The 267,308-nt window shown below is 41.8% G+C and overlaps 8 protein-coding genes and 2 non-coding genes across 15 annotated transcripts; 4 read left to right on the top strand and 6 right to left on the bottom strand.

Moving 5' to 3' along the window:
* Positions 1-14,273: 14,273 nt before the first annotated feature.
* Positions 14,274-32,753, bottom strand: vimr2 (vimentin-related 2). 2 transcript variants are annotated; one of them, XR_487743.2, is made up of 11 exons: positions 32,595-32,753; positions 31,218-31,356; positions 30,393-30,530; positions 27,970-28,089; positions 25,108-25,203; positions 24,016-24,144; positions 19,020-19,112; positions 18,291-18,401; positions 17,389-17,513; positions 14,504-14,625; positions 14,274-14,410 (listed from the first exon to the last, which is right to left on the bottom strand). XR_487743.2 is itself a non-coding variant. In XM_007891772.2 (10 exons), the coding sequence occupies exons 1-10, from the start codon at positions 32,690-32,692 to the stop codon at positions 14,583-14,585; spliced, it is 1,092 nt and encodes a 363-aa protein (XP_007889963.1). In that variant the 5' UTR covers positions 32,693-32,753; the 3' UTR covers positions 14,274-14,582. The 2 variants fall into 2 exon arrangements, 1 of the variants encoding a protein (XP_007889963.1); XM_007891772.2 differs by having other exon boundaries at positions 14,274-14,625.
* A 2,671-nt stretch (positions 32,754-35,424) lies between these two features.
* On the top strand, positions 35,425-66,973 carry ocrl (OCRL inositol polyphosphate-5-phosphatase). 2 transcript variants are annotated; one of them, XM_042340627.1, is made up of 24 exons: positions 35,425-35,582; positions 39,450-39,529; positions 46,238-46,329; positions 47,213-47,251; positions 47,982-48,089; positions 49,239-49,361; positions 50,207-50,315; positions 50,585-50,746; positions 51,644-51,745; positions 51,925-52,039; positions 52,814-52,930; positions 54,826-55,016; positions 55,647-55,758; positions 56,368-56,477; positions 56,757-56,892; positions 57,832-57,942; positions 58,311-58,476; positions 59,155-59,390; positions 60,167-60,190; positions 62,055-62,174; positions 62,517-62,601; positions 62,886-63,013; positions 63,160-63,271; positions 63,915-66,973. In XM_042340627.1, exons 1-24 carry the CDS (start codon positions 35,532-35,534, stop codon positions 64,061-64,063), a joined length of 2,778 nt encoding a protein of 925 aa, XP_042196561.1. In that variant the 5' UTR covers positions 35,425-35,531; the 3' UTR covers positions 64,064-66,973. The 2 variants fall into 2 exon arrangements, with proteins under 2 accessions (XP_042196561.1, XP_042196562.1); XM_042340628.1 differs by lacking the exon at positions 60,167-60,190.
* Positions 66,974-68,686: 1,713 nt separating this feature from the next.
* On the bottom strand, positions 68,687-78,212 carry si:ch73-335m24.2 (protein eva-1 homolog C). 2 transcript variants are annotated; one of them, XM_007891800.2, is made up of 8 exons: positions 78,014-78,212; positions 75,911-76,110; positions 74,429-74,552; positions 73,971-74,123; positions 72,310-72,453; positions 72,148-72,219; positions 71,118-71,213; positions 68,687-70,261 (listed from the first exon to the last, which is right to left on the bottom strand). In XM_007891800.2, the coding sequence occupies exons 1-8, from the start codon at positions 78,114-78,116 to the stop codon at positions 69,888-69,890; spliced, it is 1,266 nt and encodes a 421-aa protein (XP_007889991.1). In that variant the 5' UTR covers positions 78,117-78,212; the 3' UTR covers positions 68,687-69,887. The 2 variants fall into 2 exon arrangements, with proteins under 2 accessions (XP_007889991.1, XP_007890000.1); XM_007891809.2 differs by lacking the exon at positions 71,118-71,213.
* Positions 78,213-79,408: 1,196 nt separating this feature from the next.
* Positions 79,409-87,846, top strand: clic2 (chloride intracellular channel 2). The gene is made up of 6 exons (XM_007891819.2): positions 79,409-79,725; positions 84,424-84,533; positions 85,232-85,357; positions 85,758-85,864; positions 86,622-86,803; positions 87,629-87,846. The coding sequence occupies exons 1-6, from the start codon at positions 79,672-79,674 to the stop codon at positions 87,788-87,790; spliced, it is 741 nt and encodes a 246-aa protein (XP_007890010.2). The 5' UTR covers positions 79,409-79,671; the 3' UTR covers positions 87,791-87,846.
* A 2,959-nt stretch (positions 87,847-90,805) lies between these two features.
* Positions 90,806-95,956, bottom strand: urp1 (urotensin-related peptide 1). Its single transcript, XM_042340817.1, has 5 exons — positions 95,857-95,956; positions 93,510-93,659; positions 92,562-92,596; positions 91,753-91,858; positions 90,806-90,988 (listed from the first exon to the last, which is right to left on the bottom strand). The coding sequence occupies exons 1-5, from the start codon at positions 95,954-95,956 to the stop codon at positions 90,957-90,959; spliced, it is 423 nt and encodes a 140-aa protein (XP_042196751.1). The 3' UTR covers positions 90,806-90,956.
* Positions 95,957-119,644: 23,688 nt separating this feature from the next.
* On the bottom strand, positions 119,645-136,474 carry LOC103177591 (interferon alpha/beta receptor 1b-like). 2 transcript variants are annotated; one of them, XM_007891838.2, is made up of 8 exons: positions 136,285-136,474; positions 132,560-132,698; positions 131,075-131,204; positions 127,155-127,327; positions 125,557-125,735; positions 123,156-123,315; positions 122,081-122,214; positions 119,645-121,237 (listed from the first exon to the last, which is right to left on the bottom strand). In XM_007891838.2, exons 2-8 carry the CDS (start codon positions 132,612-132,614, stop codon positions 120,509-120,511), a joined length of 1,560 nt encoding a protein of 519 aa, XP_007890029.2. In that variant the 5' UTR covers positions 132,615-132,698; positions 136,285-136,474; the 3' UTR covers positions 119,645-120,508. The 2 variants fall into 2 exon arrangements, with proteins under 2 accessions (XP_007890029.2, XP_007890021.2); XM_007891830.2 differs by having other exon boundaries at positions 127,155-127,330.
* Positions 136,475-137,953: 1,479 nt separating this feature from the next.
* faah2a (fatty acid amide hydrolase 2a) lies at positions 137,954-154,974 on the bottom strand. Its single transcript, XM_007891848.2, has 11 exons — positions 154,639-154,974; positions 152,451-152,533; positions 151,488-151,624; positions 150,294-150,503; positions 149,578-149,697; positions 148,099-148,234; positions 147,624-147,741; positions 146,719-146,838; positions 144,498-144,609; positions 142,859-143,053; positions 137,954-141,432 (listed from the first exon to the last, which is right to left on the bottom strand). Exons 1-11 carry the CDS (start codon positions 154,834-154,836, stop codon positions 141,257-141,259), a joined length of 1,605 nt encoding a protein of 534 aa, XP_007890039.2. The 5' UTR covers positions 154,837-154,974; the 3' UTR covers positions 137,954-141,256.
* Positions 154,975-160,887: 5,913 nt separating this feature from the next.
* aifm1 (apoptosis inducing factor mitochondrion associated 1) lies at positions 160,888-180,342 on the top strand. 2 transcript variants are annotated; one of them, XM_042340914.1, is made up of 18 exons: positions 160,888-161,042; positions 164,882-165,024; positions 167,821-167,917; positions 169,762-169,785; positions 170,169-170,261; positions 170,983-171,104; positions 171,525-171,655; positions 171,983-172,073; positions 172,355-172,439; positions 172,936-173,012; positions 176,158-176,266; positions 176,808-176,915; positions 177,798-177,886; positions 177,977-178,117; positions 178,412-178,554; positions 178,701-178,825; positions 179,218-179,414; positions 180,030-180,342. In XM_042340914.1, the coding sequence occupies exons 1-18, from the start codon at positions 160,955-160,957 to the stop codon at positions 180,099-180,101; spliced, it is 1,935 nt and encodes a 644-aa protein (XP_042196848.1). In that variant the 5' UTR covers positions 160,888-160,954; the 3' UTR covers positions 180,102-180,342. The 2 variants fall into 2 exon arrangements, with proteins under 2 accessions (XP_042196848.1, XP_042196849.1); XM_042340915.1 differs by lacking the exon at positions 164,882-165,024 and adding an exon at positions 166,313-166,449.
* A 4,737-nt stretch (positions 180,343-185,079) lies between these two features.
* Positions 185,080-185,151, bottom strand: trnae-uuc. The gene has a single exon. It is a non-coding gene; the product is annotated as a tRNA-Glu (tRNA).
* Positions 185,152-186,576: 1,425 nt separating this feature from the next.
* trnae-uuc lies at positions 186,577-186,648 on the top strand. The gene has a single exon. It is a non-coding gene; the product is annotated as a tRNA-Glu (tRNA).
* Positions 186,649-267,308: the final 80,660 nt, after the last annotated feature.

A 267,308-nucleotide genomic window follows, 5' to 3' on the forward strand; every position in this document is an offset into this window, starting at 1 on the left:
TCAGGAGAGAAACGAGAGAAAGTTGACAATAACCTGCCCCTTCCACACTGCAGAAGTATTCATCAGTCAAATCCTGAATACTGGTAAGTTACAGGACACCCAGTAGACTTTATTGCTGTAGAGTACAACTGTCACTGGGACCTTGAGAAGATGCTTATCCCAGTTACCGCACAGCCTTGTTGCAGCTTGGAGGAAGCCAATATTAGTGGATAGAGCTGTATGAAATGGACTGGGTGCTCACTGGTTTGAATATCAATGCATACCATTTGCTTGTATCAGTAATGGTTGCATCGGGAAGCTGAATTGTCCCGAGCCTTCGCATGGTCAGTTTGGAAAAAGCAGTAAAGGTTCTTGGTCCCTCTACTGGTAGTATGTATATGGGTGTCTGGCAGCCGGGTGAGCAGAGTCAGGCTCAACTGTGACACCCTCTCTAGGCACTTGCTCAGATGTGGACAATAGCCATTCGAGTTGGGTACAAAATCGCAACCAGCGCTCATGGAAACTCACCCCAGTAAGAGGGGAAGGGGGGGAGGTCAGGCAGGGAGCAACAACAACAACTTGCATTTCTACAGCGCCCTTCACGGGGGGGCAGCAGCTCAGAATGCTTAACAGTGGTGGAGCCTGTGCAAGAGAGATGTAACAGTGGGCCGAAAATCAGAAAAGAAGCAGCTGCACAATGATTTATTACAAGAGAAATAGTGGAGGAAAAAACTAATGAGAGAAAAGTGCAGATGAGCAGCGTGCTGCAGGTTCAAGGGGAAGTGAAATGGACCGAGAGAAAACGAACGTGAAGGAGATGGATGATTTGATGTTTTTTTTTCTCCTCTTCTCTTTATTCCGAGATGTTATTATTGTGGATTTCTTGGTTGGCAGATCTCAGCCCTCCCGAGGGGGGAAACAGTAAGAAAAAGTTGGCAGCGTTGCTGAAGTGAACTGGGCTGTGTAGCTGAAAATGAGCTCTTGGCGAAACTTTAATGATTGATGTTGCTATCGTGCGGGGTTTGAACAATAACCAGGATTTGCAGATGAAACACTGGGAAGGAACAAAAAAAAACTTTGGCATTTCTGAACTACAGGAAAAAAAAGTTATTGTGCGTACAGTTTTGGGCTTACATTGAGATTGGAGATGAGTTCCGAAATGTAACATGTACTATGCAACAAACTATGTAACTAAGCAATCCACTGTAAGATAGTCTTATAATGCCAAATACTCATTATGCGACATGCTATCTCACCATCTTTTCTTAGGCCAGCTCTTCAAGGAAGAACGGATGTAATGAGTTTATCACGTTTTGCTAACCGACATCGTATCATTATATCGTAAGGGATTATTACCCCCGGAAAATGAACAGCCAATCGACTAACAAATAGATTCCTACTTACCCTGGGTAAACAGAGGCGTGTGGAGGAAGGAAACTTGCCTAAGGTTTCGCCCTACCTGGGAATATCAAACAACTGAAACCAACATAGTACCTAATACCAGGACCTAATAGTGTATGTGTGACATTTATAAAACTCTTGGGATTAAAACAGTTTGAGTTTAAATGCGTTTTATTCTAATGGCTGACACTGAACGCTGGTAATAAGTATTTATTTCACTCTTAATTCAGTGGTCTTGGTCTCTGGGAGAGCATCTCCATCTGGCTTTCAGTTACCCTCACCTTCATTTAATTTATTGTCTCTCAGACAAAGAGAGTGATACACTGGTTTAGGGTGCCGGGAATGTTCATTGTCAGGCAATTGACAGGATTCGGCACAAATCCCTGTTAAAACTGAAATTAAAATACAAAATTGACATTTCTCCTCCGGCACTGATTAAAGAAGGAATTGGATAGCTGAAATCATATTAAAATCGGGATCTCGTTGGGACTGAGCTGCTATTCTCTCATGTCTAGTTTCTGAGCCAGACAGGTCCACAGTATTCCCAAAGCATTGCTGATGACAGACCAGCCAGCCTGGCTCGTTGGCAATACTTGGAGGGGCTAATGTGAAACTCTATCTGGTTTGGATACTCAACCATGATGATAAATTTCTGCATGTATTGAGCACCCAGCTGACCACAAACAATCTAGAGGCCTGTGGGCATGTGACAGTGTTTGTGTGAGAGAGAGAGAAGGGGAGGGAAGAAGTGAGCCAACAAATCACCAGAATATTCATCTAGTCTCCCAATAGCTTCACTTCCAACATTATTAACAGGGCTTCATTACCGATAGTCTGAACCGGGCATAACTCATTACCTACCACAGGCTTTTGGCATGATGACCTGTCCGAAAGGGGAATAAATTGTTTGACAATCTGAACAAGCTACAGCAGCATCATCACAGTGAAACTGTTTGCAAAAGAATGCTGCTGTATGTTTCAAATCATACAATTAAAACAAAACCCATGAAGTGTCCCGAAAGGAAGCAACGGTTTTCAAACAATTCATTGAAGAGTGCGGACTAGTGCGACCGGGGTAAATCCATTCTAAATTACCCACTTTCCAAATGTGTTGAGTTCGCCAGAGAGATGAAAGCAGCGTACTATAAATAATACAAATGGAATAGCAACCAGAAAATTGATCTCTTCCCTAACTATAACAATGCTGCAATGTTCACTCCCTTCCTTGCAATAAAGCAATTGCTTTGTTGTATTGGCCTCCTTTTCATGCAATCTGTACTGACATTAGTCAGAGATTATTTTACAACTTCTTCCAGTTATCAGTCCCTGTCCACTTCAGATTAATGAGAGCTTTGTAGACCAAAGAATAGCAAAATTTTTCTTTAATCCAACTTGTATTGAAAAAAAATTCCAGCGATATATCTTGAAAGATTTGGTTTTTGCTTGTTAAGAGGCACCTCCAAGTTTCCAAGCTGGAAGCACTATTTAACCCTTTCATAGTCTTCAAGGAAACCATAATCACTGAGTTGGTATTTGGGTAACTTTTTGTCTGTTAATTATTGAGCTCTTTTAGACTCTTACTGAAACTCCACTGGAAATCGATGAGGTTCTTGTGCATTCTATGCACACAAAGACCCTCAGAAGTATGGAGTTATTTGTGCAAAAGATGAACTGTGTTCACAGACAGGCTGGGCAAATGTTCCATCAGTTACTGGCGCAGTATACCTTTTGAACGCTATCTCATTACTCAAAATCCTATTAAATGTTGAAACATGAACTACAATGGGAGGAAACGAACTCTGGGTAGCGCATTGATCAACGCAATGTCCTTCCACTGCCAACAGTTCAGTCTGGACTGACGGGAAAGTGAATGTTTTGCTTTCATAGTTTTTAAACAAAATATTTATTGTTAATAAAATATTTATTTACACTTGCATCGACAATTCCTGTGACAGAAAAAAGGCGGTAGAACTAGAGGGCACAGGTTCAGGGTTACAAAAGGCAATTTCAGGGCAGACATCAGAAAGTTCATCTTTACACAGAAATTTGGAATTGTTTAGTAAGCAGGACTCATTTATGAAATGGTTTGATGCTTTGAATGGATGGATAGTAGAATGCCAATTCTGGAATGGTGAAATCAAATGAGCCAAATGGCTTTCTTCATCTGAACATCTCTAATGATCCTGATTTTCTCTGTTTCTTGGTTGTTAGAGTTCTGTTTTTATTGAGTTTAAGCAGTCTCAACCTAATTTCCAATGTTACAAAAGTGTCCCTTGCTTGACACTAAACTAACAGCATCGTTCAGAGAAATATCATATGAATGTAGAAGACCGCTACTCTTCTGAGATTGAGGCATAGGCATGTCATTTGCAGGGGAAAGGGGGAAGGTAGGCAGAGGGAACATTACTCAATATCTGACCTAGGATGTACCTGATCTAAACCTGGCTTGAAATGGGAGATTGCTTTATTTGCCAAGTCTTACATCCCTCACCTTTGGTGACCACAAAATTGGCCCCAAACTATATTGCCCCCAAACAATGTTTGTAATTGATTTAAAATCTTTGCTTTGATGTAATGCCTTATCACATCATTGAATTGTCTCAAAGTGCTTCTCAGGATTTATTATAAAGTGTTTCCTAGGATTTATTGTAAAGTGTATTTTGTAGACAAATCCCTCTTCCATCGCTACCCCACCTCCACCCATATAGTGCTTAACTCTGAAGAGTTGTGACAGATTCTCAGCTTCAAGACTTTGATTTGATGCCAGTGAAGCAGGTTCAAAGCATTAGTAACAGACTTGGGTTCGCCTGGGTCTGTTTGCTTTACTCTCTTGATCTCGTGTCTCTGTCACCAGCCTGGTTTCTGTGCCTAGGTCTGCTTTTCCCTTGACCTGATCCTATGACCACAGCTTTAGTCCACAGTTTTATGGTAACTTTGATGTGGGCAACATTTCCACCTTCCATAAAACTTCCATGAAAAACATGCATTCATTGTGGAGCTATTTTGAACATGCTTTTATACTGTACAAAAAGCTCTGAACGGTGCTGGGGAGCAACTCATAAATAATAATCCTTGCAATTGGTATGATGCCTTATCACTTCGTCCCAATGTTTCATAGTTATACATTACTATAAAACGTAGAGACTGTAGATTTGTGGGCAAACTGGGCATCCAATTTGCACACAGTAATGTCCCACAAACAGCGTTGAAGTGAATGACTAAACTTATCTGGAGGATTGTTGGCTTGGACACTGGGAGAAACTCCCTTCTCTTTTCGAATAGTGCCATCGGATCTGTAGCTTCCACCTGAATGGGCAGACAGTATCTTGGTTTAATATCTTATCCAAAGAACGGTATAATGCACAGCACTGGACTGAGTACAAAATCCTGACATTGGACTTGAACCCACAACCTTCTGACTCAGTGGTCAGCTGTGAGCTACCAACCAAGTCAGACTGACAGCTCAACACTCTCTTGCCAAATGGAAATCCAGAAAATTAATATTTTCCTTTTTTTACTCCTGTTCTTGTGTTTCTCGTTTCTTTTTCACTTTTCTCGCTCCCTCATTTTTTTGATAAATATCTAGAAGGTTATTATAAATATATAATAATAACAATAATCCTCGCATTTGATAAAGTGCCTTATCACGTCATTGAGGCATCTCCAAGTGCTTCACAGAATAGACTGTAAAGTGAATTGACTGTGCATTTTGTGGGCGAAATAGATGGTTGATAGATGACTAAATGAGCCTTTTGTCCTTGCACACTCTTTTTCTCTCTCTCTCTCTCTGACTCTTCTCATCGTCTGTTGTGTAGATAGTGCAATCATCCCAAAGTCTCTTCATTGCCAGGTGCTGTGGAGACAAGCAGACAAGCTTTTAGGATCAGAATGATACATCTTCCAGCCGCCCCATGCTGGCTGTCAGTTTGATTGATGAGTAGCTCTGTTTAAGGTGGATGATGTAATTGGGCCAAGTTCCTGAATCCACGCAAATCTGCAGTTTACAGCCGCAGCCCTAATTACTGTAACATAAATGCCACCTTTTCGACAGGAAGTGGTTTCAAATCCTTCCTCTGGATTTCAGCACGTCTTTGGCCCTAAAAATACCAAGGTTCCCTCAATCCACCAGGAAATGGTGATGGCATTGCTTCCCCACTATCACTGTATGGTGCCTTCCTCCTCCCTATCAGCCTTAGCATATTTGGGGCAGATCTTTAAGTTAACAGGATATACATCCTAACCGTCTGCTGTGAACTCACATCACTATGTACTTGGTCTGGGCAGATCCTACGCTAATCATGTAACTTTACGGCTTCCGTCGGTGGGCCAGCGAGTTCACCCACCCAAGCCGCAGGAAGGGTCCCAAGCCTGTGCTTGGTGGACTTCACTGGGGGAGCAGTTAGGGTCTTAACCAGCCCTGCAACTACCCCTCCTCCTACCGGCTCCCCCACCCTTTAATAGGGAGACGTAAAATCAGCCAAGGTACTGCTCCTGATTCAGAGATCTGGTACATGGAAGTTGGATGTTGACGATAATGATGATGGTAATAATCTTTACATTTGATATAGTGCCTTATCATGTCGTTGTGACGTCTCGAAGTGCTTCACAGAATATACTGTAAGGTGAATTGACTCTATTTTGTGGGCGATATAAAATAAAAGATTAAAATAAGATTTTATAAGAAACAAAAGGTGGGAGCAGGAGGGAAACATTCAAAACTGGTGCAGTTTTAAAAAAAGATTTAAGGTAATGTTGAAAAAGGAGCTAATGGCATGGAGAATAATAATGACTTTGACTTTCATCGCCCAAAGCTCTCCAGTTCCTTTAAGGGCCATTTTTTTAAACCTCACAGCAAAGATTGTAGCTGGTTGAATTCTGAAGTCGGTCATCAGAAGCTTAGAGTATACTACGAGGAAATTTTCTTACCTGAAACTAAATTAAAATTCCTTCGTTCTAAATTTCCTAAGTGCAAGCTGCATTAAATAGCTGGTATTTGATGGTGAGGAGACCTTAAAGAGATATTGTGTTAAGGCAATAAAAATGACTAAAATTGTACAACAAATCTCTCTCTAATCTCCAGCTGGGTCAGAAATTTGGTCAGTTGAGGAGTAAAGGTTCCTTGACTCTATCTTACCGGCGACATATGATTAGTTGCGTGAAGAAGTTTCTCCTAGTGTCCTGGTCAACAGTGCACCCGATCAAATTGTTCCTTTACTTCATGGCTGTTTGTGGGATAGTACTGTGTGCTAATTGGCTGCAGCATCCATTGATAAGATACACTCACTACACTTTACAGTAAATGGTGTGAAGCACTTTGAGTTGTTCACCAGATGTGAAAGGCAGGACATCAAATGCAATGATTATTATTTGCTTGAAATGGAAGTACTCTGAGATTGTATTTCAAGACTGTCAAATGCATTCTTAGGTTTTGCCTGACCGACTCGATAGAAAATAACTCAATAAAAAGGGATAGAAAATAGATGAAACTGAGGGACTTTTCCTCCCAAAAGGAAGAACTGTATTTACCTTTTCCTCAGTGTATCTTTTGGATGCTCTCTGTGTGCCCGTGCTGGGAGAGATTCATGTAATAGCTCTGTGTCTGGGGGAAACAGCCAAGAAAATTAGTTTCTCACAATATGGACTTCCTACAAATGTCACTGGAAACCATTTGAAGAGAGCACCCTTGCATTGCTGACAGGAATGCTGAAAGTGTCTGCAGTATAGGAGAGAAGGCTGCATCATATCCATTAACACAGGCTGCTTAGTTAATGCTGTATCTTCCTGCAATGCAACTCAATTTAACCAGAAACAGCCTGCATATATAATGAGTCCTGCTAGTATGCATGGGCATCTAATCACATAAATAGAACGTGTATTATAAAAGCCCTGTTAAATGGGGGGAAACGATAGAAATCCATGTCTTTAAATGCGCTGACAGTTGCAGCAAAGGTCAAGCATACCAACCTTGATCACAGGCACGTTTCACCAGTTAAGTGGCCAGCGACTGGAAGCATTTAGTACTGATAAGAAGTGCTGCTGAGATCAATGAACAGGGAGTTCTGTAGGTCGGCAGAACGGTGATTAAAGGTTGATTTAACATAATTGTTATGCTCTCTGCTAAACTTGAAGTTTTAGATAAAAAGCCAATTAAGGTTGGGCCGAGCTCCTTGTTTCGTGAACACGGATGGACAGTTTGGCTGGGACTGAATTTATGTGAAGGTTACCTGCGGTTAGAAGTTACCCTGGAACTTTTTCCACGGCACAGACCATTAAGCAGCTGCAGTTATTAATTTTACAATCAACAAAAATAATTGGATTTATATTGCCTTTCATAAATTGGGAGTATATCTCAAAGCACTTCACACAACTAACTGGGAGATGGAGCTGTGTGTGTGTGGGGGGGGGGAAATAAAATGGATTACTCGCTCTATAGCTGTTTGTGGGACATTGCTGTGCGCAATTGTCCTGCTGCTTTTGCCGACAGATACAGTCACTCCATTTCACAGTAAATTCTGCTTTGAGATGTCCTTCTGATGTGATAAGGTGCTATATCAAATATAGGGATTATTTATATTATAGTATTTCAGGGCATCCCGAATTTGGCAAATTTTTAGAGGCAGTCTTAATTTTGAAGCCATTTATTCAAAGTTTTTCTTTAAAACTTCCTTTCTCTTTTCGAACAGTACCAAGGGATGCATTCTAAATGGTAAAAACTATCAAACTTCCCGCAGGGGAAAGAGATAGAATTTTTCTACCCTGAACTCTCCGTGTTCATTGCTGTGGGCTTAGCATTATTCTGTTCCCTCTGGAAAATTTTGCAAATTCATCCCTGTTCACTCATAAATAACTAATGCAATTTGAATTTATAAACAGTGTTGCCTTTATGCAACCCTACAATTAGAATTGCATTACAATCATCTGTAAGCGCACAGGGGCAAACTTGTCAAATGGACCAGAATAACCATTAGCTCACAGCAACAGATGTACTACATGATGAATAACCCAGATTTGTTGTTAAACTCAGATTTGTACTGAGCCACATGAGTGGCAATGATCACCAACATTACTTTAATACGATCAGTTCAGACATGGTGTTCTCCAGGATCCTGCTACAATCATGCTGAATATTCATGGGATAGAGGGGAACAGAGCTTTCTCCCTTTGCCAGGTGAATGGTAGAAGATATTCGTTCAAAGAAAAACAGGGGAGAATCCAGGGGAGAGAGACGTCAGTAATCGAGGTGATGATCATCCTGAGATGTTGTAACTCTGTGCCATGGAGGTGCCTTTCCATTTCTTTATGGATTTCTCCCCCAACCCCCAAATCCATCACTCACACTGTCTGCTCTGAGCAAAACCCAGTTGATTGGTAGAATTATGGGGGAGGGGGAATTAAATTCAGATTTAAATTAGAAGCTGGTTAATTTTTAAGAACTATGGAAAAATGGCTTCACAATTTAGCCTGAATTGAATAATAATAATAATAATAATCATTGCTTTTGATATAGCAGGGCTTCTCAAAGCGCTTCACAGAATACTCTATGACGTGAATTGACTGTATATTTTGTAGGCGAAGTAATCAAATTAGCCACAATTCTGTGAGATCTTAAGTTTTAAGACAAATGATCTCATAGGCTAAGCACCAGATGGATGTTCGGGTTTCTCGTGCTTTCCTACAGAGAGAGCAAGATCCGATTTGCCCGCTTTGCTCTCTTGTGCCTTCCTGTGGTGAGTTAGAGAATAGTATTGATGGAGACCTGTAAGCAATACAATATAATCATCCTTGCGTTTGATCTAGTGACATCTCGTTTCGCCCACAAAATATACAATCAATACACTTTAGAATATATTCTGTGAAGCGCTTTAGATATCTTGATAAGGCGCTATATCAAATGCAAATATTATTATTATTATGGCACCTTATTGCGTTATATAGAGGCGTCTCAAAGCAGCTCACAGAATATACTGCAAAGTAATGTGACTGGGTCTATAATATGATGCATTTTACATTCTTATAGCACAATTAATCTCAAAGCATTTAACGCTGCTAGCTTGGCATCTGAGATTGGATGGTTGGAAGGAAGAGGCCTAGGTCACCATAGAAAATTACAACATGGAAGAAAGTCATTTAGCCCATCGTATCTTTGCTGGCTCTTTGAAAGAACAATCCATTCGGTCCTGTTTTTACCTTCCTTTTTCCCCCATCCCCTGCAATTTACTCCTTTTTCGATATTTATCTAGTTCCTTTTTGAAAGTTTATACAGACCCTGTCTCGATCACCACAACAGACACAGCATTCCATATCTGAACAGGGCTCTGTGTGTCTGTGTTTTTTAATCCTCCCAATCTTCCTCCTTTGCTCCCCTGTTAATTATCTTCAATAGATGCCTTAAACTGGTATGCAAAAGAGTTGAGGAAATAACTTATTTTTTCCAAAAAAATTGCTAACAAAGGAATCCGTCAAAGATGTTGACCTGAGCTATGGAGACGCTGGCTTCACTGTAAATGCTCCCCCACCCCCACCCTCCACCGGTTTGCCCACAACAGGAATTGTCTCTTTGTTTCTTTACCTGTCATAACCGGACCCGTGTTTCCATGAAATTATTTAATCAGGATGTGCTGTTGGGTAACAGGATGTTGTCCTGATTGCAGCTTGGCAGATGGTTTAATTACGATTCAATGATTGCTGTAAGCGTTGTTTGTTTGTTTGTATGGAAAAGGAATTTTGATGCTTTTTTGCTGTGCTTCAGACAATAGCAACCAACATTTTCCAGCAATGTTGCAGAAGGATGTGCGGCTTTGTTCAGCTGATTAAAAGAAAATGGTAACAGTCCTGTTCGGCTCACTGTAAGCATCCTGTTTTTTATTTTGGTCCCAACAGTAAATGGATGATCAAAGGAAGATTCTGGCATAATTGATAGTAATAATTAATAATAATACCAATCTATTACTCTCCGTTATTATGAAAATAAAACCTTCAAGAGAAATCTTGATCCAAAATGCCGATATGTCATCGAGTACCAGAATCTGTAGACCACATATTCTCATCGTGTCCAGTTTTAGCAGAATCAGGGTATCTGATTCAACGTAACAATGTGGCTAAATGTATTCACTGGACAATTTGTAAACACTTTGATATTGAGCTGAAAAACAACTGGTATGAACATCAAAATAGTGACATGGAAAAATAGCATCACAATAATTTGGGTCTCACAAGTATATCCAGATAGATCAGCAATCTGTAACAAAGCAGATATTATCATAAAGAACCAAATAGACTGTACCTGTAGTATTATTGATGTGGCTATCCAAATGATTACAATGTGAGAAATAAGGAACTAGAGAAGATCAGGAAATGCATCGATCTACAAATTGCATGTGGAAGTATGTGGCAGTACAAACAAACATAGTTCCTGAGATCATTGGTGCAACCGGGACTGTTAATAAGACTATTCAGAAATACCTGGTGAACAAAATATCAAACCCCTGCACAAAGTTCAGATATACTTAAAAAAAAGTCAATTTATGTGTAAAGTGGAGTGTTATTGGTCTGGCTGACCCATCACTGAAAACCATTTAGAAATTACCTCTACAGAGTGATTTAAAACTGTGATAACAATAAGAATAAATCCTTGCATTTGATACAGCGCCTTTCATGTCAGGAAGATGTCCTTAAGAGCTTTGCAAGTTTTACTATAGTTGAACGAGTGTGTTTCTTATAGACAAATGTGGCAGCCAATTTGCACACAGCAATGTCCCATAAACAGCCCTGCAGCGATTGACCAATTGTGGTGAATTTGCATGTGCAATGACAAATTTTCTTCACTGTATTTGTGACAGCCTGCTTCCAGACAATGCTCATTTCCATCTATCAATCAATGCGATAATGCTGAACAGATGCACCTTATCCTTTTTGAAGATGCTGACAATGCTTCATACAGGTGATCAACTATAGACTGAAAGGAAATAAAGTTGTGAGTAACTTCTCTTGTTGGCAAGAGCTGAAAGCTGGTTTGAATTGCAGAAGCACGTCGAGATGTTATCCTACTTGAAGGGCATGATATAAATGCAGGTTGTTCTTCTTGTTTGAAAAGAAATGCATCGCATAGCATAGCATAGCATGCACTGTCAATCTGTATAATTTGCTTTTTGCTTTCAATCAATACTGGGAAATTCCTCAGATGAATGGTGAGCACAAATAATTTGTCAAGTGATGAATGGGTTGTTATCCTTGTCTTAGATTGCCGATAATAACCCTTGCATTTGTTGTACAGCACCTTTCATGTCAGGAGGACATACCAAAACACTTCACAGGATTTACTCCTGAGCAATCCTTCCTAAAAGATTTTGATTTGATTTTTAAAAATTGTCATTTTTTAGATATTTTGAATTTAGTCATCTGGGACTGAATTTTCTCAAATCCATTTTAATATCTGAAGATTTTTCTTGCTAAGGACTAAGGCAAATGTATCATTCATATATTAGATGAGGTATGTCTCTTCAGTCTTGGGAGAAGATGTCTCAGGAGATATGTATAAAATTTTAAGTGGATTGAAAACGTGATCCCAGAACAATACTTTAGGATGCACCAAGATAGAAGAACCAGTGGACAAAGATTTAGAGTTGCACAGAACAATTTCAAGACAGAACCGATGAGGTTTTTCTTTACCCAGAGAGTAATTAACAAATGGAAACAGGATTGCCAGGAAGGGTGGCCAAGCCAAGGACACTGAACTCATGAAATCCCATGATGGGAAGGAAGTTCAGTGGGTATCGTGGAAGGATGAGATCAAATGGGCTGAATAACCTTCATTCAAACCAATCTTATGATCATAGTTCTCGTGTACATGTCTGATGAATCTTCTGGTGGTCGTTATGTCACCACTTGTTCTCTGGTTGAACCAGCATGTGTGTTTCAATCCCACCGCATTCCACTTCGAATCCCCGTGGTATATTTCAATAGGGTGAGGGTCTGCGCACAATTCCCTCGGGAAGGAAGCAATTTTATATTTCTGATCACAGCTGTTAAAACAGGTTTCTGACGACTTGCACACGTCACTGTAAACTTCCTCTGCTTTTTATTTGTACACAACTGGGTCTAAAATAGCCCTCCTGACCTCCATGGGGTGTAATCAACACATCACCAGCGTGCAAGTTTCCATCAAATTCTGTGATTGAATGAGTCTTAGCATATGAGAGAACAATGCATTCCTTTCTGCAGCTGCTAAAGAAGCCGTACAATTAGCGCTGATGCTATTTTAAACTTTCTCAGCGTTGCAAAGGAATTGAGTTGTTCTGCTGTGTGTGTGTGTGTCTCTCTCTCTCCCTGACTGATGAGGTTAAGAATTAGTGATCTTGAGACTGTCGCAATAACTTTCTTTCAAAGGTATCTCAGGTACCAGGACTATAAAATCGACATACTGTAAAAGATATATACAAACGGACTAAGAACAGATCAGTGGAAATATTAGCTCTCGGTCAGTGCCAATGTCAAAGCCAACAGACCTATAATGATGTAATTGTGCCAATTTCAAATGTATCTTTACCAGATCTATGTTGATACGAGTATTAGGAGACCTCTACCACATTGATATTGTAGCACACTTGGACTTCACGTGTAATTCATCACCACAGTGGATATTGAGGCTGGATCAACAGAATCATTCAAATGGGAACTGGATAGGCAGCTGGATTGGCACAGGAGATGGGGCAAAGGGAAACAGCTAGAAAATGGGATAAGTAGAATCAGAGTCCTTTGTGAGTTTCAAGAGGGAAGTAGACCAGCACATGAACTTTTAAAGGCTTTAAGCGGTATGGGGGGCTAAGACAGTAATATTGTTGACTGGACAGTTTGCTCTGAGAGGCGGTGCAGACTGGAAAGGCTGAACGGCTGCCTTCTGTGCTATAAGTTTCTATGATTCTATTCCACAATTAAAAAAAGTGTCTTAAAGAAAGCAAAGAAAGTATTGGCACAGACACATAGGTCCTTCTGTGATGAAAATATCTATGCTGATAATCCTTGCCATTTGATATTTCTACATTGCCAGCAGCAGGAAGGTGGGGATCCATGAAATTATTGTAATTCCCGTTGGCAGGGTGAGAGTAAAAGTTACCTTTTATTTAAGCTCAGTGTTTTATGACTGTTGAGTTAACCATATGGAAGTTTGATCGTCAGTGCCATTTGCAAGGTGTATGCAACCTCAGTTGAGTTTCTTAACCTGCTGGTAGGACTCAGAAGAAAGTCAATGTACCTGAAACTTGAAATTTAAAGGAGAATATATACCTTTAAACAACCTCAGTCTTTATTTTTTTTGAATTACAAGAGTTATCATTACTTTTTAAAGTCCATTCATGTATTTTAGTCTTTCTGTTCATTTCCTTGTGTTTCATTAGTGAGCACTAATGGTTAAAAATTGGCTTAGAGGAGCTATTGAGCTCGACAGTGGGGAGAGTACTGAATTGGTCTCAGCAGAGATTCTGTCAGAAACCAGGCACTGCTCCTGTTTTGACTGTATCATTAATTCAGCAGCAGCTCAAGAGGATAAATGAGCAGAGATTAACTGAATAACAGCTACTACTGAATACCGGTTATATATCTGGAATCCCTCGAAATTCATCTGCTCCCTCCATTCGTTCAAGGCACATCTCAAAACGTACCTCTTTGACAGAGTTTTCAGTCTTCTTTCCACCCACAGCTCAGATGCCCATCCGGTATTGTGAATCACTTTGAGACGTCCTCCCGATGAACAAAGCATTATTAGAATTGTCGTGTGTGTGTGAGTGAGGCTGTGTCAGATAAAAAAGTCTATAAGTTTCCATCGTGAGTGAAATGCCTATAAATACATAGTCACTACACTTTAGCATTAAAATGCTGTGGGCTGTTGCACTGTTTCAATGACATGATGGAGAGCTGTATTAAATGTAAAAAAAATCTTTATTTATTAATTGGAAAAGGGTGAGGTGGGCTTATCGAATAGCAGTGAGATGGTGAAAGCAGATTCAGCTGAGTTTGGAGGCAATAAGATCAGTTGCTGCAAAAAAGAACAAGAAGACTTCAAACAAATAAGAGGCAGAAAACCGAGGCTGCAGAAATCCGTATATTTGTGGATGTTTATATAGCTTACCACGTGAGATCGGTTAGAAATGACAAGTAATTTGGAAATAAAATCCAGATCTTGTCTGTCATTCTGTACTGTCTGCGTTTTAAAGCGCACAGAGTCTTTCATCTTCTTCTTCGATGAAGCCCCTAATAACAAAATAAAAAAGAACAGTTCTTCCATTGCAAAGTGCAGAGAGGCAATGTACAGATCCTGTGTCATCTTGGCAGAGCAGCTAAAATACACTTAGGAACACTGTGTAACTCGCATCTTAATGGGGAATGGAAGCCAAATATAAGCATATTTTGGCAGTTTAAATAGCGCAGTGATCGTGAGTACATCTCTAAATATCTAAGTTGTTACATTTGGTACAGCGCCTTTCATGTCGGGAGGACGTCCCACAGTGCTTCACAAGGTATACTGTAAAGTGTAGTGACTGTGTTTGTGAGTGAACCCGACAGTCAACTTGCACACAGCAATATCCAACGAATGGTCATGAAGTGAATGAGCAATTTTATTTGGGATATTGTTGACCAGGACATCAGAAGAGAGAAACTCCCTTCTCTTTTCACATCAACGTATTCAAGAGGAGACTTAATGGATATGTTGAATAGAACAGGAGAATGAAATAAAGGGATATGGAAGAGAGGACTAGGAGGGATGGAGACATGTGGGTCGTATAAACACTGGCATGTATTAAATAGGCAGAATGGGCATTTTCTGTGTTGTAACCTTCTTTGAAAGCATATGTTTAATATTTATGGAGCTCATTCTTGAGAAAGAATTTGCTGGCACATCATGAGAAGACTATCACCAATGTCACAATATCGCATCCCTATAAGCCAGGTTTGAACTTCCTTAACGAAAAACTGAATGAGTTTCTTGAGAAATATAATGGTGGATTCCATGCTTTCTTACGTTCATTCGTTCTTAGAATTGGCGGTCGTGATTCAGAAGAGGTCTATATTTATTTACTGCCGTTTCATTTTCATATTAACGAGTGTTCTGCCCTGCTTTCCAAGCAGCTCCCAGAACATTCATTACTTTTTCTGGAACGGTGCAGTAGTTAAGTGAAAGCAAAGTTCTACTGCCGGCAAATGTGAGCCACTCATAAAGGGATCTGGGAAATCCTGAAGTAAATCCACTGAAAGTAAATTACATTACTTGGCACCATGAAGATCTAGAGTTATGTACTGCTCTCCACAGGAAATCCTGGGATGAATTCATAGAAAACCAATGACACTGCAATATCCGTCGTGTTCAACTGCATTTATTATTTAACCTGTAGTCGGGAACACTGAGGTTCTAAGAAGACACCTTACTAGAGTTTATTGCCTGCCAAATGGACCATTCTGTTTGCACCAACTGCGATCAATTAAGGATTTGTGTTACTTAATGTTCAACAGGAAATCCTGTAGGTCAGCTTTGCATTGGCCAGAGAAATTCTTTGTATTTCATTACATTCATCAAACAACTCAACCTGAATACGCCCTAGGCTGAATCGCTTGCTTGCTGTTCCAGCTGAATAATTTTACTGGCTCACTTGGGCTGCAGTTGTATCCTTTTAACACTGTTGACTTGAGGGAGCTAATTCCACCCACATCTGAATCAATTTCAGTGTGTTCCTGGCAAGCTAAATGTGGTTTCAGTTGTTTAAGGTACTTTATTGAAATGACGGATTCAACTAACCAGCATTAGGATTAGGCATAGGGTCGGGAACCTAAAGACATAGGAGCCAGGCACTCCTTGATATGTTATTGCACCATTTAAGCATGTTTTCAACACACTGTCTATTCCCTTAAGTTAACCAGTGGGGAGAAGAAAATCAGATGTGAAGTTCACTAACAACCTCTTTCATGTTAAGCAAACATTCACCATTAATCAAGGTTGTACTCCTGATTAACATAAAGCCAATATCCACAATTCCCATCTGCAGATTCTGTTTGTAGCACCTGTAACACATTTCAGCATCTAAGCCCATTTGGAGGAAACAATCAGGATTTTTTGTGTTGATCTATAGTTTGGGATCTTTGTAAAGTGTGAAGTTAAATTCAAGGCTCGAGTTTGCATTGGACTGCCAAGAGTGTCTATTGTTACTCTGATGCTACTATTCCTCAAGGGATTGACCACAGATTTATCAGCTAATCCCCAGGGAGCAAACATACTCATACCATTCTGCTGCCTCTCCACGATATAATATGAACTGTCAGGAGACCATTAGTAGTCCAGCATCTCTAACAAGAAAGTGGGAGCACCTAGATTTGATTCTCGGGCAGGGCAACAGGTTTCCTTAGTCCACAAGCCTCTGTTTATCTAGCAGTAAGTAGGAACCCATTGTTAATCAATTGGCGGATAATAATCTGGGGGTAATAATTCCTACAAAATGTACTCCATTGGTCATTCAATTCCAAGACTGTTTGTGGGACACCGCTGTGTGCAATTGGCTACCATGTTTCACCCAAAACATACACTTTACAATATATTCTATGAAGTGCTTTGAGGTGTCTCAAGGACGTGATGAGGCGCTATATCCAATGCAAGGATTATTATTCAATTAGAACAGGGTTGCAGTAATCTCTTGGAGAATTCAAACACCTTGAGAGCATAGAATCCACCATACAATCACAGTCCAATTGGCTTCAACTTGAAGTGCTTCAAATTGGGACCATCTCGACCTTCCCTCGTAGATCTTTAAATATTGTGAATTCGATCCCTCCGCTGCCCATCTGAGAGTTCTTTGAAAATTATCTCCCAAAAGGTTTAGATGACTTTTATCCCCCCCAAAATCCTTAGTTTTATGGAAACGAACAGTAAAATCAGCAAAGGGCGATTTCATTTTCCCTGCTCAAGAAACATGCTTTGTTTAACACATTTTTCCGTGAATATTGGAGGTGTGAAGTGGGTTCTCTTACCTGTAAGATGCTATTTCAATGTCAAGGGCCATTTTAGCATTCAGCAGCTCCTCATACTCGGCTAGGTGTATCTTCATATCCTGTTTAAGCGTATGCAGTTTCTTTTCCAGTTCACTCATCTGTTCCTAAAATAGTGCAACAAGTGTAGGGAGAGATTCGGTTTTGGAGATTGTCCATGAATAATAAATGAAAAGCCCGGTTGCTACACATTTTTTATTATGTATCTCATTTGCCACATTATCCAACATCGGGGGCTGCTTGAATAAGCATTGCTGACTGACAGTCTGATAAAACAGAAATTTGCGTTCGGTTACAGGGAAATGATCAACTTGAAATTCTGCCACGTTTCTGCCTTGTGTTTTCAATGAATCATTCAAAATCCCTTTAATCCACAGAAGGTGCTACAGTATAGTCTCTGCCTGGCTGAGTTGAGAGATCAGAAAATTGTCTGCATACTTCAACCTTCAGTCTGACTGCAGCTGAACTTTGGATGAATGTTTGTTACAAATATGTCCTTCAGGAATTAAGCATCTGCGCAAAGCATTAAGGACCCGACATTCCTGTGGTTGCTAATTTTAGGGACAATGTAGTTGTGTTGTAAACAGGGGCGCCATGGGGGGAGATACTTGAAGTTCACTCAAATGAACAATCCTCCTATGTTCCGTGTTTCTCTCAGCATTCCTAATCCTCAGAAATTGGAGTTAAAAAATCTTTAGGAGAAAAGTCTAAATGGGCTTCTTAAAAGCTGTTGAGAAACACTCTCAGCAATGCACAGCAGAGAAGATTCATTGAAAGAGAGGTGCTTTTATACACTGCTTTGCAAAAAAAAACACAAACTGAGTTTGGGATTCTAAACTTTGTCTTTCTATGGAGTGTTTCCTTAATCTGAGAATCTTTCTTACCTCATTGTATGCAATTTCTTCTTCATATGACTCTTCTCTTTCTTCCACCTCGGTGCTGAGTTCAGCATTTCTCACCCTGAGATCCTCCAGTTGGTTTTCCAGTTCAGTGATCTACCCACACAGTCAACAAACCCATTACACAGTCTGCAGCCCTGGTTAGATCCAATTCATAAGGACATAAAAGGCTACAAGATTTAAACCGCTCTCTACATTTTTTTATCCCAAAATAAATCATGCCCGTTTAATGGTAGGGAGAGATCCAAGCAGTTACTTTTTAATGTCATTTATTCTGCTGTGTCTTGAAAACTATTTTTTAAAAATCTCTTTTATAATACATCGGAACTACAGCCCTTAAAAAGTTTTTTTTGTTTGGTGGGGAGCGGGTGGGGAAGAGGGTAAGAAATTAGCACATCACCAGTCTGAATTTTGACCCCATTGTTTCTTTCACAGAACTGTGCTCCTCAGTCTTCTTCACACACCATGATACCATTTCCCCATTTATCCCAATGTACACAGAACTGTTCCTAACCCTGCTTTACACAGTGTTATTTCTTAGACGTCTTGTCTCTTGTGTAAGGAAATGTTCCTCAACCACTTCTCATTCCATTGCCACCTCCCAATTCCATACTACAAGATATTGCTCAAAAGGGAGCAATGCAGCAACTGAGGCAAGAGACAAATACAAGCGGAATTTCTCCTGTTAGGATTTAACACTTGTCGTTACTGTACCTCTTTGCTGTAATCTTCAGTTTTACCAATCGTATCTACAGTTGTCGCCTGTCTGGGCACCGAGTCAAACTGGTCAGATGTCCGTCCGTCAAACTGCAATCAGGAGTTGATAACAATGTTGTATTTTTTTTTAAAAAGACAATTGTGACAAATTATTCCGCATGAATGTTAGACATGCAGTACAAGTATCCTCTATTCCAGGACATCTGCAGTGAAGCCTTGTTAGAGCATTGTTATCACGCTCCGAGATGCCGTAGGGCATGAAGCGCGCTCGATAAATGCAAGTTGTTGTTGTTAAAAGGCGGCTGTTGTGGTCCATAAATTCCTTTGTAATGAGGCCTCGGTAACCAGTTTCACTGAGCGTGCAATCACTTCCTGTATGATGAGTGAACCAGAAAGTGACTTTGGTAGCAACCTGATGACTTGGAATCTTGTGGCCATTTTAGAGTGAGAGTGGGTTGGCTGTACGTGTGTGGCTGTGAATGAAGTCCATGCTATAACCTCCCATCACTGTACCAGGCTTTTTTTTTAAAAAAATTGAGTCCAGTGGCCTGGCCTCTGGCCTCAACCATTCTTCCTGATGTCCTTTTCCAGTCATCAATTGCCCTTGGTAAAGAACTACTTCCTGGTGTCTGTCCTGAAATTACCTTTTGCAACTCTAAGCCTGCAACCTTTTGTTTGTCTGTCTCTGTGAATCCCAAAAGTATTAGCAGGTTGATAGGTGGGGGAACAAATCAACCTCGACACCTAATTGATCCAGGAAACCTATTAAGCTCTACTATCTACAAATGTCCTTTGTCTTTGAGACATGAATTTTGCAACGAAAAAGTGGTGTTATTGGAACGTGGGGTGGGTAACTCTGGGTGGTTGAGTAGGTAACAAGTGTGAGATCTGTTCACAGAACGCTTCAGATGTGCCAGCGTGTGATGAGAATAGATTGATAGTTATTATTCCACTTAAAAACTGATTTAAAATTAATCAGTGGTTATCTGTTACTGGCATGGGACTTTGCATCGAGTGTGAAGGCCCTTCAAACACCAAACAAAGAATAAACACTTGATGTACTCAGTTTGTTGTTTGAAGTATGATTCTCATAAAAAAAGACTATCTGCGACTCCAATCATCTCGAAATGAGTATCAACCTACTAAAATGCTGTTATAGTATGAATTGATCAATAATTCACTCTGCTCATTTACTCGGTTATCATTCAACTTGTGTGGTATCACAGTCTGCAAATTAAACCAGTTAATAATTGGCATTTATTATAATATAGCGTACGGTTAAAATAAATAATTCAGTTATAAAATATCTTCTGAACTGATGATGGTCCCCAAGAGTGAATGGTAAGTAGTTCTGTACATTCTGACTACATTGTACCATAGAAAGAATACAGTTAATATCTCTCTATCAATTGAGCACATTGCATAATAGGGAAAGTGAATATTTAGGTGTTGTGATTCTACTAAATAACAATAATAATCCTTGCATTTGATATAGCTCCTTTCACGTTGAGAAGATGTTTCATGGTACTTTACACAATTCATTGGAAATTGAAGTTATTGTGTATTTTTTGTAGGTGAATGCTGCAGCCAATGTGCACACAGCAATACCCACAACCAGACATGAAATGAATGATCATTTTTTTATCGAGGGGATGATTGGCCGGGACACCGAGGGAACCTCCCTTCTCTTCTTGAATATTCCCACCGGATCTTTAACGCCCACCTGAACAGGCAGGCAGAACCTTGGTTTGACGTCTCATGCAAAGAAAGACACTTTAAATAATGCAGTGCAACCCCCAGCACTGCATGGTAGTGTCAGTCTAAACTGAGTTCAAAGACGCTACCTGAAAGGCTTGAACAACAATCTTCTGACTCAGAAGTGAGTGCTCGCTACTGAAACAGGCTATAATACACTTAGAATAAAATCAGTTCTTCAAACTTTCTTTTACGTCCAAAGTCCATGTTATGTAAATGGATTCTGTAGGGTATATCAGTGTTGCAAATGGTGCTGTATGTCTAGATTTGGTTAATTAATTTACAGTTACATTAATGGCAGTGGCATTAATCTAACCAGGGAGTCACAGAGAGTGCAGGTCTCCAGGCGATTGGGCTGCAGGCGCAGTCCAACTCGATTTCAGTGAGTGAAGCTCGGTGTAAATAACATTAAATTAATCCGACAAACTCCTCCATTAAAACATTTCTAGTACCCTGCAGGATTGGCAGCTTAATATTCACTTAACACCCATCGGCAGCCAAGTCAACAGCAACCTCCCACTTGGAGCTCTGAGCTCTTTCCAATCCGTGAATACACAATCGCTGGAAATTTAACATAAAATCATATTGATGGGCTCCTTGTCATAATCGCTTACAAAATAGGCAGTATTTCTGGTGGATCATTATCCAGCGCACTGGACAATAATCCTCCCGGCTCGGAGTCAGGCTCCGCCACTGTTAAGCACTCTGAGACGCTACCCTGCATGAAGGGCGCTTTATAAGTTCAAGTTTTTGTTGTTGTTGTGGGAGAGACTCCCTTCTCTTCTCGAGTAGTCTCTTCTCCCCGGGATCTTTAACTCACGCCTGAACAGGCAGATGAGATCTCAGTTTAACATCTCATTCAAAGGACAGCACCTCTGCTAATGCAGCGCACCCCCAGCACTAGGGAACTTAGTTTATCTCCCGACGTGAAAGGTGCTATATTAAAAGCACGGATTATTATCATTGATGTCTCATTTTTCCCTTTACTAGTCTCGCAGTGCTGGCTCTGGGAGATGAGTGTCAACAATTAAGAAGGCTAACATATCAAAAGTCCGTTGTCTTTTCAATCTCAGTCTGCATCCAACAAAGACCTCATTAAGAAGCCATTCGTTGCTTCGCCTGATTATTGCCTTAAATTCAGATAGCAGAGAGGAGCCTTGTGTTCAAGGGAACAATCTAACATTGTTAACGGACAACGGGTAAATCACTTTCTTTGCACCTCATAAGACCTGTTCGGATGAAGGAGGCCTTTCGGCCCATCTGATCTTGTCTCTCGAGAGCAGCCACCCTACTATACTCCCATCCCAGTGTCTTGGCTTCAACCATCTTTTCTGGTAACAATCCTTTGTTCTATTCGTTAATTCCCCTCGAGGTAAAGAGAAACTTCCTGGTATCTGTCCTGAAATTGCCATGTGCACTAATTTACGTCGATCAATACAAATATCAATCATTTCTCTGCTACTTTTATCCCAAATCCCTGAAAATCTTTTGGGTAATTTCTGTCCAAAATATTCCTCCAGCTATGTTGGAAAATGATCTACTTATTAAAAATGATGTTGTAATTATTGATATACATATCTGTACAGACATATAGAAAAACGCTGCGTTTCACAGATCAACCAATCTGCACCGAGACTCTCCAGTTGACTGACAGCTCGTGGTCACACGCGCCCAAAGTGGTTCCATTCACTCGAATGTGAGTGGGCGCCTTTGCAACTGGAGCCATCTGTGCCCGGAAGCGCACTGTGCCAGCCGAGCGTGGCTAGACTCGCTGAGTGCAACGCGCCCTCTGTGACTGAAGGCTGGTGCCGCGCAGTGCAGCTGGCGACGTCCTTCCCTTCGTCCAACGCGTCACATTATCTTCGTTTTCGAAAACTTCAAATGATCCTTCTTTACTTTTCTCTCTCTCTCTCTCTTTCTCTCTCTCTCTCTCTCTCTCTCTCTCTCTCTCTCTCTCTCTCCCTCGCTCTCTCTGGTTTCTAAGCAGCGCAGTTCTGGTCTGCTGCTCTGCTTCCCTTGCGCAGGGTGGAGTGCTGCAATGTAGTGCCGCGGCGGTTGCCATGGCGACGTGTCCTCGAGGAGGCTGAGAGATAGCGTGAGAGGTGAGTTTTTTTTTTTTTACTGGTTGTCCCCAACGCGTAGCTCCACCGTGTTTCGCTTCTCGGGGCTAACGCCGCAGAAAGCTCAGCGGCAGGCATCCGAGTTTCCATGGTGACAGCTGGTGCCCACTGTGAACAAGCAATACCCTCCTAACCGGGAAAGGGCTCGTCTCCGGTGAACTGAACTCCATACCCCACATTCCTGCAACAACAGGTCACACAGCCTGACTCACACTCGCTAGCGCTCTCGCACGCCTCCCCAGATCTCTCCCTCCACCCCCCACGCCCCCGAGTCAGTATGTTCTAGGTTTAAGCCCCATGTTGGGATTTGGAACTCACACAATCTACGCTGACACTCCAGTCCAGAACTGGGGGTGTTGCTGAATTGAAGGAGATGTCACCTTTCAGATGTCTGAGACGTTAAACCGAGATCCCGTCTGCCTGTTTGGGTGGATGTTAAAGATCCCATGGCACTACTCGAAAGAGATGGGAGTTTTTCCCGGTGTCCTGGCCAACAATCTCTCAAATAAAAAATGGTCCATGCTCATTCCATGGCTGTTTGAGGGACATTGCTGTTCACAAGTTGGCTGCCTTATTCACAATAAATCATGTGAAGCACTTTGAGAGGACTCCTGCCATGAAAATCACTATACCAGATGTAAGGATTCTGATTTCTTTAACTAAAAGACTATAATTGCAGATAGATTCAAGAGATTGGCCATTACACAACTAACCATTGTTCCCAAGGGCAAGAAAATTAATGTTCCCTTCTTCCCCCCGACCTCCTCGCCTCCCTCCCTTCCTCTCTCCCCCATTTGTATCTACTGAAGGGGTAAAATCAGCCAAGGTTCCCTTATCTGATCATCAGGTCAAGAAAACAAGAGATTCAGTTGAAGGCCATTTGAGCCATATGATCTCATCCTTCCAGGACTTGTTGTCATCCACTCTTACCCCATTTTTGAATAGACTGCTGTAACTCGATGTTTAAGCTTGGGTATGAAGATTGGTAATGTATCTGTGAAACAGCGTCCCAACAAAATCTGTCAGCCTTAAGTGGGGCGAAAATTAGAGAGAAGGAGGGGGGCAAAGAAAGCATTCTCCCTGATCTTTTCTTGCAGAATGTTGGACTGAATTCTCACCTGTAAACCAGCCACCAGTTCACTGTAGTACGCCTTGAGGTCCTGAACAGTTGCACTCATGTCTGGGGATCGGAATTGCATAGCCAGAGTCAGACACCTGTCTTCTGGGTCAGAGAGTTTCTTGAGATCCTAAAGAGAGAATATTGGGTGTGGTATGAGTTATTGCTTCAAATGCTATTTGTACACTCAGCATAAGTGTTTAACAGGAGCCTGTGTAAACCAGCCAACACCCATCCTATGAAAGAATTATGAATTTTTTTAATGTTGCAGAAAAAATAATACTTATTGTGTCAAAGTTAATGTTGCCTATATTCCATGAAAGTGCCTTTGGAAACATTCTTTTAAAAGGTTTTCTGATTATACAGGGGTTGTTTTTAAAAAATAAAAGATTATTAGGCCTCATAAGAATAATATCATCATGTCAATGACGGGAACAGCAAATTTAGTGCGTTTGCAGCACATTCCATTTAGTGATGATGAAATATCAGTTCCCCTTTAATTGTACCTCTGGAATAACAAACTTCTTTGAATATGCCATCTTATGGGTCTGGTATCGGTTTTTTTAAAAAAAGTTCAGAATCCTGAATCTAATCCTTACATGACAATTTGCAGATTTGTGTCGGGAATGCAATTTTCATTGGACTGGTTCTGAGGAATTGCCAATGAGCTCAAATCATCCTGTGAGGATGGCTGAGATTAATTCTGTGGAATCATCAATGGAACAGACCTTTTCAAGGGGCTGAATTGATATGAATACAGCTATAACAATGAAGGTATTCGAAAATATCAAACTTTCTTTAACTTGGTGTGGAAATGAGTCACTACAAAAAAAACCTGCCTTAGTGTCCAGAATTATAGCTTGCCACTTGATCAGTGATATTGAAAAGGACCTATACTGTTAATACATCTTTGCTGGATCTTTCTGAGGCTGACCGTAAAGCAATGCATGGTAGCTCTAACCAATATCTTGCTCTTGCCCATATCTAACGTATGATGTGCTTGATCTTTTCACTGGGTACAAAGTACTCCATTGTCCATCAGAGTTCTCCTTCACCTCACCTTAATGAGCACAGAAACAAAACAAATACTTGCTTGCTCTTGGGATCGCTCCATGAAGACCAGCTGGTCCTCTAGAATTTTGATCTGATCCTTCATCGCCAGGCACTGAGCAGTGGTGGCATCAATTTCCTGGAAAGCAATGTGTGCATTTCAACCCTTCCATTTCTAACCAACCCAAACCATATTTCTTGTGCTATCAGCAGGCTGGCAGACAATACACAGTCACTGAACCTTACAGCAAATTCTGTGAAGTGCTTTGAGCCATTTCGACGAGGCGATGAGGTGCTATGACAAACACAAATGTTATTATTTTATTAGTATTACTACATATGGAATTTTCAAGGTGGTAAGGAAAACTGTTTTTTTAAACTGCGTTCTTCATGCTTTTATTAAGTTTGAGACGTCTTGAAGATGCGATAAAACGCTATATCAAATGCAAGTATTATTTTTATACATTATATATAAAAAAAACCTCACTGAGGACCATTAAGTGCTACTTAAGCTGCTTGACTCACAACATAAGGGTGGCCTGAATTGATCCAGTCAGGCTAATGATGACCATGTTGTTTTGTCCAGTGCTGGCCAGCCTTTCACATCTTGCACTCTTTACAGAGAGAGATGCTACATCTGCTGCCTCTGATCTCTGGAAATCTACCAAAGGAGAGGTTTCCCTTTGAGTCAGCTTTTTTTTTNCAATCATGCCATTTATAGGGGCAAATGGGAACCAAACCATCTATTCATTGACTCCCATTTTCAACTGTACATGAGGCATTAAGTGAAACGCATTCATAGTGAAACACCACAAACAGCAAAGACATCCCAATGTCCTAATTCACTTGCTTTGTAAATGAATGGAAGAACATTCTCTTGTTTTGAAATGAAATTACTGCTTGCTTTGAGAGAATATCTGAGAGCTACCCTTTCATTCTTTAGGCTATAAGGAGCAGTGGAATGTGGCCCCCCAGATCAATGAAATTCAATGCACCCAGTTCTAATCTGCTTAATCTCCGTCTGCACACAAAACAAAATCCCTTAATTACACTTGAAAATTATTCATTTGAAAAAAAACAGCCAGTCTCAAGGTGCCAATGTTCTTTACATTAACCAGATGTGAGTTAGTTAGCTATGACCAATATAACTTTGAAATCCTAAAATTGATCATCACTGTATTTTAATGAGGGACTTCCGCCTATTGGAATCGATTTGTTTGTTGCTTCAAAACGTTGCGCTATTGGATTCTATTGATTGTTCAGTGTTTAATCACAGACAACCCGCCCTACCATCTGCCCATTTACATCATCAAGCTGTTCCTTAAATAAGTCCAGCATCCTGACATCGATCACCCTTCCTGGTAACCTGTTGCAGTTATTAGTGTGATGAAATACTTCCTGGTCTCTGTCCTGCAATTGTCCTTCATACCATGAATCTCTTGTCCTGCTGCCTTGGAGTTTCTGAAAGTGTTGTTCTGGATTTACTTTCTCAATCCCATTTATCTCTTGTATATCTTTATATTTATACTCCCACTCCCACCCACCCATAGAAATTTCCAGGGCAGAAAGAGGTCATTCAGCCCATCGAGTCTGCACTAGCTCTCAGAGCAAGGTGTCCATCCATTCAATCCCATCGTCTTGCCCTGTCTACTTCCCTCTTGAAACCCACAGTGGGCTCTGCCTCTATCATCTTCTAGTCATTCCACATCCCAACAAGTCCTTTCATCTAATTTTCCCATCTTTGCTGTATATTCCTTAATACGTTTAATACAATGCCAATCCCAACAATTCCTTCTGATCACAATTTTTTTTAAAAAATCAGAGGATGACAACTGAACTTAATTGCAAAACAAGGTCACACGTCACAGTATATCAAATCTCTAATGAGCATCTTTTGAACTTTTAAACTCGTATTTCTTTTCACTGAGTTAAATTTCAATAAATTTAAGAAGACGCTTTTGTGATTTATGGTACATTGTCAGAGTTGTCCATCATCCAACGTACAGTATTTTCCTCCTAGTGTAATGGACTTTTGGGAATATTGCCTAGTCATCTGGGCATCATGTTTTAGCTTAAAAAGGTCTTTTCGTCGACAGTTAAACCTTCCTTCTTACAAATATTCTTGAGTTTGTCCGTCTCATTTGGCTTAAAATCATTCCAATATTTTCAGCCTTAATCCAATTATCTGGCTGGATTTGTTGCAGGGTGAAAACTTGTGCAGATGGCAGCCAGTGTTGATTTGCACCAGGGCAAGAAGACAATTTATTAGATTCTGTTTAATTTATTCCGGTTGTAGTTATGTTTCTGCTGTGTCAAGTTGCAATTTGTGCTCAGCAATGTTCCACAAAAAGTGATTTTTTTATGGGGGTGTTGGGGTATGTTGTTGATCAAGACATCTGGAGAAACCCCCGGTGTCTTGATCTTGATGGGTTTTGTTTTTTGCCAATATTTAGTTCCATTTGTGAGGTATAAATAAGCAACTATCATGTACTGCACCAGCTTCTAAACCATGTATTTGGCAGTGCAGAGGTCAATTTCCTGCCTTGAGAGTTAATAACAGCTTATTATAATAACAACATCATAATAATCCTTGTATTTGGTATAGTGGCTTACCACCTTGTCGAAACAACTTCACAGGATTTGACTTTAAAGCGTAGTGACTGTGTGTTTGGAGATGAACGAGGCAGCCAATTTGCACACGGCAATGTCTCTCAAACAGCCGTGAAGTCAATGACCAATCTTATCTGGGGGTTGTTAGTCAGGACACGGGGGAAAACCTCCCTTCTCTTTTCCAGTATTGCCATGGAATCTTTAATGTCTGTTTGCCCAGGTGGATGGGATCTCAGCTCAAAGTTGTTAAAGATCTTGTGAAAAAGCGACCATTTTTTAATGAGGGATTGCTTACCTGTGCCAACTCCTCAAGCTCCTCCTTTGCCTCCAGATGCTTCTCCACACTCTCTTCATATCTCCCAATCTGGGCATCCAGTTCTTTCCCGAGTTCAGTGGTCTGAGTTATTATCTCATCCTAATAGAGAACAAATGTACCGTTTAGAAAGTTCAGTGGTAAATAACATTATTTGGTTCAATTCCTATCCAGTCAATGTTCTGCAAAAATAACAATACAATATTTACAGTACATCTTTTACATTGTTACTAAATAGTAATGTTAGCATTTTAATGTGAAGTGTAGTGACTGTGCATTTGTAGGCAAACGTAGCAGCCAATTTGCACACTGCGATGTTCCACAAACAGCCAGGAAGTGAATATTTTTTTAGTCCAGGTGGGGGGGAGTTGTTGATCAAGAAACCAGGAGAAACTCTTCTCTTTTCAAGTCGTGCAATGGCATCATTAACGGCCACCTGAACAGACAGGACCTCAGTTGAACATTTCATCCAAAGTTTGGCTCCTCTAACAGCGCAGGACTGTATTGGAGCATCATCCTAGACTGTGATCTCCCTCTAGAGACGATAGTGGAAATCTGTTTTTTAACCTTCTAATCCCACCAGCCCTTCAAGTCGATAACTCCCAGAGAGGGTATAGGGCGAGGTATAGGGAAAGTGATGGCTCATGTGGAGAATATCTCATCCAAAGGACAGCACCTCCAACAGCAACACAGAAGTTGTTTCTGCACTGCTTTGGAAAGTCAGCCTGGCCCATGTGAGCTCAAAGTCTTGTCATGGGGCTTGAACCGTCTGTCTAAGAGGTGAGAGTGCTACCAACTGAGTCAGGCTGCCACGTTAATATGGTAAACAATATTTCCACTGCTCATACCTGCTCCAGTATCACTAAGACTTGCTTATTAGTTCCAACTAGTGCTAAATTATGAGCATTTTTATACTGTTGACTGATCCACTAGAACCAGGATAAAAACTGCCCCATCTCATTCTTATAAGGAGTTTGATCTCTTCGATCTGAGTTGACCCAAAGGAAAAGGAGACCGAGTCACCAAATAACCCTTATGATTCTGACTAGAGCAGACTTCCACAATATAATAGTACTACTAATAATACTGCTAATGATTAATAATAATGCTTGCATTTGATAAGGCACCTTATCACATTGTTGAGACGTCTCAAAGCGCTTTCCAGGCTATCCTGTTGTAACTGTATTTTGCGGGCGAAATGAAGTGAATGGGTTAAAACGTGTTTGACAGACTTAAAAGGTTTGAGTGGAGCGAACTGTAAAATGGAATCTGATTTTAAGCAATCTTATTAATCTGATCTGACCTATCGCGTGTAACATACTGTAAGAATATCTACTGAAGCACAAACTTGGTTGATGTATAAATGTTACCTGCAGGCTGTGATTGCCATCTGTTGGTTAAAGTCAGGAGTTCAATACCAGAAAGTCACATCAATTTACAGCACAGAAGGCAATTTGGCCCAACCAGTCTGCGCTTGCTCTCTCAAAGAGCAATCCTTTCAGTCCCATTTACTTGTCTTTTCCCCATACCCTAGGACTGTTTTCTTGCAAGCTGGAGCATCTGGCTCCTTGATGAGACTCATTAGATTACCAGCTCACTCGCTGGCACCATTTCACTAAAACAACTGTGATTAGACGGATTTATTTTAGCCAACAAAACCAATCACGCAAAACCAGAGATACACCGACTTAGCACCATAGGATTGGAGAGAGCGCAAAGGGGGTCCATTTGAAACATGGGGTGAAAAATTAAATGTTTTATTACAGATTTGATGTGATAATCACATTGAAGGTGTTCTGAATTATTGCACTATAATAATAATAATCTTTGCAATCAATATAGTGCTTTACCAGGCCATTGATATGTCTCAATGTCTTGAGAGGATTTACTGTAAAATGCAGTGATTGTGTATTTGACTAACGCAGCAGCTAATTTGCACACAGCAATGTCCAACAAATACCTTTTTGAACAGTGACATGGGATCTTTAATGTCCCCATGAACAGGCAGACAGGACCTCAGATAACATCTCATCCAAAGGACAGCACCTTATTTTAACCCAACTATAATGCAATGTCTGGCCATTTCCCATGTGTTGACAAAAAGGTTGATCTTCTGGGGCTCCTCTGGAGAGCCTGCTAATCACTGTGTCATAAGATCAGGGCCTGTGCAGTACACAGCGGAAGGAGGACGTATCTTGCAATGATTGCTCCTCTGCACTATTAATGAGAATTTTGTTCACAGACAAAATATGGGGCACAAGAGAGTTCCACGCAAGACCATGCAAATGTATCAACCTGTCAAACTAATTAAGTTCTCTTAACATGAAGACAAATTGGGACACCCGTGAATGAATAACTATCCTACTGCGAACACTCCGAGTTCATACTCAATCCTGTGACGTTACTTTTTCTTTCCTCAGTTCCTCCACAATTGCATTCAGGTCAAGGACTTCCAGTGTCTGAGTCCCTCCGACAGTTGGCTCTGCCTCTTTCCCTTCTATTTCTTGTTCGAGAATCGCATTCTCCTCCTCCAAGAAACGGCTCTGGGTTAGATAAATAAATGTTAAGTCAGTCAACCCGGAGCCATGGGATACACTTTAGCCGGACGCTGATTAACCCCAGACGCCAGGTAAATTAGACAAAATGCCCGCCCGAAGTGTCCGGCTTAAGCAGCTTCCACTGTACTTAATCCCTGCTTTAGATGGGGCTAAACTGCAATATTTGCACAGTGATAATCCCTGCATCTGATACAGTGGCTTTCAGGTCAGGAGGACACCTTGAAGCCCTTTGTAGGATTTACTGTGAAGTGATGTGTTTTGCAGGCAAAAACAACGGTCAGTTTGTACACAGGAAATGGCCATGAAGCAAATGAACAATTTTAATCGGGTGGGGGGGGGGGGGGGGGGGGGGCTGTCAGCCAGGAGACCAGGAGAACGAATGGATTGAAGGTCCTTCTTTGCCCAAACTCTTTGCCCTGGCTTAATATGCTGCACAGTAAGGATCAGTGCCTCTCAGTGTGGCAAATTGCAGGTGTGGATCTAAATCCCACCAGGTTGCCTCACAGTGAGTGCACTGTCACACTGTTCTGAATTGTACAAATTCTTTATTTCTCTCAACCCACTGGATCCCCAGATTTCATGCACACTGTTGAGATTTTACGGGTTTTAGCTTTCACATAACAGATGAACACAATAGCAGTTGTTGCACAAATACTTTTACATAAAACTTACATACTCGATGAGGCTCACGAGGCGGTCATTCAAGGCTGCTATCTGACTCCTATCCGCCCAGCACTCGTGAAGGTATTTCTGGTTAACTGCGCTAAAGCTTTGGAAGTCAATTTCGTCATCACCTCCCAAGTAACCTCCCCTGCGAACGAGGAAAACAATCACCAAGCCCGGTAAATTCTCATCAAAGACAGACTCAAACCTGTTCTTGAGAGCTGCACTAGGTTAGCCATGAGCTGAAACATCAGCTCTAAAATATATTGAACTGAACTAGAAGAAGAATCCTTGCATTTTGATACAGTGCCTTTATTCATGTCGGAAAGATGTCTCAAAGTCCTCCACAGGATTTACTGTAAAGTGTAGTTACTGTGTATTTGCAGGAAAACGGGACATGGTTTAAGCGCCCACAAAACAGATCAAACAGAATATATTTGTCTACTTTGAAAAATTTTGCGGTTGGTGAACTGTCTGTTGATATATTGACCACTAGATGGTAATGTTTCAACCTGTAGTGTGCTTGACACATGACAAACTATTTGTAAAACTGACTCACTAAAGCAAGTTTATAGTTCTTGAGGAACAGTGTAAAGTATGACATTTATGAAATGTTTATCAAACTGGCATTTAAACTAATATTTGAATGAGTAATTAGTGTTTGTATAGGTTACGATGGGGCTGTTCATCTGTTGTTAATATGTAAAATACAATACAATTTCCATTTATGTAGCGTCTTTCGCATCAGGAGAACATCTCAAAGCATGTGACACTGCAAATGCTTCAACAACTTGCACTTGTATACTGCCTTTCACACAGGGCTCCATTTCAGAGCGCTTAACAGTGGCAGAGCCTGACGCTGAGCCAGAATGCATTAAGAACACCAAACACTGAAAAGGAAAACGCTCAGTAACATAAGAACGGAGCTGATAGCACTTTCATTTCACTTTCAGAGCCAGACATTTATGGGTTCAAGCCCCACAGCGGCACTTTGAATTTACAGTCTAAATCGAGTGCTGTATTGCTGTAAGTGTTGTTGTTCAGATGAGAGGCGAGACCAAGGTCTTGTCTGCCTGTTTAGCTGTTAAAAACAATGGGTGAACCTGGTAAGTAGTCAGAGTTCCTTAAAATAACTGGCTGCCAAATTAAGATCGAATGTAAGAATTTTTTACAATTCCGCACGATCTTAAATTTTAAGACAAAGTGCTCTTCCAGGCTAAGACTGGGTAGAGTTTTGGGGCTCCTCAGGGACTTTCAAGTGGAACAAGTTCAGCACTGCGATCTGTCAAAAATGACAGAATTTTCTAACCGCCCCTTTTTCGATGTATTTTTTTCCAGCACTGAGTGGAGCTGTACAGTATGGTACAAAGTAGGGTAGTCACTGACCTTTCTCTGCGGTTCCACTGGTAACTGACTACAGGACCAGACCCACATGGACTCTCCTGGAAAATGCGTCGGTAGGACGAGATCCTTGAGAAGTTCATTGTCCGGCCGGCCTGGCTTAGAACAAATGCACAGGCTGTTTCGCCCTTTAGGCTGGAAATGCAATTTTAAAGGAGGGCGGTGATGTTATTATTTCGATTGCTATGTGACAAGAGGGTGAGGCATTTTCAGCTGATCATTCAAAAGTACAGAAATAGGCGAGTTCTTATAGCTACAACAATTAGCAAGTAGTGCTTGACATCGTCCATCGTCAAATGCCAGTGTCAGCCTTTCCTACGTGTGATCTGCTGTTTACGCTAAGTTTATCTGGGGGATTGGATTAAATAGCACCCTTCAAGCAGGGCAGCGTTTCAGAGCATTTAACAGTGGCGGAGCCTGACTCCGAGCAGGAATGCCATGAGAATACCAAACACTGAAAGGAAAATGCCCAGTTACATAATAATAAGAACAGAACTGGTAGCACTTTCACCTCTGAAATGTCCTCCCAATGTCCTCGCTTTATATCTGGTGGGAATATTGGGAAAAACTCCCTTCTCTTTTACTAATAATGCGATGGGATCTTTAACATCCATCTGAAACAGGCTGACAGGGCTTCAGTTTGATGTCTCATCTGAAGGACAACACTTTAAACATTATGTAGTGCACTCCTATCACTGATTGGAGTGTCACCCTAGACTATAACAACACCTTGCATTAATACAGAGCCCTGACACAGATAGTGTCTTGGAGTGCTGCACAATGGCATGGTTAGAAACTGAGCAAGGAAAGTAGGGGGAGGTGATCGCAAGGGCGGTCAGAGGGAGAGAGGGAGTGAGGTAGGGAGTTGCAGAGGTTAGGGGTGTAGTGGCTGAATTATGTGAGTTTAAACTCTCAAAATGGGTCTTAAACACACAACCTTAACTCAGAGGCACCTGACTTGGTGATCTCTCAATATGACACCTTAGCTAATTCGCATGAGTGTAAACTGATGCTACTGTCTGCAAGTAAACTAGTAACTTCTCAAATGTCATAACCAGAACCAAAGTCTACATTAATATGGCAGTACTACATTAATGTAATAATCCTTGCATTTCATATAGCATCTTACCACATTGTTGAGACGCCTCAAAGCACTTCACAGACTACTGTAAAGTGAATGGACTGTATATTTTGTGGGCAAAACAGGGCAGCCAATTACACACAGCAATGTCCCACAAACAGTTGTGGATTGAGTGACAAAATTATTATTATTATTATTTTGAAAGGGATTATTATACCCAGAAAACAATCTGTCAATCGATTAACAACAGTGTTCTTACTTATTGCTAAGTAAAGCGAGGCATGTGGAGTAAGGAAACTTGCCTAAGGTTTCGCCTGCCCGGGAATCGAAACCAGGTCCTCTCACTTGCCAGGCAAATGCTCTAAACACTAAGCTACAGGATTCCACAAAGATCATGATTCATTGGATTTGAAAATACGGAAATGATAAATTTCAGTGTAAACACTTTGGCAGCTGATTTGCAGAACTGAATGACAGATGGTGTCCGCTATTTTGAGAGTTTAGGTTAGTCGGGTTATTTTGAATACACATGTGAAATGGCAGTGCCACATAATGTGGCATGTCTCGTTGCTGAAAATACAGAACTAGAAGCCAATTTCTTTCACAGCAGTTACGGGTGACATTTCACAACTGCTGTCAACATTTCATTGCTCGTTGACAAATCTTTGTCAGCATTCAACCGTACCATTTTGCAGCTGGATATTTTGGTTAAAACAATTTTTTTCCACCAACAACAATAAGCAACATGTCCTAGTTTGAGGCTAACTACAGTTTATAATTTGTAGAGTCCTGTCGCTCAGCGGTTAGAGAACTTGCCTCGCAAGCAAGAGGACCTGGGTTTGATTCCCGGCAGGGCGAAACGTTAGGCAAGTTTCCTTACTCCACGCGCCTCTGTTTACCAAGCAGTAAGTAGGAACCCGGTTATTGGTCGATTAGCAGATCGCTTCTCTGGAGTAATAATCCCTAAAAACAATAATAAATTGGTCACTCAATCCACGACTGTCTGTGGGACACTGCTGCGTGTGACTGGCTGCTGTGTTTCTCCCAATAAAATACAGTCCATTCACTTTACAGTGATATTCTGTGAAGCGCTTTGAGACGTCTCAACGGCGAGATAAGGCGCCTTATCAGTGGAGTCCTGCAGCTCAGTGGTTAGAGCACTCGCTTTGCAAGCGAGAGACCTGAGTTCAATTCCAGGCAGAGGGCGAAACCTTGGGCAAGTTTCCTTACTCCACACAGAGCCTAATAATAATCCCTCCAAAACCAAAAACAATAATAAATTGGTCATTTTTAATCTACGACTGTTTGTGGGACATTGCTGTGCGCAATTGGCTGCCGCGTTCGCCCACAAATATACAGTCAATTCACTTTACAGTGTGTTCTGTGAAGCGCTTTGGGACGTCCTCCCGACGTGAAAAGCGCTATATCAAATGCAAGGATTATTATTATTATTATTATTATCAAATGCCAGTGCAGCGCCTTGGGACTTCCTCCTGACGTGAAAGGCGCTTTATAAATGGAATCTTGTTGTTGTTGTTGTTGTATTAATATTATTGGAAGCTGAGCTCTGGGCTGTGCAGTGCAAGGTGGCGCGGGTAGGGGGCGCTGCAGGTGACGGTAGTGTGTGTGGAGGGGGGGCGCTGCGGGTGGCGGGTGGCGCGGCTAGGGGGCGCTGCAGGCGGCTGGGAGGGGGAGACGCCGCCGCCGCCGCCGCTCTTGACGGGCTGTGTGGAGTGCGGCGCTCGTTGGCGAGCAGCCGATGGCGTCGAGGGGAAGCGGCCGGAGCTCGAGCTGATATCCCCGTCGCCCCCTCTCCAGCGCCGCCGCGGCTGAGGAGAACCATGACGGAGGCGGCGGCCAGAGGGCGAGGCGCCGCCGGGAAGCCGCTGGTGATATCCTTTTGCTCCGGCAGCGGGAACCGGCTGCAGGGAGCGGGGGGCCGCCCGACCCGAGCCCCCGGACTGTACCTGAGCCCCCGCGGCCCCCACCCCCTCCACCCCCCGGCGGGGGGGGGGTCCTCAGCACAGTCCGTCCTGTCTGACTGTCTGACTGTCTGTCGGTCTCCCCCCCCCTCCCTCCCCCCCCCCCCCACACCAGCCCCCAACAACAACAACAACATTACATGTGTAAAGCGCCTTTCACGTCGGGAGGACGTCCCGAGGCGCTGAACAGTCAGAGTTACAGAGCTGAGGGGAGGGTTGGGGTGGGGGGAGCGGGTGGGTGGGGGGGAGTGGGGGGTCGGGCTGCGCGGAGGTGGAAAGCACAGTCGAAGAGGAGGGTCTTGAGGTGGGGCTTGAAGGTGGGGAGGGAGGGCGGGGGCGTGACGGAGGGACCGCGGGACGGAGTTCCAGAGGGTGGGGGCAGCGCGGCGGGTGGTCCGCCCGCCGGTAGTGGGCCGAGGGAGGCGGGGGACGTGAAGCAGCCGGAGCCCGCTGAGCGGAGGGAGACGACGGGGTGGTAGGGGGTGTTAGGAGGTCGCAGAGGTCGGGGGGAGCAAGACCGCGGAGGGCTTTGAAGGTGAGGACCAGGATCTTGAGCTGTATTCAGTCTCTGTCTGTCTTCCCCCCCTCAACTGTCTCTTGTCTCCATCCCCCCAGTCTCTGGCTGTCTGTCTGTCTGTCTGACTGCCCGCCCGCCCCCACCCGCCCTCTTCGCTGTCTGCCCGCCCCCACCCACCCTCTTGTCTGTCTGTCTCCCTCCGTCTGTCTGTTTCCCTCCCCTCACCCACCCAATCTCCATCTGTCTGTCTTCCCCCCCAACCTAGTCTCTGTCTGTCTCCTGCCCCCCCCCACCACCGTCTCTGTCTGTCTGTCCCCCTCCCACACACACACAGTTGCCACCCCCCCTTGCTCCTCCCCACAGTCTCTGTCTGTCTCTCTCCCCTCCCCCCCCCACAGATAGTCTCTCTCTCCCTCCCACACAATCTCGCTCTCTCCCCTCCTCCCCACACACACAAAATCTTCTCACTCTCTCTTCCCTGAACTTGCTGCTTAATTATTTGAGTCTAAAGTCCTGATGTTATTTGTAATGAATTCAAACAAGAGCCATTTTCCAGCTGGTGTATCTGATGAGTCTGTGACATTCATAGCTGTTTGCTTATACTATTCAATCATAGGTTTATCTGCTGATGTCTTTCCAAACAGTGATACTGTCTCAATAATCTGATTTTCTTTAAGATATTGTTAGATTGAGATCGAATGAGTTTGAAATGTTTTTATTATCCAGCACTTTTGCATTCTGGGTATCATCACAAGCCTGGTATGCATTTTGCTTTTGAGTCAGATGGGTGTGGATTCAAGCTCCATGTTAGAACTTTGAACTCATATAGTCCAAGAGCTGACACTCACTTACAGTGCTGGAGGTGTGCTACATTGTTGGAGGTGACATCCTTCAGATGAGACTAAGATCTGGTCTGCCTGTTTCTTCTGGCTGCCATCAATCCCCCAGATAAGTTGAGTCATTCACTCCATGGCTGTTCGTGGGTCATTGCTGTGCACAAATTTACTGCAATGTTTATTTTGAAAATACATAGCCGCTGCACTTGACCGTAAATCCTGTGAAGGGCATTGAGACGATCTCCCAGTGTGAAGGGCGCTCTTGATATCAAATGCAAGGATTAATCTTTAGACATACCAAAAGGCAAATGCAGGATAGTTAGGTGTGATGTTTGATTAATCGTTTTGAATAAAGATTGGTTAATTGCATCAAATTACTACTGACATTGGGTAATTAAAAGGGAATAACTCGTATTAAGTGTTGTTAAATCTTGCAACTGAAACAAGTCAGAGTAGAGCTGCATTTGAAGACTAGTGGTCAGAGTGACAAATGACATTCTGTCCATCTGCGACCAGGGCTCCCTCTCCCTACTCGCCCAACTTGACCTCTCTGCTGCTTTCGACACCATCGCCCACTCTATCCTCATCCACCGCCTCTCCTCTCACCTCAACTCCACAGCGCCGTCTCGTGCGGCATTACTCAAGGCTCTGTCCTTGGTCCTCCTCTTCAATATCTATATGCTCCCTCTTGGTGACATAATCCACAGACATGGGGTTCAAATTCCACATGTGTGTGGATGACACCCAACTGCATCTTTCTGCCTCCAACCTTGATTATAATTATATAATGATAATTATAGTGAAAGGTGCTATACAAATGTAATTTTGATGTTGTTGTTGTATTGGGGCTAGAAATGAAACTGAACCTTAGAGGCAGCAGTAACTATTTTACTTTCTGCAGTTTGTGAGGAAAAAATGGAAAAAGATTTACTGTTCAGTTTCAGTTTCTGCAACAGAATCCAGATAATGGGAGATTGGCTAAATTGTGTCAACTTTCAGTTTCTCTTAATTGGCACCCGGATGGGATTTCTCAAGTCGCTAGCTGATAACTCTCGACATAAACATCACTGGAATGTTTGACTAGACTGGGGAGGCTGGATAGGATGTGATCTCGCTTAGGGTGGAAGAAGAAAAGTAGATTTAAAAGTAAATATATATTCAATCCACGACAGTTGGGACTTGTCATTTTTCAGAGGAGGGAGAAAGAGAGAGAGAGGAAGCTTTGGTTTAAGATATTTCCCCTTCCAATTATGTTTCCCTTTAACTTATTGTCCCTCACGAAATGTGCCCCACCATTGGTGTCCACCTTAAGGCATTGCCTTAAGACCTATCTCTTCATCCGTGTGACATGACTTGTGACTTCCTCCAGATGTGAAAGGTGCTATATAAATTGTTGGTTTGGTGATAAATGTTGCAAGTCTGTTACTGTAAATAGATTTTTTGTAATATTGTGAACTTAGTGATTCTGATAACTGGCATGCTTGATTTTTTTTGTTGTGATGATGAATTGTACTGAGGTTCCAACACCCCCCCCCGCCCTCTGCCCACATCACAATCTTGTAGTCTCTGAAGTAGCATACCATTTTAGTGAGAGTAAGTATTATATTACGGGCAGTTGTGCTTGCACATCTGCTCATAGGAACTGGTTTGAGACTAGCGGTACTTGTACTCTTTACCCCTTTAGTATAGACTACACTCAAAACCAGAAGGGATAGTACAGTATTCTAACCTATTGCATCACTGAATTCCTGCAAGAAGCTCTGCTTTAGATTGAGTAATGAATCACTTGGGCAGCTTGGTATCCGACTGAGAGAAACCATCAGTTGCACACACCAATTACAACATGGACTGGATTAGTTATTTCCTAATGCTTCACTGGAAAATCATTTTTGAAAGGTATAGCAAATATGGCACAATAGTAGTTATTATAATAAATGATAATCCTTGAATTTGATATAGGGCCTTGTGTCTTCGAGACATTTTAAAAACGCTTCACAGAATATACTGTAAAGTGAATTGACTATGTTTTGTGGGTGAAACGCAGTAGCCAATTGCGCACCACAGTGTCCCACAAATAGTCGTGGATTGAGTGACCAAATTATTACTATCATCGTTATTACTGTGGTGTGAATTTTTTCACATCAATGCTTTGGAGCATACCACCTGCTCTCATGATACAGACCAATTTTTTTTTCAAAGTACATTATGTGTGGGATAGTGATTACAAAAGCAAAAACATTAAGAGATTTCTATGATGCAGTAATCTTATAATTACCCTTAGATGTTTTCTCCCCCATTTTATAACTGCAGGATTGATTGGAGCACACTTCTCTGTCACTGAGCAATAAGTTAATACTGGTTTTGTTGTACATTTTTATTCTGGTCCATTGTTCTGATGTATGAAATTCCTTAATGATTTGATAAGCTGTGTACGGTTCTGAGCTGAAGGATGGACTGAAAGTGCCAAGTGCATTACTTCTCGTTGAAAACAAAGGTGAATATGAGTAAGTATTGTGGATATATTTGCTTGTTTTCCATACACTTGCTGAGATTATCCAAATTCATTTTCCTTTGGGCCCTTAATTGTTGATGCAAGTAAGATGACTTTCAGGCCATTTGTCTCACCAGAGTTAATTGCTTGGTTGAAGTGGCAAACAGTATGAAGTTAAAGTGGGCAGTTGCTGCCGTTGGACAAAAAAGATGTTTGAATGTGTGAATCTCAAATTGGCGGGACACCAAAATGCTTCAAGGACTATTTGTTCTGCTAGTAACATCTGTGCATCTCCTTTTCATATCAAAGCTGCAGTCTGATATCCCTGTAATTAGGACCCATATTCTTAAGCATCACTTGTTCGCTGAAAGGAACATTTGTTCATTGAGTGTTCAGGCATTTGGAAAATACAGACATTTGGGAAATTAACAATATAGCAATAGATTATTCGTGATGTATTGTGCTTCAACAGCAGAATTGACACTCGCCATGGTAGTTTGATTTTTAAATCTAGCATATTAAAAATTAATTTGTGTATATTGATTTCAGAGTCAGTTTAAACATTGTCTGGTCACAGTTGATATTGTTATGAATGTGTTCATTTTTATACAGCAGTTAATTCTAAGTAGATTGAAGTAACTATTTGTTCTGTTTAATTCTCATTACTATCCCAGCGTGAAAGGTGCTACATAAATGCAATTTGTTGTTGCTTCTCTGAGTCTATCCATAATGGTCAAATACACAACCACTGACGCTGGGCAGGGTTTCACCCTAAAGATTGCTCTAAAAGAGAAGTACACCTAACTCTTAACTGAGGCAGGAAAAAAAGTACAGTAATTGAGTTTTAGAAAGTATGTATTCATTTGCTTAGACTCCGTAGCTGCAATTGCACAGACACATTAATTATTCAAACCTATAATCTGCTTCAAATAAACTCAATTCAGATCGCAATCCTTGATTCAAAATAGCTTTCTTTTTTTATTCCCTCTCATTCTGTTCAGAAAGCTGTCTGAGATGCAGATCCTACTAAATTACCCATTAATCTATCTCTGCACATTTTCCTGTCTTTACCCAAAATCTATTAGATTGTGTTTTCAGGCATGTTGTTTCATGCTTCCTCTTGCTGTGCCATGTCTGTCCGTTGCTGAATGACCTATTTGTTGGGTCATATTTATTGTATATTTAGTAATGATCATCCAACAAACAAATGTTGTCTTTATCATCCGCATTATTCACCTCTTCGTAAGCTGAAGATTTTCAGTACTTCTGTTAGGCTGCCTTGGCCCATAAGTAGTTTGTGCTGAAAGGATAGGGAATGGATTTGAACTCTTTGGTAATGCACGAGAGAAAATTCTATCAGCGTCCCCACCGTTTCTCAAAATTACTTATCGATTTCAGATCCAGTAATGGACCTCAAAAGGAAGTCTTTCAAGCAGGTTGCACAGCTCAGTACATTTGGAGAAGCATGATAGAATCAATCTGTTGAATTTGTAATGAGTACTTTTATGTTACTCCAGATAACCTTCATGCTTATCCATTGCTTTTTTTAAACTTTCTCTGAGGCAGACCCTTCATTCTCCCTTAACCACTTTCAGCTTTCCATTTAGCTCTTCAATAGACAGTATAGCTTAGCCACAGTAGAGATTACTTTACAGTCCTCTCTTAGTTCTGGGCTTATGTTCTTTTGGTCACAAAAAGAGTTTCTCTTGGTGTTCTGGCCGACAATTCCCTAATTAATAATTCATTCACTTCATGGCTATGGGACAATACTGTGCGCAAATTAGCTACCGCATTTCCCTACAAAATACAGTCATTTTTTTTAGTCAGGCAGGTTTCTTGACATGCGGAAATCCATTACCATGCATAAAAGTATCCAAACCAAACTGACTACCATGCATCCCACCAATACATTGATATTTATTGCAATGGAATGCACACCATCTTCCTGGAAGGATGCATCCTACTTACCTAATTCTGGAAACAGTCAACACTTGGGCAGCCAAGAGGGTGCATTTGGGATATTGCTGGAGTCTTAACCATTTTAGTGGAGTCCTGTAGCTCAGTGGTTAGAGCGCTCGCCTTGCAAGCGAGACACCTGGGTTCAATTCGAGGCAGGGCGAAACCTTGGGCAAGTTTCCTTACTCCACACGCCCTAATAATAATCCCTCCAAAACAAAAATAAATTGATCATTTTCAATCCACGACTGTTTGTGGGATACTGCTGTGCGCAATTGGCTGTGGCGTTTCGCCCAAAAATATACGGTCAATTCACTTTACAGCATATTCTGTGAAGTGCTTTGAGACGTCTAGAAGACGTGAAAACACTATATCAAATGCAATTATTATTATTATTGAGAGCAGTGCCTGGCAAGCTTTCCTGTCCAACTAAGACCACCCTAGCCATCAGCACTTTGGTTCGCAGGGTTACAGGGAGGGAACCGTGTGTGGAGAATCCCTGCCCCACTGACTGGTCTGCCCTTCCAGGTCCTGCCAATGAGTTGGCTGACTGCGCTGTCATCAGCAGTGCCCTGGAATACCGCAGAACTGCCTGATTTAGGAACTGGACTACCAAGACCGCCACAGCCATCTGGCTCGATTTTGACATTCCATTGCCAAACATGTCACCCTGGAGCCAGTTCAGCTCCAAGGAGACTCCACTCATCTTCCCCCAAGGAGCATTACCAGTTGGCCATTTGACATCCGACAAGTATGGGTTTGAGCCCTCACTTGGTGGATGGTAGGTACGAGGAACTCCCTGCGAGCTTCATGGTAGGCAACACAGCTCAGCATGAAATACGTAAGAATATTGCCACCATCTTCCTGTCCAAAGCTCAGACACACGTCCCTTCCCACTGAGCGATGGTTCCACCAATTGGAAGTGTGGAGCTTAAGCATCAGCCAGCTCTCTGCAAGCCAATCAAACATGTGTTCATGAAGTCGCCTTCCAGCAGCTGTCTGGGAGAATCTGCCTTCAGCATGGTGGGAGGACCTTTACAGGACAGATTGCAGCCACCTTGATGTTCTTGAGGTTCAAGTGCAATGCCGTGTACCAGGCTAACTCAGCGGCAGCTGCTTAATCCAGGTCTTTGTGTGAGGGACCTTGGCAAATAGACGTGCTTACAGTCACTACACATTACAGAAAACACTCAAGCATTTTGGGAAGTTTTAACATAATATGCTATATCAAATGCAAGGATTCAATATTATTTCTGGTCAAAAGTTACAGCTGAATTTGTTGCCAGAAAGTGCGCTATTCTTAAAGATACCTCAGCAAAGGCAATCCATGTGTTCTGATGTTCCTTTGAGCAGTTACAGAACATCCACAAAATACTATAGCTTGGAAACTGCAGGTTGTTTATAATGCAATTCTCATTTTTATACTTTGTTAATAGAACCGTTCAATAGTGCACAGACTATATCAAATGCTGGATTGTGCATGAGATAAATACTCCAGTTATGTTTGTCTGCCATGTAATGGCATTTGTGATTGCGTATTAATTGCTTTACGTATGCTTTGCTGGTATGTGCTGCTAATTTTTTTTAATTAAAGGACTAGCTATTTATTCCCTGAGTTTATTTTTCCTTCTTCCTATGTCATACACATTCTTTTGCTAATATTGGCCATGTGAGGCAAAGCTTTTGTTGCTGTCAGCGGCAACCTCCCACATGTGTGGGGGCAGAACTAAAGTGCTACACTAACCAAATGTGCAGTGATGTACGTCTTTAGAATTGGTTTAACAAATGATAATGAAACATTAGGTAGGTTTTCCAGTTGATGCATACATTTTAAGGAGGCTCAAAGAGGATCTTTTTAAAGTTATAAAATAATAAACATGGGCATCATACTTTAGAGTGTGATGAAATAAGAAGCATATTTCACAACATCTTTTTGTTGTGTGGGTGCAGGGAGGTGGAAGCAGCCAAATAGTCAGGTCTGTAGTAATCCAACACATGGTTGACGGTTGACCATCCTGCCAGTCTCGTCAAAGAGTCTCGGAAATGTGGATATGTCCTTCATCGTGGGATCCAAAACCTCTTCCAATTTAAATTTATTAAAGGACTAGCTATTTATTCATTTATTTATTAATAAACTCTCACTATTAAATTTAAGTTGGTCCTTGACGAGCACGTAATGTGGAACTTCCTAGTGTTAAATTCTTACAACTTCTTAAAAGCTAAACTGCCTTCATTTGAAACTGGGTGGTGGGGTGGGGGGGTCGGGGGAATTTTGGCTGCCTAACTTACAATAAAAATCAAATGAATTAACATTAGTTAGGTGGAGAATGCACAGGTCAGCTGCAAAACTTGTGAGTTTTATTTTGAATGATTGTTGACATTGCATTTGTGACATTTGATGTGTTTAGTGTTTCCATCTACGCTGCATTATGTACATAACTAATTTTACATTGATGTATCTATCGTCTTACACGTCAGGAGGACATCTCAAAGTGCTAAACTGCTAATATTTTTAAATGTCAGTAATTATCTGATCGTTTTTATCCACAATATTTTAGCTGATGGCTACAAATCCATTTTGAACATTGAAGATGGGTGCGGAGAAAATAGACTTGTGATTCTGGTGGTTGTTGAGAATCTCCTCTCCCCTCTCCCACCCCAAACTGTTTCAAAGAAATATGTAGATTTTTCTTCCTGTTAACCTGTCTTGTGTTCCCTCCTTGCCCAGTTTTACACTTTATACTAAATTGGCTACTTGTTTTTGAGCTGCTGCTGGCTCGAATTAGCAGCTGTGTCCCCATAAAACCATTCACTTTAATTTTAAAACAGTCTAATTTTGACGTTTGCTACATTAAAGAGAGAGACTATTTGAATGCTAACTGCACTTGATCCATCGTTGGTGCTCCAGCTGTGCAGTTGGTGTAAATACACGCAATAAAATGTTAGTTAATTATCTTTTTAAACGTACACTAATTTTGCAAAAATTGCATTCCACACAGAGTAGTGATGTTCCTAAGGTTGCTGCTTTTCTGTTGGCTTTGGGTATTGCGTAGCGCACAAAATTAAACATGTCTAAAGTCACGCTAGCTAACCACTGTGGTATTGTCTTAACTTCCGTGCTCTATGTGGTTCTGCATTCTGCAGTTCCCTCTGAGCTCTATTCACAAGGTGTATGCATATTCTTTGTTAACTGCATGTTATGAAAATGAATTCCTTGGAAATTTTCAAAGATGGAAGGAACTTTATTGGCTTTCGGGTCCCAGCAATGCCTGATATGTGATGCATCAATTTACCCGAGTTGTAGAGCTTTTGATTTTCTGATTCCACGTAAAGAACCAGAAGTGTGAAAGTGCTCAGTTTTGACGGCTTATGGAGATGGTTAATTGTTTATGCTAATTTAGCAAAGTAAAAGCAAATGTATTCAGATTTTACAATTTAGTGGGTTGTACAGCAGGCCTGTACTGCTAGTTCTACAAAACAACAACGGCAAATTACACTTGTATAGCGCCTTTCATTTCTGAAAGACGTCCCAATCAGAAAGACAATCAGATGTCCTCCCCAAGTAAAGGGCAAATATCTTTCCCCGTAGAACTATATAAATACAAATTGTTGTTGTTGAAAGATGCTTTATCAAATGCACGTGTTATATACGAGTTGAGGCGTAACATTTTTGAATAAATAATGTACGCAAGGTTTGAACAGTTTTAAAATTGGGCCTTACTATATCTAAATTCTTTGGCCCCAGCATCGTGGAGTTCTGTAACTCAGTGGTTAGAGCACTCGCCTCGCAAGCAAGAGACCCGGGTTAGATTCCTGGCAGGTTGAAACGTTGGGCAAGTTTCCTTACTCCACACGCCTCTGTTCACCTTGTAGTAAGTAGCAACCTGGTTGTTAGTCGATTGGTGGATCGCTTTTCCGGGGGTAATAATTCCTTCAAAAATAATAATAATAATTCGGTCACTTCATCCATGACTATTTGTGGAATACTGTTGTGTGCAATTGGCTGCCGCATTTCGCCCACAAAACATACAGTCAATTCACTTTACAGTATATTCTATGAAGCACTTTAAGATATCTTGAAGACATGATAAGGCATTATATCACACGCAAAGATTATATTATTAAGTGGAATCCTGTTGAATCAAACTCCAAAAATCCAAGAGATATAGCCAATGGAAATCAAAGCTGATAAATACCATTTAGTGATACAAATCCATTTTGTACCGCTCCAGAGACATCATCTGTCAGGAAATTGCTTGTACAGATAAAATATTTCAGCCACCAAATTCGATTTTCCTTTTGATATTTATCAACTAAAAAGTGACAGTAGCTTTTTTTTCCCCAATTGTAATTGACAATCTTTGCTAACTTAGAAATAGAACTTCAATTCCTACAAATATTCCTATACTGGACTCCAGTTTCATTTTTTCTTGCAGCTGTAAATTAAAAATGATCCTCAAAATAAGTTTGATAAATACTGTAATGAATATTAGGATAGGCCTCAAATCTGCGATTGGTTCAGGAGTATTGTCTACATACCACACCAGGACTATGCTTTTCTCTGAATGTTAAGACACTACTGAGATTAATTTTGAAGGTTTTGAAGTTAATAAAATATTTTTACCACAGGTAAGGTTTACCAACAATGGAGCACATTCCCTGAAAGCTTTCATTTCTGTTTCTCATTGCTGGCATCTTAGACATTATGATTAGGGACTAGTATTTGTACATTAACTTAACAACGATGGTTGTCTTTTCATTGCAGATTATCCATCTCTACAAATTCAGAGCCTAATGTTGGAACTGTCGCTCATCAGACACTAATCCCCATTAATAACCAGTTTCGCATCATACAAGGTACAGGGACTGCAGCTCTGAGAAATTAATCTAAAGTAAAGCAAGGATGTTGGTGCAATTAATTCTATTTGGGGAGATTGTTAATCAATTCTGCTTTACCTGTGCAGTTATTGCATGGATGTTGCATAAGTCAATGATTCACTTTATTTATTGATATGCCTTTGTTAAAGAGTAACTGGGAGTAAAGAGTAGATTACATAATGTTTTGATATGGGTGTTATATTGCAGATGCAATGCATTGTGCCTAATGAGACAGATATGGGTTTATGGATATGTGCAGCTGCTTATGTAATCTGAGCCATTTTGTTGGAGAGCAGAGGCCAAGTGATCCCTCACATGGAGGAGAATACTTGAAGCAGAGTTATTCAACACCCTGCTCACCACATAGTGTCCAGTTACAAAGCAGTTTTGGCAAAGACTGAGGTAGGTCCTTTTGGCTGGGAGCCTGCACAGTGCAGTGGGATCTACAGTGTAGTAGGAACAATAAGAGTTGATTTCAATACCTTACCTCCGGGTAAGTGCTCTGAGACACTACCCCGCATGAAGGACGCTATGTAAATGCAAGTTGTTGTTGTTACTTGGGATAAAAACAGAATCACAGTCCTTTTCTTCATGTCTTCTTTGTCATTGTTCCAAGTTTGTAAAACTCTTCTGTGCCTAGAATTAAAAGTATTGGATGTTGTGGCCCCACTGAGTTTTGGTTTAACGAGTATTCATTCACTTGTTAAATGTTTGTGCGGGAAGAAACATGATTTGTTTCACCTTTTATTATGGTTAATGTTTTAATGCTAATGGCGAGAGGATTGTGAGGTGTGTCTCATGTGCAACAGTTTTATCAAATGCTTTTCTTCTTGCATTCTAAGAACGTGTTGCTTATTTTCAGAGGCAGAAGAGGCTCTCTTGACAGATGACCCATTTACACGTGAGTAGCTTTAAAATAAAGTTTATAATGGATGCAGTGGAGCGGATTGACAAACGTAAAATAGACTGCTTTTGCTTGTAATGACTAGCTGTAGTTTGTCTGACAAATTACTCTCCTTTAAAATAAAGGATTGATTCACTTGATTAATGCTTTGAAGTGATTAATGACTTTTTCTTGATTCTTTGCTGTGGCCACTTGTATCCTATTTCTGTGGAGAATACAGTGGTCAGATGCAATAACCAGGAAATAATATCTTTTCAGATGGGACATTGTACTGCATTTACCTCAAGTGATCATTAACTGAACTGGAATATTCCTCATGCTTTGCACTAGATAAGAATTTGTTTTGATTTTTGTTAATATCAATTTGGAATGATAATAATAATCTTCTTTACAGTATATTCTGTGAAGCACTTTGAGATGTCTCGACAATTTTTGTTGCCAAACTTTATTGTTGTATCAAACGTAAAAATAAACTAAGTTTGGCAAATATTTATCATCAATAATCAATCTTTATATTTGATATAGTGCCTTTCACATCATTTTTTAAAATTTATTTTTCTTTGAAGGGATAACCCCACTGAGTATTTTTATATCCCAGAATTTGTGAAGGTGCATACAATTGTGTATAAACTAATCAAGTCCAGTCTATAATAATAATAATTATTGTCTGCAACAGCCATTATGTTTATATAGGTTTTTGACAATGCTTGTACATTTTATTCTTCAGGTGCGTGTAGGATCCGTGTACAGGGGGACCGAGCAAACTACCTCTTTGAGCTCCCAGACGATGACGTCTGCCTTGTCTTCCTCACTGAGGTGAAAAGGGTACAGCAAGGTATTAGCTGCTCTGCTCCAAGTACAAACTGTAAAATCGTGGCAAAATTCACCATCAGATCCAGTTACATAATTTCAGCATTGTTAGTTACCAAGCAGACTGTTTACTGTCAATAGCAATTGCTGCGATCTGTCGAGCATGCACAATGTCGGAAATCTAGGCTATATTACATTGTTCTAAAGTTGTCTTGATCTCTCTGGTGTTTAGACCACAGCTGATCACCCTTCAGGAGGAGCGATATACTCTTTGACTGTACATCTGTTCTGAAAAACAGCAGTTTCTTTGTGACTCATCATTACGCATCACTTGTCACTGATAATCTCTGAATTTGGTTTAATCTCTGTTAAATTCTATTTTACAATAAAGTAAACGCATGATAACTCGGTACTCCAAGAGGCTCAGTGATGAGTTATCTGGAGTGGAGAATTAGGCATATGTATTAATGCACAAGTAAATGAGGCCAGGATATTGACAGCATGATGATTTAAGTGGCAATGATAAGTTAACGGGGAGTTTACTGTACCTAAATGTGTTTCCTTGTAATTACCGTAGCCTCAGTCTGCAGTTGCAATTAATCTGATTCTGATTGCCTGCAAGTTAGATCCTATTCGTAAAGTTTTTCCTGAGTATTTTACTTCTGCCTTTATGTAACGCTTCTAGTATTGCAGTTTAAACAACAATATTATATTTGTTTAGCGCCTTTCACGTGAAAGGCACTATATAAATGTAATCTTGTTGTTGTTGCAGTTATACATGACTGGAAATTTCTAGTGATTAAATCTGTAATGCTGAACAATGCTCTTCAGGCGTCTTGAGAACAATGGATTTTCAATATGTTTCAATTGCTTATAGTTTCGGAAGAAACGTTTGACAACAAAAGTAAAAGTTTCATGAATCTGTACCTCGTAAAATATTTGATCAGAAAACTGAAAATTATTAGATCGCATATGATTAATGATTTACATATAAACTTGTTGTTTGGAATTGATGGGTAATTCTTGTCAAATTGGCACCAATGTGGGCAGTTGAGAAAAACAAAACTGCCGCCAAAACACAATGCACAAAAGAAAACAAATAAATTTGACAAAACAGCTTGTTTAATTGAACCTGTTGGCTTTTGTTGAATTGACATTGTTCGTGTTTAATTAGCCAAGTCTAGAAGCAGTCATCATGAAAAAGCAGTGAAGGATCCATTTGTAATGGAATCAGCAGCAAGTTGGCCTCAGGTGTCTGATCCTTTTCACAGCAAACCAAGTGGAGCCGGTAACTCTGGTAACTAGGACTCATAACTAAGCTATTACCAGAAAAGTGTGTAAGAAAGTGATTTTAAAGACAATGCAACAACAACGACTTGCACTTATATAGCACCCTCCCCGTCTCAGAGCTTAACAGTGGCGGAGCCTGACTCCAAACCGGGAGGTGGGTGACCATAAGCACGGGCGAAAAGGAAGATTTTCAGGCGGGACTTGAAAAAAGGGGAGAGAGGGGGCAAGGTGGAGGGATTGCGGCAGAGTGTTCCACAGTTTCGGGGCGTAGTTGCTGAAAGCATGACCTTCAATGATGGCGCGGAACAAATGGAGGCCAGTGTCAGTCGAGCGGAGGTGCCAGATGGTGGAGTGGGGAATGAGGAGTAGGGAGGTGCCAGCGAGAATGGATTTGAACACAAGTGTGAGGACAGTAGGAGTAATAGTGTGGAATCCAAATTGAATCACTGATGGAGTGTAATTGGCTGATCTGATTATGCAACACATTAAGGTTGGTGTGATTTCACTTCATATGAGCACATTTATAACCGAGTACCCTGTGATGCCTATATCCTATATGACTAGTGCTGGATAAATGCAAGTTGTTGTAATGCTTAGAATGCAGAATATTTTATTTCCAATCTCTTGTAGGCTTGTGAGCACATATGCAGAAAAAGCATATTACATTAACTAGTATAAATGCCTGCACTGTAAAATAGTTTTGATATGTTTCCTCTGTTCACAATTCTGTATTGAATCTACTGGCTTATGTGTGTGCTGTTTTAATAATTCTTAGTAAAGTGGCTGCATTGTTCGAAAAGGTGTTTGAAGTTAAGTTATTTGACAAGTTAAAAAGCTGTCTTTCCATCTTAGACTTTAGGTTTGACGATGACTTCAGTGAAATTCTGAGTCTTGAGAAGAAGAATCAACAGAATCAGACTCTAAGCAGCGGTGGATCTGTAGCAACATCCTCCCGCTCAGAGTGAGTTACAACACCATTGTCATTCATTGCGTAGGGTCATTCCGGACACAAGTTCCACTTTTGATAATCCTTTGCACAGAACCTAAGAAAGTCTTAACTGAAGCAATTTCATAGTTTGCTTCATTTCAGATATAATAATAATTTGGTCACTTAATCCACAACTGTTTGTGGGACACTGTTGTGCACAGTGGGCTGCACAGCTTATTATTTTTCAGAAGCTTTGACTCCACATCTGGTGAGAGAATAACCTTGTGTATTTGGTAATGTAGAGTAGTTTCTGAAAAGGATACTTCATGGAATGGACCGCCAAAAGTGACCAACACAATGCGGAAGCTGTTTGAGCCGAGTAATCAGTCTGGAAGCCGAGAAGGTCTGATTAAACACGGCCTTGCAAGACGCGAGAAAGAATATGTCAACATTCAGGACTTTAGGTTGGTATAATATTGTTTAATAGTTCCTTTAGGAGGTGGGTATGATATAAGGAAAGAGATTTGCAATTGATTACTTGTCTGGTAAGATTCATGTTCCTTCCTGTTGTTCGGCAAAGCTAATTGTGGCTACCTAAAGAGACCAGTGAATCTAGTTTGTCTGCACCCACTGTCTGTCCTATTTCCTGTTAATAGGATTGAATTACGGATATGGAATTTTTCTTGGCCTGGGCTCCATGTTAGAAATATGCTGTCATCCAATCTGGTGATTAATGGCAAGAGTCTTATATCTTTGGAGCTGCTCGAGTTGGTCTGGGCACACATGCAGATTGACTGTTAATGAATTTAACTTTAGGATGTTTAGCTTGGAAAGGGTTTGGATTTTTTCACATCAAAATAGGTGATTGTTGCAGCTCAATTTGCTGTTTGCTAGTGAGGTCTCTTCTCTCTCCTCCGAGCTTTCTAGGGAAGAAATAGATTTCAAGGAATGTAGATGGTGTAATAGACAAATTTAGTGAAAATTTGCTGATTTTTTTAAAAACAGGGACTAAATCACTTCAACCATTTCAATACATCAATTGTTTATTAAATAGTGAGTAAGCAGATTCCTTCTTCCCGCTCACTTAGCAACTCTTAGCAAGTGGGTTATCCAAGTCAAATAAAAGACAGATGTTGATGATTGGACTTGAGGTACAGATCAGCCATGATCTTATAAAATGGGAGAACCCGGTTGAGGAGCTGAATGGCCCACTCCTGTGTCTATGATTGTAAAATGGGGACAATGATCTGAACAAGGCTCTTAGAAAGCAATCGGATATTGAATGATTGTGGTGAGTCCCATTGTTAAAGCTCAGTATGGACATGGAAAGCTGAGCATTCATTCATGGTTTTGTATTCCAGGTGTTTTGTTGGTACATGGAATGTGAATGGACAGTCTCCAGATAGCAGTCTGGATCCCTGGCTTTCTTCTGACCCATTGCCACCTGATGTCTACTGTCTGGGGTAAGGTACCAGCAATGAAATTGACAGAACAAGTAGCATTTTTGTAGCATTTTTTGTTTGCATGTTTGGTCTCAATGTTTGATATTTTCCGCTTCTGCCTAATGTTTGTATGTTTGTTTTTTGTGACTGTTTGCTAAGGAAATTCTCCGTTACTATTGCTTCTTCTCATTGCTTTACAGCTTTCAGGAGTTAGATCTGAGCACGGAAGCATTTTTCTACTTTGATTCCTCCAAGGAGCAGGAATGGCTGGTTGCAACTGAAAAAAGTTTACACCACAAAGCCAAATACAGTAAAGTGAGTGAAGTGCATAAAGAAGAAGGAAACTCTTTGGGAAAGATGTTTTATTCCAAGTATTGGCTTCGGGAGAAATCATATATATTTTTTAAAAGTCTTATCACTGCGGGAACCTGGAGTCAAATTACCCTCCATACTTGGCTGCTCCAGTACATCACTAGTGTGAAAGGGAGACTCCACAAGCTTCTCCGCCCAACTTAATCCTTACTTCAACTTCTGATGAAAGCCACGGATTGAGGATAGACTTTTTCAATGTGCTTCTCTCCACCCTCCCTACCTCCCCTCCTCAAAAGCTTCAGATAATCCATAAGTTATTTTACTCACAAGGCTTTGCATGTCTATTACTCCTTTCCTCGCTGAGCTCCATTGGATTAAAGCATTACGTTTAAGACTTGGTCTTCAAAAACATCCATCTTTATCATCTTATTCTACTGATGTAATCTTCCTCAGCCCTATATCGCTATATGTGCCCTCTGCTCTTCTGACTGGTCTGTTACTCTCTCCCCACTCCCTTTGCTCCACTGTAGATGACATTATCATTGATAAATGGTTGCAAACTAATGACTTCCCATCTTCTTTGTTCTTTCTCTACCCCTTCTCCCCCCAACCAATATAATATAAATCTGCTTCATGTCATACTGCTAACTTTAAATGTAGTCTATTCCTCCTTTTGTGGATATAGATTTATCTGTTTGGTTGTAATTTCATAGGTGTTTTCCCAAATGATATTAAAAATTATACCTACTTTATTTTGTACTATCTGCAACATTCTAGTTGAAGCTGGTCCGGTTAGTTGGAATGATGCTGATCGTATTTGTTAGAAAGGAGCACCTGGTAAACATTAAAGAAGTGGAAGCTGAAACGGTGGGAACTGGAATCATGGGAAAGATGGTAAGAATTGAGTTAATTCCTAGCGCCAATACCAACCGTTTCAAAGTTGTACTTCTCGTTGTTGGTGGCAGAGCCTTCGTACTCTATGCCCGTGCTCTGCAACGCTCTTCCCACATTCCCCTTTGCTTTGTGTCTCTGTCCCTGCATGCAGAGAACCCTCAACAAACCCTATCTTTCTGATTGTGCTTTCGGTTGACACCCTTTCCTGTCTGCTCAGGGAATTCCCATTATCTTTGGGAGACGTTTGTAATTTGCCATCGCCAATTTAACCTCATTGGACAAATAAGTGAAAATTTATACAGATCTGTACATAGGTTCAAAGAAACGAGTAGGCCGTTCAGCCCCTCAAGCCTGTTCCACCATTTTATAAGATTATGGCTGATCTATACCTCAAGTCCAATTACCAGCCCTTGCCCCATATCCCTTAATAATCCGACTAACAAATATTTGTGATGACCTGTAGCTCAGAGGTTAGAGCACTCGCCTCGCAAGGAAGAGACCTGGGTTCAATTCCCGGTAGGGCGAAATGTTGGGGGAAAGTTTCCTTACTCCACATGCCTCTGTTTACCTAGCAGTAAGTAGGAACCCAGTTAGTCGATTGGCGGAACGCTTTTCCAGGGGCAATAATTCCTTCAAAAGAATAATAATAATAAATTGGCCACTTCAATACATGACTGTTTGTTGGGCACTGCTGTGCGCAATTGGCTGTCACCTTTCGGCCACAAAATATACAGTCAGTTCACTTTACAGTATAAAACCAGAAGTTGCTGGGAACACTCAGCAGGTCAGGCAGCATCTATGGAGAAAGGAAAGTGAGTCAATATTTCGGGTCTATGACCCTTCATTAGAACTGGGACATGTTGGGAGGGTGTGGTGTAAACTTTTTTAAGAGCTGACAGAGAGGAGGGAAGCAGGGCAAGGAAGACGAAGGAGAAAATGGGGTAGAGGACAGGGGATGATGGGTTAAGGAGGTGTTAATGATGCACACAAAGTGGGGGGGGTGAAAATTGCAACACAATAGGCAGCATACAGCATATGCTGTATTTTACGTTCACTGTACAGTATATTCTGTGAAGCACTTTGAGATGTCCTGATGTGATAAAGGGCTGTATCAAATGCAAGGGTTATTATTATTAATTTCTACCTCCCATCTTGAAAATGTGAATGGATCCAGCATCCACAGCCTTTTGGTGGAGAGAGTTCCAGATTTCCACTACCCTTTGGGTGAAAAACTGCCTCCTAATTTCACTCCTAAATGGCCTAGCTCTAATTTTAAGATTATACCCTTGATTTCTGGACTTCCCCACCAGAGGAAATAGTTTCTCTGTATCTACCCTATTGAACCCTGTTATTATTTTTAAAAAAACAATCCTTCTGAACTCAATGGAATAGATATCAAGTTTATGCAACCTGTCCTCGTATTCAATCCTTTAAAGCCCTGGTGTCATTCTGGTGAATCTGCGCTGCACCCCTACCAGATCCAATATATCCTGCCAGAGGTGTGGTGCCCAAAACCAAACTTTACTGTAACACATTCTCCTTGTTCCTAGCAGCATTGTACCACTGCATTGATCAAGCTCAATATTACATGAGAATCATCCCTGCTTAGGTACTATTTTGTCTCTGAGGCTTGAAGCTTTTATAAAAGATATTTGTTCTGCTTTTCTTTTTTTTTTTGAAGGCCTGGTAGGTTTTTCTCTAACTCAGTTGTCTGCTGAACTAATTCAGAGTGAGATCATCTAAGATAAATCTCTCTTCCACTACATGATTACAAACCTCGGGTGTTTTTTTTTTAAAAAATGCATGAGTGAGGGAGTGTGTGTGTGAGTGACTGTGACTAGTCTTATTTGGCATTAGACAAGATGAGCCTAGTTTATATGTGTTTGTCTCTTAAGGGTAATAAAGGTGGAGTGGCAATCCGGTTTGTCTTTCACAACACCAGTTTCTGTATTGTAAACTCTCACTTGGCTGCTCACGTGGAGGACTTTGAAAGACGAAATCAAGATTACAAAGATATCTGTGCTCGCATGATTTTCCAGGTGTGCGGCGAGCAGAAGCAACCCTGTATAAACATTATTAAACACGAGTAAGTATGAAAATACTTTCACACGAAGGATAGTGGAAATCTAAAAAAGCTGAGGATGCTGGATCAATTAAAATTTTCAAGACTTGGGTTGATACATTTTTTGTTAGATTTCAAGGGATATCTTGTAAATAGAGTTGAGATTCAGATCAGCCATGATCTATTAGAATGCCAGAACTGGCTCGACTGGCTGAATGTTCCTATGTTCCTAAAATGGCTTGTGCAACAACAATTTGCATTGAGATAGTGCCTTTCATGTTACAAGAACAAATCAAAGTGTTTTACACAACTGACTGGACACCTGAGCGGGGATGGGGCATGAGAGGAGAGAAAGAGACGATGGCTGAAAGCACAGTTGAAGAGACTGGTCTTCAGGCACACTTTAGAAGTGGGGAGGGAGGGTGGGACAGAGTGGGTGAGGAGCACAAACCAAGCCACTGTTTGCTGAGCAGAGGGAGTGATTGGGTCAGTAATATTAGAGGAGGTCATAGAGGTAGGATGGGGCAAGGCGGTGGAGGCATTTGAAGTGAGGGCAAGGATCTTGAGTTTGATCTGCTAGAGGATGGGGAGACTGTGAAGGTGTACTAAATATGTGAATCTTTCTTACGTGACTCTTTATATTATATGTCCCAGTGTTGTTGTTTGGCTTGGAGATCTAAACTACAGACTCTGTGCTCTCGATGCTAATGAGGTGAAGAGTTTGATAGAAAGGAAAGAATTAAAAAAACTCTTGGAATATGATCAGGTGGGTAAAGTTATTGTTTTGATTCTGTTTTTATTCAGAAGTCTGCTCATTGTTTCTTTTCTATAGGCTGTACTCACCATGTGAATGTGTACAGACAATGTTAATGAATCTGCTTGGCTGCTGACACAGTTTGATTTGAATGTAAAATTCACAAAAACTCCTTGTTGTGCTGTGTTCTTAGGCTCTTTTATGTGCCTTATCCCATGAAAGAAACAAACTAAGATACGTGGAAACTCAAACGTGTTTGTAACTGATCAGTTGTGATACCTGCAGTTTATACCAAGGCTTATATATAAACACTTGTAGTTTATTGCCACTGCTCTTGTATTTTACCCCTTTCTATCCTCAGAAGTGCCAATAGTTAATGTTCGGAAAATAGTAAAGTAGCATACAAATTTACATTTCACGTTGGGAGGACATCCCAAAGCACTTGACAAACTTCGGAACATTTCATGCAAAGTTAGAACATTGGTCCATCATGCAATTCCATTTTTTAAAAAAAACATTTTATTATCTCTCATTGCACCACTTGTCCTTGAACCTGGGAACTGCTTATTAAAATGTCTTCATATTTGCATGTGTGATTGTTTTCTATTTTTGTGTCTTTAGCTGAATATTCAGCGGATGAATAAAAAAGCCTTTTCAGATTTCAGTGAGGGGGACATCCATTTTAAACCAACATACAAATATGACACTAAATCAGACCGATGGGATTCGAGGTAAAGAATCAGACTCTTCGTGTTTTTTTGTCTCTGGTTTCAGTGCTTGTAGTCAAGGCTGAATAAAGTTGATTAAACTACTATGAATCCTTTTAGCAAACTCCCTGAATAATAATCCTTGCATTTGATACAGAGCCTTATCGCATCGTTGAGACATCTCAAAGCGCTTCACAAAATATACTGTTAAGTGAATTGAGTAGATTTTGCTTAATACCTGGAGGATATGGAATGAAATATATTGAGCAGTTTTATTTTACGAGGTAATGTCTCCTTTGGCAGTGGGAAGTGCCGCGTACCAGCATGGTGTGACCGTGTGCTCTGGCGAGGGGAAGGTGTAAAGCAAAAAAGTTATCGAAGTCACATGGAGCTTCGCACCAGCGATCACAAGCCTGTCAGTTCTGTCCTACTTACTGGGGTATGTGTTAAGAGATCAGGCCACGCGTGTTAACTTGTCACTTTTGTTTGTTCACTGGCTCGAGTGGAAGTTCATTCTATTGAGATTAAACGCAAGAATTCTCCAAGGCACACAATTAAAAGTTTCAACAACATATATTTATTATATGCCTTGTTCTCTTTTGCACATTACAACTAACAAAATGTCCGCACTTACGTGTCGTTCAGAGCTTTAACAAGCAACAGCACAGTACCTCAGGAGAATTTGGTTTTCGGCTGCCGGGAGCCAGAGTCGGCCACTCACAAGATCACAACGCTCTCTGGAGCTTCGTCCCTAAGACTCCTGGCTTTTACCTTTTGCTTGGCCCTTACATAGTGTCAGCATAGGAGGCGGTTTGAGCTATCTGTCTTTCTTGAATGCTCAGTATGCCTTCTAGATGTTTTTTTTACTTAAACGTATCATACTTATCTCTCTAGCTTTGTGGTTTATCTTCCTAGGAATTACCTCACTAAATGGTTCGTTCTTCTAAGTACAGTGGAAGCCATTTAAACCGGATGCCAGTTAACCCCGGATGCCGGATAAATCGAACAAAACGCCCCACCCTGATTTATTTGTATTCTCGCCTAATTAAATATGCTGATTAATCGAGACAAAAAAAATTCCAATGTGTCCATTTTAAGTGGCTTTGACTGTATTTGTCTTAATAAGCGTGATCTAGTTTCCTGTTTTCAAGCTTATGTTTTCAGTTTATATCTTTTAGCATATTATCTTGTCTCTTTATCAATGTCGTTAGTCTCAGACATGTCTAGCATATTTACTGCTTGCTCTGCTTTTTAACTCATCTACTCTAGCCTTCACACGTGGTCAGGTGGTCTATCATTTCCGCTGCGCTTTAACTACATGTTTATTCAACAAAAATTTCAGAGGCAATTGTTGTTAACTTGTTTCATTTTGTCCTAGGTGAAAGTGGTAGATGAGCGCAGGTACAAGAAGGTGTTTGAAGATATTGTGCGAGTGATGGACCGAATGGAGAATGAGTTCTTGCCTTCTTTGTTTCTTAGCAAAAGAGAAGTAAGTGCATGGCTACCATCACATTTGACCATTTACGAACTTTGTTCATTTTCAGGTTACTTGCACTTGCGACTGAATTAAGTATTAATTACTGTGAAGGAAGCAAATCACAATCCTTGCATTTAATATAGCCTCTTTCATGTCAGGAGAATATCTCCAAGCGCTTCACATGATTGCACTGCGAAGTATAGTGACTGTATTTCTTAAAAATACAGTAATTGAATTACAGCTGGAAAACATGAAAATTGCTAGGAATAAATTGTTTTTGTTGTTGTTTGTCTTTTCAAATATGTAGAACAATAATTGATCTGCCACTGACAGAGATGTTTGAGTAAGTTGTGTGTTTTTTTTCCCCCCTTTAATCGCAGTTTGAGTTTGCGAATGTTAAATTCCGGCAGCTGCAGAGGGAAAAGTTCCAGATCACGAATGATGGGCAGGTGCCATGTCACTTCTCCTTCATTCCCAAACTCAATGACTCCCAGTACAGCAAGCTGTGGCTACGAGCAGAGCCCTGCGAGGGATTTCTGGAACCTAGTGAGTGACGTGAGAAAATGGCCATTACTTAGTATCTTAGCAGTGCTATTACATTTGGGGTGTTCGTACCAAACTTCTATCAGTACAGGACTTTGGTCACCAAGGCTGAGCAGTGGAAGTTTTAACTAATCATTGCGCTGTTGATGAATCTCCGAACTAAAGATTTGATTAGCCCCACGATAAGCTATAAAGTTTATTTGGTACCACCTGAATAATCTTTGTTTTCAATACAGCAGGCAAAATGATTGGCGTAGTCGGGTAGAAAATGATTCTAGTTACAGTATTATTCCGCAAGTTATACCCCTCCAGGCTTGAGTAGCACAGTGTGTAAAATGGTCTTCAAATTGGAGCGAGTTTCAATGATTGTGATTGATTCTGATTATCATAAACAGCCAAAGGAAATGCCAGCTACTTTAAACCTTTCAACCCTGAGATTATGCTTTAATTTGAATAAGTTGCGCATGGTAACCCCAGAATGGAGAGTGCCACAGACATTTGTGCAGGGAGATTCATCTGTGATACGACATAAATGATCAACTGAATGGTAAAGCCATTCAAAACCCATATTACATACTGTATACATATATATGGTTGCAAAGTTAAGTGATTCTTTATATGGACTGTTCCAACAAATAACAATTGATGGCGCAGACCTGAATACACTTATTTTTCTTTCAGGTGAGTGTATAGATATATCTCTCGAAGTTTATGTGAGTAAGGACTCTGTAACAATGTTGAACTCGGGGGAGGATAAGATCGAGGACATCTTGGTTTTGCACCTGGACCGCGGGAAGGATTATTTCATTACAATTGGCGGGAACTACTTGCCAAGCTGTTTTGGTACATCGCTGGAAACACTGTGTCGAATGAAGAAACCCATCAGGGAAGTGCCTGTCACCAAGCTCATCGATCTGGTAAGAGTTAGATTAATTACATAGAATATACAGCACAGAAACGGACCATTCGGCCCAACTGGTCTATGCCGATGTTTATGCTCCACATAAGCCTCCTCCTACCCTTCCTCAAGTAATCCTATCATAATCTTCTATTGAACATAGATCTGGTAAGGGTAAGTGTACTAAACTCAATTTTAACACCAAACTCAAATCTACATCAGTATTACATTTCCCCTGTTAACTTGAATATTTGAAACCACATTCCTCCTCCCCCCGTTAAAAAAATGCCATTTTTAAATTTGTTTGAAGTTAAATGAAACACTGTACTATTTAGTGTTATCTTGTAAAAAGCATTGCTGAGTTATTTTCTCCCTATCACACACTCCCCAACCCCAAACTTTACAGTCTTGTTGATGCTTTTTGGCTATATGTAAGTGGCATCTGTAAGGTGAAGCTATAGCTGCTAGATTTGGAACAATTATGGCTGCCTTTTGTGTCGCTCGAAATAGTTAATGTCTTCTTTCGTTTTTACTTGCACTCTGTCTGCATTTTTGCTCATAATGCATAATGATGCTTCTCATAATTTACTAATTACTCAAAGATACCTGCTAAGGCTTCTGCTGCTGCAAAATTGTGTGCGTAGCATAAACATTGTAAAGGATTGTGCACAAAAGCATAAAATAATTATTTTTTAATTCATCTCTGTGCTGATATTTCTTTGATTTTGTTCCAGAAAGTTATCTTCTCTCTGACTAACACTCTTCTTTTCCTCTCTATCTTTCGGGCCTGTTCAGGATGATGACAGCATGTTTCAAAAGGTAATCGTACCTTTACAAAGTGTTGCACTAATACTACATCTGATCTTTTTTGCAGTGTCTGTACTTTATAATAACAATATATCTTCATATTGCACCAGGATTAAATTAAATTATATAATTTACATATTTATTATGTACAGAATGACTGGACATATGAAATAATAATAATCCTTGCATTTCATATAGCGCCTTATCACATCTTCAAGACGTCTCAAAGCGCTTCACAGATTATACTGTAAAATGAATTGACTATCTGTTCAGGAAATGCTTATTTGATTTTTGTTTTGTTAATCAGGGATTGAAGATGATCCATTTTTTTTTCGTATTTTAGCTGCTGTAGGTAGTTTTGGTATCTCAGGCTAATGCAATCTACAGTTCATACAGTCGAGTTCACGTAATAAGTCGCCTATTGTTATAACCTGTATAATGTTACACTGGTGGCCAGTACTGCTGTGCTCAATATGTTGTGTACACATTTGAGTTCACATTCTAGCTGTTGTAGCATTGCTCCGGCACCTGGAATCCAGAATGGTGACAGGAGGATGGGCTAATGAAAGCATGAAATGTGTTGATGGACAGGCAGATGGTCCCAAGATAGCGGGGAGCAGGTTGACGGAAGGCCATTGAGACGAGGCTGTATAGAATATTAGCACCCATTGTGGAAGTTGTTATTTTTGTGATTCAATTTTTGAAGAAAAAACAGTCAAAATTAAACTGATTTTATTTTTTAAAAATACCTGTTAGGTTCAATTAAATATTAGATTTTTAATATTTTCTACTTATCCTCGCAATTGCAAATGCTTTCATAACAGCCAGAAGTGTTTGCAAGTGTTTATACGGTAAGTTCCCCTATTGTTATAATATGTATAATGTTATAATTTTGTCTGGTCCGACAGAGTATAACATTAAGCAAACTTGATTGTATGTTGTGATTTGCAAACAAGTGGGCGATTACGGTAATGTTCCTCTGGAATCCTGCTTTTACATTCTATTTGCTTTGCAATGAAATGCCCTTTAAGTTATGTAACTTTTATTTAAAATCAATAATTGCATTTGGGATGCCCAGCTGATTATTTAATACAGGTATTACAATGATTTATCAATTTAAGCTATTAGTATATTGTTAATATGTCCTAGTAGGGAATACATGAAATGAATGGTCAAAATGACGGAATGAATGAAATAGACTGGTATTCTGAATGTGTAAACGCATTACTTTTTAATCTCCCATCAGAAAATCTGGAAAGAAATGAGGATTGTGAGTGCAGCATTATACTGTGTTAATCCATTAATGATTCATTCAAGGCGCACTGAATCTTTTATTTGAATTTCATAGCTTTTAAAAATTGGTGCAATCTAAAATGTTTGTTGAAATTCAGCTGTTTACGCTTTCTTTGTGTGTTTTTGGTTTGCAGAGTGTTGTGCATGGCGGCATGTTATTAATTTATAGAAATTAATATTAATGTCTGCTGTTAACTATGTTCCTCACTGTCAAATCTATATTGTCCTTGCACAGAATACAAGCTGTTACTAGCAAGATCAGCCATTCATTACCACAATATATCTACAGACTTATAACTAAAACACCTAACTATATTTTATGGATGATACTGGTACAATTATCTGAAAACTGAGCATTTTTTTCAGAAACTATTTAGATTTTGTGAAACATTTGACCTGTATCATATTTATTAAGAAGATGGTATGAAAATACTGTGAGGTAGCACTATTTTATCAACAGCAGTTCAGCTTCTGGTTTAGATTAAAAATGGACAACATAGATCAGAAATGGCACGTCAAAGGATTTCTCTCTTCCCAAACCATTCGTTCACCTGCCGTTTCAATCGCTTGCTGTGATTAATAGGAGAAATCCCGGCTGGAGCTCTTCCCAATGGATAATATAGAATCTGATGATAAACCCCTGCAAATTCCAAAGGAAATGTGGTTGTTGGTGGATCATCTCTTTAAAAATGCATGTCGACAGGTAAAGTATTTAACCTTTTCTTTTCACCCAAGCAATTCTTACACAGCTTCCAACTAGAACAACGTTCTGCTAACAGAGTATAATATTGTATTAAATACTCCATATTAAACAAGCCTTATCCTATAGTGTGCAAATCGCCTTAGTTTCTTTTGTATGTTTTATTATTTACGGGCTATTATGATTTTACTCCTATATAATTGACTATTTTGCAGGGTTCCCTGCCTTGTAGGAATGTGGTATGAAGTCTTGTCATCTTTAAATGGAAGAGTTGAAATGTAAATTGTTTTGAATGCAAGGAATATCACTAGAGTTTGTAACTCATTCTCGTTGCTATACCTGCAGGAGGACCTGTTCCAGACGCCTGGTTTGCAGGAGGAACTTCAGCAAATATTTGACTGCTTGGACACAAGCATTCCACAAAGTATTCGTATCCTTCACATTATGATGTAACCATCACACAGAAGCCAACAGATCTAGGCCCTGGTGCAGCTTTTTATAAAAAGCTTACTTTGTGCTTCTCCCTTAGATTCTGATTGACTGTAGTTCTTGGCCTGTAACCAAGCTGGTATTAAAGCCGTTTTGATTCATTATGATTTTCATCATCCAGTTTAATGTGTGATGGAAAGCATATTTGTGTTTTCTGTGAGATGACAGATGTCGTTTGGCACTCCAGATCAATGCGTGTTGGCTTTTCCTTAATTCCCCTGTTAGCTGGCAGTAACCACTCCATGGCTGAAGCTCTGCTCATCTTCCTAGAGGCCCTCCCAGAGCCTGTGATATGTTACGAATTACATATGAAATGCCTAGAATGTTCAATGGACCTGCGGATCTGTAAGCAGGTAAGTGGTCTGCAGTAAAGTCGTAAAACAAATTCATCCAATCGTCCGTGAAACATGTCTGGAGCGTTATTTCATCACGTCGAGCTGCTTTTATGAAACAATTTTTAAATTGTTACACTTTCTTTCTCCCACCCCCCCCCCTCCAGTTAGTAGCACAACTACCCCGATGTCACAGAAATGTGTTTAAGTATTTGATGGCATTTCTGCAGGAATTATTGAAGTATACAGAAGACAACAAGCTCGATGCTAAGATGCTAGGTAAGCGAACAAGTTTTGTTTTACATTTTTACGTCTTTTTAGAGCGCCATTAGGCTTATTCATAGCCTGAATCCTGAATCGTTTTCACAGCATTGTGCTGAAAATTCACCTTTGCTCCGTATACAAAACACCAGCATGACGTTTGCGTTTCTGGCAACATCTGCCAGAACAGGAACACTGCTGATTTAAGTTCAAACTTGGAGGCTCTTCAGCCTACCCCTCGCCCGTAGATTTCAAACTTAAATATCCATAGCACTAATTTGAGATGAGTTGAGAAATCCTCTGTAATATGTCAAGAAGAAAATGCTCAAATGGCCTGAGCGTGGCATGGAAACTTGGCAGGGAAAGATGCAGGTTTGGGTGCCGGTCTCAGATCTGATATTGAATCAAGCACAATTACAGTTACTTGAAGACACACTTTTGAGCAATAAGGTGGGTTTTTTTTGGGTTGTGGGGATCAAAGAGGAGACACTCTAGTTATTAACTTGACCTCTGATCCTTTTTTCATCAGTTTACATTAATAGCTTTTTTTTTATTTGTACCCTTCTGAGTAAATCATGAAATTTTCAAAAAAAAATCTGTTAATCCGCTTGCTTTTGAAGATGATGTATCTGTTTATTTTTCTCTACCCTGTCCCCTGTAGCCACCCTCTTTGCAAGTCTGCTGTTGAGGCCACCTCCAAACTTACTTGGGAAGCAGACCCAGAGTGATCGTCAGCGTGCCATGAGCTTCATCTTTGGCTTCCTCAATAGCGGAGTGGATGAATGGGATAATACTTTTATTGCACTGTGACAGTAGCTGCAAATGATGTGTTCAGTGGTGATCGAATGATACGAAAACTCGCCCATCTGGGTTCACAGCACATTCCAAAAGTGCAGCGCGGGGTGGGGTGGGGGGTAGGTGGAAGTAGACTTTGTCTTTAATTATTTTACAACCTGCATGGACCAGTTCAATTTTGTACGTCTAAAACTGGTGTTTCATACCATTGCAATATTTCAAACCGTTTGTATATTTTTATTGTTTGCTGGAAGTTTGGACTGTGTGAATGGTGGCAGCTCCTATACGATTTCCATGATTTGCTGTAAGCATGCCCCTCACATGATTACCTAACATGGAGATCTCCAGAAGCCCTTCCTTGTCTAAATGTTCAGAATTAATTATGCTGGAGGGAAAGATCAACCTTGATCTCTGGAGTCCATGTTTGCCGCTGGTGACTACAGTGACTGGAATTCATTCGACAGCCTATATGAGACATCACTGAATTCTCTGGGGACACTGGAGGCTTAAAGGATGTGTTCCATTCTAATTATTATTGCAGACAAGTCATTCATTCTCAGTCAATTCAACCAATATCGGGAGCACTTACGTAATTGAGGAAAGTTGCTTTTGCCACAAATTGGAGTCAACAGGTTTGTGGGCATAAGGCAACCCGTTTTATTTTCTGCACATATCACAAGCTTTGTATAGCTTACTTTTTTTTTCCAATTTATTCCCCTGATTTCTATTCGACAAATTATATAATCGTATGCAATTAGACGAATAACAAAGTTTAACGATTTTGTTTGATAATCCGTATTTCAGTTATTTCAAAAGCAGAAAACTTGATTTCCCGAGAACCAAAGAAAATGAATTGGTGTTACCCCAACCTCCAAAATCCAGAGGTTTTACAGTCTTGGCAGAATTATTGCATTAAAGCCAGTTTATAGAATCATCCCTGATCGACATATAACCAATTATGTAACATATTACTGATTGTGTTCGCACTTGTTCTTCAACAAGTGTTTTAAATTTGAATATGACTATTTAGGATGGAAAGGACTGTCTTGCTGCACATTCCAGGGCTTACTGTTATGGCTGCACATGTTTCAGTGACTTCAGTGAGATTTGGTATTCAGTCACTCATGGGGCCATTTTCATTCCTTTTAGTAGCGATTCTGATACCAGCAGCATTTTTCACTTCTGCATAAACTTAGTGTGTGATGGATGTGATCTTGTATGTTTGTTTCAGTCTAATTAGGATAGAGTTGATCGTTGAAATCCTACAGTTGTTAAAGCAAGTTGTCAGGCACACTTTACTGACTCTTTACCCCCCCCACCACCAATCACCACCAACAAACTAGTCAATTTTCTCTTTGCTGAAGCGAGGAAAGAGGACAGGGTAGTTTTCTGGCAGACCTCAACCCATATACCCGTTAGCAGCCACTCGAGGCCCAAGATACCCGTTCCTACAAACGTGGCATCCCATTTGATTTTATGTCCACTTAAAAAGACACTACAGCCTCCACTCAGAATTAGTTTATGCAACCCAGTGGATTGGAGGATCAAATATGCTCCATCTGCTGTTTGGCATTGACATTGGAGCTAAGAGTTGGTGCCATTATGCTACCCAACCAAGCCTTAATACGTTGTTAGCGATTGTTCTCAACCTTTGTTTTTGTCTATATTTTACTGCGTTATCAGCAACAGCGTGTCATTTAATAAATGGTACTTTTCCAAATTTATTTAAAGTTTGAATCTGAAATCCATCACTACCCTCCTATCTCACTGAGAGTGTGCTTTTTTTTCATAGCCCGTTACCATTGTGATCATTTCTCTTCAGCAGGTTTATCTCTAATATAGTGTGTCTCAGAAGCTTCATTGCACATAATGCTACAGAGTACCTTGGCGTTTTTAAGTGTAGTCATTCCAGGAGTCGCAGATTACATGCATTAGTTGAGTCAGTGGATAATACCTGGGTTGAGGATGGGTAAGATGGGGGTAAAGCTTAGTTATGGCTCGCTTGTATCAAATCGCCCAGCTTCACGTATATAATGAAATTCAGATTTTAGGCCTGTAGTTTTCACACAGCTCAAGGTTCGAGATTACATGTCATCGGCAGGTAGAAGTCGCCTTTCTCCAAGAACATTATAGAGAGGAATTTCTTCATATATGTTTAAGACCAAGAAAAGTGCTGTGGGGGCTGCAGGAAAGGAGACTGACCGCTATGATTTCTGTCTAGTGTGCTCTGTTGACAACAAGTGCACTTTTATTGATGTCACTTGCATCAGTTTGATCGTCCCCCAGGCTTTTTGTATCAAAAAAATGTTATCACCCACTTTGCAGAGAGAGTACATATATTCTACAACCAGACTTTAATACATTGAAATAGAATTGGCGTTTTGTGTTTACAAATTGTGGTGGGGGGTTGGGGGGCGGGAGTGAAATTCATTTGAAAGACAATCCCTACTTCGATTTGATCAGAATGGTTCACGTGGTAGGAATTAATATTTCTGTTTTTGACTGCGGCATTTTTTTTGTTCAGTGAATAGTTGTCCACAGGATTATGACCCTACAAATATGTATTTTAATATAGCAAAGTTAATGGTTAGAATCTACATTTTAAAGATGACTAAATAATCAGAACTTGGTGTTGTGCTGAAAGTGTCTGTCACCTTGTAGGCTGGCAAAATGACTTCTGCTTCAGTTTCCACCTGTTGTAAGCACTGGGAGCAAAACACATTGACAGTGACAGCTTCCTTGTCATTGTCTGAGCATAGTAGCCAACAGCTGATACTTGGTACATGGATATTCATTGTAAATGAAACTGTTCTGTAGGTGCTATGATAGTGATGTAAACGTTGCTTGTACTGCTTTTATGCATTTTATTTTCCATTTGTAATGGTAATTTATTGATACATTGATTAAATTTTATGAAGAAGTGAATTGATGTTTCTTTTTCATTGTATTTGGATTATGGGCCATGCATCCTCTGTGTATCTTAAAATCCCTTCTAGCATAGCTCCGTGATACAGAATTGAAACAGGATCTCGTGACTGTGAGTAGAATTTACACTATTGAAGGAGATTAAATTTGTTGTCGATATTTTTATTTAAAAAAAATGATTTTGGATTAAAACAACAATGTAGATAAAGGCGGTCAGTTATGGTGTTTATACATCACTAAATGGCTAAAAGTGACTTTTTTATTGCAACATATCAATCACGTATTTATCAATACGTCTGATAATCCTTCAAAAAAAATAGTAAAATTGGTCACTTTAATCCACGACTGTTTATGGGAAACTGCTCTGTGCAATTGGCTGCTGCGTTTCACCCACAAATATACAGTCAATTCACTTTACAGTCTTCTGTGAAGCGCTTCGAAATGTCTAGAAGAGGTGAAAAGGCGTTATTTCAAATGCAAGGATTATTACGTGATCAATACTTTGAGAAACATGGCAATAGCCGGTCTGGTCAGTGTTATAATAATATAATAATATTTGATATTATTGGATTTTATATAGCACATTATCAAGTCTTCGAGATGGCTCAAAAAGCATTTCACGAAATATATTGTAAAGTGAATTGACTATATTTTGGGTGAAACGTGGCAGCCAATTGCACACAGTACTGTCCCACAAACAATCATGGGTTGAGTGACCCTTTAAGGGTTTATTACTCCCGGAAAAGTGATCTACCAATCGAAGTAACAACCGGGTACCTACCATTTATTTCTAGATCCCTTGCAGCCTTTTCACACCTTTCCTTTTGGCTTGTTCTACAGATTTCTTAAGATTCTTTGGAAGCTTTTTTAATGCTAGGTAAACAAGTGTGTGGAGTAAGGAAACTTGCCCAACTTTTCGTCCTGCCCGGGAATCGAACCCATGTCCTCTTGCTTGCGAGGCAAGTGCTCTAACCACCAAACTACAAGAGTTAGCTGCAGTACGCTGCTCATTATATTGTCACTGTTACTAAATGGAAGCATAAGGCGAAGTGGTAAAATGAAGCACACAGAATGAACACCTTGACAACTCACACAGTAATGATGTTAAGAGAAAGCTTCTAAAGAATCTTAAGAAATCTGTAGACCAACCCAAGAGGAAAGGAGGTGTGAAAAGGCTGTAAGGAATCCAGAAATAAATCAGTGGCACAAGTAAAAATGTACTTGATCATCCAATGCAATTGTATACATGTCTGAATCCATTTGGGAAAGAATGTTCTTTTTAAACCTGATCCTTTTCCAGATAAACTGCAATATGAATAAAGGAGAGAATGCGTACACAGTGGCCAACAGTGAGTTGAAACATCGATGATGATCATCACATCTCAATTTGCCGCCAATCAACTAGTTTATGTTGCATATATTTAACAATAGCAAAGCTCAAATGTTTCATTAATATTTTATGTAATTCTCTTCTGGGTATTTTAAAATATATATATATATATATAGACTTGTTGATGATATATCCGGTCTCAGCAGTGCAGCTGGGTGGCTCTGTTCTTTGACACTTTGTGATGACAGACAATAGCTGTGTTGTGATGGTGAGAAAGACAAACTATTAAATGACATGGTGAATGGACATGAAATACTTTGGATTCACTCTTGAATGAATGTGTTTGTGCTGACTCTGGTACTTAGATCCAATCAAACAATTGATTAGGTGCAATATGGCTTTAATCCTATCAAATTACAGAACATTAACGGCAGGAACCAGCTGAACAACATTTCCACAATTCCAATCGCCTATATTCGCAATTAAAAGCAGCAAGAAATTGTGCAGCAGGGTAAAGTCACTGATGTTTTAGTGAAGCGAACATTGGGGTCACTTCACAGCAATGCAACTATTATTAAGCTGACGTTTGGTTCAAAGTGAATATTAGAGTTTTTGTTGCAATCTTTTAACAATGTCGGTTAGTGGACCAATGGAACAGAAAAGGTTTTAAGAACAAGTATAGGCTATTACACCCCTCAAGTCTACTTTCTGATTCCTCTTTGAACTTATTTATGCTCTCAATTTCAGTGGCTCGTCCTGCGAACTGAGTCTGCTTATTATTCTTCAAGAGTCAAAAACTTCCATCTGGCCTCCCTCCTCGCTAATTCCCTCCTTACTCCTAAATGCAAAGATTATAAAAACCCCAATTTAAACTTGTCCCTGTTGTGTTTGAACCCTTTCATTTTCCAAGATCAATTGGTCAAACGTGTTATTTTGATGTAGGATATTTTTTTCTTTCAGAAGCTCATTGGTATAACAGCTAAAAGTGAACATGGTGCCATTTAGAGTCACACAAGAGGACCTTAGTATAAAAGATTTGGATTATTTACACGCTGCGCACCATGTCTTAATTATAAAGAAAAAATAAATGGTCAAAGAGGCAAAAATATAGTGGAGGAAGAATGAAAGAAACACAAAGGGCAAGGCATTTTGCAGGTCAGACCATTTACCTATAGTGGCACAGTGCTTTCCTCATTATAAGCATACAATATCGGTATTGATAAGTTTATTGACCAGCAGGAAATAATACCTAACCTGTGGAGAAGAAATCAGAAATACAAAGCAGGAAAGGTCTGGGAAGAGAGAAGCAATTCATTTTTATATTAAAAACAAGGGATGTTTTTAAATAGAAGGGAAAACTATTTTAAAAAATTCACTAATTTGAAGTGAATGCTTTATGGCTGAAGGAAAAGAAATGAGAAAACTTGAGAGAAGCACATATACCCAGGAGATGGCAGCACTGTGCAGTATTAGAGCGAACCTCACCATATGGTGTGTTTGTTGCACATTCACCATCACTGAGAAACTGAAAACCTCTTTAGAAACTTACTCCTGCCCTTTGCCATATAATCCTACCCTCATCCTTCACCTGGAATGCTGGTTATGGTTTGGGATGGCGTATGGGCTGGATTCTTTATTCAGCCACATTTCATTGTCGCCTTGTTCCTTTTGCTCCACTCTCTCTATCATCACAGCGGCCACCTGGGGGCTGAAGATGTTGTCCGAGGTCCTGTATTGCCTGGTCAGCTGTCGGAATGAGGTGTCTGAGGAGTCGTCGTCATCGTCATCTCGAATCTTGGTAAGTCCATCTTCAGAACCTTGGTTGTCATCGTCCGGCTCACTGCAGAGCTTCCTGATGTCTCTTAGCACTGCCATGTGGAATCCAAACGTGCAGAGGATCAAGACTAAGCCAATGGACACCCCAGACACAAAGTACAAGGCTACCTTCTCTGGGAGACCTGAAGTGAGAGAGATCACACACGTCAAGAAGCAGCATCTATAATAAAGCATAATAGTAATAATACTTGTATTTGATATAGCGCCTTATCGCGTCTTCGAGACGTCACAAAGCGCTTCACAGAATATACTGTTACTGTGGATTGATGAATTGACTATATTCTATGGGCGAAACCCAGCAGCCAATTGCGCACAGCAGTGTCCCATGAGCATAGGTGGATTGAGTGACCACATTATTTTTATTTATTTTGAAAGAATCTTTACCCCCGGAAAAATGATCTGCCAATCAACTAACAACCAGGTTCCTACTTAGTCCTAGGTAAACAGAGTCTTGTGGAATAAGGAAACTTGCCCAATGTTTCACCCTGCTAGGAATCGAACCCAGGTCCTCTCACTTGCAAGGTGAATGCTCCAGCCACTAAGCTACAGGAATTTTGGTAGGGCATTCCATGTCCTAATAAACTGATTATATCATCATAATATAAAAAAAACCTGCAAATCTCTCCCTTTGGTTTTTGGTGAAAATCTTAAGTGTTATGGCCTCTATTCACTGATCATAGTCTCTCGTGTGATAGTCATTCCAAAAACAACTTAAATCATAGTGACAAATTATAATTACATTGAAGTCCACTGTCAAATTTTGTAGGCATTTTGTGTTGGGCAGAACATTGGAAAACATTGGCCAGTCAGCCCATTAAGCCTGTTCCCCCACAATAAACTATGGTGCAGGACAGTGTTAGAAGGTTAAAGTGAAACAGTAAAATTCTTGCATTCTCAACGTGGATCAATTGATACCATTTGTAGAACGTGTTTAGTGTTACATTATGAAACGCATGTTGGAAAGACGTGGAAACATACCCCTAATGTGGGCAAGAGTGGCCCAAGAACTGCTAACAATCATGATGGCATCTTTTGCATGAAGCCTCGACATTCTTGGGCCGTTATACCAGCCACCTGCAGCACATAAGGTACAGCCTTACTGAAAGCATGTTTCATCTGGACTTTATTGTTGGTCAGCTGGGTGTCTGACACATGAGGAAACTCCTCACTGTGCTTAGTAGTGTCCAACCCGACAGAGTTCTACATATGGCACCTGCACGTGGAGATTTCCCTGCATCTGGTATGGTGTGCTGCTCTCTCTCTCTCTCCCTGGACAGAAGCACCCCTTTACCTACTTCCAGAAAGTCTTGGGTGTGAGTTTGTGAGAGCCAAGGCTTGGGACCCCAAATTGTGTGCACGATAATATTTCAGGGTGCATTGTTGTAGTGTGGATAATAGTATTTATATAGAGTTACATGGAGTGAAACAGCATGGAAACAGGCCATTCAACCCAACTAGTCCGTGCTGGTGGTTATATTACGCCCAAGACCCCATCCCTTCCATTTCCCCTCTCCTATATCTAGGAACATAGGAACAGAACTTGGCCATTAAGCCCCTTGAGCCAGTTCCACCATTCTGTAAGATGATGGCTGATCTGTACTTCAACTCCAATTACCCGCCCTTGCCCCACATCCCTTGATGCCCTTACCTAACAGAAATAATCTCTCAGTTCCCTTCTCCCTTATGTATCCATCATGTTTTTTCTGAAATGCATTGCTGTTTTTTGCTTGAACCACAGCTTCCAGCTGTGAGTTGAACATTCTGACCACCCTGTGTGAAGAAGTTCCTCTTAAACTTTCTATTAGACCAACTATCACATCTATGTCCTCTCATATTTTCTGGTTTCTTTGACACTTACCAACAAGTGGAGACAGCCTATGAACATCTAACCTATCTTTAACTTTTCTCAGTGGAACAATAGCCGCCTTTCTATCAGTCAAATGGGAATCTACTGAGTATGTTTACTCAACACAAAGCGCGGGAGTTGACCAAGGATTTGAAGTGTTACCGTGGGTGTAATCTGATATTAAGAAAGGCTTCACCGATTCTTGACTGGCCTCTTCAAACAGCCTTTTTGGAGCTGAAATGTAATCGTACACAAAATCATTAGAAGCAGAGTCTCTCTCGCCTAGATTTTCTAGTGTTATCTTACAGGTGGTGCTTTTCTTACCGCAGGCATACGCTACTTTGAGTTGCTTGCGGACTCCAGGAAAGCAGGGGTTGCCGAAGCTCAGCACATTGGCAATGACCGTGCAGTTGGGTTTCCCATGGCATCTCATTGACAATTGTCTTAGGGCAGTAGACGATAAACATTCTGCAACAAACAAAGTTATTATTAATAATAATAATAATGACGATCCTTGCATTTGATAAAACACCTTTGACACCCCTTTCGCCTTTCAGGAGGGCATCTCAAAGGATTCACGGGATTTTACTATAAAGTGTAGTGACTGTGTACTTGGTAAGCAAATGCAGCAGGCAATTTGTGCACAGCAAATTTATTCAAACATTGGATCTTCTGAGTATTAGAACTGGAATTGCCCCTTGAAGGAGCCTTGACCTTAAATATCAGCCAAATTATATGACTACTAGAGAGGGATCAGCCAAATCAGCTGCATCTGTTTGTCCTGAAGGAATAGGAACGAGTCAGACTGAGTCCGATTATTTCGTTGCTTTTGAATTTTTTTTTAATGTGTTGTTGCAGGAAAACGACTGCAATGACAAGGAGATGATGTGAAGTTAGGAAGAGCGATTCCCGCTGATAGCAGGATGTGGGACGTGTAGACGGTGAGAAATCGGCTTCGATGCGATCTGCCTTCGGGAAGGTCGGAGCGGAGTTCCCCCAGGCCAGTGAAGTGCATGTTGGATCACCAGCCGATGTCGCTCTTTACCATAATATTTTCACTCCCGAAAGAAGTGACTTGTTGCATTTTTGAGAGACACTGTAATGGGGGCATCACACAGAATGCTGTATTAACTCTAAATTCTGCAAATAAACTATTTGTATGGCTAGACATTGAGTCGAGGGAATGGGAACACGTATAAATAGTGAGTGAGATTGAGTGGAATTATTGAGACTTGCAACGCGCTTTTAATTACGCGGCTTTTCCCTAGTGTTTTCCTGGATGCTTGGCCTGTACACACTGGAAAAAAAATCTGAAAGGATAACAGTAAAACGCTGGCTGGAATTCGTAATAGATTCAGGGAAAAGGGGGTTGTGAACTTGGAACAGCTGGGGAAAAAAAAATACTCGACAGCAGATCCATTTGGTTTGTGAGCTGTAAATCTGTGCTGCCCTCTGCTCCAGCACACACACTCATCCAAAAATGTTACACTGACGTTTTCACTGTTGTAACCTCTTGCCTTAAGGCCTCCCCAGTGGCCTAGATCAGTGTATAGGGTGCTCCCTGATATCAGGGAGAGTAAGAAGGGCAACAAACAGCCACGATTCCTGTACCATATCCACTGGCAAGTCCCCCCACCCTTCCCCCCTGTAGTGGAAAGTGAACAAGGGGACAGCAGATGAGAAAGGAATTGGGCTTTTCTTGGATGAGTTCAACAGGCAATTCGGCTTTTGGCATTCACTGCTGTCCAATCTCAAATATAGTGCTTTGTAGAGGCAGAGGTACCCAGGAAGAATCAATGCCTTCATGGGGGGAAGAGGAAGAGAGAGAATTAAACTAAAAAAAGAATGATGATTATCTTCATTTGTCTCTAACGAATACCACAACATTCTGAAACACTCCAGTTATTGTCTGTGAAATAACCTTTTTAGTGCTGTTCTCGATGCTTTTTTTTGCATCTAATTTTGACCTCCCTGTTGTAACTCACCAATATCCGGTGCTGAGCTGTTGATCGAGGGACAGTCCACATTCCCATTCGGGGATCGTCCGAAGCTGGCAGAATAAATGACCAGGATGGTGTGGTTCTTGCAGTGGAGACGCAGTTTTTCATTCTCACATACAGCTTTCCTTTTGTGCCCATCTGTAGTATTAACACATAGGGATTGGTGCATAAATCAGATAGTGTAGATGCATTCAAGAGGAAACTGGACCTTCACATGATGGAGAGGGGAATAGAAGGATATGGGAAGAGATAATAATAATAATAATACTCCTTGCATTTGATATAGTGCCTTATCATGTCGTTGAGATGTCTCAAAGTGCTTCACAGAATATATTGCAAAGTGGATTGACCGTGTATTTTGTGGGTAAAGCGCTGGTAAAATAATGTGCAAAATCTGATATTCAGCCACTTTGCTCCATTCCGTGCATTGCTTTCGTACTCACCGGGTTTGCATTTGTAGGAAATGATCAGATATTTGGTGGTTCCTGGGCAGGGATCGAGTCCAAACACCCGACTGTTGACAGAGAGCTGGCATGAGCGTTGTTCCTGGCATTCGTCAAACACTTTCTGTAAATCAACAGATAGAGGATTATCCGGGGAGTGAAGAGGAGGAGGAAGAGGAGGAATGTGGTGGTGAGAGAATCTAACCTGTTGAATCAAACTGCCAAGAAGAATAGTGAAGGGAACACTCCTGCAAACTTATATTTCACCCCTATTTCCACCTCAATCTGGGCTCATCTCCCAATGATTCCATTAGTCAAATGCTGATTTTGATCACCTTTAAACACAGTGGTTGTCTATGGAAGATTCATGTCTAATAACAATTATCGTTGCATTTGATATGATGTTTTTTATGTCAAGGAGTCCTGTAGCTTACTGGTTAGAGTGCTCGCCTCACAAGCCAGAAGACCTGGGTTCAATTCCCGGGCAGGGTGAAACGTTGGGCAAGTTTCCTTACTCCACACGCCTCTGTTTACCTAGCAGTAAGTAGGAACCCAGTTGTTAGTCGATTGGCGGTTCGCTTTTCCGGGGGTAATAATCCTTTAAAAAATAATAATAATAATAATAATTTGGTCACTCAATCCATGGCTGTTTGTGGGATACTGCTGTGCGCAATTGGCTGCTGCATTTCATCCACAAAATTCAGTCAATTCACTTTACAATATATTCAGTGAAGCGCTTTGAGTCATCTCAAAGACAGGATAAGGCGCTATATCAAATGCAAGCATTATTATTATTATAAAATGTCTCAAAGTGTTTCACAAGACTGTAAAGTTCAGTGACTGCATTTTATAGACGCCTATCAGTTTTGCACAACGCAATGTTCCACAAACAGTCATGGCCAGACCCACACTGTTGTGTCAGCCTCCTGCTCACTTGTGGGCTAATCCATCTCGTATCTGATATGTGGCCCAGTATTGTCAGTGCTGTTACTCATTCAGGAAGGCATGGAACCCATGACACAATGTTTCATTCCCTTTGACTGCCCGGAATAATAGAATCATAGAGCCTTTTTTTGTCTAGGGGATTTTCGGCCAGGACTCTGGGAGAAACTCCCTTCTCTTATCGAGCAGTGCTGTGGGACGTTTAATTTCCACTTGAACAGGCAGACTGAACCTCGGTTTAATGTTTCATCCAAACTACATGATCTCCAACAAAGCAGCCTTCCTCCAGTACTGTATTGGAATGTCATCCTAGACGGTGAGTTCAAACTTCTGACACAGAGCTTTATATGCTCCGAGACGCTACCTGTACGAAGGGTGCGGTATAAACACAAGTTGTTGCTGTTGAACCTACAACCTTCTGACGATCAGCTACTCAGACCTCCTCCTGGGGCAGTTTACTCCCAGAGTCCATCGAGTTGAATTACTGACGAGCTATTGAACGATTAAGCCACATTTGCAGCCTTAAATCAGGTTCCTCACCGGTACAGTAGTGCGAGCCATGCAGTTGGTGCTTTCGCTGGTCGTGTTTCCTGCAGTGGGACACAGACGTTGGCTGGCGATCCGACGCCCGTAGAAGGCAGACAGAACACTGATGGTGCTCTGAGGTGGGCAGTTTATTGGCAACTGCTCCCCGTCACATGCCTGCACCGTGTGGTTCTGCAAAACCTTCAGCAGGTAATCTGGAGAATGAAAGCAAATTACTGAAGAATCACGGGAACAATTTGCCCCCCCCCTCTCCACCTGGGTCTGACACCCAGCCACCCAGCTAATGCCCCATTTACCCTCATTCTATCCATTCCACTCTGTGTTTCAGCATTCACAGGTTCACTTATATGCATCAAAAACTTAAACACCCCGACGGGACCCCTAGTGACGGAAAGAGAGGATTTTACTTCTGAAATAGCAGTTTAAGAACTGAATTAGAATACTGACTATTTATATTGATCTTACTTAACTACCAGGCAGAAGAGTTGTAACAATCTCGCTTAAAATGAAACCCACACGTTTAAACACACTTGAATTATGGTTCTGATATTCTGCATTCTTTGGCCTGTACATTTTCCCCTAAGGAGCACAAAAGGGATAAACATGTGGGGTCAACAGGATGCATAATAATCCTCCTTAGTTAAGTGCCCACAATGACATTGTTTCTCTGAAAACCCTGGAGAAATCTCTTATCTAACTCCGCACAGTGTTTCTCATTCCTCAGCTGCTGCAGCTGGCGATGGTTGTTGCCAGACACACGCTGCTGTGCCAGTCTCCTGCACACAATGAGCACTTATAATAATAATAATCCTTGCATTTGATATAGAGCCTTATCACGTCTTCGAGACGCCTCAAAGCGCTTCACAGGATTTATTGTGAAGTAAATTTTGTGGATGAAACGCGGCAGCCAATTGCGCACAGCAGTATCCCTCAAACAGTCGTGGATTGAGTGATCAAATTAATATTTTTTTAAGCATTATTACCCCAGTTAGCTATCCGCCAATCAACTACGAACCAGGTTCCTACTTACTGCTAGGTAAACAGAGCACATGGAGTAAGGAAACTTGCCTAGGGTTTCGCTCTACCCAGGAATCAAACCTGGGCCCTCTCGCTTGCAAGGCGGGCGAGCTAACCACTACACTGTGGGACTTCACTTGAGATCTGATCCATCTCGTGTCTGATATGTGGCCAGGTAATGCCAGTGCTGTTACTCACTCAGGAAGGCATGGGACCCTCAACATGATATTTCATCGCCTTGACTTGGCCCAGAATAACAGTGATTCAACGTCTTTTTTAATTATTAAGAACGCAATCAGCAAACACAATGGAGGTTTTTTTTAGATTCAAAAAATGTCTCCAAGAACAGAGTCATTTATATTTCCGAGGCATTGTGCGCAAAGTCACCGTGGATGAGGAAGAATTCTTTGGCCACAGGTTTGCTCGGGTGCGGTCACTTTCCACTTCCAGAGTTCTTGTTTAACGTGTTGTGAAAAAGCTTCTTAGCGCATTTTTATTTAACTTGCAGTGTAAAACACATGCGGAAAACTGGTCCACAGGATTCGCTTTTCCGTGTTTTTTTGCTTGTTCGCCCACAAATACACAGTGAATTCACTTTACAGTATATTCTGTGAAATGCTTTGAGACTTGTAGAAGACGTGAAAAGTGCTATACCAACTGCAAGGATTATTATTATTATTATTCGTTCAATGTTGAGTCCTACAGCTCAGTGGTTAGAGCACTCGCTTCGCAAGCAAGAAGACCTGGGTTTGATTCCCGAGCAGGGCGAAATGTTGGGCAAGTTTCTTTACTCCAGACGCCTCTGTTTACCCAGCAATAAGTAGGAACCCGGTTGTTAGTTGTTCAATTGGCGGATCGCTTTAACAGGGGTTATAAACATTTTTTAAAAAAAAATTGGTCAATCAATTCACTACTGTTTGTGGAACACTGCTTTGAGCAATTGGCTACCGCGTTTCAAAGATTATTATTATAATGCAAAGATCTTACAAAGGTGCTTGACTACCAATGTAGTGCATTCTTTGAAGGGAACCTTGCAAAAATAAATCCATACGAGGAGCCCAAGTGTAAGCAGGCACTTACCTGAAAAATTAGGAGCAGCTCCAATCTGAGACCATAGGTACAGCCAGACAATAGTAACAGGTGAGAGTCCCAGGTGGCCCCAGGACACCTTTGGTGAATTCATACTCTGTGTTCGAGATGTCTGAAACCTGGTAGATTTTCATTCTAACGGGCAGAGTAACCACTTCAGTTTACCCTGTCACATGTCGTATCAGGCTCCCAGAGAAGACGATGCTTTCAATGGTCTTGTGATGAATCGACTGCTTTCTATAGCTGGGGACAGAGTGTGGGCTGGCGCTAAGGGCTTAGACACAGTCGTTTTTTTGTGAAGTATTAGATAATGGCAGCTGTTGGTGAATGCCAGCCCAGTGTCATAGCTCCCAAGGTAAACCACGAGGAATTTCAATACTTTCACCGCTATCAAAGCCTCCAAAGTCTCAAATGGCAATAATTTTGGCGAGTACTAATTGAGTTGTTAATGCAATTAATAGAATATTCTGAGCACCTAGCTTTCTCTAATTGATTAATTCAGTGCCACTGTTGAACAGCGAATTGATTTCCTCTCCCTCCCCTATACTCACTTCAACTTGCCACCTTTTCTGTTCCATCTGCAAAACAATGAATTATTTTGGGAAGACACAGTTTGGAGATCTGTTGCAACAATGCGAAGACCTGCAGGATGATAATAATAATCCTTATATTCGGTGTAGCACCTTTCACCTTGAGAGGATGCCCCAAAGCTCTTCACAGAATAGACTATGAAGTGTAATGATTATGTGTTTTGTGAGTAAAGATTATAAAACTAGTTTGACTCTGTTTCATGTGAAATCCCTTCAGTTGAACCCGCCCCAATGCTTTCTTCTGGCATTTATTTTTATTCAACCATTTCTCTTGTAATTGCTGTCGTTGATTTCTTACACAATGCAGTGGATCATCAAGTGCAAATATCTCAAAATGCACCGTAGGTAATTGCTACTAAAGTGTAGTGACTAGTTTGTAGGCAAAGGTGGAAGCTATTAGCAATATGCAGGACCCTGGGAGAAATTCCCTTTTTTCAAATATTGCCAAGGGATATTTAATAGCCACAATGTTAGAACGTAGACCGAAAGGCTTTAGGTACAAGAGTTGGTTCTTTAGGCCAAACTTTACCAGATGATGATGGATTTGTTGGCTAGTAATGGCTAGTAGCCAGCTCTGGTGGTGATATCTCCTGGGAAGTTTATAAGACAGATAATTTTCCTGTGAGTATGTTGGCCTATGCTCGACACTTCTAACCAAGCTGAATATTTCTGATAAAATAACCCTGTTTTATCGCATTGTATATATTTTGTGCACCACCGCTATGTTTTTCTGTAAATATTCCTATGATAGTGCTGAGTCACAGCTGTTGCTTTCTGCCTTGTTAAATTCAACATATCCCATCCTCTGATTACAACCGAGGGAAGCAGAGTGAGACAGGCAGGATGTTACACCCTAGCTATAGAGAAAGTAAACTGTGCTTGCCTTCAGAACCTTGTTGCTGTTGAGTTCATTTCAAGTGCTTGTTCTTCACACAAGGCTCACAAAGCACTCACCTCATCCAAGGCGCTGTCGTACTTGTTCAGTGTTTCTTCTAGAACTCCTTGTTAGAAGTGTCCTGACACTCAGACCACGCAGTTCTACAAGTCTCTGATCCAGCGATGGCCAGCCGGGTCCGTGACAAGAAAGACCCAGACATTGAGCTTTTCATTAAGGTAAACAAAAAATGGACTGATTGTTTCTTTCGAGTTGTCGCACATCACCTATACTCTTTTCCATTAGCACTGTGTGAAAGGTACCAGCCAAAACTATTTACTTGCTGGGAGCATTGGAGCCAAGCCCACGTAATGAGGATTTTGTTAAGAGTTTTGTTTAATCCATACATTTTTATCTTTTAAGTGTGGGCATACTTTTTTCATAACATAAACAGTAGCATGTTGTTAAGGGCATTTTGCTGGAACGCTGAACTGAAGTGTTTCCATTCTTAGGGCCATGGTATAAAACAAACACTGAAGAACTAGTAGCATGCCTTGAGGGCTTAACAAGTGATAGGATTTTAGCTTTGAGGCTCTAGGTGAATAAAATACTGAAAGCTCAAGTCTGGGTATTGCCTCTCTCAATGTGAGAAAGGTCTTTGCTGTAAGACAAGAACAGCTGTCAGCTGCTAAAATGAAGTTGCCTGTGGAAAATATAATCCTCATTATTATGGCACAAACTGGGTGAGTGGAAATACTCCCAATGTTTTAACGCTGTTGTTAACGGAACATAGAGGCTCGTTGATGGATATTGTTCAGACTGAAACTTGGTTGTGAGCCATGGCTATGTTCTGAATCGACTCCTGCAAGACATACGTCTTCAACCAGTCCAAAAAAGAGGCAGAAAGTCCCACTCATTTGCAGTAATATTTTCCATAAACACGTCTTGTTTTTGACCTCGCTCTCGAGGGTCGTTAGCCATATCCTGTTCTGTATAATCTAACTTCTTGCCAACATCCTCTACTGGAACCTATTTGTCTTTGACTCAACTTGATTAGCCATTGAATAAGTGGCTGGCTTTTAAAAACACGGCAGCTAAAGATACGGATTAGATTGAGCATGATTTCTGTAGCTTTATACGTTGATCGGGGGCCAGCTGTCATTTTTCAATGCTACTCACAGAAAAGGTGTGACATGAGATATAAATTATTATACTGCGAAGTTCCAGTGATTGTCAAGCAGGTCATGAGAGCCATCTACTCTGAGCCCTAGGGTGCATTATTGCATTGTAACTTGGGTGTTTGATAGATGTAGATTGCATGTGTTCAGTCATTTAATTAAACTCTGATTCTGTGGGTGGTGTTTGGCTACGGTGTGGATCGGAGATAGAGAATTCTTAATGAAGATCATTATCTCCTCAACCAATTTCTCAGACAACGTTCACATCCTTAATTGTCGTACCTTCTCGCTGGGTTTGACACCGCCTACCCCTTTCCCATACTCCCACTCTTCCCAAGTCTCTTCCTTTCCCAAACTCCACAGTAATCTCCCCCCTCCCAAGACCACCACCCCCCTTCCCCCTCCCCAATCCCTGTTCACATTGCCCCCCCACAACGTATCTAGTAATATACCAATGTCACTCATTGAAATGCCTGGTTTACACTACTGACTTTGAACTGCAGTGGCTTCCTATTGGCAGTGCAAACAACACTTGAGAGAATTCTGATTCAAGAAGACATCATGGACAAAAAATAATGCAAGTTGACAGCCCATGGTTGGAATAGCGATGCTTAAATTTACCCGTTCAATTTTATTACGCAGAAATTCTGTACAACTATTATAATTCCATTAATTATAATAGGTCATAAACTGAGCTGGTAAATTGGTGCCAATAAAATGAGAGGTTTCCCTGACTTAAATCAACAAATAGTAATGATAATCCTTGCATTTGATATAGCGCCTTTCACATTGGGAGGTCATTTCGAAAATTTTCATGGGATTTACTGTCAAGTGTTGTGACTGTATTTTGCAGGCAAAAGTGACAACCTATTTGTGTTCAGCAGTGTCTGAACAGTCTATTGTGTGGAACCTGATGATAAAAGCTTGAGGAGCACATGGTTTTTGGATGACAAATTGGGTAATGTATCTGTGTTTGTCGGCATAGCAGCACTGCCCTCCCACAGGGTAGGAGGTTCATTGTAGAGTTTATCAGTCACTGCAGGAAGACAGAACCTGACGACTGATGTTGTGATGAACGGCTTATCTCACAAGCAGACCTTCGGTAGATGAAGTTCCAAGTACTTAGAGACAAAGTGTCACTTAAAGAGCTTAGATAACATTCAGCGACAAATTAAAGGTCATTATATTAAATGTTCACCAACAGTTAGTTAATATGCATACAGGTTCAAAATATGGAAAATTCCATCTGGCGCACGTAAGGATTAATACAACAACAACAACAACAAGATTCCATTTATTGAGCGCCTTTCACGTCGGGAGGACGTCCCAAGGCGCTGTACAGTTGGGTCAGGACCCGAGCAGGGGGGAAATGGTCAGGGTGAGAGGAGGGAAGGGAGGGAGCGAGGAGGGGGTAGAGAGTCGAGAGGGGAGCTGAAGGCACGGTCAAAGAGAAAGGTCTTGAGACCGGCCTTGAAGGAGGAAAGGGAGGAGGCAAGGCGAAGGCACTGGGGGATAGAGTTCCAGAGCCTCGGGGCTGAGAGGCTGAAGGCCCGGCCACCGATAGTAGGGCGGTTGGGGCGGGGGATGTGGAGCAGACCGGAGCCAGAGGAACGGAGGGTACGGGCAGGTAGGTAGGGGGATAGTAGGTCGGAGAGGTAGGAGGGAGCAAGGCCGTGAATGGCCTTGTAGGTGAGGGTGAGGATCTTGAATTCGATCCTCTGGGGGATGGGGAGCCAGTGGAGGCGAGCGAGGGTGGGAGTGATGTGGTCGCGAAGCCTGGTGCGGGACAGTACACGAGCTGCAGAGTTCTGAATGACCTGCAGTGTGGAGGGAGGTGGCGGGAAGGCCGGCGAGGAGAGAGTTCTCATAGTCCAGCCTTGAGGTGATGAAGGCGTGGACCAGAGTTTCAGCAGCGTGAGGGGTGAGGTAGTGCTGTAGTCTGGCGTTGTTCCGAAGGTGATGGAAGGCGGTGCCATTTGTGGCGCGGATATGGGGGAGAAAGGACAGCTCAGGGTCGAACAAAACCCCGAGGTTCCTGATTGGCTTTGAGAGGTGGAGAGTGCAGCCTTGGATGCTGATGGTGTCAGCGCCTGAGGTGGGGAGGAGCTGACGTGAGCCAATCAGGAGGGCCTCAGTTTTGCGTACGTTGAGCTGGAGAAAGTTGTCTCTCGTCCAGGACTCGATGTCGGACAGGCAGCTGTCAGGACATCGGTGGTCGTGGAGTTGAGGGTAGAGGAGGAAAGGTAGAGTTGGGTGTCATCCGCATACATGTGGAAGTTAACCCCATGTCTGCGGATGATGTCACCAAGGGGGAGCATATAGAGGGTGAAGAGGAGGGGACCGAGGACAGAGCCTTGAGGGACACCGCACGAGACAGTGCGGGGGCCGGAGGAAAAACCATTTGAGGAGACAAAGTGAAGACGGTGGGAGAGGTACGACCTAAACCACTCAAGGACAGTGCCTTGAAGGTTGAGGTGGGAGGACAAGCGGTGGAGGAGGATAGCGTGGTCGACCGTATCGAATGCTGCCGATAGGTCGAGGAGGACGAGGAGGCAGAGGGAGCCCTGGTCACAGATGGTCAGGATGTCATTGGTGACCTTGACCAGGGCAGTTTCTGTGCTATGGGCAGCACGGAAACCCGACTGAAGGGGTTCGAATAGTGAATGGTTGGAGAGGAAAGAGCGCAGCTGGGAGGCGACAACTCGTTCCAGGACCTTGGATAGGAAGGGGAGGTTGGAGATGGGCCGGTAGCTTGATAGCTGCGACGCATCAAGGGAGGGTTTTTTTAAGGTGGGAGTGATGGTGGCAGTTTTTAAGGGAATGGGAATAGAGCCAGAGGAGAGGGACAGGTTGACGATGTCTGTGATATGTGGGGCAAGGAGGTGGAGCTGGGAGATAAGGAGTGGAGTGGGGATGGGGTCAAGGGAGCAGGTGGTAGGTTTCAGGGAGAGGATGAGTTTGGTGACAGAGGATGGGGAAACGGGTACGAAGGTGTGTAGGGGAGGATGGGTAGGAGTCGGAGTGTGGGAGGGAAGGGGTGGGTGGTGGGTGGATGTTGGAGGGGAAGTGACCGCGGAGCGAATTCCCTTGATCTTGGATTCAAGGAAATCCAGCATCTCCTCGCAGTGAAGGTTGGAGGAGATAACCTGCCGGGGTGGCGGGGGGGACGGAGGAATTGGGATGTGGTAGAGAACAGTAGCCTGGGTTGTCCTTCGCCTCCAGGATTGGCCGAGGCTAGAGTGGAGCGGTAATAGTCAGGGCAGCCCTAACGGTGTAGTGGATAGAGCTGCTGTTCTGGACCAGGAGCTCACTGGCTCAACTCATGGTGTGCGCTGAGTTTACTGGTCTCGGATAGTGATCTCCTACAGGTGATAATACAAAATCCCTAGGGATTTCAACCACTACGTCCCGAAATTCTGGATCACTCTTCTTCTATCCCTCCGCCTTTCCCCTTCCTTCCCCATCTGCAGGTCGTGGCTGAAGACCACCCTCTTCGACCGTGCCTACGGTCACCTCCCCCTCCCCCTTCCCCCAGCTCGGCATCATGCTCTGCTACTGTCAAGAGCTCTGGGACACGACCCTGCGTGAGGAGCGCTATATAAATGCGAGTTGTTGTTGTTGTAAATACTTCTGTGTGAAACAGCAAAGGCTCTTCCTTCACTTCTTGGCCACACTCGTCCTGTTAAAACGTGTTTTGGGGGGCTTTTTGTGAAATTCTCCATTGGAACCATAAAGTTTATTCATTTTTTTTTCCCCTAGGCTGGACACGATGGAGAAAACATTGGGAACTGTCCATTCTGCCAACGCTTCTTCATGGTCTTATGGCTGAAAGGAGCCCGCTTCAATGTTACAACAGTGGATATGAAAAAGTAAGGAGTAAAGAAGGAGCAAAGACATGGAAGAGTTTTAGGATTCACACAATTTCAGTAGATATTAGGAACTGATCTCTTATATTAAATCTCAGCTGAGGAATTGTCTGAATAAACTAACCAACGTTGTGGGGTGTTCTCATATCCTCCTGTTGCTCATCTGACAAATCAGACTTGACTAGAGGGATCCATCCCAGTTTCCAATCAAAGTAAATTGATCGCTTCCTTTAACTGTCATCAAACAATGCTTTCATTTTATCAACACCTTAACATTTACTAGTAAGAATCTTTTAAAGCATATATTCAAAATATTGAAATGATGAGGAATCAGTTTAAATGTTGTAATTGAATGGCCAATAGGTAGATTGGGTCCCTGGAAAAGTGACCTGGCATAAATGCTGGTTTTACTTATTCCCAGTCGCTTCGTGATTGTAGATTTGTTCCCGTAATTTTTTTTNCTAGCTGTTAACTGCTTTTATCATCATCAACAAGTGAAATCTGGGCACATTATTTTGCCCACAAAATATAGAGTCAATTCACTTTACGATATATTCTGTGAAGCGCTTTGAGGCGTCTTGAAGACGTGATAATGCGCTATATCAAACGCAAAGATTATTATTATTATTATTTGGTAATAATAATCTGCTGGATCCAGTTACTTTCTCTTTGTCCACTAAAAATGACCTTGTTCCCCACAGGAGACCAGAAGAACTAAAGGATTTGGCTCCTGGGTCGAATCCTCCCTTCCTCCTGTTCAATGGAGAGCTGAAGACCGATGTAATAAAGATTGAAGAGTTTCTGGAGGAGACATTAGCTCCACCAAAGTATGTGAGGCACCCTGCAGTAGTAATGCGACTATTCTGATGTATTTGAACTTATATTATTAGTATTTGAACTCGTATATCAAGTGCTCTGGGTTGCTACCCTGTGTGAGGGTCGCTATATAATTGCAAGTTGTAGTGCGTACAGACCCATTTTTCTAGGTTCTTAAAGGATTCATAGCAATATTCATTCTCCAGCTATAAGGGCAGGACTTGTACACAGAGGTGTCTATGATTCGCTGTAGTATTCTGTTCTGTTCTACTAATCTGCTTATAGTGCTTTCGAAAGTATCTCTAATGACACATTCATGCAAAACAGAAGGTTTGTAAATCAGCTCTCTGGGTTCTCAAATTTTACAAGTGAATGGACGCAACTAATCTCAAAATCTCCTCTGTCTATTAGGTACCCACATCTGTCCCCAAGGTACTCCGACTCCTTTGGTGCTGGCAGCGACATCTTTGCCAAATTTTCAGCGTACATCAAGAACAAATGTGCCGACAGCAGAGGAAGTGAGACCTAATGCCACAATTCACTAGAACCTCTTTGTACCATGACAGCATTAGAGTTTATAGACAGGGTATTGAGTGTCTTGAATATTGAGTGTTTGCAGTGTCTGTGTTAAAGCGCTCCGAGACTCCGTCCGACATGAAGGGTACTATATAAATGCAAGTTGTTGTTGCGTGCAACACTGAGCTATTGCAGGAAATTAAGAATTTTAAGCTTACCTAGGAAGTCAGCAATTTCTTTTACTCTTGAGGAAAATTTCCCATGAATGATCCCTCATTGACAGGTTAATTGGCTTCTAGACTTCTTATTCAAAGGAAGAATTGGCATTTGGATTTATGTGCATCTCAATGCAGTGGAGCTGGTCCATAAAATCCCAACCCACCTTATAATGGAGGGAAATTGTCGCTCAGCGCTTCTGCATTCATTGTGTATGTGTGCAGAAATCCCTGATCTAAAAAAAATGGCCAACTCACAGTTCATTAGGTCGCTGCCCACAGAAATTGTCTCGATTTCGACCATTTTGACCAGTGATCAACCATTTTATTAGAGAACAATTAGCCGGCTGGCTTTGAGGCCCACTTCTTTTGGTAAGTGAATGTTTGGGATCCACACCCGAATCACGCTATAAGCAAACTCACGATATAATCGGCTTCTTCTGCATGTGATGCCTTGCAAAGCGTGTAAGAATGTTTTGAGCTTGATGATTCCTGGGACACGAATGGTCAGGTCACAGACTTTGCTTTCCTTGGCTCGCTGCAGAGTTTGAGAACGCCCTGCTGAAGGAACTCAAGCGATTGGACAATTATCTGAAAGAGCCGCTCCTGGATGAAATTGACGCCAACAGTTCCGCGATGCTGCTCGTCTCCAAGAGGAAGTTTCTGGACGGGAATGAGCTGACAATGGCGGACTGCAACCTGCTGCCAAAGCTTCACATCATCAAGGTGAGAATGATATAACATCAGCACATGACTCAGTTGGGTGAAAGGTTGGAAGAACGTGTTTCAATGAATCATAGGACTAGCTCAGCTATTCCCTAACAGTGAGCATCGTCTCTGTGTTCTCTGTGTTGACGCAGCTTTAGGTGGCTTCCTGGCTCAGTTGGTAGCACTCTCGTCTCCCAGTCAGAAGATCGTGGGTTCGAGCCCCAAGTTGGAACTTTGAGTTCACAGGCTGACACTCATTGTTAGAGGTGCCATCCTTCGAATGAAACATTAAACCAAGGTCCCATCTTCAGGTGTAAGATTTGAAAAGAGAAGAGAGTTTCTCCCTTTGTCCTGGCCAACAACCCCCCCCCAGATAAAATTTGTTGTGTACTCCATGGTTATTTGCCGGGGAATCACTATGTGTAAATTGAATGTCGGGTTTGCCTATAAAATATAGTCACTGCACTTCCCAGTGGGAAGAACCTGTGAAGCACTTTGAGAGGTCCTCACAATATTGAAAAGTGCTATATCAAATGTAAGGATTATTATTTTTATTATTATTATCAGCAGTAGAAAACAAAGAGGGTTTTTGCGCACACGCAAATGGAATGCCTTTCCATAAATGATTATTGAAGGTGAATCCATAAGATTTGAAAGAGTATTGTACAAATAATGGAGGAGAAATATTCTCAAAGATCAGGGAAATGGGATTGAGTCATTAGCTCCAATGAGGGAAGTTGTCCGAGCAAAGACACAATGGACCTCAATGGCCTTCTGCGTTGTGAAACTTATTTTCTATGGAGTAAAGGATCTTACCATCTGTTCCCCTTTTGTTGTTTGCAGGTGGCTGCGAAGAAATATCTGAATTTTGAGATTCCTAAGGAAATGTTTTTCGTCTGGCGATACCTGAACAATGCGTACAAACGGAATGAGTTCAGCCAAACCTGCCCAGCAGACGAAGAGATTGAGAGGGCATACGCTGACGCTGCCAAGAACACGCAGTGAATTGCTAACCGTATCTCTCGGTTTCTGTCTCTATCGCCACATCAGTCTATATGGGAACGGGGTGGGGGGGGTGGTGGGTTGGTGGGTGGGGGGGGGAAGAGGACTCGTAAGACATGGTTCACTGCAGGATTCACCAATAGCAACTCAGTTGTGGATTGAGTGACCAAATTATTATTATTTTTAAGACATTATTACCCCCGATCCGCCAATCGACTAACGACCAGGTTCGAACTCACTGCTAGGTAAACAGAGGCGTGTGGACGGAGTAAACTTGCCTAAATTTTCGCTTTCGCCCTGCCCGGGAATCAAACCAGGGTCTCTCGCTTTCGAAGCGCATGCTCTAACCAAAACCAATACTCTACGGGACTCCAAGAAATTGAAGTTGAAAGAGGTTGGCTTGACAGAGGTTGGATCATGAGTGTCATTAATAATGTCCACAGTTTTACTGGGAGGAAAAAAACCCAGATCAGTAGCCACACTCTTCACCTAATTGTACTGCTCTCAGTCCACAAGACGGGGGCACAGCAAGTCAGGAACATCAATGAATTTCAATGCCAATGTCACTCATTCCCCTACAAAACACAGTCACTACACTTTACAGTAAATCCTGCAAAGGGCTTTGAGATATTTCAATGACAGGATGACGAAGCACTAGGTCAAATGCAAGGCAAGTTACTCCTAGGATTTCTGTCTTTTCACTTTCACTACCTACTTAGCCTTGCTCAATGCAAAGGAAATGTATTTTTATTTGTTTTGAACAATAAAGATTGTTAATACAGAACATAATCTTGAATCAGAGTCAGTTTTTTTTTCCAAAATCTTTTTTTTGAAGGAGACTGACTGAATGGACACTTTGAAATCATTTTTTTTCTCTCTCCAGGAATCATCTGATTCTCATTGATTCTTCTCTCTCCCTCCAACCATTTTAATAATTAAGCACGAGGACCAAACAATGAATGTTCTGTGAAGCTGCAGGTTAATCGAGTGCTGCACCACCAATGCCAACGAGATGGAGATAAGCACAAGTGGTGGGAATGTAAGGTAAACCATCTTGTGATGTGATTTCAATTATTGAGAGTTCTGAAGTGTTGATAACCAGCCTGCCTAGGGCAAGAGAAATGATAGTGACCACTGATTAGAGAACATTATTATGAATATTGTGCACGACAGTGGCATTTAATAATAATAATCCTTGCATTTGATATAGCGCCTCATCACGACTTTGAGACGTCTCAAAGCGCTTGACAGAATATATTGTGAAGTGAATTGACTGTATATTTGTGGGGGAAACACGGCAGCCAATTGCGCACAGAAGTGTCCCACAAACTGAATTGAGTGGCTAAATTATGTATTATTTTATTCATTTTTTGAAGGGCTTATTACCCTTATTCTTATTACATTTGCACATTCTGTCCTTCTCAAACTGTTGTTCTAATGAAGGGTCGTGGACCCGAAACATTGACTCACTTTTCTTTCTCCATAGATGCTGCCTGACCTATTGAGTGTTCCAGCGACTTTTGTTTTTGTTTCAGATATCCAGCATCTGCAGTATTTTGCGTCTTGTCTCTCTTGTTATATATTCTCGACCCTTGCACTCAGACTTCAGCATCCGTGATCTGCTGATTGGTGCGGGGTGGAGTAACCTAAGCCACATCAGATTCATTCATTTCAGCCTGGCTCCGTCAGTGGCACTCTTGCCTGTGAGTCAGAAGGTTGTAGGTTCAACCCCCTTGTTGGGTCTTTGAACTCAGTCTAGACTGATACTCCAGTGCAGTGCTGGGGTTGCAATTCACTTCATAGCTGTTTGTGGGAAGTTGCTGTGTGCAAATTGGCTGCCACATCCATTTACAAATACACTTACAAATCCCTACAGTTTACAGTACAATCTTCTGAAGCGCTTTGAGACATCTTGACGACATGATAAGATGTTCAATCAAATGCATATACTTTATGTTAAAGTATAGTATGTCAGCAAGTGTTGGCCTTAAACAGAAATAGCAATGCTTCATTACAACAGGCTTAAGTCACACAAAGGATTCTGTAACAATGATGTTTCTGTTATAACAACCCTGGTCAACCATGCTCTTTCAGTTTGTTTTTTGAGCAAATGTTGACTCATAAGGAAAAGGAAAAGGGAAACATAAATCTTTGATCATATCATTCCCATGTCCTTTTTCAGACTGTTGCACATGAAAATACTCTTTTAGTTGTTCCCTACGTTTTTTAGCTCCGTGTTTGTCCTTTTCTAAACAGCCTCCAAGGGAACCAAGGTGAATTTGGTAAATATTGGTTTTGTGAAGAAAGGAAGAGTATCAGCAAAGATGGTTAATTAATGGTGGTTGCACAATGATTACTCAAAATCAGCATTAATCCCATCACTAGTTCATTCCTTTGAACAAAATAATAATGTCAGGTATCATTGAGAGAGTGCAGCAGTTAAACATTTTTTTTAAAAAATCATAATTGGTGCCACATTAGAAGCAATTTTGTGCCATGTACCTATGCTCACAAGGCTCTTCGTTGCAACCGGATGAAGATAAAGGCTCTTTATCTGGAACTATTCATAATAATCCTTGTGTTTTGATATAGCAGCTTATCATGTTGTCAAGATGTCTCAAAGCAGCACTTCACAGAATGTATTGCAAAAGGATGAGGCTGCGTGTATCTTGGGAGCGAACACGGCAGCCGATTTGCGCACAGCGATGTCTCACAAACAAGCCATGGGCGTGAGTGCGAGCAGAGACTATTTTTCATCCCTCTTGGTGGGCAGAATTCAAACCAATTCCAATTGTGCCATCTACTCACCCACACGTTATGGAGTGAACATGAGTTAAACAATTTCTCCAAATCCTTTACATCCACCTCGTCTGCATTCATTCAATCTCAAAGGATACTCTCGATCTGAGGATGGCAAGGTGGGCCCGAGCACTCCATTCCCGGGCTTTAAGAGCTGCCGTTTTATTTGCAAATGAAACAAATTTCAGTACAAAAGTATTGTTTATTAAGAGCATCCTGTAATTCTTGATATTTACTAACAAAACTATTTACACTTCTTTACAGTGGAGCCCATGTTAAGATAAGGAGAATATTGGTTAGGAATATTGAGTGAGATTGAGTTGAGTCACCAATAGCTGAGCTGCTGTAAGTTGACCCATCACGGAATCCATCAGTTAGTGACACAGTACTTCCAGAAACAGGCTGGAGAGAAAGAGAAGACATCATGGTTATCCATTGCATGAAAGCTGTGATTTCATCTCACTTGTTGTGATTTTGTTTTACATCAAATTTAGCCCATTTAATACCAGCCTTTGTTTCTAAATGAAATTCAAATGTCTCCAGGCGATTTTGATATGGAAGCTGACATACTTCCTTTATAACGCTACTCTCGTGGATATTTTCAAGTCATGATCTGATCAACTAAGATGTAATATTTGCTGCTCCAGGGGTCAGGAATAAAGACCACCCTTGCCGCACTACCATCCCTATCCTTGCTCGCTCATTAAAAAATAATATGATACATCAGAGGCTGAGTGCAAAATTGATATCGGGGGGCAGGGGAGAGAGTTCAGAACTAAAGTGGGTGTGGGGAAAAAGCATTTATTCCTTAACTGAGGCAGTGAGAGAGTTCCAGTCTTAAATATATTAAGGACAAGTTTTAATACAATTTAATCACATTCTGTCCGGTTGATAAACTGTTCCTTAATCAAGTAACAATGTGTTTAGGAAAGGCAAGTTTCCCCTCATGTTTCCTGACAGGATAGAGTTGGTCTTAATGTTCATATTAAGTTGTACCGTGAGGAGGAAGGGAGATTAATTATGCTGGAAACTGGTGATAGTTTAAAAAATTACAATGACCTTACATAGTTTAAAACACGATCAAAGCTTAAATAATGGTTACGCATCAGGTTAAGGAGAAAGATTTAAAGTTCCGGTCATAGGGAGGGAAACAAACACACACTCACTTCTCTTACTGGACTTCTGAGCAACCTGGTCAGATTTTTTGAATCTGCGATTCTGAAGATGTTGAGCGGCCCCAAGCTTCCACAAGAGGACGTTCATGTCATCAACCTGCAGGGAACGATGGCTGTCACAGAGCAATACACCAACTTGCATTCATATAGTGCCCTTCTCGCAGGGTACAGTCTCGGAGAGCTTAAAATAGAAAACCCCTTGCTTGATGCCCAAGCTCTGACTGTATCTACTATTGCACTTTAGGGGCTATCACAGTCGACCCTTGCCCAAAGTCTAGACGAGAGCTTTCCAACAGCAGTCAATGGATAATGATCAGAAGCAATAACAGTTAGTTATTTCTCCTCCATCCCCCTCCCCCCACCTCCTTTATAGCACAGAGCATTAACACCAATTGTAGTCCAAGTGTTGTTCCAACTAACTCAGACAGATTGGGTATAGGATCTCTTCTGTGCTTCACTCAAGAGCGAATATGGAAACACAAACAGTTTAAAGGGATTTTCCAGTGGCCCATGGATTTCCCTCATCATGGTCATTGAACCTGTTTCCCTTCTGTGACTGAGTCTCAACAGCTCTCAGAAGGTGCTGGATAGAACATCTCACAGAGGTCTTTCATCCCATGTTCTTGCTGTCTTTCCCTACAGTGAAATTACCATTATTTGCAGAGTAGTCTATCTCGCAGAACAGTGGCACCATCACACTAAAGGAGGTTGAGGCTAGATAGTTTAAGGGGAAAATCATAGTAAACAAGGAAATAAGCTACAGAATTTTCTGAGTGAACGGCATCCATTCTGTCACTTACCAGATTGCCACTGACTCGGAATCCCTCTGCATTAGCTGCAAATGATTAAAGCATCAAATCAGTACATGTTCATAATGAATAATGCTGAGACCATTTCAGCTTCTTGACTAGATATAGAATCCCAAGTGCAACGGGAAGGACAATTCTGAAATTTCTCTGTGCCCCCCCCTCCCCCTTAACTGCCTTCAAAACCCATCACTTTTACTGTGCCTTTCACCACCATCACACACCTCCCCTCAGCTCAGTCTTTGTAAAGTGCTTTGAGACGTTCTCCCTATGTGAAATGCACTGATTAAGTACACACCGTTGGTACTGTTCCTGTTTTACTCTTTGATTTGCAGATTTAAACAAGTGGTGCAACTTGACATTGGAACTGACGATATCAGGAGGTATGTGCCCTCGTCACCAGTCATAACTGCTGTGCGCAACTGGCTGCCACATTTCACCCACAAAATATACAGTCAATTCACTTTACAGTATGTTCTGTGAAGCACTTTGAGATGTCTCAAAGATGTGTTAAGGCGCTATATCAAATGCAAGGATTATTATTATAATCGGCACATATCGCATTTTTCATCCCTTCACAATAGAACTTAGAACCCCCGCCTTCCCCGTGGAGAGCCAAGAAAATACATCCATATCCACACCTAAACAGCTAAACAACCAGTAATCAAATATTTTCACCAGATCGGCAGCTAGGAAAATTTAAGAATAAAATTATGCTACAGTTGTTGTCACATCAGGGCAGGGTGAAGGGAGGTTCTGGTAACAAATTCAGGTATTCACAAGTTAAATCCAATTCAAATCTAATTCTGTTCTATCTCATCCTTTTACCATCTGATCTTCTGTCTGGCAGATGAGATGGGGAATTGAGAAGTTTGCAAAGGAAAGAAAACAATGGGTGCAGCAGACTTGCAGAGGTAGGGACACATGAACTTAATCTCTTACCTTTGCGCCGGGCTCCTTCCTCCACATCCAGCAGCACATCCTCTCCCTTTGAAAGTGAAGAATAGAAATCGGACATCCTTGGTCCCTCAACACTCGATATATCATTTGGCATGAACCCCATTGCATCCTTGACCACCCTGGGATCAAATTCTGTGAAGGATTTCATTCAAAAATACGTTGGGCAAGAGCAATGTCTACACTTTCACCACAGGGCAACCCAACCCTTCCCACCCATATTGAAAACAGCTCTCCAGTTATCTGGCTTGACTTATTTGCATGTGATTGAAGTGCTATTCTTTTACAAAGTTTAATGTATGTGTCCCTGTCTGCTTGCAATGCTGTTTTGTACGTGCATTTGAATTATAGATTTATATTTGAATGTTATTTATAAATCCAAAATTACATTATTTATAGGTACACGGGAGTAGATTGATTGAACGTAGTGAACGAAGTAGATTAACATTTGTGATTTACTCGACTAAACATACTGAGCAGAAAAACGTCTAACCTGCCCTGCCCTTCCCTACCCCTGAAATGTATCAGATGTATTGCTTCGAGAAAAGCTGTTGTAAAGAAATAGGATTAGGGGAAAATTTGTTGCACTTTATATATTTTTTAAAGTGCTGAATACGTCCTGTGGCGCACGTCAGTGTCAAACCCATCCCGGGGCTGAGATTCAGACAGGAATCAGTGAGGCCAGAGCTCAAAGGCTCCATCTCAAGCCCAAAGTGCATTGCTGTTTCAGAGGGTGTTATTGTTTGTACAACGCAGAGGAACTGTGGGATTCCTCACAGCTTTCTATCTATGTATGGCTCTCAGTGTTGTTCCTGTTGTGTGAGAGACGCTATATAATAATAATCCTTGCATTTGATATAGCACTTTTCACATCTTCTAGATGTCTCAAAGCGCTTCACAGAACATGCTGTAAAGTGAAGTGACTGTGTACTTGTGGTAAAACACGGCAGCCGATTGCATACAGCCGTGTCCCACAAACAGTCATGGATTGAGTGACCAAAGTATTATTGTTTTTTTTGAAGGATTATTATCCCCGGAAAAGCGATCCACCAATCGACTAACAACCGGGTTCCTACTTACTGCTAGGTAAACAAGGGCGTGTGGATTAAGGAAACTTGCCCAACATTTCGCCCTGCCAGGAATAGAACCCAGGTCTCTCACTTGCTTGGCGAGTGTTCTACCCACTGAGCTACAGGACTCCACTATATCAATACAAATTGTTGTTGTTGGTTTTGATGGTTGTCAGATCCTATCTCTCACAGTGGTTCCACTTTGTCTCTACAAATGGCTTCTCCTCCAGTCCCCGCACCGCCTCATGCAGTGTTCCTCAGGGCTTGGTCCTCTCCGCTTCAACCTTATATGCTCCCTCTTGGTGATATCATCCACAAACATTGGGGGTCAACTTCCACAATTATGCGGATGACACCCAACTCTATCTCTCTACCTCCACCCTCGACCCCATGACCACTGTTGTCCTGACAGACTGCCTATCAGGCATCAAGTCCTGGATGAGAGCCAACTTTCCACAGTTGAAAATCAGCAAGACCAAGGCTCTCTTCATTGGCTCACACCAGTGCCTCTGCACCTCAGGCACTGGCAGGATCAGCATCCAAGGATGCACAGTCTACCTCACCAAGCCAGTCAGGAAACTAGGCATCTTGTTCGACCCTCAACTGTCCTTTCTCCCCATCACACCCACCCTTGCTCGGCTCCACTGGCTCTCCATCCCTCAGAGGATCGAGTTAAAAATTCTCGTCCTCACCTACAAGGCCCTCCATGACTTTGCACCCTCCTACCTCTCCGACCTGCTAACCCCTTATCAACCTGTTCACTCTCTCCACTCAGCAGGCTCAGACCTGCTTCATATCCCTGCCCAGCCTTCGCCACCATCGCGGTCGTGCCTTCAGCCTCTCTGCCCCCACCCTCTGGAACTCCATCCCACATTCCCTTCGCCTCACTCTCTCACTTGCCTCCTTCAAGGCATGCCTCAAGACCCTCCTCTTCGATCGTGCCTTCAGCCACCGTCTCTGCTTCATATTTAAGTCAGTTATATTAAGTGGCAGTGGAACAGTGTGTTCAAACACATTTCTTTCACTTCTAAGCCTTGGATTCATGTTCAGATCATAGAATCAGACAAAGCTCTCATCATTGTTAGGGGGTCTTAAGTGAAAAGAGTTTTCAGTCATGACCCAATTCTCAAAGGATGTGAATTGTTAACGAAAGAACTAGACACACTGAGTACTAGTAATACATGCACAAAACACACATAGGTTCCTAACTGCAGGTGTCATTTACCACACTGTACATAATATAATGTAGGCATTTCACTTACCCCGTTGCATCAGAGAGTTTTCAGGAAAGACTAGAAGTGCTTGCACTCGACTGGTCCCCGATAGAATAGCCAGAACGCAGACAAATGTCCAGGAGTACATGTTGCCTGAGGTTCTGCTGTCTCCCGGCTCCTCCAAACACTTTTAAAGCCTGCGAGACCCATCGATCTTTTCCCCCAGTGGCAATTTTGTCACGTCACTCCTTGAGACTTGCTCATCTCTTGTATAATTGATGTTAGTGAAGTGACGAGGGTGAAAGTGGTTCTAAATCTCTGCTATCACTGCTTAAACAGGACAAATTCCCAAATGTTTACCTACTGCTGCCCATCTCGTGGTCTTTGTTATCCAATTTGTGTTGGGAAGATTTAAGTTTTATTGAACATAGTTACAAACGATCCGAATGCACAGGACAAGAGAGCAGCCCCCTCCTCTCTGAAAAATAACCTCTAACCATCTAATATGTAAATCAACTCCTGTCCTTTTAATTGCACAATATGTTTGCCTATTTAATATAAGACATGTTTACCAATCGCTTGTGTTCCAGAAGATCTGAAAATAAAACAATATAGAATTTAAATACAGCTGAGGCCACACATTATCCAGTTCACACACACACTGCCAGACAAATATTAATCAGACTGGCATGTCCATCTCTCGGCCTGACCAGCATTGTGGCTTTTGTTCTTTAGTTTTATGCTAAGCTTAACTAATTATCCATTTATCTATTTAACAAAACAACCCAGATTTTATCTCCACTTTGAATAGTCTTGAGTCAATTTAATAAACACACAGATAGAGAAATGGTAACGGCCATTCTATGCTCAGATTATTAAACGGGTAGGTTTGAAAATTGGTTTCATCTGAATTTGTACTTTACTGTACTTTGTAGGGAAGATTCAGCTTTGCTTTTCATAGCACACAATTGGGTCTTTGACACGTAACTGGCAGGATTTAATATGAGCTAAAACAACTGCAATATAGTTGTTTTTTTAAATAACTGTTGCACCAACAGAATATATAACATGGAAACTAAAATATTTTCAGCACAGGAGGTGGTTTCGCTTTTTTGTCTGTGCATCTGGTAATATTTTCCTTGGCTAATGATGGTTGGATGGTTAGATTGGGATTTCACTGAATAATGATAATCTTTTTACGTTTGATACCATGCCTTTCACATCAAGAGGTCATCTCAAAGCATTTCACTGGATTTTACTATAAAGCATAGTGACAGTGGTTCTAAATCTCTGTTATCACTGCTTAAACAGGACAAATTCCCAAATGTTTACCTGCTGCTGCCAATCTCGTGGTCTTTGTTATCCAATCTGTGTTGGGAAGATTTAAATTTTATTAAAGGAGCGCTCTGAGACGCCATCCGGCGTGGGGAGCGCGATATAAATCCAATCTTTAATGTCCAACTGAACAGGCAGACAAGACTTTGGCTTAACGTCTCATACAAGCACACATGCACCAAGTACGGATTTTGCCAAAGCTGTCACATTATAAACATTAATTGAAAGTAACAGGTGAAAACAAAGAGTTGCAGACAGACTTGAATTATTACTAACAGCAACTTCTTGCTGCTGGCTCGTCTGCCGTGACTGATATTTGTGGACAGCAGTCATCTTTCTCTCCGAATGAAAATGGTTGCTGACTTCAAACTCTCTTCGGGCCTGTGACTGTCATCCCTCATGTCATATTTTACTTAAGAAGTATATTAGCAGGTTAAGTACAGCCATAATTCATAAGTTAGGAAACTTGACCAAACTCATGTCTCTGGCAGCTGTGCCGGAGGAACAAGCGCAAAACAATAAAAGCCATTTGAAAAGGAAACACACCAAAGATTATTAAACCTGCTTTTGGCTATTTATGTCCCTTGAAATTTTACATTGCATCAAAGAACAGATACCTAGACAGGATCATCCACAAAATTGTAAAATAGTTCTGTCATTCGGGAATATTTGCCCCCAAATTGCCACCTTAAGCCTTGGAAATGTTAATGTTTCTTTATTCCCAAGAACTTTTCTCATAAGGAAACTTAACTGGATGCTTCTCAGCCCAGTTCATCCATCTCTGTTTTTAATCTTTTTTCATCACAGCCTAGAACTAGGTTAAACACAGAACAGGCTCAAGGAGGTTATTTTTTGCTGGTACAAAAAGTTATTTACGTTAAAAAAAAACTTTTCAAGTTTCAGCAAACATGCAGGTTTGGAACGTTTACCATTGAATATTCACACAAAAGGAATCATTAGAGATGCTTGATAGAAAACATTCACATTTTGAAAGCTGCAAACTTGTCTTACTTAAAGTTAGCCATTAACTGGATTCAGGTGTCACCCAGGCTTGCCCTCTGGGCAGACACGCCAGCACAGGTTTCTTTGCATTATCGGAGGTGCCGTCCTTTAGATGAGACATAATAATAATAATCCTTGCTTTAGATATAGCGCTTTTCACGTCGGGAGGACGTCCCAAAGCGCTTCACAGAACACACTGTAAAGTGAATTGACTGTATATTTGTGGGAGACATAAAACCAAGAGCCCATCTGCCGGCTCAAATGGACGTTTAAGATCCCAGGAACTATTCAAAACGACAAAAGGGTTTTTCTTGGCCAACAATCCCCCAATTAAAAATTGGTCATTCACTTCTTGACTGTTTGTAGGACATTGCTTGTGCAAATTGACTGCTGTGTTCACTTACAAATACACAGTTAGCCTGCTTGTCAAAAAAACCCCAGTAAAAATCCTGTGACGTGCTTTGAGAAGTTTTGAAAAAGGGATAAGGCAGATGCAAGGATTAGTACTATTATTATTATTAATTCCCAGGGAGAGAATTTAGTGTTCGATGTTCATCAATCTTTGCCATAAATAAGTGTTCAGGAAAAAAATTCTCATTGCTTGAAATTTAAAGCTGCTCTGCGTTAATGGGGTTTTACGTCAGTGCTCTGATGAAAGTTATTTATAGAAGCTAGAGATGCCTTAGGCATAGTAAAGAAATACAGAAAACCTTGTTATTTGATATCTGCAGAAATTTATCATTAGCCGTTGGTGTCAAGTATAGAAATTAATCATTGTCTTTCCGTAAGTTACCTCATAACTGACTGAAAGTGATTAGATCAAGCCAGCATCTATTGCCCTTGACACATCTGTGATGGATTGTGTGTTCCTGACATAAATCTGTACCAGTGCGCAACACTAAAAGCCTTACTTTAATATAACAGTTAATGGGATATGTCTGGGCTGAAAGCTATCGGCAAGATTAAAAGTCGTGCTTGTTTGAACTTGTGTGTGACTGTAAGCACAAAGAGAGTAGGATGTCAGATATGCTGGTCTCTTATGGGGAACAAACACTCGCTTAACTCATGATTATGATGTAACATTAAACTGAGGTCCATTCTGCCTGTTCAATGGATGTTAAAGATCTAAAGCCGCTGTTCGAAAGGAGGTATTTTAGCCATTGCTGTGTGCAAATTCGCTGTCGCATTCGCCTACAAAATGCATAGTCACTACACTTTACAGGAAATCCTATGAAGCGCTTTTGAGACATCCTTCGATGTGAAATACACTATAAAGATTTTTTTTATATACTGGGAAAGTTTTACAAGTCACGTATAGGAGACGTTTAAATTTCACATTACAAGTGGCTGATCAACAACGTTTAGCATTGCTTACACTACAATAAATAAGACTTGTCACATATTTTAATCTAAACCTAAGACTAAGGTTTAAATTAAAATATAATCCAAGTAGAGCAGCGCTATTAATAAAGTTGGCTATAAATTTGATGTGTCAGCAGGTGGTATAACACTTGGCACAGTACAGTATTTACGAAAACAAAAACAGAAGTCACTGGAACACTCAGCAGGTCAGGCAGCATCTATGTGGAGTCCTGTGGCTCAGTGGTTAGAGCACTTGCTTTGCAAGCAAGACACCTGGGTTCAATTCCAGGCAGGGCGAAACCTTGGGCAAGTTTCCTTACTCCACACGCCTAATAATAATCCCTCCAAAACCCCAAACAATAATAAATTGGTCATTTTCAATCTACGACTGTTTGTGGGACATTGCTGTGCGCAATTGGCTGCCGCGTTCGCCCACAAATATACAGTCAATTCACTTTACAGTATATTCTGTGAAGCGCTTTGGGACGTCCTCCCGACGTGAAAAGCGCTATATCAAATGCAAGGATTATTATTATTATTATTATTATGGAGAAAGGAAATTAAGTCAAAATTTTGGGCCCACAATTCTTCATCAGAACCAGGTCTCTCGCTTTCGCAAGGCGAGTGCTCTAATCAGTGAGCTACAGGACTCTACATAATAATAATAATAATAATAAAGCTTGAATATCAGACCTGCCAATACAGACTGAGTACAAGTCATGGCTCAGTTAAACAAAGGTAAGTACTAGTACAGATCTGTAATCTGCCAAACACAATACTTGTACTGTAAAAGCCAGTTCAAGTCCACTGTTCACACAATCGACTTTCCCGTGTAAAATAATTCTGGCAATTAATTTCTGTTTTACTTTTCTCTTCCAGTAAATGTTTCTCTTCCAGTAAAAGTCTGGAAAATAGCAAAACAGCTGACGGAAGATGATGATCTCAGCCCCATCCTTGCAAAACACCCAATAGTTATACAGGGTGTTTATAGGGACAGAGAGAAAAGCATCAGCTAGCATTCTTACAAATAGAGTAAAATGCTCTCGTTCGTGAAATTATGGATTTTACAGTTTGCAGAACCTGATTTAGTGTTCGATGGAAAATAAGATGTTCTCACCTGGGATTAATTAGGGGTCACAGATCTGCATGAACCTCAACTGCAGATTTGATGCCCTTTTGATATTGTCGTCCAGAATATCCATCCTACCATTTATCCATCATAGCAGCAAATGTCTTTTTAAATTAATCGAGTGCCTTAGCCTCAACTACCCTTCCTGGTTACCTGTAATCTGTGAATTAGTTAGAGGTTAATTACCCTCTTATGTAAAAAAAATTCTGGTGTCTCTCTTGCCCTTCGCAGCCCTAACCTGTGTTTGTTTTTCTTTTTGTGTAGGATCAGTGGATAACATTAACCTCTATTCGATCCCAATCTGTTGCACTTTCTGCTGTATAACATAACATTTGATGCACATTGGAGTTGCACATAATCCAAATTGTTGTTCTGGGTTTGCTTTCTCAATCATAGTTACAACCTTGTATTAATTCTATAAGGTCCGCTTGATTCATTGCTTTTCAAGGCTGAAGAGTCCGAGTTTGTCAAACCATTCCTCACAGTTCATCTATCTATTGCTGGGGGTCATCCTTGTTACCTTCCTCTACATTGACTCTAGGGCTTGGCTCTTGTGTCACAGGAACCAGAGCCACACACAGTACTTTTGCATCAATTCTAGGTTTGGAAACAGGTCACCAAAAACTCTGGAAAATCCTGAATCTTTGAACTTTTGTTATTCTTTCCTCGATTGCAAATGATTATTCTGAACAACTTTACAGAATAGTTTCTGAAATACAGCTATTAGTATTGTTATTATAATGATTATTGTTCGTGTGAGATGAGCGGTAATCCTTTTCAACAAATTTACCATCAATAATTTGACTTCAACTGAAAAGCGATGTCTGTGTTATTTTAACCTCAAGCTTTTCAATGACATACACCAGCCGTGCCTGACTGACTGATTCACTAACCTAGAACCGCTCTACGCGATAGTAACTGTGAAGGTTGCTCCTGCCATTAACCTCCGCAATATTGGTTTACTCTAGGCTCCAGAAGGTGATAATACAACGATTTCTCAGTCAACATGTCATGTGCTGTTTCCACGTGTTAGTGAATCCAAAGGGGGACATAAATATAAGATAGTCAGTAGCAGATCTAAAAAAGAGGTTCGGCAAGACTTCTTCACACACACAGAGAGTGGTGAGAACGCAGAACTCTACCAGAATCTGTGGTTGAACCAAAATGTATCAGTGTATTTAAGAGGAAATGTAATGCATTCATGTACTAGCGAGGTAAAAATGAGGTGAATAGGAGGGGTGTGGAGGCTTGTATGGAGTGTGAATAATAATAATAATAATCCTTGCATTTGATTATAGTACCTTATCACGTCTTCAAGACGTCTCAAAGCGTTTCACAGAATATACTGTAAAGAGGAGTGACTGTATATTTTGTGGGCAAAGTGCAGGTGCGAATTGCGCACAGAGTTGAACACTGACTAGTTGGGAATGATTAGTTGGGCTGAATGTCCTGTTTCTGTGGTTCTGTGTTAGCTTTCCTAGAATAGGGTTGGGTTCTGTTCTGCAAAACAAACAAAAAACCCTACTGATTATTATGCATCACAATAAACAATGAATTGACTTCCTTTTTTTGATCTAAGAGTACAAAATGGCACTACATTCCCTCAAAGGAGAATTTCTCCGTTGCAGTAATGCTGGAGACCTGATAGTAGAGGTTACAACTCGACTACATTTCACTCAGTGAACAAATAATCTGCATGTAATTCAGCCAGAAAATACATAGTCAATTCACATTGCAGTGTATCCTGTGAAGCGCTTTGAGACGCCTTGACGACGTGATAAGTTGCTATATCAAATGGAAGGATTATTATAATATTATGTGACCCCATTTAGAAAACTAACCCTCCACTGATGTACTTAGTACACACTTAGCAAAGATTAATACCATGTCATTTTGAACCACTCTCCGATGTGCAGCAGATGTTGCCTTGCACAGCAAAAGTGCAACAGACTGGGATCGAACAAGAGGTTAGTTAACCTTATCCACTGATCCTTTGCAGAAAGAAAGAAATCAAAAATTTAAATGGTTGATGTTTGTTGGGGTTTTTTGGATCAGAAAAAGTTTTAATGACAAAATGAATACTCTCAAATATCGGGAAGGGCTGGGAATATTGTATGAGAGGGGAAGGGAGGGGAATCCAGTACAGCTTTCTTTTCAAGGCTAAACTACTTGCATTTCGAGCTTCTGGGTTGTTGTCGTCGCCAAGGCGCTTTAATGAAACAATCTCTCATTCCCATACTTATTAGTACAACCTGTTACCTTTCTCATGGAACGTAATGCAGGTCTCTTGCAGTATTCTGTGCAGAGCCATCCACTGCTGTGAGCAACGAGAATTCTCCCTGGATACTTCAACACCACAGGGACAAATGCTAGTTACTGACTGCAGCAAACGGTGGAGCAAAGCACGTGTTCAGCCAGTCTGGCCCAGGCTTCCGCAGGGTTGGGGAACTGCATCGCTATATTAAAGAATCGAAATTCATGTTACTGACCGATCAGTGGCATGTTTAAATGTTTATTTTTCTCCCAAACTAGAACTAAAGAGTGTCAAGGTTTTCTGAAGACAGCGATTTCTAGAGGAATTCAGGAATTTACACTGTCTTACCAAATAACAGTAATAATCCTTATGTTTGGTATTGTGCTTTTCATGTCGTGAGGTCTCAAAGCGCTTCATAGAATTTTGCTGTAAAGTGTAGCGTCCATGTCTTTTGTAGGCAAATACGGCAGATAATTTTACACACAATATCCCGTAAACAGCCATGAAATATGAAATAGAAACTAGGTTACCATTGTTTGCCAAGTTCAGACCTGGACAGAACTCGCAAAGGGCTCAGTCCCAGTGGTAACCTATGCACTTACCCACTGAGTGATCAATGAGCCAAGCTCCTATTATCTCACTACAGCTCACAAGCAAAGTCAAACCCTCTCTGCATCTCCCCTTAATAATAATAATAATAATCCTTGCATTCACGTCGGGAGGACGTCCCAAAGCGCTTCACAGAACACACTGTAAAGTGAATTGACTATATATTTGTGGGCAAACGCGGCAGCCAATTGCGCACAGCAATGTCTCTGGTGCACATACTCTGGTGCACTGTTGTGCTAACACACTTCCATATTAACGATGTGTTTTATACAGGGCGACCAAAAAGTTGTGATACCATTACAATGTCTGATAAGTCTTAAAGAAATTATGATTTTTTTTAGATAATAGGGTAACTATCACGACTTTTTGGTCATCTGTATATAAAATAATACGCGAAAAGGCAAATTTTGGTCCACTGCTCAGAAAAAAAGGTCACATTTGTCAAAAGATGGATAGCAATCTCCTCACAGAGCCCTGAATCACTCCTCTTACCTCCATGGTTTCATCAGGGGCAAACCTCACCTCCTCCAGTGCACATCATACAGGAACACCACACACGACATACTCCGATCAGCAACTCCACAGACCCTTTATGTGAGCTAAACATGACCAGAGCCAGAACTCCATGAGGGTAAATTATTAACCACATCAGTATGACAAAAAGACCTTCAGAAATTGAATTTTTCTAACTATTTTTTTTCAAAAAAAGGCAGAATCCACTTTTTATTAAGAGAATGGAGAAAACTATTAAGAAATCCATTGAACATCAAGGGGATAAAATGTCAAGTGAGGAGTGGTTTATTTTCCTCTCACCCATTAATTCTTAAGTCTCGTGTCTGATTTAGGCTAGTTTTGTATACTGATGAAATCACCATTTGTAATGGTATAAAACTATCGAATAGTAATTACTATCTGTAATAGTCAAAGCACCTAAAGTGCCTACTGCAGAGTAAAATAATATTGAAAGCAGAACACTCTACAGCTATCTTCTGCTGGAGTCTAACCAAGCTTTGCGGTTTCAGCTGGGTAGACTCCAACAGATACCGCAATGCACAGTCTGGGTCCCCAAATCCTGGCTCTTGCCAACCTGCGCCTAATAGTTTCTGGAATTAGGTAAGCAGGATACGCCCCTCAAGGAAGAGAGCGCGCATTCCATTCCAACAACCTATCTCTGAGATTTCCATGTGTAGGTGGGATGCATGGAGCTCTCAATTTAGGTTGGATACTCTTAAGCACGGTGATGGGTTTCTGTAAGTGTCTGACACCCGGTTGACCAAAAACAAAATCGTTTGAAATGGATTCTGTGGACTTTGTGAACAAAGACTCTTGTTTTATCAAATAGGTGGTTTCTGGACTGTGATCCAGAATTACACCTTAACCTCCCTGTTTACATCTGGTTTGTTTACATAATTTATCACAGAGGAATGCAAATTCCTACTTCTAATAGGTTCAGTGTATTTCCATAATTTCTGAAACATTTTCCTACTTGTACAGGGAGACAAAGAATCGTTTTTACAGCACTTATAATGTCAAAACTTCTCAGTAATCGCTATCATGTGTCCTGACTTTTAAGTGTAGTCCAGAGACCACTGTTTGAACTAGTTTTTAGAAATTTGTGGATGTCAGTCTTTAACTTGCACAAAGATTGGCTACCGCATTTCCCTGCAAATACGCAGTCACAACACTTTACAGTATATTTTCAAAGGATGCTACTGACATAACATGGTGAAAAGGAGAATTGCGTGCTTTTTTCCCAAAAAACTATTTCTGTGTAGAAGTCTACATGTTTTAATGATTTTTGTATAGTAATGTTATAACACCTGCACTTCTGACCAACTGGGAGATTAGGAGATATGGAAAAGAGGGACAAACAATAACAGTTATTTTGGAACTTGCAGATGAAGTTAATGCATCTGAGTGAATTCAGTTTAAACCAGAAGGAGAAGATCTTGTGGCCAAGCAACTTGTGTCATCTCCGAATGGTTTAAACCAAATTCAGAGTTGTGTGCTCATTCAGCACTGTTAAACATTATTTATAATCATAATAAATAATAATCCTTGCATTTAATAAAGCACCTTATCACGTCTCAAAGCGCTTCACAGAATATACTGTAAACATCAGTAATAAATGCTGGAGGAGTTATTAAAAATATAAGATCCAATCGTTAACGTGTTTGTAAAAGATTGCAAGGAATAACAATATGTAATTTAAATTAAAATTATGATCTTAATGACTGGAACATGAATCAGGAAGGTAGATAATAATAATAATAATAATCCTTGTATTTGGTATAGCGCTTTGCACGTCGGGAGGACGTTCCAAAGCGCTTCACAGAACACACTGTAAAGTGAATTGACTGTATATTTGTGGGCGAATGCGGCAGCCAATTGCGCACAGCAATGTCCCACAAACAGTCATATGGATTGAAAATGACCAATTTATTATTGTTTTGTTTTTTTGGAGGGATTATTATTAGGCTCTGTGTGGAGTAAGGAAACTTGCCCAAGGTTTCGCCCTGACCTGCCTGGAATTGAACTCAGGTCTCTCACTTGCAAAGCGAGTGCTCTAACCACTGAGCTCCAGGACTCCACCTCTGGTCTAAGTTATTAAGTTGTAAGTTGTATTCTTATTAAATCCAACAACAACATTACATTTATATAGCGCCTTTCACGTCGGGAAGACGTCGCAAGACGCTGGACGGATAGAATTTCGGGCCTCAGCTGAGGGTTGGGGTGGGGGGAGGGCAGGGGGGAAGCAGGGAGATTGAATGCATGGTCGAAGAGGAGGGTTTTGAGGTGGGTCTTGAACGTAGAGAGGGAGAAAATGCAGAGCTCTATTGCTGAACCTGTAGTACTGTCATTCTGAGGGAAGTTGAGAGGAGGTGACCACAGTAACCACACTCACTAACTGCAGCATCTCACTGCAGAGAAGTTGGCAAAATGTTTTCATTACTGAAACAAGACAACGCATTTAAACAAATGCTGTATTTGAAACATGTAAAGAATGCATTTTATAGCATCTTATCGGGTCAAAATGTCTCAAAGAGCTTCACAAATAAATACAATTAATCAAATGTAGCCTATGTGTAAAAAACAAAGTGAAGTCTGATCAGTTCTTATGGGCTGTCTACAAACAGGAGTAAAGCCACATTGTATTGAGGACAGGATGATTGATTGAGAGGTAAGACAAAGTTCAAGTGAACCATTTGTCAACTCAGTATTCACACGTCCTAGTATTGGCGATTCAGTATTACAGTGTAGATTTTATAGTTGAGCTCCACCCCGGTCAACATTTTCGAACAATTTTGGTTTCAGATAACTTGCTGTTCATATAATCTAAAACGCCCCAATATACAGGCAGAAATTCCAGCTGGGTCTAGATTTATTCTATCTCTGTAGCATTTTGGAGCATCCATCATTTGTCAAATTCTTAACAATGGCCTTACTTTTGAAACCTGTAAGTTTTGTTTAAAAACTAACAGAAAAACAACTTCAAAGCTTTCAAAAGACTGAGTTGAACAATTTGCTAAATTCTGTATGATCAAAAATGCTGCATAAATAGAGTAACCCTAAAACTCAGGTGAAATTTCTCCCCAAGAGAATATTAAGAATGTTATAGCTCTGAATGTTATATCTCTTTTTGCATAGAATTCAGCAGAGAAAGAACACATGGGCTATCTTCAAAGAGTGGTCAGAATGCTTCATTACAAATGATCAAATGACACGGCCCATGATATGATAGTGGCCAGCATTGAATAATAATAATCTTTGTATTTGTTCCAGTACCTTTCACTATGGGAGGACATCTCAAAGCGTTTCACAGGAGATATACTGTTAAATGTAGTAACTGTGTCTTTTGTAGGGGATTGCGATAGCCAATTTATATACACCGTACTGTACCATACACAGGAATGTCCCATAACTAGCCATGACCAGTTCTCTTTGGGGGATTATTGGCCAGGACATTGGGAAAAACTCCATTCTCTTCCAATAGTTAGTATGGGATCTTTAACATCCATCTGAAACAGGCAGACAGGACCTGATTAATTTCTCAGCTGAAGAAATGCAGCACACTCCCAGCACAATATTGGAGTGTCAACCTGGACTGTAATCTTTTAAAGTCTCAACATAGAGCTTGAACCCCCAACTTTCTGAAGAACAATGATCAGATCATATCACATAACGTACATAACGTGTATTGCTATGGTTTCCATTCAGCACAGCAATGCGGTGGTGTAAGACAACAAAATGATATGGTAACTTGTACCATTGTCTTTTACTTCCGGCATACTGTGAAAGACACAGGCTTTACATGATCAGGATTTCCAATCATTCTAAATATAATCAACAACATACTGCATTTACATAATGCCCTTCACATAGCTTAGCCTCACGCTATCTTCAATTGACAAAGGAAACAACAACAAGATTACATTTGTAGAGCGCCTTTCACATCGGGAGGATGTCCCAAGGCGCAGGACAGAGTACAGCATTTCAGATCCGAGCTGGGGTCGGGGGGGGGGGGGCAAAGGGAGGGGAGGGGAAGGGGGGTGGCTGATGGCATGGGCGAAGAGGAGGGTCTTGAGGTGGGACTTGAAGGAGGCTAAGGGGGGTGGGGGGGCGAGGCAGAGTGATTGGGGAATGGAATTCCAGAGATTGGAGGCACAGTGGCTTTCCCGCCAATGGTGGGGTGGGTGGGTGGAGCAGGTCAGAGCCGGCTGAGCGGAGGGAACGGGCGGGTTGGTAGGGGGTTAGGAGGTCACAGAGGTAGGGTGGGGCGAGGCCATGGAGGGCTTTGTATGTAAGGACCAGGATCTTGAACTGGTTCCTCTGAAGCATAGGGAGCCAATGGAGTCGGGCGAGAGTGAGGGAGATGGGGTCATGGAGTTTGGTGCGGGAGAGGACACGGGCTGCAGAGTTCTGGATTATCTGTAGCCTGTGGAGGGAGGAGTTGGGAAGGCCGACAAGCAGGGGGTTTGCACAGTCAAGCCTGGAGGTGATGAAGGCATGAACAAGAGTTTCAGCGCCTGAGGGGTGAGGTTGTGGTGGAGTCAGGCGAAGTTACGGAGGTGAGGGAAGGCAGAGCGGGTCATGGCCTGAATGTGGGGGAGAAAAGACAGTTGAGGGTCAAACAAGGAAGAAAAACTCCTTCCAGACAGATTTCACTCATGTAAAGAGGATTATAATCAATTACCACTGTGGAAAAATATGGGTTTTTCCATCATGTTATCAAAAGCTTCTGAATTACTTTAGAAATTATTGAACTTACAATAAATACATGATTAACATTTTCATCAAATAATATTGAACTGATATTCTACCGAAACCTGTATACTTACCGTAAAAGCAGACTAGTCGACTTATATGAAAACCTCTAGTAAAGAAAGTTTTGATAGAATTGAAAAAAAGTTTAAGTTGTCCCTTGAACTGCATTAAAGGGAATCTACACTATTAGGTTTTTTTCCACTCCAGTTATTAATCGTGACATTTTTTAAACCCACGTAAAAATAACGTCTGGGCACCAAGGCCACTGCAAAAGGCAATTCTTGCAAAGTGCATGTTTCTCTCAAGTTTATGAAATGAAAGTGCAAATATTGCCAGACAAGAGAAGGTTCTAAGTTAAAGAAAATTCACAGATGGAGTGTAGTAACTGTGTATTTTGTAGGCAAACGGGATAGCCAATTTGCACACATCAATATCCCACCATAGGTCATGAAATGATTGACCAATTTTATCTGGAAGATTGTTGTTCAAGACACAGAGAGAAACTGCCTTCTCTGCATAAAATAGGGGATCGAATGAGCAACATTTACTGATCTCGGTATCTTGCTCACTCATGAGGTGGAAGCCTAAGGGGAATAACGCAGGTTCGGCAAAGATATATTTCCAGATCCATTGTTTAAACCAGTTGCGAGAACCTCACAAATTAGGTCCAGTATTTTCACCTACCAAAATACTAGCAAATATTTGAAGAAAGATTAAAGTCCCATCTAAATCTACTAACCACTTAGAAAAGTCATGATGTGCTCTTAGAAATTGGCATTTAATAGTGTTCAGTGAATTAGCCAAACCTTTTGGTGTCTCAATTGTGAGATTTAAGCACACTGGAAAATTCTTACTGAGAGCTGTGAGCAATGATTAGACAAATCAGGGCTCTTCAGTCTTAAGAAAATAAGTCTCAGAAGGGACCTTATACACGACATAACATGTTAAATAAATGGGATTGAAAAAATAAATGCAGACCAGTACTTTAGGATACGACGAGAAAGCAGAGGACATAGGTTTACAGTGTCAAAGAGCAATTTCAGGCCAGAACCAGGGTGTTTTCCTTTACCCAAAGGGTAACTAAAAACTGCCAGGAAGGGTGGTTGAGGACAGGACACTAAACTCATTTAAATATCATGATCTAATAGAATGTGGAGCAGGCTTGAAGGGCTGAATGGCCTGCTCCTATTTCCATGTTCCTATGGAACCACTACCATTAACAGTAGAAACTAAATTGTCCAGTATGTTTAATATCAGCAATCAATATTTGTGAGGTGCGATGGAAAATCCCCTTCAAACTATTTATGGTACAAAATTAATAACCAGCAAAAAAACACAGAAGTAAATGACTAAAGAGGAGTAAACAAGCGCACAAGCCAGAGACACAAAAAAATTCCAGAGAATAATTTTCCGTAAATCGTGGCAGCGAAATAATGAAGGAACACGAGTAATTTCATATTAAAAAAAGATATGAATTTAGAATTTTCTTTTCTGTTTGACTATGTAACCGATGAATAGTTTCACACCTCAAAACCACTTGCTGAATGGAGTAGGTGGATAAGCCAATTCCTGCTTAATTAACACACTCATCGGCTCACGATGATAGTTAACCTTTATCGGCCCTGAGTCACACGCACTTCGTAAAGGTCACTCTTGGCTATTGGCTCAACAATGTTTTGATCTGAAATGTTTCAGTCAAACAGAATTTTTTTCTTAAGGTGGTAAAAGAAACTTTTCTGACTAATTGTGGCACTTTTAAATATTCTGTGCTATATTTGCATGTCAGGAGACCAACTTCCTAAGAAATGGAAGGCTTACCTCTTTGACCACACGTTTGATCAACTTCCCCGCCCACTCCTTCCAGAGGTCAGGTGCCCAGCCGGTAGCATCAAGCACTTTCAGGCCCCCTCTTGAACATGAACAATGCTATAAAAATGTATGTTGCATTGTTTAAATTGTACACAAAATGTTACAGAATTTTTCTTTCCCCTTACTCACTGTTGTATGTTGTATGTTTCGTCCACAGAATTTACAATCAATTCACTTCAGGGCATATTCTGTGAAGCACTTTGAGATGTCCGTAAGACTTGATGAAGCGCTATATCAAACCAAGGATTATTATGTTCAGAGACACAAGCTGTGGGATGCCTGGAGCACTATAAAGAACCAAAGTCAAATAAAGAATGATAGATTGCTTGTAAGCCCAGTACATTTGTTTCTCTTTGTTTCCATGTCATATCTGTATTATATATTCATAGAGCGTTAATTTAGAAATGATCTCCCAGTTACAAATGCTCAGCATCTGACCTGCTTCCAGCATCCTTCATCTCAGAGACAATACTTTTGAATGGTCTCTGAGATGAAGACAAGAAAAGCCAGGAGGCAAAGAGAAAGGGGGAGCGAGAGAGAGATTATCTCTTCTTGTTGGTCAGGTGTCAGCCTGACTCACTCCATAGCACTCTTAACTCTGAAGGTTGTGGATTTGGGAGCTCACAGTCTAGGCTGACAAACCAACAATAATAATAATAATCCTTGCATTTGATATAGCACTTTTCACGTCTTCCAGACATCCCAAAGCGCTTCACAGAATATACTGTAAAGTGAATTGACTGCATATTTGTGGGCGAACGCGGCAGCCAATTGCGCACAGCAATGTCCCACAAACAGTCGTAGATTGAAAATGACCAATTTATTATTGGTTTTTTTTTTGGAGGGATTATTATTAGGCTCTGTGTGGAGTAAGGAAACTTGCCCAAGGTTTCGCCCTCTGCCTGGAATTGAACTCAGGTCTCTCACTTGCAAAGCGAGTGCTCTAACCACTGAGCTACAGGACTCCACCAATACAGTGCTGTCTACAGATATGATGCTATATCGAGGTCCTGCCTGTCTGCCTTGGTGGAGATTAAGGTCTTCAGGGTTTTGGGACTCTGTATTGTGTGAGGGTCACTAAACAAATGCAAGTGGTTCTTGTTGTGCTTGGCAATGGAATGTCAGAATCGAGTCAATCCTCTGTGGTTGTCTTAGTAATCTTAACACTCAATTAAAGTAATAAGGTACCATATTAAATGCCAGAATTATTATTACATTCTATTATATCAATTGGGATATGATGTTGCTATGTAGTTTTAAAAGAGAAGTGAACCATTAAGACATTAGTGACACGATGATTCTGATGATTACTGCACCAATAATTTTACTAATGTACTCTGGATTAACTAAAGCAGCATTCTTGAAAACCTTATGGAATAAAACCCATGAATCATGTGACTGAGGCATATTTCTAATCTTTTTGCCATCATTTCAATCTTTTTTTCCCTCAGAAAATATCCATTGAGCGAATTAATAATAATATTAATAATCCTTGCATTTGATGTAGAGCCTTATCACATCTTTGAGACGTCTCAAAGCGCTTCACAGAAAAGTGATTTGAGTGAATTCACTCAAAAAATGAATTTACAGTAAAGTGAATTGAATGGACAACTCAGCTATTAAAGTCAGAGAAAATATAGATAAGAAACAAATCTCGGAGAAATCCCATTCACCTTCTCAATTTCCTTTATGAACATGGCAGAGAAAGGTCATGTTTAGGATGTAAAATGAGGGTATAATCTTTTCCAGAACCTGCTGGTGGATGGTTACAAAGCAATGTGAATACATGAAGAGGAATATGACACACTAAAGAGTGCAGCAGCAGTTTTTAACTATTTAACAATGGCTGAAAGTGTTCAGAGCTTCGTAAGGAATAGGATTATCAAATTGAAATAGAAAACAGCTGTCGTATCAATGATTGATTTAGAGTCAATCAGGGCTTTAACCAAGAAAGGTGCATCGTATCCGTATCAGTTTCCTAATTTCTTTTTCTCAGGTGGGATTGTTAAACTGATTTTGTGAATCAAATGGGAGTTAAATCTGACTCTGGCTGAAACTGACAAGTGATAGGACTAATGTTGGGGAGTGTTACTGGGTACAATTACCACAGTTTAACCCTAATTGAAGAACTTTTGGTTGTGTACAGTTGAATATTCCAATGTTGCTGCCTTCTTGAAAGAATTTTCAAATCAAACACAATGTGAGAGTGGGGTGTACGAGAGTGTGAAGACAAACAGAAAGAGCAGTATTCCATGTGATGGGAACTGGTCAGTGATGATTGGTGAGGACTAAGTACGTTCTGGACTCAGCTGGTGGAAGAGATAACCTGAAATCTGCCTTCTCGTCAGCAGTGCTTCAGTGACCTGAGAAAAACAAAGAATCTACAGATGGGGAGTTGCCCAGGTATGGATTGTTTAACCTTGCTTTGCAGAGTAAGATCTATATATATATATATCTTTTAGTGAATTTGTTTGCTCATCAAATGAGTGATACCATTACAGAGAATTAAGTACATCTTCCAATTTTGTCACCATCCAGTAATTCTGTGCCAGGTATGAAAGTCAGGCCATGAGATGTCAACACTCTGGCTCCACCAATATGCCAGGTCTGTAGGCTCAGACAATTGTCATTGTGATACTGTATATGTATTTTACTGCACCAACCAGCTGTATAGTACTCACTGATCTTCAGCTGTACTGAGAAACCAGTGTCAATGGAGATACAAAACTATAGATCAATTGAGCTAGAATAATAATAATCCTTGCGTTTGGTATTACGCCTTATCATGTCTTCGAAACGTTTCAAAGTATTTCACGGAACATACTGTAAAGTGTAGTGACTGTATATTTTGTGGGTGAAAGGCAATTGAGCAGCAGAATGATGCTGTGAAATTATTATTGTTATTATGTGATCAATGAATTTGGACTGAGGGTTTGAGAGATGACAGGGTATGCTACCTTATTCTCGCCATATTAATGGATTTTAAAAAGATTTTCTTGAGGTTAATTTGTCCTTTTCACTTTGATGCGTATTCATACTTATTTCATGCTTAAAATAGTGATGAATTTATGCATTATGAATGCCAAGTTGACCTTGTAATTTGGTATATGAAAGATGGAGGTTTGAAGGGGGTATGGGGGATAAGGCAGGGCAGTAGGATTGAATGAATGCTCTGAGAGCCATTGCAGACCCGATGGGCCAAATTACCTCCTTCTGTGCTGTAGCTTTCTATGATCTCACAACTAAATGAGAATTGCAATAGCTAAATCCTGATGATATGAATGAAGACTGGGGTATCAAACAGAAAGATCGCGTGGAGCTCTTGATGTGTTTGTGAGAGAATGTGGTTTATTGTGTACTCTGTTTCCTGTGATTGTTGCTCTGTTGGGTGACTTCATTCGTTCTCCGATCCCAACTCTAAATAGATCTGTTTGTGACAAAGAAAAAAAATCACAGGCAAGATTGAAAGTAAATCAACTAAAATCAACCTCCCCTCCCACCCAACATGTGATAAGCCATAGATAAATATCTTCTTCTCACACCTTTATCTTTACCTCTTCCTGCTCAACAGGTTACATAAAGTCACGTATGTAGAGAATGAATTTCTGTGCTGTGATCAATGCAAGTTCTCAGGAGATTCATTTTAAGTAATCCAGTTACGAAATACTGAACTGAGACCTCCTTGTTTGCAGTTTTTGGCAAGTGTCCGCCCTTTAAAAGGGCATTACTGTGTCGAGAAAGTTCAGAAAACAGCGACAAAAATCTTTCCAGGACTCAGACGTTGAATCTGTGTTGAACAGGCTCAGAAACTAGCACCACTAACCAGATGCCAGTTCATGTTGTGAAGGTGCCCTTTCTACTTACCTATGTTTAGGATAGTGGGATCGTGCTGACAGTCTTAGTGACGCAATAATAATAATCCTTGCATTTCATACAGCACCTTATGTCGTTGAGACTTGACTATTTTATGGGCGAAACATGGTAGGCAATTGGGCGCAGCAGTGTCCCCCAAACAGTTGTGGATTGAGTGACCGAATTATTATTATTTTTATTTATTTATTTTTGAAAGGGATTATTACGCCTGGAAAGCGATCCGCCAATAACAAGCGGGTTCCTACTTACTGCTAGATAAGCAGAGGCTGCGGAGTAAGGAACCTTGCACTCGGTTTTGACCTGAAGCAATGAAAACCTAATATGACAGGTCATGTTCAATACCAAGATTATTGTTTAACAGTTTGAGTAACACCCGAGTCATGCAGCAGCAGTTTTGTAGGTGTTAACTCGACTTTAACACATTTCTAATGATTCACTAACATTCTAAATGTTCTCGGGTTGTGGGTTTTCCCCACTCGTCCTCCTTTCGTCCCCCCTCAGCCCCACCACCATCTTCCTCCTCCTCCCTCTCAAAGGTGTAACCGAGATCCCACCCACCAACAGATCAAAGCTGCTCTGTGTTCCACCAACAGGAGGTGTGATATAAGCAATATGAGTCAGTCTCTGGCACTCTTTTTCTCTTTCCCTCTGTGGATCACTCGTGGAACTGTCACCCCGCTGCAATATTCCTGCGAGGTTAAAGTTAATGAGCGCTGCCAATGCAGATTAGCAAAGGGGCTTTTCCCTCGGGATTTAACTTGTGATGTCCTTGTGCTGGATGCATTCAATGTGTTTTATTGAGTGACTATCACAGGCATCCTCCACCTCGAATAGGCACAAAATGGGAATGAATCACAGTTAACTGTTGTGTGCTTTTGTTATCTAGGCAATTCCTGCCCCTTTTCCAATAGGTATTATTCATTAAGGTTTAATTTGCACTATTTCTTAATGGGACTCCTTTTATACGGAATCCGAGTTGGGCAAATAATAAAAAATAAATGTCAGACTAACACCTGCAGGAGCTCTGGTCTGCCAGCCGCCCACAGTTCCTGTGTGTTGACAGATATTCTAAAGAGATTTCTGAAGAAATATAAAAAAAATTTGGCCCCTTGTCAAGTGACGCAGTTTCAGACCCTAAACCCTTATCCACTTTGTGATGTCTTGAACGCAAAGATTACTAACAATAATAAGTCAGGAAGACGTCTCAAAGTGATTCACAAGATAAACTGTAGTGACTGTGCATTTTGTAGGCAGATGCGAAAGCCAATATTGCACACAGCAGCAATGGTCCACAAACAGCTGTGAAATGAATGATCAAACTGAGGGAAATAGTTATAACAGGAAGGGTGGGAAGGCTAGGACAAAAGACTTATTTCGGAAACTGCTTGATTCTGGAAAGATGAGGTCAACGGGACTTCTCATATGGACCTTTATTCTGATCTTGTTGAAAATAATAGCTTGTCTTAAAAGAAATGTCATGCTATTGAATTTTTTTTACATATAGCCACAAACCATTTAGGAGGAAAAATTATTGTGGTGGTGCTATTCACAAATTTACAGCTTTAGAACGGAAAATCTAAATGTCACATCAGATTCTTTGCCTCAGATGTTTCTAAATGTTACAGATAATTCCAACCACTTTGCATAAACTTTAACTGTCAGATTAAGTCATCAATGGGAATCGGTGGGGCAATGACTGTGTGTGTCACTAAATCCTTTGGTGCTTTAGACTTGACTCCACTTCAACGGAAGTGAAAGTTAAGGCTGAGGGTACCAGATGAAAAACCTACAGATTCAATACAGCTTTTCTTTTTTTTGAAAAATACTCGTATCGTCAGTTAACAATCAAGCCTGTCGACTTCCAGAACGAACCAATAATTTAATTCAGCAAGACTGACTGTGGTATTAGCCAGTCAACAGTAATCTAACAAAGTAAATTTTGTTTGAGGAGCTCAAAGAACCGACTCGGTCCATTTAATAATAGGAATGAACTGACTGATGTACAGGTGCAGATGATTGTATTTTGCTATACAATTCCTGTCTAGTTGGGACAGTTGAGGTGTTGTTGGTCAAACCTAACTCATCTGAGTCGAACAATGGAGATTCCAATGCCAGATCGCTCCCCTAGGGTCATGTTTAAATGTCTTTATTGCCTCCAGGAAGTTTTACCTGTAGATGTTTTTGTTTCTCTCTCACTCGGGTAACTTAAATAAAATGGTGGGACTTAAGGAAACTGCCTCTTTGATGGAATATACTTTCATACTTCCAGCGTTCTGATGCTATCGTATGTGAAGAATGTTGTATCAAATGCAAGTTGTTTGTATGATGTTGAGTAGGTCCAAAACCATTATTTTTCCTTTCTTGGAAATGCAAAACAACAACAACTTGCATTTATAGCACTCCTTATACAGGGCTGTGACCAAGAGCATTTGACGAAGGAGTACTGCAATATCTGAGTTATATGTTTACCCTTCTCTGCCCTTAAAATCTTCATCTTAACTACTTGATCTAAATCAAGATAGAGAGAGGTGGCCAATTCTAACCACGTAAAATGTGCTTTCTCAAAGCCAGACAGAATCTCTACACAATAACACCAAGCACACATCTTCTGCTGTATCTGTATTTTGGGCATCTATCTCCTGCTTTGCATAGATACCAATCGCAAAAGATAATATTAAGCAAAGACAATAAACATTTCCTGTTTTAAAGGGACTAAACGTCATTGGCATCCTTCCAAATGTCACCTTTTCCATTGTTCAGATTCTCTGCAAAATGATTTGTATTTCATGAGAATATTTTAGAAATTCCAAGAAATGAATGATTAAAGACAGATTCCTAATTTTTGGATACCATAAAAGATTACTTTCTCGTTTCTTTATGTTGAGTTTTAATGACAGTATTGCAAATCTTTTTTGTTGACCTTTTATCAAAGCAACATTTCCTCTCTGGTTGCTTGTTTTGGGAATGACAGATAAAACAGCCTTTATTTTGAAACTGTCCATTTGGTTTGATTGTATAAATATAGTGAAATTATTCAAGTGGCTGAGTGCCAGTCATTACTGGTTCAGCCCTCGATGCTAAGTTGAGGACAGGAAACGCTGAAGCAGGCAAATGTTGTGTATCTTTATATTGCCAACATTTCTGTATCTGTTTTTGACTTCTGAATGAATCAATTCAGTGGATTGTGTCCTCAGGCCATAAACCCAAGAGGGGGTTTCTCTTGCTTTGAGGACAAATATTTTCCCCAAGTAAAAATCCAGACATAAGAACTGTTGGGTTAATTTTTGTGCAAGTCGTCTTTTGAGGGTTCTTGCTTGTGCATGAGTGTATAGTTTCCAGAGGCAGCTGTTAATATAATAATGGGTCAGGAGAGACAGCTTTCCAGAGACAACATTTGCCACTGGAGAGTGAGAAATACTGTGTTGCAGAGTAAGTAATATTGCCTGCTGTCTAATAATAATAATCCTATAATCCTTGCATTTGATATAGCGCTTTTCACGTCGGGAGGACGTCCCAAAGCGCTTCACAGAACACACAGTAAAGTGAATTGACTGTATATTTGTGGGCGAACGCGGCAGCCAATTGCGCACAGCAATGTCCCACAAACAGTCGTAGATTGAAAATGACCAATTTATTATTGTTTTTGGTTTTGGAGGGATTATTATTAGGCACTGTGTGGAGTAAGGAAACTTGCCCAAGGTTTCGCCCTGCCTGGTCTCGCTTGCTCAGTGAACATGAAGGTGACTCACATGGGATGATGCTAAGCCCTTCAAAAGCAATTGCATGAAGCAACTTGCAGGAGTTAAGTTGCTGGGACACGGGGATAGCAATGAATCTGATCATGAACAATCAATTGCAAAGCAATCGTGATTACCGTGAGCTTTGTAGATTCCTGCTTGCACACTCACCTCAGCCTTAAGGCACATAATCAAATAAATCAAACAAGGCAATGTTTTTATTTCAGGTTTATTATCTTGTGAATCTTTCTGAAAACATGGTATTGACAAACTATTTACAGTTCTACACTACTTAAAGAAAAAACTATATCATTTGTACCAGTGATTCACACCATAATTGGTGGGGTTTTTTCTTTGTACATCAATAACGTTATGTATAGACACAAGCCACAGACACCTAAGAATTACGGAGAGCACGGTAGCAGATTGTGTTAAATTTAGCAGAGACATTGTAAACTCTATATTGTAGTTGAAAGCACCTCACTGTAGCGGCTGAACATGAACAGCACCAGGAAAGTTGGTTTCTATTAAACTGCAACAGTGGATGATGATTCAGTGAATGAGAGATTTGCATCTGGCTATAACTAAGCTTGAGAATGGTGTGAAAACAGTAGATATGTGAGAAGATATGACACTGAAACTGAAATATCTAATTAATGTACAGCAAAGAGCCAAGCGTTCTAACGGGTTGAATGTAGAGGTTACCTGCTTGTACGTGGACTATTAAATAGTTCAGGCAAAGCATCAAAACTGAATTTGATTCGGTGACTAACAATGTAGAGTTCACCTTGCCATGAGGGCCCTTCAACACCCTAAAGGCCTGAGCACTCAAATGATATCAATACCTATTGCTGGTTAGGAAATATGGTTCAACAATTCATCAGGATTCAACTCATTCTTTGCAACATACTGTCCCATTGAGTTTCATTACTTTTATGGCCAAATCCCACAAAGAAATAATCTTAGTCTTTTGCTTAGCCAAACGCAGGCTTCCACTGAACGCACATCTTTTAAAAATCACAATTAAATTTAACGATGAGTTGTTAGATGCAGTGAATTAATTGAAGCATTAAACTTCAGTGTCAATTTTGCTTATTTTGCCCACAAAATGTACAGTCAATTCGCTTTACAGTATATTCTGTGAAGCGCTTTGAGACGTCTAGAAGAGAGATAAGAGGCTATATCAAATGCAAGGATTATTATTTATTATTATAATTGCATTTAAATTCAAGCTACAATTGTGGGCTCATCCTTCTTTGATGCTTGCTTAAGGTTAATAGCAACATGTTCACATTGTATCTGTTGTACCATTGAAATAAAACCAAATCTAAGTGACCAGCACTAAGACAGTAAATATTCTGAACATTAAGATTTACAGGAAAAAAAAAGTAAAATTAGCAGTGCAGAAAATAAAAATATTTAAAAATATGAATATAATACAAAAGAGGCACATAATGTTACTTTTACTTCACTTCCAGTTGTGTCCGTTTAGACAGACAGTTTATTTAAATGAGTATAAAGGATAAGAAAGGATAAATAATAATAAAGGATAATATTCCCAACTACAAACGTAATTTGTTTTTATAAAAATATATAGTTATTTCTATCAGTTATGGGGGTAAATATCAATTACCTTTCTCAGTTGATCAATGCATAACCTTGTCACTGTATAGCGCTGATTTGTTAACCCACGTGAATAAATGCAAACTATTGTTGGACTTGGCAGTTATTACTTTTTATTACTTGTGAAGTAATTTCAACATGAAAAATCTCTAAGTTTATATGTTGTCGGGAGATGTTGTGTCTTTCTCAGTTTAGCTGCAAAAAAAAAGCTCAAAACCTTTTAGAATTATTTTCTTCTTACTGGAGACATGGTTTAAGATTCATTTGCTGATTTCAAGAGCTCAACCTTTCCTCAGTATATTTTTTGTTGTTGTTTTGTTTCATGAATTTTGTTTTTGATATCCAAACGAAAGGTTATGGATGAAGACGTCCCTCTTCAGCCCATTTAATCTTGTCCTTTGAGAACACATGCCCGTCCATCTTCCCATCACAGCATCAAGCTGATTTTTAAACAAGTCCAGTGTTCTGGTCTCTAACACCTTGCTTGGTAATCTGCTTCATTTCCAGCTTTAAGTCAGTTGCCAGTCTCTTGTTAGTTCTTCAGTGAGCTTCGTATCCTGAGATTTCCACTGTTTTATTAAGATGGGAGAGTTGAAAGGAAAATTTTAGATCCAGATCCTGCAATTTCTCATAATTGTTAAGTTAAGGTAGTTTCACTGGCTGGGGTTCATATCCCTGTCTAGTATTTGCAATCTTATCTCCAACTATTGCAAAGCTTCCAGGAAATTGGGAGTAAAAAGTATCGGAGTTTGACAGAAGTGTCTTGACTCCACATGGGGCAGTTTCAAACTTGCCTCCTTCGCTGTCGTCATTTAAAAAGAGTTTTACCGAACTCAAAGGAACATCAAAAAATTGATTCTTTAGACGTTCCAAGAAGTCTTCCTTTGTTTCTGCTGTATTTGCCTCAATCTGGCAGAAGGCACCAAAGTCATTCTTCCAAGTTTCTGGTACCAGAGCACTCGGAGTCCAGTCAGTGTTTTTTGGTTGTTCAGTAATTTGGGAATTTACACACTGCTGATACAGTGAAGTACACCTTTCTTCATCAGAAGAAGCTTTTATGTAAAGTGGAAGACTTTTGATATCCTGATACGTGGAAGCCCCCAATTCTTTGCTCTCACTGTAGTCCTCGCTCGCATTGTAGATGTTATTCAAGCCATTACTTTCGTAGCAAACGCTTACATCAGTGTTAAAATGATAGCTAAGAGGGGGGGGCTGCAGCTTCACTTTAACAGCAGGGATTGTGCTCTGATCATCGTTGTGACAAACATCTGTGAAATCATCATGCGAAATGAATGAGATGTGGTCTCCTTGTGAATTCTCATCCAGTTCTTTGCTCTGCCAATCTATGTGAATATCCTGGTGTAGGATGGCCTGTTGAAACAAGACAAACAGCTACTCAGTTCCTTCATTCTTGGCTGATTCTTTACCCAAGTGCTATCCTGTCGACTCCGATACCAACTGTACAATTGATCACTGGTTCTTTGACTGTATTACCAAACATCCATTATGACTCAAGTTTCCTAGTTTAATGATTCAATTTTCAACAACCCAGCAGCTGCCAGAGCATTGGGAAGATTCACAATCCCCAGGGGAAGTATTAGTTTTTTTCTGTTGGTTGCTGTGCACAGTTTTGAAAAACAATTAGCTTCTGCAGAGGGCAAAAATCTAATCTCTAGCATTGCTTAAGTCCTTTTGGTTCTGCTCTCTCAGCCTATGCCACTTATACCAATACCATCTGTCTTGTCTGCTTTGGGTGTCCACTTGTACTATATTCCTTGGCTCTTCACTTAACTGCCTCAATTTTTTTAAAAATTATTCTTCTGCCACACTTTGGTTTAGCTTGTTGGGGCACTAAACCAAATGTAATTCAATGTAATTCAAGGATTTGGAGGGTTGGGATTTAATATATAGAAACCCACTCCTGGGGGTGTGTTAAGGCAGGAATCTAGTTTTGTGGTGATGAGGTTTTATATAGAATATGGATTTATCTGATTGCTCATCAAATCTCAATACTGTCTTGACAAGATGGATTACATCAGTTCCCAATGCTTGGAACAGACCCAGCATAAATATTAATAGAAAATAATCATTATAATCCTTGCATTTGATATAGCGCCTTATCACATCTGCAAGAAGTCTCAAAGCGCTTCACAGAATATACTGTAAAGTGAATTGACTGTATATTTTGTGGGCGAAAGCAGGCAATATACATACCAAGGTTTTCGGAGGCTCTGAATCATCAAATCCCATCTCGAGACATGCTCCTAGTTTGATGAGCAGAGCCACAAAGACAGTCACGATAAATATCATGAAAAGTAAACCGACTAAAATGGAAATCCACTGGATGTCTGTCAGAGGTGGGAAAAAAGAAGAAATATAACTTTGTGAGGAGGAAGTTGTATAGAGAATATGGATTGATCAAACTGTTCATCAATTGTAAAAACAAGTTAAACTTCAGCAACAATGCACTCACGATTATATTACGATATGAACGGAAATGGGCTATTTTACCCAGCTAATCTGTGCCGGTGCTTATGCTCCATATGAGGTTCCACTTGCCTATAATCCCTTGACTCCCCTTCTCTTTCATATGTGCAATGTTGTGTACATTACAACGTAAAGAATGTATACAAGTTTACAAGTGGGGAATTTGTGACTTCATTATTTCCAAGGGCACATTATTGCAGTCTATATTCTGAACCCTATTTAGCATTTTATATATTAGAAAAATACTGTACTTTCAGATGCACCAAGTTGGCAGGGCAAGAAGACACGGATTGTGAAGGCCAATTTTAGGATGGGCTCAAATGTAATGCCTGGAATGGATTACCAGAAAGAGGACAGGAGACTAGAATGACTTGAGACAGCTTGATGCTGCAATGTGAAGCTGGGAAGGGGTGGTGGGGGGGGGGGGGCGATAGAGAGACGATTTGGAATGATGAGTTGAAATTGGTCAAAGCACCTTCTTTACCTGAACTTCTCTTGGGAGCCTTGTAAAATAAAAGCATTTGCTTTTCCTGATCCCAAGCTTGGGTGTAAAGCAGGCAAAGCTTATGGGTGCTTGAGGGTCCCTTACAAAAATGAGAGCACATGGTTTGCCAATGCCTGTTTTGGGTGCTCAGTGCTAACCCACCACCACCATTGATTGGTGTCCTCCAAAGCCAAATCATCTACCATTAGCAATCCCCTGATATTTTGGAGGAAGTGAAATGTATTAATTTAACAATAACATTTTGAGAAAATAATACATGATTAGTAAAATGGAACCATGAAATAGACATTTTTTTACCTGCACTTTGGGTTGGAGTAGAGTAGCAATATTTTGTGGACATGATGGAATGGCCAGCAAGGCAATCAAATTTTGCAACAACACAATATAAGGAAACAGGCTGCAGATCTTCAAATACAGTAACTGCAATCCCCAAGTTTGTAGCCTCCAGATACCTTGACTGTTGACAAAAAGCACAAGAATTAATCAATGTGTATTGCAGCACATCAAGTTGTAGCACACCTGAGGGAGAAGGAAACCTGGGGGTATAGGGTGAGTGGACTCGGAGGGATGGAGGCTTATATAGCCTATGAACAGTGGCAAGGACCAGTTTGAACTCTGCAGCTCATGCCCGCACCAGGTTCCGTGACCCTATCACCCCTATCCTCGCCCGATTCCACTGGCTTCCCATCACACAGAAGATACAGTTCAAGATCCTGGTCCTCACCTTCAAAGCTCTCCATGGCCTCGCTCCCCCCTACCTCTGCAACCTCCTAACCCCTTACCAACCTGCCCGTTCCCTCCGCTCAGCGGGCTCCAGCCTGCTTCACATCCTCCTTTGGGATGTCCTCCTGATGTGAAAGGCCCTATACAAATGTAGTTTGTTGTTATTGTTTCCATATAAGTTTTGCAAGAGCAAGCAAATATCCTTTAAACTCAAGGCAATAGGGACCCAACTCTTCTCTGTGAGGCAACTGCAGTAATTAAAAACATAGAAATGGTTCACTTTCTGAATAATAAAAATGATTCCTTTAGATTTTTCCTTTCCTGTTAAAATTATATACATAATTATTGATTAATATTACATAGCTATTGTTAATGTCATATCTCACAGTGGCAATCATTATTATGTGTTACCTAGGTACCTAGTTAGTCATTTCATAGATGTATGTTTTATATATATATATATATATATAAAACTGCAGCCATTAAAGTGATATACATATATTCCATAACAAATCGTCAAACTGACATATCACAAAAGTAGTCATTATACTGAAATGTATATTTGACAGCTTGTCATTAAACTGATGTATATCAACAGTTGATCATTACGTTGTCAAGTAACATGGCTGCATTGAACCTTATCTTTAGGGTGTGCCCAATGGGGTTAATTGTTATCAACACCAATGCTAATGCACTGGATTATCTGTGGTCATGTCAATCTTGCAAAGTACTTTTTTTACTTTTGTATATATATATATATATACATATATATTAAAGTATGCAACACCATCTAGACCTTTCAATATCACTGCATTGAGGAAGGTGTGGAAAACAACAAATTCATAATAATAATCATTGCAGTTGATGTAGCACCTTATCACGTCTTTGAGACGTTGCAAAGCACTTCACAGAATATACTGTAAAGTGAATTAACTGTATATTTTGTGTGTGAAACGCGGCAACCAATTGCCCACAGCAGTGTCCCACAAACAGTGGTAGATTAAGTGACAGATTATTACCCCTGGAAAACCGATCCACCAATCGACTGACAACCAGATTCCTACTGACAGCTAGATAACTCGAAAGTGGAGTAAGGAAACGTGGCTAACATTTCACCTTACCCAGGAATCAAAGCCAGGTCCTCTCGTTTGCAAGGCAAGAGGTCTAACCATTAAGATATAGGATTGAACAAGAGTTCAGGGGAGTAATGATGATACTGCAGTAGAAAAATACAACAACTTACATTTATACAGCACCCTTTACATGGGAAACGTCTCAGAGCACTCAAAATAGAAGCAGAAAATGGTGCACTGGAACAAGAAAAGTTGGAGGCCAGAAGTGTGTGAAGGAACATGCGTTAAACACTCAATCCTGTCTATCTTGTCCAGGAATGCAAGAAAAGTGCGAGAACCTACCCAGATGTAGGTGCAATATTCAAGTCTCGGAATAACCAGGGCTTTATTGAAAGAAGGCACGGTCGAAGACTAAGGTTTTCAGACTGGACTTGAAGGAGGCAAGAATGGGGTGAGGCGAAGGGATTGCGGGATAGAGTTCCAGAGTGTGGGGGCAGAAATGCTGAATGCTCGACCGTCAATGGTGGGGCGGGAAGTCGGGATACCTGAAGCAAAGTCCACCGAGCAGAGGGAGCGGACACCCTGATATGTGGTTATGAGGTCGGAGGGGTAGGAGAGTACAAGATCGTGGAGGGCCTTGAAGGTAAGAACGAGGGCTTTGCACTCAATTCTCTGAGGAATGGAGAGCCAGTGAAGCTGGACAAGAATCGGGATGATAGTTTCACGGAGCCTGCTGCGGGAGAGGACACAGGCTACAGAGTTCTGAATAATCTGCATCTTGTGGGAAGTTCAGTGAGCAGGCAGCTGGTGTAGTCAAGCCGGGAGTAAAAAATAAAGGTGTAAATTATAATTTGGAATCAAGCGTACGTGCCAGAATATTGTAAATAATTGTCATTGTTTACCTCCATTCTCTTGTTTTTATTGAACAAATTGACAATGTAACATAAACAGCCACAAGTGTTTTTCCAAATCTCCAATGAGCTGCTATTCCTCTCTTTTAGTGAAATCTTGGGCGTGGTGAGAGTAACTTTGAGGCTCCATTCTTTGCCAATCACAGCGACGATCGGGGGGCCAATAGAACCTGTACGAAATGAGGAAAAACAGGCATTAAAGTAAATTTTCATAACTCTTTGCAACAATGTAGAATGATAATTATCACTGTGAGACTTGCTCTCAAACCTTGCGCTGGCCAGAAATCTAGGAAAAATATTGCATTTGATTTGGAATCATTTCAAAGGGGCTATTCAAAGAGATTGCGGCCAACAGCACCTTCTGCATTGCACTCACCTACTAATCAGTGCCTATACTTTGCAGTGTACCCTGTGAAGCAATTTGAGACCTCATCCTTATGTGAAAGACGCTTTATGTGGAGTCCTGTAGCTCAGTGGTTAGAGCACTCGGCTCGCAAGCGTGAGCACTCTGTTTCAATTCCCGGCAGGGCGAAACGTTAGACAAGTTTCCACATGCCTCTGTTTACCGAGCAGTAAGTAGGAACCCCATCGTTAGTCGATTGGTGGATCGCTTTTCCGGGGTAATAAACTCTTCAAAAAAAAAAAAAAAATCCCCCCCAAAATAATTTGGTCACTCCATCCATGATTGTTTGTGGGACACTGCTGTGCGCATTTGGCTACTGCCTTTCGACCACAGAATATACAGTCAATTCACTTTACAGTATATTCTGTGAAGCGCTTTGAGATGTCTTGCAGATGTGATAAGGTGCTGTATCAATGTTATTATTATTATCAATTCCAAAGGTTCACGATCACCACAGATTAAATGACCTCAAAGGAATCCCATTTTTTAAAACAAAATCTTAAAGTGGTCTGACTCTAAGTTTATATTGAATATAATCCAGTTTTAGTCTGTCACCATCAATCCTTCAGGTTAGACCATGATTCAAAACTGAAGCTCAGGTAGTTTATGCAGTTTGTTATCAAATATACAAGGTTTAGTTACACTGCAGTTTGTAACTCGCTTGGTTGTGATTCATAATTATAAGTAACTCATGTTTCCTTAAGTGACTTTTTAAAAATAATTTGGTCACTCAATCCGACTGTTTGTGGTACACTGCTGTGTTCAATTGGCTGCTGCGTTTCATCCCCGAAATGTACAGTCAATTCACTTTGCAGTATATTCTGTGAAGTGCTTTGAGTTGTGGATTGAGTAACCACATTTTTGATTGTTTGCTTTTGAAGGATTATTACACCTTGGAAAGCAATCGCCAATCAGTAACAACCGAGTTCCTACTTACTGCTGGGTAAACAGAGGCATGCGGAGTAAGGAACTTGGCTAAGGTTTCGCCCTGCCCAGGAATTGAACCCAGTTCTTCTCGCTTGCGAGGCAAGTGTGCCAACCACTGCACTGTGGGACTCCACGAGGACTTTCTCATTCCCTCAAATGTCCTGTTCATTTCGAGCTTCTCACTTGACATTTTTTTNAAGAAAATTAGCCTTTGCAAGATTCTACCACAGCATTTAAAGGAAATTGTCGAGGGACTTACTGTCACGGAATGGTTGCAGCTCCTTTGATTCTGTCCAGTTGGATTCACTTGCACTGATGATGCTTTTAACACGTGCCCAATACAAATCTGTAGTTGTCTCAAACTTGCTTGAGAGGTCACATGTCCGTACTGTAATATTGGTGCACTCTTTCACTGGCTTGAACATCTTATCCCTGCTTGAAATCCAACAATGCAAAAATTAAGGCACAGTCGAATACCAGACCAAGCCAGCTTTTTTTTTCCAGGCTGGGGCTGGATCAATTGTATAATGTCAGAGGTTGGCGAGGCCTTAGCAAAGCAAAAAGGAAACTTATTTTTTCGCTAAAAAGTTGCAAGATAAAGGGTAGTTGATGCTGGGTTTGGAGACTCGTTGAATTAGAAAACTGAGGACAAAACAGGACAATTCATTGCTGAGTTAAATCAATGTGTGAAAAACAGCTGACTTCTGGTCGTTTGATCTCCACACATATTGCTTTCTTTATTTGTGTATTGGAACTCTGATTTAATACCACTGGAAATATCTACACCTGTCAGGTTAATGCCAAGCTCCATTCAGACCCTGGGAATACCTTTATGTGCACCACACTAGTTCTTCATCAGTAGAAAGTCAGCGTAACCTCTTCAACCATGATTGATGCCATATTTCAAGCAGCGAAGCAATGATTTAGGATCAATTTGTGGAGCTGAAAACCTTTTGATCATGGAAACATCTCATTGTTCTCTCTGTATAATAAATAAATAATCCTTGCATTTGATATAGCGCTTTTCACGTCGGGAGGACGTCCCAAAGCGCTTCACAGAACACACTGTAAAGTGAATTGACTATATTTGTGGGCGAACGCGGCAGTCAATTGCGCACAGCAATGTCCCACAAACAGTCGTTGATTGAAAATGACCAATTTATTATTGTTTTTGGTTTTGGAGGGATTATTATTAGGCACTGTGTGGAGTAAGGAAACTTGCCCAAGGTTTCGCCCTCTGCCTGGAATTGAACTCAGGTCTCTCGCTTGCAAAGCGAGTGCTCTAACCACTGAGCTACAGGACTCCTGTATCTCTTAGCTTCCCACTGAGCCTCACGCTAATCCACCTTTGCAGACTTTGAAAGCCCTGAACAGGCTTCAAATATTGACCTAAAAGCCTTTGCTTTCTCCCCATCACATTAGGTCACTGGTCTCTGCTTTATGATGAGTGCCTGGAAGCTACAGGTTGGGTTTATCCAGTTCTTCGAACACTGAAATAAGGATATCATTGGCTATGTTCCACTGAGGAGTATGTCCCATCAGAAGTAATGTATTTTATGTGGCTGGCAGTCTTTAATGTACTTTCTGTGACTTAGTTCCTTGGGGAGAGAAGAGAAAACCCAGCCCCGTACTCATTTTGTGTTTACATCTAAAAGCAGTTTTACCCAGCAATAAGACAGATAAAATAAACACAGAATAAAAACTGGTGCATGTGGCTTGTGGTTTGGAGATGTTGCCCTGCATCTCTGTGATGACTGGTTTGAAGCGGCTTCTGAAGCCCTCAACAACAATGAGCACTTCAAAAGTTACGAGATAAACAGATCAGTGTTTTCACATGCAAGGCACTAAATCCAATCCCTATTGTGCTGAGCAAAGTTACCTTTTAAGTTTTTTTTTATTCACTCTTTTGTGCTTTAATGCTGAATCAAGTGGTTTGGGGATTAGCTTGCGCTCTGCACGATAAACAACAACAAGGCGCTATATCAAATGCAAGGATTATTATAACATCTATCTGAACAGATAGACCTGACCTTAATTTAATGCCTTTTCCCAAAGGACAGCACCTCTGACAATGTAGCTCACCCCCACGCTCCGCACTGGACTGTCAGCCTAGTCACTAAGGACATAGTTCCAATGTTGGGCTTGAACTCACCACCGAGGTGAGAGTTCTACTAACTGACAGATGCAAACAAGAATGTAAGACAAAATAAAAGCTGGAAAAGGGAGCGGAGTGAAATAGTTCGCATAAAAGCTTATTTCTAGAACAACAACAAAGTTACATTTGTATAGCGCTTTCATATCGGGAGGACGTCCCAAGGCGCTAGACAGTTAGAGTTTCAGACTCGAGCTGGGGTCGGGATCAGAGAGGGTGGAGGGCAGGAGTGATGTAGGGTAATCGAAAGCACGGTTGAAGAGGAGGGTCTTGAGATGGGTCTTGAAGGAGGCAAGGGAGGGGGTGAGGCGGAGGGACTGCAAGATGGGAGTTCCAGAGGGTGGGGACAGAGTGGCAGAAGGCCCACTTGGCAATGGTGGAGCGAGTGAGACAGGGGACGTGAAGCAGGCCGGAGCCCACTGAGCGGAGGGAGCGGGCAGGATGGTAGGGGGTTAGGGGGTCGCAGAGGTAGGGGGGCGAGCAAAGCCATGGAGAGCTTTCAAGGTGAGGACCAGAATCTTGAACTGTATCCTCTGTGTGATGAGAAGCCAGTGCAGTTGGATGAGGATGGGGGTGATAGGGTCATGCAGCCCAATGCGGGAGCGGACTTGGGCTGCAGACTTCTGGATGATCTGCAGCCTATGGCGGGAGGAGTTGGGGAGGCCATCAAGCAAAATGTTTGCATAGTCAAACCTCAAGGTAATGAAAGCGTGTTTGAGGGTTGTGGTGTCCTGCGGTGTGAGATAGTGGCAGAGCTGGGCGATGTTGCGGAGGTGGTGGAAGGCAGAGCGAGTCATCAACAAGACAACAACAAGATTCCATTTATAAAGCGCCTTTCACGTCAGGAGGCGCTGCACAGTTGGGTCATGACCCGAGCAAGGGGGAAATGGTCAGGGTGAGGGGAGGGAAGGGAGGGAGCGAGGAGGGGGAAATGGTCAGGGTGAGGGGAGGGAAGGGAGGGAGCAAGGAGGGGGGAAATGGTCAGGGTGAGGGGAGGGAAGGGAGGGAGCGAGGAGGGGGAAGAGAGTCGAGAGGGGAGCTGAAGGCACGGTCAAAGAGAAAGGTTTTGAGACCGGCCTTGAAGGAGGAAAGGGAGGAGGCAAGGCGAAGGCACTGGGGGATAGAGTTCCAGAGCCTGGGGGCTGAGAGGCTGAAGGCCCGACCACCGATGGTAGGGCGGTTGGGGCGGGGGACGTGGAGCAGACCGGAGCCAGAGGAACGGAGGGTACGGGCAGGTAGGTAGGGGGATAGTAGGTTGGAGAGGTAGGAGGGAGCAAGGCCGTGAATGGCCTTGTAGGTGAGGATGAGGCATGGAGTCATGGCATGGATGTGGGATAGAAAGGACAGTTGCGGCTCAAACAAAACCCCAAAGGCCCGGACTGGCTTAGCAAGGTGGAGTGTGCGACCATGGATGGTGATGCTGTCAGTGCCTGATTTGTTGAGGCGCTGACGGGAGCCAATCAGGAGAGCCTCGGTCTTGTTGACGTTCAACTGAAGAAAGTTAGCTCTCATCCAGGACTTGATGTCCAACAGACATTCAGTCAATACAGCAGTGGTCCTGGAGTCAAGGGTGGAGGGCAGAGAGGTAGAGTTGGGTGTCATCCGCATACATGTGGAAGTTGACCCCATGTCTGTGGGTGATGTCACCAGTCTGAACCAGTCAAGGACAGCGCCGTGGAGGTTGTGGTGAGAGGAGAGGCAGTGGATGAGGATAGAGTGGTCGACGTTGTCAAAGGCAGCAGAGAGGTCAAGAAGGACGAGGAGGCAGAGGGAGCCCTGGTCATAGATGGACAGAATGTCATTTGTCACTTTGACCAGGGCTGTTACTGTGCTGTGGGCGGCACAGAAACCCGATTGGAGGGGTTCGTGAAGGATGTGGCGAGAGAGGAAGGAGCAAAGCTGGGAAGCGACGACTCGTTCCAGGACCTTGGAGAGGAAAGGAAGGTTGGAGACGGGGCTGTAGTTTGAGAGTAGAGATGGGGGTCCAGGGAGTACACAAGATGTAGAAGGTGTAAAAGCATGCTTACTTTAACCTCCAGATCTCAACCACGTAGATTGTATCTGGAGGCGATCCCGCTCCCGGTTCCCATTTGAAAATGTACTTGAAGTTTTCAGAAGTTAAAGTTGCGTTCTGTGGTGGAGCCAGCCAGCCTAAAACTGAGAGAGTAAACACACGTTCAGGTATTACAGAGAGCTCGACAGAAAAGCAGTTCGAGACGGGCTACTTATTTAAGAGGGGAAAGTTCCTTTACCATACGTGTGCCAGTTTTGAGTCAATTGGAGACCAATGGCGTAAAGCATGGACACCCAGCTCCAGTATGCAAGGCAGTGGGGGAAAGGTGAAAAAACAGAAGCACAGGAAATAAAAGATGGGAAGTCTTTTCATGTTTTTTTAAAATATCAGGTAAGAAAAAGAACAACGCGTAAAATAAAATGTACAATATCAGGTAAACGTAGTAAAATGTTCACAATAGTTAAAATAGAATAGAGTCGTGAAGGAGAGAAACCAGGGAGAAAGTGAAGGGCAGTTTTAATGTTTTTTTAAAAAGCTTTCTTTTGAGTTTTGTATTGAATTTAGCGACATTATCAATATTATACAAATCGTGCTGTTTCTGATATCTCACTAAGTATTATCACTGTAACACACTGGGGAATGTTTGGGTGCATAACCTGAATTTTTTTTAAACAATGGACATTTAAGAAAAGCATGGACTTCACTGGAGCTGTTGATTGAAGTTTGCTGGTCTCAAGGTGACAATTGTCTGCTGAGGTTTGACTTTATTTTGCATTTGTTAGCTGAAGGACATGAGAGACGATGGAAGAAATTTCACCTGGGTCTAGATTTCCAACCACTTGCCTTTTATATAATACCCTTCACACAGATTAACATCTCAGAGCACTTGGATTTATTTTAATAGTGCAGCACGTTACAGCATTCTTAAAATATGGCCTTAATTTTGAATCTGGCTTCAAAACGAAGAGTGAATTCAACATTTTATCAAATGCTACATGAATGCAGCACATCTCGAGCCATGTGAAATTTCTCTGCATAGGGTTCTCAAATTATTTTATTTCCGTTGCACCACGAAATACATAAGTCAATCCACTTTACAATATAGTCTGTGAAGCGCTTTGTGATGTCTCAATGACATGATAAGGCGCTATATCGAATGCAAGTTTATTATTATTGTAAAACTGAGGGTTGACAAATTTGTATCGGTTTGTGAAAAAATAAGGGCTTTCTCTTATTTGTTTTCTGAAATGTTGATATACAACAGTAACATAATATTTAACTTTAAAGGACACACTGTTGCATTTGGTATTTTTATAGTATTCTAGAATGCAAGTAATTGTGACAAGCGGTGCAGATTACTGATGTGGGTTATACAAGAATGCAATACACTTTATATATTTATTCGGGCTAAAGGGGGAAAGAGCGAAACATTTAATGATTGCATATTTTTCATTTTATGAAGTAACAGTTTCAAAAATGTGCTATAATTTACACTTACCAAGTACAAGAAGTTGATGATAAAACACCAATATCCACACTGTCGATTTAGCCATAGTCTAGCTGGACCACAAAGCTGACATTTCTTCAAAGGCGTCTCACAGTGTTCCCCTCTGATGGCTCCATATATCTCGCAGGGTCTGAGAGGTAGAAATGATGAGAGAGAGGGTTTCCCTCACAGACGTGGACAGATACGTTTGATAAGAATAACTATGCTCTCATCCAGAGGAACAATGTTGTCTGACTACAAGAAACCATTCTGTGTCAGCAACTTGGCTCCTGCAAATTTCGCTGGAAGGTTATACAAATCTTCCAGCACAGCACGGAGGTCAGGCAAAACTTTGTCAGCAACTCTAAACCTGTGTCCTCTTATTCTACTGTCTTTGTTCATCCTAAAGTAGAAATAAGCATAGTGAATCCATGACTTGATTTGGCCAATGTTACAAACTGAATTTGGTGGGGCATCCGAGCCTGGGGATGGTCAGCAACTGTGAAAACATACCCCAGCATGAGCCAACTCTTTCATAAGAGGAAGGGACGGGAAGTAAGCAAATATATGGTAAACAATGCTTTTGCATATTGTAGGTGCAGCTTTCCACGGGTAATATCCTCACTATAACATTATTAATGTTACTTAGTGCATCAATGGTCAAATGACAAACTACTTGCACAGATGTATTAGGATTTCCAACAGGTTTTAATTACAGAATATTGTCTGGTTTTAAAGCAATACAATAGGTTTTATTCAGACTAATTAATAAATTACTAGGTGCAGACACTTGAGTTTACAGGAATCCACCCCTTCATGAGGTGAGTAAAATAAATGTATATTAATAATGGAGACAATAGGCTGAAATTAAATGGACCAGGCTTAAACCTTGAAGTCTATAACAAGGGTACATAACAGATAAAAATAGCAGTATTCGAAATGGTCTAAATTCCCTGAAATGAGCACAAGAACATATGGTGTAAGAAAAAGCTATTCAGGGAATGAAGCATAATCCTTAAAAAGGACATTGTGTTTTCACACGATCAGCAACTCTCTGTTACTTTTAGAAAAGTTTTCTCCTGGAAATTTTATTCAATCTCGGGGAACTGATTAGTCACAAGTACAAATTACATGAGTTTCATCATATGAATGCCGTTTTGGGCAGCACATTTTACAATAGGCAAACTGTAGATTGACCAGAATGATACCTGGATTTGAAAAGGCTATGTTATGAGGACAAAATTGGGAAAGCAGGGCTGTATGCTCTTGAATAGAGGAGGTTGAAGGGTAATCTGATTGAAGTGTTTAAAGACTGTAAAGGAAATTGACAGAGTGGATAAGGAGAGACTTTTCTTATGGATGAAATCCAGAATAAGAGGGCAAAATAATCAAAATAATAATAATGCTTGCATTTGATATAGAGCCTTATCACGTCTTCTAGACATTTCAAAGCACTTCATAGAATATACTGTAAAGTGAATTGACTGTATATTTTGCGGGCGAAATCCTAAATAAAAAAAGCTAAACCTGTTGGTGATCAAATCCAAAGTCATTTCTTTACTTTATGTTGTGGAATTGTGGAATTCAATACTTCAAAGGAGTATTAATGACATGTCAGTGGGAGTGTTTAAGAGGAAAGTAGATAAATACTTGGCTTAAGGGTATTCAGGCTTGTGGAGAAAAGGCAGGCAATAGTATTGCATTAAAAATCAGCCATGGTCTAAGAAAACGGCCTGTCCTGTCGGGCTGAATGATCTACTCTTGTTCTGACAATGTTATAATGTATAACATTTGCCACAATTTTTTTTAAAAAAATAGTGACTGCACTTTAGTGTACATTCTGTGAGGTATTTTCAGATAATAAGGGTTTATATCAACACAACGAATATTGGTCTTTTTTCCTTCTTGATGGAATGAGTTGAATTTGTAAAATAACTTCAGTCAACAATTGGTTTCAGTATAATAATTAGCTACTTTTTGGTGAGTGCTGAATCCAGAAATAAAAAGAACATCAAACATTTTAATGTCATTATTTCTGCATGGCTGTCGTATTGTCACCATGCTACATTGGAGTCCTGTAGCTCAGTGGTTAGAGCACTCGCCTTGCAAGCGAGAGACCTGGGTTCAATTCCAGGCAGTGCGAAACCTTGGGCAAGTTTCCTTACTCCACACACCTAACAATAATCCCTTCAAAACAATAATAAATTGGTCACTTTCAATCCACGACTGTTTGTGGGACACTGCTGTGCGCAATTGGCTGCCTCGTTCGCCCACAAATATACACTCAATTCACTTTAGTCTATTCCGTGAAGCGCTTTGAGATGAGAAGACGTGAAAAGCACTATATCAAATGCAAGGATTATTATTATTATTTCTGGCAAATAATAATTAATATAGTAAAAATGGGTAATTTTTCTCCATCAACGGAAAGGCATTTTCTATTTTGCAGCATTGTGCTGGGTTGAAGTGCTGAATTTTGAGCCTGTAAAAGTGGCAAGAGGGTCTTGTACTGTCAAGATGTGACCCAATATGGTGGACTCCAAAGTACAAGTTGGGGTACGACTGAGAATTATTATTGGAGATGAGTGCATTCTTTCGGTGGACGTAGGTGGAAGGGGGAAGAGGAAATCTTCCGTGAGTCAATGCTTAAAAGCGTCCAGGACTATAATTAAATAATATACTTTGCAGTTGGTGTAATCAGAAGAATCTCAAACTGCTGCACAAGATATACTGTAAAATGCAATGACTGTGTTTTGTGGGCATATAAATAGATTCTACTGTCCTGCCCATCAGAACCAGGGAAATAGGGAAACATCACCTGATCCACCACGAAACAAATGTTAAAAAAAACACCACTCTCACTTCCAGCTGCCAACAGCAGAAGTTGGCAATATGGAAAAGCATATTACAGTACTGACAATACATTTTCATGCTTACATACTGGCCACAAAAGAAATGGTTAAATAATAATCCTTGCATTTGAGTCGCTTCAATACTCTTCAAAGCGCTTCACAGAATATTACTGTAAAGTGAATGGACTGCATATTTTGTGGGCGAAACGCAGCAGCCAATTGCGCACAGCAGCGTCCCACAAACAGTCTTGGATAGAGTAAGCAAATTATTATTTTTGTTTTGAAGGGATTATTATGGAGGAAAAGCGATCCGCCAATTGACTAACAACCGGTTCCTATTTCCTGCTGGGTAAACAGATGTGTGGAGTATGGAAACTTACCAACGTATCACCCCGGCTGGTGAAAATGAATCAAATTGAACCAAGGTTCAGATTTTTTTCCCCTGGAATTTGTTATCATCTGAGCCAACTTTGAGTTTCCCCCCACCCTGCACCCCCCCACCTCTCTCTAGACCCACACTGTAGTTAGCGATGGGTTCCTTTCTTCCTGACAATGAAAGCAAATATGAGTTTCGACTGAGTCACAGGGAAGCCTCGTTAACCAGCTCATAGTTACCAGTGGCGTTTTTCACCAGAGAGAAAAAAATGAGGCGTCTAAACTTCTAACAAAACCCAATTATTGTTCATTGGGGGAGGAGGGGTGGGAAATTTTTTATAAAAAAAAACAGAAATGACAATAGGAAAACCTGCCAAATAAAGCAGTTGGATTTGCCTGTGATACAAAGTGTTGCTTCTAAACTGATAATGTTCTTGAAGGGCAAAGCAATAGCTGTACAGTATTCCAGACTGGTTTGAAGCTCTCAAGCCCTTCAAACTGTGTCCTTACCTTTTATATTCAGGATCTCCATTCGATCACACCTTCTTTGCAACAGCCACAAGCGAGGATTGCCCAGAGTAGAGTTTAAGCTGTGTGTTGTGGCTGTCCGATCTGATATAGATTTGCTTGAGAATCAGTAACAATGTCAAACGCCAAAACCCTTTTACATTTCCGCACAGCAGACTCCGCCTGTCCACACACACACAGGTCGGAAACTCTCCACTGAGCACAGAATGCTTTCCAGAGGCGTGTCCTGTGCAGGGATTTGTGCAGCTGAGGATGGAACAAAAGTTTGGAGCACGCAACCAGATGTACTATCTATCTATCTATCTATCTTGGGGAGAACTACTGTCTTGCAACTCGTTTCTTGCAATATTTATTCTGTCACTCAGGGAAACCCACGGATGACTCACCTTTTCATAAGAACAGGTGGGTTTACCCTACTACAAGAAATGCCAACAAATTCATGTGCATTCTGTGTATGTGTCATCCCAGAACCTGTGTGACCTGTAGCTAATACTAATCACACAAAGAACTTGAAAATGAGACACTTTTTTAATGTCATCTTTTAAAAAGCAAAGTATCACATAGTGTACTGAAGACAATATTGTTATTGGTATTATTATTACTCTTATGGTCACCTCCTCCCTCCCCCAGGCTGGGTGTCAGGCACTGCCATTGTTAAGTGCTCGGAGACTCTACCCCACCTGAAGGGTACTGTGTAAATGTAAGTTGTTGTTGTTGTTGTGGTGGTAACCTATCAAGCTGAACAGATGGGTTATGGTCCCCACTTGATCTGCCCCAGTGGGCAGGTGAGCTTTCAGCCATTCTATCCCGGAATCCTTCTGCGCTGCCCCTTCCCTCCCCACCCTTAAAGTCCCCTTTACTTAAACTTTCTATCACCACACATTTAGTCACCTTTCTGCTCCCCGCACCCTACCCCCAACTCCACACACCCCTGGGTTCCCAGTTGGCTTTGAGACGCACTTCCTGATGTTGTGGTATATGAGTCAACCCAACATTTGATGAGCTGCCAAGTTCCAGTCTGAATGATTCCTTACAGACAATTGACTTACTCTCCAGTTCATGGTCAGCCTGAGCTTTTTGAAGTAAATTTGTTGTTCGTCTGTCACGCTCCTTGAAGATTCTCTTGCAAAAAAAATTGTTTCTACAGATACACTATGCTCACTTCAAAGATAGTTCTTCTGTGGCTTTATTGAAAAAAATCTTCAGACTGCCTGAGGTGATATCCAGTGTCGTATCCTAAATTTCCGTTCCAAGTTAATCACAATCAGGCTTCAAGCCTGTACAGTGCCTTTTTGTCAAAGGATGGAAAGTACCTTTGGAGACTGCAATTTGCTTTAGTCAGATGGGTGTCTGACATGTGTAAACCTATCACCACGTTTGCGTAAACTAATATGCATTCCATCTATGCATGGCAATTTTCATTTCTGAAATGCAGTGTGCATTCTCTACCTGGTTGGATGCACCGTGCTCACCTAATTTTAAGTTGGCAAGCACCAAGAGTGTATATTAGGATACTCTTGCTGGAGCTTAACCAACTAAAACTGCCGTTTGCTAGTGTGAGCACTGTTCGGCAAGCTTCCTGTGGCTAGGACCACCCTACCTTTTAGGTTTTATCTCCTCGTAAAAACACAAATTAACATGACACATTTTGTCAGCATTTGATACTTTTAATAATTTTTACAGTGTGTTACACAATTAATGATACAGGCCACATCGTACTGCCAAAGATTTTACATAAATGAAATAACATTAGTGCAACATTAAACACAATACACCCAAAATATACCAATAGGTTACATAAATTAATTCAAGCATGAAAAAAGGAAACGTTTATCAATAATTTAACATAAACTTCAGACAATATGCAAATTAGAAAATATAATGCTAATAAGAAGGAACAAAGAATTACTTCTGAGTGAAACAGTATTTAGATCGCATAAAGTGCCAATAAGGAACATAGCCTTATAAAGAAATATCTCCTTCAATAGGGTCTTTCCTCATTCTTTAGATCTGAACTACCCACAATACTGTATGACCTCAGACACTCTAATCAGATTCAAAGGGAAAAATCTTGAGGGGGACAATAAGATTCACTGATCTTATCATGACATCAGGAAAAGGGCCTGCAATTGTTACTTTCCTTCACATAGCAGCGAAAGGCTTTTTTTTGTTAGCTCATACATCAGACTCATTAGCCTCATATTTTAAAGCTCTGCGAGAAGCTCAGTAGTCATCAGAAAGTTAGGGAGTACCTTTCGATTTGCAGGAAAAACAAGTACCCTTCTTCAGCAAGGCCTCCAGCTGTTGGAAGTTTGTCTTAACAATGCCAATAAAAGCCATGAACATTTCCATTGTGTTTGAATCCAAATTTAAAAGCCATGACAATTAGCCATTTATTATAGTTTTATCAAATCTACTTATAATTGATCAGGAATTTCTGTTTTGAAAAAAATCAATAGACCAAACATTAGGTTCAAACCAGCATTAAATGCACTTACTGTATTTTTACCATGTAATTGGGGTGCTGAATAATAAGTCCTAATTGTATGCCTCTTTCCAGGAAAGTATATTGCACATTAATGCTGTTATATGTTGTTACTCCTAAATTTAATCTGTGCTGGAACGGAACCCGGGGACTTAATACTTGGATACCAATGTTTATACGTAATTGTCACCAATTAAACATGTGCATTTAGATGTAGTTATCTTCATAGCTGAAGCTGCCTAACCAGTTAGGTCATACTAACACACTGTTCCAACAATTATGGACTAATATTCTAATTTACAAGACAAATGAAGAACACTCCAGTGATACTCCACCTTTTTAGCTATTGATTGAACCAGTATTGCAAAGATAATAGCACTCCAGTGCAAGGGAAGACATAAATGTACCTCAATTAATGCACAGATAACAATAATAGTTTGAAGAGTCATATGACTCCACTTCTTAGAAATTTCAGATAGTACCTTCTAAATGCTTGGATGGCTTTCAGGAGAATGAAGTGTGTTTGTGAGGGAAAAGTAATTAGAAATTCTTCTTTCTACCCATTTGTAAGTATTGTGAAGATATTTTTATAACATTCCATTCAGTGCCAAGTAGGGCTACTAGTATAATAAAGGGTTATTATGGAAATTCCATCTACATAAAATAAATTTAAGTTGCAGGCTGAGAAAAGATACAAGTATAAAAAACATCATTAGGAACTATTAATTCTAAGGCTCAAGATGCTCCACAATCAAATCATAGGAAGTATATCCGGGGGGAAGCAGGGGAGGGGAGTGGACTGATTTGTTATATGTAGGTTCATCAGTTTTGAAAGTGATCTTTGTAAATTGCTCAAGGCAGGAATTCTGGCTGAAGGCAATTTGTTGGCGGCAGTGCAATCCACCTAGAGTTGATTTACAGCACATAATGTGGGGGGGGGGCAGTTTGCAGATGTGCGAGGAGAGAACAGCCAACTTTGTGCTTAGAAATCATTGGAATCTGGCTGCTCTTTTTTTCTGCAATCTTGTTGCTGGAGAAGCACATTGCTCTGGAATCCCAAAATATGGGATTCACAAATAAAAAGCAAATTGGTAAGTCAAACAGTAGGCATATCAGGAATGGAACAAGCAGACAACAACATTTGGAGAGGCTCTAAGTCCTGTATATAAAATAATTGGAGACCTTTTGAAAGACAAATGAAAATCAATGGTAGATGGGAGAATATGTTGCCAATGATGTATATTAAGCATAAGCTGTTTAATAGATTGAGCTTTAAATTGATTTATCACTAGATAATATTAAGGCTGGACAGTTGGCAGTGAATCTAGTGTGATTGTGGAGCAAGACAAGGAGATGGTATTAATATAATATGGGTTGTTACGTCTCTGAAAATATTATTTCACTCAATATTTATGGAAAAGAGAAAAATCAAGTGAAAATGCACGTCCTTGTGTTTGACTGGTTTCAGCATCCTAATACAAAAAGCCCTCTAGACCTAATCAATAAGAGTATTTTCCTTACTTTCAAATTAAACATCAGAATATATGCATCAAAGTTTGTTAAAAATGCTTTGCTACACATCAATAAGAACACATCACTGTGTCCACAACTCACTCGAAACAAAACTAAATGTATAACCTAAATGTATAACTGTTAGATTTCCATTATTATTGTTACATTTAGTAAATTATTTCAAGTCACTTTCTTAGTGCCATTAAAAAAATGATTTAAACTGAAAGAGTTAACTTTTTCTTCACTCTAATCTTATAGCTATTGTGAAAAATGCTTAACTCTGTTGGGCAGTGCAAGTTATATAATGATAATGGCTGGCATTTCTTGCAGGATTTAACTCAAATATATTAAGAGCATATATGAGAGCAAGAAACTGAGTGGAAGGGCATGCTCAGAAAAGAGATTTAATTGTTATTGTGGATAGACCTTATGAAACAATTAGTGCACTGTTTGACTGGAGTAGATTTAAAAGGCAAATGAGGTATTGGAATATAAAAGCAAAGAGGTGATGCTGTTGTTCTACATTCATCAGAACTTATATGCAGGTAAGAAATCTAAATAAATCTAAATAAAAAGCAAGTATTGTCAGCAATAAACGCCAAAATCTCAAAATGAATTCTTTCTCAGAAGCCCTAGTTAACGTGGTCATCTAATTGCATTAGGTTCCTGTGAATGTCAAATCATTTATAGAGTCTTAGAGGGTCTTTAGTAAAAGGTACAGTATATAGAATTTTAGCAATGAAAGAGTTGAGAAACATTTTCTAATGGCTTGCTACCTTTCAACAAATGTTTCATATCTAAAATTACTCTAGAGCGGTAGTGGACAAAGAGCAATCTCTCTTCAGAAAATAAATTGTACTCAATGTTGCATATAATGTGTTGCTAGATCATTCTGGAAAGGAAAGTTAATGGGTACAAAAACCCTCCATCTATGAATGAGGTTGATCTTCAATGTATTCAGAGTGAACCTGGATTTTGCCAACCACCAAATGCTTTCTCTAATTCTTGAGCCACATTCAGACAGAGATGATCATTATAGTGATTAGCAACAAGCTGAATTCCCAGAGGTAGCTTGTCTTTGCTCAGCCCAAGTGGACACTGAGTCACTGGCAGTCCAACCACATTAAAAACCGCTAAAACAGAAAGTCACAGTTAAGTTATTTAATAAAATTAAGGTTGCAAGTCTTAAAAATGTAAGGTTTCAAATTATTGCTAAACAAGTAACATTAAGATTAATGGTGCGAATGATATTTGATAACAAAGTAACATCATATTTTATTTTAACCTCGCATCCCCATTCGACGGTTGGAAAAAGAGATAGAAAAGTCTTAACTTCCTGGTTGTGGTGGCACCTCAATGCTACAAATGGTTGCCTACAAATAAGTAGGCAGTGAATATTTGTGAAGCTTATTGCAATGTTTCACCCTGATAAAGGGCTATGAAAATGAAAGTACTTTCCCAGCTCATAGTCATGATGCAGGATTTCTACTCCGGCCCAGGGGCAAATATCTCAATTACATACCTTGGAAAACCCAACCAGTGTCATTTTAAATTGAAAAGTGTACCATACAGAAAAGGCTCCTCTCTCGCTGCTGTGATTCACCTGAAGAAATTGGTGTAGATCTTGAAGATCACTCCAATCACTAAATATTTCTTAATACTTGTAAGTTGTAGGTGTCAGCATGTCTTAGCTGGTCGCACTCGCCTCTGAATCAAAAGGATGAGGGTTCAAGCCCCAGGTTCGGAATTTAAACTCATTCTAGGCTGACACTCCAGTGTAGTGTAGTACCCATTTACTTGTTGAACTGGAGGTTAAAGGTGCAATACAATAAAGAATCCACTGTACTACTTGAAGAGACAAAGGAAATTCTCATAGTATTCTGGCCAACATTTACCTCATATACTCTCCGAACAGTCCCCTGGATAAAATTGGTCAATCACTTCAACAACAAGATTACATTTGTATAGCGCCTTTCACGTCGGGAGGACATCCCAAGGTGCTGGACCGAGAACAGCATTTCAGACCCGAGCTGGGGTTGGGGGGGGGTAAGAGGGGTGGCCGATGGCATGGTCGAAGAGGAGTTTTTTTTTTAATATGTATAATATATATAGATATATATACATAATATGGCTGTTTGTGGGACACCACTGTATGACATCCCACAAAAATCCCTGACTGTCTAGCGCCCTGGGACATTTTTCCGACGTGAAGGGTGTCACACAAGTTTAATTTGTTGTTGTTTGCAAACAAATGCAAACTAATGCCTACCAAATGTACAGTTACTACAATAAATCCTTTTGACATTTTGAAAGCATAAAGAAGTATATTAAATGCAAGGATTGTTATGTATACATTTCCTGAAAGTGGATGCAGAATGCTGGCTCTGCCTGTGATTTGCCCCACGTTACTTTATAGGAGCTAAAGGTGCTATAATTATGTTATTGAGCCTTGATCCTTGGCAACAAAAGCTTTGAAACAATTTCCCCTTTCTTTATAAACCATAAACTGTTCTACTCGGAATTTTATTGTCAAGGAATGGTGGTAACTAAACTATTTACCTGTATATGCAAAGTTGAAGGGCATGAAAATGGGCTGGTGGTGCTTGGGAGCAATCTTGGGATGAGATGGGTATAAAAGCACACCATCAGCTCCCAGTAAATTGGTGAGCTCTGTCCGAAGGTTTTGACACATGTTTACCAGGTTGACGTTACCGGAGCGATTTACCTTAGCCCACGACTCTACTACACCGAGACCTAAATGTAGAAGGCAGAACAAACATTAAATACCAGCAACAGAACTTGTATTGCAGAAAAGGAGCCAAGCAAACAAAGATGCAGCAGAATTTCATAGTTACAGAGACCAAAGTGCATCCATAATTCTGAAAATTGCCTCAGTTTATAACTATGAAATGTTTACAGAAATATTTATAAAACATTCTCTTTGGTATAATAAATATCAATATAACTAAAATACAATATTCTGTAGAAAATGCTAAAAATCCAGTAATGTACATTGTTACAATAGTTATTCTAGAAGAAAAACTGAATCTGACAAAATAAATTATGCACATTAACGATGTTAATGCAGTAATAAATAATAGGTGGAAATTCCGACTCAATAGTAAGGAACATTATAGCAAAAGGGGTACTTGTCTGCTTGAACATCAATCAAGCCAATAATGCATTATGAAAGGCTGTCAATTTCTCACCAAAGTTGCTGTACATATAATAGCATCCTTTACATAACAAGTTGTTCTACAACATGAGCAGAACTTGCTTAGAAAAAAATATGAACTGTAAGATATGGTCTAATTTGGAATGCTCTAAGTGGTAATATGTATGGTTTTCAGATTTACTATACACCATACATTTCAAGGTCAGTTTGACTGAACAGTTTACTAAAAATTTATAGTTGAGGTGAAGTAGTCTGTCAATTCGATGTTTCTCTCATCTGATTCTATTGAAATGAACAATGCACATCACCATAGGGAGGTGTATTTGTCAGATCTATTAATTCTGGTTCTGCAAATGAATACCACAGATATTATGTGTAAGGTAGCCAAAACTCAAAGAATGGCTTTTCAAGTCGTTTATGGCAGGAAATACAGGACCATTAATCATAGGAATGTGTTTAACAAAGTTCACAGAACACGTGTACCTTCCTACAAAAGGAAAGGTGAGATGATTGAATCATTGCACAAACACTGCAAGCTACAACACAAGTTTATCTTTGTGCAGTAAACCTGAGCAAAACAAGTAATACAGGTACAGAAGCAAGACAAACAGTCCAACAACGGAGCAAGAAACTCCCAAGTCTGCAGTAAAAAAAATGGAGGTAATGCAATAAATGAGATTAAAGAGTAAATTAAAATTTAAGATGCATTGAAAAGTTCTTAATCTAATTGTTGTTGCTACTTTTTTTTAAGTTTAAGGTAAATATTACATCAATAAAGCTATCCTGATGTAAAAGTATGTTTTTAACCTTGCCACAAAACAGCACTCTGTTATCCTGCATAAAGATTGCTATATAAATGCTTATTTGTTGAGTATTTATTATTATAATGCACAAGCTGAAAATTTGCAACACTTTAGTTATACACCTGTTGTTAATCAGTTAAATGGCTAAGCATTTAAAATATGTAACTAAATACTATCTATAACAATGAAGGTGAAATTTGTTTAACCATGTACGCTTTACCTATAGCAGGAAATGTATGTGTTGAACATCCCAAAAGCCATTTCAGTAATTCCCATATCGGTATCACTTTCTTTCCATTGTTTCCCATCAGCTCGCTGAAGGATTGCTGTTCCTGATAAAAACAATGTCCAGTATAACTATTGAAATAACGCGTTCTTTTTAATAGATAAACTTGAAACTAGAATACAATCCTTCACGTCCAATATTTATGGAAACATTGTGCACATAATACGAGAACACCATAAATATGATTTGTTTAGATCCACAGAACCTGTTTCTTGTCCCCCTTCCCCCCAAAATTATAACAAGGCGGGCTAAAACTAGCCACTTGGCAGCACTTCTGAATTGTAAGGTTGCTACTCATATCACTTCCTGTGTGAAGTGACAGACATCAGGAACCCTTCTGCACATCAGTGTTGCTTCATAAAAACATAAGAATTAGGAGCAGGAGTAGACCATTCGGCCCCTCTAGCCTGCTCCGCCATTCAGTAAGATCGTGACTGATCTATTGTAACTCCACCTACCTGCCTTATCCCCATGTCCCTTTATCCACAAGAAATCTATCAATCTCAGTCTTGAATATGTTCAAGGACTGAGCATCTACAGCCCTTTGGGGTAGAGAATTCCATAAATTTTCTACCCTCTGAGTGAAGACATTTTTCCTCAACTCAGTGCGAAAGGGCTTAACCCTAATTTTAAGACTGTGACCCCTGGTTATAGTTTCTCCAACCAGGGGAAAAAGTCTCCCACTATCTATTCTGTTGTGCCCCTTAATAATCTTATAGGTTTCTATAAGATCACCTCTCATTCTTCTATATTCTAGAGAATATAGGCCTAAATTGCTCAACCTATCCTCATAACTCACCACCCTCATCCCTGGTACCAACCTAGTGAATCTATATTGTATCCCCTCCAAGGCGACTACATCCTTGCTTAAATAAGAGACAAAAACTGCACACAATACTCTAGGTGTGGTTTTACCAGAACCTTATACAGTTGCAGCAAGACTTCCCTACTCTTATATTCTAACCCTTTTGTAACAAATGCCAACATACCATTAGCCTTCCTAATTGCTTGCTGTACCTGCAAACTAACTTTTTGTGACTGGTGTACAAGGACACCCAAGTCCCTCTGAACGCTAACACTATCTAGTCTCTCCCCTTCTAAAAAATAATCTGCTCTACTGTTTTTGCCACCTAGGTGGATGACCTCACACTTCCCTACATTATACTTCATCTGCCACCTATTTGCCCACTCACCTAGCCTATTCTATATCTTGTTGCATTTTTTTAATGTCATCCTCGGTGTTTACTCTCCCTCCTAGTTTAGTGTCATCTGCGAATTTGGATATATTAAATTTGATGTCCTCATCTAGATCGTTGATGTCGATTGTAAATAGTTGAGGCCCAAGCACTGAGTCTTGTGGCACTCCACTAGCCACATCCCGCCAATCTGAAGGACCCGTTTATCCCTACTCTTTGTTTTCTTCCCATTAGCCATTCTTCAATCCATGCTAATATATTCCCCTTAATTCCATGGGCCCTAATCTTGTGGATCAACTTTTTATGCGGCAGCTTATCAAATGCCTTTTGGAAATCTAAATACACTACATCCACTGATTCCCCCCTATCTAATCTACTTGATATGTCCTCAAAAAAATCTAAAAGATTTGTTAAGCATGACTTCTTTTGTAAAGCCATGTTGACTCTGTCTAATCATATTGTGATCTTCTAAGTATCCCACTACGACATCCTTGATGAAGGATTCTAGAATTTTCCCTACCATAACCATTCCCTTCCCTACCATGGGCTTCCTGCCCATAACACACATGCGCAGCACACAGTAAGTGATGCCAACCATGCTTTCTTGGTCAAAGGAAGCCAGTCAGCTTCCTGAAGTGTACTTGAATGATTTTTAAGGGAAACTGTCAAATTGATTCTGCCTTCCAACATTTGGCAGCTTATTCTCATCATATTTAGAGGCCGGGTCTTGGGAGAACTGGGTAGTGGAGTGGGTTAACACACTGCCCTTTAAATTCTGGGAGTTGGAGTTTTATACACGGATATGTTAATGCTCATTTGTATAATTAGTGTAAATTAAATGCAAAATGCTGCAGATGCTAGAAATTTAAAACAAACACAGAGATCGCTGGGAACACTCAACAGGTCAGGCAGTTAAGTTCAGAATATCTTTTGTCACAAGATACAACTCAGAAAGTTACCTTTTCAGCGTTGTGTTCGAAGGACATCATTGCTGACCAAATCTGAAAAGCATACTTCATTTTGTGGATCTGAACATGTTGTACCTGAACACCATATTGTATTTCAAGAAAGTCAACTACCTGGAGGGGAAAAAACCCTACACATTAGAAGCACAATTTTATCAAGATTACTTAACTACCTCTGCTGAAGTTGACAGTAAGGAAAAACAATTATGTTCAGCCCATTAGTGTATTTTAAGATAACATTTCTAAGGATTATTATTATTAAATTATACAAATCCATGCAATCCCACAATTTAATATGGAGAATTCTAGAAGTTCAAACTCTCTAGCACATCTGAAATGCTGCACATAGGTGGGTAGATATCCCATCTTGGATGGACAATGTTGTGATACAGATTCAATGCTTATTTTAACTAATCATTGATATGTATGGACATCAACAATACAGAACAAAGATGGAAAGCTAGCCTGTAAGCAGCTTTTAAAAGTATTTGACAACTTAAATTAAGGTACTATCTGATTAGTTCTATCAATTATTGGAAAATAATCTAAATTTAAAAAGGTTAACACTTTCCTTATATGAATTAATAGTGAAACTGGCAAACTAAAAAAAACTGAGGTGTGATTTAAGTATAGAGAGTATGAGGTACAACAGCCATTGGAGATAACAGCTACTTTTGACAGGAAAAGGTTCTCTGGCTTTCCCCTTTTGGATAAACATTTTAGTGTACAGATTACAGCAAATAAGTTATACCACATGAACAATACCATATTTTACAGAAGGGATACAATTTTTAAGATTTCATTATACATAAATGCTCCGAAAGTACAGAGGATAGAGGATAGGTTTGGTTTTAAAAGGATTAGGATATTCCAAAGATAAAAGTGGCTCTCTCACATACTTTCCTTTGAACATCAGTCAGTTCTTTGTCAACTCTGGATAGAAATGGGGACCCGCCATCATGTTCCATGGAGTAGAATTTCATTTTCGAAATGGAAACTTTTTCATCAACCTTTATCCTTTTGTAAATAACGCAAAAAAATTCAATTGTTGCTCGGGAAACAGATCAAGCTATGAAATAAAACTAGAATAAAAGTTACAAATACAGTGGAATTCGCTTTCTGTGAGGTACACGATTTTAACTTTAACTCCTAGGTTAAAATACTTGGTGAGTTAACATTACTTCAAGTGAAACATTACATATTTTTATACAGCGTCAGCGGTGCTCCTCTGTTGGGCAGGAACGGTATTTCGGTTACCCTTAGACACCTCTTAAGGCGGACAAAATATCTGTCCCCAACATGACCAGCTTAACCAGTTTTCATTGTACTATAGTTTAATTTAAAAATACAAGTCTAAAATGTTTTTCTCCTTACTTGGAGATATTTGGACCAGCCATGACTTTCAACATTGGAATAAGATCCTCGGCGTAGCGGCATATAGGACCAGTACAAAGAAAATCGATTCTTTGATGCTCTGCATTTGGAAATTGACCGTTGTTAGGGACCAGACCTGAAAGCAGAGTATAAACACATTTGAGTCCTGACGAAGGGTCATCTACCTGAAACGTTAACTCATTTTCCACTCTCCATAGATGTTGCCTGACCTGCTGCATGTTTCCAGCGACTGTTTTTATTTCAGTTTTCTCCCACCAAACTTTACAGTATATTCTGTGAAGCGTTTTGAGACGTCTCGAAGATGTAATAAGGCGCTATATCAAATCCAAGAATTATTATTTCCAGCATCTGTAATATTTTGCGTTTTATAAACACTTGTTATTGTTTTAAATAGTACTTTCAACAGATATAGGATAGTGTAGTCAACTTGTAAGGCTGATGTGCCTGCTGTAGTCACAATTTTGCTTTAAGCAAATCACTTTTATAAAATACTTGATGCATGAATAACATATAATGGATCCTGGTATATCAAAATATATGTTCAGGTTTGAATACTGATGTTTGCTGTACAAAGCTGCTTGAGGCAAACAATGCTATTTTGCAGTGAAAGAGAATGATTTGTGTGTGGATTATTCAATGTTAATCTGTACGATAATTTCATACTGCAGAAAAGTTTGCCTCGTTTCCTCCACAAAATATACAGTCAATTCACTTTACAGTATTTTTGTGAGACGTCTTGAAGATGTGATAAGGCACTATATTGAATGCAAGGATTCTTATTATTTTATTATAAAGTCAGGAACTGTTGCTAGTCACGTTGTTGTCTTAAAATAAAACTTGATTGCAGAATTAAATATTGGAGACCAGGAATCACAGAAAATGAATACTCCTCTTGTATTCAACAAATAGATTAAGTGGATTTCAATTTTTTTTTAGGTCAGCTGGGAGAATGTCCCATGGCACTGAATCCTAGAATGCTAACCCTTTGTATTTGAAAAAATATAGATCTTAAGTTCAGTTTTATATACATACAAGTCAAAAATAGGAGTATAGCTTTAACAATATAAACTGACTTAAAGCTGGTTAATTTTACAGTAGTTTATTAACTAACCAAATGTAATTGCATTGCATGAAACTGTACTTGCAGCTGAAAGCCAGTTAATTGGCAGTGCTGATTTTCTGCCACCAGAGGGTGGAACATTACGTTGCAAACATTATTTTGCAAACAACTGATCAGTTATACACAGCTCTGCTTTAACTGAACTTCAGAAATTATTAATTACAATATTAAATGTAAACCGTGTACTAAAGTAGCTATTAAGATCCGTCTCACCTTAGTCATGTTAAGCGTGCTACATGCTGTATTTCGAAGGCAGAAACGTGAAAAAAGTACAAACTATATGGGACAAAATCCAGTGCAAGATTGTGAAACAGATGAACTCAACTAAAAATCCTAACCTGCTGAAGGCTTGTGTCCAAAGACACCATTAAAGAAGGCTGGCATCCGAATGCTTCCACCAATATCAGAACCTACTCCCATTAGCGACCCAGCTGCAGCAATAATGCATGCTTCACCACCTGTGAAAACAAATTAGCATTTGTTTTCTATGTCACTTTCCTTTTGGCTTATGAAATGAGTTTTAAAAAAAACAACAAACAACTCCAAAGATTACGGTTAGGTTTCCTCTTGATGCGTTTCCGTATGCAAAGAAAATTGTAAGACCTTTTGCAGTGAGCAACAAAAAAATCTCCCTTTTCCCAAAATTCAATATGAAGAATCAAAATAACTTAACCAAAAAAGCAAAAGAACGGTCTAAAATGGTAAATAACTCTGCAGTCCTTGTCTGATAGAGCTCTGGCTCTTGGGATTTAAGACATATCAACACCTCAATCTCACTGATGAGCCAGACTGCTAATGAAAATATATAATGCCTTGAATTGTTGCAGATAACCTGGATTTGCCAGGCATGATTCCTCACTTATATCCATCAACTTAAGAATAACAAATTTATGAAAATACTGACTGTCTGAACTGCATCCAAAACCTGCTCCCCAAGAAGAGGGCACATTAGCCCACTGACCCCTGACTGTCCCAGTCAATTCCTTGGATAAGTTATGTTCAGCACTGCTACAACTAAAACCAGCTAATCTCGATTCTATATTTGTGCACTCACCTGAGCTTCCTCCTACAATCCTATCCACGCTGTATGGGTTTCTGGTGATCCCATACAATTTGTTGTTCGATTCATACCACATGCAAAGTTCACTACAGTTTGTGACTCCTAATGGAATGGCACCAGCTTTTCTGAGGTTAGCCACAACAACGGCATCTGTCGTAGCAATTACATTCTTACGGTTTACAAGACCAGAGGAGTTGGGCAAGCCTGAAGGAGGAAAATATACAATATGTTAATATCACAAAGACAACAAAATATCCATCGATTTCATCGGTTTAGAATAATTTGTTCTGAATTTCAGATGATATATCCCTATAAAAGATGTTGTGGTATACGAAAGATCTTTACAAAGAAAGAATACTTTGTTTGAAGTATTGATCAGAAAATTCTAGATATAAATTTATAATAATAATCCTTGCATTTGATATAGCGCGTTTCACATCTTCTAGACGTCTCAAAGCCCTTCACAGAATACACTGTAAAGTGAATTGACTGTATATTTGTGGGCGAAACACAGATGTCCCACAAACAGTCGTGGATTGAAATGAACAATTTATTATTGTTTTTTTGAGGGATTATTATCAGGCATTTGGAGTAAGGAAACTTGCCCAAGGTTTCACCCTGCTGGAAATCGAACCCAGGTCTCACGCTTGCAAAGCGAGTGCTCTAACCACTGAGCTACAGGACTCCACAATATGTAATTAACTTCTGAACATGATTTAATTTTAAATGATTACAAAAAACTGGTACTTTTGGATTTCTTTTGGTCATGTCAGTGACTAGGAAAAGCAGTTTGAATTTGGGAGTGGCTCTACCATTTAAATAAGTCAACACTTAGATCTTAGATTAGGTCTAACCTGGAAACTACCTTCAGCTGTCTGATCCTAGAAAAACAAGAATGGCTGTCTGCTTCTTTTGACCCATTTACCAGATACGATATTAACCTCAATACTGTAGTACAAGTTTCAACAAGTATATGAATATAGATGCAATGGAAATTAAATGATGCAATGGCTTAAATTTCCCAAGAATTTCTCAAGCCTGCCACCAGTAGCCTAACTAAGGAAATTGTTTTTCGGCTTCTGTAAAAGTAGCCCTCTGGCTCAAGGGGATAACATTCAAGTATTTTATTAAGGGGGAAAAAGGGGAAGATAGAGGGGAAAGAATAAGTAAATATTCTCATTGATTTACCTTCCAATGAAAATGCCTCTTTGACTGTGAAAGGAACCCCTAGGAAAGGTACAGTTTCCTCCAGTGTTTTCTCATCTTCGCTCCCTTCAGCAAGCCAGTTGTCTACCTGCTGGGCCTCTGCCAAAGCATTTTCAAACCTATGTATTTCACAATATTATTATTTGAATTTTGTTTTCATGCCCTGCTTTTTCTACGTTTTGGGGGCATAGAAGTTAAATTGGTCGGTTTAATCAGTTTTTCTGGGAAACGAAACTTTTACATTGAATAGCTGAGATTAATGTATCTATGCACCAAATTTTCAGGGAACTGAAGCAGGCTGGTGTCCGCCGAGCGGAGGGAGCGGACAGCCTGATGTGGGATTAGGAGGTTGGAGAAGTAGGGGTGAGCAAGACCGTGGAAGGCTTTGAAGGTGAGAATGAGGGTTTTGTACTTGTTTCTCTGAGGAACGGGGAGCCAGTGAAGCTGGCAAGAATGGGGGTGATTGGTTCGCGGAGCCTGGTGCGGGAGAGGACACGAGCTGCAGAGTTTTGAATAATCTACAGTTTGTGGAGGAAAGAGTTGGAAAGCGCAACAAGCAGGCAATTGGCGTAGTTAAGCCAGAACGTGATGAAAGCGTGGATCAGTGTCTTGGCGGCCTGTGATGAGAGGCAGTGGCGGGGAATGTTGCGGAGGTGGAGAAAGGCAGACGGGTCATGGCACAAATGTGGGGTTTGAAGGATAGCTGGTAGTCGAAAAGGACACCGAGGTTTCGTATTGGTGAGGTGAAGAGTGCAGCCATGAATAGTGTTAATGTCAGCAGCTGAGGTGTGGAGGCACTGCCGAGAGCCAAGCAGGACAGCTTCTGTCTTGCCAACATTGAGCTGGAAGAAGTTGGCTCTCGTCCAGGACTTGATATTAGACAATTAGCCAGGACATCAATGGACTAGAGTCGAGGGTGAAACACACTAGAAACCCACTCCTTACCTCTCTGCAACGATGGCATTGACAATAGGATTGATAGCTCTGATCCTGTTGATGTACGCTTGTATTACTTCTATACACTTTACCTACAATAAAGAATAATATTGTTAAAGTTTTGCATGCTCCTTATAATTGTCCAGGTTCATTTGTCATAATCGCACTAAATAGGCTAAAAACATAGAAACATTTTTAAACTACAAGCAAGATAAAAATTAAAACATGAAAACTGCATGAAATAAAATGCCAGTCATGTAGATGACCATAGATGTCAATGCAGTGGTTTTTTGTTCCATAATTGATTACTTTATCCAAGTGTCTATTCATGTGTGATCAAAATGAGTGTGCTCCGGTTATTCCACCGGGACGGGTACATAATAGAGCCTGATCTTATCCAGATCAAATATCCACTCGAGCCACATGCTGTATTTCAGTTTGGGGAGATGGAGGAAGAAAGATAATGCACTGGATAATGTTAAGGAACAGGAACCTGTCTTACAAAGCCTCCTTCGCTTCTCAGCTTAGGAACGCCAAGTACATCCTAACTGAGCTCAGCTAACTCATCACCAAGTACAGAACTTGGTACCTTCCTGTGTCTATTATTACAGGGGATCAGAGCAATTGTTTAAATATAATAATCGTTACATTTGATATAGTTAATTAGCACATCATTGTGACATCTCAAAATGCTTCAGAGGATTTACTGTAAAGTGTAGTGACTGTGGATATTGTAGCGAACATGGCAAACCATTTAGGCACAGCAATGTCCCACACACAGCCAAGAAAAGAGTAACTAATTTGATGGGGGTGGGCTGCGTGGCCAGGATGTCACAAAGAAACTCTTCTCTTTGTCACTGGCAAATTTTGATGCGCAACCTGAACTGGCAGATGGAACCCTCTGTTTGATGTCTCTCATCTAAAGGATGGTGCCTCCGGCAGCGGTCCCCTCTCCCACCACTCCCAGAGTTGCACCGACTGGAGGAGCCTGGAATGGCTGAGCTCAAGGTCCCGATCTGAGCTCAAAGCCATGACTTTCTTGGTGCTAGCCAGGCTCCACTGGCTCCCTATCACCGAAAGGATTGATTTCAAGACCTTCACACTTGTCTTCAATTCCCTTCATGAGCCCTGACACCTTCTCTGACGTGCCTCTCCCGAACCCACTACCTGTGGCCTCCGCTCGACGACTTCCTGCCTGTCCCTTGTAACCTCCATTCATTCCACCATCGTTGGCTGCATTTTCAACCATTACGTCCCGAAACCTTGGGATTCTCTCCCTTGATCCCTCCGCCTTGCCCCATCCTTCCCCATCTTCCGGTCACACCTAAAGGCCTTCCTCTTTACTCGTGCCTACGGCCACCTCCCCCGGCTCGGAGTTGCGCTCTGCCACTTTCGAGTGCTCTGGGAACCCGACCCTGCGTGGCGGGGGGAGGGGAGGGTGGGGGGGGGGGGGGGGAGTGGGCTATGTAAATGGCAGTTGTTGTTGTTGTTAATAATAATCCTTGCATTTGATTTGGCACCTTATCACGTCATTGAGAGGGTCTCAAAGTGCTTCGCAGAATGTACTGTAAAGCGGAGGGGCCGTGTGGACCCCCAACAACCGCGACAACAGCCTGGGATCCACACAGCGCCCCTCCACGCCGGACGGCATCTGCGAGCGCCTCGCGGCAACGGATCCCGGGGGGATGGGGGGGGAGACGGGACGACGACGACGACTTGCGTTCAACACCGCGCCCCTGGCGGGAGGGGTCGCCCGCTTTCCGGTCGAAGCGACCGCCGAGACGGCGGGAGGCGAACTCGATGGACCTGGATCTTCTCCCGTCCCCGCCAAGAAAATTCTTACCTTCTCTCGGGAGCAGGTGGGCCCCCAATGATGATGATGCCGCCGCCGCCGCCGCCGCGGCCGCCAGCCAGAGGCCAGTCAGCTCATTGCCACACCCCACCCGGAGAGAGGGGGGGGGAGAGAGGGAGTAACAGCGCCTCCCGACAAGGAGTGAAGTGAACGGCCCCGAGGGCGACGGCCACGACCGACGACAGAGGGACAGACAGACACAGCTCGACGCGAGGAACTAACGCAATAAAAAAAAACCTGATCCCATTCGTTTTCTTTTTTTGACAGGGACTAAATCGCTCGGGCGTTGCCATTGGCCCCCGGCGGCGGCGGCGGCGGGGAGGAGGAGGAGGGCTTGTTGTTTACCTGTCGCCGCCGTATCCTGGAGGCCAGCTGTACCCCCGAGTGCAGGAGCAGCGGCTCGGTGGCCGGTGGGAGCGGGCGGCAGTTGTTGACCCGCCCGCCCCCGCGGCACCTCTGAGCCACCGACAGCAGCGCCAGGAGAAAGTTCGAGAAGGAGCGGAGAGAGAACGCGACGAGGCGCTCCAATGTCGAGCGCGCCATGGCCGGGCCTCCCCTCCGCCTGTCTCTGTGTGTGTGTGTGTGTGGGGGGTCTCTGGTCACTCGCTGCCGCCGTCGCCACGTCTCGCCTCGCGCCGCGGTTCGAAAACTAACGGTCGGACAACCGGATGGAACGCGCAGAGGCTGAGCGAGCCCGGCATGCACCGGGGCCCGGGGGGGGTGTCTGTACATGACGGTGTGTGTGTATATACATATATATATATATGTGTGTGTGTGTTTATGGAGCGGATAGAGATATGTGTGTGTGGGGGAGGGGGGAACATGTGTGAGAGCGAAAGGGATGTATGTGTTGTGTGGGAGTATGTATATATATATGTGTGTATATGTATGTGTGTATGTATATATTATGTATGTGTGTATGTATGCGTGTGTATATGTATGTGTGTATGTATGTGTGTGTGTATATGTGTGTGTGTATGTGTGTATGTGTGTGTATGTGTGTGTATATGTGTATGTATGTGTGTGTGTATGTATGTGTTGTGTATATATGTATGTGTGTGTGTGTATGTATGTGTGTGTATATATGTATGTCTGTGTGTGTATGTATGTGTTGTGTATATATGTATGTGTGTGTGTGTATGTGTATATATGTATGTGTGTGTATATATATGTAGGTGTGTGTGTATATGTGTGTGTGTGTGTATGTGTGTGTATATATGTATGTGTGTGTATATATATGTAGGTGTGTGTGTATATGTATGTATGTGTGTGTGTGTGTATGTGTGTGTGCTGGTGGGGAGGGAAGGGGTCCTGTGGAAGTTGTTACCAGTTCCTATAACAACCCTCCTGGGGGTGGAGGGGTGTAAGGCTGATGTGAGAGACTGCAACCACACGAATCAGCTGCTGCTCAGGCAACAGACCTCAGACCATCTCACCTTTGGCACTGCAACAAACCAGAAACAACCACAAACAGCAACTTGCATTTGTACAGCAGCCTTCCTCTCGCCTAATGTCTCGGAGCACTTCGCAAAGCACGGAGTCGGACCCCGACCAAGGCAGAGAAAACCGATCGTTACTGTTGTGTTATTTTTCTTCAGAGAGGTTCTTTAGCTTGTATTGTAAGACTTCTTTATTATCGTAGTGTTGCAACGACTCTGATAAGCTAGCTCAAAATGTTGCACTTTTATGTCTTCCACACAAGGGTTCTGTTAACTGTTGGCACAATTGTTTTTCATTATCAGTCCAAATTTATCTTGAAAACGTGCCTATACACATTTGATTTTGAAATTGAAATTGATTTCTGTGTATAGAGTAGCGAACAAGTTTGGGAATAGCCCATTATTATCTGCACTGGTGCTAGTTCCCCCATTGAAACTATATTATTATTTATCTACTCGTTTCTCTTTTCCCATATCCTCTAATATTATTTTTTCTTTATCATTCATTCAAATTTCCTTATAAATGATATTTAGAGACTTAGCTTGAATAACAACAACAACTTGGATTTGTATAGCGCCCTCAACGCCGGACGGAGTCTCAGAGCGCTTTACAGTAACGGATCCCGGCGCCGAGCCGGGGGATGGGGAGGAAGGTGACCAAAGGCGCGGTCGAAGAGAAAGGTCTTCAGCAGTCACCTGAAAATAGAAAGAGAGGGAACGAGGCGAAGGGAGTGAGGAAAAGAATTCCAGAGCCTCGGGGCATAGTGGCTGAAAGCACGGCCGCCAAGGGTGGAGCGGTGGACTCGGGGGACGAGGAGGAGGCCAGACCTGGAGGAATGAAGGCAACGGGTACTGTTTTGAGGACAGAGGTCAGAGAGGTAGGGGGGGTACAGAGGAGTGGAGGTATTTCAATACAAGGGTGAGAATAAAAGTAGTGTAGTAGGATTTGAATACAAGGGTGAGAATAAAAATAGTAGCAAAGCATTCAGTTTGTAAGCATTTGTTACTGAGCATTAAACTCTTCTGACTACAGCACTTCAAATTGTAAACTTGGAGTGCTATGAACCTAATAGGTCACGAGAGTTTTTCAAACAAGATGGCCTTTCAGTCATTTAGATCTCACCTTTCCACAATACCGTCCGTCCTCCCATTATAGCATCAAGCCGCCTCTTTATGAGTCCAATGTCCTGGTGTGTGCTCTCTTGGACCAGCTGTTGGGTCATTATAGGAATGATCTTGTTCTTATCCACAATTGTCCAACTAGAAATCCCACATTGAGACTCGAAACAAATCGGTACAATAGCATAACAGACTATTTGAATTTCTTGATTCCTTTCACCTATTTCAAACAAAACAGTTTGAAAGGAGAGAAATCCTACAAGTGATTACAACTCAGAGGTTGCTTGTCTCCAAATTTCGAATTGTTCTACTTTATAGTATAACATTTGCTACAAAATGTTTTAATGGTAAATTCCTTGGGGGTACCTTAAAAAGATTTAAATGAATCCTGGTCATGAATACCTTTTGTTGAGAGCCATAAGTAACTTTTTATATGACTCAACAGGTTCAAATGAATGAGATTTTCCTTTACCCTGTAGAAATAGTATTTTGCCTAAAGATCAAAAATACCAATTCTATGTGTTTACGAGATCCTGTCACCCAAATTGGATCTGATTGATGATTATAAAGAATACTAAAGGATCCAATATGGAATGTAGATTGACATATATACAGACACACACAGACATTTCATTTTTATACTCAGCTGTGAGGACTCCTGTGGAAGAACTCAGTGGGAGAACTTCTTTTGGGAGTACTCCTATCAAAAATACGCTAACCGACGGGGTTATACTGTGTGCAAATCCTGGAGCTATTGCCAAACATTTGTTGCAGAATATATTAGTGTAAACTTATCTTTTGAGAAGTGGGTGAATGGTTTCTACAACAAAATAGCCTCTGCAGCTACTTTGTTGCAGAAACCATTCATACCTCATATTTTGGGGCTTTATTAAAGCATTTATTAAATATAGCTCATCAACCATAGGAGATCCTTGAAAAAAAATGCCCCTGACACCTATGCATGCAAGACCTTTCCGATGAAGTATAAATCATGTCTCTATGTCAATCGCTTATTGTGTTTTGTTGGATACACAGACAGACACACAGACACTTTGTCTTTATTAGTATAAATATATATAGAGAGAGGGAGAGAATTATACTCTTTTGGTGAAAGGAAGGCTAGTCATTCCAGATTTTGACCTTACAATTTATGCTTTTTTTTTGCTGAATAGCTGAGTGAACTTTATTAAGGGCATTATGACCAAGTTGGTATCTTTCCTGTAGCAATAAATCGGGCATGTTTCAGAACACAGGTAGTTGTAATGGTTATAATTTTGTGCCCTCCAAGTATATTGTTTTACTGAAACACTCCACTTCTTCTAATCTTTACAATAAAATTTATTTTTGTATAATAGAAAGGTAATCTGTATCCTTTGTATAACTGAAGTTTGGTATCAGTCATGTAGTTTCTGGTACATTTCTATCTTCACTAGTTTTTAGATACTAATTGTGAGCCGTTCTGCAGCTTTTCGCATTTTGCAGCTATGCAATAACAACAATAGACTGACACCATTTAGCATATGAATAACAACTCCCAATTGGCATCCAAAAAATAAAATTCTATTAACCTTTATTCTGCCTGATAGACATTCTTGCTGATGATGCATGAGACAGACATCGACTGAACATGTTGTCGTTTGAAATGTTAGTCTGCTTGGGGCTGCAGTCGATGAGTTTGAATCAATAAATCAAGGTAGAGATTCAGTATATTTTGGAGCAATGCTTTTGGAGCCAATGAAAATTAATTTGTTCCCAAAATTTATTCATGTATCAAGTTTGCATTGCTAAGGGCAGCCCTGAAAACTGGCTATAATTATAATCTACTGTATATCCTGTGAAGTCTTTTCAGATATGTCGACAGTATGATAAGCACTTTATCAAATACAAAGACGATCTGGAGGACAAAATGAAAACCTTCTCATCTCAACTCTTGCTTGAGGCTTGTTAAATTTATTTTCATTTGTGAGCTCACCTCTCAAGATCAATGCCTACTTTCATTTGTATCCTATTAATATTTTTTTCAAAATCCGGACCATATTTTATTTACCCACAAAACATAGTCACTGCCATTTACTGTATATCCTATAAATTGCTTTAGGACATTCTCTTGACATGAAAGATGCTACAGGAAATGTAAGTACTGTATATCTTTGCAATCTTCTTTACACCAAAAAGAATGAGCTGAGTCTGTCTTCATAACCTAATGCTTTAGATCTCAGAATGACCTTGCTCTTTGAAACATTTTCAATGGATCAATGCCCTTTTGAAGTAAATGCAGCACAAAGTACACTTGATAATATAAATGTGCCCTTATGTAAACAAATGATCTACATAAGGTTAGAAAAATATGTCGGGCACTAAACAAACGCCCTTGAGATTGGTAGGAATAAATAATAACTGGTTATAACCACACTGACTGAATACTTTAAATGAATAATCATTAATCAGACCCAAAACATTCTCCACTTTTTTTTAAACAGGCATTGTCTCACCCTGTGCACTCCCCAGATTAGAAAGAAGCTGCCCCATTTACATTGTCTGATTTTTAAAAAAAATATCTTGTTTTGATCTTGACAGACAATTGCAGATATTGAACTGATTGCCTATAAATATTCAGATTTGTACAGCTGGAATGCTGCAGCCATTCCACATGGTCGCTTTTTTGAGGGGTCGACTGGCCTCCTTCTGTGCTGTATAATTCTATGATTCCATTCAGAATCTGAGAGGATTGCAAACTCAGTGTATTTTCTCCCCTCCTGTTTTTCTTATGCAACTCAACAATTTGAAATTTGAACCCACAAATTGCTGGTCTCCAATCAAAGGATCAAGCTGCTTTGTAAATGAATTTAGTGTCCTGGCAAGCTTCCTGGCAATCTTTCCCAGTTGTTCTTCACCCCACGCCCTGGAACTCCATCCCGCAGTCCCTCCGCCTCGCCCCCTCCCTTGTCTCTTTCAAGACCTGTCTCGAGACCTGCCTCTTTGACTGTGCCTTTGATCGCCCTCCTTCCTCCCCACCCTTCCTCCTCCCCGATCCCGACCTCCAGCTCGGGTCCGAAACACTGATTGTCCAGTGAGCTTCATTCAACAGAGAATCCCATTGGGTGCAATGTCCATCCTCATTTACTCTGACAGATGACAGACACTGCAAACGTGTGGCAAACACTGTGTGTGCAGTTCCAGACTTTGTCCCACAAATCCTGAATTATACAGTATTATCAGTGACACCTGAATTGCTGAACCTGAAACTCAATTCGCTTAATTACCCGGCTCCTAAAAACATATCACGATAAGGCTCTTTTGAGGTCATTCTCCTTCCTGCATTATTGCCATGCTATAAGGTGGGAAGTACAGTGCAATAGTTGCTTTGACACAAGGCAGTAGCAAAGAGGAGTATCAAAACAACAACAGCAACAAAAAAGTCGCCTTTGAGGCTTTGCAGTAAACAACCGAAGTTGACATTGAGGATAAATCATTTTCGAACCCTGACCATTGGGTGGAAAATGACTGGATTCACGGGAGAGAGACAAAACACAGGAGATGATCACAACTCTGGGGAGTCCTGTAGCTCAGTGGTTAGAGCACTCGCTTTGCAAGTGAGAGACCTGAGTTCAATTCCAGGCGGAGGGCGAAACCTTGGGCAAGTTTCCTTACTCCACACAGAGCCTAATAATAATCCCTCCAAAAAACCAAAACAATAATAAATTGGTCATTTTCAATCTACGACTGTTTGTGGGACATTGCTGTGCGCAATTGGCTGCCGCGTTCGCCCACAAATATACAGTCAATTCACGTTACAGTGTGTTCTGTGAAGCGCTTTGGGACGTCCTCCCGACGGGAAAAGCGCTATATCAAATGCCAGGATTATTACTGTAACTCTGCCTGATGTCAAGGCTGAGGGGTCTCCTGTGCAGCCTGAGACTGGGTGGAATTCTGTGGGGGGGGGGGGAGGGGAGGGGAGGAGAGTCGGATAGGGTCATGACGCATGCGCGCAGGCAGGGATCGGCGCATGCGCAGGCAGCTCTGAGCGGTGCCGGGGGCGGTGTGTGTGTGTGTGTGTGTCGGGGGGCGGAGGGAGGGAGGAGGCAGTTACCCGGAGGGAAGCCATGTTCCAGTGCAGGGTGGCGTGGCACAGGTTGACTCCACTCAGCAGAGCCTCGGCCACGCTGGTCCGGAGCCACGCGAAGAGGCGAGGTAAAGGCCGAGAGGGGGAAAAGCGTGCGGCGGCGGCACTTGTTTGTGCGCTTTGCTGTGTCCAGTCTGACATAGGCCCCGGGACTGACACTGGGCCTCCCTCCCCCTCCCCCTCCCCCCGCTGTCCTGCCCAAGGTCGTGGGAACATGGCGACCCACCACTTTCCTTCTGCCCACAACTGCTCACCTTTCCAACTCGCCGGGGGGGTGTCTTCGGCGAGTCTTGAGTTGCCTGTTCCCCCCCCTCCCCCTCCCCCTCCCCGTGTTGGCGAGCAGCACGGACACCAGCAACAGTGGTGACCCCCTCCGACCCCCACCGTTGCACTGCACACAAGGCAGACCGATCTGTCCCAAATAAACACAGGCTCCCCCTCCTGTCATGATGTGCCTGCGGCGGGCGAGCAGTCGGTGCGCAGTCTTATGTGTGTTCGCTGCCTTACCTCACTTTGCTTCAAAAGATGTGCCAGTGACTTGGCCTGTGCTGGGCTGAGGTGCACAATCCCCCCCCCTCCCCCCCCACCCCCCATGAGAGGATCTGCCATTGCCCCATCAGGGAGTGATTACAATATCATTGCAATATCAACGCAGTGCTGTGCCCGGTCACCTCCTGACCAGAGAAGTTTTATCCACTGCATATTTTACGCATTAATAAATAATAGTCTGGCATTGAGTTGGAACTAATTTTTACTTGGAAAGCCAAATTCAGTTGTTGCAGACGCTGATGTAACTTCCATTTAAATAGTATGACAGTAACTTAAAGCACCACAAAAAGGCACTCACTGCTCACTTGGTTTCTCTTTTCATAAAATAATGCTTGCGAATATATTATGTGCACCGACCGGGTTCTGTATATACAGTGGGATCATTTGAAGTGCTATCAAATTCCTTTCTCCAATCTGGAACATTTTTTGGCTCTAGTTTTTCAATCATGTTTTACCACCTCTAAAAGGCTCGTTAGGAATACTGAAGACCCATGGCTTAAGATTGGTAACTTGTCAATTTTCACACACTGACAGATGTCTCACAGACGTCACCAGAAATGTTTTATTTCTTTCAAGTGTAGATTATTATGTACTTTGTGGTGTCCAGTAGATCAGTGGTTAGAGCACTCGCCTGCAAGCGAGAGACCTGGGTTCAGTTCCCGGCACGGCGAAATGTTGGGCAAATTTCCTTATTTACGCCTTTGTTTACCTAGTAAGTAGGAACCTGGTTGTTAGTCGATTGGCGGATTACTTTTCTGGGGTAATAATTCCTTCAAAAAAAAATAATAACTTGGTCACTTCAATCCATGACTGTTTGGGGACACTGCTGTGCGCAATTGGCTAGCGCGTTTTGCCCACAAAGTATACAGTCTATTCACTTTACAATATATTCTGTGAAGTGCTTTGCGACATCTCAAAGACGTGATAAGGCGCTATATCAAATGCAAGGATTATTATTACTTTTAAACTAAATACAAGCTTTGGAAACTTTTCTAGTCAGAAAATCGAATTGCTTAAATTTCATAATCACTGTGTGCAGGAGGTTGACTTATTTATCCCTGCATATTTAAAAAATAATAGTTTAATATTCATAAATGTCCAGTGATCGAAGTAAAAATTGAGCAAAAACACAATTTGGAATCTAGTGGGCAAACTCTTAAAGTCTAGAAGATCATTGAAATATGTTACAGTAATGTAGCAGTCATTTTTGAACGTTCAGACTAGTTGTTTGCTTAAATGAAAGATATTGGTACCATTGCAAATTGTTAAGTCAATAAACTGAAAGTCAGCACTTATAATTGATCGTTGTGCATAGTCAGTGGTAAAAAATATTCAAATGGCAGTGCTGTCAAGCAGTATATATACCCATGAAAAGAGAAAACAATCGATCAAAAGTGATTCAAATTGATCTTAATTTTTTTCTAAATGTGTTGCAACAGGAATGAATCCAGGATCCCAAGTCCTTTGTCTGCTAAATTATATTTATATTTAGCGTTTCGCTCACAAATAAACAGTCAATTCACTTTATAGCATATTCTGTGAAGCGCTTTGAGACTTCTAGAAGACGTGAAAAGCGCTATATCAAATGCAAGGATTATTATTATATAGAATTGGGATAAGGGATCCCATGAGGCAAGGACTGTAGAAATGTTTGAAACTGTCAGTTACTCCCACCTGGAGTAATACACATGATTATGGTCGTAGTATTACAGTAAGCACGTGTTGTCGTTGGATTAGGTTCAGCGAAGGGCAGGTAGATTGATAGCTGATACTGTAATGAGAACCTGAGATGAGAGGCTATTGAAACTGAGAATGTTTGAACTAAATAAATGCTTTGTTCAAGGGAGGTATTATTGAAGTATTCAAGGTCCTAAAGCGTATAGATAAACTGACCCCTAATTAGTTTACCATTGTCAGAAACAACGACGACAAAATTACATTTGTATAGCGCCTTTCATGTCGGGAGGACGTCCCAAGGCGCTGGACAGACAAGAGTTACAGAGCCGAGCTGGGGGTCGGGGTGGGGGAGAGCAGGGGTGGAAGTAGGGAGATCGAAAGCACGGTCAAAGAGGAGGGTCTTGAGGTGGGTCTTTAAAGTGGCGAGGGAGGGGGCGAGACAGAGGGACTGCGGGATGGAGTTCCAGAGGGTGGGTGCAGAGTGGCGGAAGGCCTGCTCGCCAATAGTGTGGCGAGCAAGGCGACGTGAAGCAGGCCAGAGCCCGTTGAGCGGAGGGAGTGAACAGGATGATAGAGGGTTAGGAGGTTGCAGAGGTAGGGGGGAGCAAGACCTTGGAGGGCTTTGAAAGTGAGGACCAGGATCTTGAACTGTATCCTCTGTGTGATGGGAAGCCAGTGGAATTGGGCGAGGATGGGGTCGATAGGGTCGCGGAGCCTGGTGTGGGAGAGAACACGGGCTGCAGAGTTCTGGATGATCTGCAGCCTGTGGAGGGAGGAGTTGGGGAGGCCGACAAGCAGTGAGTTTGCATAGTCGAGCCTCGATGTAATGAAACCAGTTGTTACTGACTCAAGTTCAGAAGAGGGAAGGTGGGCATAGTTCATTCTAATTATTTTACTTACAGTAGTAATACAACACAACTTTCACTGAAATTTACATTTATGTACAACAACAAATTGCATTTATATAGCACCTTTCACATTGGGAAGACAACCTAAGGGGCTGGACAGTCTAAGGTTTACCCAAGCTGGAGGTTAGAATCAAGAAGGGTGCAGGGCAAGGTTATGGGAGGATGACTGAAGGCATGGTCAAAGAGGAAGGCCTTGAAGGAGGCAAAATGCGAGGGCGAGACAGAGGGGCTCCGGGGTGGCATTCCAGAGGGTGGGGACAGAAAGGCTGATATTCTGACCACCAATGGTAGGGCAGACCAGGTTGGTATGGGGTAGGGAGGAAGAAGATCATGGAGGGCTAAAAGTGAGGATGAGAATTTTAAACTCGATTCTCTGGGGATGGGGAGCCAGTGAAGCCGGGTGAGGATGGAGGTGATTGGCTCTCAAAACTTGGTGCAGGAGAAGACACGAGCTGCAGAATTTTGAATAATCTACAGCTTGTGGAGCGAAGCATTGGGAAGTGCAGCAAGCGGAGAGATAGAATTGTCAAGACTGGACGTAATGAAAGCCTACCTGGATGTGCTGAATATTCACATCGGAAACACACCTCAAAGGATAACATGGAATAGACAACTCACGGAGTGTGTGTATATAGTAATAGCTCATTCTTAAAATTCACCTTCATGTTTGACATCCTCTGAAGCCCTACACTTTAATTCTCCATAATTCTTTCTATAAGTTACTCACCAATTCTCATGCATTTTGTCTTTTTGCAATAAATTCTATCCTTCAGGCACTTTGTTCCAGCGATGGAAGGTTCCCTTAGAACAGCAGATGAACAGGCAAATGACTTCCGGAGGTGCACCTGGTGACTCTACCAGTAGCGCTATTTACATAGTGCTTCTTGGCTTGTCAAGTTTAGGAGCTGGTGTATATGTAAGTAGCAGGGCAGCTAAAAAGTGACAAGTGTGCCAGCACAGCTCCTGTTAGTAGCTTTCTCTGTTTTTCTGGAGATCTTAATTGCTCTTTTCTTTCAACTCATTTTCTTGTTTCCTAGGTGTTTGTGCTAATTTTGAGGAGACTTTCGACTCGTGTGGATTATATAAATGGGAAACAAACCTCTTTTTGTTATGTGACGTATTTTTCATCAGCCCTTTTAGTTTCACTTTTTGTCAACAAATATATTCACAACAACTGAAAGGGGATGTACTTACCGCATTTTCCAGTTAGGGAATTTCAATTCAATTCATTGATCTGAAACATATCTGGTACATTTAGCATAACGATGATTCTGGAGAGTTGATCCGGTCAGCTGACTTGCTCGGGTGGTCGTGAAGACCGATTTCAGGTCTGCATTGTCCTTTGACAATTTGGGGCCTGTAATAGATTGGGGAGGATTGGGGCTTATCTTGTTCCCTAAGTGGAACTTATTTGGTCTAATTTGGTTAATAGGCCTTATCTCGCTCACCAATTTAAAAAAAACAGTGTTTAATATTGTATTTTAATAGAATGCAACTGTGTAGCTGAGATTGTGACTCCTTGAGATGCAGTTTTGGTTCCTGGCTTTACTGCTTAGGATTTTCTGGGGGAAAAAATTGTCCTAAGCCATTCCATCGGAATTTCACAGGAGAAATTAAAAAATGCTAAAATCTGGGTTTCTGTGATGGCTTTTGTGGGGATTGATTTTGTTACCCATTTAAAAAGAGATGGAAATGTACTTTGAGAAGAAAAAATATCAGTACCATCTATCATTGATTGTTAAAAGGTAATTTTTGAGGATTGATTATGGAATAAGTTCATATTCAAAATGATTGCAAAACAAATTGGCAGCTGTTTATTAGTTTTTAGGCTTATGGCGTGTTCACAATCCATTAAAAGTAGTTTTGAGAATTAAAATTGAATTTGTGGATTTAAATAAAGTCATAAAAGTAACTGATAATGAACAAGGCACTGACGATCAAAGACTGACGATGAAAGGCCACCGATGAATTTGGTGGTGGTGTAAAGTTTGATGAAGGAAATCAATCTTATGTTTCTAGATGGCTTGGAAATCCATCACTCAAAATATGTGAGCTGCACAGAGTGCAAAAGGAAGCTGGCAAAAGGAGAAACGAAAGGGCTTTGAAATTGAAGGTTTAAACATTTTTTATTTCACTCTCTTTTGCTTTTCTCTCTACCTTCTTCCTGATTACTTCTTTCTCTACTTTTCTCTTCTTGCCTGCAGTTTTCAAGCCTTTCAGTCTCCCTGCTCTGGGATCCTCTTCTAAGCACTTGATGTCCACAGGTGTGCCAGGGAGCGGCAGCAACAATCTCATATACTTCTTGTTTGTTGGTGGAAGTTTCGTGGGGGGAGCTGCGTATGTAAGCAGGCTTTACCCTCTCTACAAATTAGATGTGTGGCGGGTATTACATTGGGAAACTGACCCACGAGTGCTCTGGTTAAGTTAAAATCATAAAGAGTACACCAATGTTCTGTTTTCAGGCTTTGGGAAAAAGAATATTGCATCTTTAATCACTATTTAAAACAACCATTGGAATCCTGTAGCCCAGTGGTTAGAGCACTTGCCTCGCAAGCGAGAGACCAGGGTTTGATTCTTGGTAGGGCGAAATGTTGGGCAAGATTCCTTACTGCACACGCCTGATAATAAACCCTCAAGGAAAAAACAACCCCCAAAATTGGTCATCCAATCCACGACTGTTTGTGGGACACTGCTGTGTACAATTGGCTGCCATGTTTTGGCCACAAAATATACAGTCAATTCACTTTACAGTATATTCTGTGAAGCGCTTTGAGACGTGTAGAAGGCCTGAAAAGCGCTATATCAAAGGCAAGGATTATTATTAGTTCAGGGTGGACACCAGTAGATGAGTTTTGTTTCCACATCCAACTGAACACCTGGGGTAATAATGCTTGTGGGGGATAAAGATATAAAGTTTGAAATACAAGAGTCATTTAGAGCCAGATTCTGGATCCTTTTGAATCACCCTGTGGCACCAAGCCTGTATTTAAGCTTCGGTTTCCTTATTTCCATATTGCCTTCCTTTGATTTTCCCTGTATGATTTTTAATTATCAAGTTGTTGTTGGAATGTCATTGGTATTTTACCTAAATAAGGCTTGCTTAACATCTTTGAATTAACTATTCCTATTACCTTCTTCCTGAACCTTTTCCAGCACTGCTTTACAGAACACAGTTTTGTAATTGTTACCAGTGCTGTACAATCACTGAATTTGTACTTTATGATTGCACTTGTACATCTAAAGTTCTAGTTTCCTTGACAGTTGTCAATTGATCAACTCACCTAACTAATTTCTTTGTCACCTTGAATAAAATGACCTTCATTTTTATAAAAGGTATAATTTAATTTTTTTATTTTAATGGTGCAAGATCCCACTTTATTCTTGCATTTTTACTGCATTGTCTTTGTCTGTGTGGCCTGTGGTCAAGGGAGCGTATGTGTCTGCTTCAAGGCTATGGTCAATGCCACCTTGCAATTGTCTGGCATTAAGAATCAGATATAATGCAATGAGACTTTTTGCTTTTTGACCCTCCCTACTTTTTTTTGAAGTAAGATCATTACTTTATATCTTGATGTTTTATGGATTGAAGTAGACAAAAATAAAATGCCCTTTTATAAGTATTTGCAATACAAAACAAGTGGTTTGTTTGGATTATCTGTAATTTGCCACTGGTTGTGTCTAAATATTATACAAAAAATCATTTTGTTAACAGGTATATAAAGTACTGAAGGAAGATAAAAAGAGGTACAATGAAAGAGTGGCACAAATCACGCAACGAGCACATAGAACCGGAGCATTACCAACCAAGAGTACGTATTGCTGTCAATGTTCTCTTTTATAATAAGCGCTTGTCTTTTTAAAGAAGCTCACTTCTGTATATGAATGTTAGTTTGGATTCCATATTAAATTAAATTATTTAAATTATATGTTTTATTTTCCAATAGTTACAAATACTATTCATTTCTTAAGTTTTAAAAAGTTCTTATGAATCCTGATGTGACTGAATTGTGTTTTTGTCTTGAGCAGGAATCTGCATTTATTACAAAGCTGGTTCAATTCTGTATTGAAGACACAGTAGATACAGTACCAAATGGGTATTGTGTCCTCTCTGCCTTCAACATGGAATAGCTGTGCGATCGTAGAAAGTGTAGAAAGAAAATAGGCCTCAAAATCATAATCTATGCATTGCAATGACTTTATACTTAGTTTCTTAGTGTTATTACAGGGACAGCTTTTGACTCTATTCCCTTTATGTACATATTTGTGATGGAAAATGATAGGTGTATGTCTAAAACATAGGCAATAATTATCTGTGATTTATTGATGTCTACAATACCAGTGTTTATTGTATCGCAGTATTTCACTACTGGTTTGCTTCAGGACAGTTTTCTTGCAGCTGCTTTCTACAGTATTTCAGTTTGTAATTGAGCCGGGGGGAATCGAGATTGGTACTGTCATCTGTCCGATCACAGTCTCAGTAGAGTTGATAGATGTTTGTGCAACACAACTTTCATTTTATCAGAACAATTGGGCTGCTTTTGCTTGAAGTCTTCCTAAATCTCTCTTGGCCTGCAAGTGTATCCGTTAAACAGCTGAACCAAGTCAGGTCCCGAGGTTACATAATTGCATAAAAATATCTCGCTCCTCAAACTTGTTGCTTTGTTTCCTATTGTTTACAAAGGCTACCGTTGAAGTTCGTGTCGTTGCTTTTGCTTGAAGTACTTCAGTTCAAGTCGTTTACAACAAAGGTTCCAATATCATCCACAGGCATCTTGTTCCTATCTTTCAGGCATCAGACAGAGCCTGTGATAGCTTTCCAGAAGTTCCAAAATCCTTCATAACAGTTGACATTATCATAACAACAGCAACAAGATTCCATTTATAGAGCGCCTTTCACGTTGGGAGGACGTCCCAAAGCGCTGGACGTTGGGTCAGGACCCGAGCAGGGGGGAAATGGTCAGGGTGAGGGGAGGGAAGGGAGGGAGCGAGGAGGGGGAAATGGTCAGGGTGAGGGGAGGGAAGGGAGGGAGCGAGGAGGGGGAAATGGTCAGGGTGAGGGGAGGGAAGTGAGGGAGCGAGGAGGGGGAAATGGTCAGGGTGAGGGGAAGGGAGGGAGCGAGGAGGGGGGAAATGGTCAGGGTGAGGGGAGGGAAGGGAGGGGGCGAGGAGGGGCTAGAGAGTTGAGAGGGGAGCTGAAGGCTCGGTCAAAGAGAAAATAACTTTGTATTGAAGAAAACAAACAAATTAATTTACTTTCCCCCCCACCCCCCCCTCTCTGGTTACACTGCCTTGAACATACCATTCAGTAAAGTTAGGGAGTGAACTGTTGGAAAGCTTTTGGCACTGAATTGTGAAAGTTATGATTAACTGGTCATTTTTTTTTCCTCCCCAAGAACTAACTTCTCCAGGAATGTCTCCTTAGGGCTTTTTTTAATTACAAACTACAATTTAATGCACAAAAGTCATTTGTAAATTAGATCTGTGCAGTCAATAATTTGCCAATAGTTAAATAACTGTTCAGCAAAAGACATGTATTTATGTCTTGTTTTCATTGTAATGTTAAGACGTTTCAGCTTGCACATTCGTCATTATTAAGTTTTCAATTTGTATCTATGCAAAATGCTCAAAATATTGTTTCCCTTTAATTTTATAGGTGAAGAGGCATCAGGAGAAGGAGGTATGTGGATTTTCAAGGAACTTTAGCATAATTGTAACCTATTATATAAGCTCCTTCATTAACACAATCTGTCGCCTTGTAAGTTACATTAGGTGCAAAGCAGCTTTGTTTCTACGAATGTATTAATTAGAGAATCTGTGAAATGAAATTTAACGTGAAAATTTCTGAGTGGAGCATCACTGAAAAGGATCAAGGTGTAAATGGAGTGAGAGTAAAACTAGATTTTATATATATTAGTTAGAGCAGTGGACATTACATGTAAAAGATTTACGATCAAACTTGTTAACGTTTCTGTAATTTGAAATATCTTCAGTGTTTTAGTTGATACTCAATTGCTCCAAATATTGTCCATTTTTTTTAATTGAAGAATATGTCACCAACAGAAGTGAAAACAGTTTCGGAAGAAGAAGTGGCACAGAAATCTGAAACTAAGCAAGTGTCTGGGAAAGAGACGAGTGATAAGGAAGAGACCAAAGGTGGGTCCTGACTGTCTTTTATGGAATAAGAATAAAGTGTAAACATCCTATGATCACAGTGTAATATTGACAATCTAACTACTACTGTAACCCAAGGCAAAATATTGCAGATGCTGGAAATCTGAATTAAAACAGAAGTCACTGGGAACATGCAGCAGGTCAGGCAGCATCTATGCAGAAAAGAAAGGTCATTGACCTGAAACGTTAATTCACTTTCCTCTCTCCATGCAAGCTGCCTGACCTGCTGTGTGTTCCCAGCGACTTCTGTTTTTACTGTAATTAATTGGTTCTTATTAAAATATATCGCCAAGCACCTCTCCTCACTTCTCTTGCTCTTTTCCTCCACAACTCATCATCGTGTACGGTTGCACGCATACAGACATACGCCCAACACACAGTTTCAGATGTTCTATCCCTATTAATACTGTGTGGGATCTCTGAACACAAACTCAAAATCTTATCATCAGTTAAATCGTGGATCCAGCCAATGATCGAAACACTCCATTGAATAATCTCAGTGTAAATTTGAAGTGCTGCTTTTGCCCAGTTTGCATTTTGGGCTCATTTGTATTTTGTATCAATGGAAATATTTGTCTTCATTGACTTTCTAATGGCTAGATGATCAATGTTAATGTTGCTGTTAAATGGGATGGTACTTCCCCATCACGGGTTAACATTACATGCTGTACAGTGTTTGCCAAATGCTTTTCTCTTCCAATAGAAATTCTACCAGTCAGTGATCGGCCTGAGGTCCCACCACACGTCCCCTTTCTTTTGATCGGAGGCGGAACTGCGTCATTTGCAGCGGCCAGATCTATCCGTGCACGAGATCCTGGAGCCAGGGTAGGCGGCTACTGGGCACGATATAAATAATAATAATCCTTGCATTTGATATAGTGCCTTATGTCTTCGAAACGTCTCACAGCGCTTCAGGGAATATACTTTAAGTGAATTGACTACATTTTGTGGGCGAAATGACCATGTTTCATAATGAAGATGACTAAATGATTATTATTATTATAATTATTCCTATTCCTAGTCTAGAATAGAGGCTGATGTCAGACACGTTTAGGAATAAAGATTGAAATTTATTGCAAATCGACTCAGACACTACATGGACTCTACACCTGGCGCGCTTCTACTCTTGCAACCACCTTCCAGCACTCATGTTTCTGGATGCTTAGCGCATTATTACTTTAAAGCAGATGTTTATTTATTGGAGTTGAAGTTGCTTCTGTTCAATGTGTTGTACATTTTGTTTAGGTCCTGATTATTTCTGATGAACCAGATTTGCCGTACATGCGGCCACCGCTTTCAAAAGAGCTGTGGTTTTCTGACGATGCCACTGTGACAGAAACACTAAAGTTCAAGCAATGGAATGGCAAAGAGCGGAGGTAAACGCAGAGTGTTTGAAGAGGCAAATAAACAGTTGAACTGGGATTATCGTATTAGCTCAAGTGGATGAATTGCCCTCAGTGGATCGAATGCCCTCCCCCTGTGCTGTAATTTATATGATCGCTGAATCATGATTGTAACAACACACATTTTCTGTTATAATGTTTCTTCTATTAAACAGCATGATCATTTAATGTTTTGCGATGATTGCATTTGAATTTTCTAATCTCTGTAATGAGGCAATCAAAACTTTTTTTTAATAGAAAATGAAAGGTAGTACACATTTCAAAAATTGCAAATGAAGTTTTGTCTGCTTGTCTCTACAGCATTTTTTTCCAACCACCGTCTTTCTATATTCAGCCTCGAGACCTGCCTTATATGGAGAATGGAGGAGTGGCAGTGTTAACTAGCCATAAGGTAAATCACCAAAAATGAGTACTCAACTGCGTGACGTTTCATGTAATACCAGATTTTGTAGTGATCTTGTAAATGGTATTATTGGAAGATTAACACTGTGTTTATATGTAGGAATACTGTTACATTTTATATGGAAATTTAGTGCTGCCCAGCCTCATTTCCACAGAGTTCAAATAATGAGAATGATCTTGAAGGCAGTAACTCTGTTATTAAAGTGATGATACTTTGCAGTTCAAAATCTCTCAATCACAAGATTGCTTCATTTGTTTCTTTTCCTGCAGGTGGTTCAGATGGATGCCCGAGGGAATAAAGTATGGCTGGACAATGGTGCTGAGATAACGTATGATAAATGTTTAATAGCAACAGGTACATTTCTGAGATTTTTGCTGCTCACCTGCGCAGTTCTTCTAAGCTTTGTTTTTACACTATACTGTTTTATGTGTAAGATTAAGTACTTTTCTGCTATTTTGTATCAGAATTACATGCTGTGAAACATGTCCGTTTCAGAACTGTTGTTGCAATCTTATCTTTTCTCCTTCTCCATCCCAGTCCTAATCGCTTTGAGTAACATTTTGTGTAAAATCTGCAATACGAACTCGAGCATTGATAACATAAATTTGGCTATCTGCAAAAAGCAGCTAACTAAACACAAAGTGTGTTCTGTGTTTCAGTGACAGGAGTGTGAGTGTGTGTGTGTGTGTGTGTGTTCAATGCCAAATTGTGTAGAATTTAGCAGTTAGACTGAAATTGAGCTACACATTGTCAGTATCTATTGGAGTGAAAGCTGATGTTCTGTCATTTTATTGTTTCTAAAACTTGGGACTTATTTTCAATTAATTAAATTTCCTATCTGTGCCCATAGGTGGAAGCCCACGAAACATTCCGGCACTTGAAAGAGCGGGAGAGGATGTGCGAAAGAGAACTACTCTATTCAGAAGGGTAACTGTACAATATTGTTTGTTGTATTTACTATGCACCTGGTTTAAGATTTTCTGTGGCTCTTATCTTCCTCCCAAACACTGAATGCATTGGGCTTTCAACTCAAATGTTCCATGTTCCACAGAGGTAAATGAGCAATTTTTAATTGACGGATGTAAACCTGGAAATCTAATTGTAGGTACTTCTACTAATGACTTCAACACAGACATTTTGTTGATTGCAGAAATTGTTTGAAACTGGGTTAATGTCTAATTTGCAGTGGGTTTTCCCCCTCCCAATGCTGGTAGATTTATGCAGTTAGAAATGGGGGTTACTTCTGTGTGGTTGGGTAAAAAGAGCCACAAATCAAGCAGTGTCCAAAAGCCTATGCTACCAACTTTCTCCCCCGTTTCAGTGTGTTGTACCTTTATCCTGACCAGTTAGTCAGTTGGGAAAGCTTCCTTCATTTTCAAATGATATTTAATGCATAAGGGCAGACATCTGATCAAGTAAAAGTCTGTTGGATATTTTTCCTTTGCTACCATAGTCTTTTTCATAGTTTGTTTTGGTCCATCTAACAACCATTAATCTTGAAGCCAAAGGATAGTCTACATGGTGTTTACAAAGGCATCAGGGTTCTTAACAGTAGATCTGTTCAATGCAATCGAGGTAGCTGAGAGGCATTGCATAAACTCTTTACAACTGATCATAAATTTGGAGTGTGGGCTGCAAGAAATACACTTTACTAAGTTTTGAAAAGAATTGCAACCTTTCAGTTGCTGAATATTGATCATGAATTATCCATTGCATTCCACTAGCTGTCTACTAAGAACTTACTGAGGACTTAGAGGGAGCTACGTGAGACAATGGATTCAGATAGGGAGCTCGAGTTACAGCAGAGAAGACCGAGGATGATTTTGCAGATATTGAATCGAAGTAAGGGAGGAAAAAGTGCAGCAGTAATGGTATGTTTAAGGTTAGGTCTGGGATATGGACTAAAGGTGCTGTGGTTGGAACCTAAACAATGGGTAGCCATGAATGTGCGGCAAGAAAAAATAATTTATCCAAAACTACGAGTGGAAATGTTTCAACAATCCAGTGGGAAAGTGTATCTTAGATTTTAAACACCAACATCGGTTACTTTATTCCACCCTGACACCCAATATATTAAGTGTTTTTAAAAATAGTTTCAGCTGTAAAACAATGCTGATTGATGATACTTGTGCCAAAACAAAACTGAATAATAGCCCATTAATAATAATGATAATTCCTGCTAAAGGTAAAACAAACCCGAGTTTCTGTTTTGTACAAATAACTATGGGACTGAGAACAGTTTCTGTAATGGAGACTGCAGTGTGTTTTGATCATTCCAGACAAGGTTTGCAACGCAGAAGAAGGGAAAGCTATGTCTGGTAGAAGTTCCTTTGATATTACAGTACGCATCCTCTTGTCTCAAAACCAGCTGGTGGTTTAGCTTGGAATTACTTCCATTTTGAAGAGGGGTGGGGATCCAGAAGAGATTGTCTTAAACTGACTGAGGAATCAACTTACTGAGTTGGGAAGGGGGGGAGAAAATATCTGCACTTCTGCATTCAGCATCTGTGAAACTGATTCCAATGGAGTTGAGAGTTGTTACAAGGTCATGATAGATGGTGGACTGCTGTGAATCGGATATAATGTCCCAAGAAAATGAGGAGAGCACTTCAGAAAATATATCTGGTGTGTTAAGCACAGAGTGAGGCCAATTATTTTCTGTACAAGGATTGTGTTTTTTTTGTAAAATCTGCATATTGGAAAAGAAGATATAATTTGAAGATAAATTCATGGTTGCAGTATATTATATTATCCACAAAGTGCCATGGGAAAGCTGTTTTCCTCTGCCCCTGATATGAACTTCACAACAGACTGAGGCACAGATGGGCTTAACTAGTGGTGCAAAGCCATTTATGTGGTAGTTCAGGTAGCAGCTCTTGGCATGGAGATTGAACCAACTGCTGTCTTCATGCATCTGGTGTCTTTTATTCATCAGTTCTACTTCAAACATAGGGGTAATGATCTGAAACTAGCACAGCCCGTGGGAGCAGTATTCAGGATGTCTGTCCTCTTTGGTGCCCTAAATAGTGTTCCCATGCTGTTTTTTTCATTTATTCCTTTTCTAATGCCATTTGTAACAGTCACATTTGTACTGTTCCTACAGGTGTTCCCCAGAGATGCTGTGTGCAGTGTTCCAACCATTTCCATCCTGAACACTCAAACTACTACTTTGTTTTCTAACAATTCAAGTTTGAATTAATGAGTTCTACTTTTAAAATGTAGACGAATTGTAGACAATCTCTCTATTTAAATTGTCTGCACCAGTCCTTTTCACTTGATGATTTAGCGTGAATTCCATTTAAAGGTTTTAAAGAAGGTTGCAAAAATATAGTTTGTTTTGGTGCAAAGTTATAAAACTAGTCATGTCTAACCTTTTACGACATTGTGTTTGGCGAATTGCCATGTTATTTGAAACAAAGTGAAGCCCTCACTTCAAATTGTTTCCAGTTGGTGAAGGTTTGCATTCTGAAAATAACTAACTTCAGGGACCTCGGTTTGAATCCAGTCCAGAGTGACGACTGTAAATGTCTTGTATCAAATGAGTTTGGCCAGTTTCTATGGCTTGTGTCCATAAGCCACAAAGTATGCCCCGAATTTGGCAATACACTGAATTAGCATTTGGCAGTCAACTAAGACCATAAGGATGGTGGGGATGTGAAATTGGGTTTGCACAGTATGGTGGCCTGAATTGGTGATTAAAAGCATGTTGTGGACATCCACCCAAATCCCTTTGTTCCTCCACAGTTCTTAGTTTCTCACCATTTAGAAAATATTGTGTTTTACCATTTATTGGATCCATAGTGGATGACCTCACACTTCTTCACTTTAAACTCTGGTACCAAGGAGCATTTCACACAGCATCGTACCCACAGTATACCTTACTGGAAGTCCCCGTTGCTTAATCTTGGGTTAATACACATTTATCTTTGCCGTTCACTTTTAAGTGCAAATAATTACCTAATCAACAGGAAGAAAACATTTATTGTAGCTTGTTTCTTACTGGGGATCTTTGAGCATTCCTAACTTTTGTTGTTGTGAATATTCATAATATTAAAAANTAATTGTTTTACAGATAGAAGATTTTAGATCTTTGGAGCAGATTATGAAGCAAGTGAAGTCTATCGTCATTATTGGTGGTGGATTTCTGGGGAGTGAATTGGCCTGTGCTTTGGGGAAACATGGTACGGTTTCATTTTTTTTGTAAATAATTAGAGAGCAAATGAAAGGAAACTGTTTATAACAGACTCAATTTAATAAAGTGTGAGATGGTTTGCTAGTTTTTTTCACTAGCTTAACTTTTCTTTGGGATCTTGCCTAGATTTTCTGAATGTCACCTCACTTATAATAATGCTTACATTCCTTATTGCACATAGAAACGTCTCGAAACATCTCAGAGTTTTCTGCAAAATGTAGTGACTGAGTACAATAATTGTAGGCCAACGTGGCAGCTAATTTGTGAACAGCAATGTCCCAGAAACAAATGTATTCAATTTAGTTAAAGTTCTAAAATTTCATAATTTATCTCCCTATCTTGCTATTCCTAAGGGAAGGCTAATAATAGATTTTTTGTGAATCTATTCTGGAATATGCCTTTTCAGTTAGAAGAAAATTGTTTACAATTAAGCCGATAAAAAGGTGTGCTGTGAGGTATTGAAACTCTTACTTATGATTTGAGGTTCTTGCCGAGCAAAATCTTTTGACCATAAATCTGTTAAACCACAGCACGAAAGAGTGGAGTTGAAGTGAAGCAGATATTCCCAGAGAAAGGCAACATGGGCAAAATCCTACCAGACTACCTCAGCAACTGGACAACTGAGAAGGTGAGGAAAGGTAAGATCAAGAGCATTCTTATTAATTCTAAAATAGGCACATTTAACTATTTCGAATTGAGGAATTGTTAGATGAAGAAATGAAGAGAAATAGAGGGGTGAAGAAAACGGGAGTGTAAGAAGAGAAAACTGGATAAGGAGAATGCTGTTCAAATTTTTTGGATTAATACGACCTTCATTTTTACATTTTAGTTAAGTATCACAATAATAAAGCTACTGTTGACATTTATCAGATTTTTATCAGTTTGATTTTGGTGTCTGTTACATGGTTAGTGTGAGGAAAGAATGGTCAGCCATTATTAGTTATTTCTTGTGTCCTGCTAGAAGTCTCACGGTTAAAATCTACTCTATGATTATGGAAGATTTTTTTAAATGATTAGCTGGAAGCATTGATGTTATAAGTATAAATGATAAATTTTGAGATTGGCACATCTTATCCCTGCATTTCCCCATCTCCAAAATTTAAATACAGTAAAATTCACATACACCTGATCTGTATAAATTAAGTAATCGCCTAAATCATACATCTACCCAAGTCCTGTTGAACTTCCTATTATTTATAAGTTTCACATAACTCATACTTGGCATAATTTGTATTCAATGTATGGTCCCAACTGATCCGACTTATGTGAGGTTTACAGGAACAGTACTGTTTCATTAACAGAAGACTATAAAATATTTTAGATCTGAGAATATTTTTGGGGGAGAACAAGTTTGCAGGGCTATTGGAAGAGAGCGGGGGAGTGAGATTGACTTGGATAGCTCTTTTCAAAGAGCCAGCACAGACACGATGGTCCGAATGCGCTCCTTCTGTGATGTATAATTCTATGATATAGTGTATTTTGGTGATGTGTTCTATGACCCAAGAATTTTTCCATTTTAGAGGGAGTTAATGTCATGCCCAATACATTTGTGAAATCCGCAAAATATATTGGAGGGAAGGTTGTCCTGACGCTGAAGGGCGGGCAAACGGTGAGTAAAGTGCCAAGAAATGTAGTTTCGCATTGATAAACTGTCTTTTCAATGCATCAATACTGAGGTGTTGTATTTTCGTGTTGGTAGATCGAGGCTGATCACGTTGTTGCAGCAGTTGGTCTTGAGCCTAATGTGGAGATGGCCAAGACAGGGGGACTGGAGGTGGACTCGGACTTTGGTGGGTTCAGAGTAAATGCAGAACTGCAAGCCCGCTCCAATATTTGGGTGGTGAGTATTAAAGTTAATAAGGAACTTAGTAAATTACATTTCTGACCACAAAGCTACCATGTGCCGTGTGTGCGTGGTGCAATTATCTATTTTTTGTTGCGAAACTTTTGTTGCAGGAATAACGTATGTATTGTGTAAAGCGTAGAATTACGAAACTTTGTATAAAAAGATTTTGCTAACTTTCGCAAGACAATCCGGTTGTGAAAGGTGTCACTGCAATGTGTGTTTGATCTCTTAAATAAAAGAAGTATGGACAACTCAGCGCTCATCTTGCATTCTCTTTATGTCCTACAGGCTGGGGATGCTGCTTGTTTCTATGACATTAAATTGGGCAGGAGACGTGTGGAGCATCATGACCATGCTGTTGTGAGTGGCAGACTCGCTGGTGAGAACATGACTGGAGCTGCAAAGCCTTATTGGCATCAATCCATGTTTTGGTACGAGTTGGATCTGGGTCCTCCAGTTGATAACTACAATTCATTTAGATGATTTATAAAGAACATTTGTTTTCTTTGAACAGATTTTGCTGGGAATTTAATTGAATGATTGAATGTGATTTCCAATTAAAATGTATTTGTTCCAGGAGTGATTTGGGCCCTGATGTAGGATATGAAGCCATTGGCATTGTGGATAGTAATTTACCTACTGTCGCAGTGTTCGCTAAAGCAACTGTTAAAGATACCCCCAAAGCTGCAACAGAGGAATCAGGTAAGTGACCCGAGTCTCTGCTTATTGCCCGTTGTCTGGTTTAATATAAACTGATTCTGCCAGTGTTACATTCTTTGATCTTAGCATTGTTGGGGTGGAGGGGAGAAGATAAGAGAGCAGAGACACTGCGCTTCCATTTAGAAAGGAAGGGAAAATTAGCCAAGTCGCCCTGAGCTTGCTTGTGTCTCGTCTCCTGGGAGCAAAGACACGGAATGAAGATTTTTGAATGTTGCGTTGTCCAAATGTGTGGTTGTTTGTTACAGTATGATGTAACAACAACTTGCATTTATATAGCGCCCTTCACGCCGGATGGCATCTCGGAGAGCTTAGTGTTTTTATACTGGTGTTTTTGTGCTCGCCGCAATTAATAGTTATTTCACTTTTGAATTTAGGTACTGGAATCCGATCGGAAAGTGAGACTGAGGCAGTAGCTACCACTGTGAGTGTACCTGCTGGAGCTGTTTCTATAGCCCTACCACCTGAGGAAGGAGAGGAGTATGGCAAAGGCGTCATATTCTACCTGAGAGAGAAAGTTGTCGTGGGAATTCTGTTGTGGAATATATTTAACAGGATGCCTGTTGCCAGAAAGGTTAGTATTGCAATTACTTGTCTCTGTAGAGATGTTTTTTGAATAAAGCTAATCATATATATAAATAAAATATATCAATGTAAAGTTGTAACAATTTTACAGTTCTGAAACAATGCGAGAACCCTAATTCTGTATCATAGTTATAAAGATGCAACCAATAACTTGCTCCAGCTACATGAAATTATTTCCACAGGCTTAACTTGTACACTTAATGAAATTCCAATCTCTTCCAAAGTTCTTCATACATGGGTCATTTAGGGCAGATATGTCTGGTGCGTGCATCGCCTCAGACCCCCTAGTAATGAGTGTGATTGGCGAGTGCTTGGATACAGATGATTTCTCCACACTCATCTGGGGACTGCACAAATCTCAGGAGGTCCTAAATCCAGTACACATGTAAATAGCGCATTTTGAATTGTGATGATGTCTCAAAGTGATTTACACAGCATGCCGGGCATCCAAAGGGGAGGGGAAGAAGACTAAAATGTAGTCAAAATATAAAGGGGGAAGGGGGTGGGTGGGGGAGTAGGGGAGTCTATTTTTAAAATGCTGCAAATGTTTTCTCTGCATTTTTCCCTTTTCATTTCACTTCAATATCTTATTTACTTGTTGCAGGTGATCAAGGATGGCGAAAAACACGATGACCTCAATGAAGTTGCAAAATTGTTCAACATTCATGAAGATTAAAGCATCAGAGTTTAATTGTGTATATAAGATTCTAGAGTTTTTTTAAATGTAAACACTGGTGAAAATGTAACCGCAGCAAATCAAGAGCTTGAATTCTCAGAGAATTAAAATAATATTTTGTGAACCTTCCTATTATTGGAGATTTGACTTAAAAAAAAAACACATTTCTACCATGAGCACACAATGAGAAGGATTTTCTGAACTAAATATCAAAATAAATGTAAAAATGGCATTTAAAACATTTTCAGATCAACTTGGTTTTATTTGGAAGCATGTCCTGTTTGCGTTTTAAAATGATCTCAAGACATCCTGTAACGTGTGGACTGGCAGTGGTGTAAGAGGCCATTCATCAGTGCGTTGGTAGTGAGTTAGTTGGCTGCTCACAAATGCACAGTGGGAAGCAGTAACTGTGATGCTTCATTTCTTTATGTAATATTAGTATAAGTATGGATGGAAGCAGATGATCTTTTCTGCCTCAGCAAGCAAATGCTTTGTCATGAAAGCAGGAGGAACCTAATTTAAAAACAGCTTTTCACAAGAGAAACTGCCTTTGTGATTGCAACAATTAACAGTTTTAGGACTAGCAAAGCTTTTGCAGGGATTATAAACGTGTAAATTAACTTGGTGCAACTTCTGAACAGCTGAAAACAATGCCAACAAACCAAATCATTACAAGTTTTAACAATTGGAGCAAGTACCGTGTTTTGGAATACCATCCATTGCTTAATTGACTGACTTAGATTCTGCCACACTGATGATTCTGTATTACATGTGTGTTATTTTGCAAGTCGGAAGCTATCAGGAAACTTTGCACTAATAGATGTTCATTGTAGAATGCATGTGTGATCGTGTTGAGTTATTTTCCAAACTTTATCATTACTTTCACCATTGTTTCTGTAAGCGATCAATGTTTTCTGCTTCAACACAGTGTTCCTTGGCAAATTGCAACATTTTTGAATACCATTTAAAAGATGAACGCATTGCGTTACTTGCTCATTTTGTCCTGGAAGAGAGTCACTTGTAGAATTCACCAGTGTCTCTCATGCAGTGGCAGGCAGGTGCCACAAACATCTAAGGTAACTGCAAGGTCCATTCTTTGAGAAATGTCCTGCGAGCGGCAGTTTGCTTGGTTACTCACAGTGAGTCATGTTTCATACAGCTGTTATGTCAGGTTTGTGTGGTGGGCTGTAAAGGGCTAACAATGGCACATCTCGTTCGGGATGTACTGTACTACACTGAAAACAAACTTACTTCTTCAAAGTAGTGCTTGCTGATCATTATTCAGGGACCGTCATGCGCAGAATCTGGCAAATAGTAATTTGTTAGACTAGTGCAGTGTATGTAATTTGGAGTGGAGTCCTGTAGCTCAGTGGTTAGAGCACTCGCCTCGGAAGCGAGCGATCTGAGTTCGATTCCTGGCAGGTTGAAATATTGGGCAAGTTTCTTTACTCCACACACCTCTGTGTACCTAGCTAGGAGGTAGGTTGGTGGATCACTTTTCCGGGGGGTAATAATTCCTTCAAAAAAAATAATAAATTGGTCAGTTCAATCCACGACTGTTTGTGGGACACTGCTGTGTGCAATTGACTCCCGCGTTTCGCCCGCAACGTATATATATTCTGTGAAGCGCTTTGAAACATCTCAAAGATGTGATAAGGCGCTATATCAAATGCAAGGATTATTATAATTTGTTTTTTTAAAAAGCTGAACCCAAAAAGGTCACACCCAACAACCTATTTTTCTCTTTTCAGTTCCTGCAATGCTTAATTTTCCAATGTTTCTGTTTTAGATTTCTGGCATTCTCATGTTTTCCATTTTATTTCTGCAAAAATGTACCAAATTACAGGAACCGTTACAAATCTGCTGTTAATATTTTCCACAACTGCATAGTCATCTTGTCCCAAAGTGAGCAGTGGCTTTAGCACTCTGAGACGCTACCCTGCGTAAGGGGCGCTATATAAATGCAAGTTGTTGTTGGCCAGAAGGAAAGCATGTCTGTTCATTTGCTTTTTTTCTTGCTGCTCTTTTTTCCCCCTCCCAGTACAAGTGAATGATGCTGGAACTACTTCAACAGCAACACTTTATATAGTGCCCCTTATGCAAGGGAGTGTCCTAGAGCGCTTTAGGAGGTACTGATGCACTTAAGCTGCTAAACCTGGTTGTGGTCATCTGTCTTTGCTGCTGCTGCTAGATTCGGATCACCTATGTTTATACAGCAGGTAGAGGCAGAGAGAGGAGAAGAGAAATTACTAACTGGGATCAGCAATGTTGTCCAAGAGAGGGGGAGGATGGAAATCACTGTTAGTGCACCAGTCCCCTGGTTTTCAAGGGGTTGAACACATTGTCTGCTCCAGCAATTATATAACAACAATAATAATCCTTGCATTTGATATAGTGGCTTATCGCATTCTCGAGACATCTCAAAGCGAATGACAGAATATACTGTAAAGTGAATTGACTGTATATTGTGTGAGTGAAACACGGCACAGCAGTGCCCCACAAACAGTCGTAGATTGAGTGACCAATCTTTTTTATTTTGAAGGGATTATCAGCCCCGGAAAAGCGATCCGCCAATCGACTAACAACCGGATTCCTACGTGTTGCTGGGTAAACAGAGACGTGTGGCGTAAGGAAGCTTGCCTAACATTTCGTAAAATGGAAGATTATCAAGTAAATGTCCTTTCAAATCTTCAATTTGCAAGTACATTACAATACATGTCTGTTCCTAGCAGTGCTTAACCAGAAGAGGGAGCCATCACCCTTTGCCAGCATAAGAAAGCAGATTGTTCAATTCAAATTTACCCTGAGCTTTTCAAGGCTTTTTTTTGCTCTCAAAATCAATTGGCTGTTAAAACCTGAATAGCACTGTGCATTTCTAAAAATGTTGTATCTGACAACCTTGATTGAATAGCACTATACAGTGTAATTGAATGGAATGCTTTTAATCTGCATGTATATTCTCCCTGATCGTGTCGCTGAACACCAGGAATCTTTCATTGTGGGCTGTGCAGAGGATCATTCATTGGTTAATAAATGATACCTGTACTGCAGTTGCTGAGCTCTCTCTCTCTCCTCACACTGAGATTTTAGATGGTACACGTCTACATCTTTTCCTTTTAAAATTCAAGCGGATGAGTTCTGTCTCTCTCATCCCACTCTCTTGACGTGTATTGTCTGGTTTTCATGCAGTGCTCCAGCCTGCAAAGCAGCAGGAAATGCACGAAGTTCACCTTAATTGATGTAATCGCCATGGTGATTTTTACCTTGTGCCATCTCCTAAGGGCAAAGTTATTCATTGTGCCTTAATTGTGCTGCTGAGCTTAATACACTGGCTGTTCACGTACACAAATGAACGCACGATGCTCCAGTTATTCCGACTTGGAGGACGACACAAATGTATTGGCACGTACATTCTGTTTCATATTGCATGTGTACTTAAACATCTGTTCTGAGAATAAGCACTGAACTCCCATGGATTGCTTTTTGTTTAGCGGGGAGAGGGAGGGAGAAAGAAAGCTTTAGTGAAACTTTTCTGCCATTGTGCTAAGAAGGGCAGGGGATGACCTTTTTGTCTTGCCAATTAAATCTACCGGAGAAAAGATTCAAAGGCTATCACTGCTGAACTTGCAGACGGCAGAGAGCAGGAGGAAGAGGCTAGATGCCCAGAAATCAGAAACTGACATCTGTGAATTAATTTGTAGCAAAATTCTTTTCCAACTATTCATCGTGTTTGGCTTTGTAAATCGAACAAGAAAGCTTCAAACTTTCATTCACGGGGTCTGGGTTCAAGGCTCAGCCTTGACAGTCATTCAGACTCAGCTACCCTCCCGAGAGCAGATAAGCTTTTTCCCAATCTGTTGGCTGGTCTCCATCATGCTGATAGCACGCTTCACCTTGAGCAAGGAAATCTTGGCAGGGAATTCCTATAGAGACCGGAGACTTGGATCAGTCTGTGATCGGAATTGCTTTTGCATTCCTCTATCCCACAACCCCAGCAACAACAACAACTTGCATTTATATAGCTCCCCTCAATCAGGGTAGTGTCCCAGAGTGCTAATTTAACCCACTCCCTCCCTCCCCAAATTTAAAGCCCCCCTTTTTGACTATGCTTTTGGTCATCTTTCCAATCCTCTGTCTCCTTCCCCCACCACCCCCCCCCCACCACCCACACCCAGGGCTCGGGTAGCCAGAAAGCTGCATGAAGTGCTTTGAGACATCCTCCCAATGTCCGAAAGGCGCTGTAAGTTGTTGCCCTTGACCTTCACCCAGATTTATTCAAATGTGTTCTGAATTGCCGTCTTGCGATTAAAATGTTTTCAATGTTGTCGATGTTTGAAATAATATAGTGCTGATCAAAAACATGCCGTGTTTGTGTTGCATGGTTTCCAGCGAATCGGCATAATCTTTGCGAGCTGATTTCCACGAAAAATTCCAGTATAAAGGGACTCTCCATTTTTTTATCTGCACTTTCTGAGAATTTACAGCTTGCCCTCGGGCAATGTTATTCCAGAGCCAGCCACGAGGAGGTTGTCGAGAGCAATTACTCCAGAGCAATTTACAGGGTCCTTTAAAAGTGAAGAGAGTGAGAAGCCGTCAACTTTTGATCTTTCTTACACTTTTTAACCTTATCACGGACTTCACAAACCCACTCAGTCTCTGCAGAGAAAACTCTTGCATCGATCAAGACTCCTTGATCCGTGAAGGCAGAACGCCGGACTATTCATCCACCTCTGCTACCCTAACCTATCTGTGCCTCCCTCCGCAATATTGTCTCCCTTTCGGTTGCACAGGGACCATCAGGGAAAACACCTAAATCTACATGTAGCCATGACCAACAATCAACGCACTCCACAACCAAGTATTTTGTCATTTTTTTAATTTAGGTAGAAATTGGGTACTATTTCTCGATTAGGAATGAATTGCAAGCTACCCGGGTGTAAATCTAGAATTGTTAATCGCAAGATAATAAAAGTGCTGATTCCCATACCGGGAGTCGAACCCGGGCCGCCTGGGTGAAAACCAGGAATCCTAACCGCTAGACCATATGGGAGGTGATGTAAAAGTATGTTGAGTAACATCATATGTAGTGAGTCACAAGACAGACGTATATCCTGTTGTCATTCTGTGGTCTGACTGTACGGTGTGCATGTGGGTCTTTTCATGGAAGGGCAAGTATCTCAGTATCTGAATGTAACGGTAGCACTAGGAAGCCACTGTGTTTCGCAAGTGCTTTGGTGAATTTGTGCAAAGAAAGTTACATCTGCAGGAATTGTATTGTTTTTTAAAAAAAATTAAAACCTGGCAAGTGGCCACAAAATTTCTGCCCACAAAATACACAGTCAATTCACTTGACAGTATATTCTGTGAAGCGTTTTGAGGCGTTTCAACAACATGATAAGGGGTTATATCAAATGCGAGGATCATTATTATTATTAAGTGCAATTACTGACTTCAATGCATGACGATTTCATTATCAGTGCAGGACACAATATGGGCAGGGTCTTTACCAGGACTAAACTTACTACAGTACGTATTTGCAATGATTATAAGGGACCGTAGTTGTGCCTTGAATAGCCAAGTGATCTCTATATCATTTCTTGAGTGGCCTTTGTATTGTGTATTTTTGGCTTTGTGTTATTTTGCCAAGAATCTTTTGATTGGAAACAGAAACTGCAGCGCTGTCAGATGGCAGCAGATCTCGAGTCCCAAGTCCCGTTAACCTCCTTAATTCTGAGGGATGACCTTATTTACCACCGCGAAAGCGCTAATTAATTCCGCCGTGAGGATTCGGGCAAGATAACCATTCCACCTGACCCCTGACAGAGCCGCATGATATCAACGATCTCTTACATTTGATCCTACGACTTTCACGTCGCGGGGCTTCACGGGATTTTCTGTCAAGTGTCTGATATAGCGCCTTATCAATCCTTCCGCTGTTGAGACGTCTCAAAGCGCTTCACAGGACATACTGTCGAGTGGATCGACTCCGTTTTGGGGGCGAGCTTGTCGGCATTTTTGCGGCGGTGCATCTCGTAGAAATCTTCAAACAATAGAATTATACAGCACGGAAGGAGGCCATTCAGCCCACCGTGCCCGTGCCGGCTCTTGAAAGAGCTGCCCAAATAAATCCCACTCCCCACGACCCCCCCGCCCCCTCTCCCGCGCTCTCCCCAAAGACAATTTAAACAAAACCGTGAGCCAGGAAAACTCTCTCTCGCTCTCTCGCTCTCCCTCCCTCCCTCTCTCTCGCTCTCTCGCTCTCCCTCCCTCCCTCTCTCTCGCTCTCTCGCTCTCCCTCCCTCCCTCTCTCGCGCTCTCTCGCTCTCTCCATCGATGCAATGTCTGATATTTATTGATTTTAAAAAGCGCAAGTGACAAACTTCAACAGCAAATGCCTGAAACATTTTTGTTGCAGCTTTTCAGTGGATGTTGTTCATGTGAGATGCTCCCTGGCTGGGGCTGGTCTCTTAGCAGTTCCCATATGGTCTAGCGGTTAGGATTCCTGGTTTTCACCCAGGCGGCCCGGGTTCGACTCCCGGTATGGGAATCAGCACTTTTCATTTAAATGGCTTTGCAAAAAAAAAATTAAATAAAAAAAATCCACATTGTTGCAGCTTCTCTCTCTCTCTCTCTCTCACACACACACACACACATTCTCACACACTTCCCATTTCACATTCCAGACGCACTCAGAGAGAGAAAAAACTAGTGCCTGTGTTGGTTTTTCTTTGCAGAAAAATAAAATAAAATGCATTGAAAATAAATTGTGGCACCAGTTGGTTAGGCAGTGGATGCAATATACACACACACACACACACAGAGAGAGAGAGAGAGGGGGTGTTTAATGTTGTGCAATGTGTGATGTGAGTGGCTGCTCTGCTCTGTACCCAAGTCTTGTTATTCGTGTCAGATTCAGTCTGAAGCTCAACCACTGCTCCAGCAGTGAAATATTGTGCTTTATTTCCCAACTGCCTGCAAACTCAGAGGCTCTGCAGCAAACGCTTTACATGGCTGGTTGTAAACTTTGTGTGTGTGTGTGTGTGTGTGTCTATGTATCTCTGTGTGTCTGTGTGTGTGTGTCTATTTTAACTGTGTGTATTTATCTCTGTGTATGTGTCTATTTATCTCTGTGTGGGTGTGTGTCTATTTTAACTGCGTGTTTATTTATCTGTGGGTGGGTGTGTTTTATGTTTGTGTGTGTATTTTAACTGTATTTATTTGTGTGTATGTGTGTATTATCTGTGTGTGTGTATTTATCTGTGTGTGTGTATTATCTGTGTGTGTATTTATCTGTGTGTGTGTGTATTATCTGTGTGTGTGTGTATTATCTGTGTGTGTGTATTTATCTGTGTGTGTGTATTATCTGTGTGTGTATTTATCTGTGTGTGTATTATCTGTGTGTGTATTATCTGTGTGTGTGTATTATCTGTGTGTGTGTATTTTTTTTTTTATCTGTGTGTGTATTATCTGTGTGTGTATTTATCTGTGTGTGTATTATCTGTGTGTGTATTATCTGTGTGTGTATTATCTGTGTGTGTGTATTTATCTGTGTGTGTGTATTTATCTGTGTGTGTGTATTTATCTGTGTGTGTGTATTTATCTGTGTGTGTGTATTTATCTGTGTGTGTATTATCTGTGTGTGTGTATTATCTGTGTGTGTGTATTATCTGTGTGTGTGTATTATCTGTGTGTGTGTATTTATCTGTGTGTGCATTATCTGTGTGTGTATTATCTGTGTGTGTGTATCTTTTGTGCGTGTGTATTTGATGTGTTTGTGTATTGTGTGTGAGTGTATTTGATGTGTGTGTGTGTTGTGTGTGAGTGTATTTGATGTGTGTGTGTGTATTGTGTGTGAGTGCATTTGATGTGTGTGTGTATTGTGTGTGAGTGCATTTGATGTGTGTGTGTGTTGTGTGTGAGTGTACTTGATGTGTGTGTGTGTTGTGTGTGAGTGCATTTGATGTGTGTGTGTGTTGTGTGAGTGCATTTGATGTGTGTGTGTGTATTGTGTGTGAGTGTATTTGATGTGTGTGTGTGTTGTGTGTGAGTGTATTTGATGTGTGTGTGTGTTGTGTGTGAGTGTATTTGATGTGTGTGTGTATTGTGTGTGAGTGTATTTGATGTGTGTGTGTATTGTGTGTGAGTGTATTTGATGTGTGTGTGTGTGGTGGGGGGAATGACACTTTATTTTGTTCACTTTACCACTACCAGCTTTTTCCAAAAAAAATTCCCCCTCTCTCTCCCTTCAACTTTGATCCAATTTAATTTTCTCAAGAGAGAGAGAGAAATAAACTCAGGACTTGGGTTGGGACCATTACATTCACATTATTTCTCAATTATGTAAACAGATAATGGGGAGGGATTTGATGTGTTTGTGTGGATGTTGTTGCTGGGAATCTGAGGCCAGTTGCTTCCAAATTGCTTTCCTGGATCAACCAGTTTCACTTCTGGGAAAACAGGAGCTCCTAACACTGCTCTGAGGGAACGTCTCCAAACATCACCTCCTGCACTTACAAGAGTTATGAGCCTTGCCATTAGATTCAAGGATCCGGCTAACACAGATTCGCTGTGTGTTTCCCTCTTCTTCCACCTCACCGTCGGAGTCCAAGCCCCTGACCTCTGTCCCTTGGCCTCGCCTCCCTTTCTGTCTGCCTTTAAATCCCACCTTACGACCACCTACCACAAAATAACACAGTCCATACCACTTGACGGTAAATCCTGTGAAGCGCTTTGAGATGTCTCAACCACATGATAAGGAGCAATATCAAATGCAAGGATTATTATTCTTATTACCTCTTTGTCACGTGCTTCTGATCATTCCCCAACTCCCCCCTTTTCTATTACTCGGTGTTCATCCTTACTATTGTGAAGCACTCCAAGATATTATCCTACATGACAAGCACTACATAAATGCAAGATGCTCTTGTACATTAACACCTTTCACAGCAGGACGACGTCTCAAAGCTTTTCATAGGATTTTACTGTATAGTTAGTGACGGTATATTTTGTAGGTGAATACAGCAGCTAATCTGCACACAGCAATGTTATTTTAGTAATCCTTCCCCAACGTCAGCCCAGACTTGCCTTTATTTCATTTTGTTGTATGTAAATTTGTTTTTGTCTCTATCCCTAATCCAAATCAGATAAAAATGAGTTGAAAAATTATCTGACATCAGTGATTTTTTAAAAAAAAATTAGCTGGTCATCACTCACCGTTTAATTTACATATTTGAAGCAGTTTAAGGTGTTGTCATAGTATTTGTGTATGCTTTGTTGAACTGTGGTACACCTACTGCAAAGGATAAACAATGTAATGTAACTAGAGCTTGTTTATTATTGTTATAGAATTGAACCTTCTGGTAATTGATACAACCTTTCTATCCTTTAAAACAAATATTTTTGGATTTCTATCAGTACAATCAGTTCAATTAATGCCTGCAACATGCACATTGCTTCTAAGCTACGTTAAACAAGAAAACAAGGCCGTTCTATCCCGCGAGAGAAGCTCCCTTCAAAGGCCCCATTCAATCTCTTGGATATTGAATCTCACATACCAGCAAATTTACACTGTTTATATGTAAGTGCATTGTATGGGCACTGAACAACAAAAGTCACCACCACACTTGACATTGATGTCTCGTGAAGCAAAGTGCTTTGAGACAATATCTAACATAAAAGGCAATGCTGTATATGTGTAAATTGTTGTTAACACAGCTCTTTGAGACATTTCAATGTTACGACAACAACTTGTGTTTATATAACACTTAGGATAACATTTTAGGATGCTTAAAATGGCAAGTCTTGCTTAAATCATTATATATATGTGTACACATACACAATATATATATATATATAAAGCTCATTTTATTAGTTCTGCAGTCAATGCCCAAACCAATGACAAGCTTGTACCATTATTCATTCTTCTATGCTTTTTTAAAAAATCTAGATAACTACCCCTTCTCAATTGATTCTTCTCCAATTGAAAACAAGTTCAATGTCAGCTTGGATTGGGACACAATCACAAAAAAAATGAGAATTGGGTATTTAAAGACTCAGTAACTCATTTCCATTGCCAGTCTTCATGTGGCATATTAGGTCAGTGCTTCCTCTCTTTTTCGCTTTCTTTTTCTCTCTTTCACACACGTAATTGGGGAATAATCTCAGTGATGGGACCCTGCCTTGTGAGCCGAGCCCATTCACAGCACCTCCTATTCCCATCAATCTCCCTCTCGCTGTGATAGCCTGAAGCGAGGAGCCTTGTTCTTTTATGTTTTTTGATTATATCTAGAAGCCAGAAAGAGATGGTCCGAGACAACAGGGAAACTAATGGATAATTTAATTTTCTAAATCGTTAGACCTTGAGAAATCATTGACATTATAAAGTCAAGGCTCCTTGGCCCTTACTGTCAATTAACCATGTTAACACTAATCCAAAATATGCTTGTCCATTACATCTGAGTGTGAAATGATGTCTTGCTCTCTGTCCCCACATGGCGCTTATTTCTAGGTGATAATAATAATATTACTTGCATTTGATATTGCATCTTGTCATTTTGTTGAGACATCTTAAAGCTTCACAGGATACAGTGTAAAGTCTAGTAACTGTATGTTTTATAAATAAGCGTGGTAGCCAATTTGTGTACAGCAATGTTCCACAAGCAGCAATGGTAGTGGCCAATTTTTATTTGGGGGCTGTTGACCGGGACAATAGGAGAAACTCCCTTTTCTAAATATAGGTATACATTAAACAAGGTTTGGTCTTTTAAAGGGGGGGACGTATATATATCTTTGTTTATGAACGAATTCCAGACCTTTCCTTTAATTGTAGGAGATCTACCCAAACGGTCATTGCTGTGAGAAAACCAAGACTTGTGATTTTAAGCCAAAAGAACACAAGAATTGCTCGATGGAAGAAGACCGAGGTCCATTCCGGTTCGCCTTCCACCATCCTGGCGGTCGCCTGCACCTGTCGTGTTCCCAAACTATATACCGTATTCCAAGATATTATTTCCTAAAATAAATCTACTGAATTTTACTCTTGGAAAGAATCAACACTTTCCTCTTCCACCATCTCCCCGGGGAGCCTGTTCCATACATTTCGCCCACAAATATACGGTCAATTCACTTTACGGTCTCTATTCTGTGAAGCGCTTTGAGACGTCGAGAAGACGTAAAAAGCGCTATATCAAACGTAAGGATTATTATTATTATTATTTGTTTCTGCGGATTTGTTTCGATTTCACCGCTTCTCCACCCCCTCCCCAGCCCACTGCCCCATCATCTCAGGCTGTGTCCTTTGGCTCTACTCTTCTGGACCAGATAAAAACAGCTGATCCTGGGTCGAGATCATCTGGATTTTTACCAGTGGATTTTGTTTGTTCCAGTCTTGAGTCTGTGAAACTTAGAGACGATCCCTTAAGTGCAAGCAATTGGCCAGTGTGATGGAAAAAAATAATGTGATTCAACCCTTTTTGAGCCAATGGAAAAGGCAAAAATCGAGTGAGGAAACCCCCCCAAACATTCAGCTTCTGGAGTTTCGTGCAGAATGCAATCGACTTTGCTGGGAGCAGAGGGTCGCTGAAGGGCATTGGATTCTGATCCAGTAAAGAAGAATTTTCAAGGGAAGAAAAGGACTTGGAGACAGACAGAGAGAGAGAGAGAGAGAGAAAGAAAGAAAGAAAGAAAGAAAGAGAGAGAGAGAAAGAAAGAAAGAAAGTGTCTCAACTCTGTGAGTACTGAAGCCTTTCTTTCTTAACTTAAGTTGCTCTGTTTGCTCTATTGGGAGAAGTGACTGACATCATCCCTTCAATGTTCCCCACTCCCTCTCTCTTTCTCCTCAAAATTAGGGGGTTACATGTGACTCCCTTTACATTGCCCCCCCCCCCCACCCAACCCCCAACTCCAACCACCACCCCCCCCCCCCCCCAAGTGTTTCTTTTTACCCCTGGAAGAAGATCTCACTCACCTTTGAAGTGATTTGCAACACAGAGAGAGAAAAAGGCCTCCTTCAAAGTGTAGCAGAGAGAGAGTTACAAGTTCATGATCTGTGTGAGCATATTTATTTATTTACTTATTTATTGCTCCCTCTCTCCCTCTCTCCATCCCTCCCTCCCTCCCTCCAGGGTATCAGGCTGAAATAACATGCTCCTAAAAGTTTACTGGTGACTTAGAGGTGCAACAGAACCACATGTTTAAGGCGAGGGATTACCACCTTATAAACCCAATAACAAAACGTTAGTGTTGCTGATCCAACCTGGTGCCTATTGCTGATGCCAACCTCCTTCCTCAAGACCCCTCTCTGATCCCATCCCCCACATCCAGCTTTATTGTACTGTTTCAAGACTAGAATCCATCCTTGTGTCTCCCAGCAGATTACTACAACAACCATCATTTTAGACAGCGCTCTGAATGTACAGGGTGTTCACAAAGTTCTGTTACCCCCATGAAGTACTTAATTGTATTCAGTCCAAGTGTTGTAACTGTATTGAGGGAGGGGGAGGAGGTGACCATAGGTCTACTTGAAGAGGTAGGTTCTAAGGCAGGACCTTTGAAGATCGATTGATAGGGGGTGAGACGGGGTGGGGGGCAATCAAAGAACGGTGGGAGTTCCAGAATCTACGACCATAAAATCAGAAAGCTCGAAGTATGGGGAATTAATGAGATGTGAGTCGAGCTACCCACCTGTGCGATGCCGACACAGATGACTGAAACCTGATCCTGTCACTGTCTGAGACATTACAAGGAAACTGCACAACACCTTAGGGAGTCCCAGTAACAACCCAAAGTAGCCCAGCCTGCTGTCATGATGAAATGCATCACTGAAACCCACCCTTCTCAGTAGAATCTGTATAAATGAGGGAATTATAAAGTCATGTGCGGAATTGGGACTTTCAACAGCACTTTGTGACTTGTGGATGCTGCTGTTGATAATTCGGTGATTGTGCCACTATTGCTGAGGTATTGTAAGTAGCCAGTGGAACACTCCCTCATTCCAGTTTCTTCCCCCAAGAAACAATGTTACGAGTCATTCAAAGTGACAGAGAAAGTAAAGAAACCTTACTATTCCCGATCACTGGCCCTTGATTCATTTGGACTTGTTTCAGATGGAGAAATCACATTGATTTCCTTTCTTGTGATCTCTGGTACAACATACTGCTGGTGCCCTGGCTAGTGGAGTGCGTGTCCTGTTTGTAATTTGAAGGCAAATTGTTGGATGTTTTAGTTGGTGGGGTGGGGGGATATATAAGATCCTTATAAGATAAGGAAATAAGATGTATTTCCTCCCATTGCGTTCCTGAAGGCTCTGACTTGTGCTGGGGTACAGGTTTGACTGACCTCAAGGACCTTTCCTAAATGGCAACTCTTTATATCCAACCTGGATAGTTACTGTTGGAGTTAGCCATGCCAAGTTGCTTAAACTCTGCATCCGCACAAGGAGCAACCAATGTTCAGTAGGTAGGGAATGTGTCTTGAGCTGTCAGCAGGAGAACTCTGATTACCAAGAAGCTCGCAGAGAGTTCCTCGTGTCTGCATAGTGAGGCTCACATCTGTGCTTACTGGATGTCAAATGCCTAACTGGGACTATCCTCCTGGGAAGTAGGGGAGGTTCTCCTCGGGGCTGAGCTAGCTCCAACGTGACATGTTTGCAATTGAGTCAACGCTCTGTGATGGTCTTGGTCACCTGGTTCCTGAGCAAGGCAAGTTAGCAGAACTCCAAGACACTGCTGATGTCAGACCAGCCAGCCCGGCCCATCGGCAGGACTTGAAGTCACTGGAAGTTTCTTCCCACTAAGCCTTAACTGGTAGGGTGGTCCTAGCTGGACAAGCAGTGGGAAACTTGCCAGCTAATGTTTTCAATGGTAAGCTATGTGGTTTTGATTGGGTAAACTCCAGCAGTATCCCTATCACACTCTCTGGGATTCCCGAGCCTTGGCTCTTGCGAACGTGCCTACTCGGGAAAGGGTAAACTGGGTGCATCCCTCCAGGGAGAGAGTGCGCATTCCATTCCAGACACAGGGACATTTCCACAAATAGGTGACATACATATGTAAAACTCTGAATGGTTTGGAGCATGGAAATGGTGATTTGTGTCAGTCGTTCAACTGAATTTTTAAAAAAAAAAATCCATGTCTGTGAGGTTAATGTGATAGCTGGCTGAGATCAACTAATTGATCGGAGAATGCAGATTGAAGCTGGAGTGTGGCTTACATAACCGTGGGATGTAAAATGTAATGTTTGTTATCAGCATTGCTGTGGTTGGCAAATTGCAGATTCTGTTGGTAACCGAAAGTGGGTACAGCTGACCTGCTGGAGGTCTGTGATATTACTTATAATAATACTATTAATAATCCTTGCATTTAATATAGCGATTTATCATGTTGTTGAGACATCCCGAAGTGCTTCACAGGATTTACTGTAAAGTGGATTGACTGTGTATTTTGTGGGTGAAACGAAGCACCCAGTTGCGCACAGCAGTGTCCCCCCAAACAGTCCATGAAGTGAATGGCCAATTCCGATTTGCTCATAAAAGAGCCCTGGGCAGAGTGTGGTACTCCATTCCGTTACCATATAAATAGATGTTCACATATAATACGATTATCAGACATTTCTCAGTCACCTTCACTTCTTTCCCTCCTTCCTATTGCTAATCCACCCCCCACCCCCCAAAAATTTTCAAGGAACAAATAGTTAGCTACTTTTAAATAAAAAGCTATTTGTATTGGGTTATCTGGGTCATTGCAAGCTGTTACATAGTAGTATTTGGAAGAGGGAACTTCAGAAATAGCCTCTATTTTTATAGTGCCACAGCATGTTGAACCAATATCTTAAAGAACTTTGTTGCTTCACTTGTGAGAATAATTGTTGCCATTGGTTTCACTGGTTTCAAACCCTATGTAGCCATGATGACTGCACAGGATATGAGTCAATTATTTATAAAGCAACTCAACTCCACTATATTGTACACTAAAGCATTGAACAAATATTGCATTATAGATGTCCCAACCACAAATTTAATCCTATTTTTCAGAGAAAGGGTATTGGAGGATTTGGGAAAAGAGCTGCAAATTGGGATGGCTTCACAGAGGAACAAACAGTGACACAAAAGTGGCCCAATTACCTCTTTCTACTCGTATATTGTACATTTCTATGGGTTATGACAATGTTGTGACTCTTCCAGTTCTGTTCCACCACATTGCTCAAATTGCTCCAATTCACTGCTATAACTGTGTATTAGGACAATACTAGACCCAGCTACAATTGGATGCTTGAGTCATTGCCCTCTCTGCTTGCTCCTTCTCTAAAAAATCACAATGCTGTCCACTGTGGCTACTAATTTAAAAGAATTGAAACAAGTTATTAAGGTTTTTTATTTTGGGTAAGTTCTTGTGCGGTGTTCCTCAGGGCTTTGTCCTCGGTCCTCTCCTCTTCAACCTCTATATGCTCCCCCTCTGTGACACCATCCCAGACATTGAGTCAACTTCCACATGTACGGATACCTCCCAACCCTATCTGTCTGCCTCCACCCTCAATTCCAGGACCACTAACGTCCTGACAGACTGCCTGACAAGCATGAAGTCCTGGATGAGAGCCAACTTTCTACAGCTGAATATCAGCAAGACCGAGGCTCTCCCAATTGGTTCACGCCAGTGCCTCCGCACCTCAGGCACTAGAAGTATCAGCATCCATGGATGCACACTCCATCTCACCAAGTCAGTAAGGAACCTAGGCATCTTGTTCGACCCTCAACTGTCCTTTCTCCCTCATATCCGTGCCATGACCCGTTCTGCCTTCCCCCACCTCCGCAACATTGCCCGACTGTGCCACTGCCTCACCCCTCAGGCCGTCGAAACCCTTATACCCATGTTCGTCACCTAAAGGCTTGACTACAGAAACTCTCTCCTTGTCAGCCTACCCAACTCTTCCGTCCACAAGCTGCAGATCATCCAGAACTCTGCAGCTCGTGTCCTCTCCTGCACCAGGCTCCGTGACCCCATCACCCTCATCCTTGCTTGGCTTCACTGGCTCCCCATCCCTCAGAGGATAGAATTCAAAACCCTCATCCTCACTTTCAAGTACTTCCACAGCCTTGCCCCCTCCTACATCTCTGACCTGCTGATCCCGTATCAACCTTTCCACTCACTCTGTTCAGCAGGCTCCGGCCTGCTCCATGTCTCCCGCCCTACCATCGGCAGCCGGGCTTTCAGCCTTTCTGCCCCCAACCTTTGGAACTCCATCCCACAATCCCTTCGCCTCGCTCCCTCTCTTGCCTCCTTCAAGGCACAATTCAAGACCCTCCTTTTCGACCGTGCCTTCAGCCAATTGCCTAGTCAGATGGAGAGTAAAACTTCCTCTGCTCCAGCATACAATGTGTTTAACCCTTATCTCAGAAAAGCATCCTGTGATCTATAAAGTCTGTTTTGGGGACAATACAGTGTGCCAATTGGCTGCTGCCTTCGCTTACAAAATGCAGTTGCAGCACTTTACAGTATATCCCATGTCGTGCTTTGGGATGTTCTATCGGGAAAGGCACTATTTCAAGTGAAAGGATTATTATTTCTAAATGAAATTGTCAATCTGAATCCTGGGCAGGTTTTGTGTTTTGTGTGTATGCCAACATAGCACCAGTTTTCCACCCAACAATGTGCTGGAAACAGCCTTGAAGTCGATGATCAATTTTATCTGGGGAGATTATAGTGCATATCACTGGGGGAAACTCCCTTCCCTTTTCAGGTAGTGCGACGGTCTCTTCAACGTCCACTTGAACAGGCAGACAGTCAGTTTAATGTCTTAGCCGAAGAACGGCATCTCTGACAAGGTAATGGTCCCTCAGCATTGTACAGCCTAGACTGTGAATGAAATGTTCTGACATGGAGCTTGAACCCATAAGCCTTTTGATTTGGATGTTAAAAGTATTGTACTACCAACTGAACCAGGCTGACACATCTTTGATTCAGCCCTGTATGACCGGCTTGTTCCCTGTACACTCTTTTTCTACTAAATAGGAATAAATTCATGGTTGTGGCATCTTCAAGGCAACATTTATTCAATACTGCAGTGTGCAATATTGTGTAGCTCAGTGTTGCTTTGTAAATAACTGACTACATCCCAAAGGTGTACTACTGGTAAGATATTACTGCACTGTTCAGACTGAACTAATACCAATAGAATTTAATGCATTCCATGTTTCCATTCCCAAAACATTGGTTAATGTCTTCACATCTGCCAATAGTATGCAGAAAAAANCAACTTTGCTCTTGTTGCTTCATGCATTATTTGGCGACATGTAACTTGTGCTGTTTATAAATTCCTTGCAATGCGCCAAATAAGGAAATGTAATTGAGTGGGAACTAACTAGACCCTAACATCCTCTTTAATAACCGCCAGCAATAAGAGACTTGAGTGAGCGGAAATGTATAAAAATTCCTCTTCCCCTACCCAATCCTTCAAATAAATTTGTACCACTAGAGTTTTGTTTTGCATTGTATTGCGTTTTTTAAAAAAAATTAATGTCCCTAGTAACTTCTGAACAGAACATTTTATAGTGGGGATTACAGGTTCAATCAGTGTCAAATACTCATCAATGCTGCTGAGTGTTGAAAGGAACAAAGAGAGAACTTGCTATTTTTTGTAAAGTGTTTATCTCAAAGTCCTTTGAAGTATAATGACTTTTTTTTTATATAGGCAAACGTGACAGCAGTTTTGTGCACAGCCACGTCCCACATACAGTCAAAGGCAATTCAGTATACATTTCATAGAGTCATAGAATTGTACAGCACAAAAGAAGGCCATTTGACCCATCGTGTCTGTGCCGGCTATTTGAAAAGACCTATCCAAATCAATTCCACTCCTCCACTCTCTCCCCATAGCCCTGCATTTATGCAACACCTTTCACGTCTCAAAGCCCTTCACATTCTTGCTGGGCACCCGAGCTGGGGGTGCGGACAGAAGAAGGTGTGGAGGGGAAATGTGACTGAAAGAGCGGTCGAAGAGGTAAATCTTGAGGTGGGCTTTCACCAACAACAACGTACACTTATATAGCGCCCTCCACGCAGGGTAATGTCTCAGAGCGCTTAACAGTAGTGGAGCCTGACTCCGAGCCGGGGGAGGGGGGTGGGCAATGCGGAGAGACTGGGGGAAGGAATGAGTTGGGGGGATTCCAAGGATAGAGTTCCAAGATTGATGGCTGAATAGCTGAGCTCGACTGCCAACGGTGGGGCAGATAGGGTGGGGACTTGAAGCAGGTCTGTGTTTGTTGAGTAAAGGGAGTGGCTGGATCATTCTTGGGAGCAGCCCAAAATTGGATTATCGTTGAATCAAAAGGGAAAATACTCCCTTCTCAGAATGAAAGTTTCCTTTTCCTGAGTGTTATGTCCCACGTGAAAGAACTTCGCAGAATATGCAATTGTGATGGAGTTTCCATTGGATAATGGACTCAAAATAGAACTGGAAACAAATTGTGAGTATATCTCTCAGAGGGCATTGAGCATCTGATGTGGTAAATGGGGACAAATTCACATTGCTGTGTTTGATACTAATTTTGCGGTTCTACATAAAGACTTATTTGTACCCCGTAGAATGCTCCTTAGTACTATCAGCCTGGCTCAGTTGATAACATTCTTGTCTCTGTGTCAGAAGGCTGCGCTTTCAAGCACCATGTCAGGACCTTGAGCTCATAGTCCAGGCTTGCACTCCAATGAAGTGTTGTGGGAGCACTGCTATCCTTCAGATATGATGTTAAACCAAGGTCCTGTCTGCCTATTCAGGTGGAGAATAAAGATCCCATTTCAGTATTCGAAAAGGGAAGGGACTTTTTCCTAGCGCCTCAGCCAACAATTTCCTTTTACCCCAATTAAAAGTGACCATTCACTTTGTGGCTGTTTGTGGGACAATTGCTGTGCACAGATTGACTGCAGAGTTTGACTACAAATACACAGCACACTTCTCAGAAAAATTGAATGCCTTTCACTACGGGAGGATGTTTGAAAACACTTCCCAGGCTATAATAAGAGTAATAGTAATCCTTGCATTTGCTATAGCACCTTCGAGGCATCTCAAAGCGCTTCACAGAATCTCACTGTGTTTTGTGAATGAATCGAGGCAGCCAATTGCGCACAGCAGTGTTCCACAAACAGTTATGGATTGAGTGACCACATTTTTTTTAAAAAAGGGATTATTACTCCCAGGAAAGTGATATACTGTAAACTGTAGTGACTGTGTATTTTGTAGATTCCTTTTGTTGGGACTGAAAGAACGAGGCATTTCTCCATTCACGTGAAAATAGCATCTGTTCCTTCTGTATACCAAGGAACCAGAAGTGTGTCATCTCCAGTGGAATGGCTGCACCATTGCATCAAGGGTCGAAGGTGGATTGAGAACTTGTAAATAACAATAAGCTTTGCATTTGATATAGCGCCATATCGCGTCTTCGAGACGTCTCAAAGCACTTCACAGAATATACTGTAAAGTGAATTGACTGTATATTTTGTTGGTGAAACTTGGCAGGCAATTGTCTTGCTCTGGGGTATGTGCGTGTGTGTTTCCCTTTTTATTTCTCACTCTTTCTCAGTCTGTCACACACACACACATGCATATATACCGGGCATTTTACTTTTTTGTACTATAAAATGACTTGCTGTCCTGGCTCTAATTTTCAATGGATCCTGCTCAGTGTTCAATCAGCTATTTGCACCAGAGTGAGCGCTGAAGTTAATCTTGTGGTCCAGAGGGGAATCAGCTGATTGGCGTAATTCAGCTGATGTCTCATTATTGCACTTTAAGACTATGATGTAAATTGGATATGCCGATAAACCTCTCAGTCAGCAATCTCGGGTGCCAGCCTGGCTCAGTTGAGAGCGCTCGCACCTCTGAGTCAGAAGGCTGCCTTATCAAGGCCCATCACAAGACTTAGGCTGATGCTCCAATGCAGTGCTGGGGGAAGGGCTGCGTTTGTCAGAGGTATCGCCAGTTGGCTGGGACATTACACTGAAGGTCCTGTCTGCTCAGGTGGAGGTTAAAGATTCCACAACACAAAAAANGGGAGTTTCTCCTGATGTCCTTCCACGTTAACTATTGGTCATCCTCTCATATTGGACCCTGCTCTGCCCAGATTGGTTGCTAAGTTCTCATGCAGTCACTACACTTCAGGTAAAACCCGCGTAGTGCTTTGAGACGTTTTGACAACGAGAGAAAGGCTATTGAAATGCGAGGATTATGATGTCGTTACTGCCTGTTTCAGGTTACAACAACCACAACCACCACAATGACAGCAGAAACTTGCATTTATAGATTGCCCCCCACGCAGGGCAGCTTCTCAGAGCGTCAGAAAGTTTCAGGTCAAGTTTTTTTTTCAATATGATCTTCCATTGCGCATTGTTCCCTAAAAGGAAGCTGCGTGAAAAACAAAACGTGGCTTCCCCTTTTGTGAAATACTTCTAGATTCCATGCCAATTAAAGAAAAAGAGGTACTACAGAGTTTCTGGAAGCACAGTTCTTTGAACCTAGAGGAATAAGCTGCTTGTATGTGGGCCCTTTTTGCAGTGGGTGGTGTTATTTTCTTTTCCACCCTGAAAATTCCAACGAAAATTCCCAGTGTAATTGGAATGGAATTAGTCACTTCCTTTCATCTCTCAGTATGTTTTAAATAGTGTGTGCATACATAGAATAAAGCTCGGTATGTTTGCTGATGCCAAGAAAATCCTGACTGATGCAAAAAAGCAAAGGCGAAAGGCACCGCTTGTAATTTTATTGTTGCTTGGGACGAATTGTAGAGGGAGGGACACAGGCAGCATACCCTGTACTGTGGTGAGATGTCTGGGGTTGACCAGATCGCTCCCAAATCACTCTTATTGCGGAGAATCCAATGCCTTGTGTAGTGTCATTCTTACTGTCCAGTTGTAAAATATTAATTGTTAATCCATATTTTTAACCTTATCCTTACATTTTATATCACCCCTTTTATGTCAGGAGGATCTCTCAAAGTGCTTCACAGGGTTTGCTATAAATTGGGCTGGCTGTAATTTTGTGAGCAAATGTGGCAGCTAATTTGCGCACAGCTATGTCCCACAAGCAGTCAAGAAGGGAATAACCAATTTTATTTTGGAAGATTGTTGGCCAGGACACCGGAAGAGAGAAACTCCCTTCTCTTTTCGAATATTGCCAACGGATCTTCAATGGCGACCTGAACAAGCAGACTTGATTTTAGTTAAATGTCTGTTTCGCCTACAAAATAAATTGTCAGTTCATTTTACAGTATATTCTGTGAAGCACTTTGTGACATCTCAAAGACGTGATAAGGTGCTATATCAAGTGCAAGGATTATTATTATTATTAGGCATCTCTGGTATTGTAGCCCCACCCACCCAGGGCTGCACTGGACCATTAGCCCACACTGTGGGCTCAACATCCCGACCATGGGACTTGAACCCACAACTTCTGTATTTGTCCACTATGCTTTCTGTGTCCAGTGAATCAGACCATTCATCCCCCATTACAGAGAATCGCAGTCGGGACTCAACCCTGTTTTGCAATGAAACAAGCTACTGTCTATTCTTCCGTGTTAAACTCTTGATCGAAGTTTGATTGTTTTTTTCAGTCCGCATTCCTGGATCCCGGAATAACTTTTTCAAAAAGTCTTGACTTTTTCTTGTGTGTTTGAGTTTTGTTTTTGTTGAATATGTTTGACTGGAGGACAGAAAGGGGTGAGGGTTGGGAGAGAAGCAAGGGATACTTTTATTCCATCTATCAGTGACATTGCTTTATGCAATATATACAGCAATTTTACCAGCAATAATTAGTTAAATGTCTCAATACACTTTACAGAAATAGGGTAGAAGATCAGGAAGGTTGGTGGGGTGGGAGTGGGGGAGGGAGAAGTGCGAGAGGTAGGAGGAAGATGACCAAAGTGGTAGCAGAACAATATACTATGAAGAAGGTCCTCTTTTTAAAAAAAGACTGCTTTGAATTGACTACCTTAGTAACTCGCTGCTGTGTTGAACGTGGCAACATTTCGATTGATTTCTTGTGAGTCTATATTGTTCTGTGGGAATAGTGACTCATTCAGGTCCTGATACTTGCAAGTATTATACTAAACTATGTTGTAAAGCACTTTGTGATTCTGTGGGTTTCCTTATTGCAGGTTTGGAGTGTCCACATGACATTTGCTTCCCCAAAATGTGGCACTTCCCCATTGTAGCTTTGGTTGGGATGTTTTATGCTTAACAACAACAAATTACATTTATAGAGCGCCTTTCATGTCGGGAGGACATCCCAAGAAGCTGGGACAAGGTTAACACAAGATTTCACTGTATGTGGAGTCCTGTAGTATAGTGGTTAGAGCACTCGCCTTGCAAACAAGATGACCAGGGTTTGATTTCCGGGTAGGGGGAAACCTTAGGCAAGTTTCCTTACTCCTTACGCCTCTGTTTACCTAACAGTAAGTCGAACCCGGTTGTCAGTCAATTGGTGGATCGCTTTCCGGGAGTTATAATCCCTTAAGTAAATAAATCAATAAATAAATAATGTTGGCACTCAATCCACAACTGTTTATGAGACATTGCTGCATGCGATTGACTGCCACGTTTCGCCCACAAAATATACAGTCACTACACTTTACAGTATATTCTGTGAAGCGCTTTGAGACGTCTCAACATAAGTGATAAGGCACTGTATCAAATGTAAGAATTAATATTATAGTTAAATATGGGGCCCTTCTCATCATTGAATCTGAGCAATTCACGTTACATTTCTGCCTATGTTGACTGAAAATCTAACTTCTGTAGGTTATTTCCGTTCTCGTATGCATTGTATATATTTTTTCCTCTGAGGAATCACTTTCTTCGGGTTCCTGGTGTGTATTTCTTTTGTAGTTCAATGCAGCAAATCATCTTTCCGCACCGAGTTTCAAAGACTCAGGGCCCGATGTGAACTTAATGGAGTGTGGACAAGTCCGACCATCAAGTCAATCCTTTAATCCTTCACACCTGAGCTGAGCTGCACGTTTCCACGCTGGCTGCTTTTCTCATTACCTCCTTTCAGCGCATCTGGCTGCTCTCTGCTCTGCATTCAGTTTCTTGTTTTGTCCTTTCCCCTCCCCCACTCAATGGCTCTGGGAACTAAATGCAATACAAACCTCGGGCACTGCCACGCTTCGAGGCTCCGGGACGAGTGTCCAGCGACATATTTCACTCCTCGGTGAGCAGCCTGATGGAAATAAAGCATTTATCGGGGTCTCTGCTGCCTAAATAACTCTAGCCGAAACCGAGAAGTATCAATATTAATAATTCTGGTAATTGCTGTAGTGCCTTTCATGTCGGGAGCACATTTAACTGCACTTCACCTCACATTTCACAATGTAAAGTGTAGTGACCTGTGCATTTTTGTGAGGAACGCCGCAGTCAATTTGAGCACAGCAACGGCCCACAATTGGCCATGGAGTGAATGACCAATGTTATGCGGGGGATTGTTGGCCAAGAAACCGTGAGAAACTGGAACAGTGCGGTGGGATCTTTTACGTCCATCTGAACAGGCAGAGGAGACCTCTGTCTAACATCTCACCTGAAGACTGACATCTTCGGTAATGCAAACCCCCCCCCACCCCACTTACGCACTGCAATGGAGTGTCAGCCTAGGCCAGGCCGGGGGTTTCCAACCGTTCGATCACCACTAGGTGGCGATCTTGTGCGTGCTCAAAAAGACAAGAGGAAGGAGCGATAAGACTGTATAGTTATTTAGTCCGAACTAAGTCAGATGCACAAAGTATTTCAGGCACCTCAAAATAAAATTTAAACCTTGTTGTGTTAACTTTGGTAAACATCATTCCTTCCTCTTGTCTTTATCGAGCGTATGAGAGGACACCTCGTGAGATCGAACAGTTGGAGATTCCTGGCACAGACTGGCTGAGCTCCAAGTCCCCACATGGGGTTTGAACCCACAATCTTCTGACTCTGAGGCGAGAGAGCTGCCAACTGAGCCAGGCTGATGTACATAGTGTCTCAGCTGAAGGACGGCACCTCAGATGATGCAATGCATCCAGCACTGCACTGGAGTGTCTGGCTTTACTGTGAGCTCATAGTCTTAATGTGGCGCAGTATAACTAACCTGCCTCCTGAGGACTTGTAGTATAAAACGCTTCTTAATGAACCTGCTTTGTCTCAGTTCTATCAGGCAGATCGGCGATGACGGCTGTGCTGGGTCTGCATGTAAAGATCAGCCCTTGTTGTGCGCTAATTTCCTGAGACATGAAGCATCCTTTTGTCTGTCATTTTTGTTGTTGTCGAGCAACTGAGGTTCAAAGGCCAAGGTCCTGAGTGCCAGACGTCTGACAACGCAGCTGGTCTGTTAACAGACTACGTCTGAACCTCTCTCCTAAGAATGAAGAGGGGAGTGGTGATTAGTTAAACCGCGTAGTGCAGTGGAAAGCCCGGTGCTCATAGTAATTGGTTTAATCTTGCAAAGTGCATCGAGATGAGGTATTTCAACGACATAATAAGTTGCTATGTCAAATCCAAGGATGATTATTGGTTCAAAGTTAGCGCTGTTCGAAACCTTTAGTTTAAAGCAATGATCAGAGGCACTTAAATTATTTATTTTTAACCAAGGGAATGTGTGATGGATGATAGAAATGGGATGTTGTGTTGGATGAGGCAAGATAGCGTGTTCAACATTGATCCAAGTCATTTAATAGATTATTAGCCTGTTGTAAGGCTGATGTTCTTAGGCTGAGACCTTCATTAATTACTGATGAATACAGCAGGCATTGTTGATGGTGTGGGGGGTTGGGGGGGAGGCACGTGGGAGGGGGGTGAAGAAACACAAGGCAAAAGGCAGCCTTGGATTATTGTGATTTACTGCACTGAAACAGAAGAAAAAAGTGGTCTGTTGGCACCCGAAAAACAGTTGTCTTCGTATCCTTTCACATAGGATGGCCGCGTTAAAGAGCTTCAGAGACGATGGGGGAGGAGAGGAAGGAGAATTCAAGTGTGTTGACCAAGGACACGGTCAAGGAGAGGAGGAAGAAGGGAGCAGGGGCTTAGCAGCTGGAGGCTGGGCTGACGACGGAGGGGGTTTGCAACGGACAGAAGCATGAATGGACAGATGGTTGTCAAGCTTTTTGGGTCATAAAGTTATCAGAACAGCTGCATTATCAGACTTGATACTCAGTGACCCAGAGCAGCAGCAACAACAACAGTCGTAATAATTGAACTAGTTCTATTTATAACGGCGGGCGGTGCCTCTGGGCTGCAGACAGGGCTCCTACTTGCTCATCCGTCCACTCACAGCGTGTGCAGGAGAGCCGGGAGACGATTAAAGAGGTGACTGGACATCAGTTTTTGCTTGTTTTTTGTTTCCACATCACAGGCACTGCCGTTATTGATGCAAACTCTGGTGGATGGGGGAGGGTAGAGGAGAACGTGAGTGCTTAAAATAGCTCCAGGTGCTTAACAAAGCTTTAGAATGAACAGAAATTTATTTTGTGGGTAAATGCACTGGCTGTTGTGGGTGGGCATTGTGCCACACAGTGCCAAGAAAGTGCCAGGATGAACGAAGCCCAGAACCGTGCTGACCAAGTAACCGCAGAAACGTTTCTGTGATTGGCAACTGTACCCCTGGGCTAGGGAGGACACTGTCAGCCAGGGTTGCTGAGCAGCTTCTGATTCTTTCTTTTCTCCCCCATTAACTGTAGAGCAGAGAGAGAGTTAGAACATCGTATAACCGTGTTGGGTGAAGGTGGGTTCAGGTTCAGATGTGATGCTCTTGAGAGAGGAGCTAACCTGGGCTGACTCGCTCACTCGCTCGCTCGCACATTATCTGTCCTTCTACGTGAGGAACGTTACTTGGGTGAAGTGCTGGATAGAAACCTGACCCTTCTGAACCACTTACAAACATGATTGTGAGCAGAGTGACGGAGTGTGCCCCACTACACTAACACACTTGTGCGGTTTCTGGGGTGTCCACCTCATGCGGAGATGGTTTCCAGGACACTGCTAGCCTCGAGAACCCCATTAGACCACGATTAAAGCTAGACCGAGTGTCGGCAGGTCATCCCGCAACATAGGGTATCGTAACTGAGCCTGATCAGCCCTCCTCCGGGTCCGATTACTTTGACTGTGCCTACAGCCACCTCTCTCTTCCCCCACCCACCCCTGCTCTATGTCCACCACCATCTCTGAAGCAAGCGTTTTGATGCCATGTTTTGCCCACAAAATATACAGTCAATTCACTTTACAGTAAGTTCTGTGAAGCGCTTTGAGACATCTCGAAGACATGATAAGGGGCTATATCAAAGGTTAGCATTATTATCATTCTGTTGTTGCTCTGCTGTGTTGATGTTTCACGTGGAGTTCTTGTTTAGCTCTCGTTTGCATTTTCAGCCTTTAGGGTGGTTCTGTTTGCACTGATCTGTGGCCGATTCATACTCAGCTCAGTGCCTGGAAGTCCTGCATGTCTGAGAAGTTACTGATTTGTTTATGGGTTGGCCCTTCCAGCGTTCTGTTTAACTGCTGATGAAAGGGTTCATTGATGTCCCTTGTGACAGTTGGTCACGCAATTTGATTCTCCCAACGGGGTCGAGAAGAAGCCATCTCACCGACTCTTGCTGCTGAGTGGTGCAGTTTACCACAGAGCATTTTAAATTGGGGCCCAAAGTGCAATATTTGCAAAAAGAATGAGAAGGAATGATTGCAATTTGCATTTTGCAATATGATTTTGCGCACAGCTGTGAAAAGATTGCTTTCCGATTCTGAAATGGGACACAATTGGGAAAGGGGAGAGATGAGGAATATAACAAACTGTTTCACTCTCTGGTCTTTTTCCCCTTTAGGATTAATAATAATAATAATCCTTGCATTTGATATAGCGCCATATCAAGTCTTTGAGATGTTTCAAAGAGGCTTCACAGAATATACTGTAAAGTGAATTGACTGTATAGTTTCAGTAGTGCAATAGGGGGCATTTGCAATTAACCCAAAATATCCCCTCTTTGAGAGAGAAGGGGAGGGAGAAAGGTTCTCCTTGGGATGAGTGCAGCTGATTCCATTTCTGACTTTTCCTACATGTTCCTCAAATACATTATCCCATTCCCCTCTCTCTCTCTGATTAATTTTTCTTATTTGTAAATAACTTGGGCGATGCTGACATTTGCCAGCTGAACCCCCTGTGATTTTTTTCCCAGGTCACTTTTTTTTCCATCTCTTGGTTTGCCCGGAGAACGCTCGTGACCGACACTCCAGCTTCTGCTTCCTTTATAGAATCCTTTCTTACCCCACCCCTACACCCCACCCCCTCTCCTGTATCGGGCCAGATGTTTTGTCTGCTGGATGTCTCCAGATCATCTGCGTCACACTCGCATGACTTCAGCTGCTATTTACAGATCTATTATGTGCTGAAGTGTTCGATGTCCAGTCACCACAGGGTCGCTGAGAAATTCTACGATTCTGACGCAGCTGAACACGGGCCTCAAATTCTGCCTAGTTTTAGCCTGAAAAAGTGATTGAACGTAATTGTAGAAAAGCCTTGAATTTAGTCTTAGTTTGGAAGCAGTTTATTTAAGAAGGAGGACGATAGAATGGTCAACGGTACTGAAGGCAGCAGAACAGTCAAGGTTAAGACGGAATGGAAGAATTTTCCACAATTCTGTGTAATTTCTTTTTATATGTATGAATTTTAAAACTAAATGATCTGCGAGACTTAAGACTAGGTGTAATTTCAGGCCCTTGGTGACTCCCAGATCTTCATCTCTCAGGATCTGTGATTTATCTTTCTGGTGTTAATCTCAGAGTTGGGATTAAGTGTCTTAACCTTTCAGCCCCGCAAGACCTTCTGGTGAGTTACCTAATCTTGGCCTGCATAGACCTGAACCTTATAATTGTTATCCATGTCTCCTGCCTGGGGAGGGGGTGGAAGGAAAGATCAGCTATTACTCCTATTCTTCCTATTCTCTCCTCCCCCCCAGCCCCCACACACATTAGACATTTGGCTAAACATGAGCGATACCTCAACTTAACTCTTTGGGTTCAGTTCTGAAGAATGACCCTTTTTCCAATATCGCAACATGAGACCGCAACCTCGGGACTGAAGGGAAAGAAAATTATGCTGGGCGGGGAGAGTGACTGAGACTGTTACTTGAGATTACACAAGTTTGGTTCATATGAGGAAGGTCCTTCAGCCCATCTGATCTCAACCCACCATAACAAAAATCCTAAGATTGGGTGAAGTGTTATGACCTAGCTTCTAGGATCAAACTCTAACTTGTTGTTCCAGAGTATAAATGGGGCCGCTGACAGGGTGATGGAGAGGTGGGAACTCGTTTCAGTAGACAGTAGTTTTGTTGTGTGTGAGATTAGTCCTCTATCTGATGCTCTCTATCTTTACCTTGTATTATTTTCCTGTGGAACTACCTTTATGCTGCGTTCAAGTAACAAACCTTTGTCCTCAGCCCCCACCCTGCCAATGGGTATTCATTACAGACCTAAGGAAAGTTAATCATGCACTTTATGAGTTTCTATAGCAACTCACTCTGAATACAGCCCGTGGTGTCCCACCTGCTGAAGGCTTCAGCACTTCCCTGTGATATATTGCTCCAGGGACACAAAAGAACATTTCTCCCAATTGCATCTCCATAAACATTTCAGTGACTTGATAAATTAGGAGTGGAGGAGGGGAGTTGCTTTGATGAGAAAGCGGGGTTTTCTTATGTGATTGTTTGACTACAATTTCTCTCCCCTTACTCACTCCAGCCTGTTTTAGATTGCTTCCCATCAAGGACACCTGTCAAGGTGTCAGCCTGGATCAGTTGATAGCACTCCAACCTCAGGGTCAGAAGGTTGTGTGTTTGAGCTCATAGTTCCAAATTGACACTGCAATGACAGAGGTGCTGTCTTTCAGATGAGATGGTAAACTGAGGTTCTATCTGCCTGTTTAGGTGGATGTGAAAGACCCAATGGCATTACAGGTTTCGCAAAGAGAAGGGAATTTCTCCTTGTGTCCTGGCCGACAAACTATCAGATGAAAAAGATGGTCATTCATTTTGCTGTCCTTTTGTGGGATGTTGCTTTGCACGAATTGGTTGGTGGCAGCATTCTCTTACAAAAATGCAGTCACTGCACTTTACAGAAAACCCGGAGATTAAATATGCTGTATATTATTGAGAACTGTTTGCTGAGGGAATGCTTTCTTGTGTAGCTCTATGATCTAGCCACTAGGAGGTGTGCGAGAACAGCTGAGTTACTGTGTGGAATCAACTGTCCTTAACAATATGGCAGCACTGACTGCTCAACGGGGCAACTGTGAAGCTCTTGCTGGTATCTCAAGGAGGTTTGAGATGAATGGTTTAACTGAGCAATAATGCAGAGCAGTCCTTTGACCATTTACTTCGGGTGTAATTTTTGGATAACATTCTGGTCTCTGGTGAGTCAGAAGATTGTGAGTTCAAGCCCCATGTCTGGACTTTGACTTGCAGTCTTGCCTGACACACCCAACGTAATACAAGGGATGCAGTGTGTTGCCTGAGGTGCTGTCCTTTGGACGAGATGTTAAACCAAAGTCCCATCTGCATGTTCTTATAATAATATAATAACAATAACAACAACAACAAAGGTGACCAAAGGCGCGGTCGAAAAGAAAAGTCCTTGAATTTGATATAGCCTTATCATGTCATTAAAATGTCTCAAAGCCCTTCACTGAAAAGTGGATTGACTGTGTATTTTTTGATGAAACGCAGCAGCCTGTTGCGCACAAACATCCACGGAGTGAGTGACCAATTATATTTGGGGGGGTTGTTGGCCAGGAGACAAAACTATGTCCCACCCGGACTTTTAATTGGACATGAAAGATTCTATGATCCTACTCAAAAAGAGTAGGGTTTCTCCTGATGTCGTGGCCAACAGTGTAAGTGGTTAACAGGTGGTGAAAGAAAGAGGGAGTGGGTTCAGGAGCCAGGGGCATGATGAGTTTTGTGAGTAAACATAATAAATAACAATAAGCTTTGCATTTGATGTAGCATCTGAATAGCGTATAAATTGGTGGGTAGGCTTTCACCTCCCCTCTCCGGAACTCCATCCATGGGAGTTCCTTTGATTTGCTCCCACACTCTTCTAAAGTCCACCTCAAAACTTACCTCTTTGATCGTACTTTCAGAAATCCTTCACCTTTCTATCCTCTCTTAGCTCCCACCCCATGACTCGGATACCAAGCCAGCAGTTTAAAGCATTTTGAGATGTCCTCCTGACATGAAAGGAGCTATATACATCAAATTGTCCACCACACCTCCTCACCTTCAGGACACACTTGTGCAGCACCCACCACGCGGGTGCATGTGTTTTGTGTGTGGCATGTGCTGTGTGTGTGCACATGTGAGTGCACACGCATCTTTCCATTGGTGCAGTTAGTGCACAGTTGTGGCTTTGCACAGCAAAGGAATCCTCCCATCCTTTTTTCTTCCTTCCCCATCGCCTATCACAGCATTAAGCAATTTCTTATGCAGTTCCCAGTATTTTGGCCTCCCTCCCTGGTTACCTGTTCCAATGATTCATTACTCACTGGGTCAAGAAACATTTCTCGACGTTTCGACTGGAATTGCCGTTGGCAGCCATGGTTTCCTTTTCGCAACTTGTGTGTGTGTGTGAAGACATCGGGTAGTTGAGTCACTGAATAGCCCGAACTCCAAAACAAACACCCAGCTCCTGCTCACGTCTGAAAAGAATACTCGAGCCTGCACTTGCATCACAGTGTGTGGGTGTACGGGAACGAGTTCCAGCACAATAGTCTTTTATGCCCATTGGGTTTGTTGCCATTGGTCTATTTAAAAAAAATGGAGAGAGCAACAAATATTAACTCTTTGACTCATGAGAGCACAGGCATTTAGGGCAGGGCTGATTTCCCCCTGTTCATGTTGGATGGGGGAGCAATTCTGACCCATAACAGTCACTGACTGACTGACTGCACATCACTGTCCACCTCAACAGCATCTGTTCTGTTGGGTCAAATGTATTCACTCCTGGACCTGATGGCTGAGGCTGGACCTGGGAGAGTGTTGTGAAACATCCCATGACGCTATTCAGAAAGAGAAGGGAGTTTCTGGCTAGGAATCTCTCAGGTTCACTGAACAGCTATTCACAAATTGTCTGCCTACAAATGTTAGCCTGGCTCAGTTGGTACTGGCTCCCCATCACTCAGAGGATAATAATATTAATAATCCTTGCATTTGATATAGCGCTTTTCATGTCTTCTAGACATCTCAAAACGCTTCACAGGTTTTGCTGTAAAGTGAATTGACCGTATATTTGTGGGGGGAGATATTAAACCGAGGACTCGCTTGTTCAGGTGGATAAAAAGATGTTGTGGCACAATTCAAAAAGAGAAGGAAGATTTTCCTTGGTGTTTTTGCCAACAGTCACCCAAGTAAATTGGTCATTCACGTTGTAGCTGTTGGTGGGACGTTGCTGTGCGCAAAATAGTAGTGCTGTGCAGTGCGAAGAGACGTCCTCCCGACGTGAAGAGAACTGTATGAAATGCCATGGTCATTTACGAAAATGTCACCGAACCTGCCAGCAATCGTTGCAAAATCGTTTCGGAATCCACTGACTTCTGAACCAAAGTACATTTTTTTTAAAAAAAAGCTCTTTTGATTTGCAGTTTGTGAACTTGGGCTTCACACGGTAACCTAAATGCAGAACAGATCAGTATATGGACAAACCCTTCTGGTTCCAGCCCATTTGTTGATCCTGGGCTGACATTTAAGATTGCCAACTGATCCCATGGAGAGGTGCAGCGAAGAAATGACGCAAACTTCTTTTTTTTTGTCAGAATCCAGTGCGGTGCTGAAGGTGAAGGTGTGGGTGTGATTATGTCTGATCCTGGGACGGGAAATTTTCAGAGCGCCCCCGTGAATGGTTCCCGATTACCACCCAGATCTCACCCTCCTGTTTAAGTCATGACAAAGTTTTTAAGCACACAGAGATTTTATGCTGAATCAGTCCCCCCATCACGAATCCTCCTGGCGTAAAAGGTGCTGTATAAATGCAAATTGTTGCTGTTGTTGTTGAACTGATGCCCCCATTTTTCCTGAAAATCCCAAGCCCTTTTGGGTGAGTGGGGGCCAGGCCACCACTGGTCTGATTCCCTCACTTGGCTTTCATAGTGATGCAGAATGAGTCCTAAGTGTGTACTCTCCTTATGGCATGTTTTTCCTTCCACAGCTGTTTCCAATTTGATCAGATGCTCAAACCCTCTTGTGTTTGATCGCCAGCGTCTCCTCTTGTCATGCAACGATTAATTTATTCCATTAACATTGAAATTCAAGTGGAGTGGCAGAATGTCTGTCCTCCCCCACCCTCGTGTAAAATTCCAGTCAGCATTATGCATAGAGACTTTGATGTACGATTTATAATGGAGAAATCCCATTAGCGACTAACAATCATCCATGTCGCTACGCTTAAGACCAACCTAAATTTCAGTCCATTTGTCTCTCTGGGTCTGAACGGAACCGCTCATGTCACAGGCAGTGGCAGGAGTGATTGGAAGTCTTTTAGAATTTAGTTACTAAGTTTTCCTGTTACACACAGGCAAGCACTGCTCTCTGCTCCAGCAAAGAGGTGAACGACTTGTTACTTGTTTTGAATATGAATGAGTGAGGAATTTTGGCCAGGCCACTGTGAGAACAGCCTGTACATCTTCAAAATAGTGCTATGGGATCTTTAACATGCACTAGAATGGGCAGCTGGGACTTCGGTTGGGTGTCTCATGTGAAGGATGGTATCTCTCTGACTGTACAGTTGTCTCTTAGGAGTGCATTGATGTCCGGCCGTATTGTGAGGGTGACTTTCTGATGTGGGGGTGACTCGGAGCAGATTGGGGATTGAACCTGGTTTTCTTCTTTTGTTCGGCTCAATCACTGGGAATTGACTTTACCGAATGAGCCATTCGCACCACTTCAGATTGAATTTTATAAGATGCGTTCCACCCCCACCCGTAATCATTAATAATCCTTGTGTTTGATATAGATATGTTGAAAGTCTCAAAGTGCTTTACAGTAATTACTGTTAAGTGTAGTGAATGTATATTTGTAGGCAAAAATGACAGCACACCGCGCAAGGTTTTGCACCCAGCAAGGTCTCGCAAACAGCCAGATCAACTTTGTCTGTTGGCCAGGACACCGGGAGACACTCCCTTCTCTTTTCAAATAGTGAATAGTTCAGACCGGTTCTCGGTTTGACGTCTCATCCAAAGGACAGCGGTTTTGACAATGCAGCAAGCTCTCCTTCAAGCCTAGACTATGATCGTAAACTCCTCTTCTCAGTAGGTAGAAACGTGGTGAAGAGTTGGAGATTTGTTCAGATTTTCCTCTTTCCCCAGCAGAGGGCAGGCAGTTTAATGGTTGTTTCCCCCAAACTCCTTTTTTTAAAAAAAACATATCCTGTCATTACAGTAGCTTGTTGGAGCTGGGTGCGGGGGATTGAACCTGTAATACTTCTGCTCGTTGCAACTCTTGCATTAGGATCAATAGGTATTGAGTGGAGAGCAAACCAGGTTTGAGGGAGAAGAAGGTCAAAGAGTGAGGGTCAACCCAGCCATTCATTCCTGCCTCTGGGCATTGGAAGATGATTAAGATTATGTATGATGAGAGAGAGAGAGAGTGTCCAAAATGACAAGGGAACATCTTTGAAATAAAATTGAGACTGTTTCTTTCAGCGGGTTTGGAGTTGTCATTTAACAGTGATGGAACAACTTCTTTTAAAATTGTAACCTGCTTTTGCATTATGTTTGTAACCACGTTTGTCATTGCATTCAATGAAAAGTTAGTATCTTTTTTTAAAAAAAGGCTTGAAAGGTTGAAAGAAATTATCTTGTTTCGAGTAACAAATTGCTCCATTCCAGCCTTCAGGGAATATAAAAATAGCCTTTGAGGTCTAGTAGAGCTTTGAGATGCTCTCCCTAGGAATTTAACAAGTGTAAATTGTTAAGAACTATGGAAACACATAGAGATAAACTGAAGACAAAGGCTTATTCACAAAGTACACTTGCCCTCGTCACAAACAGCTCACACCCACAGACCTTCACCCCCAGGTAAACCCTCCCCCGTAATGCCTATTTTGGGATGGGCGACTCTTACTGGTATGAAATAAAAGGTGGATTATTATATGTAGCATAGTACTGTACTTATGTTGAAGGCGAATGGCTTATTTTCCAGTAATACTGCCCCTTCCAGTTCTGTGACCTGCTCATGTAATGCGTTTCTTTTGGTTAGTTAACTCAGTAGCTACAGCTAGGATGAGGAGCTGCCGTCTAAGGAGCAAGAGCGACCAGTTGGATGATGGCTGTCTGAGTCACAGTGGTTGGGCTATGGTAAGGGGATTGAATGACTATGAACCTGGATGGACATTGTTAATGGCATAATGATAATTATTATCGACATTGCATTTGAAGTGCTTTATCACTGTCGATGTCTTAAAGCACTTCACAGGATTTACTACAAAGTATTGGAGTCCTTTAGCTCAGTGGTTAGAGTGCTCACCTTGTGAGCGAGATACCTGGGTTCAATTCCAGGCAGGGCGAAACCTTGGGCAAGTTTCCTTACTCCACACACCTAATAATAATCCCTCCAAAACAAAACAATAATAAATTGGTCATTTTCAATCCACGACTGTTTGTGGGACACTGCTGTGCGCAATTGGCTGCCGCGTTTCGCCCACAACAACAACAACAACAACAACAACAAGATTCCATTTATAAAGCGCCTTTCACGTCAGGAGGACGTCCCAAGGCGCTGAAAATATACAAATATACAAATATACAGTCAATTCACTTTACAGCATATTCTGTGAAGCGCTTTGAGACATCGAGAAGCGCTGTATCAAATGCAAGGATTATTTTTACTTTATTAGCGACTGTGTAATTAAGGGTGGATGAAGGCAGCCAATTTGTGCACAGAAAGGTCCCACAAGCAGCCCTGAAGCAAATGACTAATGTTACTTGGAGGATTGCTAGCCAGCACATCGGGAGATGCTCCCTTCTCTACAGCGCACACTCACTGGCCTGGAATAGAGTATCTGGAGACTCCAGCGATGGGAACACAAATGAATGAGACACAACAAAACCTTGAAGAGGGGTAACTGAGGTTACAAAATGCCCTTAAAATAGGCCATATGTGAGGCAATGCTTAGATGTCCTATGAGGAGACTGGGTGAAGTTGCAGAGGGCTTGGATGTAAGAATGCTGAATCTTAAACATTCCAACTCCAGATTGCAACTGATCTGTGGACTCTCACGATTTGAAATAGCTCAAGATCTCTCAGGGTTTGTGATCTTATCCAAGCTCGTTAAGTTGTGTTGTAGCGCACGCCCTTCCAGATTCCGATCTCCTTTGTTTTCACATTCTGCCTCTCATTACTTGGCCGCTGTCCCACTGTGCCTTGTGCAGCATTTGTGACTGTGACATTGACTGACTGGTGGTTCGATCATGTGTCTGCGTATTATTGGCAGAGCGTGCTTTGCGGGTGACAGGCCTCATCTGATGGGGCCGTGAGCATGATGTTAGCTGATGTGGTCAGTGGATAGACCTCTTTATCTCCGAGGAAGAAGTGCATTTCAGATGTGGATTTCCCAACCTCAGTGTTCTGCAGTTTTCAGGCAGCAGAGGGAGTGATGCTTAGAGTGTCTCCAGTCGGTAATAAATACAATACAAAATTATATTTTCTTTAGCGCCTTTCACGTCGGGAGGATGTCCCAAATGTACTAAATGCACATCAAAGTGATACACAGGGTTAAAAAAAAGTAATGGATTGAGGAATATTGCAAAACGTAAACGCACATTCAATAACTCAGTCTGTTACTAAAAAGTGAAGCAGAGAGAATGAGATCAGTTTCCTTTGCTCTTATAGAGTACCTTTCATGCAAAGGACTGTGTCTGTGCTTTACATGAGTGATATAGATCATGAGACAAAGCCAATAGGGAGGATGGGAGTGAGAATAGCTGTGGTCAAAAAGGTGACATAAGAACTGTTGAATTGTGCCAGTAAGGGGGAAGGGAAGAGGAATCCAAAAAAAGTTTTAGGAAAGGGGTATAAAATTGGAGGAGCAAAAGGGCAAGTGGACAACAATTTCAAGTTAGCCAAACAGCTTCCTCTGCAGCGCTGAGATGGGTTGTATGTTAATGTGTATGTAAGTGTCACTTTCACTGGCATTTTGGGCCAAAATAAAAATCGCAACTAAGGCATGTCCGAGTTCAAATGAAGGCCTTGTTCCACTGGTGAATCTTAACGATGTGAATCAACCCTCCCTTACAGCACTGGTCGATCTCCGTCCTGTGTCTGCTAAAAGGCCATTAAAGTAGCTTCCAGCACATTACTTTCCGGATTAGATCGATTGCATTCATAATGCGTTTTCTTTTTGAAAGCATACATTGCTTCTTATAAGCCTGTGGCATGTTTGCCTTTGTGGTGGCTCCCTCAATAATCAGGATACAAGCGTTTCTGAATTGTGCGACCCTCCCCACCAACACACTCCCAAAAGCGACACCCAAACCCAGGCTGCCTGTGCCATTCCGAGGCCAGTGGTTTTTTTTTGTGGCTAATCTGATATACTCTCGAGGTTGTCTTGTCTCACCCCACCCTAAGGTGAGATGCCCATGTTTCACACTCGCCTGAGCTACAATCAAGATGACCCGTGAGTGTTTTAGCATTCTCAACGTACGTGGGTTTTACTCGTTGTGAGACTCAAATGTGACCACAGACGCTCAGCTTAGCTTGTTGTCTGGGTTTCTTTTCTGAGTAATGTGACCAAACTGCGACATGGCTTCAATGCTGACCTCACAGATGAGTTGGATCTTGATAGTGGGTTAGAAAATGGGACATCTAAATTACGTGCATTTCCTCTTGATTCTCCTCACAGTGATGTTGGTGTCTCCAGGCTGGTGCCCATTCTCCTGTGGGACTAGACTGAGTGCCAGCAGCCTCTTCAACTGTAAGAGATGATACAGCTTGGCTTGGCTCAGTGCAGTGTTTCTCTGATTTCTTGGCGTACAAACCCATTGCAGCAGAAGGGATTTTGTCAATGTACTGTTTTTTTATCTAATGAGATTTGTTCCTTTTCGTAAGGCTTGGTGTCAGAGATGCAATACTTAGCTGCAAAGGGAATTTCACCTCTGAATCTATCGGGCCAGCTTTTTTTTCAACTTTAACTGTTTATTGGTCCTTTCTAACGGCCCAAAATGTTGTTGAAATTCCAGTAATTCTATCCAGTGTTGGTACCGAATCTCAAAGTAAATGACTAAAGACGCCAAATGAAAACGGTGATCCTAAATCCCTGTTGTAACTTGTTTACCATCTCTGTGGCGATCAGCACCTCTGAGCCTAGTTTCTTTGGCTGAGTCCTTAACTGTACTGAACCACCTGCTCAGGCAAAGTGGGGCGTGGGGGGAGAGAATCACCAGCTCTTTATTGATCTCCTGACCCCATGAAGACAGCTTGCTTTTACCCCAACACTCCCCCAAAGAACAGTGAAACTTGCCTTTATATCCCACTGAGACAGAACTCTCTCCCTCTATCCCTATGCTTTGCCCTCCATCACCATCTTCAAGTCGCGCCTGAAGACTTTCCTCTTATACCGTGCCTACGATCATCCCCCCACCACCCATCACGGCTTGGTGTTGTGCTTCGCCACAAGCTTTCTGGGACACTACCCCACATGTGGGGTGCTATACAAATGCAAGTTGTTGTTGTTAGTTGCCGTTCTGCATTTCTGTCATTTTTTACAGTTAAGCATCTCTCTGTTTGATCGCTCCACCGATCAGCGCTATACTCACCTGCAAACTGTGTTTGCTTGACCATTTGTAAATGTAATAAATTGCTGAACTGTGTGTGCTATGATGTTGTGCTGAATTTTTAGCAGAGTGTGATGGTAGATGGTAGGGAGGGGATTGTGCGGATGGTGAAAGCGAGGCGGAAAGTTCCTGTTCAATTGACTGAAAATACATATAACGGTGAATGTGGAGCACTTTTTATTTAGTCAGTCGGGTGTCTGTCACATGCTTAAGAGTATCCAACCCAAACTGAGAATATCCATGCATCCCACCTACACATGGAAATTCCAGAGATAGATAGTTGGAATGGAATGTGCACTCTCTTCCTGGAAGGAAGCATTCCTGGTTACCTAATTCCGGAAAGTATTTGGCGCGTGTTGCCAAGAGCCAAGGCTTGGGGACCCCAAAGTGTGTGTCAGGGCAACTGCTGTAGACAAACCAGCTAAAACCGCGTAGCTTGCCATTGATATTGCTGTCTGGCGAGCTTTCCCACTGCTTGTCCAGTTAGGACCACCATTCACGCTAAGGCTTTGCCTTGCGGGGTTAGCAGGAGCTGAGTGGGATAACTGCCTGCCTCCAGTGACTGATCTGCCCTTCCAGGTCCTGCCGATAAGCCAGGCTGGGTTGTCCTGTCAACAGCAGTGCCATGGTGTATTATCGACCCACCTTGTTCAGGAACTGGACTACTGAGACCGCCACAGAGGGCTGGCTCGATTCTGACATTCCGTTGCCAGGCATGTCACTTTGGTGCCAGTTCAGCTCCAAGGTGGTCCCACTTACCTCCCCCTCCACCCGCACAGGAGGATAATACTCGGATTGTCCATACCCAGAGTAAATTTTAATCCATCTTTGAAAACTCTCTTTCTGTCATCAGGGCATAACTGAATTAAATAACTGGTCTCTGTACATTAGTCCATAGGGATGGTGAAGGCACAGCAGAGAGTAAGTGTGTATAATAAGGCTGCAGTGGCAATCTGCAGATACAACAACAACAACAACAAGATTCCATTTATTGAGCGCCTTTCACGTCAGGAGAACGTCCCAAGGCGCTGTACAGTTGGGTCAGGACCCGAGCAGGGGGGAAAGGGTCAGGGTGAGGGGAGGGAAGGGAGGGAGCGAGGAGGGGATAGAGAGTTGAGAGGGGAGCTGAAGGCACGGTCAAAGAGAAAGGTCTTGAGACCGGCCTTGAAGGAGGAAAGGGAGGAGGCAAGGCGAAGGCACTGGGGTACAGAGTTCCAGAGCCTAGGGGCTGAGAGGCTGAAGGCCCGTCCACCGATGGTAGGGCGGTTGGGCCGGGGGATGTGCAGCAGACCGGAGCCAGAGGAACGGAGGGTACGGGCAGGTAGGTAGGAGGATAGTAGGTCGGAGAGGTAGGAGGGAGCAAGGCCGTGAATGGCCTTGTAGGTGAGGATGAGGATCTTGAATTCGATCCTCTGGGGGATGGGGAGCCAGTGGAGGCGAGCGAGGGTGGGAGTGATGTGGTCGCGAAGCCTGGTGCGGGACAGTACACGAGCTGCAGAGTTCTGAATGACCTGCAGCTTGTGGAGGGAGGTGCCGGGAAGGCCGGCGAGGAGAGAGTTCCTATAGTCCAGCCTTGAGGTGATAAAGGCGTGGACCAGAGTTTCAGCAGCGTGAGGGGTGAGGTAGTGCTGTAGTCTGGCGACATTCCGGAGGTGATGGAAGGCGGTGCCAGTTGTGGCGCGGATATGAGGGAGAAAGGACAGCTCAGGGTCGAACAGAACACCGAGGTTCCTGACTGGCCTTGAGAGGTGGAGAGTGCAGCCTTGGATGCTGATGCTGTCAGCGCCTGAGGTGCGGAGGCGCTGACGTGAGCCAATCAGGAGGGCCTCAGTTTTACGCACATTGAGCTGAAGAAAGTTATCTCTCGTCCAGGACTCGATGTCGGACAGGCAGGATGTCAGGACATCGGTGGTCGTGGAGTTGAGGGTAGAGGAGGAAAGGTAGAGTTGGGTGTCATCCGCATACATGTGGAAGTTAACCCCATGTCTGCGGATGATGTCACCAAGGGAGAGCATGTAGAGGGTGAAGAGGAGAGGACAGAGCCCTGAGGGACACCGCACGAGACAGTGCGGGGGCTGGAGGAAAAGCTGTTTGTAGAAACAAAATGAAGACGGTGGGAGAGGTACGACCTAAACCACTCAAGGACAGGGCCTTGAAGGTTGAGGTGGGAGGACAAGCGGTTGAGGAGGATAGCGTGGTCGACCGTATCGAATGCTGCCGATAGGTCGAGGAGGACGAGGAGGTAGAGGGAGCCCTGGTCACAGATGGTCAGGATGTCATTGGTGACCTTGACCAGGGCAGTTTCTATGCTATGGGCAGCGCAGAAACCCGACTGAAGGGGTTCGAATAGTGAATGGTTGGAGAGGAAAGAGCGCAGCTGGGAGGCGACAACTCGTTCCAGGACCTTGGACAGGAAGGGGAGGTTGGAGATGGGCCGGTAGCTTGATAAATAACCTGCCTAAAGCAGTGGTCCTGAGGGAATTACAACTGACTAGTGTAACTTCTGGGAGTGTTCGGTGTTGCTGGGTGGATTCTGATAAGTAGTTGTTATGAACTGAGTGTGCATGAATACATAAAGCCAGGACAACTTTCTGATTCAACAAAAAATGTTATAGCACCTTTCATGTCTCAAAGCTGACTATGGCCCTGAGCTGGTGGGTTGACCAAGTTGAAAAGATGGGTCTTGAGACAGATTTTGAAGCCTTGGAGGGACAGAGCAAGCAGCTGTGTCAGGCTGACATTTACACAAGTACATTGTACCTCATCGAGCTAATAGTGTATTGGGTTAATTCAGCCACAGAAATGCAAAACTTCTTTCTATACAGTATGCTGTTGTGAATGCAAACACATTGACACATTGTTTGATACTTTCCATTGATTAATCCATTAGCCTTGCTCTCCCCCCCCCACCTTGCGACCTCCTAACCCCCTACCAACCTGCCCGCTCCTTCCGCTCAGCGGGCTCCGGCCTGCTTCACGTCCCCTGACTCACCCACCCCACCAATGGCAAACAGGCCTTCAGCCACTCTGCCCCAGCCTCTAGAACTCCATCCCTCAGTCCCTCCACCTCGCCCCCTCCCTTACCTCATTCAAGACCCTCCTCTTCGACCTTGTCTTTGATCACCCTCCTTCCCCACCTGCCCTCCATCCTCCCCAATCTCAACCCCCAGCTCGGGTCGGAAGCACTGACTGTACAGCAGCTTGGGACGTCCTCCCGACATGAAAGGCGCTATACAAATGTAATTTTGTCATTGTTGTTGTTAATACCCTGCATTATTTCAGAGAGATCTTTATTTGTGGGTGGCGAGTGAGGAGATTGTGTGTGTGTGTGTCTCTCTCTCTCTTATGAGCTTTTTTTTCTCTCTCTTAGCTTTTTTCAGGCTGTTAGTAAGAGATAAGCCACAGGTTTCCGCCTCACACCCTGACACAGGCCTGTAGAAGCACAGTGCATATCCTGTGGTAGGAAAAGCAACCTACGTCATGAGTGGGTTGCAGCTTTAAGAGAAAACCCTGACCATAGTACTCCACTGTAGCTGTTAGACGCCAAATATTTCACCCAGTTTCTTTGAGCAACTTTAACTGAGGTCTTGAGGACTATAAGAATGCATATGCTGCCATAATGCATTGGAAAATCGATCCTTTTATTCCCTTTTCTAATCAGAGACGTTCCTTGGTAGAACTTTGCCCCAAACCTTTAATATTATAAGTTGCTTCAACCTCTGATTAAACTTTGATGAGTTCACTTCCTCCTCCCTTGTACTTCTTGGCCAGGCTCCCACTGGCTCTGTCCTGCCCCCCCCCCCCCCATTACTTTACAATGCTTGTTCTGATCTTCAAATTGTGGGGTGTGTGTGTGGGGAGGGATGGGGACATATGTGGGCAGTTTGAGAGGCAGCAGGTGGCTTAACGCAGCGCCGAGGGGCACATATGTGGGCAACAGTGCTGGGCAGGGGTGTGTGTGTGTGGGGGGTACAGACTGGAGGGCGTGTGTTGGGGGTGGGGGGAAATGAACCGGATTAGGTTCGTTGTTTAGCCTAAAAATCTGAATATATTAGACTAACACATGAATAATCGCTAGCTGAGTAAGATATCGATCAGCCACATAATCTTCCTGAGGAGAAAGGAACAAAATTGGGAGGGAGGCTCCATCTTTAGTGACACTAAATGGCACTGACTCAAAACTCTCTCTGTATGTTGGCCATTTGATTTTCACAGAATTTGCGTGGTACAGATTGGTTCCAGGGTACATGTTGACAGAGCTTAGCCCAGTGAGTCTAAACATGCACAAACCAGAGTTACCATGAAGCTAAATAAATAATGTTGAAAGTGAGAGGCTTGTGTGATTGATTTTAACCATCTGGGTTCAGTAAAATCCAACCAGTGAACCCTTGCCCCTTGCCTCTGTATAAATGGAGATGGTCAGGTGGAGGGAGTTTCATATATTTGAAAATGTTGCTCTGTGTTGATTCCTATCCAGCTTTTCAGGAATTCCCATCAGAAATCCAATAGTTTTCACCCTCTTGGCTGAAATAGTGTAAGGCAATTAGACTCCGTGAAGTCCAATTAACAGGTTACTCCGTTAGTGTGTTGCCACTTGTAGATTCATCTAAATTCTTTCAAGGAAATTGGAATAGCTGCTTGAAAAGGAGGTGGTGGCAGGCAGTGCCGGTCATGGCGCAGATGTGGGGGAGAAAGGACAGTTCAGGGTCAAACAAGATACCCAGGTTCCTGACTGACTTAGTGAGGTTGAGTGTGCAGCCGTGGAGGCTGATGCTGCCAGCGCACGAGGTGCGCAGGCGCTGGTGCGAGCCAATCAGGAGGGCCTCGGTCTTGCTGATGTTGAGTTGGAGAAGGTTGAACCTCGTCCAGGACTTGATGTCGGACAGGCAGTCGGTCAGGATGCCGGTAGTCCTGGAGTTCAGGGTGGAGGCAGAGAGGTAGAGTTGGGTGTCATCCGCATACATGTGGAAATTTACCCCATGTCTGCGGATGACGTCACCAAGGGGGAGATGTAGAGGGTGAAGAGGAGGGGACCGAGGACAGAGCCCTGAGGAACACCGTAAGAGACAGTGCGGGGGCTGGAGGAGAAGCTGTTTGCAGTGACGAAATGGAGGCGGTGTGAAAGGTAGGACCTGAACCAGTCAAGGACAAAACTTTGAAGGTTGAGGTGGGAGGAGAGGCGGTGGAGGAGGATTGAGTGGTCCATGGTGTCAAACGCGGCAGAGAGGACGAGGAGGCAGAGGAAGTCCTGGCCACACATGGTCAGGATGTCGTTTGTGACCTTGACCGGAGCAATTTCAGAAAATCTCTACTTAAGTCGTAGATGGATTCAGCTGCACTTACTGAACTTCACGGTTTCTGTTCAATTTTATTTATCTCTGGTTTTAGCATTTTATTTCTGTGAATAAGCAGGAACCAAATGTGTGCCTGCATTATAAATGAATTGAGGAAGGGATGGGCTTGGTTTATTTAAAAAGAAGAACTTGTATTTTTATTGCGCCTTATCACTTCAGAATATCTTGATGTTTCACAGATACATTACTATCAATAGTATGGACTTTTTTTTCACATAGGCAGATCTGGGAGTCATTTTACATACTACAAAGTCTTACAAATAGCTAAGAGGCCAACTAACCGGGGGGTTGCTGGCCAGGACACTACATGTTCCCTTCCTGAGTGGCCAGACAGGATCTTGGTCTCAGGTCTCAAACCAAATGACGGCACCTCAGGTAGTGCCTAGACCAATAGCTCCAAATCCTGATGGATTGTGTTGTGGTTGTGGCTCGAATGCACAACTTTCTGACCCCAAGCTGACATTCACAGTGGCTGTCTCACAATTGCACACCCATTTGTTTGTAAAGCTCGTGGAATGTCTTGTTGTTCTTGTTTTTTTTACCTTATCCTCCATTGCCCCTTTTAAGAGATTTCCATTGCAGGAATGATTTTTACAGTGTAGCTGGGGCCGCTCCTTTAAACAAGTTTTAAGATGGCTTTCAACTTTGTATGGGTGGGTGTGGGGGGGGGGGGGGGGAAATAATATTGAACAAACTGTGTGTCTTTGATAATTCTACAAACCTGACTGCTTCAGCCTAACAAGTGATGAAGTGTCATGTTTGCGAGGCAGATTAGTCTAACTTTCTCTCATTGTGCTCCGTCCTGTCAGGCCTGAAATTCAGGTGTACCGACCAAGTGAGCACTTCCCTTTATTTAAACCTGCTCAAAGTTTGATCGTTGGCAGGCGGGCTGGGTTGCACCTCTCACCTGGTGCATTTACATACCAAGTTCCAGGAGGCCATTGGACACTTGAGTTGTGTAGGCGTGCCTCAGCCCCAAGCTGCCTGCCTTGGATATGCGTGCGTGTGGTGACTCATAGTGAGACACTCGCAGCAACGGCTGCAGTTGTGGTTCCCCTTTCCTTTTAATGTTCAGCCAATTCTTCGGCAAACCCAAAAAAAAACTTTTTGAAACTCCAGCAGGGCTACTTGACTTCATAAATTCATACCGTGACGCTGCCTCGGACACAGCGTTTCACCCCTCGTCACTCTGCCTTTTCCCAGATGCTGTTTCCGCCCCCCGTCTAATGTGGAGTTTTACCTGTCTGGATAAACCGCCAATTTCTTTATGAATATGAGCAGCGATATGAAACCTGCTTTTTAAGGTAAGCAAGGTCACCCCACTTTACATTGTTTTTCAGACCGCCCAGACTGTTTATTTGTTAAAGTCAATGAACTTCTCAATTTCTTCTGAACCTTTGAACGTACCTGCTTTATGTGGTTTGTGTTGCAGAACATGCTGAGCTTTTTGGCGCGAGCAATGTAGGTTCTTGTCAGATTTGGACCAGTGTGTTGATGAATAGCTCATATTCCTGTGTAACTTTCAATCCTTCCGAGTTAACCATTAACCATGTTATTACTGTACTGTAATGCTGGAGGCAGGCTGGGGACGGAGAGGTTGTTCATTGCGAGTGTAGAGAGAGTGACTCCTCGGCCCCACTCATTCCAGTGCTTTGGAAAGAGGGAGGGTGTGGTGTATTTGGTGCTATGTCTGGTATTTACTTAAACGCTGTTGTTTTGTTAGCCTGCTTAATTACCTTTCTCCTTGTCCTCTCCCTTTGCAAATGGCTGTTCTTTTGTTCTGGCTGGCAATGCAGGACCCCGCACTGCCAGTAATTGGACAGAACGGGGGCAGACAGACAGAATTCAGACTGTGCACAGGCTGGCATATATGGCACCAAATAAGAGGCTCTGGTTGCTTTTCCATCATCTCCAGGTTCCTAGAGGGTTGGCGGGGCTTGTGGAAGAATGGCGGCGTGTGTTATGACCAGCGAGGACCTTAGTATAATCACCATCGTTCCAGATGTTCAATTCATGTATCCGCGGAACACAATTACAGTAGACTCCTGATAACTCGACACTGGCTTAACTTGTCACTAAATCATTAAGTCACCGTGCTGTTAATATCCTGGCCACATTTAATTTACGTCATTTATGTATTTGTACATAGGCCTAACGCGCCACTCCTGATAACACAACGCTTCGAGTGAAGAATAATTAGAGAGTTTACTGTACAGACCTACAGTATTTTGCGATCTCCACTACAACTCAATAAAAAAAGGTAACCGAGGGCAAAGAGCTGTTTACAATGACTCTTGGCACATACAAACATGTCTGAGTTCATCATTGAAATGCTTATGTGATGACGTCAATTCAGGCATCTTTGCAGTCACCGACTGGTGTCTGGTTGAGCCAATTCCAATCAAGTGCAACAAGTAGGTGATTATTGGCTTAGCGCAGGTCACTTGTTTCACCATCTTGGCTTCATTTTGCCCATCCTCCAGCAATGGTCAGCAACACACAATGCATTAGCTTGAGCACCGCATTGCTCGTTTGCAGAATTTATTTCTGCCTGTTATGGTGTTGAGCCATGGAAATTTACAGGACACAAGAAAACCATTTGGCCCTTCATGTCAACCATGGCAAGCATCTGTTCTGTTCTATACACCTGTTTTGGGACGTCTCAAAGTGCTTCACAGAGTACACTTTAAAGTGAATTGACTGTATATTTGTGGGTGAAACTTCTGGCTCCTTTATGTTTTGGGAGAGCGAGCAGTTGTGTATTTGTGTTTGCTGTAGAGAGGGTTTGGAGTACTTTGTGTTGTATTTATTAGAACGAAGAAGTTCACAGCTGCATGGAATATCCTTACTGTTAATGTGTTCATTGATTTGATGTAATGACCAGGGTGTGTTGTTTTTGGTACACTTGGTGCACAGTAGAATATTTCTAACCTGGTGTATATTTTGAAGATCCTAGTTTACCTAATCTCTTTGCCTCTTGTAAAGGTTCGCTGGGTTTGGTGCCTTCTGCCTTTTTCATTCATTAAAACTGAGTTTTATAGAAACAGTCCAACCGTATCAACTGCTCTGTATTGTTTCTACGCTTAATGTGGATGTCGGAAAGTAGATGAGACTGGGCTGTGAGACTGAGCGGTGGAAGTTCACTCAGAAAAGTAAATGTATGCAAAAGCCAAGAGAAGGATTTGGGATTAATGGTTAATGGCTGATTTAAATCAACAACAAAATTACATTTGTATAGCGCCTTTCATGTCGGGAGGACATCCCAGGCGCTGGACAGACAAGAGTTACAGAGCCGAGCTGAGGGTCGGGGTGGGGGAGGGGGTAAAGTAGTGGGGGGGAAGCAGGGAGATCGAAAGCACGGTCGAAGAGGAGGGTCTTGAGGTGGGTCTTGAAGGTGGCGAGGGAGGGGGCAAGACGGAGGGACTGTAGGATGGAGTTCCATAGGGTAGGGGCAGAGTGGTGGAAGGCCCGCCCACCGATAGTGGGGTGAACAAGGCGGGGGACGTGAAGCAGGCCAGAGCCCGCTGAACGGAAGGAGCAAACAGGGTGGTAGGGGGTTAGGAAGTCGGAGAGGTAGGGGGGAGCAAGACCGTGGAGGGCTTTGAAGGTGAGGACCAGAATCTTGAACTATATCCTCTGTATGATGGGAAGCCAGTGGAGTTGGGCAAGGATGCGGGTGATGGGGTCATGGCGCGGGAGAGGACACGGGCTGCAGAGTTCTGGATGATCTGCAGCCTGTGGAGGGAGGAGTTGGGGAGGCCAACAAGCAGAGACTTTGCATAGTTGAGCCTCGATGTAATGAAGGGTTTCGGTGGTCTGCGATATGAGACAGTGGCGGAGCCGGGCGATGTTGCGGAGGTGGGGGAAGGCAGAGCGGGTCATGTCTATAAGGGAACCAAATGGGAATGTGAGGTGGATCTCTGGAGGTGGGGTGGGGGGAAAGAGCACAAGTCACAGGATTTAATAGGGAGCAGAGTACACTCTATGCCATTATTTAGGATGGAATTTCCAGCATTAGAGAGAGTGACTTCTGTTTCTGGGACCAAACAGATGAACCACAATTTCCACCTCTTCTGTTCCTACTTGTGTTTGTTAAGCACAGAGGAGCCCTGGAGATGGGATCTGCACACAAGTCTACATTCTAATGGACGTTGAGAGCCACAAATGGAAGCAATTGGAAGGCGAGGGAATGCATAAGGTCTTTTTGTAATGTTGGGGGATGCAATTATTTGCATTACTATTGTGTTTGCGCCATTTAAACAAAATACCACGTACCTTCTAATGGGGAAGACATTCATTTATTTTAAAAGACTGCACAAGCTTGATTTTCCTACATGTAAATTCAGCTTTTGTTATTGACAATAGCTACCTTGTTTGGTGGTGTGGCGTAGCTTTTGGCTCCTGTTTACATAAGCATTGAATGAGAAAAGGCCACTGAATCCATCAAACCCACATCAACAACAATTTGCATTTATCCAGCACCCTTCATGCAGGATTGCATCTTGGGTGCTACAGAGTGCTGGGTTGGATGTGGAGCAAGGGAGAAGTGGGAGGCCTTAAAGTGGGAATTAAAGAGGGATTGAGGCAGATATTGAGGCAGGGTGTTCCAGAGGTTAGGGTGTAGTGGCTCAAAGTCTACCTTGTCATGGACGTAATCCTATTGCTTCTTTCTCAGTGTAAAAATTATACGTAGATATAATGTCACATTACCTCTGGTCCCCAAAGGTAATGTGACAATGATTCCAAAGAATTCATTCATCCTAAATCTCCTCTGAGTCAGAAGGTCATTGCTTCAAGATCCACATTGGGACTTTGAACTTATAGTCCAAACTGACTCTCCAATACATTGCTTGGGGAGCGCTGCATTTTTGGAAGTGTGATCTTTTAGAGTGAGACATTAAACTGTTTGGGTGGACGTTCCAAGATTCTGTGCCACTGTTCACAAAGAGAAGCCAGTTTCTCCCTGTGTCCTGGCCACCAATCTCCCCCCCCCCCGCCCCAATATAATAACTCGTGGAGTCCTGTAGCTCAGTGTTTAGAGCACTTGCTTTGCAAGCGAGAGACCTGAGTTCAATTCCAGGCAGAGGGCGAAACCTTGGGCAAGTTTCCTTACTCCACACGCCTAATAATAATCCCTCCAAAACTAAAAACAATAATTAAATTGGTCATTTTCAATCTACAACTGTGGGACATTGCTGTGCGCAATTGGCTGCCGCGTTCGCCCACAAATATACAGTCAATTCACTTTACAGTGTGTTCTGTGAAGCGCTTTGGGACGTCCTCCCGACATGAAAAGCACTATATAAAATGCAAGGATTATTATTATTATTATTGGTTGTTCATTTAATGGCAGTTTCTGGGACATTACTGTGTGCAAATTGGCTGTCACGTTTGCCTGCAAATACACAGTTACTACCCTTGTACAGTACTTTGAGACATTTTGATGATGCAATGAGGTGCAATATCAAATGCAAGGATTCTTAGTATTGTGCAACCCAGAACTCACTACGCAGATCTGTTCTGCTTCCCATGGAGAACAGAAGTTAGCGTCCTGCTGTAGTATTTATTTTATCTCCACTCTCCTATCCCTAAACCCTCCCAATATTGTTCCATTTAGATATTTTAACAGTTCTTATTGAGGGAGTTCATCGTCGCAGTATCAGCTGATTCTGTCGGCATCCACACCACCTATCAACTACTTTGTGGGAGGGGCAAAAAAAATTCTAATCGTTAGTCTTGCTTGTTCTTGTTAGTTTTAAATCAATATCGTCCAGCGTTTACACCACGCTTTAAGTTAAGTCTGCTATCACCCCTCCTTGCCTTTCAGTGTTTCATTTTTCCCTTCAATCTGCATTTCCCCAGTGAAAATCCCCTCAAACCATATGGCACAGTGTATGGCAAAGAAGGCCATTTGACCCATCGTGCCTGTGCCAGCTGCCTCAAGAGCAGCCCTTTCAGGCCGTTTCCCCATCCGCTGTAGCCAGCTGTCTTATCATCTTTGTTGCGCTTATGTCAAACCCAAGAATGTCTTTTGAAGATGCAGTGTGTGCACAGTGTTGTCAATTAAAATTCTAGTTTTAGGATGCTTAACACATTGACTTGGTCCTTGGTGTGTTGGGAATGGACTGCTTCCACAACTCCTACCCTTCTCAATGATCATATCCAAGAAGCTGGTTATTTTTTGGACGTCATAACTGTTACATTTATTTGGGAGGGGTTAATTAACGCGCAATAAAAAATTATGCCGAAGTTCAAAGAACTAGAATTTGATTGGTATGTTAGTTGATAGCACTCTCGCCTTTTAGTTGGATGATCGTTGGCTCAAGCCGCACATTGGGACTAAGCTGACGCTCCAGTGCAGTGCTGGAGGTGTGCTGCATTGTTGGAAGTGACGTCCTTTGAATGAGACGTTAAACTGAGGTCCCATAAGTGTCTGTTCAAGTGGATGTTAAAAAGATCCCATTGCACTGTTGGAAAAAAGAAAGAAGTTTCTCCTGCTGTCCTGGCCAACAGTCGCCCAAATAAAATTGGTTACTCATTTCATGGCTGTTTGTGGGACATTGTTGTGTGCAAATTGGCTGCTGTGTTCTCCCACAAAACAGTCACTGCGTTTCAGAGGTACACTGTGAAGTATCGTCCTCCCAAAGTGAAAGGCATTACGTCAAATGTAAGGATTATTATTTTAATAGTTTTGTTCATAGGTCTGGAGAGGTTCGGTGAATGATCAGTGATCACACCCTCTTCCTCCTTTACCTTTGCTAATGGACAGCCCTACCTTGTGTTACCCATTTACTATGTGAGTAAACGTTACCTTGCATTCAGCTATGTTAAAGTTCATTTGCCACACCTTGTACCATCTGCTCGATTGATCCATAACTTCCTGAATGCTAATTGTGAGTCACCTGACCATAAATTTGGTATGTCAGCAAATATTCCAATGTTGTAGCAGATGTGCCAGCCTGAAATTTAATCAACATCAGAGAACCCAACATATCCTGAAGAGTTCACATGGCTATTTATAATAAATATTAATAATCATTGCGCCTTATGTAGGAAAGACGTCTCAAAGCACTTCACAGGATACACTGTGAAATGGAGCGACTGTGTATTTGTAGACAAACCCGGCAGCACAATTGCGCACAGTAACGTCCCACAAACAGCCATGGAGTGAATGCAAATTTTTTTGTTTGGGGGATTGTTGCCCAGACCCACCGGGAGAAACTCCCTTCTATTTTTGAACAGGACCATGTGATCTTTTAACATCTACATAAACAGCAGACCTCGGTTTAATGTCCGATTTGAAGTGCAACAGCCCATCTCCCCCAACAGCACTGCATTGGGAATGTCATCTTAAGACCATGTGAGTTCCAAGTGGGGGTTCTATGTGTTTGAGGGACATGGCTACAAATACAGTCACTACAGTTTATAGTATATATTGTGAAGTGCTTTGAGACATCCTCCCGGTGCTTTGAGGTATCCTCCCAGTGTGAAATAGCACAATACCAAATGCAACTATGATTATTATTATAATTATTATTTATTGTAAAGTGTGGTGGCCAATTTCCACACAGCAGAACCCACAAACAGACGTGAAGAGAGCGACCACCTAATCTGGAGGATTGTAGGGCAAGATGGAAGACCGTATGACGGCAGAAGCATCTGTGAGGTTTAGGCAGAGGAAGGTGTTTGTTGTTTGGCTCGGTGCAGTCAGTGGTTGTGGAGGGGGAGGGGGGGAACATGATGTTTCTGTGTGAGACGGCTCCTCCTCACCACAAGGTTACACAAATGAGTTTTGTGAGGTTCTGCTCTTCATTCTGTGCCAAAAATGTCCGTACAGAGATCTCGTCTCAAAAAGTGGTCCGCAGTGACTGGGTGGACGGAAGCACAAGTCCCGTTAATTCAATATGAATCAAAGATTCAACTTTCAATTGGGATTCCCAAAGGATCTGAGACGGGCCTGGAACCTGAGAGCCCGCCAGTTAATTGTGTGTTTGTGCGTATGTGTTGAACAATAAACTGCTCTGGGAGATTACTTACTGGCAGTTTGATTCATTGGTTCATTAGAGCTACTTCAGGGCCAGGCTTTTTTACATCTCGTAAGCAACTTTATATGAAAGTTTTTAAAGGTTCATTATGTTAACAAGAGATAATCGAGTAGCATCGCATTAAATTGGGTCCAAATCCCAATGGCTTTTTGTTGCCTTCCAGCTTGGCTTGAGAACCATCTGGCGCCAACTCCTTCTCCTCTCACTTTTGCCAAATCTGGCCGTGATTTAGCTCTGCTTTGCTTTTCTCTCCTTCTCTATTACTCTACTGATGTTTGCTTTTCTTTTTCACCTGCGCTGCCTCCCTCCTGAAGTATTATCTCTTAACGGGGAATGGTTCCCATTTCTCCTTCTCTCTCCCCTGCCCACCCCTCCTCACTCCGTCATTATGTTTTGGGCCTAAACCCGCTTCGGGGTGTCAGTTAGAGGAATTCTGGCTCAATTTGACAAACAATCGAGAGTAAAGCCGGATTCCTGATTAGCCTCATTTTTAAAACAAAAAGTCACTACACTTGGCAATAATTACCTGTGGAGCGCTTTGAGATGTTTTCACTTGCTGCCCACAAAATATACAGTCAAATCACTTACAGTATATTCTGTGAAGCGCTTTGAGATGCCTCCAACACTGATAATGCGCTCTCTCAAAAGCAAGGATTATTATTGTTGAGGCAGTCTAAATGTTTTCTAAACTCCTTAGTGTTGCACTGGGCTGTGCATATGGATGTCTCTTGATTAGAGAGAGGAGGTCAATTGTGTGTTTGTCAGTTTGATATTACTGCTGACGAGTGGAACATTGTTGCTGAGCTGGGTGTGGCAGTGTTTGAAATGCAGCTCAGCACTGTCTTTGCACTGATCCAGTGCCTTGCCCCTATTTTTGGAAGCTCACCCTCTTAGACCTCACTGTGACCTCTCTGTGTCCCATCGGCTGTTAGCTGAGCCAGCCTTAAAGTACTGACTGCTTTTCTCCTGCCGGGAGCTTACACTCACTCATCAAAGGCACTGGGCACTCTGGTTTGTAATGACGCGTGGAGGCACCGTGCTGAAGGCATGTACTTCCTGTGCTATGCTTACCACACAGAATAATAATTCTACTTGCATTGGATACGGCGCCTTATGTTGTCGGTGTCTCAAAGTGCTTCACAGGATTTTACTGTGATGTGGAGCGATTGTATTTGTGAACGAGCACGGCAGCCAATTTGTGTCCTTCAAACAGCAATCAGTGAAATTACCAATTTTACTTGACAGAGTGTTCACCGAGACACTGGGAGAAACTCCCTTCTCTTTTTGAATAGACCACGGGATCTTTAATGTCCACATGAACAGACACAGTGTACATGGGAGGCAGGACACAAATGCTCCCTGTCTTGCAACACTCGCTCTCAATCGATACCGCTAAATTTGGAGCTGCACTGGCACCAGATTTCAGCCTGGTTGAGGACTTAATATTGTTTTCCTCGTGATTTTCTTTGCTTCGGTTACACGTTTACAATCTGTCAAAACCTGGAGAGCTTTCCCTCTGACATTGGAGTTCTTCTCTTTGACCGTGCCTTCAGCTCCCCTCTCGACTCTCTTCCTCCTCCTCGCTCCCTCCCTTCCCTCCCCTCACCCTGACCATTTCCCCCCTCCTCTCTCCCTCCCTTCCCTCCCCTCACCCTGACCATTTCCCCCCTGCTCGGGTCATGACCCAACTGTGCAGCGCCTTGGGACGTCCTCCTGACGTGAAAGGCGCTCTATAAATGGAATCTTGTTGTTGTTGTTGTTGTTGTTGTTGAGTTGCTATAAAAAAAACTGTTGCAGTTTTTTTCCCATCTGTCCCTTCTTTCTTTTCTTTCTGTTTCGTTTTCTTGATCACTCATACTTTCTTGGATTGGGGGGTCCTCTAGACATGAATGGGGTTACTATACAAATGTAATTTGTTGTCAGCAACTTTCTCTCGCTCCTGCATGTTTCTTTTCCTCTTCTCTCTCTCGCACTCACTTTAATCTAAATACCGTCACCATTTTGCCTCTCAATTTTTGCCTTTTGTTTTGGAATGAGATGAAATTGACTTGACCCAGCCCTCAATGATAAGAAAGATCACTTAGGGAGTGAAGTGAATGCAGAATCCTTACACAGACTCTCACTGTTAAAGATTTCTATGAAGAGGCAAAACTGATAAGCAGAAGGGGAAATTTCCCGAGTCAGAAATCCCAGGCTTTCCACTTGTGCACGTGATGTTTCTCACTCCAACATGCAAATGTATTTGCATTAAATGATCACGGTTGTGCTTTGGTCTATTCAGTACTTGATCTGGACTCGACATATTTAATGTAGGTTGGAGTTTGCAAAGTTATTAAGAAGTAATTTAAAAATAAATAAATTAAGCTTACATTATGTTTAAACAAAACTATAAATGATTGAAACTGCAGGCAGGCTGAATGTGTCATGAAATGATCCCTCTCGTAATGTCCCTTCTCCTAATCCCTTAATGTATCTGCCTGAATTGTCAGCCTAAAGTACTAGAATGAAAGCAGTTTCTATTGTGCCAAAGGTTTACAAAGACAGGTATAACCTGTACTGTTACAGCCTTGTCTTTTTTCATGACTTCTCTAATTGGCTCGCCCTTGCAAAGCATCTCTCGCTGTTTCCTAGTAATGGTGCTATAGGGAGGGCCCACTGTATTGTTTGACATTTGTGTTATCTAGGGTGACAAGATGGAAGTTGTTCCAATTTGGAACTGGTTTATTCTTTTGCTTTTTGGCACAGGTTGGGTGGAGTCTGTAGCGGATTGGTTAGAGCACTCTCCTCGCAAGTGAGAGGGCCTGGGTTCTTTCCCCGGGCAGGGTGAAACGTTAGGCATGTTTCCTTACTCCACATGCCTCTGTTTACCTTGCAGTAAGTAGGAACCCGGTTGTTAGTTGATCGGTGGATCGCTTTTCCGGGGTTAATAATCCCTTCAAAAAATAACAATTCGGTCACACAATCAATGACTATTTGTGGGACACTGCTGTACGCAATTTGTTGCTGCGTTTTGCCCACAACATCTATAGTCAATTCACTTTACAGTAAGTTCTTTGAAGTGACTTGAGATGTCTCGAACATGTGATAAGGCGCTGTATCAAATGTAAGGATTATTATTATTCTTGTAAGGATAACCGCTTTTACAGGAATGACCGTATGAGAGATGTGGTTAGATTATTCTGCGTTTATTCACTGAGCCTGTGTTGCACTTAAAACAAGATTTTGGGGGCAGGTGCTTCGTTTGGCAAAATAGTATCGTAGGGTACAGGGAAACAGCAAGGTAATTCAAATAGATGGATGCAGTGGAGGAGCGAGCACCAGCCAGTATGTGGTGGGCCAAACTGAATCAACCTTTGATGGTTTAAAAAAAAATTGGGGAAGATCTCTTGAGGAAACAAAATTTTGCCAAAAGATGTATTTTGGGGAATTTTTTTTCTGCTTCGGAGATCAGCATTAGAGAGACTTCTCTCTCCCCTTCACGCTGAAACACTGATTGTCAAGCGCCTTGGGACTGTCCTCCTGACATGAAAGGCGCTATACAAATATAATGTTGTTGTTGCATTTGTTATAGCGCCTTATCATGTCTTTGAGACGGCTCAAAGTGCTTCACGGAATATAATGTAAAGTGAATTGACGATATATTTTATTGGCGAAATGATGCCCCAGTGCAGTGCTGAGAGTGTATTGGATTGTCAGAGGTGCTGTCCTTTGAATGAGATGTTAAACCAAGGTCCCATCTGCCTGTTCAGGTGGATGTTAAAGATTCCATGGCACCATTCGAAAAGAGAAGGGAGTTTCTCTCTCCCGGTGTCCTGGCCAACTCCCGCCAAATAAAATTGGTCACTCACTTCTTGGCTGTTTGTGGGACATTGCTGTGTGCAAACTGGCTGCCACATTTTGTCCACAAAATCCAGTCATTCTACTTTAAAGCATATCCTTTGAAGCGCTTTGAGACATCTCAACAGCGTGAGAAAGCGCTATTTCAAATGCAAGGATTATTTATTACTCTATTGCGCTCTCGTCTCTCTTTTTCTCTCTCTCCAATGCTGAATTTAGACTCCCATTTCGCTGAAATCCACTCCCCCTCCTTTCATCACTCTGTGACAAAATAATGAATACAAAATTGAGGGCAGAATTGGAAGTTGCCAAGGGTGCGTGCAGTAAAACCATAAATACAATCTGGTAGCGTTGAATTACTTGGTGATAAAATTGCAAAATGATCCACAAAATTTGCTGATGCCTGTGGCACTTTGGAATTGTTCAACTCACACCAGTTGACTGATTATATTATTGCTGGAGATATCTTTGCTTTAACTCTCGGAGGGCCTGAAATTCTGAAATGCACCTTCCAGGCTCTCCAGAGACTGTGCATTTTTCCAAGCACTATTAAGTTGCTTTAGAAAACAAGCTTTCCCCCCCGCAAAGGATGAGTCGGTCACTTGTTGTGAGTGAAGTTGTACATCTGTGTTGTGTAAAAGTTGGCACTGGGACACGACCTGTGTGAAGAGTGCAAAATAAATGCAAATTGTTGTTGTTGTTGGACTGAAATTCACTCTCCTTTTAAGGCCCATTATTGTAAAATTGAAGACCAATCTTGTCCAATTCTTAAACTCAGTATGGGTATTGGGGGAAGAAAGGGACTACCAAATTGAGATTGAATTTTAAATTCGCAGCATTCTTAAATTGTAAGCCTAGGTGTAATTTTGGGCCTTCAGGCCTCGATGGAAAATAATATCCCATTAATGCCTCTGTCCGTCTCAATACAACAACCATTTACAATTATGTAGCGTCTTTTGTGTGGGTAGGTCGTCTCGAGATGCTTCACGCAGATGTACTGAGGTGTTGAGTGACCAATGTGCTGACTGACACTGCCGAGTGGGTGAGTATGCTTTTATTTGTAGCCTTCTGTCTTGCTGTGATCTGAGAGCCCACTAAAATGGTTGAGTTAGTTTTGTTTAGTGTTAAATTGGGGCTTGCTGGTAAATTGTGAAATGAGCGTACTTCTTTCTGTGGAATATTTGCACGTACAAACCGAGGACTATTTTAAAACAGTGAGATCTTGACTTAGAAACCACATGTAATGTCATTCAGTGCCTGCATACTTTATCTCTGATAAAGCAGCCCCCTACATTGCTAAACCCTCCAATTAACTTACTTACCCAGTTTGCCTGGAAACTATTGAAGTGGAAGCTTGTTGGAAGGAGGCCAAGCCTCTTTACACTTATCAGTGAAGGGCTGTTGGCATTGTTGCGTTCTTTAGCTTCTGCAGGTTCTACAATCTATTTTTCCCCCACTATTCCCCCCCTCTATTTTCCCCCATTCCCCTGTTGTGACACACAAAGAGAGAGAGAGAGAGACGCAGGAGAAAGAGAGAGAAAAAAGTGACGTGCGATGAGATAATTTACAGTACAGTACACTGACACTGGGCTATTGCTTTGACCTTTACTACAACAACCATTTGCATTTAGGTAGCGTCCTTCACATGGGGTAGCGTGCTGGAGCACTTGACAGTGGTGGAGTCTGACCCGGATCCGGAGGGTTTGGGGGGAAGTGACTGCAAGCACGATCAAAAAAGATGGTCTTCAGGCGGGATTTGAAAGTGAGGAGGGAAGAGGCAAGGCGGAGGGATTGAAGGAGGGAGGTGCTGAGTTTCGGGCGTAGTGGCTGAAGGCACGGCCACCAACGGTGGGGCCAAGGGGAAAAACAGGAGGCCGGAACCAGCCGAGTGGAGGCAGTGGGTAGTGGATGAGGTGTTGGCATTTAACGCCATTAAATCATGTACAGTGAGGAGTTTTTTTTTCTTGAGTGACTGAGGCTCTTGTAACCACTCCTGTCTTCCCTTCCCCACCCCCACCCAAGCCCCTTGCCTGGCCTTTCCTCAGCATTCATTTCTGTGGCAGGAAATTGCTACTGTCGTTGATACAGTTGGTACAATAATAATCCCTCCAAAAAAACAAAACAATAGTAAATTGGTCATTTTCAATCTACGACTGTTTGTGGGACATTGCTGTGCGCAATTGGCTGCCGCGTTCGCCCACAAATATACAGTCAATTCACTTTACAGTATATTCTGTGAAGCGCTTTGGGACGTCTAGAAGACGTGAAAAGCGCTATATCAAATGCAAGGATTATTATTACAGTTAGGCTTCAGATTGGCCCTGGGACTGGAGCTGCCGCTCAGCTTGAGGACGTGACATGCCGCTGAATCAATCCGGCAATCGAGTCTTTGTGCACGCGGGGTAGGCCTCGTACACTGATCGATTGCTCTGGAAGCAGCAAAATGTCAATCAAAGGTTTATTCGGCACCAGGTGAGCCCAGTATTGACGTTCTGGCACCAGAATCTCTCCACACTTTGAGCCGAGATGCCCCGCAGAGAGCAGCAAAAGAAGCTCCACTGATTCAAGTAAGGTAGACTGGATAATGAACTCCGACAGAGGTGATGGCCTCTGTGCAAAAGGACGAAGCAATCGGAGGCCTGAAAATTCTTGTGGTCTTAGCCTTGAGGCCACTGTCTAAACATTTCCAAGCAGAATTTTGAAAAATTCCTCGCTTCAGCCGCAATTTTTCTAAACTCTTTCTCCGCACGTCTTTAACACTGAGATGAGATGAACTATAGTGGACCAAATAGTTAAGAAGAATGCACTTGGTTTGGAGGCTATTGGAAGGCTACAAGCAAGTACGTTCTCAAAGGACAGAACTAGAATACTACAATGCTTTGTATTTATATAAAGTCATTCACATAAAATAATGCCTTAGAGCGCTTTATTGTGGCATGGTCGGATGCCAAGCCAGAACAGGGTTGGGGCAGCTGATCATAGATATGGTCATAGAGGTTTTTTTTAAGATGGGACTTATTCCAAAAAACCCTGACTGTCCAGGGCCTGGGACGTCTTTCCGATGTGAAGGGCGCTATACAAGTGTAATTTATTGTGGTTGTTCTGGACCGACAAACAGAGGGGTCAAGTGAGGAGGTTCCCGAGGTTGCGGCCTAGCATTGGAAAATTTGTTCGCCATCAATTGGGATATGCATGAGTTGGTGGGGGGGTTGGGGGATGTCACTTGTAGCAAGTCAGAGTTGGCTGAGCGGGGGTGGGGGTAAGTTGATGATGGGGGTAGTCAGAGACTGATGATGGCATGTGATGGCATCTTAAGATGCTGGAAAACTCCCATTCCCTGATGGTGTTACCTGGTCTCTCCGTGGATCTCTTTCACAGGCGGACAAGCTGTGGGTAAGGACTTTGAGGGACGTGGAATATCGAGGCTACTGAGGGCCACAAATCAAAGACAAAGATATGCTGATCCATAGTAATTTGATATTGCATCTCACTGCTGATTCTACCTCTAGGTCGTGAGCAACCCAATAGATGTTTGAGCCTATCAGAATGAATCGTGTTCCTCCGTTCAGAAAGTGGAATGACTGGAGAACAGTGTTGCAGAGAGAACCACTGGTCTAAAGCAGTTCTTCAGTTCTGCTCCATCATTCCATCCAGCTGTATGTTTTGCTACGTGGGCTGAGCGACAGACCTACTGAGCTTGTTACTGTTATTGCCAGTGGATCAATGAATGTAATCTGAGATCCTGGCTGATTTGGTTAGTGTTGACCAACTTTTCAGTGGGGCTTACCGAGAAGAGCACCAAGATAATAATAATAATAATCCTTGCATTTGATATAGCGCTTTTCACGTCTCCTAGACGTCTCAAAGCGCTTCACAGAATATGCTGTAAAGTGAATTGACTGTATATTTGTGGGCGAAACTCAGCAGCCAATTGCGCACAGCAGTGTCCCACAAACAGTCGTGGATTGAAAATGACCAATTTTATTATTGTTTTTGTTTTGGAGGGCTATTATCGGGCGTGTGGAGTAAGGAAACTTGCCCAAGGTTTCGCCCTGTCGGGAAACAAATCCAGGTGTCTCGCTTGCAAGGCGAGGGCTCTAACCACTGAGCTACAGGACTCCACAATGGTTTAGTCTGAGCTATTTACTGGCTCTAGTGTACAACTGAGCATGCATCATTGTGGAACTAGGGGCTTAAGCTGCTTGTCTCGATTGCACAACAGAACCTGTTAAATCTTGCCTTGTAGCCTGTAAACACGACAGCTATTTGTGCCCGATATGAGCCAGAGTGCACATTAACTGTTAGCAGCCCATCCAGTTCAAAGTCAGGCTTTTGGAATAATGATCTTTCCAAGCGATTGATAGCATCTAACATTGAAATGCCTCAAAGTGCTTCACGAGCAATCACTGTGAAGTGACTATGTATTTAGGCTTGCTTAGGAACTCTCTCCTCGCCGGTCTTCCCGGCACCTCCCTCCACAAGCTGCAGGTCATTCAGAACTCTGCAACTCGTGTACTGTCCCGCACCAGGCTTCGGGACCACATCACTCCCACCCTCGCTCGCCTCCACTGGCTCCCCATCCCCCAGAGGATCGAATTCAAAATCCTCATCCTCATCTACAAGGCCATTCACGGCCTTGCACCCTCCAACCTCTCCGACCTACTATCCCCCTAGTTACCTGCCCGTACCCTCCGTTCCTCTGGCTCTGGTCAGCTCCACATCCGCCGCCCTACCACCGGTGGCCGGGCTTTCAGCCCCTAGGCTCCAGAACTCCATCCCCCAGTGCCTTCGCCTTGCCTCCTCCCTTTCCTGCTTCAAGTCCGGTCTCAAGACCTTTCTCTTCAACCGTGCCTTCAGCTCCCCTCTCGACTCTCTACCCCCTCCTCGCTCCCTCCCTTCCCTCCCCTCACCATTTGCCCCCTGTTCGGGTCCCGACCCAACTGTCCAGCGCCTTGGGACGTCCTCCCGACGTGAAAGGCGCTCTATAAATGCAATCATGTTGTTGTTGTGTATTATTGTGTACTCCAGTGGACAGCAATTGCCTTTGAAATGTTCTGATGTTAAAAGCCCCATTTGAAATGCAAAGATGATTAGTACAGTGGAATTGTTTTCAAACAAAAGTCCAGTTGCAGATAACTTGACGCAGAATCAACCCATGTTGCCCGGTGATGTGTTAAGCTGCGGGTGTAGGCGTTTCTCTCGTATGTTTCCCTCTTGGACTGTAGTTTCGTTTCTTAAACAAAAAAAGCTTGTTGGTGCAACAGCATCCAGTCATTTAACTCCGAGAAGGGGACGATGAGGGAGGAACTTATCAACAGATATTTCATGAAGTGTTAGGGTGGCTTTGTTAGAGCTGTTGGGTTTGAATTGTTGGTCTTTGCAACTTGTTGCTGGAGAAAATTAACTAGTATTTCTGAATGCTTCCCAGCAAGTCAAGTCTATCAAATGCCAGATTTAAAGTGTGGGAAAATTAATGTTTCTGCACTTACCTGGATATTTTGCAGGGCTGAGCTGGAGAGCTCTTGAGATGTGTGTGTGTGTGTGTGTGTGTGTAAGAATGTCTCGGAGCATTTCGATTGTCGCTATGTCGTATGTAAGGATTGTTATTTTGCCTGCAATAGTGGAAGAGATGGTAGAGAAAAAAGACGAGATTCTTTTGGCTTCACAAACCAATAAAAGCTGGCACTTGAGCTCACTGAAGATTGGCTCCCCGATGGTTTAATGGGCCCATGGGAAATCTTTCACAGCAATGGAAACCGGGGCGATTGCATTTTAAACATTATCACCTTCATTATGGCTGCTTTTTCCTCTATCCCTTTTCTAACTCGGTGCGAAAGTCATCTATCAGATGAAAATTCATGTTATTGCAAATCTTTTTTGCTGATGTACACAGAGGTGATATTAGTAAAAGGGTTTGTAAGTAACACATTTAGCAGATGTGAGTGGATCTCGGGCTGAACTTCTAATGCTCAGTGCAGACTTCTAGCTGTTGCCAAATGCCAGGCTTTCCTGAGCCTCTCCTTGTCCGTCAGTCAGGCTTTGTAGAAGTCAAACCTGAAACCAGTTTCTGAGTGGAGTTCGGAGCGACATTTGCTGGGCTACTACAAGATTTCCAAATTACAAAAAATAAAGTTCTCACAAATCTTACAAATTATTGCAGGTTCTACTTTGCAGCTGTATGAATAACCCATAAATGTGCAGAATTTAACATTAAAAAAACTGCATATAAAAATACATACAAAATACAGTCTGAAGTATATTTTGTGAAGCGCATTGAGACATCTCAACAACAGGATAAGACACTATGTCAATTGCAAGAATGATTACTATTATTATTATCAATTTTTTCTGCCATTTTATGAAGCCACAGAGACATTTTTATTTCTATTGGTGCCTTTTATTAAGAAAAATCACATTGAACCTTCCAGCTATTCGGATATCAGCCCTCCTGACAGGAGGCCTGCTCTATGATGACTGTATAATTGATTGTGTGTTTACCTACTAATGTGGAACATTACAGTGCAGAAAAAGATGCAGAGCAAGCGATGGATCTCCAGTTACTGTATTCTTGTAATAAAATTGTAACTAATATCACTCATCTTCAGTAGGGTGGGGCGGTGGGTGGAGAAGGAACATGAGAGTCCGTGGTTGAAATGTGGTGGTGTGCTCTCGACACTGACACACTGCCTCCGTTTCATGCGAAGTGGAGTTAGAAACTCTTAAATGGTTTAATCCTCTTAATGGGATCAGTGCAGGAGATGAATCCACTTTGTCTACAAGCTGCTAACTAGCTCTGCATACTGCTGGTAAAGAGCCTATTGTTGTAATCCCTATTGCTTTACAGTACTAGGCTGGTGTGAAGTGATTCCAGACCTGTGCCAGCTTTGGCATTGCAAACTCCAGTTCTCATGGGGCTCTGCCCTCATGGTTCAGCTTTTTATACCTGCACAAGGTTGTGGCTGGCGCTGTGTATGTCAGTATCTCAGTGAAAGCAGTTATGATCAGCGGTGTCTTCTACCTTGAACTTTCGAGAAACCGGGGACACTAGCATGGGGAATGTGCTGATCTCTTGCTCATCCTGAAATTTAAACCCTTTTAGTGAATTCTACTGTGAATAATTTAGTATGGGGCTGATCCCCTGGTCCTTTGGACATACGGGTCTGAATTGTTGGAGTTGCAGAAGGAGCATGAACCGCCGTGCCGACTGTGCACTTTCTGTGTTGGGAATCAATCCAGCAATCGAGTGTTTGTACCCGCGGGGTAGGTCAGATGGTTAGAGGTTCCTAGATAAATTGTCGTTCGGACGACACACTCTGTTCCAATTTCCGAGACGTTGGTGCCTGGGGCAGAGACGTACATAGTGTATCCGGCACACTCTAATTCTGATTAATTTCGGTACTTAATAGTAATAATAATCCTTTTATTTGATATAGCGCCTTATCACGACGGTACATCTCAAAGCATAGGCGCATTCAGAGAGTAAACTGGCTCTTCTGTGCTCGGAGGCAGCACGGAGAGTATATGGCGAGGTCGTGGTTTAGGAACACTCTGTAGCTCTTTCGTTTTTTTTTCTTGATTGAGAAATAGTTCTGCTTGCACAATTTTTAATGATAAGTTAACTGTAATGTTGTGTGAGCTAGTTATAGTTAATCCTACTTTCTCTTCCGCTGCAGGAGGCCTGATCACAGCAGCTCACGATCCGTGTTGTACTGTAGAGCTGTGCCACAGAGAGAAAGTAGGCTTAACTAAACTCTGTACGTATATTAATGTCTTAACTGAAATCTGGACGCACTTTTGTAAGTGACCGGGATTTCCTTCGTATAAATTATTCACATCAGTTTGACTGTGAGGCTTAATGATTTAACAGTATTAGGATCTGTTTAGCGAAGACAGTATTAAGTTCCTTGTAACCTAAAATGAGTCTTGAAAATCCAAGCTCAGTCTATAAGATTGCTCACACAGAATTTATTATTAAAAAGGAACAGGTTGTAGTTTTTTTCTTTCTCTTTTTTATATTTCTCACACTCGCACACAAATAGACTGCAAAGTCTCCACTTCTGTTTCACTGAAAAAACCAAAGGTCACCTCCCACCCACAGAAAAATAACAGAAGTGATTATGCGAAGGGGGAGAGGCTTTAGCTTGTGGCTTCCGTTCATCTGTCTGATGCCACCTTTTTCTCTCTCTCCCCTCCCCCACCCCCCATCCCCCTTTACTGACTGAACTTTCCTTTCTGATTTCAGTAACTTTTAGGGGCAGCCATGTGACTGAAACTGGATGTTGTAAGTGTGAGGGTGTGAACATTGAGGGACCTGTATATAATAATGGTAAAGAGTCTTGAGGGGGCTCGAAGTGGATCAGGATTTATTGTAAAAGGTAGTGAATGTGTATTTTCCAGGTGAATGTGGGAGCCAATTTGTATGCAGCAATGTCCTACAAACAGCCATGAAGTAAATGACTATTTTTTTCTCTTTGAGGGATTGTTGGCCAGAACACCAGGAGAAACTAATTCCCTTCTCTTTGAATGGTGCCGTGGAATCTTTAAAATCCACCTTAATGAGCAGATGAGGCCTCGGGTTTCATGTTTCACCGTAAGGGCACCACCTCTGGCAATGTAGCGTACTGGAGTGCCAGCCTAGACTATATGAGTTTAAAGTCTCGCTGTGGGGCTTGAACCCACAATCGACTAAGCCAGGCTTATTGCAAGACAGAAGTCACAATGAAATTCGGCCCCTCGGGTTTAAGGAACCTGTGAAGAGTGACTGAGGTTCAGAATGAGTTCAGCTTTGGTCTGTTTTGAAGCTAAATCGAAGGTTTGAACACTTGTCCTTATTTGTAATAAATTCAGGAGCAGAGCAGCAGTTTGTGATCTGCCAAGCTTAATTTTTCTTTATTAAAACTCGACATAGGTAGTGCAGATCTGATGCGTTCTCCAGTATTTCATTCTGATCCTTTCAAATCTATGGCCTGCCTCAATGTTCGAGGGGACTCACAATGTAATAACGATAGAAAAGGCACAAGCTACTCGCTATAACCTTGAATTCCTTGAATGCTCCTGGAAAATGCTTTGTATATAAAATTGCTTCAACTAACGCTATTTTGTACAAAATAACTGGAGGAGGAAAAAGAAAAATACTTTCTGGACCTCTGAATGAGAAGAGGTGACCAATAATTCAAATCATCCATGATTCGTTTTGAGATTATTGACATGAGATGTTCAGATGTTTCTTGAGACCTTCAAACCATTCTGAGAACATTAATCTCACAAGAATGGCAATATCTAGTTCTGGGCAACAATTGCTTCTCTTCCTCCCTGCCCCAATAAAATTGTTCAATCAATTCATGCCTGTATGTGGGACATTACTATGTGCAAATTGGTTGTTGCATTTGCCTGCAAATGGTGCGAGAATCCAGAACAAGGAAAGGAGGCTTATTCTTAAAATTAGAATTTGACCATTTAGGAGTGAAATCAGGAAACATTTTTTCACGCAAAGGGTAGTAGAAATCTGGAACTCTCTCCCCAAAAGTCTGTGGATTGTGGATCCATTCAAATTTTCAAGGCAGATTTTTATTAGGAAAGGCTATCGAGAGATATGTGGCAAAGGTGGGTAATTAGTTGAGGTATAGATCAGCCACGATCTAATGTAATGACGGAACAGGCTCAAGGGGCTGAATGGCCTGCTCCTGAGTTCCTAAATACAGTCACACCACTTCACAGTAAAATCCTGTGGAGTGCTTTGATGTTTCGCTGACATGGTGATGCACTGTCAATTATTATTCTTTATAAACACCTGAGATCAAGCTGTTGTTGTGTGGAATTAAACTGAACCTAATCGAGGGTTACTCTGTCATTGGAATTGCCTGGAATTTGCCATTCTGCGAATGCTGGGGCAAGAGAGAGATGTAAACTCTCAATGTGTTTTACATGGGAAACTCATTTTAAATAGAAGTGCTCATATGAATTTATAACTGTAACTATGTAGAAACAAACTGTCCACGTATTCCTGCTTTGCCATTGACGCAAATAAAATGACGATCAGAGAACCGGTTTGAATCATCGCACAAGAGGTTACAGAATTATTGGGCTTCGTTGGCAATTTTTATGATAAAACTAGAAACCACCGTAGAAGACGTGAAATGTTCTCTTGAGACAATGCTCAGGCCAGTTGAAAGCAATTGCTCAGAGATGATCTTGATGCCCCTTCACAGCAGTAACTTGGCACGTGTGCAAGCCAGGAACATTGCTTACATGGGAGGGAAGGCAATAGAGGGGTAAAGGTCAGGGGATAAGGAGGAATGGGGCTCCACGTGGAGACTAAACACCAGAATGGACTAGTTGGTCTGCACAGCTTGTTTCCATGTAGTATTACTCTAAGTAATGTAGTGTTACTCTAAGGTTGGAATTTGCACAAGGCAGTCAATTGTCTCTGAGAGAACTATCCACGTATTTCCAGAATACACTAACCTCGGTTAGTTTGTGTGCAATTGCTGCTGTTTTTGGAGAATGTTGTACTGAAGCGGAACTGTCACCTTGGAGTGAACTCGGGACAATATTGTGTAATAGTAATAATAATCCTTGTATTTGATAGTGTGCTTTATGACTTCACCTCGTCTCAACCTGCTTCACAGGATTTTTCTGTAAAATGTCATGACTTTTTTTGTCGGCGAATCGGCAGCCAATCAGTCCCATAAGTGACCATGAAGTGAATGACCAATTTAACAAGGTTTATTTTTACACAGGTGATTGTTCAAGCTTATGTTAACAAGGGGAGAGCGGGTGGGGGGGTTGGCAGTGGGTAGCAGCTGTGTAAGAGTACAATGCCCAATGTAGAACTATTCTTCCATCATAAGACCTAATCTGCCAATACAATCAATTAACTCAGTGGCTGTACCTTGAAACTTCAGATATGAACGATACTGCTGTAGTATTCAATAGAAAATAATCTTCCCTTTTTTTAGACTAAAAGAACTGTGGCTAAGTTAACTTGTAGTTTGCGAAACTGCTGAGGAGAAACTTTCCAACAATTTGAGGGGTCTTAGGAAATGATTGTCAGAACCATAGCTCGGACACTCAACAAGAAAGTGTCAGTGTTTGGTTTGACCCCTAATCACTAGGGGCTTAAATTAGAATCTGCGTTCGCTTAAATGAATCGGACGTTGTGCAACATGGACTTTTATTTCACCCAGACAGCTGAACAAGAAGGAGGTAGAACTTGCTTTTGACTTGCATGTGTATCAATCGCTTCATGACCTTGGGTGGTACATTGCTGTGCGCAAATTGACTGACCAGTTTGTCCACAAAATAGTCAATACACTTTGCATTAAATCCTTTGAAGCGAGTTGAGTTGTCCTTCTGACATGAAATGAGATGTATAAAATGCGAGGACTCTACTATTATAAGTATTTAGAATATGTGGGGTGTTCTATCAAAAATAAATTCCACGAATTTATGAGGAGCGATTACGTAAACCGGGCATGTTCATGCTGGAGTTGAGAAGATTGAGAGATGATATGATCACGGTCTCTCAAGGGCCTAGATAACGTAGACTATGATAAGCTGATTTATCTTGTACTGAATAGAAGAACCAGAGGACATGGCCTGCAATAGAAGGGGGATAAATTCAGAACAAATCTGCGGAAACACTACTTCAGTGAGCAAGTAGTAAACTCATGGAACAGGATCCCTAGGGAGACAGTGCAAGCAGAAAATGTTGTTTGTTTCAAGAACAAATTAGATAGATTTCTGTTAGGAAATAATATCTCGGGATACAATACATGGTTTGGGATACGATATGTCAAGCGACTGGCAGGATGGTGGGAGGCGAACTGAAAGGACCTTCTTTCACCGAGCAAATTCTTATGTTCTTATGAATGTGGCTTAACTCGGACACTTCCAGTTGAAGGAATTTCTGGGACACCGAACTGTAGGATTTTCTAAGGAGATTCACCACCCCTTCCCCACTCCCAAATCAATTATTTTGATTAATAACTGTTGATAACTAACGGGGGGTTAAATGTGAATGAAGCAAGGCTGAGATGAAAGGGGCCTTGATGATTTCCTACAGGCTGATGATTAGCAACTTAAAGCCAGTGAGCAGCATCTTGTTGGGTTCTGTTCCCCATCATCATTATTATTTATTTTATGTATTATTGGAGGATCCTAGCACTGTGGATATTGTGGTTTCAGCCTTGAGCGCTAACCATTCTCCAACAGCCTGCCTGCCTGCCAGCTGTTCTCAGCTGACAGCACAATGAGTGATAAGTCTGTAAACAATGGTGTGCACACTGATATTGATGCAAATTACATTTTAAGGTTTAACATTTGACCACACGCATGGAGAGGAAATAGTACAGTGTTTGCTGAAGTGTATTTGAACAGTAGGACACTGGAGGATCGGAAACGTGAGATCCAATGCACACAAGTCGCTTAACTCCAGCAAATCCGCTGTGAGGTGAGAGTGGCTCAGGAACCAAGCAGGAGCAGTCATGTTGGACTGTATACCAGTGTAAATATTTCATGCTCTTTGTTTCCATGTATGATGGATATACAGTAGGGCCTACAACGTCAGTTTCAAAACACTTCACAAAGTTTCTGTAAAATGTAGTGATTTGAATTTGTGGATTAACGTGACAGCCAATTTGTGTATAGAAATGTCACACAACAACAACTTGCATTTATATAGCACCCTTCAAGCAGGGTAACGTTCCAGAGCGCTTAAAACATCCTTGAAATGAATAGCCAATAAAAGCAGACGTGCTGGGAACACTCAGCAGATTAGGCAGCATCTACAGAGAGAGGAAAGTGAGTTAACGTTTCAGGTCGATGACCTTTCTGTTATTATTTCAGTTTTCCAGCATCTGCAGCATTTTGCCTTAAGTGAATGGCCAATTTTATTTGGGGGATTGACAGCCAGGACACCAGGAGAAACTCCTTTCTCTTTTTGAATTGTGACAGGGGATCTTTAGCATCCACCTGAACAGGCAGACAGAGCCTCGGTTTAATATCTCAACGAAGGAAGGCACATTGATCAATGCAGCATGTTCCAGCATTGCATTGGAACATCAGTTTAGACTACGAATTGAATTCGAAGTCCGAATGTGCAGCTTGATGCTTCAATCTTCTAACCCAGAGATGAGAGTGCTGGAAACTGATGAGATGGACAATTGGGCTCAGTTATATTATGAGACTATTTGTTGCTCATGAGTAATGACATCACTGCTTACAGTGTTTTGTTGGTTCACTGGATTAAGTCGGCATTGCAATGATGAGCCTATCAAGAACTTTGTTCACAGTTCCTGGTGGTAGCAGAGAGCTTGAATTGGTGTGTGTATTTGTTGGTCAGATGAATGGTATTTTAAAAGGGAAGCGGCAGCTTTGTGCTAACTTGAAACTGACGTGAACGATCTGTTGACGTACATGATTCCAATCATTTCATTCAGGTACAGAGCTGCCCGATATAATTAGTCTCTGTCTCATACTGAATGTTTTTATTGCTTCACCTCAGCCAGGCCTCTCCTGTGTTGAAGGAGCAAAGCAGCGTCCTGCAGAACACATCAATTCTCGAGAGCTGACTTGAGCCCAGAAGGAATGAGAGAAATAACTAAATCAAGAAGGAACTAGACAAATAATTTTTTTTCAAAAAAACAGGCCAGGTAAATGTGACTGAAAAAGATGGCATTACTTTTCATAGAATCATACAACATGAGGGAGACCACTTGGCCCATCGTGTCTGGGCCGACTCTTTGAAAAGAGCTATCCAAATCAATCCCACTCCCCCGCTCTCTCCCCATAGCCCTGCAAACTTGTCCTCTTGAGGGAGCCAGCATAGGCATGATGTGACTATACATGTTTACAGTTCTATGGCTCAAGTCCATCGAGCGCAGAGCTGGGCAGTTCCAGGAAAAATATTTCACAATGTAAATGGGGATGGAATTTTCGGAACGTGGATGTATTCATTTTTGAAAGAATGACTGGACAGTGTATCCAGAGGAATTGAACCTTATCTAATAATAGGCATCTTTAATAGACAGTGGGGGTGCTGGGTGGGAGGGGGAGGTCTAAATCTAGAATCCTGCAAGTCCCCAATGCGTCTCGCACCACCAGTCCACTGAACTCTGCTCAGGTATTTCTCTGCTGGTGGGAGCTTTCTGTGACCAAGATCTGACTTCACAAATGCTTACAAAAATGCACAGTCACTGCAGTTAATACTGACGCAACCTCCTGACGTGAAAGGTACTATATCAATTGCAAGGATTATTCTTGTTTATTATGCTTAGGGAGTGTCTGATTGTGGGAAAGATTGTTCAGCTTTCTGTATGCACATGGGATGTCATCATTGTCACACGTAGCATGTACATTTTAATTGAAGTAAAAGCTGATGGTTGTTTAAAGATCAGAGTCACTCCATGTCTCATGTGAGCCAATACTGTGTGTGGACTTTACCGTGCAAACAGGACATGGACAGAAAACCCAGGACAGGTTCGTTTGTGCCTGGGGTTCCCTAGGCAGCCTGCCAGCTTTGTACCCAGGCACACTCCCTATTGCTCTTCAGAGTGACGAGACCCACTTGGAGCCTGTCTTGTGTGTTAGCAACAGTATGTTAGTTATTCCCCTCCCTTTGGCTTTCACAATGTTTACAAACTAGAAGAGGGAGAAGACTGTTTGTTTGTGTATGTATGGGCGGCGCTGATGTAGAAAGGTTCACTGGACTCTAAACACTGTGAGACTCATTTTCACGTGCTTTCACCAGGAAATGTCATCATGGATTAGAGTCTCTCTCTCCTTCTATGTTTTTCACCCACATCCCAGCAGTGTTACTTGTGTGTAAAAATCATTGCTAGGCATGCCGCAACAAGCTTGAATACTGATTAGTCTCTTCTAGGAAACATTCCTGGACATTATCTGAACCACCCTCCAACCACCCCAGCCCCCATGCTGGCTTTGGAACATAAACCAACTATCTTCCACGCAGTGAAGAGGCTGCAAATAATTGAATCGCCAAAATAATTTAATTATCCTGGCATTTGATATTTCCGATGTCTTTTCACGACATCAAAACTTCTCAGTGCTTCACAGGATTTACCGTAGAATTTAATAACTCTTTTGTAGGCAAATGTGGCAACCAATTTGTGCACAGCAATGTCCCACAAATCAGCCATGAAGTGAATAACCAATATTTAGTTGGAGGATTGTCGGTCAAACCACTGGGAGAAACGCTCTTTACTTTACAAATTGTGCCATAATAAATTTAACATCCACCTGGACAGGCAGATGGGACCTTGGCTTTAATGCTTCATCTGAAGGATGGCACCTCTGATAATATAGTTCTCCCCCAAAACCAACCGAGCCAGGCTGACATCTACATAGGTATATTGTACGTTACCGAGCTAATATATTGAGTTTATTCATCCACAGAATGAACTCACAACCTTCTAATGTTTGGTGGTGGTTGGGTGGGTGAACAGAATGGGGAAAAAAACTTGTCTTTGTGGTGACAAAACTTGTCAGAAAAAGGCTTCCTGTTCCATTTGTGTGGCCCTTTAACTGCCTCTCTCAGCCAGTCACCCAGTTTGTGCGTTTCTTCCCAGTGTCCTGGCAAACAATCCTCAGGGTTAAATTTAGTCCTTCTCCTCCTGGCTATCGTGGGATGTGCTATGCTCACGTTGGTTGCTGTGTTTGCCTCCAAATACATGGGAGGGATTGTTGGGTTGCACTCCAGTCTTTGACACAATGGTGGAAACCTCAGCCGGACTGAAAGAACTTGACCTCCACCATCTTTGCTTTTAGGAACCCTGGAACCAGGCTGCCAGTATCGCAGGACTGGATCTGCTATGAGAGAGTCGCGGTTGGCTCAGTCGGTCGCCCCCTTTGCCTCTGGGTCAGAAGGTTGTGTGTTCCAAGTCCTTCACCGAGACTTGAGCTCATAATCCAGGCTGACGCTCCAGGTAAATATTCACAACAACAAATTACATTTGTGTGGCGCCTTCACGTCGGGAGGTAAAAAAGGACAGGGATTAGATACTGAAGATCATTCACACACACAAAATCATCTCACCTGCATCCACCTGCAAGGAAAGATTTCTCTTCAAAATGCTTTTCCCAATTAATTTTTGGATGAACTACTGCACGCGGAGAGTAGTGAGAACTCGCTGCCCGCAGTGGCAGTTGAGTTGGATTTAAGAGGAAGCTCGATACACATGCGGGGGAAGAAGGGAATAGAAGGCTACAAGAGTGAGTGAGAGGGGCCGTAGAAAAGCATTCCTCTTTGCTTCTCCCTTTATGAGCGGTTGCTAAGCAGCGGGCAACAGTCGCTCGCTGAATCACTCCCTCCCTCACTCCCCGCCTCACTCCCTCACTCCTTGCCTCACTCCCTCACTCTCCCGCCTCACTCCTTGCCTCCCTCACTCCCCGCCTCACTCACAGCAATACAGGCTGAATCAGTAACTAAAATGGGGCATAAATACTGCTGAACCCTTTTACTCACTCCCCCCTCCCCTTCTCTTCTGCCCCCCCACCGCCCCCCCCCCCACCACCCACCGAAAAAAACAATCCATGAAATATCGTTCATTCCAGTTTGCTGCTCTCCCAAGGAAACGGCCATTTGAAATATTTTGCGAGATGTCGTGTCAAAATCATAAATATCGGAATGTTTTGAACATGACTGATGGGGTAAAAGCTACCGTTTGCTGCTCTGTGGGGCTAGCAATGGAACATTAGTTATTAAAGAAAAACTTGTGGAAAGTAATTTGTTTATTGAAAAATAAGTAAGAAGTCACGTTAATCCATTACTGAAGCACTTTTCCTGGGGTTTTGCTTGTACAATCTTGCGACAATACATCAAAATGGTAGCTGTCTCCATGAACTGCACCTGTTCTGAGTGAACTCAAACCAGTTTTTTTCAACAAAACAAAAGTAGATAAGCTTTAAGGGCGGCACACTACCGCTGTAAATAATTCTGGTTTGGCAATCTTGCTCCGAGAAGCTAAGTGTTTGCCTGTGATTGTGTGTGGATGCGTTTAGGGGTTGGGAGGAAATATAATTCTACATTGACGTGTTGTAGGCAATTTTGTGAGGTTGTAGGCGCATTGTATGGGGTGTGTGTGGGTTGTGTCTGTGGTATCCACCTGGACAGACTGAGTTCCAAGTCCTGATGTGGGGCTCAAACTCACAATCCTCCTGTCTCAGAGGTGAGAGGGTTACTAGCTGAGCCAGGCTAACGCTGTTCACAATTACAGGCCATTGCCTAGCGTTTCTACCACTGCATGAGCAGCTCTTCGCCATTCATGTATTTAAGCATCCATGTATTTAAGAGAAAATGTGATGGATACATGAAAAGGAATGGAATAAAGGATTTCAGGAGGGTGCAAAATAAACATTGGCATGGACCAGTTGGGCAAAGTGGCCTGGTTCAGCCCCTGAGTGGTCTGAGTAATTAGGTGACCACTGCTGTTGGTTGCTGATGTGGACACTGCCGCGACTTAATGTTTGACAAAAAAAAGAAACCAGAAAACAGGTAGATATTGAGGTGTAATATGGGCTGTTTGCAATGGGAATCTGGGCCTGTGGCAAAAAAAAAGCAAGTGTTTTGAGCTGACCTCGGAAACTCCAGAAGCCAAAAGTTGATTGGAATAAGAGTCAAATTTAGCTCTCGATAAGGGCTGACACAGGCTGGCTTATAGTTGGGAGTTGATCTTTGATGAATCGTTGCACTTTTTTACCCCCAACATCCAAGCTATCCGAAGAGGCTGCTTACCGTCAAATTGCTCGATAGCCGTGGCAACAATGCTATGAGGGGCAGGAACCAGGATGGTCCAAGCGCCTTGGGACGTCCTCCTGACGTGAAAGGTGCTGTACAAATGTAATTTGTTGTTGTGCTGGTCCAAATAAAATTGGTCACTCGCCTCGTGGCTGGTTGTGGCACATTGCTGTGCGCAAATTGGCTGCCACGCCTGCCTACATCGTACACAGTCACTACATTCTATAGCAAATCCAGTGGAGCTCTTTGAGATGCTTTGAAGTTGGTAGTATCGAAATGCAATCATTTTTTATTATTTCACCCAGCTTCATAGAATTATAGAATCACAGCACAGGAGGAGGGAGGCCATTCGGCCCAATTGAACCGATTCCCCCGCTCTTTCGCCATAGCCTTGCATTTTGTTTTAATAGCTAATTCCTTATTATTGTGTTTCTTAATATTTTCTTCTCGAGTTAATATCGAATCCCTTAGCTTAGAATTGTGCCCAGTGAGGGGGAGGAGGGCGCAGCTAGTGCAAACTCCCAAGTCTTTTAAACTGTTTGTTCGGTTCATGTGATAAACATCACATCACGTGTTCCCAGTCTCCCTCAGCTTCCCCTTCACCTTCCCCTTCACCCCCCCCACCCCGCAATCCGTCAACCCCCATGCTGTCAGTTTCCAAAAACGTTTGACTAGGGACAAAGACAATCCCGTGTGATGAGAACTAACGTAGAGGGACTGCATTGTTTGCCCCGTGAAGACCACAGTGGAAAGAATTCTCAGAAGGGAATATTTTCATGACCTTCTGTAAACCAGTTGTCTGTAACTGAATTGAGCTGTGCATCTCCGCATTTTTTTTTATTGTCCAGAGGTAAAGATGAATGCTTCCTTGTCTCTGTATTTGAGATGCATTGGATATTTAAAAATATGAAAATGACCTCTTGACTGCAGTGAGTATGTAGAGCTTGTTAATAATGATGAATACACTATCCCCGACTCACAGAGTCTCTCCCTGCTACCTGCCAATCTATAATTTCTGTGCATACAGTCTTTAATTGACACAACCCAGTATTAATTGGTGTGTAAACCTCCCACCCTTGCGTGTGCATGCATAGGAACACACTCTTTCTCTCTGTCTCTCTCTCTCTCATATACACAAACATTTACTTGCTTGGTTGATGGGATTACTACTAATCCTTGCATTTGATATAGCACCTCATCACGCCATTGGGACATCTCAAAGTGCTTCACAGGGTATACTGTAAAAAGGATCGACTGTATATTTTGTGGATGAAACACGGCAGCCAGGTATTGTCGTTTGCTTGCCTCCCTCCCTCGCACTTTCCCTGTGTGATTTCCATCTTCTGCACTCAGGACCTCCCATGGGCTTGGAGAATATGGAGCACCTGGCTTAACACAGGTCCATAGCTAACCTAGGGCATGTTCGAACCACTGGCTTACATAACCCTTCGTCTCTGGTAACATTGGGAACATACCATTTTCTACAATCTACAATTGGATGCCAAGACATACACTTTGGTGCTCCCAACTGCAGTTTAACCAACAACTGTCATAATATTTAATATTGTTTCCTTGCTTTGATACTTAGTGGCTCTCTATATTAAAACAAAGCAGAATTCATTTGTTTGCATTTTATGTTGGAAGATCTATGCAAGTTTAATATGTATTTGCATATATAGTGCTGTATTCATTACTTTCTATATACTGATGTCCAAAAGAGCTTGCTTTGCACAATTGCCATTTCCATGTATAAAACACTTTGGGGGGGATTTTACATGATATTATAGCTTCACCTATCTTCCTGAGGTAGTAGCTCAGTGACCTCATGGTACAGAGACAAAACACGGCCTTCTGCTGGATTCGATTCGAGAGAGAGACAGAGAGACCCAGGAATAATAATAATAATCCTTGCATTTGATAGAGCGCTTTTCACGTCTTCTCGACATCTCAAAGCGCTTCACCAAATATACCGTAAAGTGAATTAACTATATTTGTGGGCGAAACGTGGCAGCCAATTGCACACAGCAGCATCCCACAAACAGTCATGGATTGAAGTGACCAATTTATTATTGTTTTGTTTTCTTGAGGGATTATTATCAGGTCTGTGGAATAAGGAAACTTGCCCAAGGTTTCACCCTGCCGGGAATCGTCAAGCGAGTGCTCTAACCACATGTCCAAAAGAGCGAGATGTGCGAATTTGCGAGAGAGAAGAGTATGTGAGAGCGAAAGAGGTCCCATCTGCTTGTTCATGGCTGTGTGAATCTCGGATCCCATGGCGCTGATGGAAAAGTGATGGGGGCAGATTTCTTGATTTCTTGTAGGAGGTGGTTCTGTTATTCTCTTACAATGCTCCAAGACGTGATCCTAAAAGATGGGTGCTGTATAAATGCAATTTGTTGTTTGTACGAACATGTTTGGCCTGCTTGTCGTGTAACAATTTAATAGTAGAAGGTTTTATTCCTTGTGATTCATAGAAGTTGTGCTTTTCCCTCTCTTTTTCTCTATTACCCCCCCACCACCTCCTCCTCCCCCACCAGTGAAAGGGCTACACCTTTTGAAAAAAATTGCAGGATTAAAGAACTAAAATTCATTTAGAACCTCAAGTGGAACATTTTGAATATTGTAACTTGTGAACTTTGTATTGCGTTGCTCCGTTCTTAGAAGGACAAGAAACAGTGGACAAGGACAAAAATCAGAAACAGTGTTTCATAGTGTTGTACGTTTTCCGATGGGAAATTAAAATGTAGTGTAATTATGCACCATGATAAAATCACAGTGGCTCCAATTTAAAATTCTTTAAATTGTTTAAGGTTTAATCCTAAACCACAAAGCTGAAACCTTCATTACTTAATGCCTCATTGTCGCAATGCTTATTTTGGCTTGGGCGTCTCCAGGAATCTTGGTGTGTATGTGTGTAGAGTGGGTGGGCACGTCAGTGGGGGAGGGAGGAAGATGGTGCTGGTGCCCAAAGACCTAGATGTGGGAATGGGTGAAGGAAGGTACAGCTGCAGTAACCTTCTGCAACCTAACCTAATTAACACTGCAAACAGCACTATGTTTACAGTGTGTACTGGATACTCTGAGCTAAGCAAACTCTTTAAGCCTGGGTTTTCCACATCCGCATGCTCGAGCTTTGAAATGAAAAAGTGAAAGCTAGGAGGAGTTGCTCTCAGAGACCTTGGATCTGGTGTGTAAAGCCTGATTACTCATTGCTGCCTAATAAACATGCAAAAACACATCGTAATGCGTTGTATGGCTGTACTCTCTCTATGCCAAGTTGTGTCAGTAGCTTGTTAAGCTATATTACTTTGAACCCAACATGGCATTGTGATTCTGCAAATTGTTTGCCCTCTCTTTTATTACACTTTGCGAAGTCCTTTCGTAGAAAACAAGCTCTAAAGGTTCACATTGCCTGGATTTTCCATTGTAGGAGTTCTTATTCCTTGTATTTGACACATTGGCTCATAAAAGTGAATCCTCCTGCTATGGAAAACCTGGCAGGTATGAATAGTAGTAGACAAAGACTTGGACCTTTAACCTCTCTCGCACCTAAGTTGATCAGGCCAACATACGTGATTGCTTTGCATCCAGTGCATTTACAGAGACCAAACACCTTGACCTACATTCAGCACAATTCATATAATAATAATAATCCTTACATTTGATATAGCGCCTTATGTCATTGAGACGCCTCAAAGCTCTTCACAGAATATAGTGTTAAGTGAATTGACTGTATATTTTGTGGGTGAAAGGCGGCTGGTAAATACTAATAAATTAAAATTGAATTACAAAAGAATCTACTTTATTTTAAAAAAAGTAAAAAATCTTTACAGTAAAATCTTGTCAAGCTCTTTAAGACGTTCCCCCCGAAATGAAAAGCGCTATTTCAAATGGAAGGATTACTGTTTACAATTGAACTCCATCGCGAATAGGCAGGTGCACATGTGATCGAGTTTCCCTAGCGTGCAGAAAGAAGTATTTATTTCTATAAGTACTGTGTATTGTGGTGGGCTGGTTTAGTAATAGGGGTGGGTAAGTGAATGGATGGACTTTTCACTTTGTGATTTCCTTTAATAGGAAAGTACCCAACAGATCATGTGTGTTGGATTCAAGTCGTTGAATCTAACGCATTATGCAAAGTTAATGTATGCCATGCAGCAATGCAGAGTCAGTCTCTCAATGTGAGGGAATCACATTTTTCTTCAATAAACCATCGAGCCAAAATAATATGGAGGAAACTGGTTGTTTAGTTAACAATTAACTTGTAACACAGCGGTTAAATAGCGAAGTGTAATCCTCTTTTTCTAGGAACCGGGACGCCCACGTATTTAGACTTTCTTCTTTAAAGCAATTTGGAATGGAAATTGCATTGTAAAAAAATTCTGCAGAATAGATTGGTAGATATGCCTTTGCTACTTGGTGGGGGCCGGGGGTGGGGAGGGGGGAGAGAGAGTTTAGGATACACTCTCTAGCAGGGAGTGAATCTAAGGCTGCTTTAGGTGTGGTTCCCTGATACCGTTATCCGCTCGTCGTTTGTTTGGTCAGGAAATGGGCAGAAGAGGGCTCAAAGTAGTGAGGTCAATATCTGTTGAGAACGAAATCTATTTTGGGCATGTATTTTGTATATTGCGAGCAACAGGGTGTCTGCTGGAAACTCTTGTTAAGCTTTATGAAGTTGTTCAGGGTGATAGTGTAGCAACAGAGCCTGATGTGGTCCACACAGGAAACTGAGTCACTCGGGTGAACTTTGAGCTGCCTTTATTTGGTCTCTTCTGAATAACTGGCCTATTGACAGACACAGCCCTGAGCCCATGAAACCTAATTCTGGCACATGAGGAGAGGTGGTGTTTTGGCCAAAAAAAACAATCGAGAAGACATGAAATGCTCGTTTAACATAAGGTTTCCTTAGAAAATGTTACAATAGAAATTCCTGTTGACTGGCACAAGATGTGGAGTTGCGTAATCCCACGGGATAAATTCTGTATCTTAGTGGTTCGAGTACTCGCCTTACAAACAAGAGGAACTGGGTTCAATTCCTGGCAGGTTGGTCAAGTTTCCTTACTCTACACACCTTTGTTTACCGAGCAGTAAGTAGGAACCCGGTTGTTAGTTGATTGGCAGATTGCTTTTTCGGACGTAATAATTCTTTTAAAAAAAATGTGGTCACTTAATCCATGACTGTTTGGGGACACTGTGTGTGCAATTGGCTGCCAAGTTTCTCCCACAAAACATACACTTTACAGTATATTCTGCGAAGCGCTTTGAGATGTTTAGAAGACATGATAAGGTACTACATCAAAATGCAAGAATTATTTTTATAAGGCAGCCTCCCACTTGGATCCTGAAATCTAAAGGGTTATCTTATGGACATTTATATTCGGGCTAGGTTCTCAATAGTTAAAGTTGCCTTTGGGATATTTGAAATACTTTAGTTGGAGGAAGTATCCCTTAATATAATGCTGCTACTCCTGAGAGAATATGTGGTCTTCAGTTTGAATATCGTGTCCTCTTGTTACCAGGCATTCGTTCAGGTTACGTTTTTGGCTGGGTGTTCTTGGTGGTCTTACTATATTGACACCTGAGCTTCCTGGCCAACGATCCTCCAGATATATTTCTCGTTCACCTTGTAGCTGTTTGGATGATATTACTGTCTGTGTGCAGCGTCCCACGGTGAATGAGGAAAGTCCTTTTTAAACACAAGGCTTTTAGATTCTTAGGGATCTAATTCGGCAATGATGAAATACAATCAGAAATACTGGCTACTTTTCGTTTCCCTGCCCCACCCCATGTCGCTGAGGGCAAATGTAGGTCCTGATTGCTGGCCCAGCTGTCATCAGCACAGATCAGACCTAGGATCTTCCCTGGTGTGCTTAGCTCTGCTACCCACTGTGATACCTTGTACCCACTGTTACCCATTGTGGGACCTGTGTTACCATTGCAGGGACCCCCAGTTCGACCCCTCCTCTTAAACCGTGCTTTCGGTCACCCTCCTACCCCTACCCTCTCCGCCCTCCACTCCTCCTGATCCCAACCACCGGCTAGAGTGCGGATCCCTGACTATCCAGTGTCTTGGGACGTCCTCCTGACGTGAAACACGTGTAATTTGTTGTTGTTGAGTGACTTACTATGTAAGTCCTGGGTGGCAGGATCTAACCTTATCAATTTGATCTGCCATAATCACTGTCGCCTTGTCATAATCACTGTTGCCAAATGAATGGAGTTGTTGTCGTTGAAATAATCTGTGCAAGTGTTAATAAAACAAAAATATTAAACACTTATTCAATAATCTAATCTGCACAATAAGATCCAAAAATCTCTACTTTTCAGAATGTGCCACAATAAATGTGGCTTTTCCTTAAAGTGTTTAGTCGTGCGAATGTCCGGCATTGTTAATGACATGTTGGACAGCTCTATCCGGGCTTGAGATAGAGCCAACAGCTCATAATTTCCCAAAGCTTTGCAGCAATGGTGACTCAAACAATCTGTTTCTCCATTCTGCCTGTGAGGTTCATTGATCTTTCAACTGGGTTAATGTTTATCCAAACTTAAGTGCTGACTTTGGGAATAAGTGGAGAATTCCACAATCGACTCTTATGTCATCGTGCAAGGCAAGATGACATAAGTGGCACTCTCACCTGTGGGTCAGAAGGGGACGAGAGGTCATAGTCTTAGCTGACACTCCAGTGTAGTAATGGGGCAGCTCTGTATTGTTGAAGGTGCCGCCTTTTGGATGAAATGCTAAACTGAGGACCCATCTGCTTATTTTAGTTGAACAATAAAAGATCCCACGGTGCTGCTGGAAAAGAACAGGGACTAATTCCTTGTGTCCTGGCCAGCAATCCTCCGGTTACATTGGTCCTTTAAATCTTGGCTATTTATGGCACCTCGCTGCGCGCAAATCAGATGCAAGTTTAATAAATAATCCTTGCATTTGATGTAAAGCCTTATTGTGTCAAAAGTGCTTTGGAGTTTTCTGTAAAGTGTAGTGACTTAATTTGTAGTGGAACGCAGCAGCCAGTTTGCGCACAACCATGTCCCACAAACAAGCATGAGGTTTACTTCTGAATAATAATAATAATCCTTGCATTTGATATAGCACCTTATCATGTCTTCGAGATGTCTCGAATGCAGTGGCTACACTTGACAGCAATTCTCTGTGAAGCATTTTAAGACCTTTCAATGTTATTGATACTATATCAAATGGAGGAATTTTTATTTTGTGCTATAAAAATGCAAAAAATAAATTCTACAAATGGAAAGAGATTACAACAACAACAACATTTGTATAGTGCCTTTCACGTTGGGAGGACATCCCAAGGCCCTGGACAGTCGAGAGTTTCGCACCTGAGCTGGGGGTCGGGATTGGGGAGGGCGGAGGGCAATGGGGGAAGTAGGGTGATCGAAAACACGGTCAAAGAGGAGGGTATTGAGATGGGTCTTGAAGGTAGTAAGGGAGGGGACGAGGCGGAGGATCTGTGGGATGGAGATCCAGAGGGTGGGGGCAGAGTGGCAGAAGACCTGCCCGCCAATAGTGGAGCCGGGTGATGTTGTGGAGGTGGGGGAAGGCAGAGCGGGTCATGGCACAGATGTGTAAGAAAGGATAGTTGAGGGTCAAACAAGACCCCGAGGTTCCGGACTGGCTTAGCAAGGTGGGGTGGCAACCATGGATGGTGATGCTGTCAGCGCCTGAGGTGTGGGGGCGCTGACGGGAGCCAAGCAGGAGAGCCTCGGTCTGCGGCTGATGTCACCAAGTATATAGCTATTGGTGCACGTAGATGTTGAAGAGGAGGGGACCAAGGACAGAGCCGTGAGGAACGCCGCACGAGACGGTGCAGAGATATTTAAAGGTTTCGTCAACTGGTGATGAATTATGTCAAATTGAAGCTTCTGACAGGAATTTGGGGGGAGCTATAATACTGTCAACAGCTGGTTAGCATGTGCAGTCGCTTCTAATTCTATCTGTTGTTTTTCAGTGTTTTAGATTTTGTTTTTTTTTAAATTGAACCTCTCTGATCTAATTAGATTTGTGGCTCAGCTGCCAAAGCAGCTTTTGTTGTTGTGCAAGGGAGTAAAGCTTCTGCTGTTCAAACAGCCAGCTGTGCTCCCGCTCAGGGTTTCCGAGTCCCAGGACCTCACCATGACTTCTCTTCTTTAGATGTATTGAGGAAGATGACGACATTTGTTACAGTTTACCGAGAACGAACACCTGAGGAAAGAGAAACTGAAACACTCTTCGCAAAGCGGAGAGCTGTAAACTGCATCCGTTAGGCATAATCATATATATATATATATATATATGTATTGATAATAACATCGGTCATCGGTTTTACAAGGAGCTCTGCATAGTCAAGGGATCTGGGAAAGGCATTGGTTGTTGATTATGGGAACCCTAATAAGGTGCTTATATTGAGTTGTCCACTGGGTAGAGTGTACAGAATAGATTAGTATTCGAGATGTGGATTAAGGAGTATAGTACAAGGTGTTGATTATCCTTGGATGTATCCTTACATTGATATAGCGCCTTAAATGTCAGAAGGACGTCTCGAACAATTCACAGGATTTACTGTAAAGTGTAGTGACTATCTATTTTGTAGGCGAATGAGACGGCCAATTTGCCTTACATCAACGCTGCACAAGCATCTGTGAAGTGAATGATCGGTAGATCGGAGGAAACTGTGTACAGAGGGGAATGATCTGTTAATTGAAGGTTCAAGGCAAGGTGTGTTCTGTGGATTGAGGAGCAAGGGGATCTGGTGTGAACTTCTGGTCAATGAAAGGAAAGGAGATAGCTGGAGGAACTAGAGCTTGGTTTCAGAATTGGGAAAAAGGTTCAGATCATTTGTAAGTATGAGGGGCAGAGGTTGGGACTCGAGGAAATCCTGTGGATTTGGCTGCAACTTGATTTCTCCTTAGCACTAATGGAAAGTGATCACCCTAGTCTTCAGAAGCATGTGTCTGTCTCCGCTACTTTTGATGCCAGCTTTGACCAGCAGAAGAACCACGGATGTTGTGATAGACAGTGGCTTTTGTGCTCCAATGTCAGGAGGAACGATCTGATAAAAATGTAGGAATTATTCTGAAAATAGCAGGATTTGAGACACCTACACCAGGGACCACAGATGGTTAGTGGAACAACAATAATAATAATAATCCTTGCATTTGATACAGCGCCTTATCACGTCTTCGAGTTGTCTCAAAGCGCTTCACAGAATATACTGAAAAGTGAATTGACTGTGTGTTTTGTGGGTGACAAAAGTAGGGAGGGAGGTAGAAGTACATCTTTTTTTCCAAGGTCATGGTTCCAATATTTTTCGTGCTAGTTAACTTTCTAAAGTGGGATTAAGAACCATAATTGAAATATCAAATACTAGTTTCTCGCACTCTGGCAATCTGCCTGTCAGAAATGGCTATTAATCTGGGTTTTAGTAATTCTGGAGCTCTCCTTTGATTTTAATATGTTGAACTCTATAAAATGCATATTTTCCATTACTAATCTCCATAATTAACTTACCCGCACTTCAGACAGTGATTGAAATGACCTCTGGCTAGACTGTATGCAAATCTTTTTAAGTCCAGTACAGCTGATAGTGACACAGGTGGTGATGACATTGCATCCCTTTCCTAAAACGGTGAGGCAGACGATAATAAAGAGGCCGCCTAATACAGTAATAATAATAATAATAATCCTTGCATTTGTTATAGCGCTTTTCACGTCGGGAGGACGTCCCAAAGCGCTTCACAGAATATACTGTAAAGTGAATTGACTGTATATTTGTGGGCGAACGCGGCAGCCAATTGCGCACAGCAATGTCCCACAAACAGTCGTAGATTGAAAATGACCAATTTATTATTGTTTTTTTTTTTTGGTTTTGGAGGGATTATTATTAGGCGTGTGGAGCAAGGAAACTTGCCCAAGGTTTCGCCCAGTAAATTACAATACACAATTATATAGCGCGACTCATGTCAGGAGGACATCTTAAAAGAGTTTTACACAGCTGGCTGGATACCCAAGCCCAGTGCGTGAGGTGGGTTGGGTTGGGGTGGTGGTGGGTAGGGGGCAAGAGATGACCAAAAGTGTGGTCAAAGGGATAAGTTCAATCAGAAAGCTTGTTCCTTCTACAGACCATGTACAGCATGGCCTGTGTTCACCTTGATCTATTCTCCTGATGAAATCCTGCAGAGATTCCTCTGCTTGCACTCTGCTTCCTTATCTAACTTTGCATTCTGCATGATGCCTTCCTCTCCTGCCTTTGCCACCACAATCCCAAACTCCAATTTCACGACCACTTATTGGTGCTCTTCTAATCCTACCGATGATCAACCAGCTCCTTTCACAACCCTTGGACTGTCATGAACCGGCTCCTTTAAATCTCACAGTGTTTTTGTTTGGTCCGAAGTTGCACAATGAAGGGTGGATCTCTCTCACTTGGCTGCTCACACTAGGTCCTGCAGGGCTGTGAATACTAACCACATGCCATGAGTGCTTGGAGAACACAGTCATTTCATTGAATTATTTGAGGAAATATTGGATTGTGCAAGGATGTTTTTTTCCCCCCCCGCGCCCCCATTGAATAGCATATACGTAACACAGAGGTTCTTTTGTAGGATCAGTCATTGTGTGTTCAAAGGATATTTGGCATAATGCTTCTCGAACACAGCACTGTATAGGATGACTAGGGAAATGATTCTCTTATAGTGAATGAGACTTTCTGTGGACACTCAGCACCTCTTAGACTGTTTATTCTAATAGCTGTTCATTACACGGGTGGACTGAGTGCAGCACACATTTATAATAATAATAATCCTTGCATTTGATATAGCGCTTTTCACGTCTTCTAGACGTCTCAAAGCACTTCACAGAATATACTGTAAAGTGAATTGACCGTATATTTGTGGGCAAAACGGGGCAGCCAATTGCGCACAGCAGTGTCCCACAAACAGTCATGGATTGAACATGACCAATTTATTATTGTTTTGTTTTGGAGGGATTATTATTAGGTGTGGGGAGTAAGAAAACATGCCCAAGGTTTCGCCCTTCTGGGAATTGAACCCAGGTGTCTCGCTTGCAAGGTGAGGGCTCTAACCACTGAGCTACAGGACTCCAGTTAACTTATAGCCAAATAACAGTTAAGTTGACTCCAGTAAACTGGAGTTAACTTAACTGTTAACTGTTATTTGGCTTCCAGCATTGACTAGCCGGCTGAAAGTGCAAAGGGCACAGCTCCTGGATAGCTCATGGCATCTAACTGTGCCCAGCTAGTATTGGCGAGAGCATTTTGCCAGTTTCCTGCGCACATGCACAAAACACAGTTAGTGACATCAGTCGCAACCCGATAACCTGGAAATGCTGACAGGTGGCCATTTTCCCCAATCTCATGCTGATTCTGGTTTTATTTTAATACATATTTTAATACGGACTCAGACTATCATGTTCAAACTGTATTGTGGCATTTTTAGAATGGGGATTCCCATATGCCTGGGAGAGCGGGTTGAATATCTAGTAAAATAAATGTTGCAGCGCTGAATATCCAATTTTCGAGTTGGCTTCAAAACTGTTGTGCTGTGTTTTCGGGGAGGCGATAAGCGCTCTGAGACCCTACCCAGCGTGAAGGGCGCTGTATAAATGCAAGTTATTGTTGTGATAACTATCAACTTATTCACAACACATTTAATCCATGTGACATGTATCCCCCCCACCCTTCCCCATGTGTATTCATTTTCACAATGTTGTCATCTTCATTTGGTGGCTGCTCATCACTGGGGGCTGAAGACCTCTCTGTCACCAGCTTTATGCACTCGCTGGGTTTGCTGATCTCACTGAGATGCCTGTTAATATTAGCAAAAATTGTGTTTGTGTATTTGTCCACCACAACAGTTTTCTTGGACTGCCCCCTTTTCATTGTTTTATACAATTTGTTGACTTGTCTGCCTTCTCCAAATGTCTCTGTTGGTTCAGTGCCAGAAGGGTTAATGATGGATTTGTTGGCCTGTGCTATTCCATCGTCTGGGTGAATGAAATATGGTTACCGTGATATCTGTTCTCTTGATATTCGGATTTAAACCCACATTCCCATCTGACTGGATGGGACCAAGTGTTGTTGAGTTGAAATGACAAGGGTCGGTTGTGACTCAATCAGAATTGCAGAGCTCTGTTGGTACATAAGATAACTTTCAGCATTTGCAAATTAGTTGTAATCTGATCCGATCCTGACAAGCCTGCACACAGCCTGGTAAGGGGAGCCAGCATGATTTGAGTGAAAACTGGCTTGACAAGTCCTGATATACCTGACTCCAGCAACACGAGTAGAGAGAGAGAGAGATTGTCCTGTGTTTGAGTGAAAGAGCAAAACCGAGTTAAAATAGCTATTTAGAGCAAAGATCACATAATGTTCCCCACCACCACAATATAATAATCCTTGCATTTGATACAGCACCTTTCATGTCAGGAGGACATCTCCAAGTGCTTCACAAGGTGAATTGTGAAGTGCAGTGACAGTGTGTGTTATAAGCAGCCAATTTGCACACAACAATGTAACGTACACAACCATGAAGTGAATACGAATTATAGTTGGGGAATGTTGCCCAGGACACCGGGAGAAATTCCCTTCTCTTTTCAAATTGTTCCAAGGAATTTTTAATACAGGCAGGCGGTAACTCAGTTTAATGTCTCATCCAAAGGATGACACCTCCAACAATATAGTACATTCCAGCACAGCATTGGAATGTCAGCCTAGACTATATGAGTTCAAAGTCCCAAAGTAGGGCTTCATCCCATAACCTACTGATTGAGATGGGAGTACAACCAAATGAGGTAGGCTGAGATATGTATATGCACAGTTGGAGGCTCTAATAGTGATCCATTTATCAGCTATTGTGATAGATTACCTCATTTGGCACTTAACTGCGTTTAAATCTGAGGCGAGACTTTGTTACTCGTTTCTTTCTGTATAACATATGAGAAACATTTATATTGTGGCAGTTTAGTATTTTTTGTGACTGGTTCTATATTTCTTTTATATGATGGGTTTTATGTGCCTTTTATATGATAAATTTTAAATGTAACTTTCGTTGATGAAAGCTAATCCCAACCTTGGCACAAAATCCAAAGCAGTGATCTGTGAATTTAGGTTTTGTCGGTTCAATGTGCAATATTTTACAATTTTCACTGCTTATTTTTTTAAGTCAGTTTTTGTATTAACTTTAATAATGGCCCTTTCGGCCAGAGTATTTTGCACCCTGTGTTTAACTCTTTAACTCCAGCCGCAGAAATGGAGAAAGGGTGAAACTGGATGTTCTCGCCTTTAGTTTGATTTCAGAAGTAAGTAAATTCCCGCTTCCTACGCAGTTGTGATGGTAATTCTGGAGGCTGTAGGTCACGTTCACTGGTCCTTTCCTGGGTTAATCATTTCTCATTGATTCCACTCACCAGCCTTGACAAAAAGTGCTCAGACTCCGGGAAACTAGTCCCTTGATCAGTTGGGAATTCATCAGGTTATCTTATCGTTGACTATATCTCAAGGTCTTTCCGTCGCTAAAGCCAACTTGAAGGCCTCGCCGTCTTTGTTGAGCTACTCGATCAGTATGGGTGGCAATTGGAACACAACAACTGATCTCAATGCCTCTGAGCTGGGGAAGGGATAAATCATCCAGGCTGTTCACTCCTGATCCAGCGGCCAACCTATTCCCGTCACCTGCCCCCCACCTGCTCCCAATCCTTGAAGAGGACCTGTGTATAGTCCGCATGTGAGTACAGGTCTATGTTTTGTCTGGAATAGCCACTGCCCCCATATTAAATAGCCAAACAACATGTTTGTCAAGTCAGCGCCTTCAGGACAGAACTGATAGAAATCAGCAGGCAGAGAAGGATGGCTAAATTGAGGAATGTGTGTCTCACACTCTTAACGATGGAATGAGGTAGTCTGTTGGAACAGGGTTGGAGGTTCTGACTGAGTGAGTCACAACTTTAAAACGTCTTGAGAGGCAAACATCATGCCTCTTGGAATCCTTCGCTGTAATGATCACAATCCTGAAATTTGGACGTGGGAATGTGACCAAATGCCTGGATCTAACAATGCTTCACTTAAAAANGAGCCCTTTCTGTTCAGCTTGTGATTGAGCCCGAGGCTATCTTTCCAGTTCTGTTGATCCTCATGGAGTAAGTATTCCCCGAACACTTTCCTTTACATGCGCTTTCAAAATTTCAAGGCAGCTTCTTCATTAAAAGAAGTCTTTGTTGCTTGACCTCCTCCTCTGCGTCCTGCTCTGTGTGACGGAGTCTCTGGTAGGGGCAGCACACTGCATGTTGTGTGTGGAAGCTATACTGTACAAAGCGAGAACAAATGGCCTAGTTAGCAACGTGTACTAAACTGTTGCTGCATCCATTGAGCCATTGCTGGAGTTGTTT

This window comes from Callorhinchus milii, unplaced genomic scaffold (genome assembly GCF_018977255.1).
Source record: "Callorhinchus milii isolate IMCB2004 unplaced genomic scaffold, IMCB_Cmil_1.0 Scaffold15, whole genome shotgun sequence".
Lineage (NCBI taxonomy): Eukaryota > Metazoa > Chordata > Chondrichthyes > Chimaeriformes > Callorhinchidae > Callorhinchus > Callorhinchus milii.

Coding starts and splice junctions, on each gene's coding strand:
- vimr2 (XM_007891772.2), bottom strand. CDS start 32,692: ATGAACTTCTCAAGGATCTCGTCCTACCGACGCATTTTCCAGGAGAGT. Junction 28,090..30,392: donor AGGAACTGAGGAAAGAAAAA/GTAACGTCACAG, acceptor GTTCTCTATTAG/GATGAGATAATAACTCAGAC. Junction 14,626..17,388: donor ATTGAAATAGCATCTTACAG/GTAAGAGAACCC, acceptor TTTTGTTATTAG/GGGCTTCATCGAAGAAGAAG.
- ocrl (XM_042340627.1), top strand. CDS start 35,532: ATGACGGAGGCGGCGGCCAGAGGGCGAGGCGCCGCCGGGAAGCCGCTG. Junction 48,090..49,238: donor GGTGAAAAGGGTACAGCAAG/GTATTAGCTGCT, acceptor GTGTTTAATTAG/CCAAGTCTAGAAGCAGTCAT. Junction 56,478..56,756: donor TCAGACCGATGGGATTCGAG/GTAAAGAATCAG, acceptor CTCCTTTGGCAG/TGGGAAGTGCCGCGTACCAG.
- si:ch73-335m24.2 (XM_007891800.2), bottom strand. CDS start 78,116: ATGAATTCACCAAAGGTGTCCTGGGGCCACCTGGGACTCTCACCTGTT. Junction 76,111..78,013: donor AGCTGCTCCTAATTTTTCAG/GTAAGTGCCTGC, acceptor TTCATTCTCCAG/ATTACCTGCTGAAGGTTTTG. Junction 71,214..72,147: donor AATATCAGATTACACCCACG/GTAACACTTCAA, acceptor TATGTGCTGCAG/GTGGCTGGTATAACGGCCCA.
- clic2 (XM_007891819.2), top strand. CDS start 79,672: ATGGCCAGCCGGGTCCGTGACAAGAAAGACCCAGACATTGAGCTTTTC. Junction 85,358..85,757: donor GAGACATTAGCTCCACCAAA/GTATGTGAGGCA, acceptor TCTGTCTATTAG/GTACCCACATCTGTCCCCAA. Junction 86,804..87,628: donor CAAAGCTTCACATCATCAAG/GTGAGAATGATA, acceptor TGTTGTTTGCAG/GTGGCTGCGAAGAAATATCT.
- urp1 (XM_042340817.1), bottom strand. CDS start 95,956: ATGTACTCCTGGACATTTGTCTGCGTTCTGGCTATTCTATCGGGGACC. Junction 93,660..95,856: donor AAACTCTCTGATGCAACGGG/GTAAGTGAAATG, acceptor AATCCTTCACAG/AATTTGATCCCAGGGTGGTC. Junction 91,859..92,561: donor TCCGAGTCAGTGGCAATCTG/GTAAGTGACAGA, acceptor CGTTCCCTGCAG/GTTGATGACATGAACGTCCT.
- LOC103177591 (XM_007891830.2), bottom strand. CDS start 132,614: ATGGCTAAATCGACAGTGTGGATATTGGTGTTTTATCATCAACTTCTT. Junction 123,316..125,556: donor ATAAAAACAAGAGAATGGAG/GTAAACAATGAC, acceptor TTTTGTCAACAG/TCAAGGTATCTGGAGGCTAC. Junction 121,238..122,080: donor CAGAGCCTCCGAAAACCTTG/GTATGTATATTG, acceptor TTGTTTCAACAG/GCCATCCTACACCAGGATAT.
- faah2a (XM_007891848.2), bottom strand. CDS start 154,836: ATGGCGCGCTCGACATTGGAGCGCCTCGTCGCGTTCTCTCTCCGCTCC. Junction 149,698..150,293: donor GATTGTAGGAGGAAGCTCAG/GTGAGTGCACAA, acceptor TTGTTTTCACAG/GTGGTGAAGCATGCATTATT. Junction 144,610..146,718: donor TCGAACACAACGCTGAAAAG/GTAACTTTCTGA, acceptor TGTTTTTATCAG/GAACAGCAATCCTTCAGCGA.
- aifm1 (XM_042340914.1), top strand. CDS start 160,955: ATGTTCCAGTGCAGGGTGGCGTGGCACAGGTTGACTCCACTCAGCAGA. Junction 169,786..170,168: donor AGAGGCATCAGGAGAAGGAG/GTATGTGGATTT, acceptor TGTCACCAACAG/AAGTGAAAACAGTTTCGGAA. Junction 178,826..179,217: donor AGCTGCAACAGAGGAATCAG/GTAAGTGACCCG, acceptor TTTTGAATTTAG/GTACTGGAATCCGATCGGAA.